At 46.8% G+C, this 244,573-nt stretch overlaps 4 protein-coding genes across 4 annotated transcripts; 1 reads left to right on the top strand and 3 right to left on the bottom strand.

Annotated features, from left to right (window-relative positions):
- RIBC2 (RIB43A domain with coiled-coils 2) lies at positions 72,507-84,297 on the bottom strand. The gene is made up of 7 exons (XM_005681214.3): positions 83,988-84,297; positions 83,085-83,166; positions 80,178-80,522; positions 78,440-78,558; positions 76,823-77,050; positions 73,851-74,017; positions 72,507-72,692 (listed from the first exon to the last, which is right to left on the bottom strand). Exons 1-7 carry the CDS (start codon positions 84,099-84,101, stop codon positions 72,614-72,616), a joined length of 1,134 nt encoding a protein of 377 aa, XP_005681271.1. The 5' UTR covers positions 84,102-84,297; the 3' UTR covers positions 72,507-72,613.
- Positions 84,391-169,880, top strand: SMC1B (structural maintenance of chromosomes 1B). Its single transcript, XM_005681216.3, has 23 exons — positions 84,391-84,551; positions 95,357-95,545; positions 96,725-96,837; positions 96,927-97,130; positions 99,505-99,743; positions 101,318-101,576; positions 102,615-102,755; positions 107,241-107,323; positions 107,888-108,095; positions 110,940-111,125; positions 112,394-112,573; positions 124,839-124,985; positions 136,398-136,535; positions 136,834-136,950; positions 138,763-138,869; positions 146,961-147,102; positions 148,183-148,328; positions 149,921-150,074; positions 153,787-153,885; positions 159,267-159,423; positions 159,924-160,078; positions 168,199-168,309; positions 169,746-169,880. The coding sequence occupies exons 1-23, from the start codon at positions 84,443-84,445 to the stop codon at positions 169,845-169,847; spliced, it is 3,486 nt and encodes a 1,161-aa protein (XP_005681273.1). The 5' UTR covers positions 84,391-84,442; the 3' UTR covers positions 169,848-169,880.
- On the bottom strand, positions 172,519-197,891 carry FAM118A (family with sequence similarity 118 member A). Its single transcript, XM_018048898.1, has 9 exons — positions 197,665-197,891; positions 188,384-188,496; positions 187,371-187,623; positions 181,346-181,567; positions 179,909-180,037; positions 178,563-178,848; positions 176,597-176,629; positions 174,832-174,915; positions 172,519-173,713 (listed from the first exon to the last, which is right to left on the bottom strand). Exons 2-9 carry the CDS (start codon positions 188,428-188,430, stop codon positions 173,694-173,696), a joined length of 1,074 nt encoding a protein of 357 aa, XP_017904387.1. The 5' UTR covers positions 188,431-188,496; positions 197,665-197,891; the 3' UTR covers positions 172,519-173,693.
- On the bottom strand, positions 214,564-223,155 carry UPK3A (uroplakin 3A). Its single transcript, XM_005681228.2, has 6 exons — positions 223,062-223,155; positions 221,943-222,098; positions 220,880-221,159; positions 219,296-219,378; positions 216,856-216,988; positions 214,564-214,906 (listed from the first exon to the last, which is right to left on the bottom strand). Exons 1-6 carry the CDS (start codon positions 223,111-223,113, stop codon positions 214,747-214,749), a joined length of 864 nt encoding a protein of 287 aa, XP_005681285.2. The 5' UTR covers positions 223,114-223,155; the 3' UTR covers positions 214,564-214,746.

The raw sequence follows: 244,573 nt of genomic DNA, 5'->3' as shown, positions 1-244,573 counted from the left end.
GTTCCCAGGATCGGAGGCGCCTTTTGCGGGGAAATAAGGGCGGTCCATTCGGGGAGCCCCATGCGGGACTCGGCCCCCGAGTGTTGCCCGGAACCCACAAGTCTGCTGGTTTCCCTCCCCCTCCCTCCTGCGCGCAGGTCGCCCGGCACTCTGCAGGTCGGTGGTCAACCTCAGGTGTGCCCGAGACTGCCACCTGGCTCTGCCCTCAGGGGACCGCCCCTCGGGCTGACTCCACCAGCATCCCAAGGCCCGCCCGTGGAGGGTGATGAATCCGGGGCACCCAAGCTTGGGGGAGAAAGAGATTTCTTTTTGCCGGTGAGGAAGCAGCCTTTGAGCTGGGCCTGGAAGAGCCACTCTGTGTAGGAAATTCATGGCTGCGACCAGTCAGTGATTACTGAGGATGAATTAGTCTGCTGAGCCCAGAAATGGAATTATTTAAAAGAATAAGGAAAACAAAGACATAAGTGGAGATGGGAGCAGTGGGATGACCCACAGGGACACCCTTAGCCAAGTGTCGGGGTTCCACCCAGGAGTCCCACTCGGTGTTATACCAGGCCCAAAGGCATACGCTGTGGGCACTGAGACGAAGTCACGGACCAGAGTGCTCATTGCTGCGCAGTTCAGGACAGCTTCCAACAGGGAGGGGCCGAGCTCAGCGGCAGCAGAGTGAAGGCACTGGGCAGTCTGTGTGGAGCACTACGCAGCCCTGAAAAGCCAGGGCTCGGCAACCTGGGCAGCTACTGGAAGGCTCTCAGACAGGAGCCGCTTGTGGAGCCAGATGCTGAGGAACACTTCCTGCAAGATATCATTGTTATGCTCCGAGCCCGTATCTCCGAACCGACCGAGAGAGCAAGTCCACCACAGTATTGCAAACGCAAGAAGGGAGTTTATCTCTAGCGCGCTAGGGCCCAAGTCTCATCCCACACCAGGGAATCTGACAAGAGCCCCGAACAAAGGAGTATGGCGGCTTATATACAGGCAGTTCTTTGTCTCAGTTACAGGAGTAGCTGGCGTTACATGATTGGCCAGGCAGGATGAGCGCATATCCTGTCTCTTTCTGGGAAACATGACTCAGGTCCTAGAGACCGTCGTTTGGTCCCTAACATTCCCCCCTGTCCTTAGATCATATAGAGGAATCTTCCTCTCGGTCCTGAGACACAGTTTGATATTGTTGTCGAAGCACAAACAGCTGTACTGTATTTATGCGTTTTTTTACAAAGGCTACAAGTCTATTGATAATACATGGGCCGAAGGTAAGCATTAGTAAAAGTACTAGCAGGGGTCCTAGCAAGGTGGAGATTAAGGTAGTCAGCCAAGGGGATTGTTGAAACCAAGATTTAAACCATCTCTGTTGAGCCTCACGTTTTCGTTTACGTTGGGCTAGTCCTTTTTTCACTTTGGCCATAGATTTTTTAACTATTTCTGTATGATCCGCATAGAAACAGCACTCTTTTCCTAGGGCAGCACAGAGTCCCCCTTGTTGCAGAAAGTGCAGATCTAATCCCCTCCTGTTTGCTTTTTACTGGATTAAACCTTATTTTGACTTGTGCATAATTGCAACTTTTACAGCTAAAAGTTGGATCTCCGAGGACCCTAGGGAGGGGCTTGGTGAATGAAAAATTAAGTAAATCTCGATTTCTTATTTCCCAGCGCCGAGGTCCATCATTAGAAATAACACAATCCCAAGTTTTACAATGAGTCTTGTGCCCCCCCACAGGTTTTCCAGTCATGTCTGGGTGCGCCTGGGCATGCCCAGACCCTTGTTCTCAGAGATAACCCCTAGCCAAAGGCACATTTACCATCAGCTTAAGGTCAAAGTACAAGTCTGGCCACCATGTGTTTGGTGGATGTATTGCGGTAGTGGAGTTTAGCACCTCTCGTGTTAGTCCATTTTGCAGCTTTTAGGTGATTTTGATGGGTTGATGCGGGTTCACGCTGGCAACTCCGGAGCAGAGTAACTGGGTCATCCACAAGATGGCCCAGCCGAGTTGTCCTGGTCCTGTTGGCGCCTTCGAAGCTTTAGCCTCAAAGGGTTGGACGGGTGCAGAGATGTTTCCCATTTTTTTTTAGCGTCTTTTTGCTCTGCTGAAGCAGCTGGGCGTACGTGGTTGCAATGCACCGAAGGCCCGATACCATCGACCTTTAGGGCAGTTGGGGTGGTAAGAAGAACAACATAAGGACCCTTCCATTTGGGTTTTAGTGCCTTGGTTTGGTGCCTTTTGACCCATACCCAGTCTCCAGGGCCAATGTCATGTGAGGGAATAGTTCTCTTATTTTGACTCACACGTATTTTCTGGAGCAGTTTCCAGACACGAGAGTGTACCTTGCTTAAGGCCATCAAGGCCTCTTGGAGTTGCCCCAACGTGGGAGGCGGTAGTTTTTTCCCTTCAAATATTGGACATACAGGGGGAGGTCTCCCATACAGAATCTCAAATGGGGTAAGATTAAGTTGATAAGGAGTATTACGCGCACGGAAGAGGGCGAAGGGAAGGAGGGTCACCCAGTCTCCGCCACTCTCTATAGCCAATTTAATTAAAGTTTTTTTTAGAGTCCGATTCATTTTTTTTACTTGCCCTGAGCTCTGTGGACTGTATTCACAATGTAACTTGCATTTAGTCCCCAGGGCTAGGGCAAGGCTCTGAACTATTTGACTCACAAAAGCAGGTCTATTATCAGAGCCGATGGTCACTGGCAGGCCAAACCTGGGAACTATTTTTTTTTTTAATCTTTTTTGCCACTATCATCGCAGTTTCTCCCTTTGTAGGAAAAGCCTCCACCCACCCTGAGAAGGTATCCACCAACACTAACAAGTACCGGTAACCATACTTGCCTGGCCTTACCTCGGTGAAATCTATTTCCCAGTGCTGCCCTGGTCCTTCTCCCCGATACCTCAGTCCTGCATGTTGTCCTTTTTCTGGCCTCATCTGTTGACATGCCTTACAAGCATGCACTATGTTCTTTACAGTTGTCTGGTGCCGGGGAAATCGCAGGCGCACAGTTTGAAAGAGCATCAGAGTCTTCTTTTCTCCCAGATGAGTAGACAATGCAAATGTTCACATAGTTGTCATCCCAACTGAGCAGGGAGTGTCAAGTAGACGTATGAGTCTCGGTACCATCTATCTTTCTCTTTTTGAAGGTTGGTGTGTTTTTGGATCCAAGCAAAGTCTGTGGATGAACACTCAGGGGTTAAGGGCAGAGTTCCCATATCTGGAGGTGGAAGTCCGATCGCCAACACAGGGGTGATGAAATCTTCATCAGCTACTTTTCGAGCTGCCAGGTCTGCAGCACGATTCCCTCGTGCCGTGGGGCTGTCACCATTCTGATGTCCAGGTACGTGTACTATTGACACAGCCCGAGGCATCTGTACAGCCTCTAAAAGTCTACGGATTTCAGGCAAGTTTTTAATTTTTTTTTTTTTAGCTGTCAAAAACCCCCGTTCCCGATGTATCGGGCCCTGGATGTGTACCGTGCCAAAAGCATAGCGACTGTCAGTGAAAATAGTTATTCTTTTTTTTTTTTTTGGCTCTCTCTAATGCTTGAATCAGGGCAATTAACTCTGCCTTTTGTGCTGAGGTATCCAGGGGAAGGGCCTCTGCCCATATCGTCTGTCCAGAGTCATCTACTATTGCGGCTCCCGCCCATCTCTGTCCATCTTTTACATAACTGCTGCCGTCTGTGAATCATCTTAGCTCACTGTTATCCAGTGGAGTATCGGGTAAGTCTTTTCGCATTGCTGTTACCCCGGCCAGTATCTCATCACAATCATGGAGGGGGCTATTTTCCTCCGGATTGGGCAAAAGAGTGGCCGGATTTAGAGTGCAGGGCATTTGGAAATGAATCCGTGGGGTGTCAAGCAGCAAGGCCTGGTAGTGCGTCAAGCGGGCATTAGAAATCCATTTACCTGGGGGTTGCTTTAAAACTCTCTCTATGGCATGAGGAGTGTAGACCAAGAGTCTCTGTCCATAAGTCAGTTTATCAGCATCGTGGACTAAGAGCGCGGTGGCTGCGATGATACGGAGGCAAGGTGGCCATCCGGCTGCCACTGGGTCCAGTCTCTTGGAAAGGTAAGCTACAGGTCGCTTCCATGGTCCCCATCTCTGTGTTAGTACCCCTTTTCTTATCTCCCGCTTTTCATGGAGGTCTTTGTCCAGGGCCTCATTAAATAACGTGGGCGAGTTTTTGAAACCCTGTGGTAAGCGAGTCCATGTCAGCTGCACAGGGGTCTGACCACCGTCTTCCTGCCATTTGAAGGCAAAGATCTCTTGGCTTACAGGGGCAAGAGGCAAACTGAAAAAGGCATCTTTTAAATCTAAAACAGTGTACCAAATATAGTTTGGAGGCAAGTTGCTTAGCAACGTATAAGGGTTAGGAACCGTAGGATGAATATCATTCACCCGTTTGTTGACTTCTCGTAGATCTTGAACCGGTCTAAAACCAGTTCCCCCAGGCTTTTTCACAGGCAGCAGGGGAGTGTTCCATGGGGACCCGCACCTTTTCAGGACCCCAGCGTCTATGAGGCGTTGTATATGAGGAGTAATTCCTTGTCGAGCCTCTTGACTCATGGTATACTGTCGTACCCTCACCGGGGAAGCGCTGGCTTTCAGTTCCACAATGATAGGGGGCCTCTGTTTGGCTAGTCCCATTCCTGCAGTTTCAGCCCAGGCCTGAGGGTATCTTTAAACCCATGGTTGTATTTTGGGGCTTATTGTTGCTGGGGCCTCTGGCAAGTAGAGTCTGTATTCATCTTTTAATGCCAGAGACAAGACCTGAAGAGGATGCCCGGTCCCATCTAAAACCGACACTTGTCCGTGGTCGAAATGAATTTGGGCATTTACTTTAGACAGTAAATCCCTTTCCAACAAGGGCGCTGGACACTCAGGTATCACCAGAAAAGAATGGGTCACCTGGTGGGCCCCCAAGTTCACATGCCGCTTTGTAGTCCATCCATATCGTTTAGTCCCGGTTGCTCCCTGCACCCAGCTACTTTTCTTAGACATGGGTCCATCTTTTTGGTTTAAGACTGAGTATTGGGCTCCCGCGTCCACCATGAAGCCAACCGGTTTCCCCTCCACATTTATAGTTACCCAGGACTCGGGGAGGGGCTTCGAGCCCTGACCCCCCTAGTCGCTATCCTCACCCGCGTAGAGGATATGACTGTCTGGAGAGGGAGTCTCGGTCTTGGGGTTCTTGGGCCCCTCTTTTAGATTTTTCTTGGGGCATTTATCTTTTCAATGTCCAAACTCTTTACAAAACGCACATTGGTTTTTCTCAAGCTTACGCCTTGTCATTTTTTCTTCAGTTTTTGAGTCCAATTTTTTCCCTTTTTGGAACCTGTTTTTGTTTTCAACCCCAGCAAAAAATATCTGGGCCAGCTCTTTTTGATTTTTACGGTTTTTTTCAGCTCTAAATTTTTTGTTTTTTAATGCGGTCCTCTCTCTCTTTTGGGGTCTCTCTATGATTAAAAACTCTCTCGGCTGCCCTCACTAGATCTTGCAAGGATTGTTTATTTAACCTCTCTATCTTTTGTAACTTTTTTCTAAAATGGGGGGCTGCTTGATTTACAAATGCTAACATAACTGCCGCTCATGACTCATCTGCCTGTGGGTCCATAGGGGTATACTGTCTAAAAGCTTTCATTATCCTTTCCAGGAAGGCTGCTGGGCTCTCATTTGGCTGTTGTCTCACTGGATTTATTTTGGCCAAATTAGTTGGCTTTCTGGCGGCCCCTCTAAGGCCAGCCATGAGAGTCTGACGGTACACTCGGAGACGCTCCTTACCTTCAGCGCGTTTGAAGTCCCAGTTGGGTCGCACCAAGGGGAACCCCTCCTCAATGAGGTGAGGCTGTATTGTGGGCCTCCCATCCACCCCTGGCACAGTTTTCCGGGCTTCTGACAGGATCCGTTAGTGCTCCTCTGTAGTGAAAAGCACCTGTAACAGTTGCTGACAATCATCCCAAGTGGGATTGTGAGTAAACAGGATAGACTCTAAAAGATCAATAAGACCCTGCGGTTTTTTCAGAGAAGGCGGGAGTCTGGGTTTTCCAATTGTACAAATCACTAGTGGAGAAGGGCCAGTACTGATATGTCCGCTCTCCACCCTCTCTGGCTGGCCCCGCCCGGACCGGAAACGCACGAATGGTGGAGGAGGGAACCTCCGGGTCGTCTTCCGCTACGCCGGCCATTTTTTTTTTTTTTTGCCTTTCTCCGAGTTCCCTAGGTGCAGCCCCTTTTTCTGGGAGGAGTTGAAGGCTTGGTTCTCTTTTTGGCTTCTCCCGATGAAACCTGTGGAACCTGTGGAAGCAAGGGCGGGGAAGAGGGAAGGGAAGTGAGGGGCTGAAAAACAAAATGTTTTAGCCAGGCCAGGGGGTTTTCCACCAGGTCCTGTCAGACTAAAATGTATGGAGTTTGGTCTGGCTGGGTGTCCTGAAGGGTAGGGGGTGAGCACCTTCTCTCTGACCGCTTGAATAGTAGGCAGGCTCAAGGTGCCTTTTTGTGGCCAGCTGACATCAAAAGCAGGCCACTCAGCAGAACAAAAAGTTACTAACTTGCTTTTCTTCACCAGCAATGATAGATTCTGTGCTCTAGACTTGAAATCAGAGAAGTGCTTAATCATAAGAGAGAAAGGAGTAGAAGTTGTTTGTCCCGTGATCACAGAAAAGTACACTGGGAGCCAACAGACACAGACACCACGAATAGACAAACAGATAACAAACGCAAGGTGGCCACCGACAATGCACTCAATCTTACCTGCAGGATGTTCATAGAGCCAGCCACCTCCCCAGCACAAAACTGGGCCCCGGCCTTACGCTGACTTAATCCAGTAACCAGAGCCAGCTGTCTCCCCAGCACGAAACCAGGCCCCGGCCTTACACTGACTTAATCCAGTAACCAGAGCCACCTGTCTCCCCAGCACGAAACAGAAAACGGGGCCCCGCCTAGGGAACTCGGAGAAAGGCAAAAAAAAAAAAAAATGGCCAGCATAGCAGAAGCCGACCCGGAGGTTCCCTCCTCCACCATTCGTGCGTTTCCGGTCCGGGCGGGGCCAGCCAGAGAGGGTGGAGAGCGGACATATCAGTACTGGCCCTTCTCCACTAGGGATTTGTACAATTAAAAAACCCAGACTCCCGCCTTCTCTGAAAAACCGCAGGGTCTTATTGATCTTTTAGAGTCTATCATGTTTACTCACAATCCCACTTGGGATGATTGTCAGCAACTGTTACAGGTACTTTTCACTACAGAGGAGCACTAACGGATCCTGTCAGAAGCCCGGAAAACTGTGCCAGGGGTGGATGGGAGGCCCACAATACAGCCTCACCTCATTGAGGAGGGGTTCCCCTTGGTGCGACCCAACTGGGACTTCAAACGCGCTGAAGGTAAGGAGCGTCTCCGAGTGTACCGTCAGACTCTCATGGCTGGCCTTAGAGGGGCCGCCAGAAAGCCAACTAATTTGGCCAAAATAAATCCAGTGAGACAACAGCCAAATGAGAGCCCAGCAGCCTTCCTGGAAAGGATAATGAAAGCTTTTAGACAGTATACCCCTATGGACCCACAGGCAGATGAGTCACGAGCGGCAGTTATGTTAGCATTTGTAAATCAAGCAGCCCCCCATTTTAGAAAAAAGTTACAAAAGATAGAGAGGTTAAATAAACAATCCTTGCAAGATCTAGTGAGGGCAGCCGAGAGAGTTTTTAATCATAGAGAGACCCCAAAAGAGAGAGAGGACCGCATTAAAAAACAAAAAATTTAGAGCTGAAAAAAACCGTAAAAATCAAAAAGAGCTGGCCCAGATATTTTTTGCTGGGGTTGAAAACAAAAACAGGTTCCAAAAAGGGAAAAAATTGGACTCAAAAACTGAAGAAAAAATGACAAGGCGTAAGCTTGAGAAAAACCAATGTGCGTTTTGTAAAGAGTTTGGACATTGAAAAGATAAATGCCCCAAGAAAAATCTAAAAGAGGGGCCCAAGAACCCCAAGACCGAGACTCCCTCTCCAGACAGTCATATCCTCTACGCGGGTGAGGATAGCGACTAGGGGGGTCAGGGCTCGAAGCCCCTCCCCGAGTCCTGGGTAACTATAAATGTGGAGGGGAAACCGGTTGGCTTCATGGTGGACGCGGGAGCCCAATACTCAGTCTTAAACCAAAAAGATGGACCCATGTCTAAGAAAAGTAGCTGGGTGCAGGGAGCAACCGGGACTAAACGATATGGATGGACTACAAAGCGGCATGTGAACTTGGGGGCCCACCAGGTGACCCATTCTTTTCTGGTGATACCTGAGTGTCCAGCGCCCTTGTTGGAAAGGGATTTACTGTCTAAAGTAAATGCCCAAATTCATTTCGACCACGGACAAGTGTCGGTTTTAGATGGGACCGGGCATCCTCTTCAGGTCTTGTCTCTGGCATTAAAAGATGAATACAGACTCTACTTGCCAGAGGCCCCAGCAACAATAAGCCCCAAAATACAACCATGGGTTTAAAGATACCCTCAGGCCTGGGCTGAAACTGCAGGAATGGGACTAGCCAAACAGAGGCCCCCTATCATTGTGGAACTGAAAGCCAGCGCTTCCCCGGTGAGGGTACGACAGTATACCATGAGTCAAGAGGCTCGACAAGGAATTACTCCTCATATACAACGCCTCATAGACGCTGGGGTCCTGAAAAGGTGCGGGTCCCCATGGAACACCCCCCTGCTGCCTGTGAAAAAGCCTGGGGGAACTGGTTTTAGACCGGTTCAAGATCTACGAGAAGTCAACAAACGGGTGAATGATATTCATCCTACGGTTCCTAACCCTTATACGTTGCTAAGCAACTTGCCTCCAAACTACATTTGGTACACTGTTTTAGATTTAAAAGATGCCTTTTTCAGTTTGCCTCTTGCCCCTGTAAGCCAAGAGATCTTTGCCTTCAAATGGCAGGAAGACGGGGGTCAGACCCCTGTGCGGCTGACATGGACTCGCTTACCACAGGGTTTCAAAAACTCGCCCACGTTATTTAATGAGGCCCTGGACAAAGACCTCCGTGAGTATCGGGTTGAACACCCTACCATTGTTTTATTACAATATGTTGATGACCTTATGCTGGCAGCGGCTACAGAGAAAGAGTGCCAAGAGGCTACAGGTGACCTTCTCCAAACCTTGGGGACTTTAGGTTACAAGGCCAGTGCCAAAAAGGCCCAGATTGCCAAGCAAGAGGTTACATACCTCGGTTATAAGATAAAACAGGGCCAGAGGTGGCTAACACAGGTTATGAAAGAAACCATCCTCCAGATCCCTAAGCCGGCTAACCCTAGACAAGTGAAAAAAATTTCTGGGAACGGTGGGATATTGCCGGTTATGGATCTTGGGGTTTGCAGAAAAGGCCAGGCCCCTATATGAGGGGACCAAAAAAAAAACAAGGACTGGAAATGGACTGAGCCAATAAAACAGGCCTTCCAAGAGCTCAGGCGAGCCTTGCTAAAAGCTCCTGCCCTTGCCCTCCCTGATCCATCTAAGCCTTTCCAATTATTTGTAGATGAAAAGCGGAGGATAGAAAAAGGGGTACTAACACAGAGATGGGGACCACAGAAGCGACCTGTAGCTTACCTTTCCAAGAGACTGGACCCAGTGGCAGCCGGATGGCCACCTTGCCTCCGTATCATCGCGGCCACCGCGCTCTTAGTCCACGATGCTGATAAACTGACTTATGGACAGAGACTCTTGGTCTACACTCCTCATGCCATAGAGAGAGTTTTAAAGCAACCCCCAGGTAAATGGATTTCTAATGCCCGCTTGACGCACTACCAGGCCTTGCTGCTTGACACCCCACGGATTCATTTCCAAATGCCCTGCACTCTAAATCCGGCCACTCTTTTGCCCAATCCAGAAAAAAAATAGCCCCCTCCATGATTGTGATGAGATACTGGCCGGGGTAACAGCAATGCGAAAAGACTTAACCGATACTCCACTGGATAACAGTGAGCTAAAATGGTTCACAGATGGCAGCAGTTATATAAAAGATGGACAGAGACGGCTGGGAGCCGCAGTAGTAGATGACTCTGGACAGACGATATGGGCAGAGGCCCTCCCCTGGATACCTCAGCACAAAAGGCAGAGTTAATTGCCCTGATTCAAGCATTAGAGAGAGCCAAAAAAAAAAAAAAAAAGAATAACTATTTTCACTGACAGTCGCTATGCTTTTGGCACGGTACACATTCAGGGCCCGATATATCGGGAACGGGGGTTTTTGACAGCTGAAGGAAAAGAAATTAAAAACTTGCCTAAAATCCGTAGACTTTTAGAGGCTGTACAGATGCCTCGGGCTGTGTCAATAGTACACGTACCTGGACATCAGAATGGTGACAGCCCCACGGCACGAGGGAATCGTGCCGCAGACCTGGCAGCTCGAAAAGTAGCTGATAAAGATTTCATCACCCCTGTGTTGGCGATCAGACTTCCACCTCCAGGTATGGGAACTCTGCCCCCAACCCCTGAGTGTTCATCCACAGACTTTGCTTGGATCCAAAAACACACTAACCTTCAAAAAGATAAAGATAGATGGTACCGAGACTCATACGTCTACTTGATACTCCCTGCTCAGTTGGGATGACAACTATGTGAACATTTGCACTTGTCTACTCATCTGGGAGAAAAGAAGACTCTGATGCTCTTTCAAACTGTGCGCCTGCGATTTCCCCGGCACCAGACAACTGTAAAGAACATAGTGCATGCTTGTAAGGCATGTCAACAGATGAGGCCAGAAAAAGGACAGCATGCAGGACTGAGGTATCGGGGAGAAGGACCAGGGCAGCACTGGGAAATAGATTTCACCAAGGTAAGGCCAAGCAAGTATGGTCACCGGTACTTGTTAGTGTTGGTGGATACCTTCTCAGGGTGGGTGGAGGCTTTTCCTACAAAGGGAGAAACCGCGATGATAGTGGCCAAAAAAAGATAAAAAAAAAATAGTTCCCAGGTTTGGCCTGCCAGTGACCGTCGGCTCTGATAATAGACCTGCTTTTGTGAGTCAAATAGTTCAGAGCCTTGCCCTAGCCCTGGGGAGTAAATAAAAGTTACATTGTAAATACAGTCCACAGAGCTCAGGGCAAGTAAAAAAATAAATCAGACTCTAAAAAACTTTAACTATATTGGCTATAGAGACTGGCGGAGACTGGGTGACCCTCCTTCCTTTCGCCCTCTTCCGTGAGCGTAATACTCCTTATCAACTTAATCTGACCCCATTTAAAATTCTGTATGGGAGACCTCCCCCTGTATGTCCAATATTTAAAGAAAAAAAACTACCCCCTCCCACGTTGGGACAATTCCAAGAGGCCTTGATGGCCTTAAGCAAGGTGCACTCTCGTGTCTAAAAACTGCTCTAGGAAATACATGTGAGTCAAAATAAGGAAACTATTCCCTCACATGACATTGGCCCAGGATATTGGGTATGGGTCAAAAGGCACCAAACCAAGGCACTAGAACCCAAATAAAAGGGTCCTTATGTTGTTCTTCTTACCACCCCAACTGCCCTAAAGGTCGACAGTATTGGGCCTTAGGTGCATCGCTACCACGTACACCCAGCTGCTTCAGCAGAGCAGAAAGACGCTAAAAAAATGAAAAGCATCTCTGCACCCATCCAACTCCCTGAGGCTAAAGCTTCAAAGGGGCCAACAGGACCAGGACAGCTCAGCTGGGCGTCTTGTGGATGACCCAGTTACTCTGCTCCGGAGCTGCCAGCGTGAACCCGCCTCAACCCGTCAAAATCACCTGGAAGCTGCAAAATAGACTAACACGTGAGATGCTTAACTCCACCACCGCAATACATCCACCAAACACATGGTGGCCAGACTTATACTTTGACCTTAAGCCGGTGGTAAATGTACCCTGGAAGAGGGGCAAGCTCCCAAATCATGCATTCTGGGCATGTCCAGGTGCGCCCAGGCATAACTAAAAGATCTGTGGGGTGATACAGAGAAGACTCTGTGCTGCCCTAAAAAAGAGTGTTGTTTTAAAAATCTATGGCCAAAGTAAGAGAGGGACTAGCCCAACGTAAACGAGAACGTGAGGCTCAACAAGGATGGTTTGAGTCTTGGTTTCAACAATCCCCTTGGTTGACCACCCTAATCTCCACCTTGCTGAGACCCCTGCTAATACTTCTGATGCTTACCTTTGGCCCATGTATTATCAATAGACTTATAGCCTTTGTAAAAGAACGCATAAATACAGTACAGCTGTTTCTGCTTCTACAACAATATCAAACTGTGTCTCAGGACCAAGAGGAAGATTCCGCTATATGATCTAAGGACAGGGGGGAATGTTAGGGACCAAACGATGGTCTCTAGGACCTGAGTCATGTTTCCCAAAAAGAGACGGGACATGCGCTCATCCTGCCTGGCCAATCATGTAACACCAGCTACTCCTGTAACTGAGACAAAGAACTGCCTGTATATAAGCCGCCATACTCCTTTGTTCGGGGCTCTTGTCGGATTCCCTTGTGTGGGATGAGACTTGAGCCCTAGCGCGCTAGAGATAAACTCCCTTCTTGTTTTTGCATTGCTGCGGTGGACTTGCTCCCTCGGTCGGTTCGGAGATACGGGCTTGGAGCATAACAGTTACAAGCCAGGAGAGGCGTGGGTTAGGGACCAGAGGGGGCCCGAGGGGGCCCTTTAGGGAGGCGGGCTGGTTAGGATGTTTTTTTTAATCTCTGCGTTGGTTCAAGGTAGGGTTCAGTTTGTGAGATTTTATCAGGCTGTTCACTTACTGAGGCGTGCCCTTTTCTGAGTGAATGTTAGATTTAAACATCAAAGGCAGAGAGACACAGCACTCATCCCCCCCGCACAGGGGGCCTCTCCAGTCTGAGATTTACAGAGAGCCAGGAAAAGCTCATGAAAGGCATGGGACCGGCCCTTGAAAGATGAGCAGTAGCATGAGAATGGTTTCCTGGGCAGAGGGGGTAGCGCCCACGAAGGCGTGGGGGCAGCAGAAACTCCGGGCAGCTTAGGAAAATGACCTGGTCCATTTTGGCTGGATGGTGCAGGTCCCTGAAGCCTGCAAAGCTGGTCTGGTAAAGTCCCAAAGGCAGTGGATATGGAGATATGGGAGCTTTAAGCTCGAGGCAGATGGAGACTCGTTGCTACTTTACCATTAATTTGATGTTTTTAAGCCATGGGAGAATCAGGTTGTCCTGGAAGGACGTTAGAGAACCAGAAAAAAATGTGTTTGCAGCAGAGTATAGGCTTGTCTGTTATTTTATTGATATTCACAACAGCCCTGGGAGGCGCTTTAGTACCCCCATTCTACAGATGAGAAGACCAAGGCTCAGAAAGTTGAGGTCATTGGTCAGATTCTCATGACCAGTGACTGGTGGCTGTGGGTTCTGACTCCAGGCCGACCGACTTCCAGTCCTGGGCTGGAAGGGCTTTGTTTTTCTCCAAACACTAGAGTGTAAACCGTCCCCTCCTTATTAGAAACCTGCATTGTACGTCCAGCCAGTGAATAGTATACAGGTTGCACACACGTGTGCTTCCATGATCGTCTCTAGGTCTATCTGTGTTGCTCCAAGTTGATTCCAGTGTTGTGTTTGTTGTCGATGCACAGAGTCTGGTTCATTTACAGATGAACCACTTTCCTATTGTCGGTTGTTTAGATCATTCCAATGTCGGGGGTTACAAATCGTTGCTCCAGTGAAACCTGCGTGCTCTGGGCTCAACTCCCAGCGTGGATGCCCTCAAAGAGCCGATGCTGCACCCAGAACTGGACTAATTCAGCCCGGAGAGAGACAGGAGCCAGGCCTTGGGCTGCGGCACTTCCTCTCCAGCACTAATATCCTTGTTCAGTCTGGACTATTTCCACAGGCAAAAGGACGGGCGTCTTGATGCGTCAATGCATGTTTTTAATTAACACAGAGTTTGAACATTTTTCATACTTGTATTTGTCTTTCATAACTTTGATTCCTTTATTTTTTAAAGGTTTTTTTATGTGGACCGTTTTTAAAGTCTTTGTTACAATATTGCTTATTTTTTTTTAATGTTTTTTTGGCCACAAGGCATGTGGGATCTTAGCTTCCTCACCAGGGATCCAACCCACACTCCCTTCATTGGAAGGCAAAGTCTCAACCACTGGACCACCAGGGAAGCCCCTTATTTATTTTTATATTAGCAGAATTGTTTATTACAATGAAAATTTAGGAAAAAATGCAATGTCCAACAATAACCTATGCCCCGTATGTACGATTAAATTCAACAATGTTAATAGTGATTCAACAGAATATTGTGCCTTTGTTGAAAGGGCTAACTATGATGCCTTGCTAGAAATATTATTTTTGTGAATTAATTTATGTAGAAAGAGGGAGGGGGGACAAGATTGGATGAGAATGTATAGATTCACATTGCAGTTATGACTCTGTAAAAGCTACATTCATGCAGCTAAAGATAAAAAGGGAGCTAAATGAAAGCGGGTGTTGTGCTTGACTAGTGAAAATATTGTTATTTTTATTTTTTAGGAAACCGTTGAGCCACGAAGGAACATTGTACCAGAAACCTGGAGTGGCGTAATTCCTGCGCTTAAATCTGACTTTTGAGTTTCTTGGCAGCCAAAGTAAAGATCAGATTAGAATCACTTATGCAGCCCTTGTTTTCTGATCAAAGGAAGTGGATCGTTTTATCAGGAGAGACCAGCTTCTTTCTGGCATTAGCTTCTAGTCAGTTTCCTTCTGGGTCTTGATGTTAGAGTCAGGAAACAATGAGCTGCACATTTCCCTGTAGCTGGTGGAAGCTGGGCTCATCTTCAGAGAGGTTCCACCGGGGGGATTAGGGACCGAGGAGGCCCCCACCATCTGGCCGCTGCTCCGGGGCAAGATGACGCACACCCCTGGGTTCTGCTCCAGGCAGGAAGTCATCCGTTATGTCCCCTGTGACAGTCCAGCTTTCTACCATCACCGAGGAGCGGAACAGACGGCCACCCCCGTCCTCTCCGCAACAAGCAATGCTCTGTTTGTTTGAAAGATCATTTTTGGCACACGTGGACTGTTTTTTCCCCAAGTCAGAAAGCAAACGGCTTTGATGCTGCCCAGCCTCTGGAGGACAGGCTGCTGTGGGGCTCCCATGGGGTGCTGCTACCCACCTGACCGGTTTCCTCAGGGTAGCGACTGCCCTGGCCCCTCCCCACCCCTCCAGGTGTATCTTGGTCCCTTGTATCTATATCAGCAGGCCCCGGTCCTTTGCTCAGCTTCTAGAACAGCCAAGCGCCTCCCCTCCTTCCCTGCCTCTCAGCTCTGCTGGCTCCATCCTGTCATTCAGGTCTCAGCTGAGAGCTGGCCCCTTCCTGACGCTGCTTCTGCTTCAGACCCCTCTCTTGCTTTGTTAAAGTCTTTGTTTTCCCTCCACCCACTAGCCTGTGAGCTTCTTGAGGGCAAGGACTGTGTCTGTGCACCTTTCAGTTCAATTCAGTCGCTCAGTCGTGTCCGACTCTCTGAGATCCCATGAATCACAGCACACCAGGCCTCCCTGTCCATCACCAACTCCGGGAGTTCACTCAAACTCGTGTCTATCGAGTCGGTGATGCCATCCAGCCATCTCATCCTCTGTCGTCCCCTTCTTCTCCTGCCCCCAATCCTTCCCAGCAACAGGGTCTTTTCCAATGAGTCAACTCTTGGCATGAGGTGGCCAAAGTATTGGAGTTTCACCTTTAGCATCAGTCCTTCCAATGAACACCCAGGACTGATCTCCTTAAGAATGGACTGGTTGGACCTCCTTGCAGTCCGAGGGACTCTCAAGAGTCTTCTCCAACACCACAGTTCAAAGCATCAATTCTTCAGCGCTCAGCCTTCTTCACATTCCAGCTCCCACATCCATCCATGACCACTCAATAAATCCTGTCGAGGGACTTCCCTGGTACCCTAGTGTCTAAGACTCCCAATGCAGGGGGCCTGGGTTCAATCCCTGGTCAGGGAATTAGATCCCTCATGCCACACCTAAAGAACAGAAACAGTGAGAAACAATAGAAAAAGTGAGAATTTGGTTTCTTGGGCTCCAAAATCACTGTAGATGGTGGCTGCAGCCATGAAATTAAAAGACGCTTGCTCCTTGGGAGAAAAGCTATGACCAACCTAGACGGCATATTAAAAAGCAGAGACATTACTTTGCCAACAAAGATCCACCTAATCAAAACTATGGTTTTTCCAGTGGTCATGTATGGATATGAGAGTTGGACCGTTAAGAAAGCTGAGCACCAAAGAATGGATGCTTTTGAACTGTGGTGTTGGAGAAGACTCTTGAGAGACCCTTGGACTGCAAGGAGATCCAACCAGTCCATCCTAAAGGAAATCAGTCCTGAGTATTCATTGGAAGGACTGATGCTGAAGCTGAAGCTCAAATACTTTGGCCATCTGATATGAAGAACTGACTCATTGGAAAAGACCCTGATGCTGGGAAAAATGGAAGGCAGGAGGAGAAAGGGACGACAGAGGATGAGATGGTTGGATGGCATCGCCAGTAAATGGATGTGAGTTTGAGCAAGCTCCGGGAGTTGGTGATGGACAGGGAGGCCTGGCGTGCTGCAGTTTGTGGGGTCACAACTGAGCAACTGAACTGGACTGAGCTGAACCACCACAACTAAAGATCCCACAAGCCACAACTCAAGACCCGAGGCAGCCAAACTAATTTGTTAAAATAGACTTTTAAAAACTCCCGTCCGGTGTGTGAATGGAAAAAGCACCTCTCTGGAAGCTGGCAGTGCAGCGTGGAGGGAAAAGCAAGGCTTTGAATCAGAGCCATGTGATGCACAGTGTCACCACCTCCGCCAAGATGGGCATCCCTTCTTCCCCCGCCGAAACAGCTGGGGAGAACATGGCTCAAGGAGGTGGCAGAGCTGGCACCTCTGTGACCCGGATGTTGACCTCTGCCCCCCGCTGGGGGGCAGCCCAGGGCTGCCATCCACCCGCCTCTGCTTCATAGCCCATCCACTGCCCCCTCTGGGCCCTTCTCCACGGCACTAGTGTCTTTCCTCAGGAGGAAGGTCATGGGGGCAATCGTGTGACTAGAGTGACAAATGAGAAAAGAATTCCAGCCCTTCAGCTCAGAATGAGAACTTCCACATTTTGCCATGCACGCAAGCTGTGGAGAAGCCCTGGGCTCTCGGTCCGCTCCCAGATGTCTGACTTCCGACTTCTGCACCCTTGAACCTGTGCCCCTCACACAGCGTGGCGGCCCCCACCATCAGGGATGGCGGTGACCGGGACGTGATTGGAAGCCGCTGCCTGGGCCAGTCCCATTGGTCCACTTTCCCACTGGGCTAAGGATGCTGTTCCCACCTGTCCTGCATCTTTGCACGCCTCTGGCTTTGAGCCCAATTCACTCCGCATGTGTGCGTGCTCGGAAGCTGTCATGTCTGATTCTTTGCGACCCCATGGACTGTAGCCCGCCAGGCTTCTCTGTCCATGGGATTCTCCAGGTAAGAATACTGGAGTGGGTTGCCGTTTCCTTCTCTAGGGGATCTTCCCAGCCCAGGGATCTAACCTGGTCTCCTGCATTGCAGGCAGATTCTTTACCATCTGAGCGAGCTAACCACTGTGGTTCTGGAAAAACTGTCTCCTGGAGCCATGGAGACCCGGAAGCCTTGAGAATTTGCGGATTTGGTCGTTTCAGGGCAGATGGCTGTTGGCCATAGACAAAAGAATGGCGATCTTTAAATTTCCTACTAGTCTACAAAACTGAACAGGATTATAATGGGCATCTATCTGTTTTCACCTTCATTTGGGAAATTCCCCGCTGAAGAACCTCACAAGGAGGCACAACTTTCTCCTTGCTGCAGAAACTAAACCCTCACGTCCCCTTGACTCCCCCCACGCCAGTCTCCCTTAAAGGTCAGATGCTGGCCTGTGACCCAGGAGAGCCAATTTCACAAAACTGCCCCGGATTTTGTAGAGGGAGCTAGCTGGCGATGGAAAGAAACGGTTGGTGGTGAGTTCCTTTTGTTAGCAGTTATAAGCAGCAGCAGGAACATGGAGTTTCTGGGGTGAGTCCTGGAAGCAGAGCAAGCAGGGGCACCCAGTGCTGAGTGGCAGTGACATCCCCGACTGGTTTTGTGGCTGAATTTGGTTGGAGTTCTGGTAAAGAAAGCTGAGCACCGAAGAATGGATGCTTTTGAACTGTGGTGTTGGAGAAGACTCTTGAGAGTCCCTTGGACAGCAAGGAGATCCAACCAGTCCATCCTAAAGGAAATCAGTCCTGGGTGTTCATTGGAGGGACTGATGCTGAAGCTGAAACTCCAAGACTTTGGCCATCTGATATGAAGAACTGACTCATTGGAAAAGACCCTGATGCTGGGAAAAATGGAAGGCAGGAGGAGAAAGGGACGACAGAGGATGAGATGGTTGGATGGCATGGCCAATAAATGGATGTGAGTTTGAGCAAGCTCCGGGAGTTGGTGATGGACAGGGAGGCCTGGTGTGCTATAGTCTGTGGAGTCGCTAAGAGTCAGACACAACTAACTGAACTGAACTGGTTTTATTCCAAATATCCTTAGTCTAGCCCAGCTTTCCAGCTTGGTCTGCAGGAGTCCTGATATTTCTACGAGCTTTTGTCCAATACCATTTCAATAAATCTCTTTCTACAAACAGCACTGGTTCCCACAGCTTGCAACTAAGAGTCCTGATTGATACTGGGGTGGTTGTGGAATTAGTGGAGGACAGTCTTCTAAGGACGGTAGGCTGAACAGGGGCCTTATCTTGATTGCCTATGGATGTATCATCTGAACATGACTTTGGTTGCCTCTGGCTGGGGGAAAGTTAATAACTGCAGTTGTGTGTGACATACTTGGGTTGAGTTAAGCAAAAACAAGTTTGTAGGTAGAGAGCAAGGGGGTATGGGTGTATTGAGCAGCCAAGTGGTGGGATGTCATAGGCACCTTTGGAAATGAAACCCAGCCCATGACTCCCAGTTCTCTGAGTGCCGCAAATTTTTTTTCATATAAATTTTTACTATTTTAACTTTTTTTTAAAAAACTTTTTTGGCACACTGCGCATCTTGCAGGCTATCCATTCAGCCAGATATTGAACCCAGGACACAGCAGTGAAAGCATGCAGCCCTAACCACTAGGCAACCAGGGAACTCTGTGAGAGCTGCGACTTTCATTACAATTTTGCAGTTTTGTTTATTTATTTTTTGTTTAATTTTTATTTTACTTTATTTTACTTTACAATACTGTATTGGTTTTGCCATACATTGACATGAATCCACCACGGGTGTACATGCGTTCCCAAACATGAACCCCCCTCCCACCTCTCTCCCCATAACATCTCTCTGGGTCATCCCCGTGCACCAGCCCCAAGCATGCTGTATCCTGCGTCGGACATAGACTGGCGATTTGATTCTTACATGATAGTATACCTGTTACAATGCCATTCTCCCAAATCATCCCACCCTGCAGTTTTGTTTAAAGTACAGATCTTACATCTTACTTCTTTAGCTCTGAGCACTTGATGTTTTTATTGTCATTCTGAACAGAATATTTTCCCCATCACATTTTCTAATTTGTCACTGCTGATAGAAAGGAACGCTGTAAGATTTTACATATTTATTATGGATGACTATATTTATTGCCATGAGGTTTATAATAGAAACATAAACAGAAATGGAAACATCATAATTAGTGTGTAACACAGAGGACTAGTTAAATAAACATGTGAGAGATCCCCACTGTGGAATATCGTGTAATTCTTTCTTTTCAATTTTTATTGAAATATAGCAGATTTATCATGTAACTTTTTGAAAAGATTTTTTTTTGACGTGGACCACTTTTTAAAAGTCTTTATTGAATGTGTTATAACACTGCTCCTGTTGTTGTTTTTTGGCCGCAAGGCATGTGGGATTTTAGCTCCCCAATCAGGGATCAAACCAGACGTCCTGACCACTGGACCTCCAGGGAAGCCCCTCATGTAACTCTTTAAATTCAGAAGACTGTTAGGAAAGACTGTAGCAATAGAGGTGCTTGTTTTTTAAAGAAAATAAGAAAGCAAGACTTCATGCATATATGCTAGGCTTTCTTAAACTATATAAATATGGAGAATACTGGAAGAAAAACACAGTGTCATTTAGGTTAGTGGCTTTTGTGGGCCTTTTTGCACTAATTATTTTTCACTCTGTACATGTATTATTTCTGGGCTTCCCAGGTGGCTCAGTGAGAAAGGATTCATCTGCCAATGCAGGAGATGTGAGTTCAGTCCCTGGGTTGGTAAGATCCCCTGAAGGAGGAAATGGCAACCCACTCCAGTGTCGCCTGAGAAAGCCCTTGGACAGAGGAGCCTGGAGGGGTCACAAAGAGTTGGGTATGACTTAGCGACTGAGTGACACACGTGTGACTTCTACATTAAAGAAAAAACACCTAAAACAGGCCCCACATGTGCTTCTTTCCAACGTGTTTTTACAAAGTCAAAAGTTCTGTCTCTACCCTAGGAAAACCAGCCATTGTTTGTTTTGATTTTTTTAGGATTAGAAGATACTTTTAACTGTAACCACATTGCAGAAGATGGGGGAGACAGAGGGGAAAAATTACCCGTTATCTCATCTTCTTGACATGAGTAGAATGGTGGTGTGTCTTGTTCCAATACTTAATATGCATAGTTCACATAGCTCGGCTCAGAGTACACAGTCTGTAACCTGATTTCCTTAATTAACCTTCTTTATAACCACCATCCGAGTTGCTACAAAGCCCCCACAGCCAACCCTCCCAGTGGGCAATAAGATGCCGTCAGCTCACCCCTTGTTGGATGCTCAAGCTGACTCCAGTTTCTTTGCTGTTAAAAGAAACACCGCAAGGACCGTGTACTTGTCCATGAGCCTTTCCCACATTTGGGATTATTTCTTTAGGACAGATTCCCAGAAGTCAGATGAGCGGGTCAAAGGGCACATGCCCCTCTAATAAGCATCTCTTTCTAAGCCACCTGCCGTTTGCTGGAAGGACAAATGGTTCTAATTAAAGGCCTGAGCTTCTCTCACAGGTCCCAGCTGGGTGTATGGGGGAGACTCCAGGGTCTTTGCAACCAGAGCAAACTTGTTTAACTAAAGGAGGAGGGAGGAGGGAGGAGGGGGGAGGGAGTCTTTGTAGGTAGTATTTTTCTAAAGGAATGCAACAATCTTTTCATTGGAAGGATTCATATTTCAGGAAAATCTGCACAGCTGTGAGCCTTACCAAGTGTCTGCTTCGCTTAGCAAGGCCTTCCCTGGAGCCACCGTCATCCCTGTTTACAACTCAGTTTATGAAGGGCTTTCTTTCATCTCTCTTTGCCACAAACTGCTTCCTATTTTATAAAGATGAGGAAACCCAGGCTTGAATAGATGAAGGAACTTGCCTGAGATCGAGAGTAATTAAGTAGCAAAACCAGTGCTCCATCTCCTCCCTCCAACTCCAGGGCCTCTTGAGAATCAGTCATGTTGGACTGGATTTGTTCATTCACACACACGGAGCACAGATCTGTGCCAGGCCTGGAGGTGTCAGGACTGGCTCCCAGAAGCTCATGGTCTGGGGGAGAACACAGGTGCCCTGAGACGACGCAGGCTGCAGGGGCGGGGGCCGGCGGGGTGCTCTCAGGGATGCTCAGAAGCAGCTTGTCAGGTGGACAAGGAAAGGAGACGTGGAGGAGGGGTGGTGTTGCTCAGTCGCTCAGTCATGGCTGACTTTCTGTGACCCCATGGACTGCAGCACACAGGCGTCCCTGGCCTTCACCATTGTCAGGTAAAAGACGACCAGGACACCAAAAAAAAAAAAACGTCTAACAAGTTTTTAACGACGAAGCGCTACCGGGCGGGATTCCTGGACCCAAACGGGGCAGGTCGAGGAAGTCCGCGCCCGGGCTGTGCTAGAAGGAGCTTAGTTTGTTGAGAGGGATGGTCAGGTTAATGGATGGGGGTTTGGATAAGTCGTTGGGCTGAGGTGTCGCGGGCTGACAGGTCCTTCTCCGTGGCTGGGGTGGGGCGGCTTTAGCTGGCGGACTGTGCTGTCACTGGTCCCCGGGATCTGGGAGGCTCCTTCCTTAGGGACCTCCCCCGCTGGTGGGGGAGGGAAGGGGCGGCCCATCATGGCCCCCGGGGTCCGACCTTACAACCATCCCCCGGAGTTTGCACAGACTCATGTCCACTGAGTCAGTGACGCCATCCAACCATCTCAGTTTCTGCCACCCTCTTCTTTTGCCTTCAAAATTTCGCAGCATCAGGGTCTTTTCCCTGGAGGCGACAGGATGGTGCATTTGGGCAAGTGGGGCCTGGCCTGGCTCTCAAGAAACTCAGCTCCGGGTCTCCCAGATGGAGACCATGTGTGTGAAACACACCCTTAAGGAAGATGGTCACAATCCTCCCCCAACCCCCGTACATGTAGAATGCCAAGGGACAAGGTTAGAGACCACAGCCTCCTGTCTTACGCCTGGCAGTGACTCCTGATGACCAAGAGCAAGCTCTGACCTCACAGGCCTCTGTTAAAACACTGTCTCCACCCCTCACAGGCTGGATGACCTCGGTGAGGCAAGACACTTACCTGCTCTGAGCTGCAGTGCCTTCTTTATTAAAAAACAAAAACAAAACAATACTGACATCAGCCTCTTACGGGGTTGGGAGGATAAACTAGGATATCATATGTGAAGCGTCTAGACCTGTGCTTCACACATGGACCCGGTCTGATAAGCGTCAGCTCTGATGGAGGAGGAGAAGAAAGCGGTGGGAGAGGGGATGTAGGGGGAGAGCTGGTCTTGGAGAGATGGGAGGGGAGCAGTGCCCAAGGCAGAAAGAACAGCAGAGGTTTGAAGAGGGGCCTCTGCAGGTGCGCATGGTATTTCCATACGTCCAAGGGCCGGGCCCCACACCACATGCTGGCCCACCATCAGCTCAGTTCCTCCTAGGAGCGGGTGAGCTGTGGAGCTGCCATCTTCTGGGGAGGCCCCGGGGGTTGGATGACCCCGGTACCCAGATGCCGACTGTACCCGGGGCACAGGGTGGCCTCCCCCTCCTTGCAATCTCTAACCTCCTCTCGCCCTGGGCTGCAGGACCTGGCTTGCTGGGCTTGGGCTGGCCGCCTGTCTTCCTTCGGGCCACCTGGCTGTTCTCAGGATGGCCCCCCGCCTTGTTTCACCCTGTGCCCGTGCGGAAGGCAGGGCCAGGAGAAGCTTTGTGGGCACCACCAGCTTTACTGCCCGATGCTGGGCCAGGCCCTGGGGCTGGGCTGGAGGGCTGCGATGCTTCTGGCTGCGGCCACAGCTCTGCCCTGGGGCCAGGCGGCCCCACACCGCTGCTCCCCCACCCCCGCCCCTGCCCCCGCCCGGGGCCCGCACAGCTGGGCAACAGCAGAGGGATCTTTCTGCATCTCTGCTGGCTCCTCGCTGTCTGCAGGACGGCGTCCAGGCCCTCAGACGGTCCCAGGAGGCCTGGGATGCCCTGCTCTCGTTCTCTCCATCTCCTCTCCAGCCTCTTTCCTCTGCATACCCAGCCAATGGCTCACTTACGGCTCCCTGGGCAAGTATTTTCTCGAGCACCTACTTCGTGCCAGGCACTGCCCTGGGCACAGCCATGGACCAGACAGACCCTTGCCTTCGTGGAGCACACGCTCGGGGTTCAGGGCTCCCTTCAGGCCTGGAATACCCCTCCTTTGTCTGCAGCTGCTGCTGCCTCCCCTGCAGGCCCTGCTCCTCCTGGCAAACCATTCTCACGCTTCAGAAGCTGGCCCCAAGTGTCCCGGTGGTCTCAGGAACAGTGTAAGGAGGGCCTGGGACACCTCAACATCACCCCCCCCCGGACCCCCCAAGCCCAATCGCAGACAGAAGCTTCAGGATCTGAGAGGCACAGTGGACCGAGTCACACCGCAGGGGGTTCCCACTTCATCTCCGGCTTTAGGTTTTAGTCTCGGTCTTAACATGAAAAATGCAGTGTTTACCCTGACACGGGAAAAAGTCAGCCTGTGTCTTAGATTTCACATTCTACAAGGCTGACTTCACTTACGAACATACTTTACATGCTCTCGTGTTTCAGACGCCAACGCCTCTCACTCCATCTGGGATTTGGGGGTTTGAGGTTGGCCGAGGCTGGGTGGTCTGTGGGCATGTAGATGTGCAGGCCTCCTCTCCACCAGCCCCTCTTGGGGTGTCCCCCGGTCCTCCAACCTCATTCCCGCACTGGCCAGCTCATCCCGGCACTGACGCTTTGTCCCTTTCTCCCATTGCTGGGTGGAGTCACCCTCTGCTTATCCCAGGGACCCACCCCCCAATTCAGGAGAAAGTGCACCCTGGTCCTGCCATGGCCCAGTAGCGCCCATTTAAGCATAGGGCGTGAACGGCAGGCCTGACTCATGAAGGTGTCTGATCGGATCAGCCTGCACGCCCTGGACCATACACACGTCCCTCCACTGGTGTCCCGAGCCTTGCAGCATCATCTGCTCACGTCCCCGGACTCCAGGGCTCACATGCAGACTCAGCCAGGCTCTGGCTAGCCACACACAGCATGGCCTTGAGTCCTCAGCAACCCCATGAGATAGGGGTACCGTGCCCACTTTACAGATGGAGAAACCGGGGCTCAGGAAGGCCAGGGGCTCAGCAGGCGTCCTGCAGCCCCTGAGAGCCCAGCCTGGTGCTCCCCTCTCCCCAGCTCTCCTGACTCCAAGTCTCGATAGAGCTTGGTGCACTAAGCACGAGGGAAGGGCCTGAGAACCTGGAACGCCTTCGTGCAGCAGACCTCAGGCGGGGCCACACATTCCAGCCAGGATTTCCAAAATAATGTTTTTGAAAATTCTATAAACCACATTTTAATCATATTAAAAGAAATCAGAAGTCCAAGAAAAACGGACAGCCTCACTGCCCCAGCCCCTCAGGCTCATTTTCCATGTTCCTCTCTAGTTCTTGTTCACTTGCGTGAAAGACGTTTACAACTACAATCGTGGTGTCGATACAGCTGTGTATTTATCATGTACTTTAGCATGACTTCTTTTTACAAAAGCAAGTATGTGGATAAACTGTGTAGGAAGCATTCCTTTTCTTCTTTTCTTAAATTGGAAAAATGTGCTTCCCTTGTGGCTTGTTGGTAAAGAATCCGCCTACAATGTGGGAGACCTGGGTTTGATCCCTGGGCTAGGAAGATCCCCTGGAGAAGGAAAGGCTACCCATTCCAGCATTCTGGCCTGGAGAATTCCATGGACTGTATAATCCATGGGATCACAAAGAGTCGGACATGACTGAGCGACTTTCACTTCACTTCACTTCAACAGGCTGGTAGTCCCACACCTCAATTTGAAAAGCTGGGTGAATTGCAAAAAATCATATTTTTAAAGACACCAAAGAGCTGTGGAAGCAATGCCGCTGCTGCTGCTAAGTCGCCTCAGTCGTGTCCGACTCTGTGCGACCCCAGAGACGGCAGCCCAGCAGGCTCCCCCGGCCCTGGAGCAATGAGGCTTAGATTAAATGCTAGCATTGGAGACCCCAAGAGGAGCTGAGAGTCTCTAGCCATTGTTCTCTCTGAGGACGGAAGATGGGGCTGCTTTTGGCTGGGAGGCTCAGCCAGGGGAAGGAGAAGCCAGCTAGTACCCAGTGGTCACACAGGACAGTGGGGTAAGGAAAATTGAAGGGCTTGGGGTGCATAGGCCAGTTTTCCTGGGAGCACATTTGCTGAGTTCCAGGGCTGTGCAGGGATCTGGGGAACTAGGAGGAAATCCGAGGAAATCAGAAAGGCAGAGTAGGGCTGAGGACACAGAGCCCAGGCTGAAAGAAGACCTCCCTCCAACATGCAGCCGCCGTCCTGTGCCACGTAGTTGCCAGGTGTTGAAGCTACTTGGGCAGGACGTAGGAGGGCTAACTGTCCTAGTCTCTCAGGGCTGGGGGCACAAAGCCCACCAGGTCCCGAGTCAAAAGCTCAGGAGTATGAGAAATGGAATATTTCCTGCCACATCAGTAAATAAGGATGTCTCAGTCATCAGCGATTGCAGCCCTCTGGTGTGAGCTGGTGAGCCGTAAGGACAATCGGGAAGAAGACTCTGTGACCTAGCAGCCGTCAGCCTGCAGCCACTCCCGACTGTGAGCTTCCTCCAAGCGATACTGGCCCCGGATAGCTGAGACCCACGTGAAAGGAGTGAGTTCAGACAGCCCAGACGCTTGCATCCTCCCATACATAGAAAAATGCTAAACTTCCTAACTTGAGATATCTGGTTTTCTTTTCATTAAGTCATCTTTGGGTGTTCAGACTACCTTCCCTCTGTTGTAAAACTTCTATACAACCTGGCTCCTCCCCTCGTCTCCTCAGAGCAGTTCTCTCAAGGTGACTTGAGATGCTGTCTCGGGGGCTCAAAGTCCTAAAAATTCCCACCAAATAAAATGCAACTCTCAATGTTTAGGTTGTGAACAGTTTTTAAGTCGACAAGGGCATGATCTGGGAACAGGGATACCCCAGAGACAAACTTGAATATGCTCAAACCACAGGTCAGCCCCTTCTCTACTCAGTTCCTGGTTGGATGAGGCGAGAAGGCTCTCGTACCACTTATCCAATAGGGACAGTTTGGGATTTACCTTTTTTTCATGTAAGCAGAGGTATTTTTAGGAGGTGAGGAGAAACCCTCCCCAGAGGAGAATAAAGTCAACTGGATCCTCCTTGCTTTCCATACAGAATGTCCAGCTTCAATTAAAATTTCTATACATGAAAAGAGTGAAGAAAGTATGACAAGTGATGTGCAGAGAAGACAGGCAAAGGATTCACAACCTCAGCTGATCCGCATACTGAAGTCAGCTGACAAGAGTTTTACAATAATAATGCTTCATATGCCAAAGGGTCAGGAACGTAGGCAGAATAATGAGAGAGAGATTTTCAAATAGGAAATTGGACTTTTTAGAGGAAAAAAAGCTGACATTCTAGAACTGGGAAATTAAGAACTCAAGGGAAAGGTTCAACAACACATTAGATATAGTAGAACACAGGAAAAATGAGATCAAAGATAAGTCAATAAAAATATGTAGATTGAAACATAGGAAAAAAGAAGAATGGGGGCTTTCCTGGTGGTCTAGTGGTTAAGAATCTGCCTGCTGATGCAGGGAACACGGGTTTGATCCCTGGTCCAGGAACTCGCCTGCCAATGCAGGAAACATAAGAGACTTGGGTTCGATCTCTGGGTCGGGAAGATCCCTTGGAGGAGGGCATGGCAATCAACTCCAGTATTCTTGCTTGGAGAATCCCATGGACAGAGGAGCCTGGCGGGCTACAGCGCATAGGGTTGCAGAGTCAGACATGACTGGTGCGACTTAGCATGCAGCACTCCGGGAAGATCCCACAGACTGCAGAGCAACTGAGCCCGTGCGCCCCAACCACTGAGCCTGCACTCTAGAGCCCACAAGCTCAGCTACTGAGCTCACGTGCCTCGAGCCCAGGCTTTGCAACAAGAGAAGCCCCTGCAATTAGTAGCCCACACACCACAACGCAGAGTAGCCCCCCGTCTCTGCAACTAGAGAAAGCCTGTGCACAGCCACGAAGATGCAGAACAGCCAAAGAAAGAGATCTTAAAACAAAAAAAAAGGATTAAAAGAGGATAAAAGACCTATGGGACTCAGTTCAGAGGCCCAACAGGCATGTAACTATAGCCCCAGAAAAACAGAGGTGAGGCGGAGAGCAAAAGCAATACTCAGATCTTGGTCAAGAATTTTCCTAAAGCCATGAAAGAGGCCAGCCCACGGATTCAGGAAGTTCAATTTATCCAAAATAGTGTAAACAGAAAGAAAACCACATTCTAAATACCAAATAGTCAAACTGTTGAAAAACAAACACAAGGAAAAATATTCAAAGCCACTAGGGGTGGGTGGCAGGGGGGTGGGGAATGCCTTATGTTCAGTAGAACCGTGATAAATTGGGGAGGGCAGAGGAAAGGGCAGAGGGGACCCAGGAGCCCCTGTTCTGATCACAGAGACACAGTGATGCCTGGAGACACGATCCCTCCCAGGGGAGCTCATAGGCCACGAAGGAAACAGAGGCATGTGGTATCACGTGATTTGTTCACGACAGTCGAATGCAAAGGGGATAAAGAAACCCCATGGAGAAGAGTCAGGGAACGCAGACTTGGGGGCAGGTGGTCTTCCCAGAGAGGGAACATCTGGCTGGAGTCCTGAAGAACGGGTGAGAACACCTGGGGAAGACCGAGGATGTTCCAGACGGGAGCCACCAGCAAGTCCTCTCTGCGTGACCTCCAGCCAGCACCCCACTGCCCAGGGCCTCCAGGAGGGGAAGGTCCCTCCACTTCGGGGTTCCCCAGGACTTCTCTTGGGATCCCCCGATCCCCAACATGTTCTGAAGGGGGAACGGGGCACAGGGCACAGGTCCCACCAAGGAACTCAGAGGCATCAGGCTCTCTTCCTGCCTCTCTGGAGTCTCTCCTTCCAGGCAAAGCAGCTTCTTGGATTTCAAGGCAGTGCGTCTGCTCGGCGTTCCAAAAGTCCATCTTGGAAGTGAAAGGCACCACAGCATCCTTTGCCCTGGGGCATGGATCGTACTCTTGGAGACCCATCCTTGCAACACAGCTCTAATGTCACACACTTTTCAAATAATCCTTTCAGCTGATGTTTCCTAAGCACCGAACGCTGTCTGACACTGAGTTAGGGGCTGAAAATTAAGAAATGAATGAGTCCCAGTCCTGCCCTTGGGGAAGACACTTAATGAGAAACATTTGGGGGCCAGTCACTGGGCAGACTGCTCTCAAGCCAATGCGCTGTAATGCTTTTTCTTCCTGCCCACCCCCGCCGCCCCTGCCCCCACCCCTTCCCCAGCCTGTCTAATGGGGTTTAGCTTGAGAAGTATGTTTGGCAAGTCCTTTTAACAACCTGCACTGCTCCTAGCCCATGTTCCTTATTGGCATAAAAGAACATTGGAACCGAGATTATCCAAATGCATGAAAAAAATTGGAGGTATATGATCTCATAATTTTATGCCTGATCTCAGATACCAATTTTCCATGTTTAAGTTTTGGCAATTTAAAATCACAGTGGGGACATAGGCCAAACACACACACACAAAGCCCAAACTGAAAAAAAAAAAAAAAGTGTATAAGTTAAAGTCATCTTTTCTATGCAAGAGTGAACCCCGAAATCAAATCTGAGATATTTTCTAGAGAATAAGTGTACTATTTGTGGCAGGTTTGATACATGTCTAAGCTTTTTCAGCACACAAAAATCGCTTTAGTAAAACTTCCCTGCACACTAACACTCTAGAAAGAAAGCATCTGTTGGCAATTCTGAGATCTTATGACTTCATCCTGAAGCCAGGGAAAATTCAAAATATATTTTTTAAACTTCGATGGAAAAATGAAACAGCTCATAAAGATAGGAGATGTACTTTAGAGAGACAAGTAGGAATTTGTTCAGAGCTATACAGAATTCGTAAGACTTTACTTCTGATCCAAAAAATTAAACTTTGTTTGACACACTGAAGTCATCACCAAGACTTGAAACTAAGGGCCATGGTGCTTTATGACCCTCTGTGCTCTAACAGGACAACACTTTAACGGACCTTTGAAAACACCAGGCACTAACCATTCATCCATCAAGTGCGTTTGGAAAAGAGCCAGTCCCACGAGCTGTTTTTCCCCAGTTTTAAAGCTTATCCCTTCCAGCAACAAGCCTTTGCTTCTTTATTTTGACAGTTTTGAACGGAAAGAGTTCCAAAATGTAGAAACACATTTCCTCGCCTTGAGAAACAGAGCGTGAGTTTATTTCATCATGTCTTTCTTTGATGGTTTCTAGTCTTTATACGGATGACGTCCAGTCCTGAGTCGTCCTGGACAGGACTACGTCTGGCTCAGTTCTGAGTGGCCAGCGCACTGCCCTGCCCGGGACAGACATGCAGTCAAGGTTTGCGGGTTGACCCTTTCCAGGGAAGATGAAGACGCAGGGGAGACAAGCTCCAGCAGCCTGGGACGAATGACCGCAAGAACTGTTGCCTCTTCTCAGTGAATCTGCTCCCCAGATCTTGGGGCTGTGACCTAAGGCACCAAGACAACCCCAAGAGAGAACGCTGGCTCATGGGCACTTGTGGTCAGCTAGTCAGGAAATGCTGTGCCAACCCTGTGCACTGCCTCTGGGAATCCTAGCTGTACCCGGACTGATCAGCACATCGCCAGACATTTATCTCTTCATCCCTTTAGATAAGTCCCTCCCGCTCTGCTGGGCAATGCCTGCATGCTGTCATAACTCCCCCTCCTCCCCACGCTCTTTCTAAACATTTTCATGCTTTATTGGAAGCTTGCAACCTCAGGGTGGTATGCGTGAAAGAGAAGAGAAATGAGGCAGGGAAGAAATGAGGCAATGCAAGGAGAGCAAGAAACAGAGCCACATTTTGCCACTTCTAATTTCTCAGTATGATGGGGCTCATAATGTGTCCTCTGCTGTGTGCTCCACGTCTTAACGAAATATGCAACTGGGATTCTGTATAGGGGTTGCAAGCCAAAGGTCTGTAGGCAAGCTCCACAGATAAGTTTTTTTTAATTTGAATTAAAAAAACTATTTAATTGAAGTATAGCTGATTTACAATGTCGTGTTAATTTCCGCTATACAGCAGAGTGATTCAGTCATACACGTACATTCTTTTCCCTATACCTCTCAGTTCTGGCTTATCATGGGATACTGCATCTGGTTCCCTGCGCTACACAGTAGGACCTTAGTGTTGCCCATCCTACGTATAATAGTTTGTCTGCTAATCCCAAACTCCCAGGCCAGCCCTCCTCCCCGAACCTTGGCAACCGCAAGCGTGTTCTCTGTGTCTGTGAGTCGGTTCCCACTTCGTAGATAAGTTCACTTGTGTCCTATTTTAGATTCCATGTATTGGAAGGAATGATGCTAAAGCTGAAGCTCCAGCACTTCGGCCACCTCATGCGAAGAGCTGACTCATTGGAAAATACTCTGATGCTGGGAGGGATTGGGGTCAGGAGGAGAAGGGGACGACCCAGGAAGAGATGGCTCGATGGCATCACGGACTCAATGGAGGTGAGTCTGAGTGAACTCTGGGAGATGGTGATGGACAGGGAGGCCTGGTGTGCTGCGATTCATGGGGTCGCAAAGAGTCGGACATGACTGAGCGACTGAACTAAACTGATAAGCGATATCGAATGGTATTTCTCTTTCTGGCTCACTTAGTGTGATAATCTCTGGGTCCATCCGTGTTGTGGCAAATGACATTATTTCATTCTTTTTATGGCTGAATAGTATCCCACTGTGTACATGCACAGCCTCTTCTCTATCCGTCCATCTGTCGATGAACATTTAGGTGGCTTCCATGTCTTGGCTCTTGTGAACAGTGCTGCAATGTGCACAGGGGAACATGGATCTTTCTGAATTAGTGTTTTCTCCACATACATGTCCACCAGTGGGATTGCCAGGATTGTATGGCAACCCTATTTTTAGGTTTTTGAGGATCCTCCATACTGATTTCCATAGTGGCTACACCAATTTACATTCCCTCCCACAGTGGAGGAGGGTTCCCTTTTCTCCACACGCTTTCCAGCATTTGTTATTTGCAGATGGAGTTTGACTCTGAAGGCTCTGTGTTTTAGCAATAGACTGCTCCTCCCTGGGCTTCCCTGGTGGCTCAGCTGGTAAAGAATCCGCCTGCAACGCAGGAAAACCCAGTTTGATCCCTGGGTTGGGAAGATCCCCTGGAGAAGGGAAAGGCTACCCACTCCAGTAATCTGGCCTGGAGAATTCCATGGACCGTATAGTCCACGGGGTCGCAGAGTCGCACACGACTGAGCGCCTTTCACTTCACACTCACTACTCCTCCCTACTGTGTTCCGCTGTTTCACCTATTTCTGCTACTGACCCAGTCTTAAAGTCATCTGAACGTGCAAGGCCTGGCTTATAAACACAAATTCGCTTATCCCACATGCACTGCCTACCATATTGGCACAAAGACTGAGGATTAGAGGGAAGATTAGTAAGTGAATTGTATCAAACACTTAAGGCAACAATAACCTCAACTTTACATCAACACAGAAAATAGAAATGGAGAAGGCGATGGCACCCCACACCAGTACTCTTGCCCGGAAAATCCCATGGACCGAGGAGCCTGGTGGGCTGCAGTCCATGGGGTCACTAAGAGTCGGACTCGACTGAGCGACTTCCCTTTCACTTTTCACTTTCATGCATCGGAGAAGGAAATGGCAACCCACTCCAGTGTTCTTGCCTGGAGAATCCCAGGGACAGGGGAGCCTGGTGAGCTGCCGTCTATGGGGTCGCACAGAGTCGGACACGACTGAAGCGACTTAGCAGCAGCAGCAAATAGAAAAGGAATGAATACTTCTCAACCCATTTTGTAAGACCAGCATTACTCTCTACAAGAAAATGAAATTGTAATTCAATATCCCTTATAAATATAGACACAAAAATCCTTAACAAGATACTGTAAAGTCATATCCAGTAATATATAAAAGATATAATGCAAAAAAAAAAGCAAAATGTATCATGACCAAGTTGGAATTACCATAGAAGTACAAGGTATGTTTAACATTTAAAAATTAATCAATATAATTCACTACATAAGATATAAGCCATATAATTATATACACGTCAGGATCTGACAAATTTAGCATCCACCTATGATTAAAAAGTCTCAGAAGCCTAGGAAGGAAAAGGAACTTCTCAACCTGATAGAAGTCATCCATATAGGCTGACAGTAAACAGGCTCAGAGAAGGCTGGAGCACGCATGGGCTGTTTCTGGGTTCTGGCCATCAAGAAGAAATGTGTTACAAATGTTGGTGTACAGGTTTACCTGTGAACAGAAATCTCCATTTCTCTGGAATGAATGACCAGGAAGACAATTGCTGGGACATACGGTAGGTAATTGAATATTTATTTTTTTTCAGTTCAGTTCAGTTCAATCACTTAGTCATGTCCGACTCTTTGCGACCCCATGAATCGCAGCACGCCAGGCTTCCCTGTCCATCACCAACTCCTGGAGTTCAATCAAACTCAAGTGCATCAAGTCAGTGATGCCTTCCAGCCATCTCATCCTCTGTCATCCCCTTCTCCTCCTGCCCCCAATCCCTCCCAGCACCAGGGTCTTCTAGAAAACCGCAAATTGTTTTCCAGAGTGGTTGTACCATTTCACATTCCCATCAGCAACATGTGAGTGATCCCATTTCTCTACATCCTCACCAGTATTTGGTGGTGTTGCTTTTTTATTTTAGCCATGTTTATAGCTGTGTAGCAAACCATCACACCATGGTTTTAATTTGCATTTTCCTAATGGCTAATAACGGGGAATGTCTTTTCATGTGCCTGTTTTTTGTCTGTATGTTTTCTTTGGTGAAACGTCATGTTTTTTTCCACTTTCCAATGAACTGTTTGTTAGTTTGTTTTCACTAGTATTGAGTTTTGAGAATTGATATATTCTGGAAACTAGTCTTTTGTTAGACATGTGGTTTGCAAATTTTTCTTCCAGTCTGTAACTTGTCTTTTCAGCTTTTTAACAAGATTTTTCTCAGAGAAAAATTAAAAAAAAAAAAACTTAAGAATTTTTCCTTTTCTGAGTAATGCTTTTGGGGTCAACTCTGACAACTCTTTACCTAGTTCTGGATTCCCAAAGACTTTCTTCTATGCTTTTTTCTAAATGTTTTACGTTTTACATTTAAGTTTGTTATTAGGTTTTAGTTAATATTTTAAGAGCTGTGAGACTCAGGTCATGAGGTATAATTCTGTGTTTAGTTCAGTTCAGTTTAGTCGCTCAGCTGTGTCCGACTCTTTGTGACCCCATGAATCGCAGCACGCCAGGGCTCCCTGTCCATCACCAACTCCCGGAGTTCACCCAAACTCAAGTGCGTCAAGTCAGTGATGCCATCCAGCCGTCTCATCCTCTGTCATCCCCTTCTCCTCCTGCCCCCAATCCCTCCCAGCATCAGGGTCTTTTTCATTGAGTCAACTCTTTGCATGAGGTGGCCAAAGTATTGGAGCTTCAGCCTCAGCATCAGTCCCTCCAATGAACACCCAGGACTGGTCTCCTTTAGGATGGACTGGTTGGATCTCCTTGCAGTCCAAGGGACTCGCAAGAGTCTTCTCCAGCACCAAAGTTCAAAAGCATCAATTCTTCAGTGCTCAGCTTTCTTCACAGTCCAACTCACATCCATACATGACCACTGGAAAAACCATAGCCTTGACTAGACAGACCTTTGTTGCCAAAGTAACGTCTCTGCTTTTTAATATGCTATCTGGGTTGGTCATAACTTTCGTTCCAAGGAGTAAGCGTCTTTTAATTTCCTGGCTGCAATCACCATCTGCAGAGATTTTGGAGCCCCAACAAATAAAGTCTGAGACTGTTTCCACTGTTTCCCCATCTATTTCCCATGAAGTGATGGGACCAGATGCCATGATCTTAGTTTTCTGAATGTTGAGTTTTAAGCCAACTTTTTCACTCTCCTCTTTCATTTTCATCAAGAGGCTCTTCAGTTCCTCTTCACTTTCTGCCATAAGGGTGGTGTCGTCTGTATATCTGAGGTGATTGATATTTCTCCCGGCAATCTGGATTCCAGCTTGTGCTTCTTCCAGCCCAGCGTTTCTCATGGTGTACTCCGCATAGAAGTTACATAAGCAGTATATATACTGTTAAATTCTACTTACTAGTATTTTGTTAAGGATTTTTGTATGAGGAATTTTTGGTCTGTAGTTTTTCGTTTCATTTTTTATTATACTGTTTTTATCTTGTTTTGATATAAAGATAGTATGAACTTCATAAAGTGGACTGGGTGTTCCTCCTATTTCCTGGAAGAGATTGAGTAGAATTAATATTAATTCTTCTTTAAATATTTGGTAGAATTTTTCAGTAAAAACTCTCTTGGTCTGTAGGCTTCTTTTTTAGGAGTTTTAAACTCAGGAATTCAATTTCCCAGGTAGTTATGGGATTCTTAAAATTATCCATTTCACATTGGATGCATTGTGATACTGACATTTTTCCTTTCAGTTTTGTCAATTTTTGTTTCACATATTTTGCAGCTCTGTTCTTTTATAAAGACACATTTAGGACTTGTATGTCTTATTAATGAATTTGCCCTTTTATCTAGCAATTTGCCTCGCACTGAAGTCTACCTCATCTGATATTCATATAACCAAGTGATTTTTAATTGATATTTGCATGATATATCTTTTTCTAACCTTTTGCTTTTAAGCTGCCTATACATGGGTTTCTTAGAGATGGCACATAGTTGGGTCATTTTTAAAACTCACTCTGACTAGCTCCTTTTTTAAATTGTTCTTAAATAATAAGTGACCATTTTCATTTTAAAAATTATTTATTTATTTATCTGGCTGCATCGGGTCTTAGTTGCAGCATGCAGCATCTTTTGTTATGGCTCGCAGGCTTAGTCACCCCAAGGCAAGTGGGAACTTAGTTCCCAGGCCAGGGATCGAACCCGAGGCCCCTACACAGCAAGGTGGATTCTTAACCACTGGACCACCAGGAAAGCCCCAGGAAATGACCGTTCACATTTAAAGTAATTGTTGATATGTTAGGGCATAGGTCTGCCAATTTATATTTTGTTTTACATTTGTTCTATCTCTTTTTTCTTTTTTCCTTTCCCTGTCATTTTGTGCGTTAATTGAACATTTTTTTAGAATTTCATTTTTATCTACCTATAGCATTTTTAATACATTGCTTTATATAACTATTTTAGTGATTGTTCTATGTATTATATTATGTATACATAACTTATCAGCCTATTGGCGTCATCTTACCAGTTCAGTTCAGTTTAGTTCAGTCACTCAGTCGTGATCGACTCTTTGTGATCCCATGGACTGCAGCACACCAGGCTTTCCTGTCCATCATCAACTCCCGGAGCTTGCTCAAACTCATGTCCATCGAGGTGGTGAAGACATTCAACAATCTCATCCTCTGTTGTCCCCTTGTCCTCCCGCCTTCAATCTTTCCCAGTATCAGGGTCTTTTCCGAAGAGTCAGTTCTTCGCATCAGGTGGCCAAAGTATTGGAGTTTCAGCTACAGCATCAGTCTTTCCAATGAGTATTCAGGACTGATTTCCTTTAGGATGGATTGGTTGGATCTCCTTGCAGTCCAAGGGACTCTCAAGAGTCTTCTCCAACACCACAGTTCAAAAACATCAATTCTTCACCACTCAGCTTTCTTTATAGTTCTAATCTCACATCCATACATGACCACTGGAAAAACCATGCCTTGACTAGACGGACCTTTGTTGGCAAAGTAATGTCTCTGCTTTTTAATATGCTGTCTAGGTTGGTCATAGGTTTTCTTCCAAGGAGCAAGCATCTTTTAATTTCCTGGCTGCAGTCACCATCTGAAGTGATTCAGGAGCCCAAGAAAATAAAGTCTATCACCGTTTCCATTGTTTCTCCATCTATTTGCCATGGAATGATGGGACCGGATACCATGATCTTAATTTTCTGAATGTTGAGTTTTAAGCCAGGTTTTTCACTCTCCTCTTTTACTTTCATCAAGAGACTCTTTAGTTCCTCTTCACTTTCTGCCATAAGGGTGGTGTCACTTGCGTATCTGAGGTTATTGATATTTCTCCTGCGATCTTGATTCCAGCCTGTGCTTCATCCAGCCTGGCATTTCACATGATGTACTCTGCATATAAATTAAATAAGCAGGGTGACAATATATAGCCTTGATGTACTCCTTTCCTAATTTGGAATCAGTCTGTTTTTCCATGTCCGGTTCTAACTGTTGCTTCTTGACCTGCATACAGATTTCTCAGGAGGCAGGTCAGGTGGTCTGGTATTCCTATCTCTTCTAGAATTTTCCACAGTTTGTTGTGATTTACACAGTCAAAGGCTTTGGCATAATCAATAAAGTAATCAAAAAAGCATATGTTTATCTGGAACTTGCTTGCTTTTTCTATGATCCAACGGATGTTGGAAATTTGATCTCTGGTTCCCCTGGCTTTTCTAGATCCAGACTGCACATCTAGAATTCACAATTCATGTGCTGTTGAAGCCTGGCTTGGAGAATTTTGAGCATTACTTTGCAAGCATGTGAGATGAGTGCAATCATGCAGTAGTTTGAACATTCTTTGGCACTGCCCTTTTTGGGGATTGCAATGAAAGCACCTTTTCCAGTTCTGTGGCCATTGCTGAGTTTTTCAAATTTGCTGGCATACTGAGTGCAGCACTTTCACAGCATCATCTTTTAGGATTTGAAATAGCTCAACTGGGATTCCATCACCTCCACTAGCTTTGTTTGTAGTGATGTTTCCTAAAGCCTGCTTGACTTCGCATTCCAGGATGTCTGGCTCTAGGTGGCCCTGGCTCTACGTGGTCACACTATCGTGATTATCTGGCTCATGAAGATCTTTTTTTGTGCAGTTCTTCTGTGTATTCTTGCCACCTCTTCTTAATATCTTCTGCTTCTGTTAGGTCCATATCATCTGTCCTTTATTGCGCCCACCTTTGCATGAAATTTTCCCTGGGTATCTCTAATTTTCTTGAAGAGATCTCTAGTCTTTCCCATTCTATTATTTTCCTCTATTTCTTTGCATTGATCACTGAGGAAGGCTTTCTTATCTCTCCTTGCTTTCCTTTGAAACTCTGCACTCAGATGGGTATATCTTTCTTTTTCTCCTTTGCCTTTGGCTTCTCTTCTTTTCTCAGCTATTTGCAACGCCTCCTCCGACAACCATTTTGCCTTTTTGCATTTCTTTTTCTTGGGGATAGTCTCGATCACTGCCTCCTGTTCAATGTCACAAACCTCCGTCCATAGTTCATCAGGCACTCTATCAGATCTAGTCCCTTGACTCTATTTCTCACTTCCACTGTATAATCATAAGGGATTTCATTTAGGTCATACCTGAATGGTCTGGTGGTTTTCCCCACGTTCTTCAATTTCAGTCTGAATTTGGCAATAAGGAGTTCATGATCTGAGCCACAGTCAGCTCCTGGTCTTGTTTTTGCTGACTGTATAGAGCTTCTCCATCTTTGGGTGCAAAGATAATCAATCTGGTTTCAGTATTGACCATCTGGTGATGTCCATGTGTAGAGTCTTCTCTTGTGTTGTTGCAAGAGGGTGTTTGCTATGACCAGTGTGTTCTCTTGGCAAAACTCTATTAGCCTTTGACCTGGTTCATTCCATACTAAAAGGCCAAATTTGCCTGTTACTCGAGGTATCTCTTGACTTCCTACTTTTGCATTCCAGTCCCCTATGATGAAAAGGACATCTTTTTTGAGTGTTAGTTCTAAAACGTCTTGGAGGTCTTCATAGAACCGTTCAACTTCAGCTTCTTCAGCATTCCTGGTTGGGGCATAGACTTGGATTACTGTGATATTGAATGGTTTGCCTTGGAAACGAACAGAGATCATTCTGTTGTTTTTGAGATTGCATCCAAGTACTGCATTTCAGACTCTTTTGTTGACCATGATGGCTGCTCCATTTCTTCTGAGGGATTCCTGCCCGCAGTAGTAGATATAAACCCGTTCCAGTCCATCTTAGTTCGCTGATTCCTAGAATGTCGACATTCGCTCTTGCCATCTCCGGTTTGACTACTTTCAATTTGCCTTGATTCACGGACCTAACATTCCAGGTTCCTATGCAATATTGCTCTTTACAGCATGGGACTTTGCTTTATCACCAGTCACATCCACAGCTGGGTGTTGTTTTCACTTTGGCTCTGTCTCTTCATTCTTTCCTGAGTTATTTCTCCACTGATCTCCAGAAGCATAAGGGCATCTACTGACCCGGGGAGTTCATCTTTCAGTGTCATATCTTTTTGCCTTTTCACACTGTTCATGGGGCTCTCAAGGCAAGAATACTGAAGTGGTTTGCCATTCCCTTCTCCAGTGGACCACATTTTTCAGAGCTCTCCACCATGACCCGTCTGTCTTGGGTGGCCCTACACGGCATGGCTTAGTTTCACTGAGTTAGGCAAGGCTGTGGTCCGTATGATCAGTTTGATCAGTTTTCTTGATTGCGGTTTTCTTTGAAGCAAATTATGTTTGCGTCAATGTCAAACATAATTTAGAAAATTCAAGAGGAGAATGAAAACCTATTGTATTTTCCTACATTTTTCCTTACTTTCCTGTTTTCCTGTTTTCTTGTCTCCTTTTTGTTTACAAAAATTGCTTCAAAAATTCTTTTCGGTCTACTGACAAAAATTTCTCTCCTTTGAGTTTTCCTTCATCTTATAAAGTCTTGAATTCCCCTTAATTTCTAAAGACTATTTTCTCTGAGTATAGAATTCTGAATTTTTTCATCCAGCTCTTATTGAAGTGGTGCTACTTCCTCCTGATCTCCATTAATTCTGATGAGAAATCTGGTGTAATTTGAATTGTTTCTCCTACCGATAAAGTGCCATTTCTCTCTCACGGCTTTCGAGATTTTTTCCTTTATCTTTAGATTTTGGAATTTTGACTTGGTCTGGATTTCTTTGTGTTTATCATATTTGGAATTTTCTCAGTTTCTTAAGTGTATAAGTTTATGGCTATTGCCACATTTGGGAAGCTTTTCATTACTATTTCAGCCTTGGCCTCTTTCTCTTCTCCTCCCAGGCCTTGAGGTGAAAATATTAGATCCTCTGTCATAGTCCCTTGGGTCCCCAAGGTTCTGTTAATTTTTCTCCAGTTTATCATCTCTCAAGGATTTATACTGAGTAATTCTTATTGTTCTGTCTTTCAGCTCACAGATGCTTCCCTTTTTATGTCTGATACATCTTTGCTGAGGAGACGTTCTACTTTTTCATTTGTTTTGAGCATATTCATAAACTGATTGTTGAAACATTTTTATCACGAGTGCTTTGAAGTCTTTGTCGGACATTCTAACATCCCTGTCATTTCAGGGTTGAGTTCCGTTTATTATCTTTTGTTTATTCGGTTTTAGATCTTTCTGGTTCTTGGCAAAGTGAGTGATTTTCGTTTGAAACTTGGACATTCTCATATAACATATGCAATTCTGGACCTTTTTTTTTTTTCTTTGTTAGTTACTATCCTGAAATTCCAGCACTTCTTTTTATTTTTACTTCTTAAAAAACAATTATTTATTCATTTTTGGCCGTGCTGGGTCTTTGTTGCTGTGCGCGGTTTTTCTCTAGTTGCGGTGAGTGGGGGCCACTCTCTAGCTGCGGTGGGCAGATTTCTCACTGGGGGGACTTCTCTCGCAGAGCACGGGCTTAAGCGGGGTGAGCTTCAGTAGTTGCATCTCCAGTTGGGGCAGATGGGTTTAGTTGCTCCACAGCATGTGGGCTCTTCCTGGATCAGGGATTGAACCCCGTGTCTCCTCCATTGGCAGGCAGATTAGAGAATCTGAACCATCAGCGAAGCCCCCTGGATCTTATCTAAAGCTTCTTTTTCAGCTGGTTTCCACTCCCTCTGCCCTGGCAGGGGAGGCGGGGTGGGGTGGGGGTGTCTGCCAAGTGGAGATAGATGTCCTGGTTTCCCACCTGGCCTTTGCTGCCGCCCATGGGTGCTCCTCATTACCGCTGGAGGGGGTGTGGGCGCTCCCCTAACCTCCACTGAAATCTCCCCGGCTGGGGCGGACAGAAGGGCTTGGGTTCCTGTCTTCACCTGGACACATGGCGTGGGAGGAGGAGCGTCCTTGTTACCACTAGGCCAGTGTGACGGGCCTGACTCTCTGCCAGGCCTCCTCTGACAAAACCCCAGTGGGGAGGAGGAGAGATGCTTTGTCACTGCCAGCTTGGGGTGGAATTCTGGACTCCCCACGTGTCTCTACAGACACCACCAGAGAGGGGCCTCGTTTCCAGCTGGCAGGGGTGAAAGTCCTGGCTCCCCACTCAGTTTCTCTGGCACTAGCCCAGCGGGACGCTGGAACAGCTCATTAGAGCCTGGTGTGGGTGGGGCCGGGTTTTCTTCTGTGTGTTTAGTTAAAGTCGGGCAGTGATTGTCTAAAGGTTTTCTGTCTTGCTTGGCTGCCCTTTCCTGGTCCTTTGGCCCAGGAGGCAGGCTTTTGTCGGGCTTTTGTTTTTCTGTGCCTGTTGGCATTTTCAAATACCAGCTTTTCCACCTCCAAGTCTGGGATGTGTGTGTGTTAGTCGCTCAGTCGTGTCTGGCTCTGCGACCTCATGGACTGTAGCCCGCCAGGCTCCTCTGTTCATGGAATTCTCCAGGCAAGAATATTGGAGTGGGTTCCCGTTTCCTTCTCCAGGGGATACACGAGGCAAAAGAAAACCCAGCGAACTGGCCAATGTGCAATTCCTTGGGTCCTGAGGTCCCTCTCAGCCCACCTGCTTCTTTCCCCTGTTAAGAACCGTCTCATATTGCTGTTGTTCCTTGTTCAGTCTCTAAGTCATGCCTGACTCTTTGTGACCCCATGGCCTGCAGCACCCCTCGGTTCCCTGTCCTTCACCATCTCCCGGAGCTTGCTCAAACTCGTGTCCATTGAGCCAGTGATGCCATCCAGCCATCTCATCCTCTGTCGCCCCTTCTCCTCCCACCCTCCTTTGTTAGCTTTATATAAAGTGTTCGTAGTTTTCAGCTGTACTTAGTGGGAGGAATAGGGAAAAGCACATGGACTCTATCTTTCCAGAAGCAGAAATGTCTCCCTGTGATATTTTTCCAACTTCCTGTGAGTCTATAATCATTTTGAAGTTAGAAGTTTAAAAGAAATTCAAACATAGATGTCTCACCAATTCGAGTGTAAGAATCTGAGAATAGGAGAAGAAGCCTGTTCATCGATTTACGATTTACGTCAAAGTGTGATAAACTCCCAAAGACAGCAGCTCAGGGGGAGGGGTGGGGGACGGTGGGGGAAAGGTGGGGGAGGTGGGGGAGGGGTGGGGGTCGGTGGGGGAAAGGTGGGGGAGGTGGGGGAGGGGCTGACATCACCAGGAGTACATTATCCAGGCAGCCCTGCCCAAAGCACTGGGGGCTGGCTGGGCCGACAGCTAGGGACAGACTTGTGGGGTGGTATCCCAGAAGATCATGAAGCACTTTTCACATCAGTTCAGTTCAGTTCAGTCGCTCAGTTGTGTCCGACTCTTAGTGACTCCATGGACATGGCACGCCAGGCCTTCCTGTCCGTCACCATCTCCCGGAGTTTACTCAAACTCATGTCCATTGAGCCGGTGATGCTGTCCAACCATCTCATCTTCTGTCGTCCCCTTCTCCTCCTGCCCTGTCTTTCCCAGCATTCAGTCTTCAATATAAGGCCTCATTACTGCTCCCCTATGGGGGTCCTCCAGGGCCAGCCCAGGAGGCGCACAACTGCTGCCTGTTAGAGCTGGAAGGGTCCTTGGGGACCATCCGCCCAGCCCCCACCCTGCAGCAGGAAGCGAGGCCACAGCCCCGCAGCTCCAGCCAGGCAGTGGAAGCCGGCCGAGGCAGGCCGTCTGGCTGCGCGGGAGGCTGGGCTGGAGAGAGGCTCGCAGAGGGGGCCCAGCTGGCCAGCCGGACTCCTGGCTGGGGCAGCCAGGAGCATCTGGAAAGCATCACTCACTTTGACCAATCGGTGTTTAAAGGCCAGACAAAGCCACAGTGAGCACAGCCGGGTTTTTTCCCCCTTCCAAGTCGAACAGCACATCTGGGTGTTTCATTTTAGCTCATGGTCGCTTGCTGCCACAGAATGGCCTTGGGGGGCGGTGAGGGGGGACGGGAGCCTCTTGCCATCAGAGGACAGAGTTACCCACCTTTAACTCCCAGGGCTAGGCTGATTTCATGAAAACAGAAATTCACACCTGCCTAAGGAAAACTGGAAATGGGTGTTCAGATTTCAATTTTTATTCTAATCCTGAACCAGGCCCTGGGGCGAGATGAGGTGGGAGGGGGGCTTGGATAAAAGAGAGACTAAGTCCCTGCCCCAAGCTGTCTGCCATCCTGTGGGATACAGGAAAGAGAACGAGGGCACTTGCTCAAAAGGACGACCGCACACCTGCAGTCTCTTCCCTGGGGTCCCTTCTGTGACCCCACCGTCCCCTGGATCATCTCCGGTCCCGCCAGCCACAGCCTCACCCGCCCTTCCCACATTGTGCTCCTGGGGGCTTGGTCCTGGGTCTCTTCTCCCTGCAGTCTCTCTCCTGGACGAATTCCACCTCCCCCTGTGGCCCCAGTTACCATCTCTTTATCACTCCCCACCCCCCCACCAGTTCACAGCCCCAGCTAAGCCCTGCCCTCTGAACCCAGACATGCGCGTCCAACATGGCTTCTTGGGCGTTTTCAGGGTCCTCAGGACCCAACCTGGTTAAACATACATGCGCTGGGGCTTCCATGGCGGTCCAGGGGTTAAGACACTGTGCTACCCCTGCAGACGGTACAGCTTTGATCTCTGGTCGGGGGACCAAGATCTCGCGTGCCACACAGCATGGCCAAAAAGGAAAAAGAAAAGCTACATGTATCCTGTTATAGGCTGAACTGTATCTTTCCAAAATTCACCTGTTGAAATCCTAATCCTCAGAACCTGACCACACTTGCAGGTGGGGTCTTTGAAGAGGTGATTAAGTTAAAATGAGATCGTTAGGGTGGGCCTAATGCAATATGGAAGTCAAAGCCGCAGAGTCGTGTCCGACTCTTTGTGACACAGTCCATGGGATTCTCCAGGCCAGAATACTGGAGTAGGTAGCCTTTCCCTTCTCCAGGGGATCCTCCCAACCCAGGGATCAAATCCAGGTCTCCTGCATTGCAAGAGGATTCTTTACCAGCTGAGCCACCAGGGAAGCCTGGTGTCCTTCTAAGAAGAGGAGATCAGGACACAAAGGAGGACGACGGAGTGAGGACTCAAGAAGACGCCCATCTGTGGGCCAAGGAAAAAGCCTCAGCAGGAACCAAGCCTGCAGCCACTTTGACCTTGAACTTCGGCTTCCAGCACCTAGAGACAACAAACATGTCTAGATCTGCGTCTGTGTTCCAGTGCCCTCAGCCTGCAGGACTTTGTGACGGCGGCACTAGCAGCTATTACACAGGCTTTCACCCCCACCTGGCTCACCCTGTGTCTCTGTCCTCTGTGAAGGACACCTTCACCAGCTAACGGCTCGAGCCGGAAAGAAGCTAAAGGTTCCTCTGCTTCCTCCTCATCTGTGCTGCCCACAGGTGTCCACGGCCACTCCATGTTGTTGTTTAAAATCTGTATTTATTTTTGGTTGCACTGGGTCTCGGGGGCAGCACATGGCTCTCCGTTGCTGTGCAGAGCCTTTCTTGGGTTGTGGGGAGTGGAGGCTTCTCTCTGCTGTGGTCCTTGGGCTTCTCCCTGCCTTGGCTTCCCTTGTCGCGGAGCTCGGGCCCTAAAGTGTGGGTAGCTACGGCCCACAGGCTTAGTTGCCCTGCGGCATGTGGCGTCTTAGTTCCCAGACCAGGGATCGAACCCGTTTCCCCTACATTGGAAGGCAAGCTTGTAACCAATGGACCACCAGCGGAGTCCCCTACATAGCTCTTAAATCATTAACTTCACTCCACGTCTTCAGCCACCTTCCCCCAACACTGACTGACTGTACAGTAGGCAGAACTGCCAAGCTTGGTGTTTCCCAGCAGCTAGAGCCTCAGTGGGCACAACCCTACGTGGCCAGGTGGGTCAGTACTTCGTGGCAACGGGGGCCTGCATGTGGGTGCCACCCAGACATCCCTCCATAAGCCACAGGCCATGACCCAGAATGCACACCGCTGTGGTGTTTGGAAATCGCACCAGGAACTTGGGTATTACCCCCAGTTCACACCTCTCGCAGTCATAGAAGGTGTGCGTGTGTGCTCAGTCATGTCAACTCTTGGCGACCCCATGAACTGTAGCCCGTCAGGCTCCTCTGTCCGTGGGATTTTCTAGGCAAGAACACTGGGATGAGTTGCCATTTCCTCCACCGGGGGATCTTCCTGACCCAGGCACTGAACCCACGTCTCCCGCATTTCCTGCATTGCAGGTGGATTCTTTACCTGCTGGGCCTTCAGGGAGCCCCCGTAGGCACAGTGTAATTTCACAATGAGGTGTTTAGGAGAGTATGCGTTCCCTACTTAGGGCTCCTCTCAAGTCAGAAAGCCCCCACCCTGGACTCCCAGGATGCTGTCCCCGTTAACCCAAATGTGTCTCCTGGGAGGAAGTGCGAGGCTGAGGCTCGCTCACCAAGCGCCTTCCTGGGCCTTTCCTGGTGCGTTGCCAAGATCCTGGCCTCTGGCTCATGGAAATGAATGGAACATCCACATGATCTTTGTGTCCGGGTGCTTTCTCTCCAGGCCTCTGCAGGATCATTTCACACAGGCCCAAGATGCCAGCAAGCCAGGGGCACCAAACAAGTATGAGAGAAGACAGACTAGAAGCTTGCAACCATCAGTTCTAGAAAGATGCTGTTTACAGCAAATATTAGGTCTGTGGTCTGGATCACCGACGGGAGCCTAACCCGGAATCCTGGTCGAGGAGGGGGTTGCAGGGAAGAGAGAGATGGGGCCCTTCTCTGCCAAACCCTGCCCACAGCAGCTAGGCCTGTCTCCTAGGACCCACTCTCGCCTGCAGGAGTGAACACGGAGAAGCTGCCAGGTGTTCCGTGACAGACGTACACGGTGGGAACCACAGACCCAAAAGAAGGAAGGAGGGAGCTGGTCTGAACAGAGACCAAAACCACTGATGGTCAAGTGTGCATACTGAAAGATAAAGAGAGGGCTGCCAGACAGGCTGGACGGACAGACAACGCGAAACGGTCTCGTATGGGGCAGGGGCTTGGAGTACAACTGGAGCAGGGTGGGCGAGGGCCCACTGGGGTAGCTGCAGCAACAGGCAGGAGCCCAGCCACATAGGGCTTGGACCACACCCGCCTGCTCCGATGTTACACAGAGGGACGCCCAGAGGCTGGGCAGAGGGACCAGTCAGTTGTGTGTAAAGAAGCTTAAGGGACTCCTGGTGGCCCAGTGGTTAAGACTCTGCCTTCCAACGCAGGGGACGTGGGTCAGTCCCTGGTCAGGGAACTGAGATCCCACATGTCTGAGAGCAACGAAGCCTGAGTACTACAACTGTTGAGCCCACGGTCCCTGGAGCCTGGGTGCCGCCTCTAGAGAGTCCATGCGCTGCAACGAAAGACTCCACGAGATGCAAGGAGGATACCACGCGCTGCAGCCAGGACCGCACTCAGCCAGATAGGCAAAGAAACCTGGAAAGAAGCCTGGACCTCACAGACTTAGAGGAGGAGCTTATGGTTGCCAGGTGGAAGGGTCGGGGGGGAAGGGATAGTTAGGGCATTTGGGATGGGCGTGTGCACAGTGCTGTATTCAAAGTGGATAGCCAACAAGGGCCTACTGTATAGGACAGGGAACGCCGCTCAGTGTTATGTGGCAGCCTGGATGGAAGGGGAGTTTGGGGGAGAATGGGTACGTGTCTGTGTACGACTGAGTCCCTTTGCTGTCCACCTAAAACTATCACAACATTGTTAACCGGCTATAAAGTAAAAGTAAAGTAAAGTACAGTCACTCAGTCGTGTCCGACTCTTTGCGACCCCATGGACTGTAGCCCACCAGGCTCCTCCCTCCATGGGATTCTCCAGGCAAGAGTACTGGAGTGGGGTGCCATTTCCTTCTCCAGGGGATCTTCCCAACCCAGGGATGGAACCCGGGTCTCCCCCATTCCAGGCAGATGCTTTAACTGGCTATACTACAACATAAAATAAAAAGCAAAAAAATAAAAGAAGCTTGGCCCCATGGCCCTTGTATTTTCAAATGACAACCTCACTTGGCCCATCTGTCAAATGGGGATAATAAGAGAATGTGCCTCATGAGGCTTGGTGCAGATTGATGAGTTGATACCACTAGACATGCTCAGAATAGTGCCTGGCACACACAGCGTAAGTACAGATCAATATGACCTCCTTTCTTCTCGTGTCACTGGGACGGGCCCTGGGTGGCAGGCTCCAGAAACTGTGCCCTTGTGATTGATGGCCTCCTTGCTGAGGGAAGTCAGGCTGCCCAGCATGAAGCTGTTTACCGCACATGACGCCAGGCCAAGGGGTGAATGGTGGCCTGGATGCCGCCCACTGCAAATTGGCCAGACCGAATGCCTGGACATGGGACCACACCCATCCAGAGAGCAGACGCCCTTTTCCAACTTGCCAAGCCTTCCATCGGGAGAAGAAGCTGGGGACTTTCTTTAGTTTGTGCCTGATTTCCTGGGGTCCCCGGGAAAGGTGAAGAGGGCTTCCTTGTCGCTACCACTTAGGGCGAGGGCTGGAAGCCAAGCAGACATCTCAGTGTGCTGTTCAGGGTAGGGAGGTGAATCAGGAGGGAGGCCCGCCCCCTCGACCCCCTAGGTGAAGGCCCCTTCCAGGGGGCATGCTTCCAGGGCCAAGTGCAGGCCAGTGGACTTCCACAGTAAACTAGAACCCACAGAACTTCGAAAGTGAGTGTCCCCAATGAGTGTCTCCAGCTTCAGACTGAGTCAAAGAAGCCTGGATTCAGATCTCAGGGTCCCCAAGCCGCTGGGCCCGGGGCCTGGCCTGCTAGGGCTCAGCTTCCTCATCTAGAACATAGTGTGATGATCACAGCTCCCCCGGTACCTGGTGACAAGATGTGAACAAAAGCGCAGATGGCAACTAGCACGGTGCCCAGTCCGGAGCGGACGCCCCAGAAATAGCAGCAACTCACAGTCCCTCCAAGGTAGGGAAACATGCACGAATCATTTCCACCCACCCCTAACATCCACGAGAAGGTTGTAATTTGGCCAGGGGGTTATTTTAATTAGCTAGCCGCAGGAAAGATGGATTCAGGAATGTGACTGCTGATGATTTCCCCAGGTGGTGGGGAAAAATACGAAATGACAAAAACAAACCAAGAAACATTCTTGAGGGAAAAAGCGAGCGAGAGAGGGCCCTGTTACTAGTGCTGCCCAAATATAGCAGAGTGTATTTTTGTAGATGGCAAAAATGGTGTCCAGGCTGGGGAAGAAAGTGCTGCCTCTTCCCAAGTTTTCCCGCTTGCTCTTTCGTGAATCGAGGTGTCCAGGCACGTCTGGAAGCGTCCAGTTGAGGGAGTGTCAGCTTGTCAGCCTGACCGCTGGTCACCATCCAGTGCGAGGGACAAAGCCTAACCATTTTCCAACCCTTCCCATCATACCCAGCATAGCGATCAGACTGGGAGACCTTGCTCTTTTTTTTTTTTTTTTAAATTTTTATTGGCGTGTAGTCACTCTACAATGTTGTGTTAAGTTTCTGCTGTACAGCAAAGTGACTCAGCTGTGCATATACAGGCAGCCCTTCTCCCCTGGATTTCCTTCCCGTCTAGGTCGCCACAGAGCGCTGCCCAGAGTTCCCCGTGCTGTGGAGCCAGTTCTCACCAGTTACCTGTTTTATCATAGTGTTGGGAGACCTTGTTCTTTCTCACCTCTGTGGGACTTTTCTTTTTGTCTGCATTTTAAAAAGGAAAAGATGAACAGGAACTCCACAAAGGGGCTTCAGAGGCAGAATTTGGTCAAACAGCTTCACAAACAAACAGGCGGCCTGCAGCCTTTCAAGCCCCTAATTGGGAACAGGTTAGGGGAGGCAGAGCCGGGAGTCCGTGTGGTTCCTGACACTGGCCTTCTCCTCGGAATTCTTTCGCTCTGATTTCGACATAAGCCATAACACCACCATGCAAAACCAATTAAAGCCAGCTCCTCAGAGGGGGCCGAGACTCGGGTAGGTCCGGGTGGCTGGAAGCAACGCCCTGGGACAGACTCCTCTGCGGGGGGCCACCCCCCCACCACTGTCCATCCCGTGCCCTCCCGGAGGAAAACCGCACGACGTTTATTATGAGTTCGCTGACAAGCTGGAGCATTCCGTGGGTGACCAAGAAGGTGATGACCTCGGAGCTGACCGCTGGTTGGGAGCAACCAGGGCATCAGCCGTTTGGAAAGGGCAGTGGGTCCATTTACATGACATGAGGGGAGAGTGGGAAACTCCCCTTCCAGATAGCAACCTATGGCTGCAGAAAGAACCTTCAGTGCCAAATTCAAGAGAAGTGCTGCCTGGGGCGGGTGGGGCTTTGGGGTGGGTGGGAGCTGCTGAGGGGTGGAGTCTGTTTGGCATCTGAGTAAATAAAACATCCAAGAGCTCTTTCAGCAGACATCAGTGGGTGCCAAAGTCGTGTCAAATCCTGACTCCAAGTGACCCTGGCCTTGATTTCTCACCTGCAAATGGGTGTGATTATAGTGTGTAGCCCACAGGTTGTAGTCAGGCTACACATGAACCAGTTCAAGCAAAATGCTTTGGAAAGAGCAGGGGTGCAGCAAGCATCAGATTCCACTAGATGGGTCACCATGTTGGCAAAACCACACTGAGCTTGCCAGCTTTGCCTTCTGGGTATCATGGGCAGACTGGTAGAGGAGCAGGTTTAGGGAAATTCACCCGACAAACATTTAGTTCCTAGCTGCTTTCTAAGGCAAAGACTCATGTAATCAAAGCTTTGGTTTTTCCAGTAGTCAGGTATGGATGTGAGAGTTGGACTGTAAAGAAGGCTGACTGCTTAAGAATTGATGCTTTTGAACTGTGGTGTTGGAGAAGACTCTTAAGAGTCCCTTGGACAGAAAGGAGATCCAACCAGTCCATCCTAAAGGAAGTCAACCCTGCATATTCATTAGAAGAACTGAAACTAAAGCTCCAAATACGTTGGCCACTTGATGCAAAGATCTGACTCATTGGAAGAGACTCTGATGCTGGGAAAGATTAAAGGCAGGAGAAGGGGACGACAGAGGATGCGATGGTGCTCCGGAGGAGGACTCCAACCAGGACAGGGGCCAGGGGATGAGGGGACTAAATCAGAGAGAAAAGGGCCAGCGTTTGACAGCCGTGAGACCAGCACTGGCAGGGGAGGGGGCGGCCAGGAATGATCTCCGGATTTCCAGCCCAGGATGAGGCGGTGCCTTTCCTCAACGTGGCGTTTGCAGATAGCAGAGCGGGTTTGGAGGAAATGGTGACTTTAGTCTGGACATGTCGAGTCTGAGACACTTGTGGACAGCTAGGTGGAGAGAGCTCTAGTGGCTGACAGGACAAGCCGGAGGAGGTGGGAGGTGGGTGTGTCATTTTGGCTGCAGGATATTTACTACCAACCTGTGACTCCTTCCCCCAGGACACTTCATCCTAGTCCTCCTGATGCTGGCTGGGAGAGAGGAGGAGTGTTGCAACATCCCGAGGTGATTTATAGGGAAAACGTCCTGTGTGTTTGTTTCTCGGCACTGCCTTCCAAGTGGGAATCTAAAACCCCACATTCTGATCCGAAGTGTAATTTCCAGTCATTTCCACCAACAACATTTGGTTCTTATTATCAAAAGATACTCACACAGATGTAGCATTAAAATCTTGGCTTCAGTGGATAAAGAAAACAAGATAATCTAAAGTATTGCAGCAACTCTCAGACATTTACGATTCCAAGAAATGGTTGTTGGAAAACTGCTATAGAATATCCATTTCCCAGTGTGTTTCTGGGTGGAATGAAGACAGCCAGTTGGTGAATTTTAGGCTGTTGAACTGAACTCTCAATCAGGAAGATCCTAGGGCCTTAGATGGTGAATTCCTTGGGGACAAAGACCTGAGCATTTCCCCCTGGCATCCCCCAGACCTGACCCACAGGCAGGCATACCACAGGGCTCACTAAGGGTTTGCTGACTAAAGAAAGAAACAGCTGAATACCTGTTTTCAGGTATTCAGAGAAAAAGAAAAACACTGAATAAGTTAGGACATGCTAGGTTTTCTCATCTGACATTTCCTTTCAAAGGCTCTGAGGGCTTAAGTTACAGGGAGAGGCGGCTTCTGTAAGTCAGAAATGGAAAAATATTTATACGGAACTGATGTTTTGAACTTTAATGGAGAACTTTATCTTTCCTATGTCAAATTCTGTATTAGTGGTTTGGGGTCTCTTCAAATCCCAGAAACTGGTGTGGTTTTCCCCATTCATGAGTCCTGGATATCCTGAAAGCACTTTTTTAAAAAATGTAGTAATAGCTAATATTTGTGAAGTATATCTTATGTGCCAAGGACTTTAATGAATTATCTCATTTAATTCTAACAACAGTTCTGGGATGATGACATGCTTATTATATACAGACCTCGTGACTCAGCCTTGGGAAATGCAGGCAATTTTTCCAAGAGCCATTGCTAGTGAGAGGCAGAGCTGGTGTTTGAGCCTAAGGGATGTGACCCGGGGACCCAATTACCCACTGTTCCTGGTGCTTCATGGCAACTCATTCCCAGTATTCTTGCCTGGAAAATCCCATGGATAGAGGAGCCTGATGGGCTACAGTCCGTGGGGCCGCAAAGAGTCGAACACAACTGAGCGACTGTGCTGACAGTGAGCTGGGGGCAGGTGGGATGGGCCTTCAAGAACATTCACCTGCTGACTCCTCTCCTTTTGGTAACCCTGAGCTAGGTGGTGTTATGGTCCCATTTTACAGCTGGGAAAACTGAGCCTCGCAGAGGTTAAGCTGCCTGACACAACAGGGACTTGAACCTGGGTCTGAGGATGCCACCGTGCCCCTTTTTCCTCCCAACAGCCGCAGCGCCCTGCTCCTCCCTCTGCGGCCCCCGACACCCCTCCTTGACCTACCCTGGCTCCATCAGACAGCAGGTCTCCATCAGGTCCTCCTGGGGGACCCAAGCTGAGAGGGGTCTGCCTCAGCCCCAGGAATCTCCAGGAATCTCCAGGACCCAGTGGGGTCTCAGTGGAACGTGGCCATGCCATGCGTGGATCAAGAGGCAAAAGGCACGGACCACCTGCGACTGATTCCTCGTGAAGGAAGCCTGGATCCCAGCACACATCCTTCCTTCCGGCATCTCCCGTGCCGTTCGAACTGCACGCCTGGCCACGTGGACAGAATCGAGAGACCGATCCAGCGCGATCCCTCTTGGGAGGCTGGCTTGCTTGGCAGGCCTGAGTCAAGGTTAGGGAAGCCTGTCTTCCTCCTTTGTGGCGCCTCAGTGACGAGCCAGCCCCCTGCCCTTCCCACCTGCCCCAGCTGGCCTCCTGCAGCACAGAAGAGAGGACTGGGTTCCCCGAAAACAGCCTCAGATGATGCAGGAAGCTGCCTGCTACGGCGTGAGCCCCAGGAGCCCATTCTCACTATCTGCTCTCCACCTCACTGTCATGGGATCCAGGAGCAGCGGTTTATGGAGGCCTCTGTGGACCAGGCCTCAACGCAGACATTGCATGGAGTCCTCCCATCGGCTCCGCCAGGTTTATCTCCAATTTACAGGTGGAAGGGGAAGTCCAAAGTGGGCTTTGGGGCCACACAGCCCAGACGCTCAGTTGTCGTTGGTGCTGTTGTTCAGCTGCTCACAGTTGGATCCCACTCTTGGCGACCTCATGGACTACAGCACGCCAGGCTTCCCTCTCCTTCACCAACTCCCAGGGCTTGCTCAAACTCATGTCCGAGTCGGTGATGCCATCCAGCCATCTCGTCCTCTCTCGCCCCCTTCTCCTCCTACCTTCAATCTTGCCCAGCATCAGGGTCTCTTCCAGCGAGTCGGCTCTTTGTATCAGGTGGCCAAAGTTCGGAGCTTCAGCTTCGGTCCTTCCAGTGAATATTCAGGGCTGATTTCTTTCAGAACTGACTGTTTTGATCTCCTCGCTGTCCAAGGGACTCTCAGCTCAGCTCAGTACTGCCTGGCTTTGAGCAGATCCCTTCGCCTCTCTGGGCCTTGGTTTGTTCATCTCATCAGGAGAATGGGTGCAGTACGGGCATTCTTCTCCTGGGTCCACAGATTCCTGAGAGGCCCGTGGAAAGGATAGAGGGGTGCCATAACAGAGGGTGGGGAAAGTTACCTCTTTATTTCCACCAACCTAGAACCGAGGTGCAGCAGTTCCTCCACCAACACCTCTAGAGGCACCAGTCTGACCCCCAGGAGAAGTCGCAGTCCTTGCCAAGGCCTGGGCCGTCAGTGCCAAGCCCGCTCCCTCCTCCCCTCCCCTCCCCCACTCTGCTCCAGCCTCCTGAACCCCTCGCGCAGCCTCCCTCCTCAGGACGCATGCACTTGCTGTTTCCTCTGCCTGGGAAGGTTTTGGTCCTCAGGCCTCCAGACTATGTCAGCATCTCCTTGCTGGTCTTCCTGCAGTAGTGAACACTGTGAGGCCTTGTCCAGACCCCTCTGCAGGAGTGGAGGACTGGCCCCTGACTTCTGAGAGGCACCCTTGGCTCTCAGCCCTTTCGAGGATTGTCTCTGCATCCCAGGTGGCTCAGTTGGTAAAGAACCTGCCTGCAGCACAGAAGATCTGGATTCAGTCGCTAGGTCGGGAAGATTCCCTGGAGAAGAAAATGGCAACCCACTCCAGTATTGTCGTCGAGGTAAATCCCATCGACAAAGGAGCCTGGCAAGCTACAGTCCATGGGGTCACAAAGAGTCAGACACAACTGAGCGACTAAACCACCACCACCATCACCATCCGCTGAAGAAAACCTCCTATTTAAGGACGTGTGTCCTTCCAAGGCAGCCTCATCCAATGACCGATCAACACAGGGTATGAAAGTCAGATCTGAGACAATTCTGAAGGCTCATCTGTGTCCTCAGCTTCCTGGGGGTTGGCTGAGGCTTTTGGCTTGAGTCTCAGTTCAACTTCTCCCAACACCCAATCCTGCTTCTCCTCCTTCTCCTATACCTGGGGATCCCAACTGCACTCCCCGATAAATACCCCACCATAATCTCCAAACTGAGCTTCCAAGATGGCGCTGGAGGTAAAGAACCTGCCTACCGACGCAGAAGACATCAGAGACGTGGATTCGATCCCTGGGTCAGGAAGATCCCCTGGAGGAGGCATGGCAACCCACTCCAGTGTTCTTGCCTGGATAGTCCCCACAGACAGAGGAGCCTGGCGGCTACAGTCCATGGAGTTGCAAAGAGTGGTACACAGCTGAAGTGACTTAGCACACACGCACACCATCTACCGATCAGAGCCTGCTCCCCTGGGAACTGAGTGACCCAGGCCCCCCGCCTAAGGTTGCAGACCCTCTCCCCACTCACTCACGGAGCCCCCCACCCCCGATCGCTGGCACCCCGCCCCATCTACAGGCCCAGATTCACTCGCCTGTTGTCTGTCCTCCCACCAGAATGCAGGCTCCATAAGCACAGGATCTTGTTTTGTCATTTCACTGCCCAGAACAGCATTAGGCGTCATAACATCCACTCAAAATACGTGGAATGAATGGTAGTGAGTAGCCACACCGTCCTTGACGTGTGGCCAACAAAATCCTCCACATCCTCTCTCCACGCTCTGTCGACTCTGACCTTCCAAGCTCGTGTAACTGGCCTCGGGGCCTGACTCCGGATCTGGACAATAGGTCACAGCTAAATCCCATCCTGCTGATTCTCTGGGTCCTGGGTCTGGCTCTAACGTGCTGAAGACCTGAGAAGCAATTATTTTTTAAAATCTCTATTGGAGTATAATTGCTTTAGGATGCTGCGCGAGTTTCTACTGTACAGCAAAGTGCACCAGCTGTGCATACACACCTATCCCTCCCTTTTGGACTTCCTTCCGAATCAGGTCACCGCAGCGCATTAAGCAGAGTTCCCTATACTCTCAAATTGGGATTTGGGTGTTTGAGAAGACTCTTGAGAGTCCCTTGAACTGCAAGGAGATCAAATCAGTCCATCCTAAAGGAGACCAACCCTGAATATTCATTGGAAGGACTGACGCGGAACCTGAAGCTCCAAAACTTTGGCCACATGATGCAAAGAACTGACTCATTGGAAAAGACCCCGATGCTGGGAAGCACTGAAGGCAGAAGGAGATGAGGGCAGCAGAGGATGAGATGGATAAATAGCGTCATTGACTCAGTGGACATGAATTTGAGCAAACTCTGGGAGATAGTGAAGGGCAGGGGAGCCTGACATGCTGCATCGTGGGGTCACAAAGAGTCGGACATGACTTAGCAAATGAACAACAACAGCTTAGCTCTACCGTATGCTAAGAAGCATGTATTTTAGAACTTCATCCAAGTCACCATTAAAAATGCTGGTATAAAAAAATAAAATGCTGCACAGAACGAAATAGCTCTCCTAGTCATTTTCTTGGTAACGTTGATCTCGTCATGTATTTACTTGCTGGTTTATTTCCGTCCCCGACGAGCCCTCATGTCTTGTTAATAGCTGCAGCCCAGAGCTTAGCAGGATGCCTGGCATGCTGTGGGCTCTTGGAAAACACGCATCAGATGGATGAACCGTGCTCCCCCTTACAGAATGTGAGCGGGTTGGGGCAGAAGTCACATCCCAGCACCTTTGAATCTGGCAGGAAGAGGTCTTTCGGCCTTAATACATCAGTTGCGGGGGCTGGGAGAGGAGCACAAGGGTGGCTGTGACTCGGGCAGTGCTCTGATGGCCTCTTGGCCTCATCACCCCCAGGAGGCAGGTGTCACGTTCGCACACACAGGCCTGGCTGGTCAGGCTCTCTGACCCCGAGGGGCACCTCTCAGGGACCACCGCAGAGGCCGGCTGCCCGCTACTCCCTGTGGCTCCCAGAGATGCTGGTCCTTGGACTTCCAGTGCCATCCCCTGGATCTCTAAGGGAGCCCTGTGGAGCTAGCCACAGCTCTGTCTGTCGTCAGCCAAGCCACTGTGATCTGGAAACACCGTGTGCCTGGACTGTCATTTTCCCCATCGTGAGTTTTCCCCCAGCAGCTCTTCAGTTATCACACACACAAGACCTTGGTGGGTTCACCCACTTGCTCTCATGATGTGCCCTGAGTATGTCTGAACGCTGGGTGGACCAGCTCAGCTTGTGAAACTCACGCCCCCTCCTCCCTCAATCTCATGCAGCAAATACCTGTCACATACTGTTTAGGGCTCCAGGAACAGAGGAAAAGAAAGCCAAGTCCCTGACCTTAAGGAACATACATTCTAGTGGCAGGGGATAAATATATGCATCAGGCGATATGTGCTGTGGGAAAAAATAAAGCAGGAGAGGAGGGAGGAGCAGGAACCATGGCAGAAGGGTGTTCCCATTTTATTTAGGGGGCAGAAAGGGCCTTGTCTCAAAAGAAGGTAGCTTTTGAGGTGAGTCCCTAAGGAGTTGACAGAGATGGCCACAGTGATAGTCAGAGAAAGGATGTCTTAGGCTGAGAGAACAGCTGGTGCAAAGGCCCTGAGGCAGGAGTGTGTTTGGCATGCCCAGTGAATAGCAGGGAAGTGAGCAGGGTTGGAGTGGAATGAGTAGCGGGGTGGTGAGGTGTCAGAAGATAGAAGAGGAGATCAGAGAGACAGACAGCAGGCCATGAGTTCAGACGGGCCTCGGAAGACAAGCAGCTCCACTCTACTTGAGTTGGAAACCATTGGAGGGTTTGAAGGAAAAGGACAGTCTGACTTGCACTTGGTTTCCGGGGCTGCGGTGCTGAGAATGCATGGGCAAGGACAAGGGGAAAAGCAGGGGTATATCAGCGAGGAGGCTAATGCAGTTATCTGGGTAGGAGATAAGGGCTTAGCCAAGAAGATGGTAAGAAGGGGTCAGATTTTTTATATATGTTGAAGTCCAGCCAATAGGATTTGCTGATGGAATTGGATGTAGGGTGAGAGAGAGAGAATCCAAAGATGAAGCCACACGATTTGGCCTGAGCAGCTGGAAGGATGGGTCTGCCATTGACGGAGTTGGAAAGGAGTTCAGAGGAACAGGTCTGGGATAGAGCTGTCTGGACACAGGGTTTCTGGACACAGGCTTTCTGACCATCTGTTGGCCATCCAAGCGGAGCTATCAAGACAGTGTTTGAAGCCGAACCTGGGGCTCAGGGCAGAGGTGGGGCTAGAGAGCTATATTGGAGATCTGTCCCCCACGTCCACTCTCTGAGGTTCTGCTAACCAGCCTTCTGGGCACTCTTTTGGGGGTCTGCCTGTGGGACTTGGGGGTCAACGCCTGGCTCCAGACCTTGAGAAAAGCACTCCTATTCCCTAAGTCTCAGTTCTGCAACTGGGAAATACAACTAGCAGTATTGGTTAGTCACTGAGTTATGTCTGACTCTTTTGCAACCCAATGGACTGTAGCCCGCCAGGCTCCTCTGTCCATGGGATCCTGCAGGCAAGAATACAGGAGTGGGTTGCCATGCCCTTCTCCAGGGATCGAACCGGTGTGTCCTATATTGGGAGGTGGATTCTTTACTGCTGAGCCACCAGAGGAACTATAAACTAGCAATAATACACCACAGATTCGTGAAAGTTTTAATCACTGAATATGCCTTGTCAGTATTGCTCTGGCCTCAACGAGCACAGCACCTACAGATGCTATTTTGCTGGATGTATTAGTTGCTGCTGCAAGTCTACCTCTCTTTGGACCAATGGTTAACCCTGGGCCATATCCCCCTGGCTACATCGAAAGGGACCAGGGTTGGGGCTGTGACCTCTGGACTGCCATTTGGAAGGATGACCTGGTTTAGTCAGACTCCCTGGGCGTGAATTTGAGTTGGGAATGAGGAAACTGGGGCCGTTGGTGGTGGATCTGGAGCCGAAAGGCCCTTCTGGGTCACTTTTCATGTGAGCGAGCCGAGGACAGTGTGACCTTGAGTACAAGACTTCATTGGGGCTGGCTGGACCCTGCTTCCATCCCAGGGAGGCCTGGAAGGCCGTCAAGCCTACCCTCAATCCCCTTGAATTCCCACTGGACATTGGGTCAACAAAGGCATATTTGTTGAGCCCAAGAGCCTCAGTGGGAAACTTACGGGGTGATGAGTTCTCGGCCAGCTTGCTGTGGCGGGCATGGCTCCAGCTGCTTCTGTCTCCAGCGGGCTCTGGAATGTTCCGCCCCCAGCAATTGTGGACAATAGGGTTGAAGTCTCTTCGAGCCCTGTTAGAACAAGAGGGTTTGGAAAGCTCTGTAGAACTTCTGGTGAAAAAGACAAGACCCACTAAACCACAGGCCTCCCATTCTCCCACTTCTCTATGCACGTCCGCACGCTGGGGCCACAGTCAGCACGAGGGCTGGCCCCGGAGGTGCCGGTCTCATCCTCTGTTTGGCAGAAGAAACCAGGAAGGCAGACATCCCAGCCACAGGACGAGTGAAACCAGCTTTGCCGGCTCTGGGCAGGGGGGTAACCAGTTTCCAGGATGGGGCAGTATGAACCTGGAGCTGATCCCTGGGCCCCGCGAGGTGGGGGTAAGCGGGGTAAGCCCCACCCTGAAACTACTTCCTCCTCAGAGCTCGGTCTTGCTCCCACCAGACTTCTTCCAAATTCTTTTCAGCCATGTGTTAATATCATGTGGACACACTGGACATGATCAAGAAGGTGCCTTGTTCGGAAAGTGTACCTAAAAGGCGCCTGCTTCATATTCCTCTCCACCCTGCAGACCACCACCCGCCCACGTGCCCAGGAAAGAAGCAAGGGGACCTGTCGTTGCCTCACTGTGCCAACACTGCAGAGTAGCTGTCACAGCCCATTACGCCCACAGCCTCCACGGCATCCCTGTCTATGTGCCTGGAGAGACCAGAGACACACAGGGAAGGAGCTGGTGCAGGCCGTGCAGAAACGCCCCCTGCTGGTGGACATTGGCGTGGGCAGCCAGCAACCTCATTTCCCCGCTGCCTGGTGGCGGGTGTTAAGGCCCCTCCTTTGGCTGTCCTGATGCGGCTTGGGGTGGGGGGGCAGGTCATCGTGTTTCCTCCTGTACATTTCCATCTTTCCAAAAAATTTCCCCACACCCTTTTCAGTCAACCTCTGTCCCCTGACCTCGGTAAACATATACTTGTGTTCATTCTAGAGTTTCACACATAGATGTTGTATTTCTGTACTTTTGGGGGGTCTGGCATGGTGTTTCTGATTGTGGTTTCTGATTTATGCACTTTGTTTGGTATATCAGCTATTTGTTTCTTTTACTCAGAGAGTGGTACAGGTGTAACATTTGTTTATCCGATCTCCTGGTGATGACAGTTTTACTGGCTGCAGTTTTTTGCTATTATGAATAACGATGCTATGAACCCTACTATAAAAGTCTTTGTGTGGACACGCTTTCATTTCTCTTGCAATAGTTGGTCATAGGGTAAATGCATGGTTACTTTGTTAAATATTAAATATATGGTTAAAGGTATTGTTAAATGTACACTTAACTGTGAAAACTGCCTCTTTTCCACCAATAACGAATTACAGTTCCAGTTGCTCTGCCTCTTGACAGTCACTTGGTATAATTTTGAAAATAATTTTAGCTGTTCTAGTGCATACGTGATGGTAACTCATGGGCTTTTGAAGCATTGAGATACAATTTTCATACCATAATATTCACCCTTTTAAAGGATACAATTCAATGGTTTTCAATATATTCACAGAGTCACGCAACCTTCACAACTATCTAATTTCAGAACATTTTCATCACTCCAAAACCCTTTAGTTCCTGGAAGAATGCTCACCTACTTTCTGTCTCCGCGGATTTGCCTACTCTGAACATTTCATGTCGACCGAGTGATAAAATGTGCCGTTCTGTGTCTAGGTTCTCTCAGCCTACTGTCTTCACTGTGGACCTGCACTGTGGCGTCTATCAGGCTTCATTCCTCTTTATGGCCAAATAATATTCTGCTGTGTGCACACACATACACATTTTGTTCACACATTCCTCGTCGATGGACATTTGTTTTTGTTTTTTTTTTCACTTTTTGGCTACTGTGAATAAAGCTGCTCTGAATATTCATGTACAAGGTTTTGTTTTTATTTTTGTTCTGTTGAATAGTTTTTGGCCATGACTTGCAGCATGTGGGATCTTAGCTCCCTGACCTGGGATCAAACCCACATCCCCTGCTCGAGGAGCATCGAGTGTTAGCCACTGGCCTGCCGGGGAAGCGCAGGGGTCTGATGGGCATGTTTTTACTTCTACTGGGCGTACACCTAGGAGTGGGGCTGCTGGGTCACTCTATAACTCTGCTCCACAAACTCAGCTTCCCTGACTCTGAGCTCTGCCTCAGCTCAGCTCAGTGAGTGCGCTCTGCTTGGTGGGGTTGGGGGGGGGTGTCCCCTCCCCCTGTGGAGGTACGGCCACGCCTCCAGGAGGAAGCCCTCAGTGACTGTACAGCTCGCTCTGTTCCCTTCCCTTGGGGATCTCAGTCTTGTGCAGTCTGTCGTCCAGTGTCTGAAAGCTGTGGTTTTCAGTTCAGTTCAGTTCAGTTCAGTCGCTCAGTCGTGTCCGACTCTTTGTGACCCCATGAATCGCAGCACGCCAGGCCTCCCTGGCCATCACCAACTCCCGGAGTTCACTCAGACTCACGTCCATCGAGTCCGTGATGCCATCCAGCCATCTCATCCTCGGTCGTCCCCTTCTCCTCCTGCCCCCAGTCCCTCCCAGCATCAGAGTCTTTTCCAATGAGTCAACTCTTCCCATGAGGTGGCCAAAGTACTGGAGCTTCAGCTTTAGCATCATTCCCTCCAAAGAAATCCCAGGGCTATTTTGTCCAGTCTTCTGTAGTTTATAGCAGAAGAGATAGCCTAGTTACTCCATTAAGGCTGGAAGCAGAAGACCCATATTTAACATTCCTCTGTCTGATACCTTCACCATCTAGTTCTAAGAGGACTTCCCTGGTAATCTAGTGGTTAAGAATCCACCTTCCAATGCAGGGGATGCGGGTTCGATCCCTGGTCGGGGAAGTAAGATCCCACACGCCAAGGAGCTACTGAGGCCCCGTGCTGCAACCAGAGAGAAGTCCTTGAGCCACAGTGAGGAGCCCGCCTGCCGCAACTAAGACCCAACTTAGCCAAAAATAATTAAATATTTTTTAAAAATAATAAAGTTCTAGGGAGACTTAAATGTGGGTGGTTGTTTCGGCTGACACTCATGGCACTCTGTACTTGTATGTTTTTTTTCTGTTTGTGTGAGCTTGTGTTTGGTCAAGTTTAATCTGGGAAGGCCTCAGAAGTCTAAACTGGGATTGCTTCTTCCAGAGCTTATTTGTCTTTGCTTCTGCTAGGTACCATGGATGCGAAATTAACCCAAGAAGACTTAAATTTTTCTGCTGGGGATTTTTCCGACCTGTTGGAAAAATTAAAACTCTGGGGCTCTGTAAGAGTGAGCATATTGGGTGTGAATTCTCAAGAACCACCATCACCACCATCATCACCAAAACCACCACCACGATCACTCTCTCAGCCGCAGTGAAGACTCATTGGTTTCCAGCATTTTCTCTAAGGGTGTAGCCACCTTCCAAGGTCTCAGATTAATGCAGAGGTCTCAATTCTGATGCTCTGCCTTAATGAGAGTCTCTTTAATGAGACCATTGACCCCCAAAGCTCTAGGTTCCTGTTACCAGCCTTTGTCACCAGAGCAGCTCTAGCTTCTATTTCTCATTACTGGTCACTGTTCTGCTTTCAGTCCACGGTTCCTTACTGTGTGTGAGAACATCTTTCATGGTTTCATTTACCCTCTTGTGAGCGCAGCAATGCGTATAAACGCTTGGCATAATTTATCGAGGATCTAGCTGAGTTGTAGTGGGTGGATTTTTTAGGATATTCAATCTGACATATACATCATTCTTTGGAGGCAGAAATCCTCCACATCAGTGACTTCATCTGCAGAGAATGGAGACAATCTGATTTCTGAGGATTGTTGCAAGGAATGGAAATATGCGAAAGGAATGTATACTTGATATAGCGCTTGGCACAGATGGAGACTGCCCGCAGTACCCATTCTGGGGGTTTGTTGCTTGAACTGGGGCTCTCTCCGAGGACAGACGGCCTGAGCACTGAAGCAGGGGTCCGCAGGAGCCAGGTTTGAATCCCCACCCTGCTCTTCTTATGCTCCGATATTATTTACCGCTCTAAACCTCGGTCTCCTCACCTGTAAACTCAGGTAATAGACAGCTGCGTGTCTCACAAGTCTGTTACAAGGCTCCAGCGACATCGTGTCAGTGACCCTGGTCTACAGCGCTGCGTGGAGACGCCAGCGGCTATTAGCAGGTAGGACTGGAGGGAGAGCGATGGCTTTTGAAGGTGCGGTTCTCTGTGTCCATGATGGGACTGCCTGGCAGTGTTACTGAGTCCCAGCTTGTACTGCTGGCTGCTCTGCGGGCCAGTAAATCAAGAGACGAGTTGCTGGGACAAGAAATAAGGACTTGACTTGAAAAGCCAGCAGGCCGAGGTCATGCTGGACTCATGTCCCAAAGATCCAACTTGCCTGAGTTAGAAGTCAGGCAAAGAGTCGGATGCGACTGAGCGACTGAACTGGACTTCTTTTCTACTAAAAGGGGAGGGGAGTAAGTCAAGCACTTCCTGGTTCCCATCAGCCTCCAGAGGGTGCGTGTGAATTTCTCCCTCCTGCTGTCATTCACAGGCGTAAGACAGGCCTGGGGCCTGGGACCCTTTGCTGCAATGCTTGCACCTAGACACACCTCTCCTTTAGCAACAAAACACAAAGGAAATACACAGACTGAAAATGACTTCGTGCTGTGCAATTAGGGCAAATTCTGGACAAAAGAATACAAAGAGACCAAAAACCCAACTGCTACTTTGAGAAGCCCGGAGCAAAAACAAGGTACTGTGCATACCCCCTGCACTAAATGCCAGCTAAGCGGGCAGACCCCCTGAGCCACCCCTGGACACACCCCTTGTCCCCCTTCAGGGAGTCAGCAAGGGAGCCTATTATTTGTTCTTGCCCCCCGCTGCTGCAGCAGGGCCCCCAATAAAGTCTCCCCTGAATTTCCTGTCTGGCCTCTGATCAAGCTCTGTTGATTACAGAGGGCAACAAGAGCTTGGGTGGCTCAGTGGCAAAGAATCTGCCTGCCAGGGCAGGAGACTTCAGAGACACAGGTTGGATCCCTGGGTCGGGAAGATCTCTGGAGTAGGAAATGGCAACCCGCTCCAGTATTCTTGCCTGGGAAATCCCATGGACAGAGGAGCCTGGTGGGCTACAATCATTGGGGTCGCAAAGAGTCAGACACAGCTGAGCAACTGAGCAGAGCACAGCAGCAAGGGGGCCAAGAACCCCGGCCAGTAAACAGGTGGGCCTGGTCAGGAGGGTTCTTGTGAGCTAAACAAAGGTATTTTAGCTTCATGCTCCTTCCCTGGGAGGCAGGATTCCCAGAGATGGGCCATTATGTGTAATTTAAGCTCATAGGCAGCTTCCCTTTAGTGATTGACTTGTGATAGAACACAAAGCTTCTTCCCTAGTTCAGTAGCAAAGGATGTGGGGAACACTCAGTGTAAGGAGAGGGATGGTGAACTAGTCTGTCTGGGTCTGAAACCAGCTCCGCCCATAGCTAGCTGCTTGTCCTCCAGCAATCAGTGACTTCTCTGCCCTTCGGCTTCCTCATCTGTAAAAGGAGGGTAAATAGGGACCATGCAGTTGTTGTGATGAACTGACGATCCATGGAACACACTTCCCTGAGCTCCTGCCCGGGCGCATAGTAGGTATTGGGTTCGCAGGAACAGCTCCCATAATGGGGGACGTTTGGAAGCCAAAGGAAAGTGGCCCACACGTGACTGGGCTGTCAGAGCTGATGGAGGAGCATTTTACACTTCAGCTGTGTGAACCAAGTGTGAACTTGGCCATGAGAGGTGCAATTTTCATATTTGGAAAACAGACAAAAGCAAGAGAAAAACACTCAGCAGAGGCAAGAAGATTCGCCAAAAGTTTTAAAAATAATTGCGTCGAATGATTTCACACCAGCCCCTTATGCTGAGGATATATGTTTTCCTGTAGAAAATGCTTATTAAAAAACTCGGGATGAGAATCTTGGAAGAGCAGATGATATGAAAGGGCCAAGTTCTGCAGGCAATGGTGTAGGCAAGAACCAATGAAAACTCTTTCCGCTTGGAACACAGTTTTTAGAGGGTACAAACCAATAGACAAGTTACAGACATAACATCTGAGCTGGTAAGGAGGTTCCGACATAAAAACATGCCTCCAAATTATTTCTTTGGTCAATCTACCCTTTAGCAAAGTCAGAAATGCTGAGCCCTGAGTGGTGACAAGTAACAGCAACATAATTTTACCAGGTTTTCCTAAAGGAGGGCAGGCCAGAAGAAACAGGCAGGGGAAGATACTAGTAAAAACGCTGAGAAGTAAAATAACAAGTTTCTGATGTGTGCAAAGACAGGAACTACTGAACACACAGACTGGGTGTGTGCGGCTTCTGCTTCTGGGACCTCATCAGTGTGTGTATGCGTGCTAAGTCACTTCAGTTGTGTCCCGCTCTTTGCAACTCCGTGGACTATACCCCGCCAGGCTCCTCAGTCCATGGGATTCTCCAGGCAAGAACACTGGAGTGGGTTGCCAGGCCCCCCTTTAGGGGATCTTTCCGACCCAGGGATCGAACCTGCGTCTCTTATGTCTCCTACGCTGGCAGGCGGGCTCTTTACCTCATCAGTAAATGTGTTCTGTTGGTGAAGTAATGACCCGAAATTTTAATATCTATATTCGCCATTAAGACACTACACAGTGTTTAGGTAAAAAATAAAAGGACACTAAGCTTGGAAAAAAAAAAAATGTACTATGCAGTGTTTAGCGTCTTGATTGTTCAAAGATTCTTGATATTACAGCACCCTCCACAAATTGATACCAGGACAAAGCAGGATCAGGGAAGAGGGCCTAGACAGGAATAAAGGTGCAAGGACTTCCCTGACCATCCCGTGGCTGAGATTCCATGCTTCCAAGGCAGGGGGCGCAGGTTCAATCCCTGGTCGGGGAACTAAGGTTTCACATGTCCCAAGGCTTGGCCACTAAATAACAGTTCGCGTCTGTATCATGCAATCATGAAACGCTGCACGCGCTTTTTCCTCCACTGGGCCATCTGTAAAACAGGGATAGGAGGACAGACGAGGGAATTTGGCTCTAGGGTGATATACCCTGTGCTCAGTCGCTCAGTCATATCCACCACTAAAGCATCATGTAAAATAGCTTTACTGCCCTAAAAAGTCTCTGTGCTCCCGTTATTTCCAGCCCCATCCCCAAATCCCTGGTATCCATTGATCTTTATTGTTATTATTGACTGTGCTGGGTCTTTGTTGCTGCGCCAAGCGTGGGCTGTCTCTAGTTACTGCAGGCGGGGGCTGCTCCTTGCTGCGGTGTGCAGGCTTCTCATCGCGGGGCTTCTCTTGTGCAGAGCTCGGGCTCCAGGTGTGGGGGCTTTACTCGTGGGCTTAGTTGTCCCACAGCATGCGGGACCTCAGCTCCCTGACCAAGGATCAAGCCTGTGTCCCCGGCATTGGCAGGTGGATTCGTAGCCACTGAAGCATCAGAGAAGGCTTCAGAGTCTGGTCTCCTCAGACTGGCTTCTTCCACTCTGTGATAAGCATCTAAGGTTCCTTCATGTCTTCCTGGGTAGCTTCCCTCGTAGCTCCGTCAGTACAGAATCTGCCTGCAATGCAGGAGACCTGGGTTTGATCTCTGGGTCAGGAAGATCTCCTGGAGAGGGGAATGGCAACCCACTCCAGTATTCTTACCTGGAGAATCCCATGGACAGAGGAGCCTGGCGGGCTAGAGTTCACGGGGTCGCAAGAGTCAGACACGACAGAGTGACTAGACCACCATCACCACTTTTCATGTCTTCTGACGGCTTGATAACTCAAGCAAAGAATAGCATCCCACTGTTTGGCTATACCACGTCTTTCTGGATATTTGAAAATTTTCACGATAAGTTTTGGGAAAAAAAAACAAACAAACAAAAAACAAAAACTTCTTGAGTGTGTACGTCTATAAAATCGTAATGGGGCCATTCAGAGGAGCCATGGCGAGGGTCCCACCATGCCTGGACCCTGGCTGTGCTTTCGAAGGAGAGCCAGATTATTCCACCTTTCTCGTTTTCTCTCAGCAGGATGGCAATCGCAACATCCATTGATGCACGGGTGTTGCAAGAACCTGCCCACCACCGGCGTGCAGTAGCGAATCAGTCACGGGGTTCATTCGCTTTCCCGTCTGGGAATGTACGGTACTGCTGATCACCAGCAGAGGGCACACTTGAAGCAGGCAAGTGTCCAGCTTTCAAGCTCTGTCTTTGCGGAATACCTTCCGGAAGGATGTGAAATTCAGAGTCCAAACAAGCCTCTCCACTTTGGGCTCGTGATTCCGCGAACATAACTAGTATTACTGATGGCTGCAGCGTCCTCCTCGCGCTGTCTCCCTCCTAGCCTGTACCTGCCCCTCCCACCGCCCCACTTCCAGGCCAGGACCTACTTCCATATCTGGGTCTCCCATTAACCTGTAAGCGATCCTGGCTCAGGGCCTGGCGCAGCATGCAGGACGTGAAGAACACGCAGTGTGCACCGAACGAACTGACGTCACCTTCCATCACTATCTCCCTGGCCCAGAGCAGGAAGAGGAACAATCCACAGAGGCTGTCACTCAACCAGTATTCTCCCTGAAGCATGGCTTATTCAGCCTGGACAACTACATTCTTAACGGGATTATCCTGGGAAGCAATGGGGCCAGGGGGCCCTCTGTACTCCCCCTGTTAAAGGTTGAATTGTGTCCCTCCATCAAAGTTACATTAGGGTCCTAACCTTTAGTACCTCAGAACGTGACCTTATTTGGAAATAAAGTCATTGAAGATATAATTTGTTTGATGGTAGTTTAGTCGCTAAGTCGTGTCTGACTCTTTAAACCTCATGGACTGGAGCCTGCCAGGCTCCTGGTCCGTGAGATTTCCCAGACAAGAATACTGCAGTGGGTTGCCATTTCCTTCTCCAATAATTAGTTTAGGCAAAGTCATTACACACACCCGAGGTCAGGGGAGGTGGCCGAGAGGAGCAATCCCACATCCGAGGTCAGGAGGGGCGGCCGTGAGGAAATACCCCTCGTCCAAGGTAAGGAGCAGCAGCTGCGCTTTGCTGGAGCAGCCGTAAAGAGATATCCCACATCCAAGGTAAAAGAAACCAAAGTAAGATGGTAGGTGTTGTGAGAGGGCATCAGAGGGCAGACACACTGAAACCATAATCACAGAAAACTAGCCAATCTGATCACACAGACCACAGCTTTGTCTAACTCAACAAAACTAAGCCCTGCAATGTGGGGCCACCCAAGACGGGAGGGTCGTGGTGGAGAGGTCTGACAGAATGTGGTCCACTGGAGAAGGGAATGGCAAACCACCTCAGTATTCTTGCCTTGACAACCCCATGAACAGTATGAAAAGGCAAAATGATAGGATACTGAAAGGGTAACTCACTGGGTCAGTTGGTACCCAATATGCTACTGGAGATCAGTGGAGAAATAACTCCAGAAAGAATGAAGGGATGGGGCCAAAGCAAAACCAATACCCAGCTGTGGATGTGACTGGTGATAGAAGCAAGGTCCGATGCTGTAAAGAGCAGTATTGCATAGGAACCTGGAATGTCAGGTCCATGAATCAAGGCAAATTGGAAGTGGTCAAACAGGAAATGGCAAGAGTGAACATCGACATTCTAGGAATCAGTGAACTAAAATGGACTGGAATGGGTGAATTTAACTCAGATGACCATTATATCTACCACTGTGGGCAGGAATCCCTCAGAAGAAATGGAGCAGCCCTCATGGTCAACAGAAGAGTCTGAAATGAAGTGATGCTGCTCAGTCGCTCAGTCATGTCCGACTCTGTGCGACCCCATAGACGGCAGCCCACCAGGCTCCCCCGTCCCTGGGATTCTCCAGGCAACAACACTGGAGTGGGTTGCCATTTCCTCCTCCAATGCAGGAAAGTGAAAAGTGAAAGTGAAGTCGCTCAGTCGTGTCCGACTCTCAGCGACCCCATGGACTGCAGCCCACCAGACTCCTCCGTCCATGGGATTCTCCAGGCAAGAGTACTAGAGTGGGGTGCCATTGCCTCTCCAGTACTTGGATGCAATCTCAAAAACGACAGAAAGATCTCTGTTCATTTCCAAGGCAAACAATTCAATATCACAGTAATCCAAGTCTATGCCCTGACCAGTAATGCTGAAGCTGAAGTTGAACGGTTCTATGAAGACCTATAAGACCTTTCAGAACTAACACCCAAAAAAGATGTCCTTTTCATTATAGGGGACTGGAATGCAGAAGTAGGAAGTCAAGAAACACCTGGAGTGACAAGCAAATTTGGCCTTGGAGTACGGAATGAAATAGGGCAAGGCTAATAGAGTTTTGCCAAGAGAACACACTGGTCATAGCAATCACCCTCTTCCAACAACACAAGAGAAGACTCTACACATGGACATCACCAGAAGGTCAACACCAAAATCAGACTGATTATATTCTTTGCAGTCAAAGATGGAGAAGCTCTATACAGTTAGCAAAAACAAGACCAGGAGCTGACTATGGCTCAGATCATGAACTCCTTATTGCCAAATTCAGACTGAAATTGAAGAATGTGGGGAAAACCACTAGACCATTCAGGTATGACCTCAATCAAATCCCTTATGATTATACAGTGGAAGAGAGAAATAGATTTAAGGGCCTAGATCTGATAGACAGAGTGCCTGATGAACTATGGATGGAGGTTCATGAAATTGTATAGGAGACAGGGATCAGGACCATCCCCATGGAAAAGAAATGCAAAAAAGCAAAATGGCTGTCTGGGGAGGGCTTACAAATGGCTGTGAGAAGAAGAGAAGCCAAAAGCCAAGGAGAAAAGGAAAGATATAAGCATCTGAATGCAGAGTTCCAAAGAATAGCAAGGAGAGATAAGAAAGCCTTCCTCAGCGATCAATGCAAAGAAATAGAGGGAAAAACAGAATGGGAAAGACTAGAGATCTCTTCAAGAAAGTTAGAGATACCAAGGGAACATTTCATGCAAAGATGGGCTCGATAAAGGACAGAAATGGTATGGACCTAATAGAAGCAGAAGATATTAAGAAGAGGTGGCAAGAATACACAGAAGAACTGTACAAAAGAGAGCTTCATGATCCAGGTAATCACGATGGTGTGATTACTCACCTAGAGCCAGACGTCCTGGAATGTGAAGTCAAGTGGGCTTAGAAAGCATCACTGCAAACAAAGCTAGTGGAGGTGATGGAATTCCAGTTGAGCTATTTCAAATCCTAAAAGATGATGCTGTGAAAGTGCTGCACTCAATATGCCAGCAAATTTGGAAAACTCAGCAGTGGCCACAGGACTGAAAAAGGTCAGTTTTCATTCCAGTCCCAAAGAAAGGCAATGCCAAAGAATGCTCAAACTACCGCACAATTGCACTCATCTCACATGCTAGTAAAGTAATGCTCAAAATTCTCCAAGCCAGGCTTCAGCAATACGTGAACCGTGTACTTCCAGCTGTTTAAGCTGGTTTTAGAAAAGGCAGAGGAACCAGAAATCAAATTGCCAACATCCGCTGGATCATCGAAAAAGCAAGAGATTTCCAGAAAAACATCTATTTCTGCTTTATTGACTATGCCAAAGCTTTTGACTGTGTGGATCACAATAAACTGTGGAAAATTCTGAAAGAGATGGGAATACCAGACCACCTGACCTGTGGTGGTCTTGAGAAACCTATATGCAGGTCAGGAAGCAACAGTTAGAACTGAACATGGAACAACAGACTGGTTCCAAATAGGAAAAGAAGTACGTCAAGGCTGTATATTGTCACCCTGCTTATTTAACTTATATGCAGAGTACATCATGAGAAACTATGGGCTGGAAGAAGCACAAGATGGAATCCAGATTGCCGGGAGAAATATCAATCACCTCAGATATCCAGATGACACCACCCTTCTGGCAGAAAGTGAAGAGGAACTAAAAATCCTCTTGATGAAAGTGAAAGGGGAGAGTGAAAAAGTTGGCTTAAAGCTCAACATTCAGAAAACGACGATCATGGCATCTTGTCCCATCACTTCATGGGAAATAGATGGGGAAACAGTGGAAACAGTGTCAGACTTTTTTTTTTTTTGGCCTCCAAAATCACTGCCGATGGTGATTGTAGCTATGAAATTAAAAGATGCTTACTTCTTGGAAGGAAAGTTATGACCAACCTAGATAGCATATTGAAAAGCAGAGACATTACTTTGCCAACAAAGTTCTGTCTAGTCAAGGCTATGGTTTTTCCTGTGGTCATGAATGGATGTGAGAGTTGGACTGTGAAGAAAGCTGAGCGCTGAAGAATTGATGCTTTTGAACTGTGGTGTTGGAGAAGACTCTTGAGAGTCCCTTGGACTGCAAGGAGATCCAACCAGTCCATTCTAAAGAGATCAGCCCTGGGTGTTCTTTGGAAGGACTGATGCTAAAGCTGAAACTCGAGTACTGTGGCCACCTCATGCGAAGAGTTGACTCATTGGAAAAGACTCTGATGCTGGGAGGGATCTGGGGCAGGAGGAGAAGGGGACGACAGAGGATGAGATGGGTGGATGGCATCACGGACTCGATGGACGTGAGTCTGAGTGAACTCCGGGAGATGGTGGTGGGCAGGGAGGCCTGGTGTGCTGTGATTCATGGGGTCTCAGAGAGTCGGACACGACTGAGCGACTGAACTGAACTGAACTGAATCAAATATGGCTAGTGTCCTTATAAAGTGGGCTTTCCAGGTGGCTCAGTGGTAAAAAGGACCTACCTGCCAATCCAAGAGATACCAGATACTTGAGTTTGATCTCTGGGATAGGAAGATCCCCTAGAGGGGGAAATGACAACTCACTCCAGTATTGGTGCCTGGGAAATCTCAGGGACAGAGGAGCCTGGCAGGCTACACTCCATGGAGTCGCAAGAGTCCGACATGACTTTGCAACCAAGCACAGCCACAACCTTAAAAATGGGGAGAATTTGGACGCAGACTCCGCAGGATAAGGCCGTGTGAAGAGGACAGCATGGATGTGGGCGATGCATCTGCAAGGCGGGGACCACCAAAGCCCGCTGGTAAACCCCCAAAGCTGGGAGAGGGGCCAGGAGCAGGTTCTCCTGCTGCCCCTCAGAAGGAAGCCGCTCTGCCGACACCTTCCTCTTGGACTCTGCACATTTCTGCTGTCTAAGGTGCTCCCTCCCCTAGTGTGTGGGACTTTGTTACTGGTGGCCCCAGGAAACTATGCACCCTCAACCTGCTTCCCTAAAAGGGGTCCAGCTCCAACTGATCCATGTGGGAAAACCTAACAAACCTCAGCCAGGGAAGGGTTTTGAGCGTGGGAAGAACAGAAGCTGTGTTTAGACACTGAGGGAACACGAGCTGAGCTGCTAGCATGGGTGTATCCAGGTCCATCTCAGCTAATGACGACCTGCCACCAAGGGCTGCCCTGATGGCTCAGACGGTAAAGAATCTGCCTACAACACGGGAGACCCAGGTTCAATCCCTGGGTCAGCAAGATCCCCTGGAGAAGGAAACGGCAACCCACTCCAGTGTTCTTGCCTGGAGAATCCCACGAACAGAGGAGCCTGGCAGGCTACAGTTCATGGGGTCACAGAGTTGGACACAACTGAAATGTATAGAACAGCAGCTGCCCCTTGTCACTAGCCCTGTGTGTATCAAGAAGCATACATGGAGGAGGAGCAGTTACTGGGTGTGACCCAGCGATCCTGGGCCTGGGGTCTAGAGACCCCACTACTGCTGGACAAACTCCCTTCCTAACCCACCCTCCCCCATGTAACTTGCCTCCCTTCACCTCCCCTCTGACAAATTCCAAATCACCATTCGAGACTCCCTTTGGCAGACAGCTAGCTGTCCCCCAGCAGGTCCTCTTCCATCTTTTACACCGTTAGGGAATTGCTGCCTGTCACGTGTTAGCCACCTCAGCTTCCCAACCTCCACTGTAGTCGGGCATGGTCACATGATTGCAACCTGACCCATCAGGTGTGAGCGGTGAAATGTACAGTTCTCGAGAGCCCTGGCCCAGGTGTGCCGCATGCGACCCCATATCCTCTTCCTTCCCGATTCCTCCTCCCGGCCGGCCACAGTGTGACGACGTCATGGGAGGTGGCAGGGCAGTGAGGCAGGACCACTCAAGTAGGGCTCTGACAAGAGGAGCAAATAAACTGCTGCCTTTTTGGCCACTCTGGTTTTGGGTCTCGTTATGGGAGCCAGAGGGCTTCCCAGGGGACTGGGTGGGTAAAGGATCCTCCTGCAATGCAGGAGACTCAGGTTCCATCCCGGGGTCGGGAAGATCCCCTGGAGGAGGGCATGGCGGCCGGCTCCAGTATCCTGGCCTGGAGAATCCCATGGACAGAGGAGCCTGGTGGCTACGGTCCACAGGGTTGCGATGAGTCTGGCGAGACTGAAGTGGGAGCACACTCGCGTGGGAGCCAGGAGAGAGACGTGCTTGAGAGCCAGACTCTGCGAGTTCAACTCCAGGTCCACCAATTTCCGTCAGAGTGACCTCAGGGAAGTCACTTAAAGTGTCTGTAGCTCGGGTTCTGCACCTGTGAGTAATGAAAACACCCACCCCTGGGTGCTGTGAGGGAGCGATTAGTTCATTCCACATGGAGCCGGTAAAATGGCTCCCGTGCAGACTTCCCGGGAAGTCCAGGGGTGAAGACTCTATGCTCCCAGCGCATGGGGCCGGGTTCCGACCCTGGTCAGGGAACTAGATGAGAGTTTGCACGCCAAAACCAAAGGCTCCTGTGCGCTGCAACAAAGCCTGAGGATCCCACATGCTACAGCTAAGACCCAGTGCAGTCAAATAAAATTAAATAAATAAACATGACACTCTTAAAACAAATAAACAAAATGATGCCTGTGAGTGTGGGTAATGCACCACTGGAACTGAGAGCCTGACTCACAGACCTTCATCCCTGGGTCCCCAGCACGCAGAGGTGCTCTGGAGCCAGTCGGAGCGGAGTTGAGTGGACACGAATCCTCCTCATAGAAATACAGGAAGAGGTTTAATCAAACTTTGTCTACAACAGAAAAATTCAGTTCAAACGGTATTTCTGGACCAAAGGGTGCTTTTTTTTTTTTTCAAACAGATATGATTCTTCAAGCTAACCGCACTTTACACATTAACGGTTCAGAGGAAAAGAAGGTGAATTTTTCCTTATCGACTTCCTGTATTAAATTGTGTGAAATAGTCTTCAGTGGCATGATTGGTAGAGAGTTCTTTCATATGTTCTTTCCTGATAATGAAACAAGGAGAAAAAGAAATCAGCAAATGCCTGACTTCCTAAATGTTCTACTTTTTATTGGTGTCTTATCCCCAGCAGACACAATTCATCCCGCACTACTCGCTCAAGGGCAAGAAGGGACATTTCGTCACTGCTGATTGGTTAGCCTGGAGTGCTGCAGTCCATGGGGTCACTAAGGGTCGGACACGGCTGAGCAACTGAACTGAACTGAACTGGCTGGTTAGCCTAGGGACCTGTGCGTGTGAGATGTGGGGACGTCTTAGAATTCCGTGATTGTAAACACGCTTGCTCCTCCCATTTGATTTCTGTGAGATGATCTCTTAATTCTCCCCATTTTGGCCCTCAAAGATGGAACCATCAGTCAATAGACATCTGATTGGAAAAGATACTCGTGGGTCCCCTCTGAGTTCAAGCCAGAGCTTGAAGAATAGAGAGATTAAAGAGCTAAATAATGTGTTTTTAGTGGCAGATTCACCTACTGATCCACATTTGACACTTTCTGTAGCTGGAGTCTGAACTACCCTGGGGGCCTGTCCTTAGGCAAGAAGAGACTGCCCCTCCCTCTGCCCGGTGGGCCCTCCCTGCGGTGGGCAGCTGGCACCGTTGTCCCCTGTGTCTGGGCCACATGCCTCCTCCTGGAAGCCCACCCAGAGTCCTCCCCTGGGGCTCCCGGGGACCTCCATGAACTCTGTTACCAGCACCTGTGTCCGAGCCCACCGGGCTTTGCCGGTGTCTGAGTGAGGACTATCCAGGGACAGGTATTTATGGAATGTGGGCACAGGGGAGTCTCAGTCCCTCCCTGGCCTGCGTGGAGACCGATGGCTTCCTAGCACTTGATTTCTGGCTTCCTAGCTCTGAGCCTTTTCCCCGCTCCTCTTTATCAGGTAGCTGTGCCAGGGCCCCACTCACTGCTGCTACGGGCGGGGGTGGGGGGAGCCTCTGGTGAAAGATACCCCAAGGGTCCTGAGCCTATGGGCAGGAAAGATTCAGGGAAGGTGAGCCAAGGGTCCAGGAAAGGTCGGTGGTTGCTCCCTGGGCCCTGCAGGACACCAGCTCTCACTTCCCCTTTCCCCAGGCCTGGTGCCCTCGATGGTGCTCCCAGTTCCCAGCCCCCCCAAACCCCCCCCGCCCCACCGGCCTAGCACTCACTGCAGGAGCTGCTCCCTGGCCAGGCTGAGGTTGCTGCAGTCCAGAGCCCTGCGCAGGCCACGCTGTAGGCGCTGCTGCTGCCGCTCAAACAGCAAGGTGGCACGAGCCTTCTGAATCCTCCGCCGGTCCCAGTCCATGTCTCGCTGGCGCTCTTCCTCCTGGAGCCTCTACAGAGAGGAGAGGCGACTCACCACCGCCTGTCCCCCAGGAGAGCCCCAGAGGGGATTCCCCTGGTGGTCCAGTGGCCAAGGCTCTGAGCCCCCAATGCAGGGGTGCAGGGGGCCTGGGTTCGATCCCTGGGTGGGGAATTAAGATCCCATGTGCTGCACTGAGTTCACACGGTGCAATAAAGACTCTGCATGCCACAGCTAAGACCCAACGTAGCCAAATAAATAAAATAATTTTAAAAAAAATGCCTGGCTATGCTTTAATTCGGAGAAGGCAATGGCACCCCACTCCAGTGCTCTTGCCTGGAAAATCTCATGGATGGAGGAGCCTGGTAGGCTGCAGTCCATGGGGTTGCTAAGATTTGGACACGACTGAGCGACTTCCCTTTCACTTTTCACTTTCATGCATTGGAGAAGGAAGTGGCAACCCACTCCAGTGTTCTTGCCTGGAGAATCCCAGAGACAGGGAAGCCTGGTGGGCTGCCGTCTATGGGGTCGCACAGAGTCGGACACGACTGAAGCGACTTAGCAGCAGCAGCAGCAGCATGCTCTAATTAAAAAAAAAAAAAGAATTGGGAACGATATGGGCACATAGAAGCCCACACTGAGAGACAGAGTATTCTTAGCGTGATCTCAACTTCCCAAATTATGTCCTTGTACAGAAGAGGAGCCGGGGACAGGACACCAGAAGGCATGTTGGGGGATGGGAGAGGGGTCTTCTGAGTGTGGGATTTCACATGGGATGTTTTCTTCTTCTTGTGTTTCTCTAGCTGCTTATTTGGAGAAGGCAATGGCACCCCACTCCAGTACTCTTGCCTGGAAAATCCCATGGACGGAGGAGCCTGGTGGGCTGCAGTCCATGGGGTCACTAGGAGTCGGACACAACTGAGCGACTTCCCTTTCACTTTTCACTTTCATGCATTGGAGAAGGAAATGGCAACCCACTCCAGTGTTCTTGCCTGGAGAATCCCAGGGACGGAGAAGCCTGGTAGGCTGCCGTCTATGGTGTCACACAGAGTCAGACACAACTGCAGACTTAGCAGCAGTAGCAGCTTCTTATTAATTTTCTACAGAGACTGAAGATCAGACCAAAAATGCTGCTTTTGAGACAGATGGCCAACCTTCCTTGCCAGGCAGTCGGGCTGAACTACCGTTGTGAAGGGCAGAGCCGGGCCTGGTGAAGGTGGCGTCCTGATGCCAGCCTCAGGCTCCTCCCACTTTGGGCTAACTCCCCTGCCTCACCCCTTGGCTGCTGTCTGTTTCCCCTCCTAAGGCGAGGTGCCCGACCTGCTCCCCATCTCCTGGTCCAGGCCACCACCTCTCCCTCTCCCCGTGCCCGTCTGCTGGGAAGCTCACACCGACCACAGCATCACACAGAGCGCGGCTGTCATCTGCGGACCCCTTGGGAACCTCGCCCATCCTCTGCAGGTCTGAGAATGTCTCCAAATCTCTCTCCTGTCGTTATTTCACATCATCCAGTACTCTTGCCTGGAGAATCCCATGGAAGGAGGAGCCTGGTAGGCTACAGTCCATGGGGTCGCAAAGAGTCGGACACGACTGAGCAAGGCTCTCTCAACACACTCAGAAATGACCCTTCCCCTGCTTTCCAGTGATTCTGCCTCTTCTCCAAAGACCCCCTTTCCAATCTCTCAGCCATCCCCCACCAGGGGGCAAATGATGCCAATGGTTCTCGAACTCCAGCGGGTATCAGAAGCCCTGGCGGGGAGGGAGCACTTGCTGAATGTTTCCGGTTCAGCAGGCCTAGCGAGGGCCTGAGGATCTCCATTGCTCTTGAGTTCCTAGGTGTGGCTGGTCCAGACGGCCTGCTTTGAGAAGCTCTGCCCTCACCCTGTTGTTGCCAATACCACCCCCCTCTGGAGTCTCACCTTGGAGTCCCATCCACTGCAGTGAGGACCTGCCCCTCTTTCTCCACACCCTCATTCCCACGAGGTTCCCCCACACTGTGACTGCCAGTCCGCAGACTCGACACCCCTCCATGATCCCTTGAACTCCATGTGTCCTTATCTTCCTCCTCATTCAGCCCAGTGTCCACAGCTGACACCCCCTGGCAGACACCTGGGCACCCTGAGCCTCCCACCTGGTCCCACTTGCCAGGCAAGCTCTGACCATTGTTGAGTCCCAGCTCTCTCGTAATAGGTGAGCATGGCCCTACTCACAAGAGTCGCTTCAAGTTCATGACTGGGACTCAAAGTAGGGGGAGAGGGGAGCTGGGGCTTCCTGGCCACTTGCCCCTTCCCCTTTCCAGATGACCTTTGAGCACTTTTGTTCTTGCAAAACTCCTACCCCTCCCCCTCCGCTGCTGACCACTCTCCTATTTCACCAGGAAATAGGGGCTCCAGAGCAGCCCCTCAAGGCAATACAGCCCTACCCAACCCCACCCTGTGGCTGCGGTCAAGGCCATGGTCCTTGCAGTTTCTGCCCCAGCAGAGAGAAGCCTCTCCCCAGGTGACTCCCTCCACCTTCAGACCTTTGTTTCAAGGTCATGAGTCCCATGATGACCCTCCTCACTCCCAGCACTCTCAGCCCCCCTACCCCCGCCTCCTCCCCTGCCTAGCACCCAGCACCTGTGGGATCATTCCACTCTTGTCCTCCCCTACAAATGGAACATAGACTCCTTGAGGGCAGCTTCTGGGGCCCAGTGTGACAATGGCTATAACTAGATGCTCCAGGAAGGCGGGAGGGAGCACAGAGCCACGTCTGAGGGCTGGGGCGGGTGGAGAGGGGTGGTGGTGGAGGGAACAGTGGGGGGCTGGGGGCTTGGAGAAGGGGGGAGGGGACAGGCACCAGCTTCTCCTGGACTTGCTGTTTCTGCACCAGGCGGATCTCCTCCAGCTGCTCCTGGCTCATGCCCTTCCAGCGGTCGGGCACCACACGATGCGGCCCAAAGGAGCTGGCTGCCTGTTGCGGGTTCTCTGAGAGCAGGTCCCCACGCAGCAGGTTGGAGATCTCGGCTAGGTTGTCCTCCTGTTCTTGTTTTCTCTCTTGGATTTTCTTTTCCGCTGACTCCAGGGCCTGCGCAGGGGAAGATGTTAAGGAGGATGCTCTGAAGGGGCTTCCCTGGTGGCTCAGACAGTAAAGAATCCACCTGCCATGCAGGAGAGCCGGGTTCCATTCCTGGGTTGGGAAGATCCCCTGGAGGAGGGCATGGCAACCCACTCCAGGATTCTTGCCTGGAGAATCCCATGGACAGAGGAGCCTGGCAGGCTACAGTCCCTGGGGTTGCAAAGAGTCGGACAAAACTGAGCAGCTCAACACATGGTCTGAGTGAGCCTGGTGGGACTGAGGCACAGACTGGCAAACCTTGAAGGGGCCCTTGAAGGAAGAATGTGCTAAACAGGGCTCCTGGGCGGGTGGGTGGAGACTTATCAGGTATAGACGTGGGGAGGTCCCTGGACCCCTGGCTGCCTGGGCGATGCTGGGCGAGTGGGCTGGGCTCAGAGGATCACTACCAGTTGGTCACATGCATAATCCCGGCAGGTCTTTGTCTGCGGTGATTTGCCAAAGCAGGGAGCGGCCTCCCCCCGTTAGGTGGCCATCTCCCCTTGGCTTGGCCTCACCCACCCCCAGGACAGGGCTATGTACCCTTCCCTGTGGTCCTGGTCACCCTGGGCCAGCGGCAGGCCACAAAGAACCGCCAGCCAAGTGATTTGCAGAAGTGGTGATTTCTAAAAGGTGTTCCTACTGCCTGTCAACCTCAGTCCCCAAGACAAATAAATTTCTGGTCAAATCCCTGCTTACATGAAGGCGATGGGTAGAAGGGACAGGCCCTGGCTGTGTGACCTGCAGCTAGACACCTTCCCTCTCTGGGCTAGAGTTATTTCTCTGTCAAGTCAAGGGAAGGATGAAACCAGTTCTCTTTAATATTGGACAGATGGGGCAGTTTGCTAGGTGCCCTCAGTAGCAGGTGCTAACAAGGAGGCCAGCCTGAATGTATTACACAAGCTCATGCTTTGTCATTGGACAGGTCTGATTTGAATACTGGACTTCTAATATTTGGAAGTCCAGTGTTTACATCTGCCAAAGCAAATCAGATTAGTACTCAGCTGTCTCTAAGAAAGTTCATTCCTCCCTCTGAGCCTGTTTCTTGATCAATTGAGTTCATGGTGCCTCTCTGACAGGGCTGTTGAACACAGTGACTAATAAGATCAGATAATTGTTGCAGAGATTAAAAAAAGAACCATATTCTGGGAATCCACCAGTGGTGTAGCGGTTAGGATTCCTGGGCTTTCACTGCCATTGTCTGGGTTCAGCCCCTGGTCAGGGAACGGAGATCCTGCAAGCCACATGGCGTGGTAACAACAACAACAACCATTGCTATCACTGATGAGCTGAGAATGCTGGGACACTCAGGGAGGTGGCTGTGTGTCTTCCCTCCCCTCCAGACAGGCCTGGGGTATACACCTGGTTCATGTTGAATTCTTTCACAGTTGTACAAACTGCCTTCCTGGTGGCGGTTTCCAGATTCTGTAGGTGCTTGGCTGTCTCATCAAACTGTAGCCTTGTCTTCAAGTAGAGATCCTCTGAAAGGAAGGAAGATACAGTCAAAGCATGTGTGCCTGCCCAGGCTCCTTCCCAGATGTGCAGAGCGCCCCGTGGACTGTTGTTTCTGCATCTGCTTCTCATCACGCACCCATCAGAAGAACGGGGGTGCAACGGAAGGCTCATGGGAGACACAGATGAGTTAACTCAAGCCAAGCTCTTAGACCTGTGCCCGGCAGCGTTAGCAATCATCACTGTGGCCTGGTAATGTCTACGGACATGACTGAGCACACTTATCTGCGGTACCAAGGGAGAAGGGCTTAGGGGGCAGCATAGTAGGAGATAAGGTCAGACTGTGAAGGCCTTGCTGGTGCTTGAAATAAATTTGGTTTTGATTGAGTAAGTGTGTTAGTCGCTCAGTCAAGTCTCTGTGGCCCTATGGACTATAGCCCATCAGGCTCCTCTGTCCACGGAGTTCTCCAGGCAAGAATACTGGAGTGGGTTGCCATGCCCTTCTCCAGGGGATCTTCCTGATCAAACCTGGGTCTCCCAGATTGCAGGCATATTCTTTACCAACTGAGACAATCATTAATGAGTAAAGTAAGAAGCTATTGGTTTTGAACAAAGGATCCCACTTAATTTTTTATTTTTGGCCATGCTGTGAGTCATATGGGATCTTAGTTCCCTGACCAGGGACTTAAGCCATGTCCTGTGCATTGGGAACACATGGAATCGAAACCGCTGGAGCACCAGGGAAGTAGCAGCTTTATGTGTATATATATTTGCCTTGGCACGTGGGATCTTTGCTGTGGCAAGCAGGCTCTAGAGCTCACAGGCTCAGCAGTTGCCACGCAGGCTTAGCTGTGCCATGGGATGTGGGATCTTTGTTTCCCTACCAGGGATCAAACCTGCGTCCCCTGTACTGGATGTCAGATTCTCAACCACTGGACTACCAGGGAAGTCCCTGAGCAGTTTAACTTTTTAACAGGATCATTCTGGCTATTGGGCTGGGAAGAGCGTGTAGGGAGACCAGGGCAGAAGCTGGGAGGCCAGTCAGAGGTTATTTCGGTGATCCAGTTGGGATGTGCTGGCCTTTGAGTCTGGTGGCAGTGGTGGAGGCAGTGATGGTGGTTGGAACTTGAGATGACTTGCTGCAGGAGTGCGTGCGGCATCTGAGAGAGAGGAAGGAGTCAAGATGACCTGGCCTGGACCGGAGCAACAGGAAGAAGAGAGCTCCCATCGGTGGAGGTGGACGGTCAGGTTCGGGGGATGATCCAAGTGGCTTACTAGACACGAACTGACATAGGCTAGACTTTTGTCTTTCCCACTGTCTTCCCAGCAGGCTGTGAGCACACTGAGGGTCAGACCAATGCTGAGTTACCCTGGGCTCTAGGATCCCACGGGCGCCCTGACAGACCACAAGCTCAGGAAGTGTTTCCTGCATGATGGACGTGTGGCTAAAGATGTCCAAATCCGGAAACACGGGTTCTGGTGTCTCTTTGGCCATGTGGCTAAAGTAGTCTATCAGTGAGGCTTAAGAGACAAAAATGAAACAAGAAAAAACCCACTGGGGTTGGTTTGTTTTCTTTTTTCGTTTGTTTGTTTTTGGGGGGGTTGATCTGGTAAAGCACTGAGACCCACTTGTCTCTCGTTCTGTTACCTGCACATTTGTGGTTCTCCCGGCCAACCATCCGTTCTTTTTGCTGTTGCAGGGACCATTCCCTGTTTTGTTCCTCTTGGAATTTCTTCCTCAGATGGAAGTTTAAATCCTCTCCCATGAACTTCTGCATTCCTGATATTGTATTCCAAGCATCATAATCTGACTGCCGGGCTGGACGATCTTTCTTAAGGGCTAGGGGGTCAGAGAGGTCAAATTCACGGCGCGTTTCCGGGCTCTGAAAGCTCTGCTGGAAATCGCTGATAGCTTTACAGAGATTTTTCCTATCTCTCCTTTCCCGGTTTTCTGATATGCATGCGATCTTGTCATTTTGTCTCATTTCAGCAGCTAGAAAAGATACAGCATGTTCATTAGCGAAAGATTCAGAGGAAAGAAAGAAATTTGAATCTCCCCCCAAAAATAATTTTTAGTGATTCTAAAAGTCATCCAACTCTCCCAAAGGTTAACACAACCATTAAAGGATTAGAATTCTGAATATAAAAAAGCACCTACAAATCAACTTTAAAACAAACAACCTAACCACAAAAGGGGCAAAGGAAGGGAAAAAGCAAATCACTACAGAGAAACCTGAATGATCAATAAGCTTGTGAAAAGATCATCAACCACTCGAGATGGGAAACATCCAATGAATTGAAGAAACATTTTAAAACGCTAAAAATAGCAGGTATTAGGAAGGATGTGGAGAAACGTAGAGGTTTCTCATTTACTGCTTGTGAAAGTGTGACTTGGTACTTTTATAACCATGGAAAGCAACTTGCCAACATCCTCTAGAACTGAAAATGAACACATCCTATGACCTGTGAATTCCACGTCCAGGTCCACCAGGAACATGAGCATTGGGACACAGTGCAGGAGAGTCACTAACATTGTTTGAAATTATTTAAAAAAACTGGAAAAAAATCTAAATCAGCCACCAGCAGAGGAAAAAGAAACTGTGGTTAAAATTCATAGAAGAAAATATCATAAAGCAATTAAAATGAATATTCTGTATGGAGATCACCTATAAGTTCCCAAAATAGGTTGTTGAATTTCTTAAATGTTGCAAAAGGATACATTCAATATCTTTTATGTAAAAATATAAAATACACACACAAATTTTATATTGTCATGGATAAACCTACATGAAGGGTACAAGTACAGAAACACGCATGGGAATGATCACATCTCTGAGGAGGGGAGAAGAGGAAAACGGTAAGATGGAGGAGAGCTTTAGCTACTTCTGTGTGACATTTAATTCTCAAAAATCATTCTCAATATAAGATATCTAAAGCCAGGTTGGCAAAATGTTCACACCTAGTCTGGTGGTGGGTCTATGTATGTCTCTCACATCATTTCTGTAAGTTTGAATTACTTTTGTAAAAAATTTTATTGAAGTATAATTGATTTACATTGCTGTGTTAATTTCTGCTGTACAGCAAAGTGATTCAGTTATACATATATATATATATTCTTTTTTATATTCTTTTCCATTATGGTTTATCACAGGTTTCAATTATTTTTACACTACAATTTTAAAAGAAACACTATAAAGAAGAAAAGATCCTGATGCTGGGAAAGATTGAGAGCAGAAAGAGAGCAGGGTGACAGAGGATGAGATGGCTGGATGGCATCACTGACTCAATGGACATGAGTTTGAGCAAACTCGGGGAGATGTGAAGCTCAGGGAAGCCTAGTGCACTGCTGTCTGGGGGTCACAGAGTCAGACACAACTGAGTGACTGAACTGACCTGATGAAGAAGCAAGTAAACTTCATTCATCATGCCATCACTCCAAATTTACCACTGCTCATATTTTGGTATAGCTCCTTGGTGTCTTTTTCTAAACATATTTTTATATATTTTTAACCTATGTATAGACATTGCTTTGCTGACTAAGGTCTGTCTAGTCAAGGCTATGGTTTTTCCTGTGGTCATGTATGGATGTGAGAGTTGGACTGTGAAGAAAGCTGAGCGCTGAAGAATTGATGCTTTTGAACTGTGGTGTTGGAGAAGACTCTTGAGAGTCCCTTGGACTGCAGGGAGATCCAACCAGTCCATTCTGAAGATCAGCCCTGGGATTTCTTTGGAGGAATGACGCTGAAGCTGAAGCTCCAGTACTTTGGCCACCTGATGTGAAGAGTTGATTCATTGGAAAAGACTCTGATGCTGGGAGGGGTTGGGGGCAGGAGGAGAAGGGGACGACTGAGGATGAGATGGCTGGATGGCATCACGGACTCGATGGACGTGAGTCTGAGTGAACTCTGGGAGATGGTGATGGACAGGGAGGCCTGGCGTGCTGCGATTCATGGGGTCGCAAAGAGTCGGACACGACTGAGTGACTGAACTGAACTGAACTTATGTATATTTATATATTTAAACTTAATTGATAACCCATTGTACATATAATTTTGTATCCTTTTTTTTCTATTCAAAAAATCCTTATGGTGCTTTAAAAGGCATTGTTGGACATAACCGGGGCAGAAATGAATACTATTTGAGAATCTGACCCACAAGCCAGAACACTTTTACTTGAACTGTGCCTGGTTCTGAGTCAGCTCTGGGGTATGGGCTCAATACTGTGTGTTGTCTACTATTACCAGCTGTCCCTGGTAGAAGGTCTCGAGCTTTTGGCAGAGAATATGTGTGTGTATGAGGTTTTTCATACCTAGTTTTTTAAAGAAAACAGAGAAAAATTTACATATCTGCACACAATATATTTTCTACTCATATAGAATTCAATAGCTAATTTTCAAGTGTGGAAGAATTGGTGCATTAAGTTAACTGAGCACAAGAAACTGAAATTTTAAAAGGAAGAAGAGCGTGAAAATGACAAGGCTTTACATACATGAGGAATGTGACCTGGGTCTAAAGGCACACAGCCCTGAACTATGGAAATTCAGAGAATGCTCACCAAAGGCTTCCTCTCTCGCTTTTTCAGTTGCTGCTTTTATGTTCTGGTCACAAACCTGAGCATCCCAGGCCATGGTGTCACCCTGGGTAAGGAAAACAATGGGAGAGAATAAGAGCCAGACAATTTTATTCAGTTGATAACAATCCTACTTATTTTTTTATAAACCAAATCGTCTCATACCCAAATGCCCTTGTGTGCCTCTGTTGGTTCTTCAGCCTGTCATAACTTTCCCTAGAGCTTCCTTCTCCCTTTCTTAGTCAGTAGGTCCTCATCCTCAGAACACTACTTAAGCATTACCTCCTCAGCAGCAGCAGCAGCCTCCGGGAAGCCCTCTCTGCTTTCCTCTCCCAGCCCTAGTTGCCTTGACTTCCCCGCATTATAATACGGCCATTTTAACGCCTGCCTCATCCACTGGGCTATCAACTTCACAAAGTCAAGGATCGTCTTATCCCTCATCTCCAAGGCCTGGCTCAGGTTTGCCACAAAATAAGAACTCTCTCTACGGGCATCTGTCTGTTGAATGGACTGGAGGAAATCCCTGGCAATGTAGAAAGTCTGGCTCAGAGAGAGGAGAACCGCATTCCAGTCTCTGGCCATTAACTCCAGGTAAGCTCGCTCCCCGCTGCAGGACTCAATTTGCCTGACTGGCAAGTGACAGGGAGCATTTTTCGGTCTTGTTCTGAGGTCTCCCTCATTCTCCGCAAACTCAATACGTGGAACAATTCTTCCCGGCAAAGCTTGGATCCGTCCGCGGCTGTGCCTGGATCACAAGTTTCATTCCAATAGTTCATCATCTCTTGCCGCTCGCTGCTCGCCTCTCTTGTTTTCCCCGCCCCCTTGTCCCCCTCCCCTCCCCCACCATTCCCTCCTGGCTCCTCTCCCTTCCGATCCGGAGGGTCTCACCCCGATGATCCTGTTCCTGGCGTTGAAAATCCGTTTCTGCCTGCCCAGCTCCGCATATCTTCTTTTGGCCAGGACAAAATCCTCCTGCAGGTCCTTGGGCTGTGCTACCTCCATGACTGCGAATTGCTAAGAAATTCTAAAAGGTTTCAAAAACATGCGAGATTAAAAGAGAAAACAACAAAAATAAAACTAGCTCAAGCCCAGCGAGGCTGGCTCCCTAGGAGTCCGGGCAGGTGGGATGCGAGCCTGCCCAAGGGGCTTTCAATCGGCCTTCTCTCACTGCCCCAGAGACCTGGAGTCTCGGTTTCCTCGGAAACGTAAACAACTCCGGTTGCTAAGAAACAGCGCAGGGCTCGCAGGTGTTCTCGCTTTCCTCTCGCGAGACCGCACGAGGCGCTTCCCGCGCTTTTCCCGCCAGCGTGTGAGAACGCAGCTGAGGCGCGGAGGGCGCAGCCATGAGCCGTTTGGAAGTGCTGCTTGTGGAGAACTTTAAGTCGTGGCGGGGCCGCCAGGTCATAGGCCCCTTCAAGAGGTTCACCTGCATCATCGGCCCCAACGGCTCTGGTAACTCGGGACCTACAATGTCTTCTCCCGCCGCAGTCGGCCGAGCCGCCCCTTGCCTGAGGAAACTTGAGGGAGGCCTCAAGGCCTGGTCTCAGGCTCGACCCTCGCCACCCACCTCAGGGACGGGGTGGGATGGAGGATGGGGTGGGAAGCGACCCTCAGACTCCATCCAGGGCGGGTTGGAAGTGGCAGGGAGCCTCCTCTCGCCGGCCAACCGTCCCCCTTGGCCCCGGCCCCCCGACTGCACCCCCGGGAGCCTGACCCTCCTCTGCTGCCCGAGCTCCCTGACCTCAGACCGCACCCCCAGGGGCCTGACCCTCGCCCTCGCCCTCTGCCCTGGCCCCCTGACCCTCAGGCCGCACCCCCAGGGGCCTGACGCTCGCCCGCTGCCCCAGCTCCCCGACCGCACCCCCGGGAGCCTGACCGGAGCCTGACCCTCCTCTGCTGCCCAAGCTCCCTGACCTCAGACCGCATCCCCAGGGGCCTGACCCTTGCCCTCTGCCCTGGCCCCCCGACCCTCAGGCCGCACACCTAGGGGCCTGATGCTTGCCCACTGCCCCAGCTCCCTGAGCCCCTGACTGCACCCCAGGAGCCTGACCCTCCTCTGCTGCCCCAGCTCCCTGACCCTCAGACCGCACCCCCAGGGGCCTGACCCTCACCCTCTGCCCTGGCCCCCTGATCCTCAGACCGCACCCCCAGGGGCCTGACCCTCATCCTCAGACCGCATCGCCAGGGGCCTGACCCTCCTCGACTGCCCCAGCTCCCTGACCTCAGACCGCACCCCCAGGGGCCTGACCGGAGCCTGACCCTCCTCCACTGCCCCAGCTCCCCGACCCTCAGACCACACCCCCAGGGGCCTGACCCTCACCCGCTGCCCCAGCTACCTGACCTCAGACCGCGCCCCCAGGGGCCTGACCCTCGCCGGCTGCTCCAGCTCCCCTACCCTTAGATCGCACCCCCAGGGGCCTGACCCTCAGCCGCTGCCCCAGTTCCCCGACCCTCAGACCGCACCCCCAGGGGCCTCACCCTTACCTTTGTCCCCGCTCCCTGATCCTCAGACAGCACCCCCGGGAGCCTGACCCTCACCCTTGCCCCAGCTCCCTGACCCTCAGACCACACCCCCGGGAGCCTGACCCTCACCCTTGCCCCAGCTCCCCCAGCCCCTGACTGCACCCCCAGGAGCCTGACCCTCCTCTGCTGCCCCAGCTCCCTGACCCTCAGACTGCACCCCCAGGAGCCTGACCCTCACCCTTGCCCCAGCTCCCCGAGCCCCTGACTGCACCCCCAGGAGCCTGACCCTCCTCTGCTGCCCCAGCTCCCTGACCCTCAGACTGCACCCCCAGGAGCCTGACCCTCACCCTTGCCCCAGCTCCCCGATCCCCTGACTGCACCCCCAGGAGCCTGACCCTCCTCTGCTGCCCCAGCTCCCTGACCCTCAGACTGCACCCCCAGGAGCCTGACCCTCACCCTTGCTCCAGCTCCCTGACCCTCAGACCACACCCCTGGGAGCCTGACCCTCACCCTTGCCCCAGCTCCCTGAGCCCCTGACTGCACCCCCAGGGGCCTGACCCTCACCCTCTGCCCCGGCCCCCTGACCCTCAGACCGCACCCCCAGGGGCCTGACCCTCGCCTGCTGCTCCAGCTCCCTGACCTCAGACCGCACCCCCAGGAGCCTGACCCTCACCCTCTGCCCCGGCCCCCTGACCCTCGCCCGCTGCTCCAGCTCCCTGACCTCAGATCGCACCCCCAGGAGCCTGACCCTCACCCGCTGCCCCAGCTCCCCGACCCTCAGACCGCACCCCCAGGGGCCTGACTCTCACCCACTGCCCCAGCTCCCCGACCCTCAGACCGCACCCCCAGGGGCCTGACTCTCACCCACTGCCCCAGCTCCCCGACCCTCAGACCGCACCCCCAGGGACCTGACCCTCACCCGCTGCCCCAGCTCCCCGACCCTCAGACCGCACCCCGGGGCCTCACCCTTACCCTTGTCCCAGCTCCCTGACCCTCAGACAGCACCCCTGGGAGCCTGACCCTCACCTTTGCCCCAGCTCCCCGACCCTCAGACTGCACCCCCAGGGGCCTGGCCCTCACTTGCTGCCCCAACTCTATGATGCTCAGACCCCACCCAGGCCAGACCCCCACCCTGCAGCCCCAGCCCCAGGGTTCCACCCTGGACTCTTCTCTCCTTCACCCCTGCTCCTCTGCCCTGTGGGTTCCTCCTCTTGCCCTTAGCTGTGGTTGGTCTCCTCTCCATCCCCTTCCCTTTCTCATCTAAAAGGACATAATGGGAATGAGATTGGGAGGAAGTCATTGGTTTCAAGGGGCTTGAACAACTGTTTGGATCCAAGGAACCCTCGCAGGAATATTATGGAAATGACTGCGATAATTGAGCTTTCCCCAAATTCCTGGTACCCTTTTTGTTTAATCCTCACAAATGCATATAATTCCCATTTTACAGTGGAGGGAACTGAGGTTCAGAGGGTCCGGATGACTTTCCAAGATTGCCCAGTAAGTGGCAGAGTCTGGACTGGAATTGGGGCCTGGCCAGGTTCACCTTGGCTCCATGATTGGAAAAAGTGGGTTAATGACCCAGAGCAGGTGGGAGTAAGCTCTAAAACAATAGTGACCTTGAGATTTTTCCCAAATCTGGAGACTCCAACTTGGCTTTCTCAGTCCAGATTTCCTTTCTTAGCTCAGAAACGTTTTCTGAGTTGAAAGAGACCTGTTGCCTCAGTAAATTAATGTATATGTCAGATACGAATAGGGGGCACTTAAATGTGTGCCTTCTGGGCACACCAAATCTGGAATATAATTATTGTGGAAGTGTAAAATTTCTGTTGCATTTTAAAAACAGCTGTTGTTTAAGGTTTTCTTTTGCACTTAGTATATGTGAAAGAATGTGCTTAGTTACTCAATCCGCCTTTTTCCGACCCCGTGGACTGTAGCCCACCAGGCTCCTCTGTCCATGGGGATTCTCCAGGCAAGAAACTGGAGTGGGTTGCTATGCCCTCCTCCAGGGGATCTTCCCGACCCAGAGAATGAACCCAGGTCTCCCGCATTCCAGGCAGATACTTTACTGTCTGAGCCACCAGGGAAGCTCACGTGAAAGAATACCTGAGCTTGGATGTATTCACATATGTGATTTCCTTGCCTCTTCTCTGTAATATATTTCCTCATTTTCCCTTTACTCTGTTATCAGAAAACATTGAAAAAATGATTACTGTAGTCAGTCCTGCATTGTTATCCTGACTCCACTCATTTATCAGGAAGTTACTGAGCCCACCACCAGGTGATTTTCACCTTTTAACTGATGATTATGTGAAGGGTTGCTCAATTCCGTTTTGCATTTCCAATAGTGTGATACTTGGAATGAGTTTTTGTACAAAGTCTTGAACTCCACTCAGTACACTTGAACTGAGCTCAAGTGTCTTTTCATATGGTTAAGGGCCTTTTGTATTTCTTATTCTCTGAGTTGAACTGAACTGAACTGATTCTCTGAGTTGCCCTTTTATGTTCTTTGCCCATTTTTCTGGTGGGTTGTCTTAGAAATCTTTCTAAAATGTATCTGAAAAAGTCACTGCTATTCCTGAAATCCTTTGTAGCTTCCTGTAATCTTCAGCATTAAGTTTAGTTTCTCTCTTTTCATTCCCGACCTTGCAAGCTTTGTTCCATCTCTGTATATTCAGTTCAGTTCTGTTCAGTTGCTCAGTTGTGTCCTACTCTTTGCGACCCCATGGACTGCAGCACGCCAGGCTTCCCTGTCCATCACCAACTCCGGAGCTTGCTCAAACTCATGCCCACTGAGTTGGTGATGCCATCCAACCATCTCATCCTCTGTCATCCCCTTCTCCCACCTTCAGTCTTTCCCAGCATCAGGGTCTTTTCAGATGAGTCAGTTCTTCACATCAGGTGGCCAAAGTATTGGAATTTCAGCTTCATCATCAGTCCTTCCAATGAATATTCAGGACTGATTTCCTTTAGGATTGACTGGTTTGATCTTGTCGTCCAAGGGACTCTCTTTATCATTACTTACCCTTTTCTTACTAGAATGTGCTAAGTTGCTTCAATCTGTCTGACTCTCTGCAGTCCTATGGACTGTTACCGCCAGGCTTCTCTGTCCATGGGATTCTCCAGGCAAGAATACTGGAATGGATAGCCATGGGGGACCTTCCCAATCCAGGGATCAAACCAGAGTTTCTTATGTCTCCTACATTTGCAGGCGGGTTCTTTACCACTAGTGCCACCTGGGAAGTCCATTCTTAATAGAGTGGTACCTTCCTTTCCCGGGTGTACCAGTGATCAAGCTGTAACGGTTATGTTTACCTTCAGCATCGCTTCCCCAAACTTCTACTTCCTCTTTAAAATTTAGCCCAGAAGTGTCTCCTGCAAAGCCTGCTCAGAGTCTCCAGTAGTTAGTGCTGCCCCTAAGTGTTTCATAGTTCTTTGTGTATTAATTTTAGATTAGAACTTATTGTGGTAAGTTATAATTTCCTGCTTTTAGGGGGAAGAGTATAGATTTTGGAATTAGACACCTAACCCCCAAATATGATTGTTTGAGCATCTGCTTTTTTATTTATGAAGTGAGGTTCAATAAAAATTGATAATATTCCCCACTGTAAGCACCTTAGGGGAAAATCCTACATACTGTTTCTTTTTAGCCTCAGTAATTAGGAGAATGCCTGATTAATAGGTGTTCGATAAATGTTTATAGAATGAAGGAATGAATTTGAAGAGGCAAGAGAGTGAATGTTGAGTCCAGCTAAGAGTCTTCTGAAAGAAAGGAGGGGTTGAAAAACTAGAAGAATGGTAAGGAAGGAGAAGAATGGAAGAGATATGCAGAGTTGAAATCAGAAGGGACTTAGCAGCTATTGGTAAGAGGGCAGATGAGTGCAAAAATTAAGGTTTTGAGATGGGAGAGTGATATTGTAATTTTTATATCTTTGAATACTTGGTTCATCTTCATCAAGTGATGATAGTCTAAAATATTACTCTTCCAGAATTATTTTCCTGATGTTGATTTTGAGTTATTTATAGCAGAGGTTCCTGCTCTGACCATTACAAAACTTAACTTGGTTGGTTCATTCATTCATTCATTTTTGTCAATAGGTGGTCTCCTGTATTACAGGCAGATTCTTTACTAAATGACCCACCAGGGAAGTCCCTACTTAATAAATGTTTCTTGATCCTATCAGAAGTTACCTCTCCCAGTTACCCTCTGCTTCATCCCTCAGTTTGTTTCCTCACCAATACTTACTATAATATATAATTCCTGTTTGTTTATTGTTTGACCTCTTAGTAGATTATAACATTTGTTAGACAGGGTTGTTATCTCGTTCATTTACTGTATCCTTATGACCTAGGACACAAAAGAATTAATGTAATGAATGAGTTTGGATTCAGTTCAGTTTAGTTGCTCAGTCGTGTCCAACTCTTAGCGACACCGTGAACCGCAGCACACCAGGCAACCATGTCCATCACCAGCTCCCAGAGTTTACCCAGACTCGTGTCCATTGAGTCGGTGATGCCATCCAACCATCTCATTCTCTGTTGTCCCCTTCTCCTCCGCCCTCAACCTTTCCCAGCATCAGGGTCTTTTCAAATGAGTCAGCTCTTCACATCAGGCGGCCAAAGTATTGGAATTTCAGCTTCAACATCAGTCCTTCCAATGAACACCCAGGACTGATCTCCTTAAGAATGGACTGGTTGGATCTCCTTGAAGTCCAAGGGACTCTCAAGAGTCTTCTCCAACACCACAGTTCAAAAGCATCAATTCTTCAGCGCTCAGCTTTCTTTATAGTCCAACTCTCACATCTGTGCATGACCATTGGAAAAACCATAGCCTTGACTAGACGGACCTTTGTTGACAAAGTAATGTCTCTGCTTTTTAATGTGCTGTCTAGGTTGGTCATAACTTTCCTTCCAAGGAGTAAGCATCTTTTAATTTCATGGCTACACTCACTCTCTGCAGTGATTTTGGAGCCCCCCAAAATAAAGTCAGCCGCTGTTTCCATTGTTTCCCCATATATTTGCCATGAAGTGATGGGAGCAGATGCCATGATCTTCGTTTTCTGAATGTTGAGCTTTAAGCCAACTTTTTCACTCTCCTCTTTCACTTTCATTGAAAAGCTCTTTAGTTCCTCTTTGCTTTCTGCCGTAAGGGTGGTGTTATCTGCATATCTGAGGTTATTGATACTTCTCCCAGCAATGTTTCCAGCTTGTGTTTCCCCCAGCCCATCGTTTCTCATGATGTACTCTGCATAGAAGTTAAATAAGCAGGGTGACAATATACAGCCTTGACGTACTCCTTTTCCTATCTGGAACCAGTCTGTTGCTCCATGTCCAATTCTAACTGTTGCTTCCTGACCTGCATGCAGGTTTCTCACATCTCTTTCAGAATTTTCCACAGTTTATTGTGATCCACACAGTCAAAGGCTTTGGCATAGTCAATAAAGCAGAAATAGATGTTTTTCTGGAACTCCCTTGCTTTTTCAATGGTCCAGTGGATGTTGGCAATTTGACCTCTGGTTCCTCTGCGTTTTCTAAAACTAGCTTGAACATCTGGAAGTTCGCGGTTCGCGTATTGCTGAAGCCTGGCTTGGAGAATTTTGAGCATTACTTACTAGCTTATGAGATGAGTGTAATTGTGCTGTAGTTTGAGCATTCTTTGGCATTGCCTTTCTTTGGCATTGGAATGAAAACTGACCTTTTCCAGTCCTGTGGCCACTGCTGAGTTTTCCAAATTTGCTGGCATATTGAGTGCAGCACTTTCACATCATTGTCTTTTAAGATTTGAAATAGCTCAACTGGAATTCCATCACCTCCACTAGCTTTGTTTGTAGTGATGCTTTCTAAGGCCTGCTTGACTTCACATTCCAGGATGTCTGGCTCTAGGTGAGTGATCACACCATTGTGATCATCTGGGTCGTGAAGATCTTTTTTGTACAGTTGTTCTATGTATTCTTGCCACCTCTTCTTAATATCTTCTGCTTCTGTTAGGTCCATACCATTTCTGTCCTTTATTGAGCCCATCTTTGCATGAAATGTTCCCTTGGTATCTCTAATTTTCTTGAAGAGGTCTCTAGTCTTTCCCATTCTGTTGTTTTCCTCTATTTCTTTGCACTGATCACTGAGGAAGGCTTTCTTATCTCTCCTTACTATTCTTTGGAACTCTGCATTCAAATGGACACATCTTTGCTTTTCTCCTTTGCTTTTGGCTTCTCTTCTTCTCACAGCTATTTGTAAGGCCTCCTCAGACAGCCAGTTTGCTTTTTTGCATTTCTTTTTCTTGGGGATGGTCTTGATCCCTGCCTCCTGTACAATGTCACGAACCTCAGTCCATAGTTCATCATGCACTCTATCTATCAGATCTAGGCCCTTAAATCTATTTCTCCCTTCCAGTGTATAATCATAAGGGATTTGATTGAGGTCATACCTGAATGGTCTAGTGGTTTTCCCCACTTTCTTCAATTTAAGTCTGAATTTGGCAATAAGGAGTTCATGACCTGAGCCACAGTCAGCTCCCGGTCTTGTTTTTGCTGACTGTATAGAGCTTCTCCATTTTTGGCTGCAAATAATATAATCAATCTGATTTCGGTGTTGACCTTCTGGTGATGTCCATGTGTAGAGTCTTCTCTTGTGTTGTTGCAAGAGGGTGTTTGCTATGACCAGTGTGTTCTCTTGGCAGAAATCTGTTAGCCTTTGCCCTGCTTCATTCTGTACTCCAAGGCCAAATTTGCCTGCTACTCCAGGTGTTTCTTGACTTCCTACTTTTGCATTCCAGTCCCCTATAATGAAAAGGACATCTTTTTTGGGTGTTAGTTCTAAAAGGTCTTGTAGGTCTTCATGGAACTGTTCAACTTCAACTGCTTCAGTGTTACTGGTTGGGGCATAGACTTGGATTACTGTGATACTGAATGGTTTGCCTTGGAAACGAACAGAGACCATTCTGTCGTTTTTGAGATTGCTTCCAAGTACTGCATTTCAGACCCTTTTGTTGACTATGATGGCTGCTCCATTTTTTCTAAGGGATTCCTGCCCACGGTAGTAGATATAATGGTCATCTGAGTTAAATTCATCTGTTCCAGTCCATCTTAGTTCGCTGATTCCTAGAATGTCAACGTTCACTCTTGGCATCTCCTATTTGACCACTTTCAATTCATGGACCTAACATTCCAGGTGCCTATGCAATATTGCTCTTTCCAGCGTTGAACCTTGCTTCTATCACCAGTCCCATCCACAACTGGGTATTTTTTTTGCTTTGGCTGCATCCTTTCATTCTTGCTGGAGTTATTTCTCCACTGATATCCGATAGCATATTGGGCACCTACCAACCTGGGAATTTCATCTTTCAGTGTCCTATCTTTTTTCCTTTTCATACTGTTCATGGGGTTCTCAAGGCAAGAATACTGAAGTGGTTTGCCATTGCCTTCTCCAGTGGTCCACATATTGTCAGACCTCTCCACCATGACCCTCCTGTCTTGGGTTGCCCCACACAGCATGGCTTAGTTTCATTGAGTTAGACGAGCTGTGGTCCATGTGATTAGATTGGCCTGCTTTCTGTGACTGTGGTTTCAGTCTGCCTGCCCTCTGAGGCCCTCTCTCAGCGCCTACCATCTTACTTGGGTTTCTCTTACCTTGGACGTGGGGTCTCTCTTCATGGCCGCTCCAGTGGAGCAGAACTGCTGCTCCCTACCTTGGGCTTGGGTGGGGAGGCATTTATTTTAGGCAGATTTTAAATAAGGATCAATAAAACTAATTTCTGTTTAATTCTGCTATCATCAGACTTCATAACTTCAGTTAACGTTCTATATATGTAACCTACATATGCTCAGGTGGCAAAGAATCCACCTGAAATTCTGGAAACCCCTGTTCAATTCCTGGGTGGGAAGGATCCCCTGGAGAAGGGATAGGCTACCCATTCCAGTATTCTTGGACTTCCCTTGTGGCTCAGATGGTAAAGAATCCACCTGCAATGTGGGAGACCTGGGTTTGATCCCTGGGTTGGGAAGATACCCTGGAGAAGGGAAAGGCTACCCCTGCAGTATTCTGGCCTGGAGAATTCCATGGACTGAATAGTCCATGAGGTTGCAAAGAGTCAGACATGACTGAGCGACTTTCACTTTCTGTGAATGTAACCATCTTACAATAGCTTTCAATCTGCAGATTATCTGTTAACCCCCCAAAAAGCCATGTTTCATACCTGTTAGTTAACTGAAACTTAGCTAAATATATTTGCAGCATTTTTAACCACTTCTAGTTCTTTTAAAAAAGACAGTGAACTTCTAAGCCATATTTCCAGTGATTTGCAATATCCTTCTATGTTACTTATTCTGCTTTTTGCGCTAGAAATTTAAATTGCTTGTGGATATGAGGGAATGAATGTGAATACGAAAAAACATTAAACAGAGATAGTTGTAGTTGAAATGACACTGCACCTTGGAAGTTGTTTTGTACTCTGTGTTCATGGTTGCAGAACTGTTTGCCATTTGAGTTGGGAGTCACCAAGACTACCCCCAGTTTTGGTGATTCACTAGGAGGACTCATAGGACTCAGCATATAGTTGTACCCAGGACTGTTACTCATAACAGTGAAAGGAAACAAAGAAAACTCCGCAAAGGGAAAAGGCACATGAGGAACTCTAGGAAACCAGTTGCAAGGTTCCATGAATCCTCCCCCAGTGAAGTCTCTCAGGACAGGCTTAATTCTTTCAGCAAGTTGTGACAACATATCTGAGATGCTGTTAACCAAAAACTCATTAAAGACTCAACTCTGAGGATTTATATTAGGGAATGGTCACATAAGCACCTCCATTCCCCAAAATTCCAGACTGCGAGAAAGAAAGCAAGTGTTTAGCCTAGATCATATTGTTGATACAAACAGTTTAGGCACAGTGATACATTCTTAACAGAAAGTGGTGGAGGGACTTCCCTGGTGGTTCAAGTGTTAAGACTCCATGCTGCTTCCCCCACAAGGGGAACGGGTTCACTTCCTGGTGAGGAACCAAGATCCCACAAGCCATGGGTGTGGCCAGAAAAAAGGAAGTGGTGGGAATCCTCACAGAATCCAAATCCTAATCTCATGATACCTGCTTTGTAAGCAGAACATTCATAGGATGACAGCCTTGAACATGCTATGTAACAGATCTACACTATCCAACACAAACCAACCATAAATATTCTAGCAACCCTAGTCTAGCCCTTAGGAAAATCCTGAGGATACCCTTTTTAAAAATGTGACACTTAAAATTTCTAAGGTGGAGATATCCGAAATTCAGAGAAGTTAAATGATTTGCCATGGTATAATACTTGATGGTGGGAGAGAGCTGAGGCTTAGCTCTGGTATAGAGCTTTACATTTATATTGCTTAATACTCAACCATAGCTACACAGAAACCAGTTATCTACATAAAATTGTTCAGTCACATGCGTTTTGAATACAGAAAAAAACAGTACTAGTTAGACATGTGTATTGGCTGTATCAGGCTTCGTAGGTCACACTGGTGGTAAAGAACCTGCCTGCCAGTGCAAGAGACATAAGAGATGCGGGTTCCATCTCTGGATCAGGAAGATCCCCTGGAGAAGGAAGTGGCAACCCACTCCAGTATTCTTGTCTGGGGAATCCCATGGACAGAGGAGCCGGGTGGGCTGCCATCCACTGGGTCTCAAAGAGTTGGACATGATGAGAGTGACTTAGCACTAGCGCGTCGGTTGTATTTCACTTTCCTTAGTAGCCTGGTTTCTTTGACACTGGGCAAGACTTTTTATCATTAAAAATAAATAATTCTTTTTCCTGTCTTTCCTTCCCCAGGGAAATCTAATGTAATGGATGCACTTAGTTTTGTAATGGGAGAAAAAATAGCTAATTTAAGAGTGAAAAATATTCAAGAACTCATTCATGGAGCACACATTGGAAAACCTGTTTCTTCTTCTGCAAGTGTAAAAATTGTATATTTGGAAGAAAGTGGAGAAGAGAAGACATTTGCAAGGACTATCCGAGGTATTTTTTTCTTGGGGTAGCAGATATCAGAAGCAAATAATAGAACCTATTTGATTCTCCACTGGATTTTTCTTTAAGCAGACATATTTATTCAGGTTCCCCTACTGTCAGTTAGTGGTTTTTCTCCCTGGTTATTAGGTTAAAATGAAAGGGGGAGTTTACCTCAAAGGTGGTGGTATCATAAAAGTTTTTCCTGAGATTCTTTATGTATCTTTATCCAGTTTTCCTAGTGATGAAGCAACTATAATAATGCATATTTTAATTTGTACAGAAAGTTTTTCCTACCACCAAAAAGCAAATTACATGAAATATTTGACTTTTTATTTTGTTAGGATTTATTCACAAATCCTTGTATTTCCTGAGTAAATAAGATTCAGAGTTACATATATATATATTTCTGTTTATGCTAGGATTTTACTGGGCTTCTGTAAATAGATGCCTCTTGGTTGTTTTTTTAAAAGTCCACGATGAGGGTACCAGCATGGTTGGATGAAAGCTCTCTTCGGGTTGCAGACTTACCATTGTGGATGGGACTTGGGAGACTTGTAGGATCTTTTTATTTTATAAGCACCACTATTTATGGCAACCCACTCCAGTATTCTTGCCTGGAGAATCCCATGGACTGAGGAGCCTAGTGGGCTGCAGTCCACAGGGTCACAAAGAGTCAGACATGACTGAGTGACTTTACTTACTTACTTAATACTATTTATGAGGGCTCCACTATCATAGTCTAATCACCTCCTAAAGGCCTCACCCTCTAACACCATCACTTTTGGGGTCAGGATTTCATCACACGAATTCAGTGGAGACACAAACAGACTGTTAAACGATCCTATTTAAAATAGTGATGCCTCTTTCTCCTACACAGAGACTTCCATACCCCTTCCCTACCTCCATTTTACTCAGCACTTAACACTTTCCTACATGATATTTATTTTACTTACCTATCTCATTTTTGTCTGCCTCCATTACTAGGATATAAGCTTGAGATCAGACTTTCGTCTGTTATGTTTACTACTGTAGAATACTACTTGGCATGTAGTAGATACTCAGCATTTGTTGATTGAGTAAATGCATTTTTTAACATGTATATTACTGCCATAACTGGCCATTTCAATAGTTGTTGATACATATCTGGTATTTATACTTCCCATAGTAGCATTTGTTCTTTTATTTTAGGAGGATGCTCAGAATATCATTTTAATGATAATCCTGTGAGTCGTTCTGCTTATATCACAGAGCTGGAAAAGATAGGCATAATAGTCAAAGCACGGAACTGTCTAGTTTTTCAGGTAAGTAGCGATAGTATTTTATTTTATTCGTGATTTTGAAAATGTATCACTATATTTTATATGTTGGTGTGCTTAACTATTTTTGAAAGGGAACTGTGGAATCAATTTCAATGAAAAAACCCAAAGAAAGAACCCAGTTTTTTGAGGAAATCAGCACTTCAGGAGAGCTTATAGGAGAATATGAGGAAAAGAAAAGAAAGTTACAGAAAGCAGAAGAAGATGCACAGTTTAATTTTAATAAGAAAAAAAATGTAGCTGCAGAGCGCAAACATGCAAAATTAGAGAAAGAAGAGGTAAGATGTCATGAGGTAACCAATTAAGTGTTGCATACAAAACCTGTGTTAGAATTGTAAGTATTGGTTTGGGGTTACTAAAAAGATTCTTTTAATAACTGAAATAAAGCCCATTATTCATCAAAGATAAACTTTTTGGTATATTTTCTAGTTTGGGTTTCTTTCTCCAAAATAGGCAGGACAACTTCAGCTGCAAAGGTGTCTGATTTTCCCAACTAAAATTAAACTTGAGGGATTTATATCTCATATGGCAGAGGCCCTCAGATTTTTGGATCTTATCCTTTTATACTTTAAAAATTATTGAGGACCCTAAAGAATTATCTATCAATATTTATTATATTTGAAATTTAAACTGAGACATTTAAAAATTATATTTTGATGATTTATTTTTGTAAAAATAGCAATAATAAACTCATTGCATGTTAACATAAATAGCATATTTTTATGAAAAATAAACTGAGTTTTATAAAACCAAATAATTAGAAGGGTGGTATTGTTTTACCTTTTATAATTTCATGAATATCTGACTTAATAGAAAACTGTGAATTCTCATATCTGTTTCTGTGTTGAACCTGTGCTAAGACCTAGGAACTTTACCCTCCTTTGGCTTTTACACCATTGGTACAAATGTCAACACAGTGAAAAAAACAAATGAAATCTGAGTATTATTGGGAAAATAGTTTTGATTTCAGGGGCTCCATGAAAGGGTGTTGGGGATCTCTAGGAGGCCATGGTCGCACTTTGTAAATGCTATTCTGTGTTACTTCTTGGTGCCCTTTACAGTGCGCGGTGTAGTGTCTGGTAAACTGTTGATGATTGTTTGCCTTTAGAGTATTCTTTTATCAAACGCAAAGCAGATTTTGTCATTGTTTTGCATAAAACCTCTTTTGAAGCAATGCTTTCCACTGCACTGAGAATCTAGTCTCCCTTTCCTGCCTGCTGATCTGCGTCGTGTTCACCTCTGAAACTTTAACTTCTCTACTCTTCAACCACATTGACCTTTATCATTTATTGAAAATACCATGTTCCCATGTGTCCTAGCGCTTTTGCTGTTTCCTCTGCCTAGGTAATTGTGTGCCTGATTTTTACATGGCTAATACTCTCATTCAAGTTTTCATAAAGAAGCCATTTTCTCAGGCAGACATTTGCTGTCCACTCTCCCAATCTAAATTAGCATCCCTTCCCTGGTACTACTATTGCATTACTCCATTTTGTTTCTTTTGTAGCATATTTTGCTGTATGAAATTATCTTGTGTATTATTTATTGCTTATTTATTCTCTGACTCTGCTTCCCTCCCTGCCCCACTAGGATAACTTGGTTGTAATCTAAGAAGAACAGAGACTGTTTCTACCTTATTCCCTACCATATTTCACAGCACATAGAAGAGGGCTTGGCACACAATAGCCGGTTAATAAATATTTGAAAAAATAAATGAAAGGTAGACGTGTCCCTTATTAGTGATATTTTTCTGTTTGTTCAGATTTTTATAAGTGTGTGTGTGTTCTTGGTTTTGTCAGTGGAAAGGGATGGTGGTGTAAGTGCAAGTCAAACTATAGTGTTTGTAATATACTGGAAAGCTTATAGCAGAGTAGAATTGCAGAGCTTTAAACATTGTAAGGACAGTTAGAATAGTCCAACTTCATGATTATTTTTAACGACATCCTGGCAGATTGCTGTTTACCTGTTACTTGGAATATTTCATTGATTAAGAGCTTTCTTAAGGTAGAACAGTCCTTTTTTCTTTACTAATGATACAAATACTCAGGAAATTCTCCCAATCTCACATATAATTTAGAACTTTAACAATCCTATTAGTTCTATTCATAGGAAAAATTACATTCTATAGAAGAAATTTTACCTGGAATCTTTGAATTGAAAATGGCTAGAAACTTTGAAAGTTATATTACTTCCTTTAGTTTACAAATGGGGAAGCTGGTGTCAGACTTGCTTGCCAAACTTCTGAGGTCAAGACAGAAGTGGGACAGGACTCGGTTAGTGGGTGCCCCAGATAGTTCTTTTGGAGAAGGAAATGGCAATCCACTCCAGTATTCTTGCCTGGAAAATCCCATGGACAGAGGAGCCTGGTGGGCTATAGTCCATGGGGTCATAAAGAGTCGGACATGACTAAGTGACTAACAAATGGTTCTTACCACCATACCACTGTGTGCATGAATATAAAATCCTTTACTGGTTTATTATAGAAGTATATGCAGAAGCCTTATCCAAATAATGGTACTTTGGACAAGAATGTCATTTGTTAATGACATAAATGAAAATTCATTAGAGATCATTTATTAGTACTCTAGTTGAGTTTATGAAAGGTCAATGTAAAATATACTCTTTCTTAACTGTTGTTGAATTTCACTGTTGTAGGCAGACCGTTACCAGAATCTCCTTGAAGAACTGAAAATTAACAAGATACAACTGCAGCTTTTCCGACTGTATCACAATGAGAAAAAAATTAATTTTTTGTACACTGAGTTGGAGCGTGTGAATAAGAATTTGAGTGTCACAAAAGAGTCTCTTTCTCATCATGAAAACATAGTTAAAGCCAAGAAAAAGGAACATGGAATGCTGAGCAGACAACTGCAACAAACAGAAAAAGAATTAAAGTGAGTTTTCAAAATCATTATTAACAGTTGGATTTTATTTAGATTGATAGAAATATTAAGTGATGCTTTGAAAATTGATTTTTAAAATAGATTTTTTACTTTGGAATACTTTTAGATATACAAAAAATTATAAAGATAGTATAGAGAGTTCCCATATTCCCCACACTAAATTTCTCTCACTTACAGCAGGGGGAGGAGGGGGCTACAGAGGATGAGATGGTTGGATGGCATCACTGACTCAATGGAAATGAGTTTGAGCAAACTCCCGGAGGTAGTGAAGGATAGGGAAGCCTGGCGTGCTGCAGTCCATGAGGTCGCAAAGAGTCAGGCACGACTTAGCGACTGAGCAACAAATAACATCTTACATTATTAGTATGCTACACTTGTCAGAATTAGTTAACCCATATTTATTCATTATTATTAGCTAAATTCCATACTTGATTCATTTTTTAATGTTTTACTTAATGTTCTTTTTCTGACCCAGTATACCATATTGTATTTAGTCATCGTGTCTTCTTAAGGTCCTCTTGGTTGTGACAGTTTCAGACTTAAACCTTGTTATTGGTATCCTTTACAGTTTTAAGAAGCATTGGTCAAGCTTTTTGTAGACTGAATCTCAATTAGTATTTCTCTGTTACTTTTCTCATAATTAGACAAGTTTATGGGTTTGGGGGAAGAAGACCACAGAGGTAAAATGCCATTATTATCATAGTATATCAGGAATGTCAACATATCATATACGGGGAATTCCCTGGTGGTCCGGTGGGGTTCAAACTCTGGTTGGGGAATTAAAATCCCACAAACCACATGGTGTGGCCAGTAAATAAATAGACTCTACCATATATTTTAAAATATATGTGTTGTATTATTAGATCATCTATCTAATATAGTATCAGCCTGCCATCATTATTGATGGTTTTTGGGGGGCTTTTTGGCTGCGCCACATAGCATGTGAAATCTTAATTCCCTGACCAGGGACTGAACCTGTCCCTACTGCTGTGGGAGCATGGAGTCTTCACCACTGGACTGTGAGGGAAGATCCCACATGATACCCATTTGCTTAATTGTTCAATTCCAGTAATCACGTATGGCAGTACCAGAATTATTAAACCATGTCCTTGCGGGAAGCAAATTTATCAACTAGAGTACAAGGCTTGTGTATAATTATTTTTGCTTTTAATTTTGTGGACTCTGCTCATTTCCAGCAGAGTACTACAGTTAGGTTCTTTTGTCACTTTCTATATTTTATCTGGGGTCCCTCGCCTTCTAAGTGAATTTTTAAAAATTTGTACATTAAAGTTCACTCTTGGAGCTGTAGATTTCTGTAGGTTTTGACAAATGCATGATGTTATGTGTCCATCACTGCAGTATCATACAGAGTGGTTTATCACTCTTTAAAAATTCCCCAATGCTTCACCTATTTGATTTTGCCTCTCACCTGGCAACCACTGATCTGCTTATAGTCTCTGAAAGTCATTATTTAGCATTTCTTTTTAAATGTATAATTTGATCAGAAGAGCCTCTTGCCTTTATGTAAGATTTTCCTTTAAAGCAAAGTTTATTTTTCTTTTTAGATCTCTTGAAGCGCTGTTAAATCAGAAGAGACCTCAATACATTAAAGCTAAAGAAAACACTTCTCACCACCTCAAAAAATTAGATATGGCTAAAAAATCAATAAAAGACAGTGAAAAACAATGTTCTAAACAGGAAGATGACATAAAAGCCTTAGAGACAGAGCTCGCTGATTTAGATGGTGCATGGAGAAGTTTTGAAAAGCAGATTGAGGAAGAAATGTTACATAAAGGGCGAGACATTGAACTAGAAGCTGGTCAGGTGAAAAAGTTGGCATATGGGAAATCATTTGTTTCTATTGTTTCAGCTTCTCCTTTTGATTAGAATTTAAAGGATGACTTTTTCTGATTCTTATAAGAGATTGCCACAGAATTTAAATTCTAGAGATTTTGATTTTTCAGTCTATATGGAGAATCTAAATTTAATCTTTACACTAGGCTATTTTTCCTTTATAAAAGTAGGTGACATCATAACATTTGTGAGTTAACTAAAGTCATAGAAAATACTTCAGCAAGATTACATGGTTCATTTTATGGAATTATATTCATATGTTTTTAAGGTAATTAACATTCATGAGGAAAAAATAATTACCTTTAAAACATAATTATATTCATATGTTCTTAAGGTAGTTATTTTTTCCTCATGAATATTTTAAAAACTAAGAGTCAGATTATATATGGCTTTGAAGAGACATGATCACTTAATTGACAGGAGGGAAATTGGTTAAGATTGTTTAAAATGTTAAGTGATTAATGAATATCCAACTTAGTATATAAGATATGTCAATAATAGATATCCAGAAATTTATAATCCAGAGTTTTCAAACATTCTTTCAACTAAATTTCTATTATTTATCTCTTTCATTAATTTTATGATAACTTTATTTCACAAGATATATGCTAAAATAATTGTGACTGTATAGATAGAAAAATACATAATTTTCTCTGAACTCCTCTTACTTCTGGACCATTAATGAGTTTTAATGCGCTTTCCCTTACAGAATTTCTTACAGAGACCTTATAGAGTTGGTTTTGAATACCTTGTTGATGTATCTAAACAGTTTTAAATAAGATGTCATTTTGTGTTCATGCTATCTTAGCTGGAGAAGATGGCTAATTATGGTATAATTCATATAAAACATTTTTGATAAGTTTAATTATCTGCTAGTAAATAATATCATAGAAAGAATTTCCTCTCACACTTTAAGTTTAATTATCTGCTAGTAAATAATATCATAGAAAGAATTTCCTCTCACACTTCTTTAAATGAATTATCAATATTTAAATACTCTTTATACAGCTGGTTCAATATAAAGAACTTAAGGAACAGGTAAGAAAAAAAGTGGCTATAATGACCCAACAGTTGGAAAAGCTTCAGTGGGAACAGAGGTCTGATGAAGAAAGATGGGCATTTGAAAAGAGGAGACATGGGGAAGTTCAGGTACCTCGGTTTGTGCAATAAATGATTTTGAATTATTTTTCATGAAATTTTATTCCCTTTTTATATTTGTTTTTCAGTATATAAATGGTTTTACATCAGATACAGGAATTAATTAAATTTTCTGGATTACCTGTTAGACTGCCTAGCACTATTGAGGTGCTCTTTCATAGTCTAAGATATAGACAGTGTAAGGACTCCCCTGGTGGTCCAGTGGTTAAGACTCTGTCTTCCAAGGCAGGGGATGCAGGTTCAATCCCTGGTTGAGGAACTAAGATCCCACACACCATGAGGCAACTAAGCCCATGCACCAAATTTAAGAGAGAAGCCCATGTGCCTCAGCAAAGACTGAGAACAGCCAAATAAGTAAAATAAAAGTGTAAAGAAACTGATAAAAATAACATATAAAAATAGTGTCTTCCTTCATATAGTCAGTAAGCATTTTATGCATACTTGTATAATGGTAGGCAGAAAGCAAAGAGGAACTAAAGAGCTTCTTGACAGGTGAAAGAGGAGAATGAAAAAGCTGGCTTAAAACTCAACATTCAAAAAACTAAGGTCATAGCATCCAGTCCCATCACTTCATGGCAAATAGAAGGGGAAAAGTGGAAACCATGGCAGATTTTATTTTCTTGGGCTCCAAAATCACTGCAGATGGTGACTGCAACCTTGAAATTAAAAGATGCTTACTCCTTGGAAGAAAAGCTATGACAAACCTAGACAGTGTATTAAAAAGCAGAGACATCACTTTACTAGCAAAGGTCCATATAGTCAAAGCTATGGTTTTTCCAGTAGTCATGTACAGATGTGAAATTTGGACCGTAAAGAAGGCTGAGTTCCAAAGAATTGAGGCTTTTGAACTGTGGTGCTGGAGAAGACTCTTGAGAGTCCCTTGGACAGCGAAGAGATCAAACCAGCCAATCCTAAAGGAAATCAACCCTAAATATTCATTGGAAGGACTGATACTGAAGCTCCAATACTTTGGCTACCTGATGTGAAGACCTGTCTCATTGGAAAAAATCCTGATGCTGGAAAAGACTGAGGGGAGGGGAGGAGTAGAAGGGGGCGACAAAACATAAGATGGTCGGGTGGCGTCACCGACTTGATGGACAGGAGTTTGAGCAAACTCTGGGAGATAGTGAAGGACAAGGAAGCCTGGTGTGCTGCAGTCCATGGGGTCCCAAAGAGTCAGACATAACTTAGTGATGGAACAGCAACATAATGATAGGCACAGGCAGATGCTATTGTCTGTTCTTAGATGTAGGTTAGTTCATTGAGGTTAGCAGGAGGATAACTAAAGGAAAAAAGAAAAACAAATAGCATAAGTGAAAGGTCATTTGCAAACATTAAGGACACAGCCCAGGAGGAGCCTAATAGTTTACATGAGAGGTAACCATCAAGAGAGCATTCTACTATTCTGCCTTAGAGTAAGAGAGACTTGGCTTCCATCCAGTCTTGTCCTGTCACTGACTGTGTTGGTATAGCTAAATCATTTCACTGTTTTGAACTTTGATTTCTTCATTTGTACAATGTCTTTTTTTTGTCTTTTTTATGGTTGAGTAGTATTCCATTGTGTATATAATATACCACATCTTCTTTATCCATTCATCTGTCGATGGACATTTAGGTTGCATCCATATCTTGACTATTGTAAATAATACTGCAGTGAACATGGGAGTGCATATCTTTTCTAATTACTTTTTTTCTTTTCTTCACAAAAATATCTAGGATTGGTATTTCTGGATCACATGATAGTTATATTTTTATTTTGTGAGGAATCTCCGTACTGTTTTCCATAGTAGCTGCACCAATTTACGTTCCCACCGATAGTGCATGGAACTTCACTTTTCTCCATATCCTTGCCAATACTTTTCTTGATAACAGCCATTCTGACAGGGGTGAGATGATATCTCATTGTGATTTTGACTTGTATTTCTCTGATGATGTTGAGCATCTTTTCATGCACCTGCTATCTGTATGTCTTCTTTGGAAAAACGTCTATTCAGATAACCTGCCCATTTTTAAATTACTTCTTGTTTTTATGTTGAGTTGTATGAGTTCTTTGTACATTTTGGATGTTAACCGCTTAGGGCATATATTGTCTGCAAACCTCTTCCATTCAGAGCTGCTGCTGCTGCTAAGTCGCTTCAGTCATGTCCAACTCTGTGCGACCCCATAGACGGCAGCCCACCAGGCTCCCCTGCCCCTGGGATTCTCCAGGCAAGAATACTGGAGTGGGTTGCCATTTCCTTCTCCCTCAGGTTAGATCACTACAAGCTTCCCTCTTAGGACTACTTTTGCTGCATTCCATAGGTTTTGGATCATTGTATTTTGTCTCTAGGTGTTTTTAAAAATTTCTTCTTTGATTTCTTCAGTGATCCATTGGTTGTTTAATAATAATTGTTTAGTCTTCACATATTTGTTTTCTGGCAGTTTTTTCCTTCTGTTTGATTTCTAGTCTTGGTTGTGGTGAGAAAACATGCTTGATATGGTTTTAGTTTTCTTAAATTTATTGCGACTTACTTTGTGGCAACTCCTGGTTCTAGATCACTTAGTAAAGGAGTAAGACATTATTTATTGACTATGCCAAAGCCTTTGACTCTGTGGATCACAAAAAACTGTGGAAAATTCTGAAAGAGATGGGAATACCAGACCACCTGACCTGCCTCTTGAGAAACCTGTATGCAAGTCAGGAAGCAACAGTTAGAACTGGACATGGAACAACAGACTGGTTCCAAATAGGAAAAGGAGTAAGTCAAGGCTGTATACACCCTGTTTATTTAACTTCTATGCAGAGTACATCATGAGGAATGCTGGGCTGGAGGAAACACAAGCTGGAATCCAGATTGCCGGGAGGAATGTCAATAACCTCAGATATGCAGATGACACCACCCTTATGGCAGAAAGTGAAGAAGAACTAAAAAGCCTCTTGAGGAAAGTGAAAGAGGAGAGTGAAAAAGTTGGCTTAAAGCTCAACATTCAGAAAACGAAGATCATGGCGTCTGGTCCCATCACTTCATGGCAAATAGATGGGGAAACAATGGAAACAGTGGCTGACTATTTTTTGGGGCTCCAAAATCACTGCAGATGGTGACTGCAGCCATGAAATTGAAAGATGCTTACTCCTTGGAATGATCAACCTAGACAGCTTATTAAAAAGCAGAGACATTACTTTGTCCACAAAGGTCTGTCTAGTCAAGGCTATGGTTTTTCCAATGGTCATGTATGGATGTGAGAGTTGGACTATAAAGAAAGCTGAGCGCTGAAGAATTGATGCTTTTGAAGTGTGGTGTTGGAGAAGACTCTTGAGAGTCCCTTGGACTGCAGGGAGATCCAACCAGTCCATCCTAAAGGAGATCAGTCCTGGTGTTCATTGGTAGGACTGATGGTAAAGCTGAAACTCCCAATACTTTGGCCACCTGATGCAAAGTGTTCACTCGTTTGAAAAGACCCTGATACTGGGAAGGATTGAGGGCAGGAGGAGAGGGGGACAACAGAGGATGAGATGGTTGGATGGCATCACAGACTCAATGGACATGGGTTTGGGTGGACTCCAGGAGTTGGTGATGGATGGGGTCATAAAGAGTCAGACACGACTGAGCAACTGAACTAAAAACAAATTAATGTTGCTGTAATGCACAGAATGAATTAGACAGGGAAAAGGTTAAAGGTAAACAAATTAGAGACTACCACAATCCTTGGACTTAGTGATAAAGTGAATGGAGCAAGACTTGTGAAGTCCTCCTTCCACAAGCCTGTAGTTGCCTTTTAGATTCCTATACAGTTACAGTATTGAGCCACTCTAGTGGAATTACTTGTCTGTTTCTCCCACCAAACCTTAGTCCTTGAGAGCAGAGACTCTGTCTTGTTGATTATAGTATCTGTAGTTTCTAGCACGTGGTAGGCTGTGAATAAATATTTATTGAATGAGTTAGTTTGAGAGAGAGATAGGACTGTATATAATTATTTGAAAATAATCCCCTTGGGGTTTAAAGTTACCAGAGTAAACTTGCTGAAGATAGATATGTAGTAAATGGTGGAGCCAAGATTTGAACCTTGATTCCTGAAACCTCAAAACTTTTTACCATACTGCCTTTTCAAAATAAAAATATGCTCTCCTGAGAATTTTCGTATGGTTATCTATATATTTCAGATTTAGAATAACATGCAATTATAGGCTTCCCCAGTGGCTCAGCAATAAAGCATCTGCCTGCAGAGCAGGAGCTGCAGGAGAACGCAAGTTCAATCTCTGGGTCAGAAAGATCCCCTGGAAGAGGGCATGGCAGCCCACTTCTGTATTCCTGCCTAGAGAATCCAATGGACAGAGGACCCTGGTTGGCTAAGGTCCATAGGGTCACAAAAGAAGTGGACGTGACTGAAGTGACTTAGAATGCACAGACGCATGCTATTACAAGTTCTAGGCATCTAGTGAAAAACTATTTGTTTGGAGTTGCTATAATTGATTTCAGATTTCATTTCCTATTTTAGGAAAATATAAAACACATAAAGGAACAAATAGAAGATCATAAAAAGCGAATAGAGAAGTTGGAGGAGTATACAAAAACATGCATGTAGGTATAGTAAAAAAAATTGCTTGCAGCTTTCTTGTATCTCTGGGGTCTTGTATATGTGTGGTGAATGCTTCCTCTGTATCATAATGTTCTCTCCCATTGTTTTTTTATTTCATTGTAGATAATTAAAAATTATAATTAACCAGTTAAGGTTGAGATTTTGAAAATATAAATGTTTAACAGTGGTGAAACTTAAAACTCTCCTTTGGTATTGATATTTTATAATGAAAGTATGTCATGAAAACTATCAGCACCTAAGTATTCTATCACTAAGAATTTCTTTTTAATTGACATTTACTTACTGTTAAGCTCATGAAGATTGCTCTGGTTATAGTGAGTGATCTATTCTTTTTTCTCAGAATCCAGAAATATGTATCTTTTGACTCAAGAAAGAATGATTTAAGTATCTTTTGCTCATGTTTGGTGTTAGGTTTATTATATTGTATTTTTCACCATTTGAAATAGATAGAGCTCTATCCCATTCCCCTGTGATGCCAGGCTAGAGTGTATTGCAATTCCTAAATTTTGGTTTTTCTTTTTGCTATTATTGTTATTGTCATACAGGAATTGCTTGAAAGAAAAAAAAGAGCAAGAGGAAAACTTAGTGAATGAAATAGAAAAAACAAAATTAAGAATGTCTGAAGTTAATGAAGAATTGAATCTTATTAGAAGTGAATTGCAGAATGCTGGACTTGATACCCATGAAGGAAAACGTCAGCAAAAGAGAGCAGAGATTCTGGAACACCTTAAGAGACTTTACCCAGATTCAGTGGTAATTGAAATAAAAAGGCTAAGCTTTCTTATTTGTGATTAAAAATTTGAAATTATTAGGAAGTATTATTTCAGAAACCTACAAATTTTCTGTTTTATTATTTATATTTAAGGCGTTATAGTAACTGGGGTAAAATGTGTATAATCCCCAGTAATGTCTATAGGTAAGTAATTATCGGGGAGAAACATTGATATGAACACATTACCCAGAGAGTCCAGATATCCCCAAAGGATATGGGTATATGAAATAGTCTGTTGCCCTGTAGACACATAGCCTTAAACCTCATTTTCTTCATGATCTCAGTTTTTTTTTTTAAAGTACTTTCTTCAGTGGACATTGTTGGCCTACTTTTGAACAGTGAATTTTTATTCTCTAAATCTGACTGTCCATCCAGTATTACTAGTTTGTTTCATTAGCCCCAGTGCAGCAATATCTAACCGGTCACGTGAGGTATCCACTTCATAGTTCGATATTGGGGTCTGTCATCTCACTCTCTTGTCACTAACACTAGTGGACACTGTGTGCTCCTTCTTTCATGACAGCCTTTTTCTTCCAGCATTTGACACTGCTAACCACTTGCACTTTTTGAAACACTTGTTTTTTGGCCTCCTTGATACCACACTCTGTTGGTTTTCCTATTTTTCTCTTCACCCGTCTTCATTTCGTTTTAGCATCTTTTTTTGCCTTTCTGATTCTTAAGTGTTAGTCTTTGTTTCTAGATAATGATAGAAGAATAAGGGTGGGTCACAGAATTCTTCCCCCAATACCAAGGAAAATCAGAAAAACTAGTTCAGCAACCAAAAGAGGAAAGGGGCTCATACATCATGCTCTACTAACCTTCAGAAAATAGTAATAGTCCAGGATTTCTTTTTAAAGATTAAAATACAGTATTGCTGATTCTTAATTCTGCAGAAGGCAAACTGGTAAATTGATTAATTTCTGAGAATTCTCAGTATCCCTTAATCTAGCAAGAAGCAAACTTTGTTTGTTTCATTCTGAGTAGAAAACTAACACTCAAATAGAATCAGAGAATATGGACCTGTGCTTCTCTTAGATGAAAGTGAAGGCTCTAGAGCTCTTCATTAAATTGAGAAGCCAATTCAAAGCCCTCTCCCCCAAAATGGGATTTGTTCTCTTTCCCCCAAGAAGAAAAACCTTAGTATGGGATATTAATTGAAGAAAAAACAAAACTCAGTTATTCAAGTAAAATACATGCATAGCTTTAGCACAGCTCTCATTTACCCTAGCTTTTCAAACCCGTGGGCATCCCTGGTAGCTCAGCTGGTAAAGAATCTTCCTGCAAAGCAGGAGACCCCGATTCAATTCCTGGGTGGGGAAGATCCCCTGGAGGAGGGTATGGTAACCCACTCCAGTTCAAGTCCTTGAGTGATGGGCAATCAGAAAATCCTTAGAATATAGAACAGAAAATGCTTGGTCCATCATTTGTTGCTCAGAGGAGATAACCATCTCAGTTTTAGGTGAGACAATCAAAAAAAGTTATCCATCACAGAAAATAAAAGATTTACACAGAGCTGCCCACATTAAATATAGGAAAGGTGAAGAGAAGCTGTATGGTAGTATAGGTACATATATTAAAAGAAAAAAAAAAAGGCATTTAGAAGTCAAAGAACCTTGTGGGAAAAAGTTACAGAACAAAATTCCCCATAAGTTTTTTGTGCTGTAGACAATTTAATAAGAGCTTGAATTCAGAAAATCAAGTTCAAATATCTGAATAAAATAAACAACTAGCACTAAGAAAACAAGACCAAACATTACTGAACTAATAAATTGCAAATAGCAAGAAACGGGTTACATAGCTGAAAATCAAATTACTGACCTAGAAGTCAGATTTTAGTTAATATACCTGAATTGAGAAGAAAAAACAAAAGATAATAAATATTAAAGACAATGATGATCTATCATAAAGAAATTGGTATTTCTGATGTAGAACCTAGCAAATGAGTCTAAAGACATAAAATTGAATCTACAAGACATTCTAGGGAGCATTGATACAGGACGGCTGGCATTCTGATGTTTTCTAGGCTTTTTGAACTTCAGTCTGATTCTTGACCAGTCCTCAGATCCTCAAAAACACTTCTCTGTGGGAAGCCATCTCTGGCTTCTTAGGTCAACCTGGTCCCTGTTACACATTCTCAGAGCACTCTGTGCTTAGTCATAGTGTCTCTTTTAACTCTACTTTGTACATGCGTATAATTATTGGTTATTTATTTTCTTCCCCTACTAATCTGAAAGCTCTGTGAGGTTAGAGAGGATCTGTTTTGTTCAGGCATGTTTACCCAGTGCCTGGCTCAGTACCTGCATGCAGTAATGCCTCACAGATTCTTATTTAAAAAGTAAAGTCATGAATGAATACTATTTAATTACTAGGTTTGTAAAATATTTTAATACCTTGGTATTACTAGTCTCTCCTTATTAGTCTTTTGTTAAATGAAATATGACACACCTAACATATTTCATGTGCTGTGTTGTACTTAGTTGCTCAGTCGTGTCTGACTCTTTGTGACCCCATGGACTGTAGCCCACCAGGTTCCTCTGTCCATGGCGATTCTCCAGGCAAGAATACTGGAGTGGGTTGCCGTGCCCTCTAGGGAATCTTCCCAACCCAGGGATCGAAACCAGATCTCCCACATTGAAGGGGGATTCTTTACTGTCTGAGCCACTAGAAATTTATTTCCGTTTTCCATTTGAGACTGTTAAATTATGATGTTTATAATTTTGTAAAATTAGTTTTGGTCTGTGCTGCTTTGTTACATTAAAAAAATGATGAATTATATGTTTTTCATTAATGTGTTTGTTTTTCTCTCCTTTTTGAAACCTGCAAAGTTTGGAAGACTTCTTGACCTGTGTCATCCTATTCATAAGAAATACCAGCTGGCTGTTACTAAACTTTTTGGTCGGTACATGGTTGCCATTGTTGTAGCCTCTGAAAAGGTAGCAAAAGATTGTATTCGATTTCTGAAGGAGGAAAGAGCTGAACCTGAGACGTTCCTTGCACTAGATTACCTTGATGTAAGAAATTTTAAATCCTTAGTTTTTAATAGTGATAAAATACTGTCTTTTAAAGTATGTCTTTATTGCCTGAGACTGTGGTAGTAATTTACAAAGTCATTGATTGGATGCCAGTTAGTCATTCAAATGGCTGGTGTTAATATATTGACAGGCAAAGAATAATATCTGGAGAAGGTGATGGCACCCCGCTCCAATACCCTTGCCTGGAAACTCCCATGGGCGGAGGAGCCTGGTAGGCTGCAGTCCATGGGGTCGCGAAGAGTTGGACATGACTGAGCGACTTCACTTTCACTTTTCACTTTCATGCGCTGGAGAAGGAAATGGCAACCCACTCCAGTGTTCTTGCCTAGAGGATCCCAGGGATGGTGGAGCCTGGTGGGCTGCCGTCTATGGGGTCGCACAGAGTCAGACATGACTGAAGCCACTTAGCAGCAGCGGCAGCTGTCTTTCTTGCCTTCATATCACTTCCCCCTAGTTTTGCCATAATTTACCTTAATGACTTTGAGCACATTGCTCTAGCAGTGCACGCCTAGCCAGCAGTTTACTTTCTCCTGTAGCATAGTATGTTGGAGAAGGATGAAACGTACGTTCTGTCAGTGGAATGCTAACCCGAAGTTTCAATTGTAAATGTGTGGTCCAGTAAATATGTGTCAGCTATTGGTGGAGCAAGCTAAATTTTGAGGTTTGAGATACGTATTGAAAGGTCTTAAGAGTATCTAAACTTTACATAATATTTATATGTGCACACATATTTTGGTTATATATAGGGTTTTTGTTTATGATAATGAAATTATACTTGCTGGTTTTCAGTAACACATTGCAAATATCTTTTGATCTCTTTATCAGCCCAACTTAAGTCATGTCAAAGGGGATCTACAAGCTTTCCTGATATTTAAGCCTAAAATGGTTTTCTGAGTTCCATACTATTGTGCCATTCTTTTGAAAGTATATAAATAGGTATTTTCTCCCACTAGATTTTATGATTTTGAGAGCAGGATGAGATTCTCTGTCATTGCTTAATCCCAACTAGTTAGTGATAAAATTTAATCTGGAAATTATATCTTCTGGCATTTGATGAAGTATATTTTTTAAAAATATTAAATAAAGCCAGTGGTATTGTTCATCAGATTCTCATCTAATTTTTATTGTGTATAAGTGCATACTACTAATCACTTACTGTTATATATGTTCTTTGAAAAAGAATGTCCTGAATATTTGGTTTATATTTTAATATACCTAATATATCAAGTATTTTTTAAACCTTTTAGATTAAACCAATCAATGAAAGATTAAGGGAGATTAAAGGCTGTAAAATGATGATTGATGTCATAAAGACTCAGTTTCCTCAGCTGAAGAAAGTAATTCAGTTTGTGTGTGGAAATGGCCTTGTCTGTGAGACTCTGGAAGAAGCAAGGCATATTGCCTTCGCTGGACCTGAAAGACGGAAAGTAAGAGATTTAAATTGCAGTTTTGGATAATTTAAAGCAGTATTTGTAAGACTAACATATTACATATACAAATATTTGTATATGCTTTCATATGTTCTCCTATGTGAGGAAGACTAACAGAACCTAAGATATTCATGGCTGCAGTAGTTTTTGTAATGTTAAGTATTCAAAAAATTAATTTCTCTAATATTTCCCCAAATCAGAAATCATATTTTGAAAGTTAGATTTATTGTAGTGATATCCTAAAGCTGTTAATTTTTAACTATATATACAATAAATGTTCCTGTTGGATCTCAGATTTTCCCTGTATATATATTTATATTTATATATATATATATTTAGTAGCATATATATATATATATATATAATACATACATTTCTGAATACCAGGAAAGAATTTGGGTGCTTAGTTTACATTCTCGGTTATTCTATAGTTTAATGAAGATACTAACTGTCCTTTTATACATTCAAGGTTTTAACACATTTGAAGTTATATAGAAATAGCACAATTGAAATGAGGTTACTAAATATTAGTCTCTCAAATAATTTAGGTTTTAAAAATATTATTTCCTCTCAGTTGAAATAGAGTTTAATTAAGCAATGTAAAATTATTCAAATTATCTGATATAGTCTTTTTTTAAAAACTACTTTGTGATAACATAGTACCTAAGGGCATTAACTGTGGAGTAAGACCAGTTCCCTGATAGCTGGTAAAGAACCTGATAGCTGGTAAAGATACCCTGATAGTTAGTAAAGAATTTGCCTGCAATGCAGGAAACCCCAGTCGATTCCTGGGTCGGGAAGATCCACTGGAAAAGGGATAGGTTACCACTCCAGTATTCTTAGGTTTCCCTTGTGGCTCAGCTGGTGAAGAATCGACCTGCAGTGTAGGAGACCAGGGTTTGATCCCTGGGCTGGGAAGATTCCTGGGTTGGGAAGATCCACAGGAGAAGGAAAAGGATACCCACTCCAGTATTCTGGCCTAGAGAATTCCATGGACTGTATAGTCCACGGGGTTGCAAAGAGTTGGACATGACTGAGCAACTTGCAAAAGGAAAAAAAGACCAGTGATACTACTTAGTAATTAATTATGCAAATTTAGGCAAGTTTCTAAACCTTTTAGTTTGTTCATCTAAAGTGGCAGAAATAATGGTACTTATTTCATAGAGTTATAGGATTAAATAAGTAATAACATGCAAAATGCTTTTATAGTGCCCAGGAAATAGCTCTCAAAAAAGTGATAGTCATTTTGTATTTGCTAGTCAGTTTACACACATTGATGTGAAATGTCCAGAATCGCAAATTAACACAAAGCAGGCTATTCTTATGAAAGATAGGAATTTTCCATATTAAATATATTGACTTGTCTTATATGATTAACTTCTCATACACTTTAGTAGTTGTAGCTATAATAATCTTAATGTGATCTCTGTCGTTGATTTCTCCATATTAAATTTAAGCAGGTGTAATAAGTGAGCTACTTAAATATCTTCCTTATTTGCTACCTCATTAACTATGCTAAAGTTGATTTTTGTATATTTGTAAAATTGATTTTTGAAGATTTGTGTGATGAATTTAAAGAAGTCACATGAAGATAAGACTGTGTTTAACTTTTCCTTCATTCACCGTATATTGATGGTTTGTATCTTGTTCAAAGATATAGGATATACTCCTTTAGGCTATATTTTTTTCTTTTTGTTATTTCAAAATTTTAATTATCTTTATAAATCATATTTTTATCTTGAAGTATGTTCCAGGGACTCGTCTTCCCATTGTTATTATTCCACTTGAAGAATATTCTTTATTTTAGGTTGCAAAAGACATTTGGATAGATGCCATATTTTCACAGAAATCACCTGAGGTTTTTAATTTGAGCTTTTGGTTTTCCATGGACTTGATGTCTTTCCATTGTCTTGATAATGTGGTTTAAAATTTTCCTTGTTCAAACATTGCAAGTTATATCACAAAATTATATTTTTGTTGGTTTATAAACTATATAGTACGTGTAAACTATATAATATAAATTACAGTGATTTTGCTAGCTGTAGTTTAGTCATTAAGATATTTATAACTCAATCTTAAAATAGTTTAAAAATTTATGTGACAAAATTTTAAAATCTAGAGTCTCTTTCAATACATGTGGAAATACAAGGGAATTTCATCCATTTCCCTTAAGCAAAGAAACAACAATTATTTGCTTCCTTTTCTCATAGACTGGATGGTTATTTCTCTAAATCATATATAGAAATATCTGTTTATGCTTTGGGCTTCCCTAATAGCTCAGTTAGTAAAGAATCTGCCTGCAATGCAGGGGACCCCAGTTTAATTCCTGGGTGGGAAGATCCACTGGAGAAGGGATAGGCTACCCACTCCACTTTTCTTGGACTTCCCTTGTGGCTCAGCTGGTAAAGAATCCAGCTGCAGTGCGGGAGACTTGGGTTCAATCCCTGGGTCAGGAAAATCCCCTGGAGAAGGGAAAGGCTACCCACTCCAGTATTCTGGCCTAGACAGTCCATGGGGTCACAAAGAGTCAGACACAACTGAGCGACTTTCACTTTCATTTATGCTTTACCCTTCTAATATGATGTAGCAAAAAAACAGACCCAGAAAAATGTCATTAACTAGCTGGTAATCTGTGAAAACATCATTTTTCCAAAAATTAAATACATTAAACAAGAGAGAATAAAAATGCAGGGTACAGTAGGTTGAAAACACCGGGTATCATCTGGAATAAAATATAGTTGAATCTACACTTCATACCTTATATCAGTATATTCATAGATCAGAAATGTAAATGTTAAAAAATAAAAGAGAAACTATGGGAAATTTTTTTCTTAACCTCAGAGATAGTAAGGCCTTTCCAATATGACCAAAAATAAAAAAAGCCAACCCCAAGGCTAAAAACATGGGTGAAAAAGTGAAAGTGTTAGTCACTTAGTCATATCCAACTCTTTGTGACCCCATGGACTGTAGCCTGCCAGGCTCCTGTCCATGGCATTCTCCAGGGAAGAATACTGGAGTGGTTTTTAGCCATTCTTAATCGCTATGCATAAATTTACATAAACATAACATTTCTGCATAGAAAAGACCATTATAAGCAAAATCAAAAGACATGGCAAACCAGAGAAAATATTTTCTACTCATAAAAAAGAAAATTTGCCACAAATCAATCAGGTAAAGAACAGAAATAAAGTTGAAAAATAGACAAAGGAGAGGAGCAAACTTAGGTTCATAAAAGGAAATATTCAGTTCAGTCACTCAGTCGTGTCCAGTTCTTTGCGATCCCATGAATTGCAGCATGCCAGGCCTCCCTGTCCATCACCAGCTCCTGGTGTTCACTCACATTCACGTCCATCGAGTCGGTAATGCCATCCACCCATCTCATCCTCTCTCATCCCCTTTTCCTCCTGGCCCCAAACCCTCCCAGCATCAGAGTCTTTTCCAAGGAGTCAACTCTTTGCATAAGGTGGCCAAAATACTAGAGTTTCAGCTTTAGCATCATTCCTTCCAAAGAACACCCAGCACTGATCTTTAGAATGGACTGGTTGGATCTCCTTGCTGTCTAAGAGACTCTCAAGAGTCTTCTCCAACACCACAGTTCAAAAGCATCAATTCTTCGGCACTCAGCTTTCTTCACAAGTCCAACTCTCACATCCATACATGACTGTTGGAAAAACCATAGCCTTGACTAGATGGACCTTTGTTGGCAAAGTAATGTCTCTGCTTTTGAATATGCTATCTAGGTTGGTCATAACTTTTCTTCCAAGGAGTAAGCGTCTTTTAATTTCATGGCTGCAGTCACCATCTGCAGTGATTTTGGAGCCCCCAAAAATAAAGTCTGACACTGTTTCCACTGTTTCCCCATCTATTTCCCATGAAGTGATGGGACCAGATGCCATGATCTTCGTTTTCTGAATGTTGAGCTTTACGCTAACTTTTTCACTCTCCTCTTTCACTTTCCTCAAGAGGCTTTTTAGTTCCTCTTCACTTTCTGCCATAAGGGTGGTGTCGTCTGCATATCTGAGTGCCGGGAGCCAGTGTGAGGAATCCCGCCCGTGACAAGGTCATGAGGAAGGAAGCTGACATACGCAAGGCGTGCTCAGACTTCAGGGACCCCTCTGGAAATTCCTAAGCATGTACCCCAACAAAAATCTGCCGGCTTTTGTGCTCTGCTTTTCCACTCTTCTGACATTTTCTGGAAAAAGTCAATTCAGGGCTTTAGTCTTCTGCATTTGAAAGAGTGTTTCAATCCAAAAAACCCTCTGATGGCTTTCTAGCCTGCCTGCAGGACTCGTACAGCTGCGCGTGTGATTGTTTGAGGCCTCCTGACCGCACAGGAAGCTTAAAACATCCTAGGAATGTAGGAGCTTCCGAGGAGTCAAAATCTTTAGAATAGGACTGATTAAAGTTTCATTTGTTGAGTCAATGCTTGCTGCCAAATTTTCATATCCTTTATTTTTAGATATAGTTGGTATATAGAAAAACAAGTAGTAGACCTGGTATTAGCAACATTAGATCTTTGAGTTAAGTACCTTCTTTGTTATATCCCACTGCACCTTTATTCTATAGAGATGTAACTTTAATGCTTTAAGGAGATGCAGATTAAAGAAAAACACTTCAGGGGAAACAAAATTAACATTCATTAAGGAAGAGAGCCAAAAAGTGTTAACAAGCCTCTTGGCCAAAAGATAATGTAAATCACCTGAGACCTTTTGTATACAAAATGATATACGGAAAGAATCTGGGTTGTGAACGCTACATAATTTTGTGTTATCCATTGATCTCCATGTTTTATCAAAAGTATAAAAGGCCTTCTGAATAATAAAGGAGGGGGCCAGGGGCCGGGGGCCAGTTTCTCGGACCAGTTTCTCGAACTAGTCTCTCGGCCTGGTTTCTTGGGACTCTGGCTCCCCCCATGTCTTTCTCTCTCTTTCTTCTTCTCTCCCTTTCCCTCTCTCTGCTCTTTACTTTAACTTCAGGCTGCATCTCCACCTGGGGCGCGGAGGCTCGCCAGGTCTACTTACTTGCCCTGGCTGTTAAGACCCGCATGAAAGGGAGCTTAAGGCGAGGCACCCTTAGATATTCAAGCGGGCGCCGGTGGCCCAACGTAGATGGTGCAAATTCCTTGTCTGGAATTTTATTGGCCTTCCGCGTAAACCAAGCTATTCAGCCCTCTTCCTCCACTTAATCTTCTTACTACACTATAGTTTCCTAATCTAATCTTATATTAATAAATAAACAAGTCTTTCCACGCCAACGCCGTCCACCCTTCGAATTCCCTGGATCCACCGGGGCTGGACCCCGGCATCTGAGGTTATTGATATTTCTCCCGGCAATCTGGATTCCAGCTTGTGCTCCTTCCAGCCCAGCGTTTCTCATGATGTACTCTGCATAGAAGTTAAATAAGCAGGGTGACAATATACAGCCTTGATGTACTCCTTTTCCTATTTAGAACCAGTCTGTTGTTCCATGTCCAGTTCTAGCTGTGGCTTCCTAACCTGCATATAGGTTTCTTAAGAGGCAGGTCAGGTGGTCTGGTACTCCCTTCTCTTTCAGAATTTTCCAGTTTATTGTGATCCACACAGTCAGAGGCTTTGGCATAGTCAATAAAACAGAAATAGATGTATAATTGGTGTTAAATACGAAAACTCACCCTCACTTAAAATATGGGAAATTCCCATTAAAACTATACCAAAATACTGTTTTCACTTGTCAAATTGATCAATATCAAAAAGTTTGATAGCACTTTATGGGGAAAGAGACCCTTGGGTTCACTGCTCTGGGCATGTAAATTTGTGCCATCTATGTGAGGGGCAAGTCTAGCAGTTGTAAAGAGCTTTACATACACATAAAATCGTATGTGTATGAAGTGATATATATACAAGATTTAGTTATTGAACCATTGTGTGCAGCAAGAAATTTGGAAACAATTTGCGCAAGACTGTTCAGTAAAGTTATAATGCATTTATAAAATGGGACACTATATAACCTTAAATAGAGGGAATGAAGCTCTTTATGTACAAGTGTCAGATAATCTCCAAGATTTCAGTTCAGTTGCTCAGTTGTATCCGACTCTTTGTAACCCCATGGACCATAGCACGCCAGGCCTCCCTGTCCATCACCAACTCCTGGAGTTTACTCACACTCATGTGCATTGAGTCGGTGATGCCATCTAGCCATCTCATCCTCTGTTGTCCCCTTCTCCTCCTGCCCTCAATCTTTCCCAGTATCAGGGTCTTTTCAGATGAGTCAGTTCTTTGCATCAGGTGGCCAAAGTATTGGAGGTTCAGCTTCAGCATCAGTCCTTCCAATGAATATTCAGAACTGATTTCCTTTAGGATGGACTGGTTGGATCTCCTTGCTGTCTAAGAGACTCTCAGGAGTCTTCTCCAACACCACAGTTAAAAAGCATCAATTCTCCAGCGATCAGCTTTCTTTATAGTCCAACTTAAATCTATACATGACTACTCCAAGATATAGTCAGTTTTTTTAAAAGTAGTAAGTAGACTAGTGCTTATTATGTTACCATTTGTGTAAAACATGAGGAAAGGAGATGTGTGTTTGTTTATGCAAAGATATTTCTGGAAGAATACATAAGAAATTGACAGCATTGATTATCTCTAGGGAGGGTAACTGGGTCGTAGGGGCTAGCAATGCCAGGAAAATTTTTTACTCTATGCCCTGTATCTTTTGGAGTTTGAACTATGTGAATGTCTTACCCATTCAAAAGTAAAAGGAAATGTTAAAGTATATTATTTTCCATACCTGTGAAAGACAGCTTAAAAATACGTATAACCTATATAACACAAAAGTTACAGAGGATCTGCTTCAGCAGCTTATAACACTGAAACAGAATTTCTTGAAACAGTTGAATTTGGTTCAGTGGAATGATCGGATATACCTCAGAATGAATTTTTAGTGCCAAAGAAATCCTCCTTTTCCTAAGCCAGGCTGTCTGGAACTTTTATTTAATGCTACTAATATTTTTAAATGCCCCCCAACTTCTTATTTTATATGAGATTCCCAAGGTATTTTTGGGGGAATGCAAGCCCCCAAATAGGCATAGGATGACTGTACTGAGCAACCATTGTAAACTGTAATTTTCAGGCTAGAAATAGAAATTGTAGTCCTGCCAGAATAGCTTTGACTGTCAATCAAATAAAAATAGGTTATTTGATACTAAGTTTACTTTTTAAAGAAATAAATTCTTTTAATAAACCTAGAAACTATTTTTAAAAGCCCTATAATTCTATGAATTGCTGCCTATTTCATTTTTAGAATTAAAGGAGGTCTATAACATGGTGATTATTAAGAACATGGACATAGATGTTTGATCAACTTTTGATTTAGGGATTTTAGCCCCTGTCTTAAAGAGATGGGAATGCCAGACCTCCTTACCTGTCTCCTGAAAAACCTGTATGCACGTCAAGAAGCAACACCTTACGTGGAGCAACTGACTGCTTCAGTTGTGGGAAAGGAGTATGTCAAGGTTGTATATTGTCACTCTGTTTATTTAGCTTTGTGCCGAGTACATCATGTGAAATGCCGGGCTGGATGAATCATAAGCTGAAATCAAGATTGCCAGGAGAAATATCAACCTCAGATTTGCAGATGATACCACTCTGATAGCAGAAAGCGAAGAGGAACTGAAGAGCCTCTTGATGAAAGTGAAAGAGGAGAATGAAAAAGCTGGCTTAAAACTCAGCATTCAAAAAACGGAGATCATTGCATCAATCCCATCACTTCATGGCAAATAGAAGGGAAAAAGTAGAAGCAGTGACTGATTCTATTTTCATGAGCTCCAAAATCACTGTGGACAGTGACTGCAGTTGTGAAATTAAAAGATGCTTGCTCCTTGGAAGAAAAGCTATGACAAACCTAGACAGCATGTTAAAAAGCAGAGACTTTACTTTGCTTACAAAGGTCCATATGGTCTGGATTTGAGTGAAAATGAAAGTTGCTCAGTCATATCCAACTCTTTGCAACCCCATGGAATAGTCCATGGAATTCTCTAGGCCAGAATACTGGAGTGGGTAGCCTTTCCCTTCTCCAGGGGAACTTCCCAATGCAGGGATCAAACCCAGGTCTCCCACATTGCAGCCAGATTCTTTACCAGCTGAGCCACCAGGTAAGCCCAAGAATACTGGAGTGGGTAGCCTATCCCTTTCTGGGGGATCTTCCTGACCCAGGAATCAAACTGGGGTCTCCTGCATTGCAGATGGATTCTTTACCAGCTGAGCTACCAAGGAATGGATGTGAGAGTTGGACCATAAAGAAGACTGAGCACCGAAGAATTGATGCTTTCTAATTGTGCTGGTTTTTTCCAGTAGTCATGTATGGATGTGAGAGTTGGACTGTGAAGAAGGCTGAGCACCGAAGAATTGATGCTTTTTACTGTGGTGTTGGAGAAGACTCTTGAGAGTCCCTTGGACTGCAAGGAGATCCAACCAGTCCATTCTGAAGGAGATCAGCCCTGGGATTTCTTTGGAAGGAATGATGCTAAAGCTGAAACTCCAGTACTTTGGCCACCTCATGTGAAGAGTTGACTCCTTGGAAAAAACTCTGATGCTGGGAGGGATTGGGGGCAGGAGGAGAAGGGGACGACAGAGGATGAGATGGCTGGATGGCATCACTGACTCAATGGACTTGAGTTTGGGTGGACTCCAGGAGTTGGTGATGGACAGGGAGGCCTGGCGTGCTGCGATTCATGGGGTCGCAAAGAGTCGGACACGACTGAACTGAACTGAACTGAATTGAATTGTGCTGGAGAAGACTTTTGAGAGTCTCTTGGACAGCAAGGCAGTCAAACCAGTCAATCCTAAAGGAAATGGACCCTGAATATTCATTGGAAAGACTGATGCTGAAGTGGAAGCTCCAGTACTTCAGCCACGTGATGCGAAGAGCCGACTCATTGGAGAAGACTCTGATGCTGGGAAGATTGAAGGCAAAAGAAGAGGGCAGCAGAGGATGAGATGGTTAGATAGCATCACTGACTCTATGGACATGAATTTGAGCAAACTCCGAGAGATAGTGAAGGACAGAAAAGCCTGGTGTGCTGCAGTCCATGGGGTGGCAAAGAATTGGACATGATTTAGCAACTAAACAACAACAGATGGCTTTAGGCAAGCTTCTTAATATCTGTAAGCCCCAGTCTATAGGATGGAAATCATATTTACTCATGGGGTGCAAACATACAGTTGAATAGCATATGTGCACTATGTCAAGCATAGTATGATAAATAGTTACAGTAATGATAGCAGCAGCCAACAAAGTAATAAAAAGAATCTCAGAAAATTGTGAGTACCCTCTGCTCTGAGTGGGGAAGTTGACTTGGCCAAGTGTGATGCCTGGAAAGAGAGAGCGGGCATAGGATAGCATATGTGTTATGACAGCTTCTTAGTTCAAAGTTCTTGATACACTTCTCTCTCTTCTTGCCAAGCCAGCCCACAAATTTGTGTGTGTGTGTCACATTTGACTTTTACACATGCAAAAAACAAGTTAATAAATGTTCAGTTTGGAAATAGAGCTCAAAAAGGAAAATCGGGACTTCCCTGGTGGTCCAGTGGTTAAGACTCCACACTTCCGGTGCAGGGGACATGGGTTCAGTCCGTGGTGGGGAACTGAGATCCCACATGCCACGTGGTGGAGCCCCCCCCCCTCAAAATAAAGGAATAGGAAAACCATCCCTAACATGTTCTATAGAGTTGCCAGATCAAATATTTGGACATAAATTTAAAAGTTATTTGTTGTTTATCGGAAGTTCAGATTTAACTGGGCATCCTGTATTCCTCTTTCCTAAGTCTGGCAACCATACTCTTGAAAGATGTAGTGAGTGTTGTGGTCTATGTGCCAGATATTTGATAGTCAGCTATATTACTCTTAGCCTTTGTAGGTATTGATATATGTATAATTGGGTCTTTACCATGAGATCAAGTATGTATTTACTACATTTTTTAATGATATCACTTCTATATTTTAATTTTAATCTAGAATTAATTTTAATATGTGTTATTAGATGTAGATATTAGCTTCCCCCCCAAATGGGTGATTATCTATCCCAGTATATTTAATAATTTTTCTTTTTGATTGAATTGACTTCTCATCATAGTCTAAATTAGTTATACTTTCTTTTTTCATCAAGTTTAATTTGCTATCTCTTATTTGTAGCTGTCTTATTGTATATTTATATTTAGTACAATCTTTATTTTAATCTATAAAAGAATTCATTTCTTTTAGGAAATAGTCAAGATATACATTATCAGTAGGTAAAATGTTAGCCCACAGACAGTATAAAATTATGTATAAAACTAAACTCATGTTCTTTCTAAATCTTGATCTCAATTCTTAGTACCACTCTTCTAACCAAATGAAATTCTGGTTTTTACTCATGGATCTCCTTATAACCTCTGCAGTTCCCATAACTTTTAAAATTATACCACCTAAATATATCTCAAAATCTTTTTCCTTTTCTTTACCTTAGATATTATTAGCTGATTTCATACCATCACCTCTGGCTTCACGTGGACCAGTCAGTCCATTTTCCATATGGTTGCCAGAGTGGTCTGTTTAAAGTTCACATCTCACCATCTCTCTCCTTTGCTGTCAGACAGTGCTAATCTCCAGCCCCTCCACACACCCTGTCAGTCCTCAGCTGCGTTTGATCCACATTCTTCCTGTGATGACGTACAAAGAGCTCTGTGATCTGCCCTGTCTAGCAGCCTCACTCTTTCCTTTCTTTCCTGAAATTCAGACGGAGTAGCTAGAGCTCTAGGAGTCATCTTGGACTACAGAATGACTTTGAAGGTTGTCAGATAAGAGCCACTTGATACATCACTAGTGACCTACAGTGTGGATGTAAAAGCAAGCTTTATTGAGAACAGCCGAAAGGCAGAGGAGCAGCGGAGCCTGTGTAGTCCATCAGCTTTCATTCTGTATAGGTGTACTTTGCTGGCAAAAACGGCATGAGCTAGAAGTGTTCCAGGAGAGGGAAGCTTTTATGGAGAGGTCAGAGGAGTAAGGTGGTCATGTAACAGTGGGCTTCCTAGTCAGGGAAGCTTCTTTCTGGACGAGACACCACCTACAGGAGTTCAGTTTCTGGGCCATTGCTGTTGGTATCTGGCAGAGATCTAGTGTCCTTACTGAGTTCAGACGTGATGAGAAAACTCATTGCCAAGCTAACAGTTGGGAGGGAAGGGAACCCCCAGTGCCTTCCAGAAGATAAAAGGCCTGTCCCCTCGGAGGGGCAGCCCCAGTAAAACACTAAGGGCGGCCGAGCGGTGTGACGGGGGTGGGCCGGCTGTGCAGCACATGCGCACCCTGGAATGCTCTCCTCTGGGACTGCAGGAGAGAGACTGCTTTTCGCTAAATGTGATTAGTCCAGTTCTAACTCGTACTTTCGATGAGACACAGTGAAAGCCTTCACTGCCTCTGGAAGCCTTCTGCGAGCCTTCCAGGCTGGGTTGGAACACCCCAGTTTTATGCCCACAGATTACTCTGTTTCTGTTGTCTCCTACTTCACATTGTAATGATATGTTTATGTGTTTCTTTTCCTTACTAGTCTGACCATAAGGGGCAGTGCCATACTGGACTCTCTTTTGGTCACTCCAGTTCCCAGTATAGAATGTCTCAAACACAGCAGTCACACGGAGTGTCTGAATCTAGGAATGAATGAGGCTCCTGTTGGCTTTTTTTAAAATTAGTTTACATTACGTGGCTTTAGTCCTCCACAGGCTCTCTCCTCTGCTCTGACTAATTAATTAGAAACATTTTAAAAACACTGAGAATTGCTTTCATTTATTCCATAAAGCAAGACTATAAATTTCAAGCTGTTTTATACATTTGACTCAGTTAAAATTTGGGGTCCAATTTCATATTCATTTTAGAGTACATGGTATTTTTTATATTCTAGAGTAACTAAGGCTGTTTTCATAGAATGTCTTTGACATGTGTGTCAGAGTCTTTAAAATACAGTATTATATAATGCAAAGTATGAGATATTAAATACAAATACTCTTGGTTTTTTTCTTCTCAGTACTGAATATGTTTGGGACTAACATATAATTTTATTTTGCTACTCATTTGTGCCTGAAATACAAAACAGTGAGTTTGCTGGCTGGTGTCCCTCATGAGCTAGTTGTCTTATGATAGAGTTTAGTAAATAGTTTTTTTAACTACATATTCTTAGCTGTATAAGTTGTTGTGTTATATTCTGTTTTTATCTTCTTTGTGTACATTTCTCCAAGGTAAAATATTTTTAATTTTACAGACAGTAGCTCTTGATGGAACATTATTTTTAAAATCTGGAGTGATCTCTGGAGGGTCAAGTGACTTAAAATCCAAGGCTAGATGCTGGGATGAGAAAGAGTTAAAGAATTTAAGAGACAGGAGAACCCAGCTAATCCAAGAATTAAAGGTAAATCCATGTAAAAATTGTAGAATACTAAGTAGAGTAATTGTGTTTTTAAGCAAATATTTTAGGTAATAAAAGTACCATGCCGTTAGTTTAAAGAAGTCAAATTATGCAAAATGGAATAAAGTAAAAAATAAAAATCTTTCCCTTGCCCATCCTTACATTTCAGTGGTATTTGTTAAACATAGTTTGATGCATATATTCTAGAAATTTTCTCGGTACATGCAAGTCTATGTATTATTTTCCTGATTTGTTTTATAATAGACTTTTGCTATTGATTGTGTTTGCAACAAGCTTTTTACTTAGTATCACAACATGGACAGTGTGTTCATTTAGCATATAGACAGCTACTTTGTTTTTCAATGAGTCCTTCCTGCTATTTTATTATATAGATTTTAACCAGTGTCACTTTGGTTTTTGTTATTACAAATGAGGCAGCATTCAACTTTCTCTGGAAAGAGAAAGTAACACAGTGCCTGAGAGTATAAATCCTATGGCCACACTGCCTGAGTTTGAATCCTGACTTGCCCACTTACCAGCAGTATGAGCTTGGGCAAGTTCCCTAGCCCCTTCGTACCTTGAACCTTTTAGAGTTACTTTAAAGATTAAATCAGCTATTCAAGATAAAATGCTTAATGCCTGACAAAAATGTAAGCACTATATAAATATTTGTTGTTAGTATACCTTTACTTACATCTCTAAGATGATTTCCTACACGTGGGATTTCTGGGTCTGAGGATGTATGTATTTAAAAAGTTGACAGATGCTGCTAAATTCCCACTGAAAGAAAACCTGTAGAGTTTGTATGTCCCTAGATTGCAGCACTAGGTACTAGCACATATTTTAATCTTTGCCAATCTGGTAAAAAAAAAAAATCTAATTGTTTGAATACGCATTTCTTATAACTGAGGTTGAGCATTTACTCTTATATTTATCATTTGTATATTTACTCATGTATTTTTTTTCTGTGAACTTATTAGGCTATTTGTCTTATTAGCTACTTTAAGAATTATTTGTATAATAAGCAAATTACTTCTTAGCATGTATGTTATAAATATACTTTCTATTCAGCTATTTTTGTTGGCTATATTGAAGTATAATTTATATACAATAACAGTCACCAATTTTAAGTGTACGGTTCAGTAAGTTTTGACAAGTGTATGTATTCACCACCAAAATCCTGATATACAACATTTCCATACCCCGCCACACACAGTTCCTTTGGGCTTCTTTGTAGTCAGTCCCTTCCCCGGGACTTCGTAGAACCTCTGGACCTGGCAGCTCAGTCTACTTTCTATCACTGTAGCTTTTTCTCACTTAGAATTTCATATAAGTAGAATAATCATACAGTAGTAGTCTTCTGTTTTATGCTTTCTTCATTTAACCTGATGCTTTTGAAATTCATGTTGTGTGTATCAAAAGTTTATTCCTTTTTGCTATTCAGTAACTGTTTGACATTTAACTTTGTTTTGTCACATACGTATTTTTAATCTTTATGTAACCAAATTTATTAATCTTTTATAACTTCTGGATTTCAATGTCATGCTCAGAAAGACATTATTCTTTCTGAAAATGACAAAAGAAATTCAATAATGCTTCCACCCATAGTGTCATTTATTTGAATATTATAATCCCACACACAAATTTACTTGAAATGTAAACTTTCAGTTCAGTTCAGTCGCTCAGGAGTGTCCGACTCTTTGCGACCCCATGAATCGCAGCACGCCAGGCCTCCCTGTCCATCACCAATTTCCAGAGTTCCATCAAGTCAGTGATGCCATCCAGCCATCTCATCCTCTTTTGTCCCCTTCTCCTCCTGCCCCCAATCCCTCCCAGCATCAGAGTCTTTTCCAATGAGTCAACTCTTCACATGAGGTGGCCAAAGTACTGGAGTTTCAGCTTTAGCATCATTCCTTCCAAAGAAATCCCAGGGCTGATCTCCTTCAGAATGGACTGGTTGGATCTCCTTGCAGTCCAAGGGACTCGCAAGAGTCTTTTCCAACACCGCAGTTCAAAAGCATCAATTCTTCGGTGCTCAGCCTTCTTCACAGTGCAACCCTCACATCCATACATGACCACTGGAAAAACCATAGGCTTGACTAGACGGACCTTAGTCGGCAAAGTAATGTCTCTGCTTTTGAATATGCTTTCTAGGTTGATCATAACTTTTCTTTCAAGGAGTAAGCGTCTTTTAATTTCATGGCTGCAGTCACCATCTGCAGTGATTTTGGAGCCCCTAAAAATAAAGTCTGACACTGTAAACTTTAAGAGATACTAAATCAGGATTATGCTTTTAGATTATTTTTCCTATTTAGCTTTCTTCTTTTGTTTATACAAATGATCGATTTTTTATTCAAGGAGGTGTTCTGGCAGAGTTACTCAGCTAATTTTAATCTTTTTCTATAAACATGAGACCACAAACAAACTATGCTTTGATCTAAGGTATACAAAAATTAAACTTTCAGAGATTTTACAGATTTAGGCCTAGGCACAGGGGAAGTTTCAGGAATGTGGCAGCTTGAATGAATCTGGTTTCCTATCCGTGTTTATACTAGGTTCCCACCTGTGTCTGTCTCACCTGACCCTAGTAGAGAGTTGGGTGTGAATGAGATCTTGGGTTCTGGGAAAGCCACCAGGAAAAGCTGAGGTAGGGCTTCTCTTTTGATCTTTGAAGAGAGCTAGGAGAAGAATCAGGGCATAGGGGAGTACTGAAAGAAAAGAAAGCAAGCTCAGTCGTGTCTGACTCTTTGCAACCCCATGGACTACAGCCCGCCTGGCTCCTCTATTCATGGGATTTCCCAGGCAAGAATACTGGAACGGGTTGCCATTTCCTTCTCCAGGGGATCTTCCCGACCCAGGGATCGAACCCAGGTTTGATCTGCATTTCAGGCAGACGCTTTACCATCTGAGCCATCAGGGAAGCCAGGGGAGTCCTGGAGGAAGGTTAAATATTTGTCCCAGGCTTAGTCTTGACCCTCATGAAGCTAAATATTAGTAGGTTATGGCCCCCGAATTCCTGAGTTTGTGGGAGAAGGCAATGGCAACCCACTCCAGTGTTCTTTCCTGGAGAATCCCAGGGACGGCGGAGCCTGGTGGGCTGCCGTCTATGGGGTCGCACAGAGTCGGACATGACTGAAGTGACTTAGCAGCAGCAGGGAGAACAGAGAGACATCTTTTCCTCCATCTCTGAGTGGGGCACTGGCAAGTTTCTGTTGTAGTTGCTGGCCTTTGGAGAATATCTATGGGGCATCTGCCACTGGGGGTGCTTCAGTACGCAGACCTGAACCTCAAATAGGCAAAAAAACGCATAAATGCATTTAAGGTGTTCCAGGAGCCATCAACACTTGAACAAAAAACTAGAAGCATTAAAGAGATATGGAGTCCTCCCTGGTAGCTCAGATGGTAAAGAATCTGCCTGCAGTGTGGGAGGTCTGGGTTCGATCCCTGGGTAGGGAAGATCCCCTGGAGAAGGGAATGGCAACCCACTCCCGTATTCTTGCCTGGAAAATCCCATGGACAGAGGAGCCTGGTGGCTACAGTCCATGGGGTCGCAAAGAGTTGGACATGACTGAGCGACTAACAGACACAGGGAGATACAGTGTAATGTTGACCCTGTCTGTAATGCCAGCCACAAGAAAATTTTCACAAAAAAGAAAATATGTGTTTCTAAACTATAGAATTAAAAGATGCTTACTCCTTGGAAGAAAAGTTATGACCAACCTAGATAGCATATTCAAAAGCAGGGACATTACTTTGCCAACTAAGGTCCGTCTAGTCAAGGCTATGGTTTTTCCTGTGGTCATGTATGGATGTGAGAGTTGGACTGTGAAGAAGGCTTAGCGCCAAAGAATTGATGCTTTTGAACTGTGGTGTTGGAGAAGACTCTTGAGAGTCCCTTGGACTGCAAGGAGATCCAACCAGTCCATTCTGAAGGAGATCAACCCTGGGATTTCTTTGGAGGGAATGATGCTAAAGCTGAAACTCCAGTACTTTGGCCACCTCATGCGAAGAGTCGACTCATTAGAAAAGATTCTGATGCTGGCAGGGATTGGGGGCAGAAGGAGAAGGGGACAAAAGAGGATGAGATGGCTGGATGGCATCACGGACTCGATGGACATGAGTCTGAGTGAACTCCGGGAGATCGCGATGGACAGGGAGACCTGGGGTGCTGCGATTCATGGGGTCGCAAAGAGTCGGACACGACTGAGCAACTGAACTGAACTGAAACTATAGAATGCAATAGATGGATTGAAGGATAGGATCGCCGTTGTTGAGATCCACATTAATAACCTGGAAGACAAGTGAAATAGTGTCTCAGTGTCAGGGGAACAATTGCAAAGGTAAGAAAATAGTGAGAAAACAGAAACTTAGGTAGACTCAGGAGTCTTGGTATGAGAATAATAAAATTTTCAGAAATTGGAAAAGGAGCACAGAGAAGTAATTTTTTAAAAAAGAAAATGTCTCAAACTGAGGATCCACCTTAATTTACCGATTGAAAGGACACACACAGTTGCATGTGGGATTAATGAGAAAAGGCACACATTAACACAGATGTAGTTCCTAAGTCCTAGGGTATAGAGGCAGTGCTAAAATACGTCACCCCCCTTCAGAAAGATTCCTTATACATAAAAAAAAATCAAGCTTGTATTATAAAACTAGTTGAGACTAGAGTAAGAGCTGTAGGCAATCGAGGGAAAAGCACTACATCCCAAGATATTTACATTTCAGGAACCTGCAGATAAGCAGATGCAAAAATGACGTCATCCACATGCTCCACGTGAAAACACACCAGAGAAAGTGCTCTCAGCAGCACATGTGTTAGAACAGACCTAATTGTAACAAATGAGCAGTGCTAACCTAACTCAGCAAAACCTGGGAAATAGAGATGGAGAGAAATGAATATGTCCCACAGATCTTACCTGTGAGGAGATGAAGAATATTCTGAAGATTGTATCTTGGTGGGTGGAGGAAGTTGGGTAGGACTAGAATGTTTAAAAGTACATTCAATTAACATGGGAACAAATAGCAAAATAACGCAAGAAAAGAATAAAGGATAAAAAGTAAGATGGGGGAAATAAAATTTTTGCTAATCAGTCATTACAGTAAACATGAGTAGATTTAAATTTCCCATTAAAAGACCAAGATTGGACTTCGCTGGTGGTCTAGTGGCTAAGAATCTGCCTGCTAATGCTGGGGACACGGATGTGATCCCTGGTCCAGGAATTCCGATCCCACTTGCTGTGCACCCACTCAGCCAGTGCACCACCACTACTGAGCCCATGTGCTGCAACTGCTAAAGCCCTTGTGGCCTAAAGCCTGTGCTCCGCAGCAAGAGAAGCCACCGCAGCGAGAAGCCTGTGCCCCACAGCTAGTGAAAGCCTGCACACAGCAGCGAAGACCCAGTGTAGCCAAAAATAAATACATAAATAAAATTTTATATGTTAATAAATGAAAGACCAAGATCCTCATAGCTTAAAAGGCAAAACTCAGCTCAATGTCATTGTAAGAAACTGTCTTAAAATTGAATGTTGAAAATTACGGATGAGCACCTGGCAAATGCAGACAGAACAGGGGTGATGGTATCAGACAAGGTGAACCTTAAGGTTAAGAATCTTCAACTATATAGCAAGCTTTCAGTGAGCATTGAGTAAATTGAATAAAGAAGGATATTTAGTTCAGTTCAGTTGCTCAGTTGTGTCCGACTCTGCGACCCCATGAGAAGGATATTATGTATTAAAAAGTAAGATCTCTATTTTAAACCTCTTTTCAGCGTATACTACCTAAATATTTAAAACAAAGCTAGTTAACAGAAATGAAATTATAATGAAGCATTTCACTGTATGTATGTCTTTCAAAATTGGACACATCTAAGTAGACAAAAACAATAACTTAGAGGAATTGGTAATTCAATCAGTAAGCTTAAATCCAGATTCTGTTTCTAACACTAGCAGTGTGGCTCTGAGTAAGTTACTTAAACGCTTTAATGCTTTAATTTTCTCATTAATAATAATGGGTATAGTAATAGTACTATTTCATAGCATTGTTAAGAGGATTAAATAGGTTAATATAAACTTTACAAAACATGTGCTCAATAAATTTGAGATATTATTTAAATTAGCTGTGAAACGCTAAAAACTGATTATATGCTTGCCCACAATGGAAACCTCAGTAGTTTTTTTAGAGATTTTTATAGATCATTTTGGTTATAATTTAATGAAATAGAAATAGTGACAAATTTTTTTTGTCTACATAGAAATTAAAAAATGTACCTCTCAATAGTTTAGGGATCAAACAAGTAATCAAGAGGAAAATTACAAAATGTCTCAAAAATGGTGAACACAAAATCTTTGAGATACAGTAAAGCTATATCAAAAGGAAAATACATTTCTAAAAACTAAAAATGAAATATAAGGGAATTTATTACTTTAAGAAATTGGAACCACGAAATAAACAAACAATAACGAAAATTTTTAAAGCTACAGTTAAATAGAAAACTTCAGATAGGAAAGGGTAAATCAATCTAAAAACTGGTTGTTTTGAAAGACTAATAAAATAAATAAACCCTGCAACTCTAATGAAGGGAAGAAAAGTTAGAAGTAATCATATGCAGATTAGGAATGAGAAAATTAGAATAATTTTAAGAGACTCTTATAAGCAAATAATTATATAATTAAAAATTGAAAATCTGTATGGATGATGTTCAAAAAAATATAAATTGCCAAGATTGATCAGGAAAAAGTGGAACATTTGAAAAATTAGACAGTGGGAGGGAGTGGTGTAGTTGGCTGGCCCAATACCTTGCCACAACCTTTTCCTTCCTTGCTTGCATCTATTATAGAATCATAAAACTAAATTTGATTTCTGAAGTTTTCTTGTTGCTAGTAGTGGCCGTGTGACAGTTTTGGCAATATAAATGGGAATGTTCGTATTTTCCTTTGCATTTTTCCCTTCCTGAGTGGAATGCAATCAAGAGGACTGGAGGTGCAGCAGCAGTTTTCTGCCAAGAGAGCAAGCTTGAGTATAAAAGCCATTGTATTAAGAAGCCAACATTGTTTGATAAAAGCCCAATATGGGCTTCCCTGTGGTAAAGAATCTGCCTGCAGTGTGGGAGCCACAGGTTTGATCCCTGGGTCTGGAAGATCCCCTAGAGAAGGAAATGGCACCTCACTCCAGTATTCTTGCCTGGGAAATCTGATGGACAGAGGAGCCTGGCGGGATTACAGTCCATGAGGTTACAAGAGTCTGACATAACTCAGTAATTAAACCACCACCCACCATACCCCAATACAAAATAAAAAGTGTAAAAAAAAGAAAGCTGAAAGTTAGATGCCGTTGTTGAGGAACTGCATCATTGTAGACTGCTTTTGTGTGAGAAAAATAAAGCCACATTTTTTTAAGCCACTGTTAGTTGAATGATCTCCCATTGAAAACAGACTCCAGGAATGCAGAATAATGAGGCAGCTATGGAAAAGAGTGTGGCAACTCACAAGAAATTAAAAATAGAATTATCAAATGATCCAGCAATTCTCCATCTGAGTATATATACCCTAAGGAATTGAAAGCAGGGTCTGGATAATACTAGTTAATAGTATTAGATAATAACAGTATTATTCCTAACATAGTAGCATGTTCATAACATCATTATTCGCAATAGCCAAAAAGTAGAAGCAGCCCAAATGTTCAATAGATGAACAGAATACGGTCTATACATATGATGGAATATTATTCAGCCTTTAAAAGGGAGGAAACTTAACACATGCTACAAAAATGGGTGAATTTTCAAGATGTTATGATACATGAAATAGAACGTGAAAGTGAAAGTCACTCAGTCGTGTCCAACTCTTTGCAACTCCATGGACGACTGTATAGTCGATGGAATTCTCCAGGCCAAAATACTGGGATGGGTAGCCTTTCCCTTTTCCAGGGGATCCTCCCAACCCAGGGATTGAACCCAGGGCTCCTGCATTGCGGGTGGATTCTTTGCTAGCTGAGCCACAAGGGAAGCCCAAGAATACTGGAGTGGGTAGCCTGTCCCTTCTCCAGTAGATCTTCCTGACCCAGGAATCAAACTGGGTTCTCCTGCATTGCAGGCAAATTCTTTACCAGCTGAGCTACCAGGGAAGCACATGAAATAAGTAAATTAAAAAAAGACAAATATTGTATGATACTACTACTCGTATGAGGTCCCTAGAACAGTCAAATTCATAGAGGCAGAAAAGTAGAGGACAGTTGCCAGGGCCTGGAGAGTAGAATGGAAGCTTGCTTCTTGGGTATAGGTTCAGTTTTATAAGATAAAAAGAGTTCTGGAATTGAACCATGTTTATTATCATATGTGAAACATATTGCCAGTCTAGGTTCAATGGATGAGACAGGGTGCTCAGGGCTGGTGCACTGGGATGATCCAGAGGGATGGAATGGGGAAGGAGGTGGGAGGGGGGTTCAGGATGGGGAACACATGTATACCCATGGCTGATTCATGTCAGTGTATGGCAAAAACCACTACAATATTGTAAAGTAATTAGCCTCCAATTAAAATAAATAAATTTTAAAAAAAGAGTTCTGGAACTTGGTTGCACAACAGTGTGAATGTACTTAAAAACTGTTGAACTACACTTTAAAAATGACAAAGATGATTAATTGTATATATATTTTGCCACAATTAAAAAAGATTAGGATCAGATGGGTTTACAGCTGAGTTCTAATATAATTTTCATGTAAGCCATTCTATATCATAGAAAAAGATGGAAATGTCTGTTTATTTAATATAGGTAGTATATCTTTAATATCAAATATTATAAAGATAACCACAAAAATAAAACTAAAGACCGACTTTCCTTGTGAGCATAATGTGTAATTTCTAAATATCACTGCTGAGTATTTAGCAATGTAGTGATAGAAAAATACATCTGTTGAATAGAATTTGTTCTAAGAATACATGGGTGTTTCGGTGTTGCCATCAGTCAATATAATCCATTACATTTGCAGATTAAAGGCAGGGGAAAAGTCATGTGATCCCAATTAGATTTTATAAAGGTCAGCAGCTGGTCCTAATTAAAGTTCTAAGTAAAAGAGTAGTTTGTGGAAATTACTTAAAAAAAAATAAATATCTCTTGCCCAAAACAACAGAAATAATTGATTAAATGCTGAAACATAAAAATTATTTTAGTTAAAATCAGGAAGTAAACAGATATCTGCTATCACTGTTATTATTTAACATAGTCTTGGAAGTGATATTAATTAGGCACAAAATGAAATAATTTATATACATTTTTGAGAAGGAGAAAAACCTTTTTCTGATAAGACTGTAGTTTTAAAACTACTAGATTTAATAAGGTAATGAGAGTGCTACATAAACAAAACTCTAGTTTTTCTCTATACTGTAAAAGAGCATCTAAAATTGGGAAAATATTCTACTCACAATAGAAATAAATGTAAGTATAAAGACACGTAACTATTAGAAAACTAAATCCTACTGAGGGACAAGACAACACCAAAGAAAAGACATACTATATTCTTGGGTTAGAAGTTCTCCAGTTAATATAATTTGAATGCAAGTTCAAGTAAGATATTAGCAAGGATTTTTTATTTGACAAAGTGATTCTCTAATTCTTAGAAATGAATTTCCCGAGACTAGTAAAAAAAATATGTAACAGAAGAGAGTGTGGTAGAACTTCTATTGGAAGTTCTAATGGACAGGTTAATTGAGAAAGAATAGGAACTTCAGAAATGGGCCCAGTTATATTTAACAATTTAGCATACAACTGGGATGATATTTTGGGCTTCCCTGGTAGCTTAGACAGTAAAGAATCCACCTACAATGTGGGAGACCTCAGTTCCATCCCTGGGTTGGGATGATCCCCTGGAGGAGGGCATGGCATCCCACTCCAGTACTCTTGCCTGGAGAATCCCATGGACAGGGGAGCCTGGTGGGCTGTAGTCCATGGGGTCGCAGAGTCAGACACGACAGAGTGACAGAACACAGCACAAAATGATAACTTTAGTTTGGTGAGAAAAGAAGAGAGAGATGGTGTTGGGCTTCCCTGGTGGCTCAGCTGGTAAAGAATCCGCCTGCAATGCGGGAGACCTGGGTTTGATCCCTGGGTTGGGAAGATTCCCTGGAGAAGGGAAAGGCTACCCACTCCAGTATTCTGGCCTGGAGAATTCCATGGTAAAGAGTCAGAAACAAGTGAGCGACTTTCACTTTCATTGGCACATCTAGGGAAAGTTAATTTTGTGCTCCATATTATGACTTATAAAAATAAGGATAGATTGAAAGCTTAAATTAAAAGTAGTATTTTAAATGAGGATAACAGCCATTGTATAAAATTTTTTAAAGTTTTAAATGAAGACTGTTGGTTTTATGCTATCAAAGAGTTCTATAAATTGATTTGAAAAAGCCACGATAGAAACATCTAGGGAAAGGAGGGGTTTAGGCAGTTCGTAGAGGAAATCCATATGGCTAATAAACCTGAAAAAATGCTCAGTATAGAATATAGTACTCAGGATTACTTCATGCGTATCAATAAGAGTTGGGAAATATATATATGCTAGTAGACTTATAAAGAAACACATACTCATACATCATTTATAGAAATATGGATGGTTAAAGCTTTGGAAAAGCAGTTAGTACCAGCTAGTATAATAAGAACATCAACACCTTTGACCCATTGATCTCACACTGGGGAATCTATTGCATAGAAATAAAAACAGCAGTATTTAAGGGTACGCACCAAAGTGTGTTACTGCAGTGCTGTTTGTGATGGCAAAAACCTGGACACAAAATGAATGTCCATCATTAAGAGTGAAATAATTTTGTTACAGTCACAATGGAATAATATACAACCATTAAAAGAATTAATTTAGAGCTTTATCAGTTTACTTTTGTGAGTAACTGAATGAGTAAAGCAGGAGGTAGAAAATTATGTCTAATGTGATTCTAAAATTGCAAAACAGACTGGCAAAAACATGTAGGTGAGTATGTATACACATGTTTTCCTATACAGACTTGAAGTAAAAAATATAGAACATATATGAGGGAGTTTATTTGGTTGAGCAGTAGGATAGGTGAAGAGAGAAGGAAATGGATGAGGCAAGCACTAAAGAAAGGCAACAAAGATCGCATGGTCTCATTTACACCATTCGTGTGCCTTGGGTAGAACGTGCACTCCCCATTCTTCATTTTCTTGCCTGTTTCCTGTGAGGACATAAGTGAGTTTTCTGAGGAGGCTGTATGGCATCTTGGTTACTCCAGATGACTTACGCACTTAGTTGCCCAATCTTTTATCAGAAGAAGGGAAGGTGGAGTTGTGGATATAGTTACATGTAAAAAGCAGTGATTTATGATCTATGAAAGTACTGTGAAAAGTGCGAGTGTTGTCTATTATAAAGTGTTGTTATATCTCCCTTTCTTTTTAGGATTTAATGAAGATAGTGCGCAAGGAAGCAGATTTGAAGCAAATACAGGCTCTAATACAAGGAACTACTACACGACTCAAATATGCACAAAGTGAACTAGAAATCATTAAGAAGAAGCACCTTGCTGCTTTTTACCGGGTAATACAGATTTACATAAAATTTGATGGAAATTGGGACCAAGGCATAGAATTTCAGGAATTACATTTATAAAGCACCATGTAATTTTTATACTTTCCCTTGTGATTGAGGTATATTATAGTCCTTTAAGTTACTTTATTTTTATGACTTTTTTTTAATGTTGTTATTCAGTTGTACCTGAATTTGCCTTATCTCACAGAGTCTCTTTTTTTTCTGAAAGATACCTATCATGTTTTTGGCTTTACTGTACAAAGCTAATATAGCCATGGTAAAAGACATTTTTCTTTTTTATAATCAGGAACAGTCTCAGCTACAAAGTGAACTACTAAATATTGAATCTCAGTGTGCCATGTTGAGTGAAGGAATCAAAGAACGACAACAAAGAATTAAAGAATCTCAACGAAAGATAGATAAGGTTATGAGTAGTATATTTATTACTAAATGGCTTGTGGCTTCGTTCTAGACCAGATACCAAGTTTAAGGCTTTTTCAATATGTGCTGAAGCAAAGTTTGATAAATGCTAAATTTTATTGGTTTGCCAAATTAATTTCCTTATATTGTATTAGTTTCCTTGTATCCCTTGTATTTTTTGAGACGCACTATTGCTCATCTCAAGGGACCATGAGTACTAGTACATGGTTATTCTCTTCAGCTGTCCATCCTCTCCTTGTCCATTGTAAAATTTGCAGTCATTTTCTTTCTTCTACTGCCTAAGAAGGAAAAAACTTTGTCCCTTGTGTCATCTTTTAAGGTTGTGTATTCACTCAGTAATTTTGTCTTGAACATTTATTGTATGCCAGGCACAGCTGCTTGGCTCTGGAGTACCAAAGATATGATCATCTAACCTCTGCTTATAAAGTAACAGGAACTTTCTGGCCTAATTCATTCCACTGTTGCTCATCTTTAACCTTTAAAACATTGTCTGTCACACCATCACTCAGTAGCTTTCACCCATTGCCTCTAGTTCTGCCTTTTACCACATGAAACTACCCTTATGTTGCCCCTTAATTATCCTTTTCCAGGTTAAATATCCCTAATTACTTATTTATTTATATTTACTATGGATTTAAGACCAATTCTGGTAACCAGCCTTTGGATACTCTGTTGTCAATGCCTAGAATGAAAAATAATGTGAAAATACTGTCTGACCAGTATAGAGTACCCTGGAACTCTGCACACAGAAACATAATTTTACATGACTTGGATTATCTCCTTATACAAATTATAGATTACTGTTGCAGTAGTCATATCACTTTCATATTTAATTTACGTTCAACTGAAGTGTGAAACTTTTTTACATGTCCTGTTGGTAAAACAGGTCTCTCTTATCCTATAATTGTGCATAAATGCCAGGCTTTAAAAATCTGTGTGTCCCCTTGGACTGTAGCCTGCCAGGCTCCTCTGTCCATGGAATTAATTCTCCAGACCAGAATACTGAAGTGGGTAGCCATTCCCTTCTCCAGGGGATCTTCCCAACCCAGGGACTGAACCCAGGTCTCCTGCATTGCAGGCAGATTCTTTGCCTTCTGAGCCACCAGGGAAACTCTTAAAATATTAATGTTAAATGTTACTTTGTTGGATTTGGCTTATTCTAGTTTTTCCAAATTTTCTGAATGTTAATTCTATGCTTTAGTCCTCTTGGTTTTATATTATTTAAGAATCTATGAAATGAATCTCCAGTCCAGGTTTGATGCATGATACAGGATGCTTGGGGCTGGTGCACTGGGATGACCCAGAGGGATGGTATAGGGAGGGAGGTGGGATGGGGGTTCAGGATGAGAAACACGTGTACACCCGTGGCGGATTCATGTTGATGTATGGCAAAACCAATACAATATTGTAATTAGCCTCCAATTAAAATAAATTTATATTAAAAAAAGAATCTATAGTATTACTCATAAAGAATATTTTCTGTATTTATATAGAATGTTATATTTTAGTATGGCTAAAGTAAACATTCCAATTTTGTATTAAACACTTCATAAAGCCAAAGCACTTAAAAGGCCACCATGAACTTTCTTATTTTGTTTTTAGAATAAGAACTTTGAAAATAGGTAAGTGTAGTTAACTAAAGAGAAAGCACCAAATTTACAGAGTAGTGATGCTTGTCGGAAATAGTCTGTCCTAACCCAGAAAATCTTGGTGGGAAAAACATAGATTTAAGGATTGTCTATATATTTTTGTAAAATTGGTTATTAAACCATTTGGTTTTAAAATAATTTAAAAGGTTGAAGATGATATTTTTCAACACTTCTGTGAAGAAATTGGTGTAGAAAATATTCGTGAATTTGAGAACAAGCATATTAAACAGCAACAGGAAGCAGATCAAAAAAGGTATTTTTATTAAAAGATGTTGGTAAACAGTTATTTATATGTAAATGTAACTATTATTTCATAATTTAAAGGAATTATGCCTGAGGTGGCCTTTATTTCAGTTCATCAAGAAATAGCTAATAAACATTGCTGTTTTTATGAAGAGGTCTAAATCTTTTATTCCACAATTTTTAAAGAGAAAAAGCATAAATATACACAGTAAGAGAATGGGGAAATAATTACACACACCGTGGTTATTAAAATGTACTTAGTTCTCTTTAAATATCCATATGTGTAGATAAAGTTGTATAACCTTTCTATAAACAAACAGCCTCAGGCCACTTGCCAGAAAAGAGGATATTCCCTTCTGTTTCTAGCTTGCTGAAATTTCTTTTATTATGAGTGAGTGTTGAATTTTGTCAAATACTTTTTCTGCTATCTGTTGGGATAGTAATACTTTTGGAGTTTGGGGGAGGTGGCTTATTAATATACTAAATTACAGTGATTGATTTTTAGAATATTAAACCAACTTAGCATATCTAAGATGAACCCCACTGGGTCATGTTGTATTATTCTTTTCAAATATTTTTGGATTGATTCATTAAAATTTTGGTGTGGATTTTTATATCTATATTCATGAAAGTATTGGTCTATAGTTTATTTTTCTTGCAAATATTCTTTTTTACATTTTTGTATCAGGTAATGCCAGACTCATAAAATGAGTCAGGAATTATTCTCTCCTCTGTTTTTCATGGAGTTTTTGTAGAATTTTATTATTTTTTTCCTAAAAGTTTGGTAAATTTTGCAAGTGAAGCCACTGGTGCTACCCACTTTTCTTTATGGAAATATTCTTAAATTACAAATTCAGTTTCCTTATTAGATATAAGGCCATTCAGGACATCTTTTTTCTTGAGTAAGCTTTGGTAGCTTGTGTATTGAAAATAACATTTGTATATTTCATCTGAGTTATCAAATTTATTAATATGAAGTTATTAACATTTCCCCTTTCATCCTTTTCAGTTTTGTAGGATCTGTACTGATGGCCCTTTCATTCCTGATATTGCTAATTTGTCTTCTTTTCTTCTTGATGTCTAGCTAGAGTTGTATCAGTTTTACGGTCCTTTGTAAGACCAGCTCTTGACTTCACTGATTTTTCTCTATGGTTTATCTGTTTCTATGTAGTTGACTTCTGTTCTTAACTTCTTTATTTCCTTGATGCTACTTATTTTGGGTTTAATTTACTTCTCTTTTTTCTTACTTTTTAAGATAGAAGCTTGCTTTATGTATTTTATGCTTTTCTTCATTTATAATATAAGCATTTTAGCTGTTTATTTTCCTTTAAGCACTGCTTAAGCTCTATCCTACTGTTGCTGGTATGTTTTATTTCATTTTCATTCCATTTAAAATATTTGTTAATATTCTTTGTGGTTTTGTTCTGTGATCCGTGGGGTGTTTAGAAGTATTGTTTAATTTAACAGAAATTGTTGTGATGGGGGGAGGATTTAGATATGTTTCTGTTACTGATTTTTATTGTGATAAATATATTTTGCATTATTTAAATTCTTTTAAGTTGATTGATGCTTATTTGATAGCATGGCATGTATTATATCTTAATAAATATTCTGTGTGCTATTGAAATGAATATGCATTGTTCTGTTGGGTAGAGTATTTTCTGAGTAGCCTTTAAGTCAAGTTGATTGGTGTCTTTTGTGTACTTACTAACTCTTTGTCTAATTGGTCTAGTGTTCCCTAAGAGAGGAGTTTTAAAATTTCCAGGTACTTTTGGATCTGTCATTCTCTTCAGTTTTCTCAGTTTATGTTTCATGATGTTTAAAGTTCTGTGATTAGGTACATTCATGTTTGGGATCATTATGTCTTTTTGAGGAATTAATCCTTGCTCCAGAAAGAATGAAGAAGCTGGGCCAAAGTGGAATCAGTACTCAGCTGTGGATATATCTGGTGGTAAAAGTAAAGTCCGGTGCTCTAAAGAACAATATTGTATAGGAACGTGGAGTATTAGATCGATGAATCAAGGTAAATTGGATGTGGTCAAGCAGGAGTTGGCAAGAGTGAACACTGACATTTTAGGAATCAGTGAACTAAAATGAACAATAAAGGGTGAATTTTATTCAGATAACCATCTACTACTGTGGGCAAGAATCCCTTAGAAGAAATGGAGTAGCCCTCATAGTCAACAGAAGAGACCAAAATGCAGTACTTGGGGCAATCTCAAAAGCAACAGAATGATCTCGGTCATTTCCAAGGCAAACCATTCAACATCACAGTAATCCAAGTCTATGCCTCAGCCAGTAATGCTGAAGAACCTGAAATTGACTGGTTCTGTGAAGACCTACAAGACTTTCTAGAACTAACAACAGAAAAAGATGTCCTTTTCATCATAGGGGATTGGAATGCAAAAGTAGGAAGTCAAGAGATACCTGGAGTAATAAGTAAGTTTGGGCTTGGAGTACAAAATGAAACAGGACAAAGGCTAATAGAGTTTTGTCAAGAGAACACACTGGTCATAGCAAACACCCTCTTCCAACAACACGAGATGGCTACACATGGACATCACCAGATGGTCAATACTAAAATCAGATTGATTATATTTTTTGCAACCAAAGGTAGAGGAGCTCTATACAGTTAGCAAAAACAATCTGGAGTTGACTGCAGCTCAGATCATGAGCTCCTTATTGCAAAATTCAGGCTCAAATTGAGCAAGTAGGGGAAACCACTAGGCCATTTAGGTATGACCTAAATCAAATCCCTCATGATTGTATGGTGCAGGTGACAAATGGATTCAAGAGATTAGGTCTGCTAGAGTGCCTGAAGAACTATGGATGGAAATTCATAACACTGTACAGGAGGCAGTGACCAAGACCATCCTAAAGAAAAAGAAATGCAAGAAGGCAAAGTAGTTGTCTCAGAAGGCTTTACAAATAGCTGAGAAAAGAAGAGAGGTGAAAGTCTAGGGAAAGATATACCCAACTGAGTGCAGAATTCCAGAGAATAGAAAGGAGAGATAAGAAAGCCTTCTCAAGTGAACAATGCAAAGAAATAGAGGAAAACAACAGAACAGGAAAGATGAGAGATTGCTTCAAGAAAACTGGAAATATCAATGGAACATTTAATGCAAGGATGGGCACAATAAAGGACAGAAATGTTATGGATCTAACAGAAGCAGAAGTGATTAAGAAGAGATGGCAAGTAGAACTATACAAAAAAGATCTTCACGACCCAGATAATAACAATGGTACAATCACTTACCTAGAGCCAGATATCCTGGAGTGTGAAGTCAAGGGGCCTTAGGAAGCATTACTACCAACAAAGCTAGTGGAGGTGATAGAATTCCAGCAGAGCTATTTCAAATCCTTAAAGATGGTACTGTTAAAGTGCCGCACTCAATATGTCAAAAATTTGGAAAACTCAGCAGTGGCCACAGAACTGGAAAAGGGTCAGTTTTCATTCCAATCCCAAGGGAAGGCAATGCCAAAGAATGTACAAACTACCATACAGTTACACTTATTTCACATGCTGGCAAAGTCATGCTCAAAATCCTTCAAACTAGGCTTCAGCAGTACATGAACTGAGAACTTGCAGATGTACAAGCTGGATTTAGAAAAGACAAAGGAACCAGAGATCAAATTCCCTATATTAGTTGGATCGTAGAGAAATCAAGATAATTCCAGAAAAACATGTACTTCTGCTTCACTGACTATACTAAAGCCTTTGATTGTGTGGATCACAACAAACTGTGGAAAATTCTTAAAGAGATGGGACTACCAGTTGACCACCTTACCTGTCTCCTAAGAAACCTGTATGCAGGACAAGAAGCAACAGTAAGTACCGGATATGGAACAACGGAGTGGTACCAAATTGGAAAAGGAGTATGTCAAGGCGGTATATTGTCACTCTGCTTATTTAACTTATATGCAGAGTACATCATGCCAAATGCCAGACTGGATGAATAACAAGCTTGAATCAAGAGTGCCAGAAGTAATATCAGTGACAATATCAATATGCAGATCATACCACTCTAATGGAAGAAAATGAAGAGGAACTAGAGAGCCTCTTGATGAAAGTGAAAACAGGAGAGTGAAAAAGCTGACCTAGAATTCAGCATTCAAAAACTAAGATAGTGGCATCCAGTCTCATCACTTCATGGAAAATAGGGAAAAAGTTGAAACAGTGACAGGTTTTATTTTTGTGGGCTCCAAAAATCACTGTGAATGGTGACTGCAGCCATGAGATTAAAAGATGCTTGCCCCTTGGAAGGAAAGCCATGACAAACCTAAGCAGCATATTAAAAAGCAGAGACATCACTTTGCTCACAAACGTCCATAGACTGAAAGCTGTGGTTTTTCCAGTAGTCAGGTATGGATATGTGAGTTGGACGATAAAGAAGGAGAGCTCCGAAGAATTGACGCTTTTGAATTGTGATGTTGGAGAAGACTCCTGAGTGTCTCTTGCACTGCAGGGAGATCACACCTGAATATTCATTGGAAGGACTGATCCTGAAGCTCCAATGCTTTGGCCACCTGATGTGAAGAGCTGACTCATTGGAAAAAACTCTAATGTTGGGAAAGATTGAGGGCAGGAGAAGAAGGGGGCGACAGAGGATGAGATGGTTGGATGGCATCACTGACTCAACAGACAGGAGTTTAAGCAAACTCTGGGAGATACTAAAGTACAGGGAAGCCTGGACGTGTACACCCCATAGTGTCGCAAAGAGTTGGACATGGCTTAGCAACTGAACAGCACATTAAATATTACTCTCTTTTTGTCATTACTGCTGTTGTTGCCTTTGTATTAGTAGTATTTAGCACAGTGTCTGATACAATTAGTGCTTTAAAATGTTTCTTACATGAATGATTCTATTAGCAGGTCATGTGAGGGAGGGTAGATGGAGAGAGGATGAGCTATAGTTGATATTGGAATTATTTTTTTTAAGATATGACTTTTACTGATTTATAGTTGATATACAGTATTATATAGTTACAAGTATACAGTGTAATGATTCATAGTTTTCAAAGAATATACTCCATTTGTTATTGTAAAATATTGATTATATTCCCTGTGTTATTCAGTATATCATTGTAGCTTATTGTATACCCACTAGTTTGTACCTCTCAATCCCCTCCTGCTATGTTGCTCCTTTCTCCATCCTTCTCCTCATGATAACCACTAGTATTCTTGCCTGGAGAATCCCAGGGACGAAGGAGCCTGGTGGGCTGCCGCCTATGGGGTCGCACAGAGTCGGACACGACTGATGCGACTTAGCAGCAGCAGCAGCAGCAGTTTATTCTCAGTGTCTGCTTCTTTTTTGTTATATTCACTAGTTTGTTGTATTTTTTTGGATTCCACATATTAATTATAGCATATAGTATTTGTCTTTGTCTGACTTACTTCACTTAGCATAATACCCTTCAAGTCCATCCACATTGCAAATGGCGAAATTTTCTTCTATTTTATAGCTGAATAGTATTCCACTGTGTGTATATATATACGTATAGTGAAAGTGAAAGTGAAGTAGCTCAGTTGTGTCCAACTCTTTGTGACCCCCTGGACTGTAGCCTGGAGAAGGCAATGGCACCCGACTCCAGTACTCTTGCCTGGAAAATCCCATGGACGGAGAAGCCTGGCAGGCTCCAGTCCATGGGGATGCTAAGAGTCAGGCACGACTGAGCGACTTCACTTTCAGTTTTCACTTTCATGCATTGGAGAAGGAAATGGCAACCCACTCCAGTATTCTTGCCTGGAGAATCCCAGAGACAGAGGAGCAGGCTAGTGGGCTGCTGTCTATGCGGTCGCAGAGTCGGACACAACTGAAGCGACTTAGCAGCAGCAGCAGGACTGTAGCCTACCAGGCTTTTCTGTCCATGAGATTCTTCAGGCAAGAATACTGGAGTGGGTTACCATTTCCTTCTCCAGGGGATCTTCCTGACCCAGGGATCGAACCTGGGTTCCCCGCAATATAGGCAGACGCTTTAACCTCTGAACCACCATATCACATCTTTATCCATTAATTTGTTGATGAACACTTCATTTGCTTCCATATCTTGGCAATTGTAAATAATGCTGCTATGAACAGTAGGGTTCAGTTCAGTTCAGTCACTCAGTCATGTCCAACTCTTTGCGACCCCATGAATTGCAGCATGCCCGGCCTCCCTGTCCATCACCAACTCCCAGAGTTCACCCAAACTCATGTCCATCAAGTCGGTGATGCCATCCAGCCATCTCATCCTCTGTTGTCCCCTTCTCCTGACCCCAGTCCCTCCCAGCATCAGAGTCTTTTCCAATGAGTCAACTGTTCGCGTGAGGTGGCCAAAGTATTGGAGTTTCAGCTTCAGCATCAGTCCTTCCGAAGAACACCCAGGACTAATCTCCTTTAGAATGGACTGGTTGGATCTCCTTGCAGTCCAAGGGACTCTCAAGAGTCTTCTCCAACACCACAGTTCAAAAGTATCAATTCTTTGGCGCTCAGCTTTCTTCACAGTCCAACTCTCACATCCATACATGACCACTGGAAAAACCATAGCCTTGACTAGATGGACCTTTGTTGGCAAAGTAATGTCTCTGCTTTTGAATATGCTATCTAGGTTGGTCATAACTTTTCTTCCAAGGAGTAAGCGTCTTTTAATTTCATGGCTGCAGTGGGGTGCATGTATCTTTTTTATTTAGAATGTAAATATTTTTTATTTACATTCAGTTTTTTTTTAATATGTACCCAGAAGTGCAAGTGCTGGGTCATAATGGTAATTCTATTTTTAGTCTTCTTTTTTTATTTTTAGAAATCTCCATATTGTTTTCCATAGTGGCTGTACCAATTTACATCCCTATCAACAGTGTACCAGGGTTCCCTTTTCTCTACATCCTTGCCAGCATTTGTTACTTGTGTTCTTTTTAACAATAGCCTTTCTGACAGGTGTGAGATGAATTTGATTTGTATTTCCCTGTTGATTAACAGAGTTGAGTATCTTTTCGTTTGTCTGTTGACCATCTGCATTTCCTCTTTGGAAATAGTCTATTCAGATCTTCTGCCCATTTTTTCATTGGTTGTTTGGTTTTGAGTTGTTTGAGCTGATTGTATATTTTGTATATTAACACCTTAGCAGTTACATCATTTGCAAATATTTTCTCACATTTAATAAGTTGTCTTTTCCTTTTGTCAGTGGTTTCCTTTTCTGTACAAAAAGCTTACAAGTTTAATTAGGTACCATTTGTTTATTTTTGCTTTTATTTCCTTTGCTTTAGGAGGCAGATTCCAAAAAATGTGGCTACAATTTACGTCAAAGAATATTCTGCATACGTTTTCCTCTAGGAGTTTTATGGTTTCTGATCTTACATTCAGGCCTTTAATCCATTTTGAGTTTATTTTTGTATATGGTGTTAGAGGATGTTCTAATTTCCTTCTTTTACATATAAAAGAAGTCCAGTTTTCCCAGCACCACTTACTGAAGAAACTGTCTTTTTGATACTGGACTTCTTTATGGGGAGGTTATGAAGCTCGCATAGTAGGAAGTACATCAGGAAAGAACATGTTCTTGACCTCCCAAGTTTGGAGTTTGTGAATGAACTACTATTTGAAAAGATTAATTGACTAAATAGAATAAACATATGAATTGTAACTTAAAGAAAAAGATAATAAAACTATAGATTGTGAAGGATTTGAGAAACACATTCATATGCAGTATATAAATCCTGATTCAAACAAACCAGTTTTTTAAAATTAATGAGAATCAGGAAATTTGGCAAAGATAGCACTTTGATATTAAGAATGTTATTATTTCTACCTATAGAAGTTTATGGTTATGTATTAAAAGTCACTTCACTTTCAGAGAAACATTAAAATATTTATTGATGAAATTACATGCTGTCTGAAATTTGCTTTAAATAATTCAGTGATGAGAAGGAGTAATAAGTGGGATTATAGGTAAAACAAGATGAACCATGAATTACTTATTAGGGTTGGGTAATAGCTGTATGGAAATCCATTGCAGTGTTCTTTTTTTAATGTTTGTATTTGAAGTTTTCTATAATAAAAACCAAAAAATTTTTTTTAAATTAAAGGACTTTGTTTACTACTTTTAATGCTTGACTTTATTATACTAGATTAGAATTTGAGAAACAAAAAACTCGGCTTAATATTCAACTTGAATATAGTCGCAGTCATCTGAAGAAGAAACTGAATAAGATTAACACATTAAAGGAAACAATCCAGAAAGGGAGAGAAGACACTGATAACCTGAAGAAGGTAAGTAATGATGCATGACCAAAGTGGCATTGAAATGACGACTTTCTTTGATGTATAAGCATTTGTTGAGTTCCTGAAAAGCTCTAATAGTGATAGAAGGTGGGGAAGGGGTACAGATTTGAGAAATACTTGATGTAAAATCCGCACAGCTTCATGACTTTCTAGATGTTGAGAGCATGGTCCTGAATTCTCACTTGGGTGATTGGTGGATAGGAGGAGAGATTGCTACTGCTAAGTCGCTTCAGTTGTGTCCGACTCTGTGCGACCCCATAGACGGCAGCCCACCAGGCTCCCCCATCCCTGGGATTCTCCAGGCAAGAACACTGGAGTGGGTTGCCATTTCTTTCTCCAGTGCATAAAAGTGAAAAGTGAAAGTGAAGTCGCTCAGTCATGTCTGACTCCTAGCGACCCCATGGACTGCAGCCTACCAGGCTCCTCCGTCCACAGGATTTGCCAGGCAAAAGTACTGGAGTGAGTTGCCATTGCCTTCTCCAGAAGGAAAGATTAAGGAGAGAAAATTCTGGACCTGTGGAGTATGACTTCCCTGTGTGACATCTAAACAGCAATTTCCGACAGGTAGTTAGCAAGTACATGGATAACAGGAGAAGTCTAGGCTGGTTTATGGGAGTAGATTGAATACATTATGTAAATTCAGAGAGTAGGCAGCGAAGAGCAGTGGAGCAAGGATGGAGTTCTGGAAGGAGTGGTTGCCTTGGTTATGAAGACAGCTACGATCCCCAGGGTGTGAGGGGAAAGGAAGTGAGCAAAGTTAAAGTGAAAAGGCTAAAGTTAAAGCCAAGAAGGTAAAGTCTGGTAGGAAGAAGGTTTTCACTGGCAGTGGAAACAGAAGTCAGATGGCAGCAAGCTGGGAAATGAATCCAAAGTGAAAGAGAAAGGTAGGTAGTGATTACCTGGTAGTATAAACAGGAGTGGGTCACATTCTAAAGTGGAGGCTCTGGCAGCATATAGGACAGGGTTTATCTTAGAATGACTGGCATGGTTGTATTAATAATAAAATGACCTGTTGGCCTTACTAATGTAAAAGATGGTAAACCTGTAATGTAAATCATCTCCATACAGGTTGAAGAAAATTGTCTGAAAATTGTGGATGAACTCATGGAAAAACAGCAGCAACTTAAGGATGAATTTGTCACTCAGAATACCAATGTTGAGAAAGTCCAAGCTCAAATTGAAGAGGAACGAAAGAAGTTTTTGGCCATTGATAGGTGATTAAAAAGTTTATCAGAGTTTAAAAAATGTTTACCATCAATTTGAAATTTATTATAGAAGTTTTGTTATTTGAATATGTACCTTTATGTGGCTTTTGGTCTCCTGTTGCATCTATCAAGCATTGCAACTTAGGGGAAAAACCAAGAAAGGTGGTTAGTTGTTTAGAGTGTACAGTACTTTTAAATGAGTAAAAAGAGACCTATACAAAGAGTTCAGTTCAGTTCAGTCGCTCAGTCATGTCTGACTCTTTGCAACCTCATGAACTGCAGCATGCCGGGCCTCCCTGTCGTCCATCACCAGCTCCTGGAGCTTACTCAAACTCATGTCCATTGAGTTGGTGGTGCCATCCAACCATCTCATCCTCTGTCATCCCCTTCTCCTCCTGCCTCCAATCTTTCCCAACATCAGGGTCTTTTCAAATGAGTCATTTCGTCGCATCAGGTGGCCAGAGTATTGGAGGTTCAGCTTCCTTACCATAAATCTCCTTGACACCGGTCCCTTCCTGTTAGGAAGGCCCTGCTAGTGTGTGTGACAGAGCATAGCGAGTGAGGTGTAGAATCTGGAGCCATGCTGCATGGTTCCAGGCCCTAGCTCTGCTGCTTGTATATGGTGCCTTCATTTTCTTATCAGTGAAGTGGGAATGGTAATAGTGCCTACGTCATAGAATAGTCGTAAGGATTAAATGAGTTCATATGGTACTTGGAACAGTATCTGGCATACAGTGAGCATGTATTTGCTATGACGATGATCAGTAGCACTTTGAGTCCACTGGCCTGTTGAACCAGTGACATCTGCTCTCCTGTGTGATTGACACAACCGTAAGTGAACAGGTGCAGTGAGTTATGTTTTTGCTCAAACTCTTGAATATTTCACAATGTTCAAAGTCTTAGTGTTTCAAGATGCTGCCAGAAAATTCTTTGTCTAAGATTTTTGAGTGGAATTAAGTTTGTTTACACATGATTTTTTTTTGGCTCATATTTAATTTAAATAGAACCACATCTCTATCATCAGATTTTTGAAAACCATATAATTCTTAATTTATTTTCTTTTATTTTTAGTCTTCTGGGTCCTCTTTAAAGTCCCCCCTTTTGTTTCAACTGGATTCAACTTGGTTTTTCCCCTCATTAAGATCGAAGGCCTTACATTAGTGGTGGTGATGGTAGTAATAAAGTTAGACTATTAGGTGTGTAATGACTTAATTGGTAAGACATTTACCTTGTTAACAGACACCTTCTCTTGGTTTGAGGTTCTAAAATGTAGAACTTATATTGAGAGAGATACAGCTTGAAAAATTGTACAGATTTAAAACTAAGGTAACTTGGAGAGCACTGTATTGTTGCTAGCCTGATTAAAGTAATAATGTTTATTATTGGAAATGTTCCCTTGGATTAAATAATTATGTTCGTGGCCTTTGTCAGGAGTGTTAAAGTTTAAATTACAAGCATTCATGGACTAACTCTGCAACTTAACAGCACTTGAAAGAAAAAGTATTTTTTTCAAGTAAGTTTATAAACATGTTTTTCTTCCTTGATGGAACTTTATGTAATTAGTAAAATATAATCACTTTTTTATATCTGTGTATTTGCAGGGAAGTGGGAAAATGGCAAAAAGAAGTTGTGATCCTTCAGAGTTCTCTGGAACAGAGTCGGTTAGAGAAGCATAACTTGTTGCTTGACTGCAAAGTTCAAGACATTGAAATAGTTCTTTTGTTGGGGTCGCTGGATGACATCATTGAAGTGGAGGTACTCTAGCAAGTGATTGTAAATATGTGCAGTTGTGTGGAACTTTATGTAGGCCTTTGTCTGCTTAGGCTTCCCTGGTGGCTCAGAGGTTAAAGCGTCTGCCTCCAATGCGGGAGACCCGGGTTCGATCCCTGGGTCGGGAAGATCCCCTGGAGAAGGAAATGGTAACCCACTCCGGTATTCTTGCCTGGAAAATCCCATGGACAGAGGAGCCTGGCAGGCTACAGTCCACGGGGTCGCGAAGAGTCAGACATGACTAAGTGACTTCACTTCACTTCACTTTGTCTGCTTAGTGAAGTTGTAGCCATGCAGATTCTTAGTCTTGTTCTAAAGCTTTATTAGGAGCAGAAGAAACAGCTCGTCTGGGAGGGGAAAAGGGCAAAATGATCCTCATTCCGGAAGACTGGGCACTTTGTATAGCTCTCTTATTTCTCTTGCTAATCCGTATCCTTTTAGCTCCATAGGACCAGTTTCTTACATGTATATAGACACCCAAGAGGAATCAGAACTAAAGCCATGGGAGTCCAGGGGCATTCTGGGGAGGTGGGGTAGCCACAGTCCGTTGCAGGCAGGGGCACATGCCTGATAGCGTGAGCAGTGCTGTACTCTGGGAACACTGTCGGTGGTGTGTGGAGGGATCTTGTTCTGCACCTTCACCAACAACTTGAGGTCCTTTTCAGTAGAAACGTGCTTCACTGAGTCTGTCCAGGTGATGAGAGTGTGGGGAAGGTGATAATAGATACCCAGGGAGTCAGAAGATGAGACTGAAGTCTCCTCATGGTGGACATTTTTCTGTTAGCCTCCTTTGCTTTCTCATCACATTCATACTACACAGTACTCTTGAGGTCAGCGGGCGCTTATATACCCTTTGTTCTGCTGCTCACGTTAGGAAAGATATGACGACATAGTTCAAGAAGAGTATCTTACTATTAGCTAATGCAGAGGATGGTGAACATAGTTCTTTTACCTCTCAAATTATCTTTTAAATCTTTAGTGATCTCTTCCTTGTAGTCCCCCTTCCACCTCCCTCCTCCCCTTTCTGCTTTGTCACCAGTCAGAAATCCGTGCATTTCCCTCCAGTTTCTACTCCAGAAGAGGCGTTCAGTCCTTTGGTTTCTTCAGTATGAAGTAACTGTGAAACAGTTTTTCTCTTGTTGATTTCGACTATTTCTCATAGCGTAATTCTGGTGTTAGATTATACTCAAAAGTCTTTTGCTGGGGGAAGGGGAGAGATTCCCTGGCAGTCTCACTGCCAGGGCCCCCAGTTCAATCTCTGGTCAGAGAACCAATATCCTGTAAGCTGCACAACTAAGCCTGAAAAAGAGTCTTTTTTCTCTGTTTTAGCAGAGATTACATCCCAGATGGAAGGAAAGGAGGAGCCACTTTACTGGCCACAAATGTCATGAGCCCTGCTCAGATGGCTTTAAAGGGGGAATGGGAGGTCAGGGAATAGGACTGAAGTGGAGGATGCCTCCCCTGTGACATGGTCCAGGAATTTGAACACTGTGGAGAACTTAGTATATATTGGCTTTATTTGTTCAGATCAGCTTTCCTCACGTGGCTGCAGCTGTAACCACTAGCTTTGACCAGAGGGGGAGGACACCTCTCTCCTGCCCTCAGTTAGAAAAATCTTGAGGAAGAACTCTAACTGGTTCATTCTGGGTCATGTGTCCACTCTTAAGGGTACAGAAAGAGGGACGGGAGGGTCTGTAACAGAAGAAGTGGATGGAAGCAGAAAAGCAGTACTCAACAATAATATAGAGAGAAATGGAAAGTCTGTTTAAAAGGCTGTAATTTTAGAAGAGGTTTGTCATTGAATATTGTAGAAGCAGCAGCAGCTTTAATGACTGACATCTAAGTAAGTGCTGCTGGTCAAGTACTGCTGCTGCTGCTTTGGTCCTATTGTTTTTCCAGTCAGTGAACTTTCAGAAGTATTCTCCAACATATGTGCCCACCATGAATGTGAAATTATTTACTTGTTTATTAGGGTGAATGACTTTCATATTCATAGTGGGTTATTTCAAAGCAGGTATTAATACCTTAAGCTAGATTAATACTGAATTGTTATCTAGAAAGGGATACTTCTGCTCTACTTTGTGCTGGTCAGACCACATTGGAATATTGCATTTACTTTCTAAAGCATTGATGTTGTCTGAGAGTAAAGTGTCCACGATAGTGAAAAGGCCCAGACTGTGTCATGCTGGGAAGAGAAGTCTTGGGGAATATGGTTATTCCCCTCCAGTAGAAGAAAGTCTGTCACAGAAGACAGAACATCCTTGTTCTTTCTAATCCTCAGGGGGACACTAGCCTTGGGGATGGAGGACAGAGAGTCAGATTTCTTCTACTAGGGAACACTTCCTACTAGAAAGAGGGAAGGCCTCTAGTGGTGAATCCCCTGATTGAAATTTTACAAGTACATCTAGTTGTTGGTGTTTAGTTGCTAAGTCGTGCCTGACTCTTTTGCGATCTCATGGACAGCAGCCATGTAATGAGGGTGATGTACAAGGTCATCTAAAGTCCAAAACAGAAAAGGCATTGTATAAATTGTCCCTTTCCAGAAGGCTGGACAAGGATCACCACATAGAATTAATTGTCTTATGCAATTGTAGGAATAAGGTAGAACTGAGATTTCCCTTCCATGGGACGTCTTCAGACACTGGATGAGTTACCTACATCTGCCAGAATTCTCATAGGAAATTCTTATGTTGTGGGAAAGACTGTACCAGATCACTGGTTCCGAAACCCTACTGTGCACATGAAGCCCCTGGAGACCTTGTTTCCTTGATCACACTTCTAATAGCAAGGTTTTAGGTGACTCATATAGAAGCTTAATACAAAGTACAATGTTGAATCATAAATAGTAGTTGTAAGATTCGAGGGTTCAGTGTTACCCTTTGTGTTCAAATTCCCCTTCTGCGTGAACCGTTTTAGTGTAAATATATTATGTAACATGTGGACTTACTTCCAAAAGTAGTTCTATTGGTTTGTTTCAGGTGAGAACATCTGTAAAAGAGTGAGCACAGGGTTTTCTCTTAATTTGTAGGTCATGCTTTTGGTGTCAGCATTACACCAGAAGCCAGCCTGCAGCTGAATAAGTGCTTCTTTACTTGTTCCTTCTTTCCTCCTCTTTCTTTGTTCAGACAGTGACATATATTGACACTGAAATACATGTTTCCAGCGTTGCAGTAGGCACTGAGACTACAGCAGTGAGTGTAACTACCCTAAATCCCTTGCTTCGCATTCTGCTGGGGTAGAGAGAGGCACAGAAACAAAGTGGCAGACGGTAAAATATTCAAGCGTTCAGCAGTGATGTAGGCTAAAGAAAATATAAAGCAGGGAGGGAAGTAAAGAGAATTTGATGCAGAGGCCTTGGATGTCCGGAGAGAAGGCAGCTGGCTAGTAGACGAGGTAAAAGATGAAGAGATACAGATGTGTAGAGGAAGGGTGTCCAGGCAGAGGGCATTTTGCCAGCCCTAAGTGGATGCATACACGGTCTGTTCAAGGAGCCCAGGTTGGTTGGAGCAGGGAGACTAACACCAAGTAAAGTTAAGGGGAAGCTGAAGCCAGATCATTGTGGCCTTGCAGGCCTGCATATGGCTTTTTTATCTTCTAATCTGAGTGAGGTGGCCATCAACTGGAGGACTTGGGACAGACACATGAGTAGAGAGCACCATTTTCAGATAACAAGGTAAGGGCTTCGTGTGTTTTTCAGTTGGGAACTGAAGCAGAAGGTACCCAGGCAACCACTGATATATACGAGAAAGAAGCAGCCATTGAGGTGGACTACAGCTCTCTCAGAGAGGATTTGAAGGTAACTGAAAGAGTTCTGTTATGACTAACTTATGGTAATATTGAATATTTAAATCCTATAGAATAATTTTTAGATGACAGAGCATAGTTTAGGGGGGTAAGTATATTTCCTAATAGTTTTTAAAGAAATAGTATAAACAGATTGCATATAAAATGCTTAAAACATTTAAAGTGTTTATATCAGCATTTCTCACTCTAGTCTGTAGAATACCGATACCATGAAAGACCTTGTCGAAGAAGAAAAGTTTCTGCCAGTATTTTGAGAGGCTGTTCCCTTCTTGAGGATTCACAATGAATAAAAAAAGTCATTGAAAGGTCCTGAAACACACAAAAGTAGCCAACACAGTCCAGCATTCTGAATCACCCTGTCGGCGTCTCAGTGCAGTACCTCAGGAAGTGACAAGTTCTTCCTAGTAGCAGAGCACAGACCAGAAATCCAGTTTCATGGTCTCCTTAATTTAATACCTCTGACTCTGTTTCTGTTACCCCTGTAACCATATGTTGCTCTGTGTTTTGATTTTGTCCTGAAGCTGCTTCTTGTATGAGGGCAAAATGACTGTGGCCTTTCTTGCCTTCCAGCCAACACAACCACAACCCTCAGAGAAGAGAGAGTGCCTTTTGTAGTGGTGCTATTCTTAAGATTGAAGAAAAGCTTTTCCACAGAGGTCCAACAGTTGTCCTCTCATCACAGTGTCCTGAATTGGGTCACATGTTCACTCCTGATCAGTCACTGTAGGAGTGGGATGGACTTAGCTTAGGCCAGGCAGGGTTCATGGGCCCTATGAGGGAGACATGGCCAAACCTGGGCTTTGTTAGAAAGGAAGAAATGGAGAATGGATGTCAAGTAGCAATAACTACCACATCTTTTTAGTTCATGTTTTTAATATTAATACATTTTGTTAGATTTATTGAGTTCTTTTATTGTTAATTGTGGTGCTTTGGGAAATCAGAAAATAACCTCTTATCTATTTTATAGTCTGTTCAGTGCTTTCATATTTAATAAGTCCTTCCCTACAACATTACTCAGTAACTATAAATATTCTCTTCCTGTTAATGATTTTTTCTTTCCCTATTTAATTTATCTGAAATTTATTTTTATATATAGTATGAGGTAAGAATCTGTTTCTTAAAAGGTATATAAGTTAACCACTTTACTCAGCATCTTCTAAAAAATTCTTTCCTCCAATGAATTAAAACACACCTTTATCAGATGTTAAATAACGCCTCTACGGGGTCAAGAAAGTTTTCCTGGAAGGTAATGCCTGCTGCACTTTTTCCCTTCTCTCCTTACTCAAGTTAGTTCTGCTCATGGTTTAGGTTCTAGTTTAAATGTTACCTCCAACTGAGCTATTTAAAATCCTAAAAGATGATGTTGTTAAAGTGCTGCACTCAATATGTTAGCAAATTTGGAAAGCTCAGCAGTGGTCACAGGATTGGCAAAGGTCAGATTTCATTCCAGTCCCAGGGGAAGGCAGTGCCAAAGAATGTGCAAACTACCATACAATTGTGCTTATTTCACCTGCTAGCAAAGTCACACTCAAAATCCTTCAAGCTAGGCTTCAGAAGCACGGGAAGATATTAAGAAGAGGTAGCAAGAATACACAGAAGAACTATACAAAGAAGATCTTCACGACCCAGATAATCACAATGGTATGATCACTCACCTAGAGCCAGACATCCTGGAATGTGAAGTCAAGTGGGCCTTAGGAAGCATCACTATGAACAAAGCTAGTGGAGGTGATGGAATTCCAGTTGAGCTGTTTCAAATCCTAAAAGATGATGCTGTGAGAGTGTTTCATTCAATATGCCAACAAATTTGGAAAACTCAGCAGTGGCCACAGGACTGGAAGAGGTCAGTTTTTATTCCAGTCCCAAAGAAAGGCAATGCCAAAGAATGTTCAAACTACCACACATTTGCACTCATCTCACATGCTAGTAAAGCAATGCCCCAAAATCTCCAAGCCAGGCTTCAACAGTACATGAACTGTAAACTTCCAGATGTTCAAGCTGAATTTAGAAAAGGCAGAGGGAGTTGGTGATGGACAGGGAGGCCTGGCGTGCTGCAATTCATGGGGTCACAAAGAGTCGGACACAACTGAGCGACTGAACTGAACTGAGAGGAACCAGAGGTCAAATTGCCAACATCTGCTGGATCATGGAAAAAGCAAGAGAGTTCCAGAAAAACATCTATTTCTGCTTTATTGACTATGCCAAAGCCTTTGACTGTGTGGATCACAACAAACTATAGAAAATTCTTAAAGAGATGGAAATACCAGACCACCTGACCTGCCTTTTGGGAAATCTGTATGCAGGTCAGGAAGCAACAGTTAGAACTGGACATGGAACAGCAGACTGGTTCCAAATAGGAAAAGGAATATGTCAAGGCTATATATTGTCACCTTGCTTATTTAACTTAGATGCAGAGTACATCATCTGAAATGCTGGGCTGGATGAAGCGCAAGCTGGAGTCAAGATTGCCCAGAGAAATATCAATAACCTCAGATATGCAGATGACACCACCCTTATGGCAGAAAGCAAAGAAGAACTAAAGAGCCTCTTGAAGAAAGTGAAAGAGGAGAGTGAAAAAGTTGGCTTAAAACTCAACATTCAGAAAACTAAGATGGCATCTGGTCCCATCACTTCATGACAAATAGACAGGGAGACAGTGGAAACAGTGAGAGACTTTATTTTGAGGGGTTCCAAAATCACTGCAGATGGTGATTGCAGCCATGAAATTAAAAGATGCTTACTCCTTGGAAGAAAAGCTATGACCAATCTAGACAGCATATTAAAAAGCAGAGACATTACTTTGCCAACAAAGGTCCATATAGTCAAGGCTATGGTTTTTCCAGTAGTCATGTATGGATGTGAGAGTTGGACTATAAAGAAAGCTGAGCGCTGAAGAATTGATGCTTTTGAAGTGTGGTGTTGGAGAAGACTCTTGAGAATCCCTTGGACTGCAAGGAGATCCAACCAGTCCATCCTAAAGGAAATCAGTCCTGAATATTCATTGGAAGCTGAAATTCCAATACTTTAGCTACCTGATGTGAAGAACTGACTCATTGGAAAAGACCCTGATGCTGGGAAAGGCAGGAGAGGGGGACAACAGAGGATGAGATAGTTGGCATCACCAACTCAATGGACACGAGTGTGAGTAAACTCCAGGAGTTGGTGACGGACAGGGAAGCCTGGCGTGCTGCCGTCCGTGGGGTTGCAAAGAGTTGGATATGACTGAGCGACTGAACTGATTAGATCATAGGAAAGGCAAAGGAATTCCAGAAAAAAACCTACTTCTGCTTCATTGAGTATGATAAAGCCTTTGACTGTGTGGATCACAACAGACTGAAACAATCTTAAAGAGATGGAAATACCAGACCACTTTACTTTTCTCCTGAGAAACCTGTATGCGGAACAAGAAGCAACAGGTAGAACCAGCCGTGGAACAATGGACTTGTTCGAAATTGGGAAAGGAGTACTTCAAGGCGGTATATTGCCACTCTGCTTATTTAACTTCTGTGCAGAGTACATCATGTGAAATGCCAGGCTGGATGAATCACAAGCTGGAATCAAGATTGCTAGGAGAAATATTAAGCTCAGATATGCAGATGATACCACTCTTATGGCAGAAAGTGAAGACAAACTCAAGAGCCTCTTGATAAAGGTGAAAGGAGAGTGAAAAGCAGGCATAAAACTCAACTTTCAGAAAACGAAGATCATAGCATCTAGACCCATCACTTCATGGCAAATAGAAGGCGGAAAAGTGGAAACAGTGACAGATTTTCTTTTCTTGGGCTCCAAAATCACTGTGAATGATGAGTGCAGCCATGAAATTAAAAGACACTTGCTCCTTGAAAAAAAAAAAGCTATGAAAAACTTAAAATGTTAAAAAGCAGAGACAACACTTTGCCAACAAAGGTTTGTATAGTCAAAGCTATGGTTTTTCCAGTAGTGATGTATGGATTTGCAAGTTGGACCATAAAGAAAGCTGAACACCAAAGAATTGATGCTTTTAAATTGTGGTGCTGAAGAACAGTTTTGATAGTCCTTTGGACTGCAAGGAGATCAAACCAATCAATCTAAAGGAAATCAACCCAGAATATTCGCTGGAAGAACTGATACTGAAACTCCAATACTTGGGCCACCAGGTGCCAAGAGTTGACTCATTGGAAAAGACCCTGATGCTGGGAAAGATTAAGGGCAGGAGGAGAAGGGGGCTGCAGAGGAGGAGATGGTTGGATGGCATCATGGATTCAATGGACATGAGTTTGAGCAAACTCTAGGAAATAGTGAAAGACAGGGAAGCCTGGCGTGGTGCATTTCATGGGGTTGCAAAGAGTTGGACATGACTTAATGACTAAACAACAACCACCAGATGGGCTGGATCCCTTCTGCTGCCCCATAGTACTCACGCTTACCTGGTGGAGGGCTTCATACTGTTGTCAACGCCAGTTTGCATGTCTGACTTCCCTGTTAGCTCTTTAAGGGCAAGGACAGAGTAGTTTTCATCATTGAATCCTTATACATAGTAGATGATCGATATTCTTTAATGAACGAGTGTATGTCCATTGACAGATGAATGGATACAGAAATTGTGGTACATATATACTATGGAATATTACTCTGCTATTAAAAAGAACATATTTGAGTCAGTCCTAATGAGTTGGATGAAGCTAGAGCCTGTTATACAGAGTGAAATAAGTCGAAAAAGATAAATATTGTAAATTAATGCCTACATATGAAATCTGCAATTATGCTACTGATGAATCTATTTGCAGGGCAGCAGTGGAGACGCAGACATAGAGAAAAGGCTTGTGGACACAGTAGGGGATGGAGAAGGTGGGGTGACTTGAGAGAGTAGCATGGAAATGTACATATTACCATATGTAAAACAGATAGCCGGTGAGAATTTGCTTTGTGACACTGTGCTCTGTGACAGGCTAGAGGGGTGGGATGGGGAACAAGATGGGAGGGAGGGTTCAAGAGAGAGGGCACATATGAATACCTGTGGCTGACTCATGTTGATTTATGGCAGAAACCAGCACAGTATTATAAAGCAATTATCCTCCAATTAAAAAAATTTTAAAAAGAAGCGATTACATGAATTGTTTATTTTTTTAGCCAGATTGAGAAATACGAAGGTGAAGCATGTTCCAAGAGGGCAGCATCCATGATGCCTGAGCTATGAAAGGGCACAGCCAACCCAGGAAGCCACAGTAGCGCCCCAGACCGCACTGGAGGCTCAGAGAGGGCTGCCAGGGCCGGCAGGGCTGGGTGCAGAGCGAGGGAAACAGGGGCCATACCCTCAAGGGCCCTGTGCCTACTCACCTCAGCACTTAGGGTCTAAGTGGCATGCTAATCATTGCTGTTCTTTGCCAATAACAGGCTCTCCAATCTGATAAAGAAATTGAGGCCCAGCTTAGACTCCTGCTACAACAAGTAGCTTCCCAAGAAGATATCCTGTTGAAGACAGCGGCCCCAAACCTAAGAGCCATGGAGAACCTGAAGACTGTCAGAGACAAGTTTCAGGAGTCCATAGATGGTGAAGTTAAACTTTAGTTGGTAGCAAGATATATTTGTTGGTATTAGGGGTTTTGATTTCTGTAACATTTACCAATAATCCCCCCTGAACTGTACCTTTGTTTTGATTATATATATATTTTTTTCTTCTGTTATCTTATAGTAATGTACTTTTAATGCTGAATTATTAATTTCTTCCTTTTTGAAAAGAGTTTTGCTTTAATTTAAAAACAGGGGTATTGGTTATTTTTGAACAGTGTCTTCATAGCAGCACAAGAGGCATATTGGATACTCTGCTGTAATTTGTTATTATTGCTTAAAAATGAGCCCTACCCAGAAAAGGGGTCATCAATTTTAATAGTCATTTTCTTGGACTTAATAATAGCTGAGATGTTTTGAAGGTAGACTTAATTCAAGATGGCCAAACTCAAAATCTAGCTTAAAAATTGTTTTATGCTTTAAAGTTGAAATAAGAAAAGCCCTTGGTGATCTCCAAAATAAAGAACACTGATTCTCTCTTAGCTTTTGAGGCCAGCAGAAAGGAAGCCAGAATATGTAGGCAAGAGTTTGAACAGGTGAAAAAAAGGAGATACGATCTTTTCAACCAGTGTTTTGAGCACGTCTCAATCTCAATCGATCAAATCTACAAGAAGCTCTGCAGAAACAACAGTGCCCAAGTATGTATTTCTCACCCTCAAATATGAGTAGGAACTTTGTGTTATTTGTGTTGTTTTTCTTTAATGGTGGTAAATCACCATCACGCTCTCTTGAGTGACCCACTTAACTGGGTAAAGTCAGCTCATGAAAATTGGTTATCACCGTGCCCTGTGTTCTAGGTCTAGTCAGCCTGGCAAGTCAAAATCTCTGGTCCTGCTTCTTTATCTGCACAATGAGTGGGTTAGATCATCTGGTTTCCAAGTTCTCTTTCAGTCTGGAATTCTGTGATCTGCACTAATTTGACTTTGTAGAACTGTTAGTGGTCTCTGCAGTAGAGTTAGGGTAATGTAGGGGAAAGAGGTTGATGTGGGGTCTGTGGAGAGGGAAGGAACTAGAGGCAGGGTTCAAGTCTAGACACGCCCCTTGTCGTATCGGTCTTTCCATTCCGTGATCAGTATCCGCAGCAAATACTCTGCAGTTGGACATGGACAAAAGATGTAGACCAGGTCATATATATTTGAGTTTCCCTCTTTCTCTCGGTATTCTTTTATGACTGACGTAATCTTGAATCACATACTTAGAATTTCAACCAAAAATAACTTTGTTGTGGTGGTGGTGGTGTTTTTAATAAATTTAATTTTAACTGGAGGCTAATCACTTTACAATATTGTAGTGGTTTTTGCCATACATTGACATGAATCAGGCATGGGTGTACATGTGTCCCCCATCCTGAACGCCCCTCTGACCTCCCTCCCCATCCCATCCCTCAGGGTTGTCCCAGTGCACCAGCTTTGAGTGCCATGCCTCAAACTTGGACTAGTGATCATTTCACATATGGTAACATACATGTTTTAATGCTGTCCTCTAAGATCATCCCACCCTCGCCTTCTCCCACAGAGTCCAAGAGTCTATTCTTTGTATCTATGCGTCTTTTGCTGTCTCACATATAGGGTCATCGATACCATCTTTCAAAATTTCATATATATGCATGACTTCCCTGGTGGCTCAGATGGTAAAGCATCTTGCTTACAATGTGGGAGACCTCGGTTTGATCCCTGGGTCGGAAAGATACTCTGGAGAAGGAAATGGCAACCCACTCCAGCACTCTTGCCTGGAAAATCCCATGGATGGAGGAGCTTGGTAGGCTACAGTCCATGGGGTCGCAAAGAGTCTGACACAACTGAGTGACTTCACTTTCACTTTCATACTGTATTGGTGTTTTTCTTTCTGACTTACTTCACTCTATATAATAGGCTCCAGTTTCATCCACCTCATTAGAATTGATTCATATGTGTTCCTTTTAATAGCTGACTAATAATTTTCCATTGTGTATATGTACCACAGCTTTCTTACCCATTCGTCTGCTGCTGGACATCTAGGTTGCTTCCATGTCCTGGCTATTATAAACAGTGCTGCGATGAACATTGGGGCACACTTGTCTCTTTCAATTCTGGTTTCCGTGGTGTGTATGCCCAGCAGTAGGATTGCTGGGTTGTATGGCAGTTCTATTTCCAGTTTTCTAAGGAATCTCCACACTGTTCTCCATAGTGGCTGTACTAGTTTTCATTCCCACCAACAGTGTAAGAGGGTTGCCTTTTCTCCACACCCTCTCCAGCATTTATTGTTTGTAGACTTTTTGATAGCAGCCATTCTGACCGGTGTGAGATGGTAACCTCATTGTGGTTTTGATTTGCATTTCTCTGATAATGAGTGATGTTGAGCATCTTTTCATGTGTTTGTTAGCCATCTCTATGTCTTCTTTGGAGAAATGTCTGTTTAGTTCTTTGGCCCATTTTTTGATTGGGTTGTTAATTTTTCTCATATTGAGCTGCATGAGCTGTTCATATATTTTTGAGATTAATTCTTTGTCAGTTGCATCGTTTGCTATTCTTTTCTCCCATTCTGAAGGCTGTCTTTTCACCTTGCTTATAGTTTCCTTCATTGTGCAAAAGCTTTTAAGTTTAATTTGGTCCCATTTGTTTATTTTTGCTTTTATTTCCATTACTCTGGGAGGTGGGTCATAGAGGATCCTGCTGTGATTTATGTCAGAGAGTGTTTTGCCTATGTTTTCCTCTAGGAGTTTTATAGTTTCTGGTCTTAAGATCTTAATCCAAAAATTAACTTATTTTTTATAAAGTAAGACTATAAGAAACCTCTTAACTCCTTGAGGGCAGGATTCTTCTCTGTTCCTATAGAACTTGACCCATAATAGGTGTTCAGTAAAGATTTGATGAAAGGACCAGTGGAAGAATTGGATGAAGGCTGTTTTAGTAAGACTGCAGCGTATGCTTCTGAACTATGAACAGAAGACCGATGGGAAGATCTTATCTTTTATGTGTGTTAGAATGTTTTCCCTGTACTCCCTATCCAGTGAACCTTGTTATCTCTGATTACAAGTAGAGCTGAATACATTATTTACAAGTATTGGTATATTTTTCCATCAAATGGAGAAAAACATAACCAATAGTATTTTGCGGTTCCAAGTTGAACTTTACTAATAGCTTTTTTGTTACTGCTAAATAAATACCATGTGTTTCAGGCATTTCTTAGCCCAGAGAACCCAGAAGAGCCTTACTTGGAGGGAATTAGCTATAACTGTGTGGCCCCAGGCAAACGGTTCATGCCGATGGATAACTTGTCCGGGGGGGAGAAGTGCGTGGCAGCACTGGCACTCCTGTTCGCTGTGCACAGGTACGGTCACAGTGAGCCCTCTGACCCTGCATCAGGGCAGAGAGCAAATGGCCCTTGCTACCGACAGTCTACTGATTGCTTGTCTTTATGCAGCGTATGTCATACAAAACTGTTGTTTTCAGCCAGACAGTTCAGGTTATGGTATAGGCCTGTAATAATTTAGACAGCAAATTTAAGAGAGAATTCAGTCTTTGACAGATTTTTATTCAATTTGTTATTATCAAAAGTTACCAATGTCCAGCTTAATCGAAAAGAAAGGAGAAAAGGGGGTAGCAAATGGCCAGATTTGAATTCAAGATTGCAAAAAAAACAATTCCAACAACAAATCCAAACAAAATAAAAACAGCTAACTTTTATGTTATTTTCCTAGTCCACATTCAGAGATCTGCTATTTAGTAAGGAATGTTAGACAAAGTATTTCTTCTGAAAAAAAAAAAAGTTTAACCTCCTCATTTCCACTGATGGTGGTGACATTTGTGTTTGTAAAATAAATCACAGGAAAGATGTTAGCAAAAATTAAAGCAATTAACTTTTCAACGTTCAAAGCACTAGATGAAGAACTATGGTATGGATAATAGAGCCTCTCTATTTTCATGATCATAAAGATCAACACAAGTTTTACAGCCGTTTGTTACTGGTCTCAAGAAGGAAAAAGAATTGGTGATGATAGGAAAGCGAAAGAAGATGCCACCAATGCAGGAAGACTTTGAGAGACGGAGGAGGCAGGGACTTGAACAGGAGCCTGTGTGGAATGAATCTTAGCAGAACACTATTCCTGGGTGTCACCCCCATCCATTTATTCAGCAGATATTTGTTAAACATTTACTGTGTCGAGTGGTGTTAATGGGCATAGGAGACACTGCAGTGAAGAAAACAAATACCCTGCCTCAGAGAGACTTAATTTTAGTTGGGGAAGACAGATGATGAATAAGGCGTATTAGGAAACTAATTCTCTAATATAGAGACCATTAGAAAATGACAGATGCTATAGAGACAAAGGAGGCAATGGCAATAGTAACAGGCAAGGGTTTGCAATATTAAAAAGTCTTCTGGGAAGGGCTTTTTGAAAGGGTAATATTTGAGCAAAGATTTGAAGAAATTAAGGGGTCAGGTCACATGGGTGGGGTGTTCTAGAGGAGAGTTCTAGGGGAAAATATTCTAGACATAAGAAATGAGTGCAAAGGAAAGCGCTGAGGCCAGAGTGAGCCTGGTGCCTGTAGAGAACAGACTGTCTGCAGCAGCAGCAGCCGCAGGGTTAGGGAGCTATGGTAGCAATCAGGGCGGAAGATGGTGGCGGTTCGGACCAGCGTGGGAGCAGACACAGTGTGGGGTAGGAGGGAGCCTAATCAACTTAGAGGGATAAGAGCTGCCATTAACTGAACTGGAGAGGAGCACAGGAGGGGTGGGTTTGAGGGTAGGTGAAAACTTTGATTTTGCTTGAGTTTGAGCAGACACCCACGTGGAGCTGAGTAAGCCACTGGACCAGTGAGGCAAGGGTTTGAGAAGTCACAACTGTCAGTAGAAGTGTGAGAGCATTCCATCTATGAATGATACTTAAAACATCGAGAGCAGATGAAATCATCAAAGAAGCTAGTTAGATAGAAGAGTGCTCTGATCACTGAGCCACAAAGGCACCGCAGTGTCAAGAAGTTAAGAGATTGTGGAGTTGGCAGAAGGGACTGGGGCCTGGAGCAGTGGGTGGGGCAGGGAGTGGACCATGGTGTCCTGGACATCAGAGGAAGTTGGGGAGGACCGCCCTGGTTCCATCCCCCTTCCTTTGAAGGGATGTGGACTGGGAATTGAGCGTTGTATTTATCGACATAGAGGCCATTGGTGACCTAGACAAAGGCATACGAAAGGACACGTTTTATTTATTCTGAATATTCTTAGTCCTGTCCTCCAAGTCTCGCAAAACAAAGTTGTAACTGTCTTGATTGTAATTTTTTTCTAGTTTTCGGCCTGCTCCATTCTTTGTTTTAGATGAAGTAGATGCAGCCCTGGACAATACTAACATTGGCAAAGTAAGTTCCTTTTTGATTTAACTTCCAGTACAGTGTTTACAATTCAAGAGTCAGGATGCAGTCAGAAGGCAATTTACCCTGAACAAACATAGTTTGATAGTTGCTGTATAAAAGCAAAATCTAAGTTAAAAATCTAAAAATAAGATGCTTCAGGGTAGTAGTTTTCACTCAGGGTTTAGGGGACTCAAGTAAGGGTTACTGTGCTGGACCCACAGCACTGCTGCTGAGTGACTTGCTTTTCCCCAAATCTAGGTATTGGGACCTAGAGGGTCCTTAAAAGTAGACCACATGGCAAATAGGACCAAATTAGTTGTTTACTGCTGCTAAGTCGTTTCAGTCGTGTCTGACTCTGTGCGACCCCACAGACGGCAGCCCACCAGGCTCCCCCGTCCCTGGGATTCTCCAGGCAAGAACACTGGAGTGGGTTGCCATTTCCTTTGCCAGCGCATGAAAGTGAAAAGTGAAAGTGAAGTCGCTCAGTCGTGTCCGACTCCCAGCGACCCCGTGGACTGCAGCCTACCAGGCTCCTCCGTCCATGGGATTTTCCAGGCAAGAGTACTGGAGTGGGGTGCCGTTTAATAAAGTCCAAAATAACATATCTAAATAAAATTCCAAAGGAATTAAAGTTCAAAATTTAGCTCCCCTTCATTTATTAAAATGTCTCCAGTCAGTTAGTGCATTTGCACATAATCCTGTTTTCAGTATTTGAGACCACAAGGGAACTAAGGACACAACTGAAAATCAGTCTTAAAGATCCGCCTGTGACAGACTCTCAGACGTCTCAGCCATCTTGACTGTAAATTTCGGACTTGATTGGAAGGGTGACCACAGGATGGAGGCAAACGCTGGCAGCCCCATCACTGCCCAGGCTGGGGCGGCCCCATCCTGCAGAGATCCTGGGCCGTGGTCCTATTGCCAGAGCCATCCATTTTTGGAAGGAGACGAATTAAACTCCTGGTTTTGATTCTAGGTTCATCAGCCTTCCAGAAGTGACTGGACTTTGCAATTATAGCTGTTTATAAGGAGGCTGCCCTGGTCGTTGGAGAAGGAAATGGCAACCCACTCCAGTATTCTTGCCTGGAGAATCCCAGGGACAGAGGAGCCTCGTGGGCTGCCGTCCACAGGGTCGCACAGAGTCAGACAGGACTGAAGTGACTTAAGAGCAGCAGCAGCAACAGCTCTGGTCATGCTTACAGAGAAGGTCTCTAGTAATTTGTTAGGTTGGCATTCTGGGTTATACTTTAGTCTTACAAACTTGGTTACTGAGTCCAACCCTGAGAGGTGTATTGAGTCTTGGGCACCACCCTGAGTCTCTGCAGCTGACCTCCCTTTCTCTCTCTCTGTTGAGCCTCTTGTGTGATCCTGGAAGACGCAGGGACTTTCCAGGAGCTGCAGCCCAGGGTAATTTCTGGTGGGAGCAGTGTCATCTTCCAGCATTTCCAGGCTGTATTCATCTAATCCAGCTCTCTCTAGGGCCTTGCTGTGTGAACATGTCACTGCATACATAAGAACAGCACATGGGGGCCACACCCACAGAAGCTAGGAGCTAAATCCAGAGCCCCCTGAACCTTGTAGAGAACAGGCCAGAGCCACGTTCTGTGACCTGCTGGAGATGTCGGGATGGCTGGGAAAAGGAAACAGGAATAGAGAGAGTCTTGATTCATCTCTCTGGAATGCCAGCCAGTCTGCATCAGCTGCTTGGACTCCGAGGCCTGACTCATTTGGGAGAATTTCCCCTCAGGAGGTTAATTTTAGCACTTTGTATCCCCTATCCTTTGTGTGGGGGGCGGGGGTGGCTCTATCACTGTGGACTTCAGACATTCCCCTTCTCTTTGAAGGGGAACTGAAGTGTATTCCATTGTTGTTTAGTCAGTTGTGTCTGACTCTTTTGTGACCCCATGGACTGTAGCCTACCAGACTCCTCTGTTCTTGGGATTTTCCAAACAAGAATACTGGAATAGGTTGCCATTTCCTTCTCCAGGATCTTCCTGAACCAGGGATCAAACCCACATCTCCTGCATTAGCAGGCAGATTTTTTTACTGCTAAGTCACCAGGGAAGCCCAAGGTATCCATGTGAAAATGAAGTCGCTCAGTCGTGTCCGACTCTTTGTGACACCATGGACTGTAGCCTACCAGGCTCCTCCATCCATGGGATTTTCCAGGCAAGAGTGCTGGAGTGGATTGCCATTTCCTTCTCCAGGGGATCTTCCCGACCCAGGAATCAAACCCGGGTCTCCCACATCGCAGGCAGACGCTTTACCGTCTGAGCCACCAGGGAAGCCGAAGGTATCCCTATCTTTTAGCAAAATTTAGATGTTTGTATTAGTGGAATCTTAAAGAACTAGGTCTTATTTAGTACTCTTTTCTATTGGCACCTATCCTATGTACTAAAAACCTCTTAATTTCCAGTTTCCCTTTGAGATTTACATTCCCGGCACCCCACTGCTGAATTGAGTATGAGCATGATGTAATATGAGCAACTGTGAAGGAGCTTCCACTCCAACTTGTGGTTAGGGTACCCAACCCTTATCACACGTGACTCCTAGCAAAATGCATGCCTTGCATTTTTGCATCCTGTCTCCTCTTCCATTCTGTCATCACCCTAAGACTTTTTAAAGACCTGTCTCACAGCGGCTACCATTGCTTCTAATGGGGGAGTTCCTTCCATGAATTCAGCCTCTTAGCCTGAAGCATTTTCTCCCTCTCATCATTCACCTCAACTGCTGACTCATTTCCTCAACTGAAGCTGCCATTCCTGCTTCCAAAATATGTCCTTCATTTCTTGAGTGCAGTCAGGAGAAGACATACTGTAAGCTTGCAGAGAAATCCAGGGTGTTGGCAAGTAATTGTTAAAACTGTAGTTTGAGTCCAAATTGTTCTTCATAATTTTCCAAGTTCTGAGTAGTCTGTGCACCAAGACCCATTTCTTTGCAGTCTATCTTGTTCTTATTCTCATTCCTTGGAATTAAGTCTTTGAGTTTCCCTCTAACCAAATGAGTTGATTATGGATTATGAATATATATATAATTGCCATATTTTTCTCATCTTAAGGCTTTGATGGCAAGATAGGAAGTTGGAAGTTTAAATACCACCCTTTACCCTAGAAATATCTGAGTGGTAGTTTTATTGTCAAGATTGATTGCCTATTCACATCATGGTATCTCAAGTTAAGAGTTTTATTCTTAAAAATATTCTTCCAAGTTTTCAATCATAGATTTAATGAGCCTTATATATATTTTTTTACTAACCTCTTATTTTACAGTCTGTTTCCATTTCTATAGTGGATTTATTGAGTTTACAGAAAGAGAAGTAAGTGCCTCGTCACCTAAAATGGGCAGATTCAGAGACCTGCAGAATCTGTCCTCAAAGCCCCCAAAAAGGAGGCCTTTGCTTACTGATGAAACATATGCTTTCTGTTTCCTCCCAGGTGTCAAGTTATATTAAAGAGCAAACTCAGGAACAGTTTCAGATGATAATCATTTCCCTCAAAGAGGAGTTCTATTCCAAAGCTGATGCACTGATAGGCATCTATCCAGAGGTAAAGATAAAACAGATAAAGTCACCTTATAGTGTGTCCTGACACCACAAGTTCCTAGTATACTGTTTGATTTCTGCAGTTTATTAACATAGGCCTAAATATTTTTTAGTCAAATGAGACTTCATAGTAACTGCTTAGATATTTTTCTATGGCAATACAGAGAAATTTAAGTTGTATTTTAAGTGAAAAAGCAAATAGAAAACTGTACAACATAAGTATAATTTTGTTTTTAAAACAATAGTGCACATTAACTTACACAAACTGTTGATATTATCTTCCATATTTTTATGTTTGAATGTTTTAGCAACAACAAACGCACTGTTGTAGAACTAACAAGGAACCATTTATCCTCCAAAACTACTAAAAGAAAAAACAAAGAATTTGACAGAGTTCCAAGTTGTATAGTAATTTCTGTAATTCAGTTTCTTAAGCCATTGGAAGTCCTTAGCTGAGCTAATGGAGCAGAGCAACTGATTCAGATCATTCAGTTCTTGGACAATTAGGTTTTACTTCCTGAGTTTTCCTTTAAGATAAAAATTAAAGCAACTGTACTCCAATAAAAATTAATTTTTAAAAAAACTGAAAAAAAAAAAAGCTAAGATTAAAAATAAATTTCCCTTCCTGTGCCTAGATAATGTCAGGGGGTCACTGGAAGAGAACTGGAAGTTCTCACTGCCAGTGTAGGGGAGGGGTGAACTCTTCAGGGGTGAGCCTAGGTCTCAGCTGGGCCCTGTCAGCCACACCAGACAGGTCATTAATGTGCATCGTGCGCACACATGGGCACACCTAGCAGTGAGTAACTCAGAGGGGGCAAGAACTTGGACTTGTAAGCCAACCCTAGGCTAAAATAAGCAAAAGGGCCTTGGGGCTTCTGGGAAGGGAAGGCAAGCAATGGGACAGTGAGCTGAGAAAGCACAGTAAACAAGGACTGTTCAGTCAGATCTGCTCTGCTGATTCGAGTCTTCTCCACTGAGGAAGAGTTCAAAGTGGAAAGTATGTCACCTTTTACAAAGATGTAAATTTCCTTTACAAAAGGGAAACTTGTGCTCAGCTTTTAGAGTTTCTCCTGTACCTGCTGGTTCTCAGTAGCCTCTAGCTAATAGCAGTCCACATGCAAAAGAGGCATATTTCTGGGTGGCATATTCTGGTGCGTTCAGTTCAGTTCAGTCGCTCAGTCGTGTCCGACTCTCTGCAGCCCCATGAATTGCAGCACGCCAGGCCTCCCTGTCCATCACCAACTCCCAGAGTTCACCCAAAATCTGGCACCCTTACCAAAAACAAAACATAAAGCTGATGGAAATGTAGAAGTAACACCTTCTCGGAAGGCTATAAGGAGGTTCCTTTAAGACGCAAATCCAGACTCACCAATAGCTCTCTACATCTAATAGCACTTGCTCTCTACTGAAGCTGGCTTCTACCTATCTTTTCTGTTTCAGCACGACGAGTGCATGTTCAGCCGAGTTTTGACCCTAGATCTTTCTCAGTATCCAGATACTGAAGGCAGAGAAGGCAGCAGGAGACAGCGCAAGCCCCACTAGGGCCTCGAGTGCCCTCGAGCCGGGAGCAGTCACACAGTGCCCAGGCCAGTCCGTTTAGCTCAGACCCAGACTGCTTCTGGAGCAAAAGCTAGGCGGCCTGTGTGCCATTTGTGGAAAAGCTTGACTGTTACAGGTAAAGATACTGCAGCTCACGTCCGTTAAGGAGTGTCCAGGCCCCACTCCAGTAGGTAATGTGTCCCATGAGAGTCAGCTTTGATTGAGTTTAACAAACCACCACAGTTTAAACTTTTAAACATTTTGAAAGTCGGTCAGAAAATTTTGAATTCTGCATCATCTTTACTCTGATCTTGCCTTGTATGTTTAAGTAATCTTTAAGGGAAACTCATGGTTTTAAATAGTTACAGGGTGTTGAATCTGTTTCATGGAAAGTTATTTCAGAAGAACTGAAGTCAATATTGAAAATGCCAATAAAAAACTCTAATTTCAAATGTCTACAATCTGCAATTTTAGGAACACAAAAAAATTTAAGACAAAATTGAATTATGTCTTCTTCTGTGCCATTTAAATTTCTCTGAATATAATTTCTGTTAAGGAAACACTGAAGAACACAGGCTTTCCCAGTTAACACTGACTTCACAGGGAAACAGTCGTCCTTATCTGTGGGCATCATGTATATCAAAATCCAAGCATGCTCAAATCCCTTACACAGATTGGTGTAATAATATTTGTATATAACCTATGCACATCCTGTCATATACTTCAAATCATCTCTACTATTATTGATAATGCTTAATACAATGTAAATACTATGTAACTTAGTTGCTTGTACACAGCAAACTCAAGTACTGCTTTTTGGAACTTCTCAGCATCTTCTTTTCCCAACTATTTCCCTTTTTTTGGCCATATGGTGTGGCTTGGGGGATCTTAGTCTCCTGCCAGGGACTGAACCTGTGCCCCCTGCAGTGGAAGCACAGTCTTAAGCACTGGGCCACCAGGGAATTCCCTTTCCTATTTTCAGTCCAAGTCTGGCTGAGTCCACAGATACGTAGCCCAGGAATACAGCAGGCCCTCTCTGCACTGTTAGGAATAGGAAAGAAAGCTGCAGTTTTCAATAGTACTTCATTTCCATTTAAAAATGGAATTAAACAATTCTAAGGTACTGGTGGTTGGTGGTCTTGTATTTAAGGCTGTTTTGAAACGGCCCAAGCGCCATTTAATCAAGGAGTGGCCTCCTAAAGTAATGGAATCACTTTTGAACGTTATTTCAGGTAAACAAAATGCACTCTGTGCCTAAGAAGTCAAGTCACAAAACACTTGCCTTCTGTTCTCCATCAGCTGGTCCCTAAGAACGAGCCAGCAGGTGCTACTATACTTGTCCTTTGTTCCTTTTCCAGTGGTGGTGAGATCATCTAAACCACTGCCTTACTCCCCTTTGAAAGACATCACCTTAACACTGAACTGCCCCTTTGGTGCCACATGAGCTCAGTGTAGCCCTGATCTCTGCCTGGGCTCTTCTCTCTCATAACTTGGACTCATGGAGTGTCACTGATCCTTCAAAGTACATCATTGTTCTGTTGTAACGTACTATACCCGTACTCCTGAAAACCCTCATGCCATGCAGAAGTACACAGAACCTCAGGGTGATGGGAAACAGCGGCACCCCCCCCCCACCCCCGCCGCAAATAAAGAGGCAGGAGCTTAATAAACAGCTGGGTTTATACACACTAAGTAGTTAATACAAAATGTAAAAACTATTCTAGCTTGAGGCAGCAAACAAAGCCATACGTAGTCACTCCCTGACCCAGCCTTTCTGAGAGAGGAAACTGTAAGTTATACTTGTGTGCAGGTGTGCTAAGTCGCTTTAGCCATGTCTCTTTGGACCCAATGGACTGCAGCCCGCCAGGCTCCTCTGTCCACGGGATTCTCCCGGTGAGAATATTAGAGGGGGTGCCATGCCCTCTTCCAGGGGATTGTCCCGACCCAGGGAGTAAACCAGAGTCTCCTGCAACTCCTGCATTGCTGGGGGACTTTTTACCGCTGAGCCACCAGGGAAGCCCAAGTTATGCTTAGATTGCTTCTAATATATCAATCATGCAGGGATAAATTTTCATTTTAAAGTAAGAATCACAGCAGAACTGACTATAGATCCATTGATTCATTATAACAAGGCGGCCTGATTCTCAGTGTGGTGCTCAAAGCTTATCCTGAGCTGGCTCTCCCTTCTCCAGTTTTATACCCTGTTTCATGTCATTTCTATGCTTTATCATTGCTGCGTGCTCAATGGCTGTCATGTCATGTCCAACTCTTCTTGACCCCATGGACTAGCCCACCAGACTCCTCTGTCCATGGGATTCTCCAGGCAAGAACCCTGGAGTGGGTAGCCATTTCCTTCCCCAGGAGGTCTCCCCAACCCAGGGATAGAACCCACAGCTCCTGCGGCTCCTGCGTTGGCAGGTGGATTCTTCACCACTGAGCCACCCGGGAAGCCCAATATTGCTGTACCCTGTGTCTGACCAACTTCATATATGTTGCCCTGGTTGCATTTTATAAATGTATCAGTTTTTTAAAAGCCAGCTTAAGATGTTTGCTTTTCAAAAATATTTAAATATTCCAGGTACTCAATTTCACAGTTGAGTGACAATTCAAGGTAAAAATTCTCATTGAATACATGATACCACATTGTGTCATAACTAAAGAAAAGACAAGCAAACAGAGTTGAAGATAAAATTTTATTTCTGACCAGAGCAACATAAAAGATTTGTTTTCCATGCTTCAAAAAGGAAGGAGAAAAAGGTCTTGAGGAGCTCTCTGGCTTCTCTCACACTCCCTACACATCCCAAGTTCCTGTTTGCTGTTCTTCCCTTCCTCTAAACCTGTGGGGAGCTGTAACACGGGAGCCTCAAGACAGAAGCCACGCAGAGCCGGTGCCAGGGTCATAGAGCAACTCGGTGGGCACAAGTACACAGCCTACAAGATACCACGCTGTCTGCCCCTCATGAGCCCTGACGTTTATAGTGTTCTGACAAGTCTTTGCCAAGTCTTCACTGTGCAAATCCTTGAATATGGGCCGTGGGGAGAGGATTTTAAAGAGATAAGAACCGAAAGGGACCTTACCCCATAGAATAAAGGCTAGGAGAGGTTGGTATTTAAAAGTTTAAAACTTGGTCTTGTGCTTGACTTACGATTCGTCAGTATCTGTAACATGACGCACCTGGACACTGCCCTGTGCTTTTGAAAAGGCCTTCTGCCTCTTGGAGACTTCACTTCTTAGTAGTAAGTAGATTTGCCCTTCTTTAAAAAACAGACTAACTAAGATTACAGAACTCCAAAGAAGCCCCGCAGATCTACGCGTTCTTTAAACACCACCCTCACTAGTTGACTCGGTGCCTCCAGTATCCATCCATTCTTCAGTAGTTAACAATGTAACAAACATCAATTTTTTTCTACAGTAACATGTTTCCACACAAAAATTATAAAATTTAAGTGTCTAGTGTCTTATTTTCTCTTTGGCAACTACTGTTGCCTGGACAGTCTTTACTCTCCCCCTTTTATGAGAGGAAAAGGACCGCCTGACAGAGGCGTGTCACATGGGAGCTGGGAATACCAGGTATGTCCCTGCCCACCGCCTCGGTCCCTGAGGTAGCTGTCTTGTCAGTCCTCACACAGGATACCTGCTGTGTGCGCGTCACCTCACGAGCAGTTCAACACGGCGGACTCCCTCACCCAGCTTCCGACGGCACATACCCGCACAGCTCTCGGGGTATGTGATGGTTTAGGATCGAGAGAGCCTGTGTGGAGTTCTCTAACATTCGTCCTTGTTGGGGATGGCACTGTGGTTACAGAAGGCTGGTTTTCAAGTTGCAGCTTTTATTGGTTTTAAAGATTTCAAGACCCTCCAGCATCATCTGTTTCAACAAAAAGAAAGGAAAATCACATTAAAGTTGATCTTAAAAAAATATTTGCAATGGGATTTCTATTTCAGAAACTGTTTACAGTCTTATGTGCTAAAGACTTTGAAAATACCTCCATAATGGAAACAGTGGCTACTGTCTAAAAATGGCTTTCTGACTTATAAATACCATCAGGGGACAAAGTCAGTTATGACATTAGATTTGCAAAGCTCTGTGGAAATTTCAACCTGGGAATAGGAAGGCCACTCCCCTTCTTAGTGGGCTGGAGGAGGGGCAATTTCAACACACATCCAGCGGGAGCCTGTGGACTGGCAGGTCAGCATATGTGCACAATGGCGCTGCCTGCAGCTTGGAGAGGATGAACCTGGGTCTCACCCACACGCAGCGGGACAAAGCTTTCCATAAGGAAGACTAGACAGCGTTCTCGACTGGGACAGAGCCGTCTGGCAAGGAGGCTGCTGGTGTGGGCGCGGCATCCCCAAGGAGCCCACCCGCTGGCGTGCCCAGCGCTCTTGAGCAAAGCCCACCAGGCAGTGTGCTCTGCTGCCCAACAGGCACACACACCACCACTCAGAAGTCGGCCCGGCGGGGGGACAGCTGTGCACGTGCAGCAGCAGCTTCCAACTGACAGGAACAGTCACCCAGGCCACCCTTGTGCACACCAGCAGGTGACCGAGGAGCCCCAGACACGGGGAGACAGCAGCAGGAGAGAGTCTGCAGGGAAAGACTCTGTCCTGGAGGGCTGGACACCAAGGTGACATAAATCAGGATAGGGGCCGTCCCTGAGTGGTGAGGGGACGACTAAAAAAGGGATGAGAGCGGGGTGGGCAGGCTCTGGACAATGTCCCGTTTGAGCAGAAGGTGACGATGTGGGTGTATTCATTCCCTCTGTGAAAACTCACTAGGGTGACGGTACCCTTTGTGTACTTCTCTTGGGTTTTTCTTCAGAGACACACTAACTTAAACAGAAGATGTTTAAACTGGGTCTCTGGGCAGCTGGAACAACGCACACATCGCTCCTTCCCCCCCAGAGCCAAGGGACACAGCACAGTGACGGCCCACACCTTCAAGCAAGGCCGAGCTGCAGTGGCCCCGGAAAGGAGACCATGTACCTGTGTCTGACTGTCTGAGTTTCTTTGAAACTTCAATTCCATTTTCTTCTAACTTCCTCTTTGCACAATCCTGGCATGCATTCCCTGGAAGATGAAAACTTTTATTAAAAAGCTTATCTAAGAATGGCTACCATCGAAAAGAACATGAATAACAAATACTGGCAAGGATGTAGAGAAACGGGAACCTCACACACAGTTGGTGGGAATTAATCTAGTGCAGCCACTGAGGAAAACTATCAAGCTTTCTCAAAGACCTAAAAATAGGGTTATCATTTGATCCAGCAATCTCCCTCCTGGGTATATATCCAAAGACAACCTCCCCAAACTCTTAATTAGGAAAGATGCACGCACCCCAGTGTTCACAGCAGCAGGAGTTCAGCTGCCATGACCCAAAAGCAAGTGAATGCCAACAGATGAAGATAAAGAGTATGGTGTGTGTGTGTGTACACGTCTATATAAAGTGGACTACTACTCAGCCATAAAAAAGAAAGCTGCTATTTGCAGCAACATGGACTTCAAGGGCATTATGCTAAGGAAGTCAGACAAGTACTGTAGAATATTGTGGAACTTTAAAAATATAACTAGTAATACAACAAAAAATCAGACTCACAGATACAAAGTGAAAAACTGGTTACTAGTGGGGAGTGGGGAGGGAAGGACAATACAGGAGCAGAGGATTAAGGGGCACAAACTGTGAGGTGTAATGTAAAGTAAGCTCTAGGGATGTATGTGCGACACGATACAGCCAGTATTTTACAACTATAAATGGAGTACAACTTAAAAAATGTGAATTCACTATATTGTACACCTGTAACATATAATACTGTTATCACAACTATACTTCAGTTGAAGATTTTTATTTAAAAACCACATCTATTCTAGAATTCACCCTCCAAGGACCAGTTTGTAAATCTGATTTTACTGAAGCACTGACCAACTAATCCCTGTGGTTAGATACAGATGTCTATCAAGCTAGCGCTTTTTTCAAAACGGATGGTTCTGGGAATCAAGAGAAAGCAACTAAAACAAATGGGTCCTTTCAATACAAATAAGTTAGAAACAGAAAGCTGAGTGTAACTGTGTAATAATTCCTAAACCAAAGCCGTCCAGCATTAACCAGTTTCCACCTGTGGCCCTGCTGAGACGGGGAAGGAGCCCAGGGCTGCAAGGCCCCTGCTCCACTGACTGGAGAGAAGCCCCTTCTAACCCAACTGACTGAGCAAGGTGGGGCAGCCTGGCACAAAATCCACTCGGGGTGGACGCCGGGGCGCACCAAGTTCAGTCACAGCTTGTCAGTTCATAAACGGGCAGAGTGAGCCCTGTAAGAAGCGTATTCACATTTCAAACTAGTAGTAAATAAATAGAAAAATTTACATGAACACTTAGAACCTTTGCAATTAAAATGTCTGAAGAGGATGAGTCAAAAATTAACTATTAATACATCTTGGACCAAATGGTATGATACAAATACACTCTTCCAGTTCCTCTGGGCTCTAGGACAGGACATTACTCCTGGCGCCAGCAGGTGGCCCATCCGACAGAGCTGAGCCCGCAGTTGAAGGGCTGTCTTTTTAGCCCCTTCATGGTGGCAGGGACCCTCATGAAGGTGCTGCTATTCGTCCTCTCTGAGGGGGCTGTCCTGACACAACACGGGCTAAGTATTTAATGTGAGAAACACTTCTCTGATTATTTTACAAGTGAGGACAGGAAGACAGTGAAATGTATAAAGAAAAACCAGGCTGGTGAAAATCAAGATCTGCTTTACCCAACAACGTGGTGCTGTCCACTCGATCGGCATCTGGAGAAGAAAGGAAAACAGTCAGCAGAAGCCGCTTGACAGCTCTCCCTCCTCAGGCCACGGTGGAGCCAGCGGTGGAGCCGGGCAAGGCTGGCTCTGGCACAGGGGATCCTGCCCAGCCTGAGGTGCGCTCGCCACACGGGGCAGCTGGGGCTCACTCCTGACCCTCCTCTCCAGCCCGGGGCCGATGTGAGGGCTGAACCCGCGGCGTGCGACGGCCCTGTGCCAGCCAGGCACCGTCACAGCTGCCCCTCCCTGCTGCCACCAGTCCACCCCCCGCTCCCAACAGCAGAAACACCTCAAGGCTGTACCCACACACGTGCTCAAAGACATAGCCACAGATTCTAAGTCCAAACGACCTTTAGCCCCCGGCAGCCTGTCAGAGCCGCTCAGCTGCTAGGGTCTGGGAAAGGGGCCTGAATGGGGACAGGAATCCCCTGCCAAGAAAGATACATGCGGGAGGGAGCCGCAGATGAGGTCCTTGGAGGTGAGGGGTGGGGGAGGCAGGAGCTGCTGCCACCCCCGCCACCCCCACGTCAGCAGGTGGGCCTGTGTGGGGTGCCCCGAGGGCACGTCCAACTCTGCTGTCAGTCCAGGACCCCCAATCCAGCTTCAGAACACCTGGGCATCTGAGTCGCCTCTCTGAGTACGTCTCAGCAGCTCTAAAGTCATCTACTTAGTAGCAGTGGATTAGTTGCCTAGTTGCTCAGTCCCGTCTGACTCTGCAACCCAAGCGACTACACCCTGCAAGATCCCTCTGTCCATGGGATTCCCCGGGCAAGAACACTGGAGTGGGCTGCCATTTTCTTCTCCAGGAGACCTTCCCCACCCAGGGACCAAGCCCACATCTCCTGCACTGGCAGGCAGGCCGATTCCTCACCACGGAGTCACCAGGCAAGCCCAGCAGCAGTGGGCACCGTGACTAAAGCGAAATAAGGTCAAGGACATAGAACTCACAGCAATGTGCAACACGGCAAGTGTCAGCTCCCTGCTCCTTCTCTTAGTAAAAAACGGCCACTCTAATGACACTTTCATTAATGGAAATTCAACTTATATTGGCCCGTTTTGCTAATTACTATCAATTTCAAAAAGGCCTAGTGGGAAGAAACTAAGCTGCCAGATTATCCGTGCATCGCGTTTGCATGATCTTCGCATTGTCTAGACTTCAAGTTCATAGCTGGTCATGCCCAGGCAGCTCTGTGGTTAACCCACTTCCACCACCTGTGGGTGACCATGTCTGGTCTCCTATTACAAGGACACGCGAGCCCACACAGACCTCTCCAGGTCTGCCGTCATCCGTGTTTTATGATGCAGACCCCAAGCCACGAGCTGCCCTGACGGCAAGATGACCAGCTGAACAAGCGCTCACGTATCGTGGCAACTCCTGGTAGATGATCAGCTCCCCAGAGGAGGGCCGAGAATTATTTAAAAGGGCTGCTGCCTTCAGCAGAACAGGGAAAAGATGTTATTTGAAAAAGGAAAGTCTTCGTGGAACTGTTCTGTGCTGCAGCAGTTGTAACTATTTAACATGCAGTGTGACAAGATAAAGGTGTGAGACAGCTGCGGGTTGTCAGGAGCACAGCTGACGGAGCTGGCGGGGCAGCTGTCTTTCTTGGTTAAGGTAATCTGAAGCAGGGCATGTCATCTGAAACAGGAATAGCCATGTACAACTATACACACACTTTAACTAAAAAACTCAATTTACAGACTATTACTACCATGCCAATAACCCCAATCTTCTATTTTTAGTACACAGAAACATTTTTTTTAAAGACAGAAGACTGGTGAATCTAATGGTGTGTAAAATTCTCAATTTTATTTATTTTATGGCATGTAATTTTTATCTATAAAAAGGGGCAAAAAATGGAAGAATCCTATTGGTTTTATACATTGAAAAGTGAAAAAGCAAACAAGCCACCCACACAAGCCATACCTGGACTTCGCTGTTTGCAGATCTGAGCGGTGAGGTCCTGCACGTACCCTGGGAAGTAGTCGAAGCAGTCCCCATAGGACACGACCTTGATGCCGTGCAGCAGCATGTCCGCCTGCTGCTTGAAGAAATGGTCCTCGCTCTCCTTGAGCACCAGCATGTAGTGCTCCAGCTCCACCTTGTTGGGCACCGAGTACAGGAAGAGGGCCTGGAAGATCTGGTCGCGCAGCGTCTCCCCGCAGCCCATGAACAGGAAGGACTTGGTGCGGTACAGGTTCTGGAGAACCTCCTGTGAAAGCACCAGCGAGACTGGGCTCGCCGACCGGGAGCGGGCCCTCCCAGCGCCAAGCTACCCGCGTGCCACGCTGAATCGTCGCTGCTCCCCGGAGGGCCTTTCCCGAGAGCCACAGGGGGGCAGAGTGAGGAAGGCAGAGGGAAGAGAGGGGGCCTCGTCCTGGGAGCCAGGCTGTCGGCCAGGCCCCCCGTCAGCGCTGTGCTGCCCAACCCGCCCCTGCAGCCAGCACAGCCTCTCAGTTCACATCCTCCAGAATCACACGCAGTTTAGAATGTTCAAAACATACGGTAAGGACATGGAATTTTTTTTCAGTTCAGTTATGTGCACATACCTAATCCCTGGAACTGACCTGTCTCAATGGATGGAGGATGTGAACTCCGAGGGGAGGGCCTGGTTTGCGGAGGGAGGGCAGGGGAGCTCGGGGGCGGGGGTGGTGGTGATGGTCACCTGAGGGTGGGCACAGAGGATCGGGCAGGAGCACAGCGCTGCATCGCTGACCCAGACACCCAGAGGGGCTCAGTGTCGGCCAGGACTGCCCCTGCCTGCCCACGGCCATGCCAAGGCAGCGGGGGCCCAGCCCGACACTCGTCACTGCCCCATGCCTGGGGAGCAACAGCCACACCATGAGCTCCAGAGCAAGTCAGTGAGGACCCCCTTGGCTTCTAAGTGCATAAAAAGTGAGTTCACAGAAAGCCAAGAGGCAGTTTCGCCACACCCTCTTTTGTCTACGACATCAAAAAAGCCCTGCAGAGAATGAAATTCAAGGTTTTGAAAGAGACTGCTAAGTAGAGAAAGGAAAGGAGGTGCGTGGATGGACAGAGAAGAGAAGCAGGGAGGGACGGCAGGAGAAGAGCGTTCCAACCGTGGCGGGGCCTGTGAGTCGCCCTCAGGAAACAGAGCCGTGTCCCTGGGCAAGAGGCTCGCTCGAGTTCATGGAGCCTCTGTTCAAGGTGCCCAAGGGGCGGGAGGCCTGGACCCTGCTCAGTCCACCCATGGCTAGCAGCCCCCACAGAGCCCCAGGGGCACAACCAGGGCCAAGTCAGGGAGGGCGTACCATGACCTCTGGGTCTTGAGTGACGTCTTTATATCCTGAAGGGTCCAACACCATCCCGCAGGGGTCAGTGTATAAGCCGTGGATGTGGAGCACTCCATACCTGATGTTCCCCCGTGCCCACTGAAGCACCTGGCGAAGCGCAGACAGACAGGAAACACAGGCTAAGAGGAGAGCACCTGAAGACGCTTGTGGTTTCTCAAGCCCACCCTGCCGTGTAAGTAAGACAGAGGCCCTGATGTATTATCATCTCTTTAAACCTAAGAGAAATTCAGCTGTTAGGACTCGTTTTCCTCGTCCTGCCATATTAGAAAGAACTTCTCCATTTAGAGACCAAGACGGTTACACAGAAAATATCTTTAACATTTTATATAATAACAAACGGCCAAGACTGATGACTTTAGGGAGATTATGGAGGCTTTCTGTTCTAAATCACGTTATATTTTAATTACTGTTAGGCATACATTGATTTTACGCCCTGAAATATATATACATACAGAAAAAATGAGTCATCAAGGAGCTCTCTCCTGACTTCATATCAAGATACACAAGGAAGGTCCTGGAGAAGCTGCATGTCGTGTGCATCCCTTTCATCTTCACACCGGGGACCTTCCCAGTGCGCCGGACTGACCCCTGCAGACCAACCGACACTCGCGGGCAGAGAAGCCAGAGAAGGCTCCCTGCCATTTGCAGCTGATTTCTAGAGGCTCAGGCACCACAGTGAGCAGCCCCATGGACGGGAGCGCGTGGCTCAGACGTGGAGCGGGTCACTAACGATTTGGGGGAGCGTGCAAACTGGAGCCCCAGCACGAGGCGTCAGCTCGGTGGCCCTTGGCGTCCCTGTGTGAGGAGTGGGGCTGGGACCGACCCCACGACCCCCACGGTGAGGGAGGAGCAGGCAGGGACGGTGTAAACCTAAAGGCACACGCACACGGGAAACACAGCTGATACGATGGAACCATGGTCAACCTCAGTAACGGCAGAAATAAAAGCGTAAAATGGGCGCCCGTATCCAATGGGAGAGATGCACGGAGTTGGGTTTTTAGCAATGCCACAGGCTGGCAAGATCAGGAAGATGGATTACCCTCTCACAGCTGTGCTGTGTAAGCGGGGAACCTTTCTGGAGAATACTCAGGTAATTTATACCATCTGTCTTTAAAACAATCATACCCTTTGACCCTAACATTTTTCTAAGAACTTATAAAAAGGGTAAGAATTCCCATTGTAGCATTATTTATAATTGTGGCAATATGCTCACAATAATGATAACCTCGTGTCGTATGAAATTCCATGTAAAACCACACTTCTGAAGACGGCTTTGTGACAGGGAGACGCTCCCAGGGCGACAGTCAAGGAAACGCTGCACACACAGACTCGGTGCGCCTCGCCATCGCGGCACGGGGCTCCCTCGCAGGCCCGCCACGGGCGCCCGCCCCGCACCTTGGTCTTGTCCTTCAGGTCCAGCGATGCCATGGGCTTGCCCTGCTGCTGCCCGAAGAGCTCCAGCAGGTTGTCGTAGTTGGTGGTGAGGACCAGCGTGCCCCGCTCCATCAGGCTCAGGATGGACTGCAGCACTGGCGGGTTCTGGATGTGCTGCTCCAGGTCGTCGAAGACCTCCATCAGGCAGTCCTGGAAGAAGCTGGGCTTGGCGTCGCCCGTGCGCTGCAGAGAGGAGGCCCGGGGTTACAAGACGCCGTGTCTCCACCACCACTGAGCCCCAGGCACGAGGGGATAGTCTAAGTGCCAGAGAGACGCCTGATGCCTTCAAACTGTGGAGCTGGAGAAGCCTCCTGAGAGTCCCTTGGACTGCAAGGAGATCCAACCAGTCCATCCTAAAGGAGATCAACCTTGAATATTCATTGGAAGGACTGATGCTGAAGCTGAAACTCCAATACTCTGGCCACCTGATGCGAAGAGCTGACTCACTGAAAAAGACCCTGATGCTGGGAAAGATTGAGGGCGGGAGGAGAAGGGGACGACAGAGGATGAGATGGTTGGATGGCATCACCGACTCGATGGACGTGAGTTTGAGCAAGCTCCGGGAGTTGGTGAAGGACAGGGAGGCCTGGTGTGCTGCTGTCCATGGGGTCGCAGAGAGTCGGACACGACTGAGCGACTGAACAACAAGAGAGACAGCAGTCTTTTTTACAGAAGAAAGGAAACTGCTGACCTCACAGAGGTCATTAAAACCCTGGGGCAGGGAGACTGTGCCAAGATGCTGGTGGAATGTCAGCAGCAATCAACACCGACAAAGAGCAGAGAGAAGAGGCTGAGCCCTGTGGGCGAGAGGGTGTCCGGGTCAAAGAGCACAGGGAGGGCCACTGATACAGGACTTTGAGCCCAGAGCCGAGGAAGAGGTGGCTCTGGAGAGGGCACGCCCAGCAGGGACGAGCCCGCGCGAGGGCGCCTGGCACAGGTGGGGTCAGACAGGTGACCCGGAATGACACCCCGCGGGCCCCGCAAACCTCAGGGAGGCCTGGGCTCTCCCTCCTCGGGAGCCACAGGGGCCCCGGGCTGGCAGCGGGCATCCAGTGAGGGACAGTGTGTCACGCGGCCAGTGCTGCAGAGCCCCCAGGGTCAGGAGCGGGACGGGCCCAGGATGCAGCGGGCAGGCTGGGGGGCCGTGAGCAGAGCTACTCAGCAGGGCCGCTGGGCAGGGCCCACGGGGAGGCAGGCGGACCCCTGAAGAACAGTTTGGGGTGCTGGGTGAGGAGGCCCACGTGACCCCGGGGCACCCCAGCCAGCCTGGCCCTAAGCCTGTGGCAGGCACGCACGAGAGCCTGCAAGACCCACTGCCCTCCAGGCTGTACCCATCCCCCGGCTCGGGCTCGGGCTCCTGCTGCCAGACGCTCCGATCCCCACCCCCGTTTCCACGGGCCTGCCCTCAGGGAGCCCCACACCTCCACGCTCTTGTGTGAGTGTTCCCCTCCTGCTCCCCTGAGAACTGGCTTCCACGTCCCCGGCACCTCACTCCTGACCAGGGAAGACCTGGCGGAGTCTGCTCACTGCCGTGCCTCTCAGCTGCGCATGCCACAGCGCACGTGGGTTCACGCCCAGTGTCTGCACGCCTCCATCACCTCCTCCGGGGACCTCCACACCCCAAACCACAGCAGGACCAACAGCCAGCCTCTTTCCAGAAGTCCTCCATCTGCCCGACTCAGCACCGTGGCTCCCGGGAGGCTTCGCCCCACCAGGACCCACCACCACTAACCCCATCTCTCACTCCCCCACCGGCCTACCCCACCATGGGCTGTCACGACCTGAAATTACTCCTGAAAACGCCTGCAACTTCCCGGCTCCGCTGGAATCCCCACGCAGAACTCCACCCCTGGGAAAACCGACTCCCCACTCACTCCACGTCCCTGCTCCCAACTAGCTGAACACGGGAGAACACCACCTCTCTGACTGGCCTTACTTTAACTCTATGGAAGTGCTCAAAAACAAAGAAGTAGAAAGGATAAAGCCCCAAACACTCATCTCCTTGATTAACCTTGCATCAGAGCTGCCCCTCCATGAGGGGACGCCCTCGCCCAAGGCCCCAGGCCCAGCCGCAGCCCCCAGCCCTGCCCCTCTCCCTGCCGAGGGGCCTCGGGACAGCAGACTACTCTGGGCTCTGCGGCCGGTACTCGGCTGTCTGCAAGCATGACCGCAGCCCTAGACAATACGTAACTGGACGCAGAAGCTGGTTTACTCCAACCAGCAGTAGCCACCCCGCCCATGATGGGAGCTGCCCCAGGTTTAACACTGCACCCACACCTGGCACCATCACCCAGCTGAAGCGCCTCCCAGACTCTGGTAAAGCCACCTCGGGCCACAGGGCAAATTCTGGCTGATGCCGCAACAATGTGACTGGTCTGTGGCACGCCAGACCCCGCAAGGAAGGACGCTCGGCCCTCCTCCCCTCGCCCCCCGCCGGGACGCTCACGTCACGTAGGCAGGAGCCGGGCAGCCGGCCTTGGGCACGAGGTGGAGGCCGCGCGGGCGGGCGGCAGGGCAGCCTGCGCCCCGGGTCTGCACGTGAGCACATAAGGCTGCCGGGCCAGGCTGCACACCTTCTCCGGGCGCCGGCTCCATTCTCTGCCCTGCATACTCCTGCATCTCTGCGCCCCAAGGCAGACAGCGGCTGCGCTTCTTCAGACACGGGAGAAACGCGCCTCGGACGCCAGGCCCCGGCCAGGTCCTCCACTCCGCGGGCAGCCTGGTCGGGGTGCCCCAGCTGCGCCCTGTGGGCGCTCCCCCGCTGCTGCACCAGCCCGGCTGGCTCCGGGCACCACTCAGGGCGTGTGCCCCTACGCCAACCTCCTTCCTTGCTGGGTCCTTTCCTGAGGAGGCAAAGACGCTCTGTCCTCTCCCTGACACTCTGGAGACGCACCTGTCGTGTGAGGAGGCGCGGCTGGCCTGCTCAGGCCCAAGCAGAGCTGGCGGCCATGGCCTGCGCTGCACCGGGATGAGGTCACTGGGCCAGTCCCCAGAGCAGCCCGCTGACCTCCCTGGGACGAGCTCCCTCGCCAGGCTCTATCTGACATGGACTGTCTTTGGGGCCCACACGGTGCCTGGGACCCCCATTTAAAGGGTCACTATTCTGATGAACTAAAATGGGCTGGAATGGGTGACTTTACTCAGATGACCATTATATCTACTACTGCGGGCAGGAATCCCGCAGAAGATTTTAGAAGAAATGGAGCAGCCATCAGAGTCAACAAGAGTCCAAAATGCAGTACTTGGATGCAATCTCAAAAATGACAGAAGGATCTCTGTTCATTTCCAAGGCAAGTCATTCAATATCACAGTTACCCAAGTCTATGCCCCAACCAGTAACTCTGAAGAAGCTGAAGTTGAACAGTTCAATGAAGACCTACAAGACCTTTTAGAACTAACACCCAAAAAAGATATCCTTTTCATTATAGGGGACTGGTATTCAGAAGTAGGAAGCCAAGAAACACCTGGAGTAACAGGCAAATTTGGCCTTGGAATATGGAATGTAGCAAGGCAAAGACCAGAGTTTTGCCAAGAAAATGCACTGGTCATAGCAAACACCCTTTTCCAACAACACAAGAGAAGACTCTACACATGGACAATCACCAGATGGTCAACACCGAAATCAGATTGATTATATTCTCTGCAGCCAAAGATGGAGAAACTCTATACAGCCAACAAAAACGAGACTAAGAGCTGACTGTGGCTCAGATCATGAACTCCTTATTACCAAATTCAGACTCAAATTGAAGAAAATGGGGAAAACCGCTAGACCATTCGGGTATGACCTAAATCAAATCCCTTATGATTATACAGTGGAAGTGAGAAATAGATTTAAGGGCCTAGATCTGATAGAGTGCCTGACGAACTCTGGAATGAGGTTCCTGACATTGTACAGGAGACAGGGATCAAGACCATCCCCATGGAAAAGAAATGCAAAAAAGCAAACTGGCTGTCTGAGGAGGCCTTACACATAGCTGTGAAAAGAAGAGAGGCAAAAAGCAAAGGAGGAAAGGAAAGATATAAGCATCTGAATGCAGAGTTCCAAAGAATAGCAAGAAGAGATATGAAAGCCTTCCTCAGCGATCAGTGCAAAGAAATAGAGGAAAACAACAGGATGGGAAAGACTAGAGATCTCTTCAAGAAAATTAGAGATACCATGGGAACATTTTATGCAAAGATGGGCTCAATAAAGGACAGAAATGGTCTGGACCTAACAGAAGCAGAAGATATTAAGAAGAGGTGACAGGAATACACAGAACTGTACAAAAAAGATCTTCACGACCCGGATAATCAGGATGGTGTGATCACTCACCTAGAGACAGACATCTTGGAATGTGAAGTCAAGTGGACCTTAGAAAGCATCACTACGAACAAAGCTAGTGGAGGTGATGGAATTCCAGTTGAGCTGTTTCAAATCCTGAGAGATGATGCTATGAAAGTGCTGCACTCAATATGCCAGCAAGTTTGAAAAACTCAGCAGTGGCCACAGGACTGGAAAAGGTCAGTTTTCATTCCAATCCCAAAGAAAGGCAATGCCAAAGAATGCTCAAACTACCACACAATTGCACTCATCTCACATGTTAGTAAAGTAATGCTCAAAATTCTCCAAGCCAGGCTTCAGCAATACATGAACCATGAACTTCCAGCTGTTTGAGCTGGTTTTAGAAAATGCAGAGGAACCAGAGATCAAATTGCCAACATCCGCTGGATCATGGAAAAAGCAAGAGAGTTCCAGAAAAACATCTATTTCTGCTTTATTGACTATGCCAAAGCCTTTGACTGTGTGGATCACAATAAACTGTGGAAAATTCTGAAAGAGAAGGGAATAGCAGACCACCTAATCTGCCTCTTGAGAAACCTATATGCAGGTCAGGAAGCAACAGTTAGACCTGGGCATGGAACAACAGACTGGTTCCAAATAGGAAAAGGAGTACGTCAAGGCTGTATATTGTCACCCTGCGTATTTAACTTACATGCAGAGTACATCATGAGAAACGCTGGGCTGAAAGAAGCACAAGCTGGAATCAAGATTGCTGGGAGAAATATCAATCACCTCAGATATGCAGATGACACCACCCTTATGGCAGAAAGTGAAGAGGAGCTAAAAAGCCTCTTGAGGAAAATGAAAGAGAAGAGTGAAAAAGTTGGCTTAAAGCTTAACATTCAGAAAACAAAGATCATGGCATCTGGTCCCATCACTTCATGGGAAATAGATGGGGAAACAGTAGAAACAGTGTCAGAATTTATTTTGGGGGGGCTCCAAAATCACTGCAGATGGTGATAGTAGCCATGAAATTAAAAGACGCTTACTCCTTGGAAGAAAAGTTATGACCAACCTAGACAGCATATTCAAAAGCAGAGACATAACTGCCAACTAAGGTCCGTCTAGTCAAGGCTATGGTTTTTCCTGTGGTCATGTATGGATGCTAGAGTTGGACTGTGAAGAAGGCTGAGCACCGAAGAATTGATGCTTTTGAACTGTGGTGTTGGAGAAGACTCTTGAGAGTGCCTTGGACTACAAGGAGATCCAACCAGCCCATTCTGAAGGAGATCAACCCTGGGATTTCTTTGGAAGGAATGATGCTAAAGCTGAAACTCCAGTACTTTGGCCACCTCATGTGAAGAGTGGACTCATTGGAAAAGACTCTGATGCTGGGAGGGATTGAGGGCAGGAGGAGAAGGGGACGACAGAGGATGAGATGGCTGGATGGCATCACTGACTCGGTGGACGTGAGTCTGAGTGAACTCCAGGAGTTGGTGATGGACAGAGAGGCCTGGCGTGCTGCGATTCATGGGGTCACAAAGAGTCGGACATGACTCTCTGAGCGACTGAACTGAACTGAACCGATTCTGATGAACTGAAGGACTTCTGGCTCATGAGCCCAACTCATAGAGACATTTAAGCCCTGGATTCCTGGTTTACCAGCCTGACCCCGAGCCAAGCTGCCCCAGGGAGTCCGGCAGCACTGACCTGGAAAGCACTTACCGGGGACATCTTCCGGATGAGGTCATGGGCGACCACCAGCAGGTCCCCGTCCTTGGTCACCTTTCTGCGGAACTCGGCCACGTCCCCGGGGTGCAGCACCTCCAGCTGCTCAGCGGCCTCGATGACGGCCTCGATGCAGCTCCTCCAGGAGCACAGGGCGGGGATCCCCGGGGCCACCGCCGCGCTGACGCCTGTCCCAATGACCAGGAGCAGCTCCTGGGGCTGTTTCCGGATGAGGCTTTTTAAAAACTTTCTGCTTAAAAAGAAGAGAGGGGAAGAATGAAAGCCAGCATGGAAGCACGGCCACCGCGAGGGCAATGCTGCAGCCCACGAGCATCCGTGCGGTGGCGGGTCCAACACAGCCCGTGCTGGACACACGCCTCGCACCCCCACACTGACCACAGGGGCCTGTGCGCTGCTCTTCACATCCATTTCCTTTTCTGCGCATCCGTCTCACTGGCTCAGTCCGCGTTCCATAAGGGATGTGGGGACAGTACTGTCTTGTCCATCTCGAGTCCCCCATGGTGTTGATAAGAGTGACGTGTGTATGTAAACAAAGAAGCTCAGCAATTTAAATTTCTTTAAAACTGCTAAGAGCTTGTAAATACAAACTATGACGATAAATGATCCCTGATTATACGCACAGGAAAGGAAATCCCTGGCAAAATGCAGGTCCTCCATGACCCACTCCCCAGCAAGCACTTCCTCCTGTGTTACTTCACGGAGGCACCACCCGCCCATTTATCGTCAGAGCTTTCTTTCCTGCAAAGCGCGACACCTCCAGCCTTAAGAGGTGACCCTCTGACCCCCTGCAGCTTGGTGTGGAGGCCAGGTGACAGTGGCTTCCTTGGGCAGACAGAGAACTGTCTCCTGGGATGTCTCTTACATTGAGGCAAAGGCCCCTGAGACCATCTCCTGACCCAGTATTACTGGGCCCCGCAGGTACTAACTAACACATGAGATTTGCGGCGGAGGCTGTACACCCGTGTGAAGGTACAGTCGACGTCATTTACCTTGATTTTTGTTCACTTCTATTTGTTGTCTTTTCTACTGAATCCATGTGTGAGTCCTAAAGGGATTCAGAGGCAACTTCTACCTCCCAGATGAAAGTCCTTTCATCAGTACTCTGGAAGAGAGATGAGGCTGGAATTAAAATCAAAGGCCCCAGAGCTCTCTCTAAAGCAGAATTACTGAAAACTGTCACATACAAAAACACAATCCAAAACGGCCCCTGAGCCCCTGCTCCTAATCGTGTGACTTATCAGGCCAGGCGCCCCGAAGCCCGACTCTGGAGGGAGAAGACAGGACAGGGAGTGTGGGGGAGGGGGCGGTGCGACGGCCCAGGGCCGGGCTTTGTGCTGTCCCTGCACCACTCGGCTGCAGGACCACTTCTGGGGACACGCCTGGCCACACTGAAACCCAGCCCAAAGGAACAGTCCGAGTCCAAGGTCAACTCTTAACTTACATAAAACAGGACTCTCCAACCAGCTAGGTCTCTATTGCCAAACAATCTCTGTATTCTACCACCTTTCCAGAATCATACTGCCTCCGCCAATTCTATACCTAATATTTACTGTAAATAAGGAAATATACAGAAAAAGAAAGATTAAAACACCCATAATCCTACTACCTACATGCAAGGACTGTTAGCATTTGTATAGTTCCCTCCAGATTTTTCACTTTAAAATGTTTACATCGTTCGAGACCATAAGTCATATCTTACTTTTTCATGCATTTTAAGAAAAGCATTTCCTTATGTTACTCAAAACTATACATAAAGAGAAAAAACTAAAGGGAAAAAAAGAAGAAAAAAAAAAAAGCTGTTCTTAAATACAAGTGTTACAGCAACATGCGCCAGCCTCTATCCGACTGCGAGACCATCAGGCTCTTCACCCACCCCGCCCCTCCCCGCCAAGGCAGGACATCGCTGGAGCTCTATGACAACCACCTCTGCACACAAAGCTTTTATCTACTTTGAAATGATTTATTTAGGAGAGATTTCTGACAAGCAGAATTGCTGAGTTGCAGCGTATGAACCCTGTAAAATATCAGCACATGCTGCCAAAATGCTCTCCAGAAAAGTGGTCAACAGAATGCCTAAGTGCCTGCTGGGCACAGCCCAACTAGCACTACCTGAAAACCACCCTTCCACATGCGTGATCTTTTTTCCTCCCCCCTCATTCAGAACTGGGTCACTAAAAATGATTTTCAAGGAAACAAGGCTTAATCAATCTAGGAGCATCGTTAGACTTTAAAGAGGATCCTAAGAATATCCCCTGAAATGGACCCAGACCTGTGCAGGGCCCTGTGGGCATCTCCGACCCTGGGCAGAGGGCCCAGTGGGCCGGGCCTCCAGAGGCGCCAGGGGCCTTCCCCAGATGCTGGGGCGGGCCTGCGGGTGAGCTCAGTGCTGCCCCCTGGCGCCCACCCCCGTGCCCGGGTGCTGCTGGGCCCTAACTCCTCCCGAGTCGTCAAAGGTCAGCTTGGTCCGTTTTTGTTTTCGCTGCTGGATATTTTCCGAGGAAAGGGGAAATACTGAGGTTTCCCACTGTGCCTGATAATCCTAAGTATAAGCGACCTTGGGCCCCAGCCTGGCGATTTCAGTGACTGGCCTAGCTCTTCACCAGCCCTCAGTGTTAACAGCTACACAACAGGAAACCTTGCTAACAGAGCAAGTTCTGCAAGCTCGGGAACCTCTCAGAGAAAAAGTGCTCAGGACTCAAACTCGAGTCAGAGAGCTCGGGCACCACAAAGGCTTTCCAACGTCCCCCCTCAGGAGGGAGCTCAGGGTCCTTCCCGCTCCATCCTACGAGAGGAGTCAATTCCGAGATGCTCACCGGCACCTGGGATGGAGTCTTTTATCTCACCCTGCTCTACACGACAGTTTAGAATATTGTCCGAACAGTCACTGGGGGCCCAGTGACTGCAGAAGTCACATGCCCTAAACTGTCACCACTGTGGAGAACTCTAGAAACCTATCTCCTGTTCTTTCGATTACTGTTCAGCTGCTCTTGGTGCTCCTTCATATGCAAACTGAAACCCTAAATGCTACTTGTGCACTTCTGCAGAAGAGTGCGAACCAATCACACTTCTGTGGGCTGGACTTAACTCCAAAATGAAGTGATTTCCAAGTTTCCCTAGAAAACAAACCATCGCTGCGGGCACTGAGCGCTTCGGTAACAGGCGAGGGCGGGTGCTCCTGGGCGCCGGCTTCTGGCTTAGGCACTCAGACCTCGCCCTCCTCCTGGAGGAGGAGGTGATGCAGGCCTGGAGCCAGCTCCCCAGCACGTCCAGGCAGATGAGCCTCCAGACTCGAACGCTGCCAGCTACCTTTAAGGATCACACCCACCAACACAGGAAGTACCCGATCACATTAAGTCTCAACACAGTAACTCTGCAGTGATGAATTGCATAGCTGCCCATATTTAGACATTTACAGTTCATTGTAACACTACATGTTTAAAGACATTACCTCATTTCCTGTTCTTTCAGCAGCATGATTACCAGAGCCAAATCCCACAGTGACTTTAGAAAGTACCCCAATCTCGCCTTGTTTTTAAACCCAGGGCCAAGCAGGAGATCTCTGCAGCACTGAATACCTGGATCCTAGAAGTCTCCACAGGACAGCGAGCCTCTGGCACTCCTCCCCCAACCCCAGCATCATTCTCTAAGCCCATCAGCTTCCAGACTACGATGGTAACAAAAGCCTCCAAAGCCTCCAGAGACCTTTCAGGAGCCGCATCTTTCGGTTTCCCTGGTGATCATGTCGTCACCACAGTTTGCAGGCCCAATGCCCAGTCATCATAGCAACCCATTCCTTCTTACAAGGACCTAACAGCGTTTTCTGAGAGCAAAATCCGGCCCCAGCACAGATCTGTATAAGCAGTTCCTGTCCTTTTTATCCAAAGTCATGAATAGAAGTTTGAATAGGATATTTTCTGCTTAAATTTGACATTATGAGCATTTTATGAATGAACTTCAGAGTAGTCAGAGACCTTACTCGCTGAATGTCTATGCTCCACCCTAAATAAACGTTCATCGGGATCTAACGCAGAACACAGCAAACCACACACACCAAACTAGCTCCTCGGAGCCAGCAAAGCAGCCCGGCTTCCCAGCCCCCTAACTCCACGTGCCGAGTGAAGCCCTCCCCTCCCTGTGCCCCCGGCCCCCTGGCCCCAGGACAGTCAACCCCTCGCACTGACGCCGGGATGGTCATATAAGTTCTTTGGCCAACGGGATGTCGGCAAACAAGCAAGCAGGTGTGTGATAAACACACTGACGCTGGAGCCTGCTCTCCTGGAGTGGAACTCAGCCTCGTTCACCCGGGTCTAGCCTCCAGGACAGCTACCAATAGAGAGCAACACCAGCTGGGCCAGCCAGAGTCCAGCTGAGCCTGGCCCAGGTGCTGACCCCTGAAACACTCCATACATCACCAGAAAGAGGAGAGGGACGGGCAGAAGACAAGAGTATCAAGATAAAGAGAGAAATGAAGAAAAAGCATGAATCAGTGAGTGAACGAGTCACAGTTTTGAGGGCGAGGGAGAAAATGCTTGTCAAGGACAGTATTTTATTACAAGTTGTTGTTGTAGTCGCTCAGTCGTGTCCGACTCTGCGACCCCGTGGACTGCAGCCCACCAGGCTCCTCTATCCATGGGGTTCTCCGGGCTAGAATAGTGGGGTGGGCTGCCATCCCATCCTCCAGGGGATCTTCCCGACCCAGGGACAGAACTGCGTCTCCTGCACTGGCACACAGAGTGTTCGCCACTGAGCCCCCAGGGAAGCCCTTTATTACAAGCAGCATAATAAGAAACTTAAAATCACTTTCTATGACAAATTACACCTTCGCTCAAGTACAAACCATGAAACAGAAGTTTCAAATCTGTGGGATCATGAAAAATATCCCTGGAAAAAGTCAATTTTTTTCTATAAATGAATTATCACATGGCTCTTGAGCTGTATAAAGGAGCAGAGAGAGAAGTGGGCATGTGGTAAACGTGCTCAGAATACATTCCTTTTACACAGGAAGGGACGGAACATCACAAATATTCATGAAAATCTCTACATGTTGGCTTTGAATTCATGTTCCCAATCCAAAGGGTGATGGAATAAGATGCCCCCAGAATTTGTGGGGAAAAGTCACGCCCCTTTGACTACTAACAACTTGATTCTGATGAAGGCCTGAAGAGGCAACGCAGCAAGCTCTTACCCTCAACATCCCCGCTTGCTCCTGTTACCCAAGGCGTCCACACTGAGGAGTGACTTCTATGCCTGCTGACCTCAGGGGACAGCAGGCCTGGAAGTGACACCTGAGTGTTATCCCTGTGTGGTTCCTAAAGATTGGAATGTCCTTACAGGAGGCCAAACCCGGTGACTACACCCAGGTGGGTCCGCAGGCCTCCGGCCACAAAGCAAGCTCTTCCCGTCAGCTGCTGGCAGAGCACCTGCCTCACCTGGCCGTTAGCATCCTCAGGCCCTTCAGTCTAACCTGACTCCCACAGACTGCCTTTTTCGCAGCAATCTGGTTCCCCCAGCTGACCTGGGAGGGGGCCACAGAAGCAGAAATCACTGGGCAACAGGAGGAAGTTTTCAAGCACTAATGAATTATCTGGAATCTGCCTGACAGAGGTTATTTCTGACGAGTTTGGCTGGCCTAATTAGGTTCACCTGAGCTGAAAACGAGCTGCAAAAGGACAAAAACCAAGCTTCCAGAACTGCAAAGGAGAGGCCTGCCCTGAAACCACAGCGCCCAGGGCCACGGTGGAGAAAACAGGATCCGGAGACCAGAAGCACCACTACTCTCTGAACCTCAGTTTCCAAATCTGTCAAAAGGGAATGCCGTCATCCCCATCACTGACTGGATGCTCCTGAAGATTTTAAGCGAGCCAAGGACCTGAAAGGCACGTAACCTGAAGACGTTTATCTACTACCGTCACCATGCGGGCAGCCAGCTCTCTCCCTCAGCATCCGCAGGCTTTCACTTTAACTCTGCTTCTCCACAACGACATACTCATCTAATCTGGACTCTGGTGAAACCGGACCGCTGGACCTAGCCATTACTAGTCAGAGGTCTCCAGGATGAGCTGTTTTTTCCCACCGTTTCAGGAAATACAAAACCTCAATTTGAAAACATGCTACTTAACCAAACGCTTTTTATTCAGTCGACATAAACTGTAGAAAAAAATTCTTATTCTGTAGTGATCGAAACGTGTTCGTTTGCTTCTTGAAAGCAACTCCAGAGTAGCCTGGGCTCATCTGCTCAAACCGAGAAAACAACAAAACCCACCACTAACGAAAAACGTACAGGTCACCATTTAGTTCAAAAAGCAGCGCTAATTATTGACACCTTCTACGGCCGTTAGATCCAAGGGCAAACACTAAGCACTTACAAGCACGATCTCATTCAGAGCTCCCCACGACCCTGTGACGTGGCTCTCATTACCTCTCACCTGGCCAAGGCTGACGTAAAACCCTTTCAAGAGGCCAATCACCGTGATAAATGTACTCGTCCCAGTTTTCTCCAAACATCAGTGCGGCTCAGATGGCAAACAAATACACCTGACCTTTTACTAGGAACACTGCCAACAGCTGAAGCGTTCGCTAACAGTCTGTCCATCGGATGTGACATGCTGTACAACTCAAAGAGACATGTTACTCAATAATAAGCCAATAATGGTAAAAATGTACCAGTACAGAGGCTAAAGGCATGCTGAACCACCAGCATTTATCCATCCCAAGAGGAATAAAAGATGTTCTATTAATAGAAAGTAAACCTCCAGTGAAATCTAAAATTATAAAATTGCAGAGCTGGAGGAGTCTTAAAGGTTCTGGAATGTCAAATACCCTACTTTACAAATGTGAAAATTGAGACTGAGAGACAGTGTCTTGGTAAAGGTCCTCCAGGAAGTCAGGGGACAAGCTATACTCACTCCTGCCCCAAGTCCCATAATCCTGCCACTATCCCAGGCACCACCTGGTCCACTGTGACCCCCAAAGTTCTCATAAGGCACTAATCTGTAGCTCTTTTTACTACCAAACCTTCACAAATATCAGGGCTTCCCTGGTGGCTCAGATGGTAAAGAAATCTGCTTGCAATGCAGGATGTCCTAGTTGGATCCCTGGGTCAGGAAGATCCCCCGGAGAAGGAGATGGCCACCCACTCCAGTGCTCTTGCCTGGAGAACCCCATGGATAGAGGAGCCTAGCGGGCTGCAAGGAGTTGGACACGAATGAACAACAAACACTTCCACTTTACAAATATCAAACCACAAAGCGTGGCTGGTCTGCAGGTTCACCTGTTTCCTTGCTCCATTCATTTTCCAGGAATGCTGAAGGAAACAGCCACCATCAGGAAGATTCAGAGGCAGCAAGAAGCAGCCTCGGGCAAAACAACCAGCTCACAAGAGCTTTGTTGGGTCCCTGCCTGTGGCTTATCACACAGTTGTCTGTGTTAACTTTAGCAGAGACAGATAAGGAGGGCTCAGCCAGGAAACAAAGCCACCTCTGGAGAGGACTTCACTCTCCCAGGAAAGAGACCTGGAGGCTCTTTGCAGGAGGAAGTAGGATCCAGCCCAGAGTTCAGTCCTGACAACCGAGTGTACCGGCTGAATGACTTCAAATAGGGGTCAGTTCCTCAGCTTCTCCGCGCTGTGCATTTCCTTTACCTTGTATCTCAGGGTTGCTGGAACATGACAAAAGCTAACATTTAAACTAGCAAAGCCTACGACAGTGTGATTCCCCTACACCCGTGCAGGCAGTGGGTATTCCTCCTGGGTTTATTCACTTAAAATTAAATAACAGTTAAATTCAATTCCTCAGTGACACTAGTCTCATTCTAAGCTCCTTAACTCCACGCAACCCCACGGTCGAGTTTACTGGAGGGCACCAACACAGAACATCGCCATCATTGCAGAGACTTCTGCTATCATACTGGGAGTCTCCCTGCCCCTCACGCAAGCCCAGACCTCCACAAAAGTCGTGTGCCTTTCTCTTTTATATCGCTCTCTAGTCCACACCCTCTGCCACGCCTTGTGGTCCGCTCAACTTCTCTAGACTTCTGACAGCCACCCTGCTTCCGGTTTCAGCCCCTCTGGTCCCAGTCTCCAAAGTGACATTTCTGACAGCACATCTGAATTCTCAGGACCCCCACGCCCAGCTAATAAGCCAAATCCGCAATCTGGTTCCACTCCTGAGACCCAGCCTCTCCTCCCCACCCGCCCACCCACTGTGCCCCATGTCCATCTTCCAGTCTCAGGCTGGACTCACCCTGACACACACACAGTCACCCTGATGAAGTCCTAGGTGACCTAGAGGCAGAGGACCAAACCTCCCCTAAAAAGACTAGCAAGTTCCCAACGCCAGTCCCCAGGCAGAAAACTGTGGGCTGAAACGGGAAGAGCAGGACTGGTCTTTGGGTCTAGACTTGACGAAGCCAACCATGCGTGAGGTCCTCGCTGGCAACACCCTGGTCCAGGTCACCTCCCACCTTTCCTGTGGTCTTGCTCCCTCCAACCAATTCTCCCGCACCAGACGCAGCGACTGTTCAAAAACACAAAATCTATTTTCACTCTGCTCCTCAAACCCCTCAGTGGGCCTCCCACTCCTTTCCAGCACCAAATCCTCTCTGCTGTACTGAGTTGCCTCAATCACGTGTGACTCTTTGTGACCCCATGGACTGTAGCCCGCCAGGCTCCTCTGTCCAAGGAATTCTGCTGGCAAGAACACTGGAGTAGGTTGCCATTCCCTTCTCCAGGGGATCCTCCTGACCAAAGGACTAAAGCCGGGTCTCCTATCTTGCAGGCAGATTTACCACTGACCCACCGGGGAAGCCCCCAGATCCACCTGCTTTGGTCCTGACCCCCTTGGCCCACCTCTTTCCTGCCCCTCGCCATCACACTCTAAGCTTCCCAATTTCCTCCATTCCAGTCTTCCCTACTCCAAACACCTCCCTCACTCCTCTTGCACTGATCAACGCCCACTTTCCTTCAGCTCTGAGCTGGTCTACAACGCACTCAGGGGGACAGTGAAAGCAGTAATTCAGGAAAGGGCCAAGGGCATGGGGCCTCAAGGAACAAAGCTGGATTCTTCTCACTTCAGATTCTAATTGCTTGAGGACCTTGTTCATTAAGGTCTTATTCCTCCAGTCAGAGGCTTCCCTGGGGGCAGAGTGGCAAGGAACCCACCTGCCAAGCACTAGACTCAGGCTCAACCCCTGGGTGTGGAAAATCCCCTGGAGAAGGAAATGCAACGAACTCAGGTATTCTTGCCTGGGAAATCCTTCGGACAGAGGAGTCTGGCGGGCCAGTCCAGGGGGCTGCCAAGAGTCAGATACGATTTAGCAACTAAACCACCACCACCACCACCACCTTTATCTTGATCCACCCCAAGCCCCTCATCTACTTAGCTCTGCCTCCCTCCACAACACATCTGTTCTCTAGGTGCTTCTGTGGGGCCATATGAGCCTCAGCAAAGGGCATTAAAAGTTAAAGACTGTCCTGCTTTGGCCTCAGTTGCAACGGTCAACACAGTGCAAGTGCTACAGCCTCTGCCCGGCCACAAAGGGCCATCAGATGACTCATTATACACCTCTACTTCTTGTATACTAAGAATTTACAAACACCCAGGAACTCTTTCACAGATGCCCGATGGGTCCACAGACAGCAAGTTTGAGAAGCCCAGCCTCCAGACCTGCGTGGACAGGGAGCCAAAAGGGACTGAACCTCAAGGGCAGGTGCTCGAGGGTGGGGACGGCAGTCTAGGGATACGGGGTGGGTGGCTAAGGAGAGACGGCATGGGGGGTGGGGGGGAGCTTCACGGCCCAGGGGGTTTCTGAAGAGGCCTAGGGAAGGGAAAGTGAGGGACAGTCGCTGGGGTCCTGAAGGAATCTGGGGAGGTTTCTGGAACTGAGGATCCTCGGGGGTCCCGGGACCCTGAAGCGGCGGCAGGGCCTCAGGGGGTCTCGGAGTCTGGATTGGGTAGAGTCCTGAAGGGTTTCTGGCGAGGACTCTGAAAAGTGTAGGGCAAGAGGTGGCCGGCGACCCCCACAGGGTCTCGGGGGCCAGGGGTGTCTAGAGGGGCCGGGGCGGATCCCGGGGGGTCTTCGGGGCTGGGGTTCCCGAGAAGGGTTGGGGGTGCGTCTTGGGCACCGAGGTCCGTCGGGGTCCTTCAGGCGGCAGTGGATCCCGAGAGTGGCCGGGGGGTCTGGAGGGGCAGGGACGGGTCCTGAGGGTCTCGAGATCTTGAGGGGACCTCTCTCCACTCGGCAGCCCCGGGCCCCCCCCCGCCAGTCAGCTCACCCCACGGTGCCTCCTCCGGCTCAGCGGGTCCAAGTCTCAGGGAGCTCCGGGCGGCCTTGCGCTGGGGTCGCCTGGCCGAAGGCGGTCTGCGGGGAGGGCGACAGCGCGCGCGCCAGAGCCGGAGCCGAAGTCGGAATGGGAGGCGGAGCTGGAGAATTCAACGCCGCACCGCCCTCAGGCGCCGCTCCAACGGAGGCCGGCCACAGCACGGCCGCAAAGCCTTCCCCCGCGCGCCCGCCCCCGCCGCGCGAAGGTTCCGCCCCGAAACCAACGGCCCCAAAGCCGCAGGCCCCGCCCCTACCTTTGGCGCAGGCGCAGTCGAGTGCGCCGGGAGCGCGGTTCAGTTCAATTCGCTCAGTTGTATCCGACCTTTCGCGACCTCAAGGACTGCAGCACGCCAGGGCTCCCTGTCCATCGCCAGCTCCTGGAGTTTACTCAAACTCATGTCCATTGAGTCGGTGATGCCATCCAACCATCTCATCCTCTGTCGTCCCCTTCTCCTCCTGCCCTCAATCTTTCCCAGCATCAGGGTCTTTTCAAATGAGTCAGTTCTTCGCATCAGGTGGCCAAAGTATTGGAGTTTCAGCTTCAGCATCAGTCCTTCCAATGAACATTCAGGACTGATTTCCTTTAGGATGGACTGGTTGGATCTCCTTGCAGTCCAAGGCGCTCTCAAGAGTCATCTCCAACACCACAGTTCAAAAGCATCAGCTTTCTTTATAGTCCAACTCTCACATCCGTACATGATTACTGGAAAAACCATAGCTTTGACTAGACCAACCTTTTTTGGCAAAGTAATGTCTCTACTTTTTAATATACTGTCTAAGTTGGTTCATAACTTTTCTTCCAAGGAGTAAGCGTCTTTTAATTTCATGGCTGCAATCACCATCTGCAGTGATATTGGAGCCCAAAAAATAAAGTCTGACACTGTTTCCACTGTTTCTCCATCTATTTGCCATGAAGTGATGGTACCGGATGCCATGATCTTTGTTTTCTGAATGTTGAGTTTTAAGTCAACTTTTTCACTCTCCTCTTTCATTTTCATCAAGAGGCTCTTTAGTTCCTCTTCACTTTCTGCCATAAGGGTGGTGTCATCTGCATATCTGAGGTTATTGATATTTCTCCCGGCAATCTTGATTCCAGCTTGTGCTTCTTCCAGCCCAGCGTTTCTCATGATGTACTCTGCATAGAAGTTAAATAAGCAGGGTGACAATATACAGCTTTGACGTACTCTTTCCCCGATTTGGAACCAGTCTGCTGTTCCATGTCCAGTTCTAACTGTTCCTTCCTAACCTGCATACAGATTTCTCAGGAGGCAGGTCAGGTGGTCTGGTATTCCCATCTCTAAGAATTTTCCAGAGTTTGTTGTGGAAGCACAACAGAGGCACAACAGAGCCCGCAGCCAAAGGCTGTGGCGTACTCAGTAAAGCAGAAGTAGAGCGTGGGTGGAGCTGACACTCTGGTCGGCCCCCGCCTGCAGGTGCTTGCGGTGTGTCCTCAGTTTCTAAAACGGGCGCAGGCACACTTTGCAGAGACACAGAGACCAACTGTGGTGCTGGGGAAGACTCGAGAGCCCCTTGGGCTGCAAGGAGATCCAACCAGTGAAAGGACTGATGCCAAAGCTGAAGCTCCAATACTTTGGCCACCTGATGTGCAGAGCCAACTCATTGGAAAAGACCCTGATGCTGGGAAAGATTGAAGGTGGGAGGAGAAGGGGATGTCAGAGGATGAGATGGTTGGATGGCATCACCGACTCAATGACATGAGTTTGAGCAAACTTCAGGAGTTGGTGATGGACAGAGAGGCCTGGCGTGCTGCAGTCCATGAGGTTGCGAAGAGTCGGACACAACTGAGCGACTGAACTGAACTGAACTGAGAGAACATTAAGTGGGATCGGAGGTACTTCTCTCCAGCCAGGCCCCGCACCATACTCATGCACAGCTTCAATTCTCCAACCCAAGATGGGTCCAGACCCAGGTGGATCTCAGGTCCCCTGCTTGCCAACTGCCTGGCTAAAACCTCCAGTTCACTCCACTGACCCCGGGTTCTTTTCCTTCAGAGTTCCTACAGCCCTGAAACAACGCTCAGTAGTTATTTGTGTCTCCCCAGCCTTCCCCGGGGGAGCCAGGACCTTGTTCCTGGTGTCCAACCCTGGGACCCCACCCTCCACCATCCTCCACCTGGGAAACCAGAAGCTAGAACAGTTCTGGGCACACGCTGCTGCTGCTGCTGCTGCTAAGTCACTTCACTGCTGCCCAAATGTCGTGCATGAGTGAGTGTCCACCCATGCTCTTATTAAGAAATACACTCACCCGGAGACTGGGAATGGGAACGACTAGGGCTCGGGTCTGTGAGTCTCTGGGACACGCCCAGCTGATTTCGTGTCTCCAGTTGATAGTCCTCTCCTCCCTTGTCTGCCCCTGGAAGCCTTTCCCTGCCCTGACCAAGACTTAACCACTTGCTCTTGCCAGCCTTCTCATGTTTCCTGAGTCCACACTCCCTACCTGGCCCCGGGTAGCCAGAGTTAATGGCTATTTCATCTCTCCTTAGCACTTTTTCTTTGCTCCCCCCACCTCGCCCCCTAGGTGATTTTAAAGTTGGCTAACATACCCCACCCTGTCTCCACCCCCACAGGAAGCCTCCAATTTGCGGGGGGAAGTTCTGCTTGTGAACTCTCTGGGGGCCCCAGAGCCCCGAGCGCTGTGGGGGCCGCTGCCTCAGGCCACTGGAAGAGGGGGAGAGGAGGGCTTCCTGTGGGTGCCAGCACTTACCTGAGGTCTTTCCTGTGTTCCTTTAGGCCTAGGAAGAAGGGGAGAAAGTTCCGGATGGGAAGCACAACCAGCACTGCATACGGTCCCTCCTGCCCTGGACAAGGAGTCAGGATGCAGTGTGTTTCGGTTTCTGAGCACCCGTGTTACCTGAAAACTGGGCTCACCTCTTGGAGGGTGTCAAGCCAAAAGACAGCTAAGCCAAACAGTGGGAGAAGGAAGGATTTATTCTCACTTGCAGCAAGTAAGGAAAACCATCAGGGGTCTTTCCAAAGCAGTGTCTCCCCGAAAAGCAAAATTGGTGAAGTATTAAGTTAAGGGGACAGGCATCTTCTAGAAGGGGCTTGAGTAGAGGATTCTGCACTGAATGGGGACAAAAATCAGCAGAGTCCGAGCCTTGGTTGATTGAGGTCAGGAAGGTCAGCATCGTCTTTCCATCCTCGCCCTGGGCGGGATCCTTAGTTCCTGCAGATGGCAAAGACGGTATTATATTTTGGGCTTGAGTTCAATTCAGTTCAGTTGCTTAGTTGTGTACAACTCTTTGCGACCCCGTGGACTGTAGCCCACCATTCCTCCTCATGGAATTCTCCAGGCAAGAATACTGGAGACAGTAGTCATTCCCTTCTCCATGGGATCTTCCCAACCGAGGGATCGAACCAGATCTCTCGAATTTCAGGCCGATTCCCTACCATCTGAGCCACAAGGGAAGCCGAGGAGGAGCTGGGACTCTGTTTTATCACCGACTATTGTTTCTTGACAGCTTTTCCCTGTTCCCTCACTTGTCTTAAGATCCTTGATTACTGAGACTTGTTCAAGGGCCAGGCTTAGATCCCAAAAGGTTTAAGCCAAAAATGGCTCCTCTTCTGTCAAGAAAGCCACACCTGGTTCTTTCTTCAGGGACCCCCTACCCTATGTGATTGTACTCCTGCCCTTAAAACACAGCTCCTGCTCAAGAGAAGACTCTACACATGGACATCACCAGATGGTCAACACCGAAATCAGATTGATTATATTCTTTGCAGCCAAAGATGGAGAAGCTGTATACAGTCAACAAAAACAAGACTGGGAGCTGACTGTGGCTCAGATCATGAACTCCTTATTGCCAGATTCAGACTCAAATTGAAGAAAGTAGGGAAAACCGCTAGACCATTCAGGTATGACCTAAATCAAATCCCTTATGATTATACAGTGGAAGTGAGAAATAGATTTAAGGGCCTAGATCTCATAGATAGAGTGCCTGATGAACTATGGAATGAAGTTCGTGACAGTGTGCAGGAGACAGGGATCAAGACCATCCCCATGGAAAAGAAATGCAAAAAAGCAAAATGGCTGTCTGGGGAGGCCTTACAAATAGCTGTGGAAAGAAGAGAGGCAAAAAGCAAAGGAGAAAAGGAAAGATATAAGCATCTGAATGCAGAGTTCCAAAGAATAGCAAGAAGAGATAAGAAAGCCTTCTTCAGCAATCAATGCAAAGAAATAGAGGAAAAGAACAGAATGGGAAAGACTAGAGATCTCTTCAAGAAAATTAGAGATACCAAGGGAACATTTCATGCAAAGATGGGCTTGATAAAGGACAGAAATGGTCTGGACCTAACAGAAGCAGAAGATATTAAGAAGAGGTGGCAAGAATACACAGAAGAACTATACAAAAAAGATCTTCACGACCCAGATAATCATGATGATGTGATCACTAATCTAGAGCCAGACATCTTGGAATGTGAAGTCAAGTGGGCCTTAGAAAGCATCACTACAAACAAAGCTAGTGGAGGTGATGGAATTCCAGTTGAGCTGTTTCAAATCCTGAAAGATGATGCTGTGAAAGTGCTGCACTCAATATGCCAGCAAGTTTGAAAAACTCAGCAGTGGCCACAGGACTGGAAAAGGTCAGTTTTCATTCCAGTTCCAAAGAAAGGCAATGCCAAAGAATGCTCAAACTACCACACAATTGCACTCATCTCACACGCTAGTAAAGTAATGCTCAAAATTCTCCAAGCCAGGCTTCAGCAATACGTGAACCATGAACTCCCTGATGTTCAAGCTGGTTTTAGAAAAAGGCAGAGGAACCAGAGATCAAATTGCCAACATCCGGTGGATCATGGAAAAAGCAAGAGAGTTCCAGAAAAACATCTATTTCTGCTTTATTGACTATGTCAAAGCCTTTGACTGTATGGATCACAATAAACTGTGGAAAATTCTGAAAGAGATGGGAATACCAGACCACCTAACCTGCCTCTTGAGAAATCTGTATGCAGGTCAGGAAGCAACAGTTAAAACTGGACATGGAACAACAGACTGTTTCCAAATAGGAAAAGGAATACGTCAAGGCTGTATATTGTCACCCTGCTTATTTAACTTCTATGCAAACTACATCATGAGAAACACTGGACTGGAAGAAACACAAGCTGGAATCAAGATTGCTGGGAGAAATATCAATAACCTCAGAAATGCAGATGACACCACCCTTATGGCAGAAAGTGAAGAGGAGCTAAAAAGCCTCTTAGTGAAAGAGGAGAGTGAAAAAGTTGGCTTAAAGCTCAACATTCAGAAAACAAAGATCATGGCATCTGGTCCCATCACTTTATGGGAAATAGATGGGGAAACCGTAGAAACAGTGTCAGACTTTATTTTGGGGGCTCCAAAATCACTGCAGATGGTGACTGCAGCCATGAAATTAAAAGATGCTTACTCCTTGGAAGAAAAGTTATGACCAACCTAGATAGTATATTCAGAAGCAGAGACATTACTTTGCCAACTAAGGTCCGTCTAGTCAAGGCTATGGTTTTTCCAGTGGTCATGTATGGATGTGAGAGTTGGACTGTGAAGAAGGCTGAGCGCCGAAGAATTGATGCTTTTGAACTGTGGTGTTGGAGAAGACTCTTGAGAGTGCCTTGGACTGCAAGGAGATCCAACCAGTCCATTCTGAAGGAGATCAGCCCTGGGATTTCTTTGGAAGGACTGATGATAAAGCTGAAGCTCCAGTACTTTGGACACCTCATGCGAAGAGTTGACTCATTGGAAAAGACTCTGATGCTGGGAGAGATTCAGGGCAGGAGGAAAAGGGGACAACCCAGGATGAGATGGCTGGATGGCATCACGGACTCGATGGGCGTGAGTCTGAGTGAACTCCAGGAGTTGGTGATGGACAGGGAGGCCTGGAGTGCTGCGATTCATGGGTCGCAAAGAGTTGGACACGACTGAGAGACTGAACTGAACTGAACTGCCCTTGAGGTCCCAGGCCCCAGCTTGGATCTTATAAACAGGACCTTGTGGGCTGGGTGTGTCAGAGGTCAGACCCAAGGTTCACTGGGGTCCTGGGCAGGGCGTGACAGGGTGGTGGAGCTGGAATAATCAGTTCAGCTCCAGGCAAAGCACAGGGTGGAAGTTTCAACCCTCCACCAAAAAGCTCAGCCAGGAAGCCTTTCCTGGCTTCCCCTTGGCTTGGAGCTTCCCGTTGGCTTGGCAGGTAAAAAGTCCGCCAGCAATGTGGGAGACACAGGAGATGTGGGTAGGATCCTTGGGTTGGGAAGATGCCCTGAGGGAGGGAATGACAACTCACTCCAGTTTCAATATTTTTGCCTGGAGAATCTCATGGACAGAGGAGCCTGGCCGGCTATAGTCCATGGGGTCACAAAGAAGGCACAAGAAGCCTTACAAGGACAAAGCCAGCAGAAGGGACACCTTGGGAACCTTGCCTTCTCCTCCCCTCCCCTGTATCCCGGAGACACACAGCTTCTCTCAAGCTGTGGAAAATCATCTGGAGGCCCTGCTGCCTGGCAGCTCTGCACACGCTCAGGGCAGATAAGGCAGTGGCGGGACAGGGAGGCAAGAGGGAGGCAAGGGGCCTGCGCGACGCTCGGTGAGGACAGTGTCACGTGATGTGGGCCCTGTGGGGTGCAGGACTCCGCATCCCGGCCTTCCTCATTCAGCATGCGCTGAACACAGGAGCAAACACGTGTGCACATGAAACCGCGACGTGGCTCCCTGAACCCCCAGAGTGACCCCACTCATCTGTGTGCTAACGGTGCTCTCCTGGGCGCACAGTAGGGGCTGCCCGGTGGCACACCAGTGTGTCTGGAATGCACATGCTTTTGCGTGAGTGTGTACACTATTGTGAACCGTGAACTTCCAGATGTTCAAGCTGGTTTTAGAAAAGGCAGAGCAACCAGAGATCAAATTGCCAAAATCCGCTGGATCATGGAAAAAGCAAGAGAGTTCCAGATAAACATCTACTTCTGCTTTATTGACTATGCCAAAGCCTTTGACTGTGTGGATCACAACAAACTGGAAATTTCTTCAAGAGACAGGAATACCAGACCACCTGACCTGCCTCTTGAGAAATCTGTATGCAAGTCAGGAAGCAACAGTTAGAACTGGACATGGAACAACAGACTGGTTCCAAATAGGGAAAGGACTACGTCAAGGCTGTATATTGTCACCCTGCTTGTTTAACTTAAAGGCAGAGTCAGTTCAGTTCAGTTCAGTTCAGTTGCTCAGTCGTGTCCGACTCTTTGCGACCCCATGAATCGCAGCACGCCAGGCCTCCCTGTCCATCACCATCTCCCGGAGTTCACTCAGACTCACGTCCATTGAGTCCGTGATGCCATCCAGCCATCTCATCCTCGGTTGTCCCCTTCTCCTCCTGCCCCCAATCTCTCCCAGCATCAGAGTCTTTTCCAATGAGTCAGCTCTTCGCATGAGGTGTCCAAAGTACTGAAGCTTCAGCTTTAGCAATGTAGAGTACATCATGAGAAACGCTGGACTGGAAGAAGCACAAGCTGGAATCAAGATTGCCGGGAGAAATATCACTAACCTCAGATATGCAGATGACACCTCCCTTATGGCAGAAAGTGAAGAGGAACTAAAAAGCCTCTTGATGAAAGTGAAAGAGGAGAGTGAAAAAGTTGGCTTAAAATTCAACATTCAGAAAACGAAGAATAGGGCATCCGGTCCATCCATTGCTACTTCATGGCAAATAGATGGGGAAATAGCAGAAACAGTGTCAGACTTTATTTTGGGGGGGCTCCAAATCACTGCAAATGGTGACTGCAGCCATGGAATTAAAAGACGCTTAGTCTTTGGTAGAAAAGTTATGACCAACCTAGATGGCATATTAAAAAGCAGAGACATTACTTTGCCGACTAAGGTCCGTCTAGTCAAGGCTGTGGTTTTTCCAATGGTCATGTGCAGATGTGAGAGTTGGACTATGAAGAAAGCTGAGCGCCGAAGAATTGATGCTTTTGAACTGTGGTGTTGGAGAAGACTCTTGAGAGTCCCTTGGACTGCAAGGAGATCCAGCCAGTCCATTCTTAAGGAGATCAGTCCTGGGTGTTCTTTGGAAGGACTGATACTAAAGCTGAAACTCCAGTACTTTGGCCACCTCATGGGAAGAGTTGACTCATTGGAAAAGACCCTGATGCTGGGAGGGATTGGGGGCAGGAGGAGAAGGGGATGACAGAGGATGAGATGGCTGGATGGCATCACCGACTCAATGGACATGAGTTTGAGTGAACTCCGGGAGTTGGTGATGGACAGGGGGGCCTGGCGTGCTGCGATTCATGGGGTCACAAAGAGTCGGACACGACTGAGCAACTGAACTGAACCGAACTAAGGAAGCAAGGTCCTTGACTGCTGAGTGGGGAGCAGCCTGTTGCAAATTTTCCAGGCCTGTGTGGATGAGGCCTGAGCTGGAGCTGGGGTACAGTGGGGGAGGATGGAATGGCAGAGAAGGGAGGCCAGGGAGACTTTTCCAAGGTGTTTCTGCCAAGCTCCCCTCCTCCCTTCTCCTGCCAGCAAAGCCATCCAGCCAGACACACATACCCGCCTGCTGCCCAGGGCTAGCATCGCAGTCCTACCTGCACGTCTACCCAGACACAGGTCCAGCACCTGGAGTTTCTACGGGAAGCTAATGTAGGGGGAGGTGCGGGGAGGATTCAAAAGGCTCATGGTTGTTCAGTGGCTAAGTCGTGTCCAACTGTTGGCCTCTTTTCCATTAGAGTGCCTGCAGCAAGCGCGTGCCGGAAGGCACTGTGCCCCCAGGCTGAGGGTGTGCGCTGTGTGTCGTCTATGCAGGGTGTGGTCCAGAGACACAGACATGCATTGTTTGTTGTTGTTCAGTCGCTCAGTCGTGTCCGACTCTTTGCCACCCATGGGCTGCAGCCCACCAGGCCCCCCTGTCCATCACCAACTCCCAGAGTTCACTCAAACTCAGGTCCATCGAGTCGGTGATGCCATCCAGCCATCTGATCCTCTCTCGTCCCCTTCTCCTCCTGCCCCCAATCCCTCCCAGCATCAGAGTCTTCTCCAATGAGTCAGCTCTTCGCATGAGGTGGCCAAAGTCCTGGAGCTTCAGCTTTAGCATCAGTCCTTCCAAAGAACACCCAGGACTGATCTCCTTTAGGATGGACTGGCTGGATCTCCCTGCAGTCCAAGGGACTCTCAAGAGTCTTCTCCAACACCACACTTCAAAAGCATCAATTCTTCAGCGCTCAGCTTTCTTCACAGTCCAACTCTCACATCTGTACATGACCACTGGAAAAACACATATCCAGCTAAGGACCCCATCAAGAATATGCTAAGAACTCGTGACTCAATCGTAAGATGAACAACCCAGTTTTTTAAAACTGAGCAAAAGATCTGAACAGGTTTCATCAAAGAAAATATGTGAACAGCAAATAATGACCTGTAAGGATGCTCAGTGTTGGACTTCCCTGGTGGCTCAAATGGTAAAGCGTCTGTCTGCAATGCAGGAGACCCGGGTTCAAACCCTAGGTCGGGAAGATCCCCTGGAGAAGAAAATGGCAACCATTCCAGTACTATTGCCTGGAAAATCCCATGGACAGAGGAGCCTGGTAAGGATGCTCAGTGTTATCACTGGGAAATGCAAATCAAAACCACCACAGGCCACCAGAATGCTCAGACGATTTACTGAGCATGGCCCCACCCATCAGAACAAGACCCAGTTTCCCTGTCAGTCAGTCTCGCCTACTAGGAAGCTTCCATAAGCCTCTTATCCTTCTCCATCAGAAGGCAGACAGACTGAAAATCACCGTCAGAGAAAACTAACCAATCTAATCACATGGACCACAGTTCAGTTCAGTTCAGTTCAGTCGCTCAGTCATGTCCGGCTCTTTGTGACCCCATGAATCGCAGCACGCCAGGCCTCCCTGTCCATCACCAACTCCCAGAGTTCACTCAAACTTGTGTCCATCGAGTTGGTGATGCCATCCAGCCATCTCATCCTCTGTGGTCCCCTTCTCCTCCTGCACCTAATCCCTCCCAGCATCAGGGTCTTTTCCAATGAGTCAACTCTTCCCATGAGGTGGCCAAAGCATTGGAATTTCAGCTTTAGCATCAGTCCTTCCAAAGAACACCCAGGACTGATCTCCTAAGAGTCTCCAACAGCACAGTTCAAAAGCATCAATTCTTCGGTGCTCAGCTTTCTTCACAGTCCAACTCTCACATCCATACATGACCACTAGAAAAACCATAGCCTTGACTAGATGGACCTTTGTTGGCAAAGTAGTGTCTCTGCTTTTTAATATGCTATCTAGGTTGGTCATAGCTTTCCTTCCAAGGAGTAAGCATCTTTTAATTTCATGGCTGCAATCACCATCTGCAGTGATTTGGGAGCCCCAAAAAATAAAGTCTGATACTGTTTCCACTGTTTCCCCATCTATTTCCCATGAAGTGATGGGACCGGATGCCATGATCTTCGTTTTCTGAATGTTGAGCTTTAAGCCAACTTTTTCACTCTCCTCTTTCACTTTCTTCAAGAGGCTGTTTAGTTCCTCTTCACTTTCTGCCATAAGGGTGGTGTCATCTGCATATCTGAGGTTATTGATATTTCTCCCGGCAATCTTGATTCCAGCTTGTGTTTCTTCCAGCCCAGCGTTTCTCATGATGTACTCTGCATATAAGTTAAATAAGCAGGGTGACAATATACAGCCTTGACGTACTCCGTTCCCCTTGTCTAACTCAATGAAACTATGAGCCATGCCGTGTAGGGCCACCCAAGATGGACGGGTCATGGTGGAGAGTTCTGGCAAAACGTGGTCTGCTGGAGAAGGGAATAACAAACCGCTTCAGCATTCTTGCCTTGAGAACCCCCTGAACAGCATGAAAGAGCCAGTATCTTCGGGGAGGAGTAAAATTGCTTCACCATGTTGCTCTAGTTTCTGCTGTACAATCGAGGGAACGGCCACATGTACGCACACATCCCGTCCCTCTTGGGCCTCTCTCCCTTATCCCATCCCCCCTCTAGGGCATCACGGAGCGCCTAGCTGAGCTTCCTGTGGTATACACGGGCTTCCCACTAGCTATCTATTTCACACACGGGAGTGTGTGTCTGTCAGTCGTAAGCTTTGTCTCACCCTCCCCTTCGCCCTCTGGGTCCACACCTCTATTCCCTACGCCTGTACCATTTTTCTAGATGCCCCATACATGCGTTAATATACAGTATTCTCTTTCTGACTTACTTCTCTTGGTGTGACAATCCCAAGGTTTACCCACGTGTCTGCAAATGACCCCGTTTCCGTCCTCTTTCTGGCTGAGTGCTGTTCCGCTGTGTGTGCCCCACAGCTCCCTTACACATTCCTCTGCTGGTGGACATTTAGGCTATGTCCATGTCCTATCCATTGTAAATACTGCTAGTGCAAATATAGGGGTGCATATGTCATTTTGAATTACGATTTTCTCAAGATACAAGCCCAGTAGTGGGATTGCTGGCTTATACGATAGCTCTGCTTTTAGTTTTTAAGGAACTTCCATACTCTTCACACCACAGTATCAATTTACATTTCCACCAAGAGTACATGAGTGTTCCCTTTTCTCCGCACCTTCTCCTGCTTTTATTGTTTGTAGATTTTTTGATGATGGCCATTCTGACTGGTGTGAGATAATACCACTTTGTAGTTTTGATTTGCATTTCTCTAATAATTACAGACAGTAAAGAATCTGCCTTCAGAGCAGGAGACTTGGGTTCAACCCTTGAGTCAGGAAGATCCCCTAGAGAAGGGAATGGCTACCCATTCCAGTATTCCTGCCTGAAGAATTCCTTGGACGGAGGATCCTGGCAGGCTACGGTCCATGGAGTTGCAAAAAGCAGCTAGCACTTTCGCTTTCAATCGTTAATGATGTTGAGCTTCTTTTCTTTTGCCTCTTGGCCAACTGAATGTCTTCTTTGGAGTGATGTTGATTTAGATTCTCTGCCCATTGTTTAATTGGGTTGTCTGTTTTTTTGATATTGAGTTCCATGAGCTGTTTGTACAGAACAGCCAACATTTAAAAGCCTGGCCATACCAAGTGCTGCCAAGGAACTCTCACACCAGGGGCTGGGAATGTGAAGGTGTACAGCCACTGCGCACCTATCAGAGTGGCTAAAATTAAAAAAAAATATATTAACACCAAGCGCTGGTGAGGATGTGCAGAAACTGGTCACCCGTACACTGCTGGTGGGACCGTAAAATGGTTTCCGGCTCCTCTGGAAGATGGTTTGGCGATTTCTTTCCAAAGTAAACATGCACTTCCCGTGCAATCCAGCAGCAGCACTTAGGTCTTCATCCCAGAAAAATTAACAGTATGTTCAAGCAAGAGCCTGACATAAATGTTCAGAGCAACTGTATTCACAACAGCTAAAAACTGGAAACAAACAAGCGGTGCTTCAAGTGGGAGAACAGAAGCGCAAACTCTGATCTGTTTACATCACGGGACAGGATTCAGCAATAGCGAGGAATGTGCTGTTTACACCTGGACATTGTTGCAACCTGGAGAGGAATGTGCTGTTTACACCTGCAACAACCTGGACAGACCTCAAGTGAATTATGCTGCTGCAAAAGAGAAAAAAATTGTTTTCCAAAAGGGTATATGCACTCTGATTCCACTTACACAGTATTTTTTAAAAGACAAACTTGTGGAGTTGGAGAGAGTAGATCAGGGATTACCAGAGGTTTGGGGGGAGGTTATAAATGGGGTAGCAGGAAGAAGCCTTGTGGTGATGGAGCGTTCTTTATCTTCTTTCTTCTCTTTTTTAAACGTTTTGTTTACCCTCTGCATTTGCTTCTCGGCTGTGCTGGGTCTTCGCTGCTGCACGCGGGCTTTCTGCTTCGCTGGCAAGCAGGGGCTACTCTCTCGTCGCCGTGCTCAGGCTTCGCACTTGGCAGAGCATGAGCTCCCTGGCGAGAGGGTTCAGCAGTCATGGCCCCTGAGTTTAGTTGCCCAGAGGCGGGTGGGATCTTCCTAGACAAGGGATTGAACCCTGCACTGACAGGTGGATTCTTAACCTCTGGACCACCAGGGAAGTTCTGTATCTTTTTTTCCCCCCCTAATAGGGGCTTCCCTCATAGCCCAGTTGGTGAATAATCCGCCTGCAATGCAGGAGACCTGGGTTTGATCCCTGGGTTGGGAAGATCCTCTAGAGAAGGGAAAGGTATTCTGGCCTGGAGAATTTCATGGACTGTACAGTCCAATGGGTCACAAAGAGTCAGAAAGGACTGCACGACTTTCGCTTTCTTTCTGATTTACAATATTAACAGTTCTCTATAGGGCTTGTGGTAGGAGTGACACAGATCTACACAGGGGATGACATCGCACAGAGCACACACAGACACATACGTGCTTGTAAAACTGGGCGACTATGAATAAACTCTGTGGATTTTCCCAATATCAACTTCCTGGTTTTGATATAATGATGCTATTGTTATACAAGATATTCACACTGGGGATAACTGGGAGAAGGGTCCACAGCTATTCCCTGTATTTCTGTGGCTTTGGGGCAACTTCCTGTGAATCTCTAATGGTTTCAAAGTAAAAAGGCTTTTCATGGTTCCACCCCTAGGGATTTACCCAGGAGAAGTGAAACAAGGGTCCCTGCAGGAACTTGTACACGAATCTTCATCACAGCTTTAGTCATAACAGTCCCAAACTGGGACAACCAGACGGCACATCGACAGGGGAAGGATGGATCCGCAAACTGTGGACTATTCACACGGCGGAGTCCTGCTCAGCAGTCAACAGGAGCCAAATGCTAGCACAAGCTGCAATATGGTGCGTCTCAAAATAATGTTTGGGGTGCTTATTCAATTATTTTGGCCACGCCATTTCTTAGCTGTGGCGTGTGAGACCTTCCAGCTGCGTCATGCTAACTCTGAGTTGGGATGTGGGATCTAGTTCCGTGACCAGGGATCGAACCCAGGTCTCCTGCATAGGTAACGTGGAGTCTCAGCCATGGGGCCGCCAGAGAAGTCCTTCAAAACAATCATTCTGAGGGGAGCGAAGCCAGACAAAGAGAGACCTTTCTATGTGGTTCCATTTATATGAAATCATAGAATGTGCTATAGAATCTTTAGCATCAGAAAGCAAAAGTAGTTGGTGGGGGCGTGGCAAGAAGGGACAGGACGCGGTGGTGGTATCACGGGCTCTGGGGAGGGGCTGGAAGGAGACTGAAGGAAGCACTCCCAAGAAACTTGCAGGGGACCGGACTGAGCCTCACCAAAGAGCAGCTCAGCCCCTTCTCTCTTGCCAAGCAGACTATATGCGCCGCTGCTTGCCAAATTTAGAATTATTCAGTTAAAAATGGAGAAACAAGAAATATATATGGCATTCCAGGAATTTTTTACTCTTTAATGAGCACCTGTCTATCGGGGACAGGGCATGGAACATGACCTCTGGCCTCGGGAGCTCTGGGTTAGAGACAGGAGGAAATTGAGAAAAGCACTGCCTCCTCCAAGAAGCCCTCCTGGCTATGCCTGCCCTGGTTGGGTGGGGAGGGGCATCCCACCTCTGGTTCTTACAGCATAGCCTGACCTGTGTGTCCAAGGTCAGACCATGCTCTGTCCAGGGTCTCACCTCTGACAACTCCTCTGTGCATTCCTATTCTGACCAGATGGGTGACTCCAAGCTTTCCTAAGCTTGGGGCTCAGGGTTTGGGTGGATTTAATTGAATGACATTCCCTTGGGATTTATTATATTTCAGAAAAAATCACCTATTTTGGAGCAATCTTCCGAAGCAGCCTGGCTTTCTATGCACAAAGGCAGTCAGAGAAGCGCAGAGAGGGTATATCCGTGCCCCCAGTCACACAGCCTGTCTACCATGGTTGGCTCACTGATGAACCATGCCTGAGGTGGGAGGGAGGGGAAGCCACATCTGTGCAGAGGTGAAAAACTCAGCGCGGGAGCCCTGGCCTCTCAGTCATGGGAGGAGGGGCTCCTTCAGAATCTGAGACGGAGCCAGAAAAGTCACTTCTGTGGGTATGTATCATTAAACGTTTCTGGGAAGTCTGAGTCCAGCCCAGAACCCAGGCGCCAAGCCCAGCCTCTCCTGCCCACCGCCCCTACCACCCCCCCGCTCCGCAGCTTGGATTGTTCTGCTGATTAATTAGAACTGGCTAGAAGCTGGCACGGAGAAGGCAATGGCAACCCATACCGAAGTGATATACTGAAGTGACTTAGCAGCAGCAGCAGAAGCTGGCAAATGCTTGACCTCTGCCCTTGAATCCAAGCTCACCGCCCCAATCCCCAGCTCCCCAAAGATGGTTTACCCCTTTTCCAAGGGAACCTCCTGCCTTGTCAGCTATGGACCCCTCCGGTGCCTCTGGACACATCTAGTATCCATGGCCCTGGAGGATGGTCCACTGTCCTGAGAGCACCCCGTTAGCGCGGGGGCGCTTTCTCACGGTGTCAGGTAGCTTCCTGCTTTAACCAAACCTGCTATGACAAAACTCTTCTCCTTTTTGGCCACCCCATGGCATGTGGGATCTTAGTTCCTCGCCTAGGCATCGAACCCCTGCCCACTGCATTGGAAGCAGGGAGTCTTAACCACTGCGCTGCCAGGGAAGTCCCCTGACCAACCTCTTCCTCCAGTGATGGGAAGTAAGGCTGGCTTGTTTTGGAGACCCCAGAAAGGGAATCAGTCTTGCTACCTGGCTCAGAAGACAGCATTGAGTCATCTGAACGGAGACCAGAGACGGGGAGGGCCTGTCTGTCCCCCAGGAGGATTCGGTGCCCCTCCCCCGTGTCACCTCTGGGGAGCTCCTCAGAGAAAGCTGTGAAGGGACCCAGGTGTGCATGGCCCTTAAGTTAACTGTCTACATCAGCCCATTTGCAGATGAGGAAGCTGAGCTCCAGAGACAAAGAGCTGACCGGGGGCAGAGGGGAATGTGATGTTAGGATGAGCTGCCCACAGAGGTGCACTCTGGGCCTGGACTGGTTTCCAGGACCTCAAAGCCAGCAAACCCCAAACAGCATCTAATAAGCACACGTGTGCCCCGTCTGGTGTGCGAGCGTGCTCAGTCGCTCAGTCCTATCTGACTCTTTGAGACGCCTTGGATGCAGCCCGCCAGGCTCCTCTGCATGGAATTCCCCAGGCAAGAATACTGGAGGGGGTTGCCATTTCCTCCTCCAGGGGATCTTCCTGACCCAGGGATCGAACCCACGTCTCCTGCATTGGCAGGCAGATTCTTTACCCCTGAGCCACCAGGGAAGCCCGTAACACCCGCGCCAGCTGGGCCAAACACCCGCGAGTCCTCTACCTTCCTGCGTCACATGACCTGGCCCTCGAGGAGGGGAGGGAGGGAGCAGGCGAGGATGGGGAAAATTATCAATCCAGTGACCTGCCCGTGTCTGGGGAGAATTTTTTTTAATTTAAATTTATTTATTTTAATTGGAGGCTAATTACTTTACAATATTGTATTGGTTCTGCCACACATCAACATGAATCCACCACGGACATACACGTGTTCCCCATCCTGAACCCCTCCCACCTTGGGGAGAATTTCCTGAGTGACGGCATGAGTCTGCTTGCCCAGGTTCCCTGGTGGACCACCCCCAGCGCACCTGGGGCCCACCACTTACGCCGGTCGGTGCGGATGGGGTCTGACCATAGGGTCTGGTCTTGTACCAAGCCCAAGGACATATCAACCAGGATGTACTTGAACCTGTCATAGGCCGGCTCCTAAAGCTCCCGTGAGCGCATCCATGGGGGCGCTGATTTCCCATCTTCCAGAGAAGGTATGCCACCAGCCCTGATCTCCTTACCTCTGCACCCTCGCCTTGACTGAAAGCCCTGCCCCCACCCCCTGGAGAAACAATGCAACCCCTCAAAATGACAGCGACTCATTCATTCATTCAGCATCTCAGTCATTCTGTACATCTTTATTGAACTCAAAATCTCGGGAAGGTTTTATTAAGCGCTTTCCTGTAGTTGGATCCACAGGCCTGTGTTTGTCGCCTTGGGTGGGGTCTGGATGTGAACACTGTTCCCCACAGACCCCCGGGCAAGGCCCTCGGAGGGACTGTGGCTGCCCAGAAGAGGCGGCTGGGCTCAGTCCTGGAGCTTGCTGGCATACACCTCGGCCCTGTCCAGGGGTGGCCCCCGGTTCACAGATGTATATGAAGGCTCTGAGGTCCCCAGGGACTTCGGGACAGCCTCCTGCGTGATCTGGGAGTCGTGGCTTGTTGCCCCGTCAGCATCGCCCCTGTCCCTGACAGAGGAGATGAGCAGAGCCGGGGTTAGGGGCACAGAGCTAACCGCCCCCTCAGCTGGGCCAGAAACTTTCTACTTAGACGTGGCTTTCACAGAGGTCCCCTTAGGCCTTCATTCAAAAGACCAGTCTTTCTGGACTGTTTCCTGTGTGCCAGGCCCTGCGTTAAGGAAAGTGTAACTCTTTTGGAACTGGGTGGACAATTTACAAGTCTTACTGAGCTGGACAAATGTCCCCAAAGAGCTGAGATTCTATGGGAGACAGACCACAGCACACAATGACCAGGCAGAGTGGACAAGTCTGGGGAGGGAAGCCACTGGAGGGCTTCCTGGAGGAGGGGGCAGTTAGTCTGGCCTTGAAGAGACCGGAAGCACAGAAAGGCATTGCAGGCATTTGATAGGAAGGCCTGGGGTGTGTCTGGGGCAAGAATGGGGACCTGCGGGCAGCTGGAACTGGGATGCGGGAGCTAGGAGAGACCAATGGAAGAGCCAGATGGAAGTCAGATAACAGGACCACGGTTAGGATGCTTCCCAAAGGGAGGGAGGGACGTGACCGCAGCCCACCTGCTCCCAGATCTGGTCAGACAGACCAGTCCCTCGGTGGCTAATCTCATCTACTATTGGTTTTTATTAACCTAAATGTCAGAGAGCAATCTGATTTCCAAGGTCACTGCCGTCTCCCTACTCCGTCCTTTACCCACCCCACGTCTTTAAGTCTGCCTGTCTAATTCTACTTTTTCGCTTAATCTCACCCACTCCAAGCAGCTTTTCCATCCACCTTCTCCACTCACACGGGGACAAGCATCCCCCCTCGCCTTCTTCAAAGCTGCCTGGGTCTCCTGCCTCTCTTGCTGAGATGCGCACCCCACACGAATCTTCAGTTCATCCCAGTCCTGATAAGAATCTGTTCCTGCTGTCCCTTCCTCTAGGAAGCCCGCCCTGATACTCCAGGGAGGATCTGCACTGCTCTCCTCTGGATTCCCACAGCACCTGCACCCGTGGGTGCCTTGACTCACTCCCTGCTCCATCCTGTGACTGCGTGCCTGTCTTCCCATCAGGCAGCTCTGTTAGCTGCCCCAGACACCCCGGGGGACCCCTCCAGTCTTAACCTAAATAGACGCACAGCAGAGTTGTCAGTGGACTCAGGTGACTTGGGAGCTCGGGGCCAGCTCTGTTTTAACAGGTTCTGTGACCTTGGGCCTCCGTTCCCACCGCAGACCTCAGTGTCCCCATCTTGATAACAAAAGCCAAGACCTGTTTAGTACTTGGATTCCACCCTGACACTGGAAAAGACCCTGATGCTGGGAAAGATTGAGGGCAGGAGGAGAAGGGGGCTACAGGGGATGAGATGGTTGGGTGGCGTCATCATCTCAATGGACACGAATTTGAGCAAACTCCGGGAGAAGGTGAAGGACCGGGAGGCCTGGCGTGCTGCAGCCCATGGGGTCGCAGAGAGCAGGACACGCCTGAGCGACTGAACAACACCGCCTGAGTGCCCAGTAGGCTGTATAGTAGAGAGACTATTTCACTTATCTCTTGCACCTCCACGGGGCAGACAATATTGATCAGAATCTCCATTTTCCAGAAGAGGACACTGAGGCATAGAAGGATAAGATATCGGGTTGGCCAAAAATTTGTTTGGGTTTTTCCATAAGATGATACGAAAAGCCCGAACGAACTTTTCGGCCAGTCCAATCCTTGCCCAAGACGCACCGCTGTGTCTCAGCTGGGGTCTACCCACAGGGCCTTGGCCCTAAGCCCCTCTTACCCAGCTGAAGACGTGACCTGGGCCTCTCCGGGACCCTTCTCCCATCTCACTGGACCCCCCCCACCCCCGCCACCCAGGGCAGAAGGCAGCTTTACTCCCAGGCTCTCCCCACCTTGGAAGAGTTCCCGTGGGGTGTGTCCCCAAGCACCGCACCCCCCACCCCCCAGCTGGCAGATACTCACACGAGGCTGAGGATGATGGCGCCAGCAAAGCCGACGAGCAGGAAGAAGGGCAGGGAGCCCAGAATGGACGTGATGACGATCATACCCCCGCTCCGCCGGCCCGGCCACGTGTCTATCGCCGAGTACGGGGTGACTGCGGGAGGCAGGTGGTCACTCCCTGGACACTGCATTGCCCAGCCTCCTCCCAGGGATTGGGGGTGCCTGCCTTGGCGGCCAAAAATCTCAGGGATGAAGTGAGGCCAGGCCAGTGCCTCCCCCTGGGTCTGAGGCGGAATTAGATTTGCCTCCGTATTCCACTCCCCAGCTTTGTCTTGCATGTGTCTACTCTCGCCCTCTTATCACTGCCTTTTTGTATGATTTTAAATGATAAATGGTCTCAAGTCTTCCGGTGAAGACGGGATACAGATTATAAACAAAATACAGGCAGAGCAAAGAAAGCTGATCACTGAAGAATTGACTTTTTTGAACTGTGGTGTTGGAGAAGACTCTTGAGAGTCCCTTGGACTGCAAGGAGATCCAACCAGTCCATCCTAAAGGAGACCAGTCCTGGGTGTTCACTTGAAGGAGTGATGCCAAAGCTGAAGCTCCAATACTTTGGCCACCTGATGCAAAGAACTGACTCATTGGAAAAGACCCTGATGCTGGGAAAGATTGAGGGCAGGAGGAGAAGGGGACGACAGAGGATGAGATGGCTGGATGGTATTACCGACTCGATGACATGAGTTTGAGTAAACTCTGGGAGATAGCAAAGGACAGGGAGGCCTGGTGTGCTGCAGTCCATGGGGTCACAAAGAGTCGGACACGACTGAGCGACTGAACAGAACTGGGAGGTCCCTAATCTAATGAAGCCGGGGGACCGTGGCCTCCCTCTGCTCTGACCAGTGTCGCCCATCGGAACGAAGTGGACAAATCATTACAGGTCCTCCTGTGAGCTGGCCACTTCCCATCCAGTGTCCCAGGTAGATCCCATGAGACCCTGTTTTGCAGATCGCTTACTGCAGCTTAGGGAGACGGCGTGCCTGTTCAACGGGACTCAGACTCCAGCCTCAAGCCGTAGGTCAGTCTGGTCCCCAAGGGCACACTCTCCAAGAAGACTGATCTCCAGGCCCTGCCCTTAGAGTGCAGGGCCTGGGGCCTTCATCTGGACTGCTCAAAGGAGCCCTGCTGGGGAAGCGGGGCAAGGACAGTCCTTCCCATTTCTCAGATGGGAAAACAGGTCCTGAAGGGCTCACACAGCAGTGAGGCTCAGCGGCTGGGACTGAACTTGGGACTCTTGGTCCCAGGGCAGTGTTGATCCAGTGGCACCACAGAGCGTGGCTGTGTCACCAGAGGATGGGACGGAACCACCCAGTCACACCCGGGCCTGCCCATCTGCACCCTCACTGGTCCTGTGACCTCAGGCAACCTCGCTGAGCCCTAATTGACCCACAAGATCACTGTGAGTGGCAAGGGGGTTCTTTGGTTTTTTTGGTTGTGCCATGTAGCCTGTGGGATCTTAGTTCCCCCAAAAGGGATTGATTCTGGGCTCCCAGCAGTGAAAGCGCGGAGTTCTAACCACTGGCCCACCAGGGAAGTCCTGGGAGGTCTAAAATTAGGGTCACGGGTCGTCAAAATTAAACTGGGAAATCGCTTCTGTTGCCCCTAAGCTTCAACAGATAAGATTCTGAATTTATAAACCTCAGATCTGTGTTGAGAACACAGCTGGAGGTTTGAGGACAGACAGGCAGGACCATGGGCAGATGCTTGGGCCTGCAAGATGCCCACTTTAGAAAAACCACAGGGCTCTCCAGGAGAATGGCACCCTGCTGCCTCCAGGGTTCCTGCCCCTGTGGCTGAGATGCCTCTGGAACCATCTTACATGATAATGATGTTGTCGTTGGCAGGGTTCAACAAGGGGGTGGGTTAGGGTCTAAATGCACGATAACCTCCCTGCCCTTTAAAGGCAAATGCATCATCAGAGCTGAAGATGCGCGCTGATTCTGTCTCCAGTTATGCCTGTCCAGCTGGCCAGTGCGTGCTTCGTCGCTCAGTCCTATGTGACTCTTTGAGACCCCTTGGACTGTTGCCCACCAGGCTTCTCTGTCCATGGAACTCTCCAGGCAAGAATACTGGAGGGGGTTGCCATTTCCTCCTCCAGGGGATCTTCCTGACCCAGGGATCGAACCCACGTCTCCTGCATTGGCAGGCAGATTCTTTACCCCTGAGCCACCAGGGAAGCCCGTAACACCCGCGCCAGCTGGGCCAAACACCCGCGAGTCCTCTACCTTCCTGCGTCACATGACCTGGCCCTCGAGGAGGGGAGGGAGGCAGCGGGTGAGGATGGGGAAAATTATCAATCCAGTGACCTGCCCGTGTCTGGGGAGAATTTTCCGAGTGACAGCTTGAGTCTGCTTGCCCAGGTTCCCTTGAGGACCAGCCCCAGCCCATACCCACCACTTACGCCAGTTGGTGCGGATGGGGTCTGACCATAGGGTCTGGTCCTGTACCAAGCCCGAGGACATATTGACCAGGACATACTTGAACCTGGAAAGAAGTGGAGCGGGGATGACTTCTATCCATGCTGTGAGCCTTGGCCATGGGGAGGGGGCGGGATGGGGGGTTTGGGGGCAGAACCGGGACTTGTGGGAGATGAAAATCTAGGTGGCCACAATGGGTGGGGTGGCAGGGGGATGTTCTGGCAGCAGGCTGCTGCTGGACTTTGTGTCGGCATCACCTTCCCCCTGGGCTGCTTCCCCAGCTCAGACACCTCCACGAAGCCCTCAGAGCCTGCACTCTCCCTCTGGGAGCCCCTCTGTTTCTTTGTTACATATAGTACACTCATAGCTGACTTGCGGAGCAGTGACCCATTTGTCCTTGCATTTTTGCCTTCCTCTATTCCTAGCCTGGTCCTTGGTCTCACAAAAGTGACTTAAAAAAAAAAAAAAAAACCAAGGGAATAATATCTGTTGCAACACTGCTGCCCTCTGATAAGGGCTAACTTTATAGGCAGAAAATCCCAATCAAGCGTTGCAAATCATAAAGGAAGATCAGGCGACCAGTACACAATACCCATAGCCTTAGGTCTTCTTCACCTTCAGTTAAAAAGGATGAATGTTCTGAGATCAAAGAAATCAAGAGCCTCTAGTCTGACACTTAAAAAAAAAGAAGACCCTTAAAATCTTCATACCATCCAGGATTTTGCTTAATCCCCTGCTTCGACAGGTTTGAAGATGGGAATTCCAGAGGATGGGATGAGTCCCCTAGGTAGGGTAGGCTCGGGTAGGAGGAAGAGGTTTTCTCCCATGAAGAACAAGGTCAGAGGTAAGAGTTGAGGGCGGGGGCGAGGACATCCAGGACTCAAGTCCTGCCTGCTGGCTAAGGCGAGGGGAGGAGAGGGCTGTGTGAGAGGATGGAGGTGAGTGATGGCCTGGGCCCAGATGTGGCAGAGGCTACAGAGACCCCTGTCCAGGTGTCTCCATGGGAACTGGAGTGGGTGTAGTCAAGGCTTGGCACTGGGTAAGCCCCCTGGGCCTAGGTCACCGTTGAGCCCCCAACTTGGCCCCGAGAAGATGCTCAGGACATGGGTGTGAAAATGAATCGGGGGCCCTCAGTTCTGGGGTGGGTCACGGTAGGGAACACTGCAGGGAGCAAGGAGAAGCCTTCACACCAAACCCCAGCTTTTCTCACAGTGACCCCTTCCGCTTCTGGACCACTGTTCCTTCCCTGTCAAACAAACTGCTACCCGGGTGATGGGCCAGGATCAGGTATGTACTTTGTGGGGCCTGGTGCAAAAGGGAAAATGTGGCCCCTTGTTTAAACATGAAGGCTTTCAAGATGGTGATGGCAGTGTTAAGCCAAGAGGGAGTCCCTCTGAGCACAGGGCCCTGTGCACAGTCACCCGCCCAGGAAGCCGGGAATCCTTCATGGTACCCAGGACGGTCCTGACATGTGGTAGGCTCTGAAGGAATGTGGCCTCTGACGCTTCACCCAGCCCAAGTCGGGGCTGGGGCTCACCTGCCGTCTTCCAGCAGCTGCTCACACTCACCTGTATTCCGTAGCTGCAGACAGGGGTGGGTTGCAGAGGCCCTGGAAGTTTGGGTCCGACAGGCAGGTCCCGTTGGTGCCCACCCTGATCAGGTAGGCATTCAGGATCTCCGAGGCCCGGGACACATCCCAGACAGCATCCAAGCTGGGCGAGTCGCTGCATGGGGTCAGGTCAAAGGCCGCAGTCTTGTAGGGCCCTGTTCTCCCCCCCTTGGTCTGCTGGAATGTCGAGCTGAGAGGGGTCTTGGTGCTGTCCTGCACAGAGGCGTTCCTGAAGCTAGCTGTGGAGGCAGTGCCGGGCTGAGTCACTCACTCAGTCATTCAACAAATGTCCCTAAGCATCCTCTTTGTGCCAGTGCCAAGCCGGGTCTTGGGATCTCTTCCTTACTTGCTGGGTGATCTTGGACCACACACTGTATCTCTCTAGACCCTTTGTGAGACGGGAGGAAAACACCCCGCAGTGCCCACAGACTGGGATTGGGCATAGGTAGGCAGTCAATAAAATCAGGGCTACACGAACCGCTATAAATGGCTGAAAGCTAAGAGGCGGTCATCGGGTTCCTCCTCTCGGACCCCAGGGTCGCTGCCAGTGAACAGGTGGGGCTGGCCCAGAGCCAGCACGCCTCCCAAACACCGATCTCACACCACCTCGGGAAGCCTCGGGAAGGCCTTGAGCTCGAGGACCAGAGACCCTGATTCACTCTCCAGCTCAGGAGCTCCCACACGTCACTCTGCCTTTCTGGGCCCCGATTATTTGCCCCTGCGTCGGGCATCCTAACAGACACCCTGCAGGCAGGTTGTGACGATCAGCTCTAAGGTCTGCGAAGCCCCAGGCAGGATGGAAGTGTTCGACGCTGTTATCTCCCCCTCTAGACTCGATGTCCCTCCAAGGCAGATGTCCCCAGCCCAGGGCTGGCACAGAGCGGATACCAGAGCGTGTCAGCGAGGCGCCTGGGGTGGTTTGATTGCATGGATGGAGCGCCCCTTGCCTTGGCTCCTCCCCTCCTGCCCACAGACAGGTCAAAGCGACCTTCTGAGCAGCCCGAGGGCAGCAGAGCCCTTACCCGAGTCGACCAGCACATAGAGGTAGACCTCGTAGGTGCCGTGGAGGGCCGCTGAGCTGTCAAACGTGCAGAGGGGCTTTTCCAAGGCCGCCGTGGTGAGGGTGGGGTTGTTGGTGGCAAAGGTCACACTAGCCAGTTGGGGCTGGAGGTTCACACCTGGAGGCGGCAGCAAGGATGGGAGCTGACCCCCGGCAGAACTGCCCACACCCACGGGCAACCATGTGCACGCCCACACGCGCACGCCTGCGGCCAGTGAGCACCCGCTGGTGCCAGGCACTGGCTTTCCCTCTCCCCACAGGCCATCTCAGGAGCTTGTCTCAGACCTGGGGAGAGCCCCTGTTCTCCTCCCCCCACCCAACCATCCTGAGCAGAAACCGGGCAGTCCGGCTGAACTGCTGCCCTCTCACTACCCCCAACAGACATCTGGTCGCCAAGAACCCCACGGCCCCTCCCACGCATCTCGCTGGTTTGAGTCCACCCTCTTCACCTGGACCCTAGTAACCAGCCCTCCCCCACTCTCTGCTCTCTGACCTGCAAAGCTGACTGCAACCCCTTACCGCTGGGCCCCTTGGGGGCTCCCCACTGCTCTCCAAAGTGATCCAGCCTCTCTGGAGGGGCAGTGAGGCCCTGAAGCTCTGGGCCTTACCTCATGGGTCCCCAGCCTGACGTGTGTGCTCACCCCCTGACCTCACGCTCCAGCCACACCGATGGACAATGGGCGGGAGGTTCCCAGGGTAGACCCTGACACCCCCTCCTCCCGTGCTGCTCCTTCACCTAAAAATGTGCCTCCCCTCCCGAGTCAAAGCGTCGCCAGGAATCTAGTCCAGACCCTCCCCTGCTCTCCAGCAGCTCCTGAGTCTTCTCACAGCCAGCACAGAGCCCTTGAATTCCCATCAGAGAAAGCTTATTAATCAATGCTAGCTATTAGTAGTCCTATCTGGGTCCCCAGAGCCTGCACAGAGCCTGGCGCAGAGCAGGGCACCCACGCCTATTCCTGTAGTGAGTAAGGCAAGTTCCCATCCAGGTGCCTTTCAGGACCCTTCAGGATAATGGGGGACGCAGGACACGCCCCGTCTACGGTGAGCACAGAGCCCCCCACCCTTCTCATTCTCCGCTTACCGGAGCCAAGTCGCAGGCAGCCCAGGGCCAGCACTACCCAGAGCGGAGGCATCGCCTGGGAGAAGCTGCGGCAGGACGGGAAGGTGGTCCAGGGGGCGAGCTTGGACCGCGCCTGTCCCGCTGCGCGCACCTGTCGGCCCTGAGCCAAGGGCACGCCCCACCCCGCCCCAAGCCAGCCAATCCTCAGCCTCCTCGCAGGGTATTTGCATAAACCCTGCCCGGCTTCCCGGGACCGAAGTGCTCAGAGCACAAATCCATCCCCACTGAACCTCCCTCAAACCCACACCCACTCCCCGCCCCACCCGCCTCACATTCCCTGACCAAAGCGCTTTGTACTGAGGATGGAGCGGTGTTTTCAGGGCGTTTCTCACCTAATGAGACCTTGAGGGCAAACCAGCCCCTCTCTGAGCCTCAGTTTCCATACTGTAAAGAGCCCCGTAAGTCCTCCATGGAATTCTCTTTATAGAAACCCTACTCTGTGCCATGTACTGGGCTCTTGTGAAGGTGAAACAGGTTAACGGGTGAAAGTGGTGTCGCGGAAACTTTGAAGTCCTGGGTGCGTGAGCTGTCCGGAGACCTCTGGTGTGACTCTTTCAGTTCACAGGTGCAGGGCCAAGGTCTGGGGAGGCCAGGGACTTGCCAAGGCTGCCGGTGGGCCTGAGGCTGACGGAGCACAGGAGTCCTCCCACCCAGCCCAGGGCTGAATGGAGCAGAGTTTTAAGGCCTGCTTCGTGGGGGGGGCGGGGTTTGACAGTAGTGTTGGGGTCATCACGTGGACCATAGCGTTCCCTCTAGAGTCAGGAATCGCACGTCACTCAGTACACCCTAAATATTAGATTTTACATTTAAGAAATAAAAGTAAAAGGATGGAGGAAAATGTAAGTTGGAATCCAATAGGAACTAGTGATCTGTGTATGATATTGATGACATAACCACTTGAAGAAAAGGGCTGTATCTGAGGGACTTTGTCTGCCTGCGATCCCTTGGTGGAGAGTCCTCTAAGGACAAACAGACTCTGGTCCTTGCTTGTGAGGCAGTGGTGGGGTGGGAGGCAGGACATTTGGGAAGCAACTTTGGGGTCCCCTGGGACTGGTGTTGTCAGGACCTGGGTTCTCACCTTAGGATGAGGGAGATTTGGAGTGGGGGGAAGAGAAGAACTCTGTGGTGTTCTCAATTAGTAATTGTGCTATGGCACAGTAACAGAGTGACTCCTGAGCTCTGCCTCCTGAGGGGGCCCAGAAGGAATAACAGCCAGCTGCAAGGAACTTGCCTAGACCCCAAACTCCACCCCCCAGTGAATGGCACCGGGGACCCTGGAGACATGGCTGCTCCAGGACTGAGACAGGGAAAGTCCAGAGGAGCCTAGAAAGTAAAGATGCTCTTGAAGAATGATGGGAAAGGACAGAAGGATCTTGAAAGGGCTCCCGGTGGCCAGATTGGGAGGGGGACTTGAGCACAAAATCAATAATAAAAGCAACACATTTAGTCCATTGGATAAAATACAAATCCATCAGTACTGATACTTTCAAAAGTATTTTAAGACTTTTCTTTTGGTGGGGGGGGGGGTGCTGTGCCACGTGTGGGATCTGAGTTCCCTGACCAGGGATCAAACTTGTACCCCCTGCATCAGAAGCATGGAGTCTTAAACGCTGGACCATCAGGGAAGTCCTAAAAAGTATTTTAAAGGAGAAGGGAAAATTCTTCTTCAAAGAAGAACACCAGTGAATAAAAGGAGAGGGAATGACAAAACCAAAAGTCACTACTTTACAGCCATCCTGGAAATAAATGACTCAAGAAAGAATCATCTCAAAAGATGTTAGGGAATTTCTTGGTAGTTCAGTGGTTAGAACTCTGAGCTCTCATTGTCGAGGCCCTGGGTTCAATGCCTGGTTAGGGAACTAAGATCCCACAAGCTACGCAGCATGGCCAAAAAGAAAAAACAGATGTTAAAACCATAGGGTCCAATATTTTTAGGGAGAAAGAAAAGAAGAAATCTAAGGACACCAGCTTAACAAAATAATAAGACTTAATGTCACCAATAAGACTTCCTTGGTAGCTCAGCTGGTAAACAATCCACCTGCAATGCAGGAGACCCCAGTTCGATTCCTGGGTTGGGAAGATCCCCTGGAGAAGGGACAGGCTCCCCACTCCAGTATTCTTGGGCTTCCCTTGTGGCTCCGCTGGGAAAGAATCCACCCGCAATGCAGGAGACTTGGGTTCAATCCCTGGGTTGGGAAGATTCCCCTGGAGAAGGGAAAGGCTCCCCACTCCAGTATTCTGGCCTGGAGAATCCCATGGACTGGATAATCCATGGGGTTGCCAAGCGTTGGACATGACTGAGCGCCTTCCACTTTCACTAAGGTCACCAGGAAGGGAGGGACTGACCTCATGTGCTTGCTGGCATCGTGGCTCTGGGAAGGGCTCAGCATCAGCTTGGGATTTCCTGACCAAAAAGTCCAACTGAAATCAAATCTACAGCAAACAATCAGACATATTCAAATTGAGGGACTTTCTGCAAACCAACTGGTCTGGATGCTCTGAAAATGTCATAAAAGGCAAAAGCAAAAACGAAACAGCAAAGCAGAAGGCTGAGAATCACTGTAGCTTGAAAGAGACGTAAGAGCTAAGTGAACTGAGTGATCCTTGATGAACTCCTGAGTCAAAACGCAGACATTCTGGGACTTCCCTGGCAGTCCAGTGGTTAAGGCACCAAGCTCTCACTGCGAGGGGCACGAGCTTCCTGCTGGGGTGGGGGGTACTAGGAGCCCACATGCTGAGTGAGGGCGGCAGAACAAAAGCACAGACACACACACACAACCCGAGAAACAGGCTCTAATGAGCACTACGGCCGTTAGCACAACAAGGAGAGAAGCTTGAGTGACGGCATGTGTATTGGATAATGATATTAATCACACACTAATTTCCAGGATTGTGGTTCTGTAGAGGGAGACACAGGCTTCCCCAGTAGCGCAGCTGATAAAGAATCTGCCTGTAATGCAGGAGACCCCCGTTTGATTCCTGGGTCGGGAAGATCCCCTGGAGAAGGGATAGGCTACCCACTCCAGTATTCATGGGCTTCCCTGGTGGCTCAGACGGTAAAGAATCTGCCTGTAATGCAGGAGACCTGGGTTTGATCCCTGGGTTGGGAAGATTCCCTGGAGGAGGAAATGGCAACCCAGTCCAGTATTCTGGCCTGGAGAATCCCCATGAACAGAGGAGCCTGGCAGGGTACAGTCCATGGGGTCACAAAGAGTCGGATTTGACTGAGCGACTGAGCACCCAGCACAGAGGGAGACACGTGCTGGGTTCTTGTGGGCGAAGTGCCACGATAGCTGAAACACACATATTTAAGGAGAAGCAGAAAGGAATAGACAGAGCAAATGTAGTGTGCTGTCAGCAGCTGGTCAGTACAGATATTCACTGCCCTCTTCCTGAAATGCTTCTACAGATTTGAAATTTTTCAAAGTGCAAGTGTTGGGAGAAAAAGATTCTCTTCTCGAGGCACAAATGCATCGTCCCTCTCCCGACGTCTCAGCTTCTTCTCTGTAAAACGGGGTGGGGGTTTGATGGCCTCTCAGCTCTGACCTGCCAAGAAGTGGGAGAACAGATCCCTATCTCCAGGGAACAGGAAACGCCCGAGATAAAGAACTGTTGAGCAAAGGGTGGGGTGTTCCTCCAGGAATTTTTATGGACTGACATTTCTTGTCCAGCAAAGGTGTGTGGACAGAGTTTGTCAGAGGCCAGCAGAGCAGAAGTTGAAACCCAGAAACCCCCGTGAGAAAGAGAGAAGGCCCAGGAACCTACTGCGTTTTCCGAGACACTGCAGTTTCTTATGAAAAAGACGATCCAAGAGTCCCTGGTCTCTTGCCTTGCCCAAATATGGAGAAAATATTCGGGGGGAAAAGTTAAAATAATAATCTGCTAAGGCTCAAAAATGTTCTGCAAAGAAAAAACGTTTTGGATTTATAAACAAGTTTCCACTTCAAAGATGCTGACTTTTGTCTGGCAGACTCTGAAGAGGGAAAAAGTTCAGGAGATTTGAGTCACGGTGGCAGATTTGCCTGGGAGACACTCACGCTGGTGTCAGTGGAGGGAAACTGGTGACAAAGAGGACTGGACACCTGCCAGCATCCTCTTGCTACAGCCCAAGTGCCCACGTGGACGTCCCCCCCAAATTTTTTTGGCAAATACCAATTTTTAAAAAATTTCTCCTTTGAAGAGTGAAACATATGGAACCTCTCAGAAAGCAAAAACACAGTTTGACTGTAAGAGCAATTCAGAGATATTATCTAAACATTTTGTATTACAAGGACTTAGAATTGTTTTACCTAATGGAAATTTGTAGTTTTTCAAGAATTTGTCGATGTTTTTAAAGTATTAAACCATCATGCCAATTATTTAAAGTATTCTTTATAAAATCTTTCAAGACTAAAAAAAAAAAAAAAAATCCACTTTTGATCAGGCCACTTCCAGGACCCCAAGTCTTCTGTCTGACAATTTTTTTACTTCAAGTTTTATTGAGGTAATTGGCATACTCGGCTTCCCCATGCCTGCCAATGCAGGAGGGTATGGGTTTGATCCCTGAGTCGGGAAAATCCCCTGGAGGAGGGCATGGCAACCCACTCTGGTATTCTTGCCTGGAAAATGCAAATGGGCAGAGGAGCCTGGTGGGCTACAGTCTATGGGGTTGCAAAGAGCCGGACACGACCTAGCAACTAAACATGCTGTAGGTTAAAACCCTAGTACTTACGTACCTTGTAACTGGAAGTTGGTGGCTTTTGACTGTCTTCATTCATCCAGCTCCCACTTGCCCTATTTCCCACCTCTGGTAACTACAAATTTGATCTCTTTTTCTATGAGTTTTTTTGTTGTTTATTTAGTTTTTTTTTTTTTTTTAAGTATCATTGACTACAGCACTATGTTAGTTCCACCAGTCTTTAAATCTGTCCGTGTATCGCAATCCATCAGACCATCTTTCTGAACCCTGGCCTAGACTACGTGCTTGCTGGGAGGCCGTGGAGCAGGAAGTTGTGTGATGGGAAAGGTTATACAAACCCAGCCCTGTACAGGCCTCCTCTGAATCTCAAACACAGGGAATTTATAGGCTGCAAGTTCTTGACCCAGAAATGTTTCTCCAAGGGCCAGAGAGGCTGGAATTGGTTTTCACGACTCTTTTCTTTGATGTCAGAGAAGTGAGGGGTCATCCTCACCACCGCCCCAGCAAGCACTTGGTCTTGGCTACCTCTGTGGGGTTCTGGAAGACAAGTTTCTCCATGAATGGAGATTTACTCACTTTCAAAGCAGTTCACCCATCTACCGCTAGCTCCAAGTTGCTCTCAGCAGCCCTGTCCCTCTCTCCAACTCCACGCCCCCACCTCCTACACCACACCCTGCAGAGCATCCCCAGGGGGGCCCCGAAGGGCCGTGGCTCTGGTCCTCAGAGGCAGTGCCTGTTCTATTCAAAGCTTTAGTTCTTTTTTAGTAAACCGGGAGGACTCAAGGTGCCCGCCAGCATCGCAGAGGCACGAAGTGCGGTCTGGGGTGAACGTGACTGGGGAGCTGGGCGGTGTTGGGGGTAGACCCTCCAGCCCTTCGTGCTCACCCGGCCCTGTGAGGTGAGACCTGCCTCCTTGAGGCCACCGAAGGCCTCCCTTTCAGTCTCACGCACGCAGGAGCCAACCTTGTGTGTGTGTGTGTTAGTTGCTTCAGTTCAGTTCGGTGGCTCAGTTGTGTCCGACTCTTTGCGACCCCATGGACTGTAGCCTACCAGGCTCCCGCATCCATGGAATTTTCCAGGCAAGGGTACTGGAGTGGGTTGCCATTTCCTTCTCTAGGATCCAGCCTTACTCTACAGGCACTTCCTACTGAGTGCCTACTGTGTGCGGGCACGCCAGTGTCCCTCGCGGCTCAATCCACCTCTCCCTGCTGGTCTTGCCTCCCTGCCGGCTCATGGCGCTACCTTGCTAAAGTGTCAGTCGCCCAGTTGTGTCCGGCTCTACGACCCTGTGGAATGTAGCGTCTGTCCATGGAATCCTCCAGGCAGCAGCGCCGGAGCGGGGCGCCCTTTCCTTCTCCGTACTCTGCTAAGGCTGCCACAACAAACAGCACAGGCTGGGGTGAGGTGGGATGTGGGACTTCAAGGACAGAAACTCAGTTTCACACAGCTCGGGAGCCTGGGGTCTGTGACCAGGGGCCCAGCAGGACTGGTTGCTTCTGAGCTTCTCTGCCCCGCTCGCAGGGGGCCACCTGTGTCCTCACGCGGCCCCCTCTGCACATCCCGGTCCTAAGCTCCGCTTCTTCTAAGGGTGTCTGTCACGCTGACTTAGGGCCCACCCTAATGACCTCATCTAACCTTCCCACCTCTTTAAACGCCCTGCCCCGTTCCAGTCACATTCTGAGATACTAGGGCTTACGTGATATGGGAAAGTCGCTCAGTTGTGCCCGCCTCTTTGCGACCCCATGGAATATTCAGTCCTTGGACTTCTCCAGGCCAGAACACTGGAGTGGGGAGCCTTTCCCTTCTGCAGGGGCCCTTCCCAACCCAGGAATCGAACCGGGGTCTCCTGCATTGCAGGTGGATTCTTTACCAACTGAGCTCTTAGGACTCCAATGAATGGTGAGTCCTGTGACACACACACTTGGCTCTGTCTATGCCCTCCTGCCTGGGCTAGTAATATAATAACAATTGCCCTTACGTATCAGGGAATCTACTGAGCATTTTACGCATATTAACTCATTGATCACATCCCGTCCGGAAGCAGGTATGAATATTACCCCCACCCCCATTTTACAGATGATGAAACTGAGGCTCAAAGAGGTTGACTAATTGCCCACTAGACCGTAAGCTCTTTCACTGCAGCACAGTGCCTGACGCTCCTGTGCAGGAGAGATCAACATGCCCAGTGGCCCCCAGGTAGGAAGTAGGGAGCAAATTTTAAAGCCATGCCATCACAGGGCCCCAGCTTGGATGGCCTAACCACTGCACAGGCCTGCCTCTTCCTTTGTCTTCTCTTACTCGGAAACCAGAGTGACATTTCTAAAGTGCAAATCTGATGTCACTTCCTCATGTAAAACCCTTCTGCGGTTTTGCCCTTGGCCCTCCTCAGGATAAAGCCCCTGCTTCTTACCCCGGCCTCCAAGGCCCTTGCATGGCCAGTGAGCTCCCTCCCACCTCTTGGCTTTCCCTCTCCCCCTGCAGCCCAAACACCAGCCCCACCGGACCCTGGCAAGTCCCCAAGCTCCCCAAGCACTCTTCTGCCCTGTGTGACTCCAAAGATGAGGGCTTTGGCTGTGTTCCCCAACTTTGATACCAACAACTGATGCTTCCTCAAGGCCGATCTTAACTGCTGCCCTCACATCGCTGTCGAAAGGCCTTTGCACCTGCTGTGCCCACTGCCTGGTCACTGTGTTCCACGCTTCTCCGTGGAGACCTGGCCCGAATCCCTCCTCCTCCAGGAAGTCTTCCTTCCATGGCACATGACGTAGCTACTAGGATGACATCATGCCAGTGGTGTGTCTTGCTCCCTCGAGCGCCAGACTAAGAGCCCCTCCTGGACTGTGATAGAATCTTCTTTGTTACAGTGACTCCCAGGCCCTGGATGGGGCACGTGCCCATCAGTGTTTGATGAGTGAATAAGTGAAAGAATTTTCAAATGCACTTCACTAGACAGCAGAGACTGTCTAGTCTGTCAGTGAATTATTGTCATTGTTTAGTTGCTAAATCGTGTCTGACTCTTTGTGACCCCGTGGACTGTAGCCCGCCAGGCTCCTCTGTCCATGGGATTCTCCAGGCAAGAATACTGGAGTGGGTTGCCATTTCCTTCTCCAGGGGATCTTCCTGACCCAGGGATTGAACCCTCGTCTCCTGTATTGGCAGGCAGATTCTTCAGCCCTGAGACACCTGGGAAGCCCTTCAATCAACTATTGTTCCATTTAAAAAGAAAGAAAAAGAAGAAAGAATAAAGGCAGCAAGGAGGGTGGGGGGAAACCAGCATTTTCAATTCTTCTTAGAATTTGGCATAATCTGGTTTTGTTTTTTATTTAATGAAAATCAAACTTTTAAATATATTTTAAAAATTACTTAATGAATGTAAGTAGAAGAGCGTGGCTCTTCCAAGGTGCCAAGTTCATCTTGGTTCACACCGGACGTCCTTGGGAAGGAGCCGTGGCAACGTGGGGCGGCTGGGGTCAGCGGAGGCAGCGGGGACTGATGAAGGCTGAGCCACGAGGATGTTGCTGGTGGGCTGGGGGTCAGGTGTGGATAAGAGGGGGAATCAAGGGTGGCCTCAGGCACTGGCAAGTGGGGCCACTCTCTAGGTGCGGTGAGTGGGCCTCTCACTGGGGTGGCTTCTTGTGGGCCCCGGTAGCTGTGGCGCACGGGCTTAGCTGTTCCGTGACACGTGGAATCTTAGTTCCCAGACCAGAGATCAAACCCGTGTCCCCTGCATTGGCAGGTGGATTCTTTTTTTTTTTTAATTTATTCATTTTAAGTGGAGGCTAATTACTTTACAATATTGTGGTGCTTTTTGCCATACACTGACATGACTCGGCCTTGGGTGTACATGTGTCCCCCATCCTGAACCCCCTCCCACATCCCTCCCCTCCCATCCCTCAGGGTCATCCCAGTGCACCAGCCCTGAGCACTCTGTCTCATGCATTGACCCTGGACTGGCGATCTATTTCACATATGGTAATATACATTTTTCAATGCTACTTTCTCAAATCATCCCACCCTTGCCTTCTCCCACAGAGTCCAAAAGTCTGTTCTTGACATCTGTGTCTCTTTTGCTGTCTCTCATAGGGGGTCATCATCGTTACCATCTTTCTAAATTCCATAGATATGCGTTAATATACTGTATTGGTGTTTTTCTTTCTGACTTACTTCACACTGTATAATAGGCTCCAGTTTCATCCCGGCAGATGGATTCTTAACCCCTGGACCGCCAGGGAAGCCCTTCAGCTGAGGCTCTAGAGCACAGAGAGGGCAAGTGCCTGGGCCGAGGCACCCAGCCCCACAGACACGGAGACAGACTCGGCTCAGCCTCCCACCCTGGCTGCTTTCCACTTTGAGATCCGTGAGGCCAGTTCCCTGATGAGGGACCCATTCCTGGCCTCCGGGGGAGGTTTATAGAGCGAGTGGCCGCTTTTCCCGCCCGAGGGTGGCAGGAAGTGGGGGCAGGACTGATTTACACCCTGAGTGTAACCAGTGTCGCCCCGCGCTGCCAGCTAGGTGCCCAGTTCCCTCTTGGGCACAGGGGTCTGAGGGCAATCAGCCCCACAGGCCCTGAATGAGCTCCTGGAGCCCTGGTGTCACCAGCCAGACCTGCGAGGCAGAGGAGGGTCAGGGGAGATCCGGCACGACCCCGGCCTCCCCCACCGCTGGGGAAAGGTGAGGCTTCTCTGGTTGAGAGGTGGCAGACTGGTTTGTCCGTCCCTGGAATGAAGCCTGGCTTAGACATGAATCTCTCCTTATCTGTGTCATTGGGAGGCTGGGAGGCTTGCGGGTCCTGGCCCGCCCAGCCCTGAAAGGCCCCTGTCAGCTCAGAGGAATTGTTTGCTCTCTGTAACAGGAGCCATGGGTGACCCAGTCACCCCGGACTGGCCCCTCACCCTGGCCAACCTTGTGGATCAGAGCCCAGACAGTGAGCACAGGAGGGGGGGCACTGGACAGCTCCCAAGTTCAAGTTCGTCCCCCTCATCACTTTTCCTCCAGCCCAGCAGTGGCTTGGGGAGCTGGCTGGCCTCACTCCCACTTTACAGAGGAGAAAACAGGGCATACAGTGGCTTCCCTGTCTCCCACCCTGCACCCCCAGGCTGCTGGCTCTGTGTACACGGTGCCACATCAAGTGTGTGTTTCAGGGCTCCTTGGGGATGGGAGCTATGGATACAGGGTTCAGCAGGGCAGCCCCAGGCCCTGCAGAACGTCCGGGCATGGGAGCCTGGACTCCAGGCCTCCGTCTGATTTGACTGCAGCTCACCCACCTGCCCTGTCCATCCCAGGACATCCTGGCCAGCTGGGAGGGGCTGGCATGTGTGTCCAGATCACCCCCTGGGGTCTGGTCAGGGGACTACCCAGGTGGTGCCAGTGGTAAAGAACCCGCCTGCCAACGCAAGAGACACAAGAGATGAGGGCTCGACCCCGGGGTCAGGTGGGTCCCCTGGAGGAGGGCGTGGCCCATGCCAGTGTTCCTGCCTGGAGAAGCCCGTGCGCAGAGGAGCCTGGCGGGCCACAGTCCACGGGGTCGCAGAGAGTCAGACCTGACAGCAACTAAGTACGCACGCACACGTGGGGACACCGAGGCCTGGAAGGAGCAGCTGCGGACCGCCCAGCCTGGCCCCCGCGGGGTCGTCTCAGAAGCACGCGGTCTTGCCCCATTTCCACTCCCATCTCCACCAACATGCAGGCACCAGGCCCCTTCCCTGTGTCTCCCAGCACAGATGCAAAGCAGCTCTGAATTGATCTTTTCTGATGCTGCCCTTCGGGTACCAGTCCCGGAATCTGAACAACCTGCCAGTAACCTCAGTTCTCAAGTGAGTTCTCTATTTCATGTTCTTATCCCAACCAACCCTTCAACGGCCACCACCCTAAACGGCTGACAAACTAGGTCACATGACTCTGAATTTCTGGGGGGTGGGGGGCTCTTGGACAGTTCCTGCGGAGGCTGGGAGGCGTTCAGGTTAAACCCCCAGATCTGCTGGGGGAGCTGCAGAGTCAGACACGACTGAGTGACAAACGCTTTCACTTTTCTTCATGGCCTTGGGCGTGTTGATTGTAATTTCCACTGTGTCCTATTTGAAAATGATCGTAATCTCTTCTTCATGGATCTGCTCTAAGGAGTAGATAGGTTAATGTATGTAAGAAGGACTCAGGGGCAATGATTAAATGAGATGGCACACATCACGTGCTGCGCTCAGTCGCTCGGTCGTGTCCAACTCTTTGCCACCCCATGGACTCTGGCCCATCAGGCTCCTCTGTCCATGGGGATTCTCCCCAGGCAAGAATATTGGAGTGGGATGCCATGCCCTCCTCCAGAGGATCTTCCCAACCCAGGGATTGAGCCCAGGTCTCCCACACTGCAGGCGGGTTCTCTACCATCTGAGCAACCAGGGGAACCCTACATATCATGAAAGTGAAGTCGCTCAGTCGTGTCCGACTCTTTGAGACCCCGTGGACTGTAGCCCACCGGGCTCCTCCGTCCATGGGATTCTCCAGGCAAGAGTACTGGAGTGGGTTGCCATTTCCCTTCTACATATCACGAGTACTTGATAAATAAATCAGTGTGTCCTGGGCATCTCCTGGCTTAGCAGTCTCACTCCAGACAACCCCACTGAGGGGTTTAGAGCACCAAAGGGAAGGGAGCCCATCACTGTAGCCCCTGGAGGTCAGCAGGGCGCCGGCGAGATGGAAAGACGGAGGGGAGTCGGGAGGGACACACAGAGAGAATCTGGTCTTTGCCTGGTCCATGCCCGAGGGCTGAAGGCTCTTTGGAGCACTGATACCCCAAGTGTGTCCTCCCCAGCTTTTGAGCTCAGCTTATAAGCCTTACATTCTAAGGCATGATGCTAACAAATGTGAACACTGAGAAGAGATGTGTTTTTTTTTTGTTATGGAAAATTTAAAACCAGCACAGAAGTGCAGAAAATAGAATGTATTTATCACTTGGCTTCTAGAGTGATTAACATTTTGCCAATTTTGTTTCATCCATCCTCTGACTTACAATAATCTTTTTATCACAGAAAATTGTAAATATATTACACAAGTCAAGCAGTGGAACCATGACTCTCCCACCTTCAACAATTATTTGCTCTTTCATCAGTTACCTGGTCTGTACTTACACCATTTGCCCCTCCCCTGAAATGATTATGAAGCAAATCCAAATTTACGATTGATGGAAGTTACAAAATATGGGATTATTCTATCAAGTTCTTGCCTTGAGTTGGAAAATGTCTTCAAACAAATGTATTCCTTATTAATATAATAACTCAATGAGTGATAAAAGAACACAAGGTCATCTTCCTGGGGATATTTTCTTTCACAGATCTCCATTTCTTTAACATGATTTTTTAACTTTTTATTTTATATTGGGGTATAGCCCATTAACAATGTTGGGATAGTTTCAGGTGGACAGCAAAGGGACTCAGGTGTTCCTGTACGTGTATCCATTCTCCCCATCCGGCTGCCACCTAACACTGAGCAGAGTTCCCTGCGCTGTATAACAGGTCCTTGTTGGCTACCCATTTGACTTCTTTGTTTGGCTGGGCCGGTCCTTGGCTGCAGCGCGCGGGGTCTCCGTCGCTGCCTCGTGCGGGAGCCTTCGCTGCAGTGTAGACGCTGTCTAGTTGTGGGGCTCAGGCACAGTAGTCCTGGCTCGCAGGCTCAGTTGCTCCGCTGGCATGTGGGACTTGCGTTCTCCGACCAGGGATGAAACCTGCGTCCCTTGCATTACAAGGCAGACTCTCAGCCACTGGGCCACCAGGAAAGTCCCTGTCCACTTTAAGTACAGCAGTGTGCTCACATGGATCCCAAGCTCCCTGCCTATCCACCCTTCCCTCTTTCTTGGGGATATTACGGTAACTTCTTATCTTGTGCATCACTATGGAGTCACGGTATTTCATAGATCCAGTGTGTTTTAATTAAGTACAGTCAATTTACTTCTTTTAGTGCTCAAATTGCCAGACCTTCAGCCAATGGGAGGCCCTTTAAGTAAGCTCTGTGGCCTTTTGATACGACTCGAGTGATCCTTAAAAACTTTCTTGCCCCCATGACACATCACAGTGGCCCAGGTTTACCAGATGGCTCCTGGCCCACTCGACAAGGAAGATATGTTTATATCTTCGTTAATAATATTGTGTGTCAATATCTCCAATGCAGTTCTGATATTAGAACATTCTCACTTACATTATTTGACTCTACAATTGTTATTTATGTTCCTATTGGAAAATCCCAACTCCTAACACATGAACATATATACTTAGTTGTTTTTGCTTACAATACAATAAAATACATCCAAAAGAACTCCGCCAGATTCATACTGGGGAAAAAAAAAGAAGAAGACTACAGAATCAAGTCCTGGATTTTATAAGAAGTTCCTTTTTATGCATCTATTTGTGATGGTTAATTATATGCGTCAACTTGGCTGGACCACAGTGGCCAGATATTTGGTCAAACATTAGATTTTCTGTGAAAGTGTGTTTTGGATGAGATTAGCTTTTAAATTGAATGGACTTTCTTCGCTGTCCACCTGAAACTATCATAACATTGTTAACTGGCTATACCCCGATACAAACTAGTTAAAAAAAAATAAATCGAGTGGAGTTTGAGTAAAGCAGATTCCCTCCTATAAGGTGGGTGGGCCTCATCCAATCAGTCAAAGGCCTGAACAGAACAAAACACTGACCTCCCTCTGCTGAGCAAAGAGGAATTCTGCCTCCAGGTGGCCTTTGGACTTGAACTGCAGCTCTTCTCTGCCACTGTTCTGCAGGCTCCAGTCTAGCAGCTACCCTGGAGATTCCGGACTTGCCAAGCCTCCAGGATCGCATGAGCCAGTTTATTAAAACAAATCAACCTCCCGCAAGTACTAACCTGGTCTGACCCTGTTTAGCTTCTGCAGTAATTAACATGCATTGCAGCTCAACTATACTTCAATAAAGAATAAACTAAGCTAAATTAAACAATAAGACAAAATAAACTCTCTCTCCATACACACACACATACACATGGCTGGTTCTATTTCTCTGGAGACCCCCGTGGAGTCCAGAAATGACAATATACATCCTCCAATGTACAGGGCAGCCCCACACAGCAAGAATGACCCGGCCCCAAAGACCACTCTGCTGAGCTGGAGAAACTAAGGCACGAGTCACTCACACCTGACCCACCCAAGCATGGGTGGGGTGGGGCCCGGACCTCCACCACCAAGCACCTAGGAAAGCTGCGTGGGTCTCCCAGCTCCCGTATTTATCCACCTGAAAACCGTTTCTCTAGGTTAGGAGTGACCCAGGCCCATTCCAACCTGAAGACTCCGGGTCCGCCGTCTTAGGAGAAGGAAACAGCGACAGTGTGGACAGGGCTCCAGGGGCTTTGGGAGCCCAAGGGAGGCGCCTGGCTCAGAGGACTTCCTGGAGGCGGTGGTAGCTCAACTGGGTCTCGTCGGGGAAAGGGGCCGTGAAGCGCACAAGCGGGTTTTTGGCGCGGCGGGGACCGTAGGGGATGGAGCGGAGCCCGCAGAGAACCGCTAGGCCTGCGGAGCGCGGGCCCCCGTCCCCTCCCCGCTGTTCAGCGGGGCCGCGCGCCGGAGTCGGGCGCCCTCTGGCGGCGCCTCGCGCGCGGTTCGGACCGGGGAGGAGCGGAGTGGTGGACGCGGTGGGAACGGCAGGACCGCGCCAAGCCCGGGGAGCCCAGTTCTACTGGAATCAGAAGAAACAGGACGCTTACAGGAGGAAAACATTTTAGCATATCACTTCGGTATGTTTGTCTCTCTACTAACGCTCTAAAGAAAGCTGAGCGCCGAAGAACTGATGTTTTGGACTGTGGTGTTGAAGAAGACTCCTGAGAGTCCCTTGGACTGCAAGGAGATCCAACCAGTCCATTCTAAAGGAGATCAGTCCTGAATATTCATTGGAAGGACTGATGCTGAAGCTGAAGCTCCAATACTTTGGCCACCTGATGTGAAGAACTGACTCATTGGAAAAGACCCTGATGCTGGGAAAGATTGAGGGCAGGAGGAGAAGGGGATGACAGAGGATGAGATGGTTGGATGGCATCACTAACTCGATGGACATGAATTTGGATAAACTCTGGGAGTTGGTGATGGACAGTGAGGCCTGTTGTGTTGCAGTCTGTGGGGTTGCAAAGAGTCGGACACAACTGAACGACTTAACTGAACTGAACAGATACTAACGCAGTTGTAAAATTGTTTTAATTTATGATGAAGAAATATTTACATATTGAGGTTTGGGGAAGTCATTCTGGCATATACTTGACTTATTAATAACTTGAAATATATGCTGTCTTGGCTCTCTCTCTTGAGCTAACCTGATCAACCCCCACTTGGGTCCTCCTATTTATGGTACTCCCTCTGTGTGGCAGCAGGAACGACCCAGTGTGGACATGTGTGTCCAGACGTCCCATCTCATTCCTCAGCACTTAAAAGAAAGTGAGCTCTGGGACTTTCCTGGAGGTCCAGTGGTTAAGACTTCGTGCTTTCACTGCAGAGGGCACAGGTTTGATCCCTGGCCTGGGAACTAAGATCTCACATGACTCGCTGCCAAAAATTAAACCACAAAATTTTGTTTTAAAAGAAAAGTCAGTAGATACAAGAGATCCTCCTGTCTTCCTGAAGTCAAGGAAAAGTGCTCTGAGCTTCCCGGTGGTTCGGTGCACATAGTAAGGGGTGAAGGTGAAAGATTTCTCCAACTCCCTGAGGCTCCTGGGATCCCACAGTTCCCACGGAGTGGATTTGGTTGAATCACAGGAGCACAGAGCTTTGGGAAGATTCCCAGGACACAGCTTCACGGGGTCATATTTCTGATCTTGGGAATTAGCAGTCCCAAGGAGGAAGCTGTGGAGAGGAAGTGAACCCTTGAGGAGTACTGGAATATTACTGAAAGGACTGAGCCTTCCTTCCCCCTTAGAGATGGGGAGACTGAGGCCGGGGAGAGGGGAAGAGATGTGGCCAAAGCCACGCAGGCCAGTTCTGCAAAAATTTACCCAGAGCTGGAGCAGTCAAAGCACAGAGCCGCCTGAGCAAGGCCAGCCTCGGTGTCTCTCAGGAAGAGGGGCGAAGGCGTGCGGGCAGAGCTCGGCTCACAGCGGCTTCCAGCCGCCTGGCTCCTGACTTGTGTTACAGACATGGAAATAAGGACCAAAGGAGTCCAGCACAGTCCCCACCACCCTCTGCCCCTCACCCCGTTGGACAGTCCCCGCTTAGGATCTTCTGTAAAATGGGGTGATGATGTAGCCTTTCAGGGTGTGATGTCTGTCCTGAGCCGGCCCTGTTCTAAGATGAAGTCCAAAGTCTGGTATTTGAGGCTCTTCTTAACCCTCCCAGCAAACTTCAGCTGCAGTCAGAATGAGCAGGGCCTCGTGGGGCCGCCTGACAAGGGCCTTAAGGAACAAATCTGTGTCCCCCTTGCTTAAAACCCACTCCCAGCTCTCTGGCGATTCTGCGATCTCCATGGATGCGGGGTGGAGAAAAACCAAAAACCAGCAAGTGGGTCCAAGGCCAGCTGGGGAGCCCTTACTGGGTCCAGAGGGGCCCCAGGACCTCCAGTCCAGCTGATGGGAAAGCCACACGCAGCTGGTCAGTCCTGTTTTCAAGTAAAGTCTGAAATACAGATTTTAAAATATTTACTTGTTGCTGCCTGCGGGCTTTCTCTAGTTGCAGGGAGGGGGCCGCCCTCTCATTGTGGTGCACGGGCTGCTTGCTGAGGTGGCTGCCGTTGCTGCACTGCAGACTCCAGGTACATGGGCTTCCGTAGTTCAGCCACGGACTCAGCAGTTGCGGCGCACGGGCTTAGTTGCTCTGAGGCTTGTGGGATCTTAATTCCTTAACCAGGAATCAAACCCACATCCCCTACATGGGAAGGTGGACTCTTAAACATTGGACCACCAGAGAAGTCCCACTCAGTATTATCATTTTGAGCTCCACCCATGTAGTTCCATGTATTGAGTTTGTTTCTTTTAACTGCTGAGCAGTATCCCATTATCAGTTCAGTCCAGTCCTTCAGTGTGTCTGACTCTTTGCGACCCCATGGGCTGCAGCACACCGGGCCTCCCTCTCTGCCACCAACTCCAAGATTTTGCACAAACTCATGTCCATCGAGTCAGTGATGCCATCCAACCATCTCATCCTCTGTCATCCCCTTCTCCTCCTGCCCTCAATCTTTCCCAGCATCAGGGTCTTTTCCAATGAGTCAGTTCTTCACATCAGGTGGCCAAAGTATTGGAGTTTCAGCTTCAGCATCAGTCCTTCCAATGAATATTCAGGACTGATCTCCTTTAGGATGGACTGGTTGGATCTCCTTGCAGTCCAAGGGACTCTCAAGAGTCTACTCCAACACCACAGTTCAAAAGCATCAGTTCTGATGGAAGCACTAAATTCCATCACAGCAGTGGACAGTTTGTGGAGCTGCTCACCTGTGGGGGACATTGGATTGTTTTCCCCTTTTGTCCTCTTGTTGTTCAGTCCCTCAGTTGTGTCCGACTCTTGAAATAGATGGGGAAACAGTGTCAGACTTTATTTTTTTGAGCTCCAAAAACACTGCAGATGGTGACTGCAGCCATGAAATTAAAAGATGCTTACTCCTTGGAAGAAAAGTGATGACCAACTTAGATAGTATATTCAAAAGCAGAGACATTACTTTGCCGACTAAGGTCCGTCTAGTTAAGGCTATGGTTTTTCCTGTGGTCATGTATGGATGTGAGAGTTGGACTGTGAAGAAGGCTGAGCGCCCAAGAATTGATGCTTTTGAAGTGTGGTGTTGGAGAAGACTCTTGAGAGTCCCTTGGACTGCAAGGAGATCCAACCAGTCCATTGAGAAGGAGATCAGCCCTGGGATTTCTTTGGAAGGAATGATGCTAAAGCTGAAACTCCAGTACTTTGGACACCTGATGCGAAGAGTTGACTCACTGGAAAAGACGCTGATGGTGGGAGGGATTGGGGGCAGGAGGAGAAGGGGACGACCCAGGATGAGATGGCTGGATGGCATCACGGACTCAACGGACGTGAGTCTGAGTGAACTCTGGGAGATGGTGATGGACAGGGAGGCCTGGCGTGCTGCGATTCATGGGGTCGCAAAGAGTCAAACATGACTGAGCGACTGGACTGAACTGGTGGACCATATAGCTCACCCGGCCTTCCTGTCCATCACCAACTCCTGGAACTCGCTCAAACTCACATCCATTGAGTTGACGATGCCACCCAAGCATCTCATCCTCTGCCGCCCTCTCCTCCTGCCCTCAGTCTTCCCCAGCATCAGGGTCTTCTGCTCTCTTGGCTGTCACGGAAAGCTTCCTTGAACATTCATGTACGAGTCTCTGTAGGTGTGTGTGGTTCTGTTTCTCTTGGGTAAATCCTAGGAGTGGAATGGTTGGGTCATGTGGAAGGAGCATGTTTAACTTCTTAAGGAGCTGCCCACTGTTTTCCAAAGCAGATGTACGTTTACAGTCCCATCAGCCGTGTATGAAGGTTCCTATTTTTCCACATCCCTGACAACACTTGGGATGATCAGTTTTTTTTTTTTTTTAAAGGGAGTCTTTGGTATTTATTTTCCTGATTTTTTAGGTGTTTGGCTGTGCTGGGTCTTGGTTGTGGCACACAGGATCTTTAGTGTGGCACGTGAACTCGGTTGCAGCAGATGGGATCTAGTTTCATCAAACCCAGGACCCATGAAGTCTTAACCACTGGACCACCAGGGAAGTCCCCAAACGGTCAGGCTTTCGTTCTGGCCAATCAGACACGGGCGCGGTGCAGCTTCCTCATGAGAACTCACTCCCTAAGCCCTCACGCTGTTGCGCTTCTCTTCATGGGCTCCTTTGTCAGCCCTGTATATTCTCTGGTGAAAGGTTTATTCGAACCTTTGGCCCATTAAGTGAGAAGTGGGTTGTCTGTCTTCTTACTCTCTAGCCATAAGGGTTCTTTTTATGTTCGAGATCACACAGTTTCAATGGAGGCAGTATTGCCCCCGAGGGGGTGAAAATTGGTTTTGAGGACGTGAAAAAAAAAATACTCTTTTAATGTGGAAAGCATGAACACATGTACCGCACAGAAGCAGAATCTGTGCTGTTAAAATTTCATGGGAGCAATTAGGGAGGAAAATGCCTGAAAAGGCTCCGTGGCGGAGAGAGGGGTGAAAAAGGCTGAGAATCATTGTTGTAGATACAAGTCCTTTGTTGGATATTTTGCAAAGAGGAAAATTTGTAAATTTGGAATAAGTCCAATCTATCAGTTGTGCACTCTAGGGCTTCCCAGGCGGCGCTAGCAGTAAAGAATGCGCCTGCCAATGCATTAGAGTGTACTATTCTATAACGGAAATGTTTGCCTGAGTCACTCAAGGTCACTAAGATTTTCTCCCATGTTCTCTCCTAGAAGTTTCATAGTTTTAACTATTCCATTTAGGTCTATGATCCATCTCACAGACCTAAAGAGATCAAAGTAAAAAAAAAAAAATTCTTGGCATCTGGACATCCAAACTGATCCAACAGTGCTTGTTGAAGCACTTTTCTGTCCCTGCTGAATTGCTTTGCTTTCCAACCTCTGTCAAAAATCAGTTGACCAGGAGCTCCCTGGTGGCTCAGTGGTAAAGAAGCCACCTGCCAATGCAGGAGATACGGGTTCGATCCCTGATCCGGGAGGATCCCACCTGCTGCAGAGCAACTAAGCCCAGGAGCCCAGCTGCTGAGCCCGTGCTGTGGAGCCAGGGAGCTGCAGCCCCTGAAGCCTGAGTGCCTACACCCTGCGCTCAGCGACAAGAGGGAGCTGCGCTCTCCGCAGCCAGAGAAAAGCCGGCAGAGCCCAGAACAAACAAGTAAATGACTAAAAAAATCAATCGATTGTACATGTGTGAGTCTACTTCTGGACTTTCCGTTCTGTTCCGACTAACTCAAATATCTTTAGTATATTGTGCAGACCAAAGAGAAGCTGGTCTTCGGTCGGCCTGCTCTGGGCCCTGCCCGTCTCTCTCTGTCTCCCACGCAGGCCTCCTTGGCTGCCTTAGCCAGGCACCTCCTGACTCAGGGCCGCAGTTGCGCCTGCGTCCTGGCCCCACACCCTCTTCCCTGAGATGGCCTCCTGGTCCGTGTCACCTTCTCTGAGAGGGAGACCCCTGCTCGCAGGCAGCCCTGGCCCCTCTCCATGGCATCATGGTGTTGGTTTGGTTTTAGGAAAACTCAGTGAAGTCTGCGGACTTCCCTGGGAGCTCAGCTGGTAAAGAATCCGCCTGCAATGCGGGAGACCTGGGTTCAATCCCTGGGTTGGGAAGATGCCCTGGAGTAGGGAAAGGCTACCCACTCCAGTATTCTGGCCTGGAGAATTCCATGGACTGTATAGTCCAGGGTTTCGCAAACAGTTGGACACGACTGAGTGACTTTCACTCTCACTTTCAGTGAGGTCTGCCGGCGTCAGATCACACAGGCTGTGCAGACAGTGATGAAGACCTGGGGTTTTGTTCCATGTGAGATGGAAGCAGGAGTGGAGGAACCAGACCTCAGTTTCGGGAATGTCGCTTGGGGTGCTTCGTGGAGGTGGTCTGAAGGGAGCAGCGTGGAGGCCCTGGCCAGCACGTGGACCCCGCCAGCCGTGGTCCCGTCATCAGAGCCATCCCTCCCTTTGACAGCAGCGCCGACAGGAGGAAGGGAGCTCTGGTCACCCTCCCTCCCGGCTCTCGGGCGCTGAGAATCGGGGAAGGTAGGAGCTGGGTGTCCTGAGGAGGGGTGGCGGGTGGCTAGTGCCCCCTGCTGCCTGCTGGAGTAGCAGCACCCCTGTGGCGCCCCCTTGGGGCCAGGCCCTTTGGCCATCAACTCCCCTCTGGCCAGCAGGGGCTCGCAAACCCCTCTGATGGTGGCACAGTGGCTCACCCACAGCCTGGTCCACTCCTGTGCCCACCGACTCAGTGTGTGCTTATTGAGCACCTACAAAGTGCCGGCTCGGGGCCAGGTGGTGGGGTATCCCAGCACCTGATGGAGGGCAGACGTCCCTGCTCTCAGGGCCGCAGGCTGTTGGGAGAGTGAGAGAGCAGTCAAGGAGGCACCCCCTGAATGGGTCGCTGTGAACTGGGGGGTTGCTCCGAAGGATAAGACTGGGGCAGGGCAGACACAGGGGTCCAGAGATCAGATGAGATAAGACTTGGACCTGCTTCGGGGATTCCTGGGGGCTTCCCCGGGGACTGATGGCTGGACTGCATGGGAAGGTGCAAAGAAGTTCCAGGAGGAGGAAAAGGCAGACCAGTAGGTCCCCTGGAGGGAAGGAGGAGGGCTCATGGGGGCCTCTGAAGGGCTGATGGGGAGGCAAGGGTGGGGTCCCGAGAGCTGGGGAAGGGAGAGGCCGCCGGGTGAAGGCAAGGGCTCTGGCTGCACTTTATCCGGGCCACCAAGCCCTGCACCATGACCTCTTCGTGACCTTTGGACTCTGTCCTCTCTCTTCCTCATTCCCAAAGGACAGCCCCAGCCCAGGGCTCCCGGCCCCTCCCCTGACCTCCTGCAGCAGCCTCCTTCCCCTCACCGGCCTCTCTGACTCCGGTCCCCATGGGTTCTCGGTGGCCCTTCTTGCACACTCACAGCTGAGATCACGCCCTTACCTGGGACTCCCTGGGCTCTCGGGGCAGCTCTGGGAGGGCAGGAACCACCTGAGACCCACCTGTTCCTGGGTCCTCAGAGAGCGCTGGGGGCAAAGTTGCAGATACTACCATGGTTTGAGACGTTTCTGTGATCTGAAACCTGCAGCCATACTGAGAGAAGCGATCATTTAAGATAGAAGCTTGTGACAATAAAGAGGTGATTTTTTTCTCCCCCCACT

Source organism: Capra hircus, chromosome 5, assembly GCF_001704415.2.
Source record: "Capra hircus breed San Clemente chromosome 5, ASM170441v1, whole genome shotgun sequence".
NCBI lineage: Eukaryota > Metazoa > Chordata > Mammalia > Artiodactyla > Bovidae > Capra > Capra hircus.
Note: the sequence above shows the minus strand (reverse complement) of the source record. Positions and strands in the feature narration are given on the sequence as shown.

What these genes read in the sequence shown, in the direction of transcription:
- RIBC2 (XM_005681214.3), bottom strand. Translation starts at nt 84,101, where the DNA reads ATGGAGGTAGCACAGCCCAAGGACCTGCAGGAGGATTTTGTCCTGGCC. An exon ending in AGCGAGAGAGGAAGCCTTTG is followed by an intron (nt 80,523 to 83,084) that starts GTGAGCATTCTC and finishes TATCTTTTCTAG; the next exon opens with CTGCTGAAATGAGACAAAAT. An exon ending in AGCAAGTCCAGGAGAAGCTG is followed by an intron (nt 74,018 to 76,822) that starts GTGCCTGTCCCC and finishes TCCTCTCTGTAG; the next exon opens with AGGCTCCAGGAGGAAGAGCG.
- SMC1B (XM_005681216.3), top strand. Translation starts at nt 84,443, where the DNA reads ATGAGCCGTTTGGAAGTGCTGCTTGTGGAGAACTTTAAGTCGTGGCGG. An exon ending in TTGCACTAGATTACCTTGAT is followed by an intron (nt 111,126 to 112,393) that starts GTAAGAAATTTT and finishes TAAACCTTTTAG; the next exon opens with ATTAAACCAATCAATGAAAG. An exon ending in CTCAACGAAAGATAGATAAG is followed by an intron (nt 136,951 to 138,762) that starts GTTATGAGTAGT and finishes ATAATTTAAAAG; the next exon opens with GTTGAAGATGATATTTTTCA.
- FAM118A (XM_018048898.1), bottom strand. Translation starts at nt 188,430, where the DNA reads ATGGATTCAGTAGAAAAGACAACAAATAGAAGTGAACAAAAATCAAG. An exon ending in TCATCCGGAAGATGTCCCCG is followed by an intron (nt 181,568 to 187,370) that starts GTAAGTGCTTTC and finishes TCCTCTCTGCAG; the next exon opens with CGCACGGGCGACGCCAAGCC. An exon ending in ACTCAGACAGTCAGACACAG is followed by an intron (nt 173,714 to 174,831) that starts GTACATGGTCTC and finishes TTGTTGAAACAG; the next exon opens with ATGATGCTGGAGGGTCTTGA.
- UPK3A (XM_005681228.2), bottom strand. Translation starts at nt 223,113, where the DNA reads ATGCCTCCGCTCTGGGTAGTGCTGGCCCTGGGCTGCCTGCGACTTGGC. An exon ending in CTGCCTGCGACTTGGCTCCG is followed by an intron (nt 222,099 to 223,061) that starts GTAAGCGGAGAA and finishes TGCCGCCTCCAG; the next exon opens with GTGTGAACCTCCAGCCCCAA. An exon ending in CTATGTGCTGGTCGACTCGG is followed by an intron (nt 221,160 to 221,942) that starts GTAAGGGCTCTG and finishes CTGCCTCCACAG; the next exon opens with CTAGCTTCAGGAACGCCTCT.